The sequence below is a fragment of the Maniola hyperantus genome, chromosome 9 (genome assembly GCF_902806685.2).
Source record: "Maniola hyperantus chromosome 9, iAphHyp1.2, whole genome shotgun sequence".
NCBI lineage: Eukaryota > Metazoa > Arthropoda > Insecta > Lepidoptera > Nymphalidae > Maniola > Maniola hyperantus.
In genome coordinates this window covers 15,084,241-15,310,894 of record NC_048544.1, presented here as the reverse complement: position 1 = coordinate 15,310,894, position 226,654 = coordinate 15,084,241, and the positions used below count along the sequence as shown (strand labels likewise).

At 38.6% G+C, this 226,654-nt stretch overlaps 9 protein-coding genes and 1 long non-coding RNA gene across 23 annotated transcripts; 5 read left to right on the top strand and 5 right to left on the bottom strand.

Annotated features, from left to right (window-relative positions):
* Positions 1 to 2,279: 2,279 nt before the first annotated feature.
* Positions 2,280 to 6,280, bottom strand: LOC117985312 (uncharacterized). Its single transcript, XM_069500605.1, has 2 exons — positions 6,091 to 6,280; positions 2,280 to 3,083 (listed from the first exon to the last, which is right to left on the bottom strand). The coding sequence occupies exons 1-2, from the start codon at positions 6,115 to 6,117 to the stop codon at positions 2,280 to 2,282; spliced, it is 831 nt and encodes a 276-aa protein (XP_069356706.1). The 5' UTR covers positions 6,118 to 6,280.
* Positions 6,281 to 14,133: 7,853 nt separating this feature from the next.
* On the top strand, positions 14,134 to 145,905 carry LOC117985236 (calcium/calmodulin-dependent protein kinase kinase 1). 2 transcript variants are annotated; one of them, XM_069500912.1, is made up of 12 exons: positions 14,134 to 14,377; positions 54,860 to 54,924; positions 126,254 to 126,334; positions 126,921 to 127,107; positions 127,826 to 127,879; positions 131,014 to 131,184; positions 133,132 to 133,279; positions 135,960 to 136,150; positions 136,454 to 136,669; positions 139,122 to 139,289; positions 140,572 to 140,756; positions 141,094 to 145,905. In XM_069500912.1, exons 1-12 carry the CDS (start codon positions 14,345 to 14,347, stop codon positions 141,272 to 141,274), a joined length of 1,680 nt encoding a protein of 559 aa, XP_069357013.1. In that variant the 5' UTR covers positions 14,134 to 14,344; the 3' UTR covers positions 141,275 to 145,905. The 2 variants fall into 2 exon arrangements, with proteins under 2 accessions (XP_069357013.1, XP_034827818.1); XM_034971927.2 differs by lacking the exons at positions 14,134 to 14,377; positions 54,860 to 54,924 and adding an exon at positions 59,535 to 59,844.
* A 6,234-nt stretch (positions 145,906 to 152,139) lies between these two features.
* LOC138402750 (uncharacterized) lies at positions 152,140 to 153,517 on the bottom strand. Its single transcript, XM_069500640.1, has 2 exons — positions 153,492 to 153,517; positions 152,140 to 153,003 (listed from the first exon to the last, which is right to left on the bottom strand). The coding sequence occupies exons 1-2, from the start codon at positions 153,507 to 153,509 to the stop codon at positions 152,140 to 152,142; spliced, it is 882 nt and encodes a 293-aa protein (XP_069356741.1). The 5' UTR covers positions 153,510 to 153,517.
* Positions 153,518 to 156,462: 2,945 nt separating this feature from the next.
* Positions 156,463 to 160,334, bottom strand: LOC138402760 (uncharacterized). Its single transcript, XM_069500675.1, has 2 exons — positions 160,275 to 160,334; positions 156,463 to 157,318 (listed from the first exon to the last, which is right to left on the bottom strand). The coding sequence occupies exons 1-2, from the start codon at positions 160,308 to 160,310 to the stop codon at positions 156,533 to 156,535; spliced, it is 822 nt and encodes a 273-aa protein (XP_069356776.1). The 5' UTR covers positions 160,311 to 160,334; the 3' UTR covers positions 156,463 to 156,532.
* LOC138402733 (uncharacterized) lies at positions 157,881 to 159,322 on the top strand. 2 transcript variants are annotated; one of them, XR_011237079.1, is made up of 4 exons: positions 157,881 to 158,355; positions 158,480 to 158,600; positions 158,849 to 158,927; positions 159,040 to 159,322. It is a non-coding gene; the product is annotated as an uncharacterized lncRNA (long non-coding RNA). The 2 variants fall into 2 exon arrangements; XR_011237078.1 differs by having other exon boundaries at positions 157,881 to 158,600.
* A 1,840-nt stretch (positions 160,335 to 162,174) lies between the features above and the next one.
* LOC117985583 (dynein light chain 2, cytoplasmic) lies at positions 162,175 to 168,891 on the bottom strand. Of its 3 annotated transcripts, none has more exons than XR_011237128.1 (4): positions 168,766 to 168,891; positions 167,172 to 167,295; positions 163,424 to 166,420; positions 162,175 to 163,265 (listed from the first exon to the last, which is right to left on the bottom strand). XR_011237128.1 is itself a non-coding variant. In XM_069500959.1 (4 exons), the coding sequence occupies exons 2-3, from the start codon at positions 167,277 to 167,279 to the stop codon at positions 166,259 to 166,261; spliced, it is 270 nt and encodes an 89-aa protein (XP_069357060.1). In that variant the 5' UTR covers positions 167,280 to 167,295; positions 168,766 to 168,891; the 3' UTR covers positions 162,175 to 165,652; positions 166,222 to 166,258. The 3 variants fall into 3 exon arrangements, 2 of the variants coding, with proteins under 2 accessions (XP_069357060.1, XP_034828232.1); XM_069500959.1 differs by having other exon boundaries at positions 162,175 to 165,652; positions 166,222 to 166,420; XM_034972341.2 differs by having other exon boundaries at positions 162,175 to 166,420.
* A 487-nt stretch (positions 168,892 to 169,378) lies between these two features.
* SF2 (splicing factor 2) lies at positions 169,379 to 179,053 on the top strand. Its single transcript, XM_034972340.2, has 6 exons — positions 169,379 to 169,698; positions 171,292 to 171,505; positions 172,283 to 172,429; positions 172,752 to 172,834; positions 173,366 to 173,484; positions 175,292 to 179,053. Exons 1-5 carry the CDS (start codon positions 169,520 to 169,522, stop codon positions 173,481 to 173,483), a joined length of 741 nt encoding a protein of 246 aa, XP_034828231.1. The 5' UTR covers positions 169,379 to 169,519; the 3' UTR covers position 173,484; positions 175,292 to 179,053.
* A 3,662-nt stretch (positions 179,054 to 182,715) lies between these two features.
* On the bottom strand, positions 182,716 to 188,501 carry Coq5 (ubiquinone biosynthesis protein COQ3, mitochondrial). Its single transcript, XM_034972338.2, has 7 exons — positions 188,199 to 188,501; positions 187,963 to 188,112; positions 187,371 to 187,500; positions 186,737 to 186,872; positions 186,052 to 186,140; positions 185,220 to 185,331; positions 182,716 to 182,902 (listed from the first exon to the last, which is right to left on the bottom strand). Exons 1-7 carry the CDS (start codon positions 188,362 to 188,364, stop codon positions 182,801 to 182,803), a joined length of 885 nt encoding a protein of 294 aa, XP_034828229.1. The 5' UTR covers positions 188,365 to 188,501; the 3' UTR covers positions 182,716 to 182,800.
* Positions 188,502 to 189,402: 901 nt separating this feature from the next.
* LOC117985311 (protein GUCD1) lies at positions 189,403 to 192,528 on the top strand. The gene is made up of 5 exons (XM_034971999.2): positions 189,403 to 189,480; positions 190,350 to 190,533; positions 190,919 to 190,985; positions 191,527 to 191,714; positions 192,345 to 192,528. Exons 1-5 carry the CDS (start codon positions 189,471 to 189,473, stop codon positions 192,526 to 192,528), a joined length of 633 nt encoding a protein of 210 aa, XP_034827890.2. The 5' UTR covers positions 189,403 to 189,470.
* Positions 192,529 to 204,043: 11,515 nt separating this feature from the next.
* Positions 204,044 to 218,918, top strand: LOC117985394 (poxin-like). 10 transcript variants are annotated; one of them, XM_069500943.1, is made up of 5 exons: positions 204,044 to 204,142; positions 213,551 to 213,700; positions 216,028 to 216,141; positions 216,960 to 217,151; positions 217,395 to 218,918. In XM_069500943.1, the coding sequence occupies exons 1-5, from the start codon at positions 204,092 to 204,094 to the stop codon at positions 217,665 to 217,667; spliced, it is 780 nt and encodes a 259-aa protein (XP_069357044.1). In that variant the 5' UTR covers positions 204,044 to 204,091; the 3' UTR covers positions 217,668 to 218,918. The 10 variants fall into 10 exon arrangements, with proteins under 10 accessions (XP_069357044.1, XP_069357043.1, XP_069357051.1 ...); XM_069500942.1 differs by having other exon boundaries at positions 204,069 to 204,142; positions 213,548 to 213,700; XM_069500950.1 differs by lacking the exon at positions 204,044 to 204,142 and adding an exon at positions 205,134 to 205,311.
* Positions 218,919 to 226,654: the final 7,736 nt, after the last annotated feature.

The following is a 226,654-nucleotide window of genomic DNA, read 5'->3' as shown; positions in this document are numbered from 1 at the left end:
ATCCTAATTTTATTTTTAAGAAGACGTTTAGACGTTTCATACAATACATCCCCGTCATTTAGTAGGCATAAGTAAGTAGTTAAACATTCCACACACGATGTCGCCAATTTTGTGTGTTGTTATTCCCGTCGTGTGCACACGAAACTGTTCTAGGTACAACGAGAAAGTGTTTTTGTTCTTTGACGATTTGATTCTATATTTTTATGCGAGACTCATATTCTTGTTAGATAGCTGTATGTTTCACACACATCTAAATGTATAAAAGGAAAAAGTGACTGACTGACTGACTGAGCGGATCGGGCTGAAATTTGGCATGCAGATAGCTTTTATGACCTAGGCATCCGCTAAGATTTTTGAAAATTTAACCACTAAGGGGGTGAAATAGGAGTTTCAAATGTGAGTAGTCCACGCGTACAATAGAATAGAATAGAATAGAATGTTTTTTTTATTCATGTAAACTTTTTAAAAGTGCTTATGAATAGTCAGGTAGTTTTAATTTACCACTGGTTCGGAATGCCGTTCCTACCGAGAAGAACCAGCAAGAAACTCGGCGGTTGCTCTTTTTAATTTTTCAATTTACAATGTTATTATACCGTACTATACAAGCCATTGCAGCCCCGTGCATTGCTGGAGCGAGTCAAATCCAAGCTTTTTTATCGTTTACATAGTCTGCGACTGTATAATATGCTTTTTTTAGGAGCATACAAAGTCGCGAGCATAAGCTAGTCTAAATATATAAAAGGAAAAGATGACTGACTGACTGATCTATCAACGCACAGCTCAAACTACTGGACGAATCGGGCTGAAATTTGGCATGCAGATAGCTATTATGACGTAGGCAATGGCATCCGCTAAGAAAGGATTTTTGAAAATTCAACCCCTAAAGGGAGTTAAATAGGGGTTGAAATTTGTGTAGGCCACGCGGACGAAGTCGCGAGTCTTATACAATACTGTATTTACCACCGGTATTTACCTACCTACTTATCTTTCTATCTAAAATCTTAGTAGTTGTTTGAGTAAATAAATAAAATAAAAATAAAAATAAAAATCATTTAATTCGATCCTAAAACACGATCATAATTTGTTAGTAATAATACACGCCTTAAAAACTAATGTTAGTAATCTTATAACTATTTACCTAATCCTAATACTATATCTAAGACAGGCCTGATTAGTCAGCACGTGCACCATATGACAATGGTTCAGGTACTGACAATCAAACCTGTCAGCAAATGCCCTCAGGATGCCACTGGAGCTAGCCCGTACCCTGCGCACCAGGGATGTGCACCGTTTACGCATGGTCGTGTAGAAACAATCCACATGCGCATCCGCGAACATCCCCGACGCGCTACAGTAACGAGGTAGACCCATTAACATCCTGAACGCATTATTGAACTGAACACGCAGGGCATTGTACTGTTTCTGCGTGTAGTCCACCCACAGGCTGCTCGTGTAAAAAGAAGTGCAGTAAGCTCTAAAGAGCGTTACTTTTACAGGGACAGAACAACGAGCAAACCTGCGAGCGATCATGTTCGCTCTAATAGACAGTGCCCTGCGTTCTCTCTCTATATCAGCAAAGAAATCACACTGTTTTTAGTAGTACCAAACAAACAAAACAAAATCTAGGGCGTAGTTTACTGGTCAGAGCGTCGGGCGCGATACCAGGAGACGCGGGTTCGATTCCTGCCGGTCCGCAATTTTTGATATGAATTTTAATTATTTAGAAGTTTTCTTGAAGTGTACGTAAAACACTACACAAATTATTAAAAAAACCGGCCAAGTGCGAGTCAGGCTCGCGCAAAGAGGGTTCCGTACTACAGTCGTATTTTTCGACACTTTGCAGGATAATTCAAAAACTATGATACATAAAAATAAATAAAAATCTGTTTTAGAATGCACAGGTGAATACCTTTCATATGATACCCCACTTGATATAGTTATCTTACTTAGAAAATTGAAAATACTAATTATTAGTTCATAACCGCAATTTAATTTTATTTGTGTGATGTAACCACAAATTCACGGTTTTCAGATTTTCCCCCTAATGTCAGCTATAAGACCTACCTTCCCGCCAATTCATGGTTCTAGGTCAACGGGAAGTACCCTGTGGGTTTCTTGACAGACAGACGGACAGACAGACAGACAACAAAGTGATCCTATAAGGGTTCCGTTTTTCCTTTTGAGGTACGGAACCCTAAAAAACAACAACACCTAATTTTAATAAATAATTTATTCATAGTCTACAATATTCTTATTATTAAAAAACTTATAGAGCTAATCTAGAAACTATCTTCTTTCTGGTCCCCAAAAATAGAAGTATGGATTTTGTGTGCAAAATCCGAGCCCTTCTTCTGGATTTTATTGAAAAAACTAAAAGGTCCCGTGTTAACATCTTGGGAATGGTTTTCTTCATTGTCCCTCTTTTTATGTACGATACTGTGAAATCCATTGACTATCCCTTGCTTGATGCCTTTGAAGTACTCTTTGATACCTGAAACGTGAGGTACGTTACCGAAATCAAAATCACTAGTCTCTATCCTATCTTTGTTTGTCTTGTCATTTTTATCGTATTCAGCTTTGACGTGTAAAATGCTTATATAATTCTTTTTACCTGTACCTTCTTCTTCATCTGTTTCTTCAGTTTCTCTTTCCTTATCATTTCCGCTGTTGTCTGTGTTTTTATCTTTTTCTGAAGAAGGGATTTGGTTAGAAGCTATATTTAGTGGTTTAGCAATTGAGAAATTAGTAAAGATAGGTCCTTTTGGTCTATCATCAGGAATATCGATTATGAATTCAGTTACTGCATATCCCGCGGGTTTTGGACCATCTTTATCCTCGGGTTTTGGTTTATTTTTATCCCCTGGTTTTGGATTGTCATTGTCCTCGGGTTTTGGGTTGTCTTTATCCTCAGGTTTTGGGTTATCTATAATAATTATTCTCTTTTCTGGTTCCAATGCTTTTTCTTCTTGTTGTTCGTCTTGCAATATTTTTTGGATAGCATCTTCTAAATTGTCAGTAAAGTCGCCACTTTCATGGAACTCTTCTCCGTAGGGTAATGCATTGATTGAACAATGGAGTAGTACCTAAAAAAAGAAGGAAATTTATAAAATTATTCTGTTAAAAATAAATAAAAATGATTTTTTTTTAAATAATAATTTTCTCTTTAATAATGAATTCTATCCCCATTACTACAGTCCAAGACTCCGAAAAGTTAAAGTGCGTGCCCGGGATCTAACCCTGGATTCTCCGATTAGGAAGTCAACGTCTTAACCACTAGGCTATCATAGCTTCAGTACATAGGTACTTGTAAATAATATAGAATTGAACAAATGTAAAACTATGTGCAAAAGGTGGCGGTAAAGGGAACTATTATTATAGTACATACGTAGGTAACAATGTTAAAAGAATAGGTACCTATTGGACAAAGCTTTTAGAAAGGTTCTGTTTAAAAAGCTTTTAAAAACAGCAGAGTGCCAGGTGGCTTTCAAACAGTCAAAACATTTTGTACAAGAATTTTTGTCTAAAATAAACTACCTACCTAGTTACAATACAACAGTTAAAAATTCGTGTGGTGAAATTGCGGCATATTTTATGCTAGGCAACTTAATTTTTTTTTTTTTAAAGAATATTAGCCATGTTAAATGACTAATATTCCCCTTTCCTCTCCAACTAAGCGTGAAGCTTGTGCTAGGAGTAGGTACGACAATAGTGCAACGGGCGGGGTTTGAACCGTCGACCTTTCGGTTTTCAGTCCACTCCTATACCAGTTGAGCTATTGAGGCTCTAAGCCTCTAATTTAATTTTAATATTTTTTTATGATATAAAATTTTAATTAATAAAACGAATCTAAACAATTGAACAAAAAAACTACAGATCGAAAATATCATCTAAACCACCTCAACAAGGCAGGGTGCCCATAACGCTGGCAGCGTTACTGAATTTTTATTTTATAAATCGTTTTGGTGTTGTGGGTACCTACTTATAATAATAATCCATACTTCCTTACTAATATATCTAGCAAACAGACAGACACACTTTCGCATTTGCAAAATTGCATGCAAGCTATCCCTGTACCAAATTTCATCAATATCGGTTGAACGGTTGGGCCGCGAAAAGCTGGCAGACAGATAGACGGACAGACACACTTTCGCATTTATAATATAAGTATGGATTTAAATAAAAATGATAATGATGTATTTCAGTATTTTTAGCGATTCCATCCCCTCATCAATTAAATACCACTCGAGCAATGTCACAGCTTTTTTTAAAAAAAAGCTGCGATAGCCTAGTGGTTAGGACGTCCGCCTTCTAATCGGAGATTGGGGGTTCGGTCCCGGGCACGCACCTCTAACTTGTCGGAGTTTGTGCGTTTTAAGTAATTAAATATCACTTGCTTTAACGGTGAAGGAAAACATTGTGAGGAAACCTGCATGCCTGAGAGTTCTCCATAATGTTCTCAAAGGTGTGTGAAGTCTACCAATCCGCATATGGCCAGCGTGGTACCTAGATTATTGCCAAACCCTTCTCACTCTGAGAGGAGAGTAGTGCTCAGTAGTGAGCCGGCGATTGGTTGATCATGATGATGATGATCAATGTCGGGGCGGATCATCTAGTTCTAGATATAACAATAATATATTCAAATTAAAAGTTAATTAATTAATAATTTTAACTAAAACTAAAACTTTAAAAAAAAATTATAACTAAAATATATTATTATTAAAAGGAGTCTCTTCAAGCAAGGTTCTAGATTCTAGTTAGATATTAAACTTGTTAAGGCGCAAAAGAACGTATGATTAAATCAATCACGGTTTCGCCTTGTGAGGCTTTGATCGTAATCAAATTGATCATAGCCCTATGGGTGCGTTATTATGTTTTAACTTCGTTCTGTTTTCATTAGAGACTTATATTGAATGTATGGGTTCGATGGGTTGAAACTAGGCGGGCTTCATCATCATGATCATTCCATCACCGGCTCACTACAGAACACGGGTCTCCTCTCAGAGAGAAGGGTTATCGCCATAGTGTACCACGCTGGCCATGTGCGGATTGATAGACTTCACACACCTTTGAGAACATTATGCATGATGTTTTCCTTCACCGTTAAAGCAAGTGATATTTAATTACTTAAGACGCACAGAACTCCGAAAAGTTAGAGGTGCGTGCCCGGGATCGAACCCCCGACCTCCAATTAGAAGGCGGACGTCCTAGCCACTAGGCTATCACGGCTATGTCGGGCTTCATCATCATCATGATCAACCCATCGCCGGCTCACTACAGAGCACGGGTCTCCTCTCAGGAGAGGATGTGGGAAACAGGAGACACCACGAACGGCGACGGGAATCTCCCGTATCTGTGACGTCTGCCCCAGAATGGGGAGAGTGACATGATGGGGACAAGGAAGCAGAGAGGAAAGAACTTGTAGGGAGTCAAGAAGGTGCCCCGGGAAAGAGCCACCGAGCAAGTACCGAACGGGCGCCCTCCCGCGTTTCGGCCCATATAATCGCGAGGTTGGCGGGGCCATGGGTGGTGGTGGGTCTCCTCTCAGAGAGAAGAGTTTTGGCCATTGTCTACCACGCCGGCCATGCGGATTAATAGACTTCACACACCTTTGGCAACATTATGGAGAACTCTCAGACATGTAGGTTTCCTGGTAGGTATAAAAAATAACGTAGTCACTACGAGGAAGACTAGTAGGTATACTGTAATCCAGAAAATTCAATATGGCAGCTGTGAGATGCCATTTTCACCACCACCCAGGCATGCGCATTCTTCTAAGACTGTCAAAAACTGTTGTGAAGTCAAGTACAAGTCTACAATCAGTACCCTTATTATAAATGCGAAAGTGTGTTTGTTTGTTTGTTGGTTTGTCCTTCAATCACGTCACAACGGAGCAACGGATCGATGTGAGTTTTTGCATGGGTATAGTTAAAGACCTGGAGAGTGACATAGGCTACTTTTTGTCCCGGTAAAACAAAGAGTTCCCACAGGATTTTTAAAAACCTAATTCCACGCAAATGTAGTCGCGGGCATCAGCTAGTCTATAATATAGATAGTTAGTTTAAAAACATTCCTAAAAATGAATGCACTTACGAAGAAAATTAGTATCCTGTAATCCATGTTAAATTTAACCAAATTGACGTAATTAATTCACAATTAAACTGCTCTTATTACTACGAGGCCTCGCGATAAACTGTCGAACGACTGATATAAAAAGAGTATGGACAAAAAATGGGGGTTTTTACTTTTTATCACAAATAATAAATATAATAGGTTCACTTTGAATGGCTGTAAAGGAAATGTGAACAATTAGTACGTATACTCTTGTTTTTATAACCCTAGTGAGTCAATTTCAGGTATTTTGTGGTGTATTTACACACCTATAAATAGGTACCCGTATATAATAGCTAATGGAACATGGCTGATTCATCAGTTCCGTTTTGTAATAGCCAATTAGGCATAACAAAGAAATTTTAAGGAAATGCTATAAACAAGCTGAAAGTCTATAGGTAGAAATTAGAATAGAATAGAAATATGTTTTATTCATATAAATTTACACAAATATTATTGAATCTTACCTCTGGTAAGTGGTAACTGGTTGGTAATGAATTTCTTATCGAAAAGAATTAGCAAGAAGCTCAGCGGTTGCCCTTCCAACCCCCATTTCACTCCTTTAGGGGGGGGGGGGGGGGTTTGCCGATACTCGCTCACTATCAGCTATATTGAATCATTGCCACATTAATACCATAAATTCAGCCAATCATTGCGTTTTTTTAAATTTATAGACTAGCGCTTGGCTGCAATCAGATCTGGTGGCAAGTGATGATGCAGGGGGGGGGGGGGGGAGAATTTCTCATATTTCTCAAACTTCAAGTTAATAATATCAATAATTAAAAAAAGATCCTAAAAAAGATTTTTTCTAACTACATTCGAAAGTCGGTATAAAATCCGGGAACTTGTGTTAAAGTGTCATGCAAAATCTACGAATAAACTGTATGACTAATTTTAGGAATGTCCAATTAACTATGAAATACGCCCTTTTCTGTTTCTTACAATGTTATGATTCCATCAAAAGCAATGCGGATGCGTGTCGCGCGTAAACCTGACCTAGGGTTCCTGAAATGACCAGACAAAACAGACTAACGATGAATCTCATACAATTACAAAAATTGTTTGAGATTCACCGTTTTCGACAGATTTTTAGGGTTCCGTACCTCAAAAGGAAAGAGGAACCCTTATGGGATCACTTTCATTTATTTTATTTTATTTTTCATGTACCGAAATTGTAGTTACGTAGTAGTAATAAATAAAGTTACATTGGAAATGCTTATCTCTAAACAGAGATTTCTTGTCTATTGTCACTTTGTTGTCTGTCTGTCTGTCTGTCAAGAAACCTATAGGGTACTTTCCGGTTGACCTACAATCATGAAATTTGGCAGTAAGTTAGGCCTTATAGCAGACATGAGGGGAAAAATCTGAAATCCGTGAATTGGATACATCACAATTAAAATGTGTTCATGAACAAATATTGCTATTTTCAACTTTCAAAGTAAGATTACCTTACCAAGTAGGGTGTTTTATGAAAGGGTTTCACTTGTACGTTCTAAATTATTGATTTGCAAAATGTCGATACAATACGATTGTATTATACGGAATCCTCAGTGCGCGAGTCTGATTCGTACTTGGCCGGTTTTTCTTGTGAAACCAGTCTAAGTTGGTAACCCTACAAGTGAACTGTTAACTGCATTGTGGTAACTTTGATAAGTTAGTTCACGGTGGGGGCTGGAGCGCAGGGTTTCCAAGATCAAGTTAGTAATTATAATTTAGTCTTCCCTCTCAGCAACAGAACAGGCACTTGTAAATGAAAGCCAAGTTTTGAAATCTTGACTGAAAGTCTAGTAAATAAAACTTTATAATATTATGTAAACTTGAAGTTATCTGGTTGACGAAACTAAGTAAATCTTAATTCATAGTTACCTACTTAAAAAATAAAGTAAGTTCCTAAAAATAAATACGGCAGAATTGGAATAAAAAAACCGGCCAAGTGCGAGTGAGACTCGCCCACTAAGGGTTCCGTACTACAATAGTATTTTATCAACATTTTGCACGATAAATCAAAAACTATTATGTATAATAAATAATAAATAAAAATCTGTTTTAGAATGTACAGGTAAAGCCCTTTCATATGATGTCATCTGAAAGGGCTGATTGCTGTCACCTGATTTGCTGACAAATGGGCTGACCTCATGGGTCAGATCTTGCAGTTTTGTGAAAATTTATAATTTTGCTTTTTAAAATTTATAATTTTAACAATTTTTGTAAGTATGTTTATGTTAGTTAGTACTCGTAGTTTAATTAGTGTAATTGGGCTTTATGGCCGTTCTAATTAAATAATAAAAAATAAAAAAAAATGATACCCCACTTGATATAGTTATCTTACTTTGAATGTCGAAAACAGCAATATTTGTTTGAAACACATTTTAATTTTTTTCTTGTGATGTAACCACAAATTCACGGTTTTCAGATTTTTCCCCTAATGTCTGATTTAAGCCCTGCCAAATTTCATGATTCTAGGTCAACGGGAAGTACCCTGTAGGTTTCTTGACAGACCGACAGACAGACAGACAGGTGTTATTATAAGTAAGTACAGGTTTTTCTGGTGGGAGGCTTCGGCCGTGGCTAGTTACCACCCAACCCGCAAAGCCGTGCCGCCAAGCGATTTAGCGTTCCGGTACGATGCCGTGTAGAAACCAAAGGGGTATGGCTTTAATAAAAACTGCCACACCCCTTCCAGGTTAGCCCGCTATCATCTTAGACTGCATCATCACTTACCATCAGGTGAGATTGCAGTCAAGGGCTAACTTGTATCTGAATTAAAAAAAAATTAAAAAAAAAAGTAAAGGTTATACTTATAATAGGTACAAGGGTTGGTAAAACCCCAACGAAATAGAGGTCGATAAATACCCAATACTCGTTCACCCATACAAAATAAACCATATCCAATGGCTATACCACCGCAAGATTTTGCGTCATGCTCATAGAGCTCATCCTTTTTTTGTGCGGTTAAAAAGTGTCATGGCTAGCAGGGTTTTTACACGATTATATTACAAGGTCATTGCCGTTAAAATTAATATTCGATATAGGTAATTAGTCTGTATGTAGGTATATTTAATAACTAGCTGATCGACTTCGTACGCGTGGATTTAGGTTTTTAAAAATCCTGTGGGAACTCTTAAATTTTCCGGGATAAAAATAGCCTATGTCTTTCCCCAGGTTGCAAGCTACCTCTGTACCAAACTTCGTCAAAATCGGTTGAACGGTTGAGCCGTGAAAAGCTAGCAGACAGACAGACACACTTTCGCATTTATAATATTAGTATGGATTGAAGCTGGTGAGGTGAAGGATTCCAATTGCCCTCTTTGTTTAAGTTTTTGTAGAGACTGCTATTAGAATAGGATTTTGTGGGGTACCTATCCTCTGCTCAAAGCAATTCGATGCAATCGTTTCATGCTTTATTGCATCGATATCGAATAGATAGCCTATAGTGAAATAAGTCCGGCTTAGAGCGGCACAGTGTAACATATCCCGGGTATCGCCTCAGCGCGCTCGTAGCGATCGATGCGGGGTATTACCGACCCCTGCTCGAAGCAATTCGATGCAATCGTTTCAGGCTTTATTGCATCGATATCGAATAGATAGCCTATAGTGAAATAAGTCCGGCTTAGAGCGGCACAGTGTAACATATCCTGGGTATCAGTCGCCTCAGCGCGCTCGTAGCGATCGATGCGAGGTATTACCGACCCCTGCTCGAAGCAATTCGATGCAATCGTTTCAGGCTTTATTGCATCGATATCGAATAGATAGCCTGTAGCACAATAATTTCGGCTTAGAACTGCACAGTGCACAGTGTAACATATCCTGGTTAGGTATTAGTCGCCTCGACGCACTTGTAGCAAATTACCGACAAAAAACCGGCCAAGTACGAGTCAGGCTCGCGCAACGAGGGTTCCGTACTACAGTCGTATTTTTTCGACATTTTGCACGATAATTCAAAAACTATGATGCATAAAAAAAATAGAAATCTGTTTTAGAATGCACAGGTGAAGCGCTTTCTTATGATACCCCTTACTTCGAAAATTGAAAATATGTATTTACTAGTGATATTTAATTACTTAAAACGCACATAACTCCGAAAAGTTAGAGGTGCGTGCCCGGGATCGAACCCCCGACATCCGATTAGAAGGCGGACATCCTAACCACTAGGCTATCACGGCTACATTTTAATATAGATATAGAGGATCGCAAGCTAGTAGTATCAACGATCGTTCATAAACAGAGAAATCACGTAGAACTTTCTCTCTCTGAAAACTATGCCTGTTTCAAAACAAAATTGGAAGTGTCAAAGATTTCTCGCTAGTTTACAAATATCCTATCGGTTGAGTTTACTGCTGAAATAGGACCTTTGAAATCCATTACGTTTCGCTACACTAAGAGCCAGTGGAACGAAACTTAATGCTAGTTTTAATGTTATAAAATTGTCCACTTGATGCGTTCTCGTAAGACTCATCTGCCACGCCAGTCTGCGATCGCGGAGCATATTCTACAGCCAGATACAAAACCCTGGATTGAACTCCGCAAACCCCGAGTTCTATCCACAGACCGACACTATATACCCAGGCTAGTACGCGAAGTGGTTTGAAATCGCAAACACTACATTTTCATATTTTATAATTTTTATAGTGTTTCACCTACACTTGAAGGAAATTTCTAAATAATTTTAAATACACATCAAATATAGTAAAAAGCAAGTATGTCATTTCTCGTTCAGAGAGCTGCATTGTAATATGGGCCTTTGAAAGTAGTTTCGATAACTGCAAAAAGATGTCGCTACTAGATGGCAGAAACAGTCGCTTCAGTACTGAGTGAGCATACACATTACAAATTTCGTCACTGGCAGTCGCTCGGGCTGTAGCTTAGTGGTTAGAGCGTCGGGCGCGATCCCAGGAAACGCGGGTTCGATTCCTGCCGGTTCGCAATTTTTGATGTGTATTTAAAACTACATTTTCAATCGTAAGTATGGCTTCAAGCTAGCAAGTACATGGAATCCAGTGGTGGAATTATACAAATCAGGACAGCATCGTACGACATCAGTTAATAGTGACGTTGTGAGTATATTTTGCCGGACAACTCGTGAAGTTCACAGCGAAAATAACAAGAATGAGGGTATGTTGTACTTACCATAACCTGTTAATTTAAGTTTAATATGACATTCTTACTGATAATCGAAACTATTTTATATTAACATACTTGTACCTACTTAATATTACTAAATTATTAACAAAGAAGAAACTAATTGACATTATAACAAACTTAATTAATTAGTGCGATCAATAAATAAAAATAATTTCGATTCAAAATGAATGCCCTATATAATTACATGATAAAATCTATTATAAAATAATGTAACACGTAGTTTGCATGTAATTGTATAATAATTATATATTTAGCATGTATGTATTGTTAATTAATGTACCTAACTTTGCAATGCCCTAACGGGGCTTCATGTAACCATGAAAGCAAATGAATAAATAAATCATAAATCGGTACTGCCCATGACAGTTCGAACTTCAGCTCTCGCAGTCCCGTCGCTGACGCTTTGATTCGCTTCGACTCTACGCTAGTATGAATTGACCCTTAGGTATAATATCTAACACCTTTTATTTATTTTTATTTATTCAGATACAAGATAGCCCTTGACTGCAATCTCACCTGGTGGTAAGTGATGATGCAGTCTAAGATGATAGCGGGCTAACCTGGAAGGGGTATGGCAGTTTTTTACTAAACCCATACCCCTTTGGTTTCTACACGGCATCGTACCGGAACGCTAAATCGCTTGGCGGCACGGCTTTGCCGGTAGGGTGGTAACTAGCCACGGCCGGAGCCTCCCACCAGACCAGACCAGAAATTTAGAAATTATAAAATTCCAAACCCCTGCCAGGAATCGAACCCGAGACCTCCCACTATTAAGACCACAGCGCTCACCACTGCGCCAGGGAGGTCGTCAACCTTGTATAAATTCAATTTTTCCATAGCCTCTTAGACTATACTCTCGTATAGAAAGTTTCTGCGCGTTAAGGCCCCATTAGGCCCTTGTCAAACAAGCAGCCAACCGAGGCCGTGCCATATTATAAGTACATCATTACACCATCTATTACCTGGTGTTACTGACTAACTGACAGACAAGTTTTTACACGACTGCCCAAACTAAGAAGTGTTATACTTTCAGGGTTCAAGGATTAGTCAGGATGATGGCAAGAGACCTGATGGATAGACGCCGGTTCCATGGGAACGGGGACGGGTGCTAATGTGGGACGCAACTTTCGTTAACATATTGGGCCCGTGTCATATCAGGGAGACGGCATCAAGACCGGGAGCCGCAGCAGAGACAGCTGAAAACGGCAAGCGGCGCAAGTATGCCTCTCTTAAGGATTCTCTCGTTTTGTTCCATTTGCCGTAAAGACCCTGGGGCCATGGAGTCTTAGTGCTAAAAAAATTACAAGACATTTCACCGCGATTGTTATAATTTTTTGAAAACCTCCGACGACCTCCCTGGCGCAGTGGTGAGCGCTGTGATCTTATTAGTAAGAGGTCCCGGGTTCGATTCCTGGCAGGGGTTTGGAATTTTATAATTTCTAAATTTCTGGTCTGGTCTGGTGGGAGGCTTCGGCCGTGGCTAGTTACAACCCTACCGGCAAAGCCGTGCCGCCAAGCGATTTAGCGTTCCGGTACGATACCGTGTAGAAACCAAAGGGGTATGGGTTTAATAAAAACTGCCATACCCCTTCCAGGTTAGCCCGCTATCATCTTAGACTGCATCATCACTTACCATCAGGTGAGATTGCAGTCAAGGGCTAACTTATATCTGAATAAAAAACAAAAAAAAAACGTAAGTACATGTACAAACATACGTATACGTAGTTGAGTAAAAATTGGGGATTTCTGAAACATTTTCTTAATAGTATCATATCAAATGGGGTGTGAAAATGAAAGACAAGAAAATTCTGAAAAGAATGTTAAAATATATACCAAGCGATAGAAAACTAATTTTACTATATTTCAGCATTTGTTATAGTCGGGTTTTAATTTTGAACTTTATCTTGTTTAACTTTCGAGAAGTAGGTAAATAAACTTTATTCCCCTGAAGAAAGGTGGAAACCCTAACCACAGCGCGCACCAGCCCGCCATTGCAGAAGTATACCTACTGCATATTTTAGTTAGAGCTGTGAGCACTGTAGACAAGTGGATGGACCTGGGTTCGATTCTCGGCTGGGGTAATCCATATTATAAATGTAAAAGTGTATCCGTCTATCTGCTAGCTTTTCACAGCCAAAGCTAGCCCATGTCTACTTTGACGTTTGGTCCAGAGATAGCTTGCAGTTTATATAAAACTAACAAACCCCTATTTTAACCCCTTAGGGGTTGAATTTTCAAAAATCCTTTCTTAGCGGATGCCTACGTCATAATAGCTTTCTGCATGCCAAATTTCAGCCCGATCCGTCCAGTAGTTAAGTAGAGCTGTGTGTTGATAGATCAGTCAGTCAGTCAGTCAGTCACCTTTTCCTTTTATATATCTAGACTAGCTGATGCCCGCGACTTCGTCTTCGTGGATTTTAAGTGGAGACCACTAGTAAACCAAAATAACTCGTTTTTGTTAAATAAAGATATTTTTTATTTTTATTTTATTTACATTTTTCAAAATCCTGCGGGAGCTCTTTGATTTTCCGGGGTAAAAAGTAGCCTATGTGTTAATCCAGGGTATAATCTATCTCCATTCCAAATTTCAGCCAATTCCGTCCAGTAGTGTTTGCGTGATTGAGTAACAAACATCTACATCACTTTCACATTTATAATATTAGTAGGATTACAAGTTACAACCCCCTGCCGGGAATTGAACCCGAGACCTCCCACTAATAAGACAACAGCGCTTACCACTGCGCCAGGGAGGTCGTCTTCATACTATTAGCGCAGATAGATATCAATTTACCGAATACATAACAAGTGTGAACCTAGACACTAGCCCCTGGTTGCCATGGCAACGGGGCGGCGCGCGCACCCAGTCACCACCAACCACCGGGCCGGACCAGTCGCGTTCTAAATCCGAATGTAAACAAATTTCTTGTAAACATTCCATTTTCGAACTGACGAATCGGATTTATTGACGCCGTTCTGTTTATTTTTGGCGTAATTAGGTCTTAAGACTTATGGTTTCGGGTGTGCGGTATTTGGTTTAGATTTCATGGTGTTTTCATGTTTTCCATTGTGTTATGGTAGCAGGCACGAGTAATAAATGGCAGAAGACGTTAAGTGTGGAGGGGGGACGGTAAGTAATTGTGTTTTTTCTTTTTCTAACTATAAAAAGCTCGTAACTATGTACTTTCTGTATTATATATGCAAGTTTTGGTAGGTGTACCTACCTATGCATATGCAAGTTTCAATGCGACTTGACTCAACTTTTATAAATGTGGCAACTTTAGGGCAAAGGTAGGTTAGAATGTACAAAAACCGAAGTAGTAGTCGCTCTACAAATCATTCATAATGATATCTACTTATAGATATTGTAAAATGTGAAGGTAGGTCTGTTTGTATGTTAGACCCTCATCGTATCCCATTTTACAATTCGAACCGCTAAGATTTGGAACACCCTTCTAGCATCAGTTTTCGCCTCCAATTATAATATGGGTAACTTAATTTTTTTTAAACCCATTCATTCTGAGAGGAGACCCAAGTTCAGTAGTGAGCTGGCGATAGGTTGATGATGATGATGATGATGGGTATATTGTGGAGACCGCGTACTAGTAAACATAGCGTGGGGCGTGAAGTTCCAGCGAAAATAACAAGAATGAGGGTAGTTCGCTGCCCATGACAGCTCGAACTTCATCTCTCGCAGCACCGCAGGCTCGTTGTGACCACCCGGTTCCGTTTTTCCTTTTGAGGTACGGAACCCTAAAAATTAAAAAGCCCATAATCCTGTACGGATGGTAAGGAACCCTTCGTGTTTAGTCTGACTCGCACATGACCGGTTCTTTTTGTTAGTTACATTTCTTTACAGTTGGTACTTACAAAATAACAGAAAAGGGTCACAGTTGTGTCACAGCTTGTCACGTAAAATTTGTGGGTTCGGGCTTTATCCGGCCAGTTGGGGCCGCTTCACATTGTGACCCTTTTGACGGACAAATGTAATCGCAGGACATTCTACGGCGCAATCCTAAAAGATGTAACTCGAGATCTATGTTAATACATTTAGTACCCCTTTTTATTTTACGCTTAGAAAATTTGACACTTGTCTAACGATTTTAAGCTTATTTCGTGGTTTAACGACATAATATTTTCTCAAATTAATCGTGGTATTTAGGTTTAATATAGGTTACGGTTTAAACACACGCCCAATACTTGATGAACTTTTTACTTACGAACCACGAAAATCAATTGAAATACTTTTTAAGACAATATCTAAGAATGAAGTTTCAATTTTATAAACAACTTTTCATTGTAAAACGGTAAATGGGTTTATAAAGAGGGCCTCATTAGCGGCCGTGAAGTTAGAAAAGAGACAATGAGTAGATAGGTGCTATAATGAAAAATGCCATAAGGCGGTCACTGAAAATCAGCGTTGGGGCGTCTGGTATAGAGGTGTCAAATACAGGTTCATGTGTGTATCACAATATTATCACGTGTTACAGACAAATATTTAATAATTATTAACGTTACATTATTTTGTTACAAAAAAAAAAATTGCTTGAACCGTGAGGCGCAAGCAGAAAAATGGGTGCAATCGATTTTCGACCTTATTGACATACGTCAGAAAACAGCATTTTAGCAATCTATGAATTATACTGAGCAAGAATATGACAAAAAACAACTTTCTCATAACCGTCAATAAGGTCGAGATTTGCTTGCACCGATTTCACCATGAGGCGCAAGCAGATAAATGGGTGCAAGCGATTTCCGACCTTATTGACATAGGGAACAACATTTTAACAATCTATGAATGATACCTACTAAACAAGAATATGACAAAAAACAACTTTCTCATAACCGTCAATAAGGTCGAGAACTAGGGTATAGCTTGTATTTAACTCGATTGATTTAAATTTTAAATTTTACTCTTAATAGGTACCCAATCCATACCTTCGCGACAGGTCGAAATGGCAATCGGGGAGGGAATGCCCCGCACACCCGCACGGCCCCTGTGCTAACCCAGTGCGGGCGAGCGAGGGTGACGTGCGGGTGTGCGGGGTGTCACCCCCGCCTCATACCCCGATTGCTATCTCAACCTGTCGCGGAATACAGTACCTAGTACCTACCTATGTATGTAAAAATAAAAACAAGTAGAACGATAAAGCAATGTCAAGTAGATACCTACAATACAATAGGTAGGTAAGTTTACCTAGTTACCTATAAAAAAATCTTTTTAGTAGGTAACTACTATATTTATTATCATACATTTCTACATATTTATTATCATACGAATTATAAAATGATGATGATGATTTCTAAAAAGAACAATACCACTTCACGTACCTAACCTATTACCTATAATACTTAAATGTATGATAATACCTACACTTTGAAATACAATTTTCTCATACGATTTATAAAATGACGCAAGTATTTCCAAAAAGAACAAATCTACTATAATAGGTATTATTAACGCGCGACAGAAATCTATCACAACACAAAAATGTACCTAATCTACATTATTTTGCCTAATCTACATTACAATTATTCGCATTAAATATTTATCGACACTCAAGTTCACAAATAAATAAAACTGCATTCAAAATTTATTACGAAACAAACAAAATGATAAAAATACTAGCCGCATACTCGTATCATCACAGTCAACATGTAACAGGCCAATACGAAAATTCGATGTAATAATTATTCACCGTCGAATCGCGACGATATTTGTATTCAGCTGTACCTACCTAATATATTTTATTCTAATATCGTCGCTCGGTCGCGCCGCGCGCGGCGTATCAAAGATCGAACACCTTAGTTATTTTTTAGGAAGGATTTTCTCAAATTTTCACTACTTATTATATATTGTATTCAATTTTGTTTTAATCTAAAAACGAATATCTTGAATACATTTATATATTTAATAAATTTATTAGGTACATTATTTTTTGACACCTCTAGTCTGGTACCTCAGATATTTGCTCTAGAGGTTTGTGTCTGAGGGCCCGACGTCTCAACACAAGCTGAGTGGCCTACCTGTTCGAGGTGTTGCACTGCTGTACAGGACGATATTGCCTACACCATGTACCACCTAAATACCTCGAATAAACATTATTCTATTCTATTCTATTCTATTCTATAATGGGATAATGGGAACTGTCATGCGTCACGGCATTCCGTCTGCAGACTGGACCATGCAATTAACCTTTGACTTTTTCCAGTACACGACAGGAAACATTGTAAATCGACCTTTAAAAAGAGACAGCGATTTCCTAGTTCGGTTTGTTGTCTCTGTCGTTGAGACCGACAAAATGTCACATGGGCATGAGTGACAGAGACCACGTTCTACAAAGCCTATATCTCATTCTAAAGGTCGATGTACAATATTCTTGCCCTGTCACTGTACTAACTTTTTACTCACGAATCACGATGGTCTCACGTAAAATCAATTGAAATACTTGTTAAGATCCCTAAGAATGAAGTTTTAATTTTACAAAAAACTTTTAATTGTAAAACGGTAAATGGGTTTATAAAGAGGGCATCATTAGCGGCCGTGAAGTTATTAAGAAATGAGAGACAATGCGTAGATAGGTGCCACAATGGGATAATGGGAACTGTCATGCGTCACGGCATTCCGTCTGCCATACAGTCTGCAGACTAGACCATGCAATTAACCTTTGACTTTTTCCAGTACACGGCAGGAAACATTGTAAATCGACCTTCAGAAAGAGACAGCGATTTCCTAGTTCGGTTTGTTGTCTCTGTCGTTAAGACCGACAAAATGTCACATAGGCATGAGTGACAGAGACCACGCTCTACAAAGCCTATATCTCATTCTAAAGGTCGATGTACAATTTTGCTTGACCGCCACTGTACTAACTTTTTACTCACGAACCACGACGGTCTCACGTAAAATCAATTGAAATACTTGTTAAGATCCCTAAGAATGAAGTTTTAATTTTACAAAAAACTTTTCATTGTAAAACGGTAAATGGGTTTATGAAGAGAGCCTCATTAGCGGCCGTGAAGTTAGAAAAGAGACAATGAGTAGATAGGTGCCATAATGGGATAATGGGAACAGCCATGCGTCACGGCATACCGTCTGCGATACAGTCTGCAGACTGGAGCAAGCAATTAACCTTTGACTTTATACTGAACGTGCATTGGTTTGAACAGAGATAAAAGTCAGTAGAGATATTTTAAACCCCTATTTCATCCCCTTGGTGGTTGAATTTTCAAAAATCCTTTCTTAGCGGATGCCTACGTCATGTAGCTCTATCTGCATACCAAATTTCAGCCCAATCCGTCCAGTAGTTTCAGCTGTGCGTTGATACATCAGTCAGTCATCTTTTCTTTTTATAATTTAGATTTCGAAATAAAAATTTGCAAGAACAACGAATGTTACGAACGCAAACAAAAAAAAATCAACGTAGTTTTCCAGCCAGCTTACTTGGTACCTACTATTTCAAACTGACGTGATTTATTCTTCACGAACGGCAAGACTGCATTTCCCTGTGGAAAAGTGTGGAAAACAATTTTATTTGTCTTTGTAATGCAAATGTCGTACCTATGTACCTACCTACTCCGTAGATACTGAAGGTACTCACAAGATTTAATAATAATAATTTTTAATATTAGTAAGCGTAAATAATAGTTTTTATTGTCAGGCCTTAAATTAACCTTTTATATTTATTATGTATAATTATATAGTTGTAACTACACATATAAAAAGTTACAATAAAATAAGTTACTTACATTAAACATTAAAGTCAAAGTCAAAGTCAAATGATTTATTCAAAATAGGTAATTAATAACTCTTTTTGATGGTCAGATATTGGATTTCTAAGATATAGTGGTGATAATTATTACGCAAACTTAAAACTAAAGCTACGAGGGTTCCACTTACGTTTAACTGAAATGGTTAAAAGCTCATTTCAGATGTCACAGGTCACAAGTATAGATATTAGGTACCTATTTTGTATTCTAACCCTACCCTTCCATCCCATCCTCCTTAAAATGATCCTATCCTTAACGTTGTTCTGCTATGGATCTCCTCATTTCCTCATTGATCACGTAGAGAAACTCCGCACATAGCTCTCTCCATCGCCCGCTGAGTGACTCTGAGCTTTCTTATGAGGCCCATAGCACACAATATAGTATATTAGCCCATAGTTATAGCGACCATGTTTCAGATCCATACGTCCACTGGCTATAATCTTTATTTAATAATCTTTATTTTCGTCAGACATCAAGGCCCACAGTATTATGTTAGTAACCATCTTAACCTATGTTAGTAACTATATTATAATATAATGTATGTTAGTAAGAGACTTATTCTATGTTAGTTAATATAACTATAACTATACCCATGCAAAAAAACCGGCCAAGTGCGAGTCAGGCTCGCGCAATGAGGGTTCCGTACTACAGTCATATTTTTTCGACATTTTGCATGATAATTCAAAAACTATGATGCATAAAAATAAATAAAAATCTGTTTTAGAATGTACAGGTGAAGACCTTTCATATGATACCCCACTTGATATAGTCACTCACTTCGAAAGTTGAAAATACTAATTATTAGTTCATGACCACAATTTAATTTTTTTTGTATGATCTAACCCTAAATTCGCGGTTTTCAGATTTTTCCCCAAATTTCAGCTATAAGATCTACCTATCTGCCAAATTTCATAATTCTAGGTCAACGGGAAGTACCCTGTAGATTTCTTGACAGACAGACGGACAGACAGACAGACAACAAAGTGATCCTATAAGGGTTCCGTTTTTCCTTTTGAGGTACGGAACCCTAAAAATCACGTCGATCCGTTGCTCCGTTGCGACGTGATTGAAGGATAAACCAATAAACCTACAAGCTAACAAACAAACACACTTTCGCATTTATAATAACGGTAGTGATGGATTGTCTCTTTGTTAATATTACCGTAACAAAAAAAATACAATTTGTAACGAAAGGTTTGTAAATATTTAAGTAAATAGATAATAAACCGTTGCTTTCAAAGTTCAATCATGAATTTGTAATGCGATTTCGTTTTCAGCATTCCGGCCCACTTTTATATTTTTCGGAACAAAGGCTTGGGCATACACAACGCGTGACGACACGCGGTACTAATGCCAAAGTCCCCATTGAACATTGAGCAGCCAATTACTTGCTTCCATTTTGCCTCCCTATAATTTTTAAATAGAGCGTTCATTCAGCGGGTGTTTTTTTTTAATATTAGCCATGTTAAATGACTAATATTCCCCTTTCCTCTCCAACTAAGCGCCAAGCTTGTGCTAGGAGTAGTTGCGACATTAGTGCAACGGGCAGAGTTTGAACCGTCGTTAACCTCTCGGTTTTCAGTCCACTCCTTTACCCGTTGAGCTATTGGGGCTCTTGCCTCTTATGTACATGCAACTTGAGTCGTTTCGCTTGCCAATTCATGGCTGATTCGCAGCGAGCGATACGCGCGGTACACTATATTAGTATACTAATCATTTACCTTCTCTTTCAAGTTGAGTTCTAATTAAAATGTGGGTACCTTTAAGTCAAGAGTGAATAGGCATCTTCTATGCAAGTGCGCTCCCATCTTAAGCTGCATCTTCACTTGCTTAACAGGTCTGATTGCAGCCAAGCGCTAGTCTATAAATTAATAAAAAAAGGTAGCGATCAATACACCGCTCAGAGTTAGCCTAATAGGGGGACACTGCCTAAAAGATATAAGTAGTCTCTGCAATTTGCAATTTTAAACACACTTTACCAAACTAAAGTAAGTACCTACACTAGCTTAGTTCAACGATCCTAACGAAAAGTTCCTGTCGAGCGTCATTGCCGTCGTCAGTTGTGTGTGACCAAGCCTTTATGCATTATTTATGAAATAAAGCATTACTTTTGATAAATAATGCGCGAGCGAGGTCGGCCTGAATTATAAACCAAACGGAAAAGCTTCCAAACAAAGGGATTTAGGCAGTGGTCCGACTGGCGGCGATGAACGAGAAACGAGTAGAACAAGAAACATAAACGAGTTGGCGATTAGGGGGAAGCGAGTGTGTAGTTCCGATAGTTTTGTCAAGTGCGACGAGCGATTACTCGCGCCATTCGCCCGCGGTCGCTCAGTCCTGTGCAAAACTGCGCGCGCGTTACACGTGTTCAAGCGAGCGAGCATCGCTGAACGAATATCGCTGAGCTAGTTTATTTTTGAAAGCTCGTCGCTCAGCGATAAAACTAGTAAAGCGAGTCGTTGCCGGCAGTGTGAACAGTCAGAGAGCAACTGTTGATATATGCATCTCTTTCATTTACACGGAATGTTCATTTATTGTGCGTTTCTTGAGAGAGAAAATCGCCGACAGTTAGTCGTTTTCTCGCCGGCGCGGTCGGACCACTGCCTAAATGTTGAAGCAACAATTATTTCAAAATTACGTGTAGGTATTTAATTTGTGGAATTTCAAAGTTATTTTGAAAGTTCAGTCGTTTCGGGTTTTAATCCCGCCAGTAAAGCTACGGTCACATCTGCGCGCCATGAATTTTTGCAAGACGCGATGCGGGAGCGTCCACTACGCGAATCATCGCGTTAGTTTTATTCATAAATCGACGATTTTAGTTAGACCATATGCTGTTTTTTTTAATGGAGATAGCGAGCAAACGAGCAGGCGGGTCACCTGATGTTAAGTGATTTCCGCCGCCCATGAACATTTGCAGCACCAGAGGAACCGCCGATGCGTTGCCGGCCTTTTAGGAATCTGTTGGTCCGCCCCTTGAATAACCCCATGTTATAATCTAGTGGGAACACCGCCGATGGGAGTTGGTTCCACAGTTTGCATGTGCGTGGAAAGAAGGATCTGTCACAGCGGACGGCCGAAGTGAACCAGACACCCAGGTGGTGAGGGTGAAATTCCTGGTGGCGCGCGGTGCTGTATATTATAAACTTGTAAAGACTTGTAGGTATGATTTAAAACTGTTGAAGATATTGTGTAAACTATTATGTATTGAAGTCGTAGCTAGCAGATAATAACAATAATAAAAAAATTGTTGCGTATCGCAATTTCTTCTGAACACACAAAAAGTCAAATTACTCGAAAATAGTTGATTATACACATTAGGGTTCATTTGGTTGCAAATAACTTCGCCTACACCGCTTTAACGGATTGCCGACATAATATACCAGATACACTGTATACGTACAACGTGCACACCTGAGCGACTGTAGTAGTCGCGTAGGTAGGTGGAGGTAGGTAGGATTTTGGCGGGACGTTCCGATTTTTCAAGTCAAAATCAAATTTCCCGCGCGGGACAGGTTCAGTCCCGCTTTTCGGGGATAACTCGTGCGTGCAGCGTGCTGAGGAAACGTGAGTGGGTGGCACAGCTACAAGCCCGACAAGAAAAAAATCTGTAAGATGTCTTATTGTCTTTAAGATATCTTTAGGAGTACTATTTTCTTGTTGGGAAGCCCGCCCGCCCGGAGCGTACCTAATGAAGATAAGCGCGCGATTTTTGCTATACATATATTGTCACGTAAACGTCATTTGAGTTCAAATAAAAAGATAAATAGGTTTTTTTTATTCAGATACAAGTTAGCCCTTGACTGCAATCTCACCTGGTGGTAAGTGATGATGCAGTCTAAGATGATAGCGGGCTAACCTGGAAGGGGTATGGCAGTTTTTATTAAACCCATACCCCTTTGGTTTCCACACGGCATCGTACCGGAACGCCAAATCACTTGGCGACACGGCTTTGCCGGTAGGGTGGTAACTAGCCACGGCCGAAGCCGCCCACCAGACCAGACCAGAAATTTAGAAATTATAAAATTCCAAACCCCTGCCAGGAATCGAACCCGGGACCTCCCAGCCAGGGAGGTCGTCAAATATTAAACGGCATTATCGGTATTTAAAAACTTCTGATTATATGCGTTTTTTTAACATGTCCCGCTTTCGACGAAAGAATCCCGCTTTTTCACTTAAAAAGTTCCAAAATCCCGACTTGGCAATTAAAAAACTGGCAACGTGTGCGGCTGACGATGACATTACCGCTTCGTAGTGGATTTTTGGATTAGGTTGTTAGGTTGTTGGTGTCTTCCGCGTAGTTCTACATAGATATTGTTGATTCTTCATGAATAAGATACATGACTGATGACACCAACATCTGGTAAGATACAGAAAGGCGCAAAGCATCCCCTTCGGAGTAATTCAATTCTCTCGGTCGCGGAATTGCCGCTCGGGTAAAGTGGTTTTGCATAAACTTATCTCGAACGTTGCAGTCAAAAGGGTTATTTTGTAAGACTGTTTGAGAGCTTCAAAATTGTATCTTGTATTCTTTAATTTTAAAAACCGGCCAAGTGCGACATTTTGCACGATAAATCAAAAATTATTATGCATAAATAAAAATAAATAAAAATCTGTTTTAGAATGCACAGGTGAAGCCCTTTCATATGGTACCCCACTTGATATACCTAGCTATCTTACTTCAAAAATTGAAAATACTAATTATTAGTTCATGACCACAATTTAATTTTTTTTTGTGTGATGCTACCCTAAATTCACGGTTTTCAGATTTTTCCCCAAATGTCAGCTACCTGCCAAATTTCATGATTCTAGGTCAACGGGAAGTACCCTGTAGGTTTCTTGACAGACCGACAGACAGACAGACAACAAAGTGATCATAGAAGGGTTCCGTTTTCCTTTTGAGGTACGGAACCCTAAAAAAATGAAAACGTGTTCATGATGTAATTAGTATTTTCAATTTTCAAAGTACCAAGTGGGGTATCATAATATGAAAGGGCCTTGAAAGGGCTTTACCTGCACATTCTAAAACATAATTTTATGCATAATAGTTTTTGATTTATCGTGCAAAATGTCGAAAAAAATACCCAAGTACGGAACCCTCGGTGCGTGAGTCTGACTCGCACTTGGCCGGTTTTATTTTTTCTAACAGCAATTTCACGATTTCGATTCAAAGAAAATGGTAGGTAAGTAATATTATAAATCCAGGAAGATGTTAATTAAATGCCCCTCGGCGAAATCGCAGATCCGTTTGTTGAGTAGCATTAAGAGAAGTCTGCCTAGCGCGCTTCCCATACTACCGTAGTTCGGTTTTCAATTGATTTTAATCAATCAAACTCAATGAAATGCTGTAGTCTACTTGCTTCTCATTTGAATATTAAAAAACCAAACTCAATGAAATGTTGTAGTCTACACGTATGTACCTACTAGTCTAGAAACCAATATCTATGTATATGTGGGTTGCCAGGTTTCCGTAAAAATATCTATAGTACGCGACAGGTTGAGATGGCAATCGGGGACGGAACACCTCGGACACGTGCGCTATCCCGGGGCGGGCCAGCGCGAGTGACGTGCGGGCGTGCGGGGCGTCACCCGGGATCATACCCCGATTGCCATCTAGATCTGTCGCAGACTATAAGTAATTTTATGGATAGACGGATATTGTAAATTCTTGAGCTCGTGTAACTTAACAAAAATATTTTAACGAGTCACAGTATGTATGCTTGCCGCTGCAACAACTAATAATAAAAAATCAAAATGGCCGCCATGCCAATTTAAATAATTAAAAGCATGTAGTGTCATATCTTTCACGATGGTACGGAACCCTTCACGTGCGAGTCTGACTCGCACTTAACCGGTTTTCTTTAACACTGTTCAAAACCAAGTTCGAATCACAAATAAAAGAAACGAAACGAAATGAAAGAAGAGAAACGGGGTAAAGGTGGAAATTCCTTAAGATTATTTATTATTACTTTGTAACTATAATTTTGGTACATGAAAATAAAAATAAATAAATAAAAATACAAAAAAATAACGGAAGTTTTACGTACCAACACAAAATGAGAACCAAACAATTTTACGTTTGCACGGAGCGCGCTACGAAGAAACTCCTCTTAAGGAAGAGGAAACTCCGATATCGATTGAAATGGGGGAAATGAATTACGCAGTGTTCCGTTTGTTGTTATGACCGTAATAAATGCCTGAAAGCCCTTGCCGCCAGGATAAGTAGGCTTTACGGTATGAGGTGTCGTTTTACTCTAATCACTTTTACAATAATTAATTCCTTTTGGCATTTTCATATCTCTCTTGAAATCCATTGACGATAACCGCATTAAAATCCGTTGCGTAGTTGAAATTTCTGATAAGAAGACAATTTCTTAATTACTAAGGTAACTTGAAACCGGCCAAGTGCGTGGCGGGCCACCGGACGGACGGACATGGCGAAACTATAAGGGTTCCTTGTTTATTACGGAACCCTAAAAAGGATCCCGGGATCGGTTCGAAACTAGACAGGCTTACGTCGACTATAAATACGTGACTAAAGATGGATTCTTTACTCACGGGAATTCTTTACTTACTGGGAAAGCTTTGAGAATAAGAATACCCCGAATTCTGCAAAGAAGAGAAACGGGGTAAAGGCGGAAATTCCTTAAAATTGTTTATTCCACTTGCAGGAAATTACGAATACCTACAAGCGCTGCAAGCGACGTACCGGAACTAAGTTCTAGTTCCCAGTTCTCAGATCCCTCCTTTTTAACAGAAACCCGCGTACTTGGGAGAAAGGTTTATGAAAGTTGGATTTTTATGTGAACTTGGCAAAAAGACGATCTCCCTGGCGCAGTGGTAAGCGCTATGGTCTTATTAGTGTGAGGTCCCGGGTTCGATTCCCGGCAGGAGTTAGGAATTTTAAAATTTCTAAATTTCTGGTCTGGTCTGGTGGGGGGATTCGGCCGTGGCCGTGGTTCTCTTCCGGTTTTGCTGTAGGGTGGTGCAGAATACTAGACCAGCCGAGACAAAATAAAAGCCCAGATAAAAGTTAGGTAATGTAAGCCCCCATACTAGTATAAGTATACCTACACTCGGTTTCATTGAAATGAAAGGGAAAAGCTGAAACATTTTGGCGCCTTGCCAGCGTCTCACTCGTGGTTTTACTAGTCTTACTTATGTAGGTACATGTACCTATATAATATAGGGAAGATAGACAGACTAAAGATAGTTGTACACGATCTCCCCCCCCCCCCCCCCCCCCATAGACAGACATAACAGAACATAGTATCATAAGGTATAATTAATGCGGGCGAGCGCGGGTGACGTGCGGGTGTGCGGGGCGTCCCCCCGCCTCATACCCCAATCGCCATCTTGATCTGTCGCGGACTATTGGTAGGTACTTTGTTCGTTCGTTTTATTATAGACTAGCTTATACCCGCGATTTCGTTCGTGTGGACTACACAAATTTCAAACCCCTATTTCACCCCCTTAGGGGTTGAATTTTCAAAAATCCTTTCTTAGGGGATCTCTACGTCATAATAGCTATCTGCATGCCAAATTTTAGCCCAATCCGTCCAGTAGTTTGAGATGTGCGTTGATAGATTAGTCAGTCAGTCAGTCAGTCACCTTTTCCTTTTATATATTTAGATAAAAACAGTTAGTTTAGTGAAGCACCCTCGGACAAGCTGTGTAGATTTCATCTAGAGAGCCCCTCCAGCGTCACCGTCGCGCGTCGCTCGCTCGTAGAGACCCTTAACCTTGGCTTTGCACCACCCTGAAGCTTTCAGCCTTCGAATAGAATCAAGGGTAAAACGTTTTTGTTACCTATACCAAAACAAAATTATTACAAAACTTCAGATAGGCAAAGCTCATACAATCTATATATATAAAAGGAAAAGGTGACTGACTGACTGACTGACTGAATGACTGACTGACTGACTGATCTATCAACGCACAGCTCAAACTACTGGACGGATCGGGTTGAAATTTGGCATGCAGATAGCTATTATGACGTAGGCATCCGCTAAGAAAGGATTTTTGAAAATTCAACTCCTAAGGGGGTGAAATAGGGTTTTGAAATTTTGTAGTCCACGCGGACGAAGTCGCGAGCATAAGCTAGTTTTATACTATGTAAAGAAGATACATAAAAGGAAAAGGTGACTGACTGACTGATCTATCAACGCACAGCTCAAACTACTGGATGGATCGGGCTGAAATTTGGCATGCAGATAGATATTATGACGTAGGCATCCGCTAAGAAAGGATTTTTGAAAATTCAACTCCTAAGGGGGTGAAATAGGGTTTTGAAATTTTGTAGTCCACGCGGACGAAGTCGCGAGCATAAGCTAGTTTTATACTATGTAAAGAAGATACATAAAAGGAAAAGGTGACTGACTGACTGATCTATCAACGCACAGCTCAAACTACTGGACGGATCGGGCTGAAATTTGGCATGCAGATAGATATTATGACGTAGGCATCCGCTAAGAAAGGATTTTTGAAAATTCAACTCCTAAGGGGGTGAAATAGGGTTTTGAAATTTTGTAGTCCACGCGGACGAAGTCGCGAGCATAAGCTAGTTTTATACTATGTAAAGAAGATACATAAAAGGAAAAGGTGACTGACTGACTGATCTATCAACGCACAGCTCAAACTACTGGACGGATCGGGCTGAAATTTGGCATGCAGATAGCTATTATGACGTAGGCATCCGCTAAGAAAGGATTTTTGAAAATTCAACTCCTAAGGGGGTGAAATAGGGTTTTGAAATTTTGTAGTCCACGCGGACGAAGTCGCGGGCATAAGCTAGTTGTATTATATAAAGTAAAGATCTATCGCCTCTATAATGGAGAGTGTTCCGAAGAGTTGTTTGATCTCATTCCACCCTCCTTTTTCTACAACCGCACCGCACGCCACCGCAATCAATTCCACCCTCACCGCCTGGGTTTCTGGAGCACTTCGACCACCCGTTGTGCCAGATCCTTTTTTCCACGCACATGCAAACTGTGGAACCAACTCCCATCGGCGGTATTCCCTTTAGATTACAACATGGGGTTATTCAAGGGGCGGACCAACAAATTCCTAAAAGGCCGGCAACGTATCGGCGGTTCCTCTGGTGCTGCAAATGTTCATGGGCGGCGGAAATCACTTAACATCAGGTGACCCGCCTGCTTGTTTGCTCGCTATTAAAAAATAAAAAAACGTACGCTTTTATGTGTGACATAAATTATACGCCTAGCGACATAGACATAGTAAGATATTGGCGTGGCCTACATTTGGATTTAACGCACCTTTTGACACCTACGAGTGCTTCAAAAATCGTGGTCCGTCACCGGAAGGGGTGACAAGCGCAAGGCTCCGCCTGGTGGTGAGTTCTAGGCCTCGAAATCCCAAATCCCAGACATAACGTGAAATTATTTTGAATATTATGTTATTAAATACACTCGTTTTAAAAGGTTCCAATTACTTTTGTTAGACCATCAAAAAAACTCGTTTCACTCGCATTTTTGTTTTGTAAACTGTAAGTTGTAACTTTGTCTCCGTAGATTTAAGTCCCGCGGGATCTCATTGATTTTCCCGGATAAAAAAATTCCAAGGTCCTACTTAAAATTCAAAGTAGGTCAATAGAGACCTTTATTATATCCTTACAAGTTATACTAAGTACAAGAAAAAACGTTGTTTACATGCTTAGCTAATTAGTAAGTACTTGTAGACACCTACTTTGTATAACTTAGTCGGTAAACCGACAGACCCGCATCGTTTTAACTTGCCAGTTGCCTCTAACAAGAAAGTTCCAGTGAAAACCTACAAACAGATAGAACGTAGAGATGTTTATATAAATCACGGAATTAAATAGAATAAAGTTAGCCAGCTGTCAGTCTAACTTTGCTCTTTAAAAGTATTTATACTGAACGTCTTTGAAGCGAAGCTTCTTTGAGAAGAAAGAAAAATGTTTATTTGAGACAACTTTTGTAGTTCAACTCAACTTATCAACATCACTGGCGTCGATTTTGCTGTCTCTCTCTAAAACTAAATTTAGAATATCTATATCATCTTTTTAGGGTTCCGTACCTCAAAAGGAAAAAAGGAACCCTTATAGGATCACATTTTCTTGGTTGAAAATAAATAATATCTAAAATATTATCTAATAAATGATTGTTGTACTTTTACAACAATACATACAATACAATATGCAAATAGTAATACATACATACTTTGTTGTCTGTCTGTCCGTCTGTCCGTCCGTCCGTCGTCCTACACGACCAAAGCCGGAGTGGATCAAGTAGTTCTATTGTCAAAATCAATCAAAATTTAATGAATATCTGGGTTTAATAACTTTTAACCTACTATAGGTACTCTATTAAGTAGATCTAAGAAAAAACAAATATTTTAACTCGGAGTTTGCGAAATAATGCCTTTCAGATTGTAATTTGTAATCTCTGAGATCCTTTCCCTTGTAAGCCCGCCGGTTATTTGACTTTACAAGGATTAAATCAGACCTTTTAGCCGACAAATGGGGGTTTAACTGTGCGCTTCGTGGGACAAATTGCTAATTGTTTGGGAGCCGCTGGATACAGGCGGCGCGGCGCGAGACTGTGGCGTGTGGAAGTCCCTACAAGAGACCTATGTCTAGCAGTGAACGTCTATTGGTTGATGATGATGATGATGATGATTGTGAACACTTCCTTCCTATTTTATGATCACCATCATCATGATCAACCCATCGCCGGCTCACTACAGAGCCGTCTACTCTCGGAGTGAGAAGGGTTTTGGCCATAGTCTACCACGCTGGCCATGTGCGGATTGGTAGACTTCACACACCTTTGAGAACACTATGGAGAACTCTCAGGCATGCAGGTTTCCTCACGATGTTTTCCTTCACCGTTAAAGCAAGTGATATTTAATTACTTAAAACGCACATAACTCCGAAAAGTTAGAAGTGCGTGCCCGGGATCGAACCCCCGACCTCCGGATTAGAAGGCGGGTGGGCTCTATCCTAATAACCATTATACCTATAATGAGTCAGTAGGTAATTTAGGGCAACAGTTCCAATCGGCCTTAGGGAATCAAACAAGGGTGGATCACGGAACTACCCTCGAGTGGTGAAGGCTAACATCAAAGGTCGCGCGCCATTTTGGTCACTAATGACCTCTCCCTGAATCGCGGTCTCGAGCCTCAATAAATTAATTAGGTATTTGTTTCAACAAGCAAAAGTTTTTTCGGACAAAACTTTATTGCAACACTAACTTATGCTCGCGACTTCGTCCGCGTGGACTACACAAATTTCAAACCCCTATTTCACCCCCTTAGGGGTTGAATTTTCAAAAATCCTTTCTTAGGGGATCTCTACGTCATAATAGCTATCTGCATGCCAAATTTTAGTCCAATCCGTCCAGTAGTTTGAGATGTGCGTTGATAGATTAGTCAGTCAGTCACCTTTTCCTTTTATATATTTAGTGTACGGGAGCGGTGTGCAGGCTCGACCGTACCAAAGGGGAGATCTCCCACCGAGCGGTTGGTTGTGCTCGGTAGCGCCAGCTGGGCCGACGGTTGTATCTTGAAACTTCTATATATAGTCCAGACTGCCGGACACTCTGTTAGTGCGAGTACTGTCGGCGGTACATTTGTTCGGGACTACGTCATCGATTGAACAGCGCCATCTAGTTTATATTGTGGCAACCGCCACATCACTCCCCTCCGAGACGAACGCGTAGTGTGAAGCAGTGAAGAGAGGTGGCGTTGTAGCGTGAAGGCGTGTGAAGGGCAATGGCTGCTGACCATCCAGAGAAGCGGTGGACCAGGATGCTTGTAGCTGGTGATGGAGTGCAGAGTGGTGCCCCGTTGCTGTGTGCTACATCCGTCTTACAGGCCTCGATGTGATTGCTGTTGCTTGGTAGACTTGGAGTTGGAGGAGACAACCCTCCACCTCCCATGGCCCCACCAACCTCTCGGTTATATGGGCCGAATCGCGGGAGGTCGCCCGTTCGGTACTTGCTCTTGGCATTTTCCCGGGGCGCCTTCTTGACTCCCTACAAATTATTTTGTCTCTTCCTTGTCCCTTATGCTCACTCTCCCCCCTTGGGGGCTAGACGTCACTAATACAGCTGTGATCTCCGCTGCTGCTCCTCCGTGGTGCCGGCCTGGCACCTGCACGCTCCGAGCTGCTTCGCCTCTTATGCCAATGGTGCGCGAATTCCCGTAGCCGGTTGTAGTTCCCCGCTGATGAGACGAGGTCCGTGTAGAAGACCGGCCCCGCTTCCCCGCGTACGATCCCATCCCACATCGTCACTCGCAAGTCCTCATAAAGGGGACACTCCCACAGCACATGGTGCCTATCCTCGTCGCCAAAGCCGCACTCGCACGCCGGGCTCTCGCACAACGTCGGGCTTGCGGTGTGTGATCCAAAGGTGTTGCGGTGTATGCGATCACCCTTGATCACGTTGAGTGCGCGGTGCGGAGTGCGGCGGTGTTCCGCCACACTCCGCACCGCCAACCGCCACATTAGATAAAAACTATAGTTAGTTTAGTGAAGCACCCTCGGACACGGGACAAGCTGTGTAGATTTCATCTAGAGAGCCCCTTCAGCGTCGCCGTCGCGCGTCGCTCGCTCGTAGAGACCCTTAACCTTGGCTTTGCACCACCCCGAAGCTTTCAGCCTTCGAATAGAATCAAGGGTTTATGTTACCTATAGACAAAATTATTACAAAACTTCAGATAGGCAAAGCTCATACAATTGTATTTTGAAAAGTAAAGATCTATCGCCTCTATAATGGAGAGTGTTCCGAAGAGTTGTTTGATCTCATTCCACCCTCCTTTTTCTACAACCGCACCGCACGCCACCGCAATCAATTCCACCCTCACCGCCTGGGTTTCTGGAGCACTTCGACCACCCGTTGTGCCAGATCCTTTTTTCCACGCACATACAAACTGTGGAACCAACTCCCATCGGCGGTGTTCCCACTAGATTACAACATGGGGTTATTTAAGGAGCGGACCAACAAATTCCTATAAGGCCGGCAACGTATCGGCGGTTCCTCTGGTGCTGCAAATGTTCATGGGCGGCGGTAATCACTTAACATCAGGTGACCCGCCTGCTCGTTTGCTCGCTATTAAAAAATAAAAAAACGTACGCTTTTATGTGTGACATAAATTATACGCCTAGCGACATAGATATAGTAAGATATTGGCGTGGCCTACATTTGGATTTAACGCACCTTTTGACACCTACGAGTGCTTAAAAAAATCGCGGTCCGTGACATTGTGTTGTTCCGGATTGAGTATGCTGCGTAGGCCCTACTGGCCGCTACAGCGTCACCGGAAGGGGTGGCAAGCGCGAGGCTCCGCCTGGTGGTGAGTCCTAGGCCTCGAAATCCCAAATCCCAGACATAACGTGAAATTATTTTGAATATTATGTTATTAAATACACTCGTTTTATAATCTCTGCTCAGAAATTTAAAAATTATCTCGGTCCTAAACTATACAATGCAATATGCAGAAAGATAATGCTAAAAGATTTTACAAGTAATAGTAAAACTGAAAACGCAAATAATAAAATATCTCAATGCTCTAAATTATAACGAAACTGAGGATCTTCTGATTAAAATAATATGATTGAAACAAACTAGCTATATAAACAACAAATAATACACATACACACACACGCACCCACACAAACACACACACATACACACCTTAACACACGCACACACGCACCCGCATACATGCACACCACTATCACTTGTAATAGACACCGGTATAACATGTCCGACCTTAGCGCACCAAATTGTAATAACATTTATTCAAGTTTTTAGAAATGGAGAAGGCAACCCACTGTAATACAGTGTTTACTAGTGCAGGGGTTGCCCATTCATACGTCTACTAAACCTAGGTCTACTTAATTATTACTTGTTTTTATCTGTATTTTATATGTAACTAGCTGATCCCCGCGGCTTCGCCCGCGTAGATTTAGGTTTTTAAAGATCCCGTATAGCCTATGTCACTCAGGAATAATGTAGCTTTCTACTGGTGAAAGAATTTTTAAAATCGGTTCAGTAGTTCTAAAGATTACCCCCTACAAACAAACTTAACGACATTACCTCTTTATATAATAAGTACAACGGGCCGTGCAGCAGAAATCGTAATATTTTAATTTCGCCATAACTTCAAAACCAAACGTCCAATTTTAATCATTCAAAGACCAAATCTCCATAAACTGTTCTTAGTGATGAAATCATTTATTTTGATAAGGATTAATAGCATGAGTAAAATAAACGCGTTTAAATGTAGTCCAAAAAAAATTCCAGATTTTTAAATAAAAAAATGGTTGCTGTGCCTCACTCGACATAGATGGGTATAGTGTGTCGCGGACTTTTTTGTAGATATTTATAAGATCTACAATTAATTAGAACATTTTATGGTTCTATCTTTTATAGTTTAGGCAGCGTACGCAAAATAAGTAACTTTTCTGGTTGATTTTTTACACCTTGTGTCCGAAAAACCCAAATATCTTACGGAACCCTATTTTTTTCCAAAATAAAATATAGCCTATGTTACTCGTGGATAATGTAGCTTTCGAATGGTGAAAGAATTTTTAAAATCGGTCCAGTAGTTTTTGAGCCTATTCAGTACAAACAAACAAACAAACAAACAAACAAACAAAGTTTTCCTCTTTATAATATTAGTGTAGATGTAGATTTAATATGTAATAATATCCAATATTTCAATTATTTTGTTAGACCATCAAAAAAACTCGTTTCACTCGCGCTTTTGTTTTGTAAACTGTAACTTTGTCTCCGTAGATTTAAGTCCCGCGGGATCTCATTGATTTTCCCGAATAAAAAAATTCCAAGGTCCTACTTAAAATTCAAAGTAGGTCAATAGAGACCTTTATTATATCCTTACAAGTTATACTAAGTACAAGAAAAAACTTTGTTTACATAGCTTAGCTAATTAGTAAGTACTTGTAGACACCTACTTTGTATAACTTAGTCGGTAACCCGACAGACCCGCATCGTTTTAACTTGCCAGTTGCCTCTAACAAGAAACTTCCAGTGAAAACCTTCAAACAGATAGAACGTAGAGATGTTTGTATAAATCACGGAATTAAATAGAATAAAGTTAGCCAGCTGTCAGTCTAACTTTGCTCTTTAAAAGTTTTTATACTGAACGTTTTTAAAGCGAAGCTTCTTTGAGAAGTAAGAAAAATGTTTAGTTGAGACAACTTTTGTAGTTCAACTCAACTTATCAACATCACTGGCGTCGATTTTGCTGTCTCTCTCTAAAACTAAATTTAGAATATCTATATCATCTTTTTAGGGTTCCGTACCTCAAAAGGAAAAAAGGAACCCTTATAGGATCACATTTTCTTGGTTGAAAATAAATAATATCTAAAATATTATCTAATAAATGATTGTTGTACTTTTACAACAATACATACAATACAATATACAAATAGTAATACATACATACTTTGTTGTCTGTCTGTCCGTCTGTCCGTCCGTCCGTCGTCCTACACGACCAAAGCCGGAGTGGATCAAGTAGTTCTATTGTCAAAATCAATCAAAATTTAATGAATATCTGGGTTTAATAACTTTTAACCTACTATAGGTACTCTATTAAGTAGATCTAAGAAAAAACAAATATTTTAACTCGGAGTTTGCGAAATAATGCCTTTCAGATTGTAATTTGTAATCTCTGAGATCCTTTCCCTTGTAAGCCCGCCGGTTATTTGACTTTACAAGGATTAAATCTGACCTTTTAACCGACAAATGGGGGTTTAACTGTGCGCTTCGTGGGACAAATTGCTAATTGTTTGAGGGCAGAATAAGTTATTTGACTCCCCCCCCCCCCGCCCCCCCCCCTCCCCCCCCCCCCCAGGTGGACGGACGACATCTGACGAGCAGTGAACGTCTATTGGTTGATGATGATGATGATGATGATTGTGAACCCTTCCTTCCTATTTTATGATCACCATCATCATGATCAACCCATCGCCGGCTCACTACAGAGCCGTCTACTCTCGGAGTGAGAAGGGTTTTGGCTATAGTCTACCACGCTGGCCATGTGCGGATTGGTAGACTTCACACACCTTTGAGAACACTATGGAGAACTCTCAGGCATGCAGGTTTCCTCACGATGTTTTCCTTCACCGTTAAAGCAAGTGATATTTAATTACTTAAAACGCACATAACTCCGAAAAGTTAGAAGTGCGTGCCCGGGATCGAACCCCCGACCTCCGGATTAGAAGGCGGGTGGGCTCTATCCTAATAACCATTATACCTATAATGAGTCAGTAGGTAATTTAGGGCAACAGTTCCAATCGGCCTTCGGGAATCAAACAAGGGTGGATCACGGAACTACCCTCGAGTGGTGAAGGCTAACATCAAAGGTCGCGCGCCATTTTGGTCACTAATGACCTCTCCCTGAATCGCGGTCTCGAGCCTCAATAAATTAATTAGGTATTTGTTTCAACAAGCAAAAGTTTTTTCGGGCAAAACTTTATTGCAACACTAACTTATGCTCGCGACTTCGTCCGCGTGGACTACACAAATTTCAAACCCCTATTTCACCCCCTTAGGGGTTGAATTTTCAAAAATCCTTTCTTAATAATATCTGTCCCGGCTGTACTCACGTGTTTGGTCGACGTTAGCCCGACTAGTTTCGAACCCATACGTCTACTAAACACGTCGCTAACGTCGACTAAACACGTTGCTAACGTCGACTAAACATGTCGCTAACGTCGACTAAACACGTCGCTAACGTCGACTAAACACGTCGCTAACGTCGACTAAACACGTCGCTAACGTCGACTAAACACGTCGCTAACGTCGACTAAACACGTCGCTAACGTCGACTAAACACGTCGCTAACGTCTACTAAACACGTCGCTAACGTCGACTAAACACGTCGCTAACGTCGACTAAACACGTCGCTAACGTCGACTAAACACGTCGCTAACGTCGACTAAACACGTCGCTAACGTCGACTAAACACGTCGCTAACGTCTACTAAACACGTCGCTAACGTCGACTAAACACGTCGCTAACGTCGACTAAACACGTCGCTAACGTCGACTAAACACGTCGCTAACGTCGACTAAACACGTCGCTAACGTCGACTAAACACGTCGCTAACGTCGACTAAACAAGTCGCTAACGTCGACTAAACACGTCGCTAACGTCGACTAAACACGTCGCTAACGTCGACTAAACACGTCGCTAACGTCGACTAAACACGTCGCTAACGTCGACTAAACACGTCGCTAACGTCGACTAAACACGTCGCTAACGTCGACTAAACACGTCGCTAACGTCGACTAAACACGTCGCTAACGTCGACTAAACACGTCGCTAACGTCTACTAAACACGTCGCTAACGTCGACTAAACACGTCGCTAACGTCTACTAAACACGTCGCTAACGTCTACTAAACACGTCGCTAACGTCGACTAAACACGTCGCTAACGTCGACTAAACACGTCGCTAACGTCGACTAAACACGTCGCTAACGTCGACTAAACACGTCGCTAACGTCGACTAAACACGTCGCTAACGTCGACTAAACACGTCGCTAACGTCTACTAAACACGTCGCTAACGTCGACTAAACACGTCGCTAACGTCTACTAAACACGTCGCTAACGTCGACTAAACACGTCGCTAACGTCGACTAAACACGTCGCTAACGTCGACTAAACACGTCGCTAACGTCGACTAAACACGGTCGCTAACGTCGACTAAACACGTCGCTAACGTCGACTAAACACGTCGCTAACGTCGACTAAACACGTCGCTAACGTCGACTAAACACGTCGCTAACGTCGACTAAACACGTCGCTAACGTCGACTAAACACGTCGCTAACGTCGACTAAACACGTCGCTAACGTCGACTAAACACGTCGCTAACGTCGACTAAACACGTCGCTAACGTCGACTAAACACGTCGCTAACGTCTACTAAACACGTCGCTAACGTCGACTAAACACGTCGCTAACGTCTACTAAACACGTCGCTAACGTCGACTAAACACGTCGCTAACGTCGACTAAACACGTCGCTAACGTCGACTAAACACGTCGCTAACGTCGACTAAACACGTCGCTAACGTCGACTAAACACGTCGCTAACGTCGACTAAACACGTCGCTAACGTCGACTAAACACGTCGCTAACGTCTACTAAACACGTCGCTAACGTCGACTAAACACGTCGCTAACGTCGACTAAACACGTCGCTAACGTCGACTAAACACGTCGCTAACGTCGACTAAACACGTCGCTAACGTCGACTAAACACGTCGCTAACGTCGACTAAACACGTCGCTAACGTCGACTAAACACGTCGCTAACGTCGACTAAACACGTCGCTAACGTCGACTAAACACGTCGCTAACGTCGACTAAACACGTCGCTAACGTCGACTAAACACGTCGCTAACGTCGACTAAACACGTCGCTAACGTCGACTAAACACGTCGCTAACGTCGACTAAACACGTCGCTAACGTCTACTAAACACGGCTAACGTCGACTAAACCGTCGCTACCTACTAAACACGTCGCTAACGTCGACTAAACACGTCGCTAACGTCGACTAAACACGTCGCTAACGTCGACTAAACACGTCGCTAACGTCGACTAAACACGTCGCTAACGTCGACTAAACACGTCGCTAACGTCGACTAAACACGTCGCTAACGTCGACTAAACACGTCGCTAACGTCGACTAAACACGTCGCTAACGTCGACTAAACACGTCGCTAACGTCGACTAAACACGTCGCTAACGTCTACTAAACACGTCGCTAACGTCGACTAAACACGTCGCTAACGTCTACTAAACACGTCGCTAACGTCGACTAAACACGTCGCTAACGTCGACTAAACACGTCGCTAACGTCGACTAAACACGTCGCTAACGTCGACTAAACACGTCGCTAACGTCGACTAAACACGTCGCTAACGTCGACTAAACACGTCGCTAACGTCGACTAAACACGTCGCTAACGTCGACTAAACACGTCGCTAACGTCGACTAAACACGTCGCTAACGTCGACTAAACACGTCGCTAACGTCGACTAAACACGTCGCTAACGTCGACTAAACACGTCGCTAACGTCGACTAAACACGTCGCTAACGTCGACTAAACACGTCGCTAACGTCGACTAAACACGTCGCTAACGTCGACTAAACACGTCGCTAACGTCGACTAAACACGTCGCTAACGTCGACTAAACACGTCGCTAACGTCGACTAAACACGTCGCTAACGTCGACTAAACACGTCGCTAACGTCGACTAAACACGTCGCTAACGTCGACTAAACACGTCGCTAACGTCGACTAAACACGTCGCTAACGTCGACTAAACACGTCGCTAACGTCGACTAAACACGTCGCTAACGTCGACTAAACACGTCGCTAACGTCGACTAAACACGTCGCTAACGTCGACTAAACACGTCGCTAACGTCGACTAAACACGTCGCTAACGTCGACTAAACACGTCGCTAACGTCGACTAAACACGTCGCTAACGTCGACTAAACACGTCGCTAACGTCTACTAAACACGTCGCTAACGTCGACTTAACACGTCGCTAACGTCTACTAAACACGTCGCTAACGTCGACTAAACACGTCGCTAACGTCGACTAAACACGTCGCTAACGTCGACTAAACACGTCGCTAACGTCGACTAAACACGTCGCTAACGTCGACTAAACACGTCGCTAACGTCGACTAAACACGTCGCTAACGTCGACTAAACACGTCGCTAACGTCGACTAAACACGTCGCTAACGTCGACTAAACACGTCGCTAACGTCGACTAAACACGTCGCTAACGTCGACTAAACACGTCGCTAACGTCGACTAAACACGTCGCTAACGTCGACTAAACACGTCGCTAACGTCGACTAAACACGTCGCTAACGTCGACTAAACACGTCGCTAACGTCGACTAAACACGTGAGTGCAGCCGGGACAGATATTATTTAGAATGGAAATCACTCACGGTAGTTTAAACGCTAAAATCCTTTCTTAGCGGATGCCTACGTCATAATAGCTATCTGCATGCCAAATTTCAGCCCGATCCGTCCAGTAGTTTGAGCTGTGCGTTGATAGATCAGTCAGTCAGTTAGTCAGTCAGTCCGTCACCTTTTCCTTTTATATATTTAGATTTAGATTTTGCTTTTTTAAAAGTCGAATGACTGCTGATTTCCTCAATTTTTTATATTATTCCTATACAAGTTAGCCCTTGACTGCAATCTCACCTGGTGGTAAGTGATGATGCAGTCTAAGATGAAAGCGGGCTAACCTGAAAAGGGTATGGCAGTTTTTATTAAACCCATGCAAAGCATTCCGGTACGATGCCGTGTAGAAACCAAAAGGGGCATGGGCTTAATAAAAACTGCCATACCCCCTCCAGGTTAGCCCGTTTCCATCTTAGACGGCATCGTCACTTACCACCAGGTAAGATTTCAGTCATGGGCTAACTTGTATCTGAATAAAAATAAAAAAGCAAAATATATTATATTGTTATATGTTATATCATGCCTGTCGTAGAGGCGATGGCCGTTGGAGCCGGAAAGTCCTCGAGTGGAGACCCCGTTTAAGCAAGCGTAGTGTGGGACGCCCTCCAGCACGATGGACCGACGATATAAAGAGGCTGGTGGGAAGTGGCTGGATGAGGAATGCTGAGGACCGGGTATGGTGGCGCTCTTTAGGGAAGGCTCTATGCCCAACAGTGGACGTCCACAGGCTGATGATGATAATGGTGATGATATTGTTATTAGTAGATAAGAAGGCATATCATTAGGATGTTAAATATAGTTAGTTGAAGATAGATAGTAGTAGTTGAACACAGTACTTAGTTAACCAAAATTGTTGACCAAAATACTCGTAGGCACTAACAAGGGAAACTGTCGGGCTCCAACTTTATGTTTATTAGGGTCCCTACTAATTGAAATTCTTTGCAAGACCCTTTAGTAGTGTTCACTACAACCCTTATAATAAAATGCCGCGAATGAGTTTAACTCAAAAACTTTTCTAACATTGCAAGCTAAATATATAAAACGAAAAGGTGACTGACTGACTGACCTATCAACGCACAGCTCAAAGTACTCGAATCGGGCTGAAATTTGGATGCAGATAGCTATTATGAGGTAGGCATCTGCTAAGAAAGGATTTTTGAAAATTTAATCCCTAAAGGCGTGAAATAGGGGTTTGAAATTCGTGCAGTCCACGTGGACGAAGTCGCGAGCATAAGCTAGTGTACCTATAACACACTAGATGATGCCTGCGGCTCCGCACGTCTGGATTTACGTTTTAAAAATCCAGAGGGTACTCTTTCATTTTCCAGGATAAATAGTAAACCTATGACCCTCTTCAGGACGCAAGCTACCTTTGTACCCGTCAAAATCGGTTAGACGAATGGATCTTTAAAATTCCGTGGGAAATCTTTGATTTTCCGGGACAAAAGTAGCCTATGTCTGCCCCCGGGATGAAAGCTATCCTTTCTGTTATAATCGACAAGCTGATCCCTGCAAAGTGCGAGTTCATCCGCTTGGTTTTAGGTTTTTAAAAATCCCGTGGGAACTCCTTGATTTTCCGGAATAAAAAAGAGCCTATGTCACTCTCCAGGTCTTTAACTATACCCATGCAAAAAATCACGTCGATCCGTTGCAACGTGATTGAAGGACAAACCAATAAACCAACAAAAACACACTTTCGCATTTATAACATAAACTAATGTGGTGTCAGTGAGGAGTGATTAAAAATCTATACTTCTTTAAAAGATCTACGCGTTCAAACCTACATAGGTACAGACAGCGACAAGCGACTTGATTTTATACTATGTAGAGAAGTAGAGTAAAGGAGCTTAAAGGGATGCCAGGTTATCTCCGACGTAGTAAGAATGTAATATAACAGGGTAGTGATCGAAAATTGCCGTTAGTACACCGAGCCCCGCACGTCGTCACGTAGAGAGGGCAAACAGGAAATCAGGACGACTACTAATGCTCTACCTTACTGTGTATAGTACGCGACAGGTGGAGATGGCAATCGGTAAGTAAACGAGCTTAAAGGAATGCCAGGTTATCTCCGACGTAGTAAGAATGTAATATAACAGGGTAGTGCTTGCTTTAATGGTGAAGGAAAACATCGTGAGGAAACCTGCATGCCTGAGAGTTTTCTATAATGTTCTCAAAGGTATATGAAGTCTGCCAATCCGGAATTTTTTCAACAAACTATGACAATTTCATATTAACAGAAGGAAAATAGTCCTAGGAATTATTAATCAACCACTTGCCGCGCAATGTAAATGTTTGCGCGAGTATTTTTTTTTTAAAGAATATTAGCCAAGTTAAATGACTAATATTCCCCTTTCCTCTCCAATTAAGCGTCAGGCTCGTGCTAGGAGTAGGTACGACAATAGTGCAACGGGCGGGGTTTGAACCGTCGACCTTTCGGTTTTCAGTCCACTCCTTTACCGGTTGAGCTATTGAGGCGGCTATTGTGAGAGTTGTACAACGATCATAAAGTTGTTTTAGGATTCAATCAAATCACTTAAATAAATGTTGATGGAAGACTTTACCTCCGGCAACTTGTGTGTACACGCTGTGATCCTAATTCCTAGTTTACCAATCCATACTATCCTTAATCATCATCATGATCAACCCATCACCGGCTCACTACAGAGCACGGATCTCCTCTCAGAAAGAGAAGGGTTTTGGCCATAGTCTACCACGCTGACAAAGTGCGAATTGAATGACTTCACAGTTTTGAGAACATGATGACATGAGACTCTCAGGCATGCAGGTTTCCTCACAATGTTTTCCTTCACCGTTGAAGCAAGTGGTATTTAATTGCTTGAAACGCACATACCTCGCTCCAGCAATGCACGGGGCTGCAATGGCTTGTATGGTACGGTATAATAACATTGTAAATTGAAAAATTAAAAAGAGCAACCGCCGAGTTTCTTGCTGGTTCTTCTCGGTAGGAACGGCATTCCGAACCAGTGGTAAACTAAAACTACCTGACTATTCATAAGCACTTTTAAAAAGTTTACATGAATAAAAAAACATTCTATTATATTCTATTCTATTCCTACCTAGTTCGGAAAAATTAGAGGTGCTTAGCCACTAGGCTATCATCGCGATAAACTAGTCATTTTATCAAAATGATTGTATTAAAAGCGATTGCATATTTTTTTTTAGATTTTTTCGATTGGATAAAACGAAAAACAAATTACTGAAAAATTAGCAACTCATTGGCGGTTCCTCTGGTGCTGCAAATGTTCATGAGCTATAGTCATTTAACATCAGGTGGGTCTGCTCGTTTGCTCGCTATTTTTTATTAAAAAAAAAAAACGATGATTTGCTGAAAAAGTCAGCTGAAAGTTCTCCCGAAATAGCTCCGGCATTAACTTAAGGCGAGGCCTTGGAAAGCGGCGAGGCGTGTTGGTACAAGGTCAACTAAGCTAAGGGTGTTTACACACTGAAGGTATTTTCATCTGACTACTGGTACCGTCCGTCTGTCTGTCAGCGAGCTGCATCTCATGAACCGTAGTAGATAAAGAGTTCAAATTTTCACAGAATGTGTATTTATTGCCGCAACAACAAATAATAGAAATTTCAAAATGGCCACCATGTAAATTTGAAAAAAAAAGTTAAAAGTACATTAACTTGTACGATTGTACGGAACCCTTCGTGTGCGAGTCCGACTCGCACTTTTTTCGTATTATTAGCTCCGACATTGTTTTTGTAACATCTCCACTTTCCCAGATTCGCAATAAAGAGATTTGTATAGTTTAAGACCTGGAGGACGACATAGGCTACTTTTTATCTCAGAAAATAAAAGAGTTCCCTCGGGATTTTTAAAAACCTAAATCCACGTGAACGAAGTCGCTGGCATCAGCTAGTCTTTTATAATCCACGTGGATAAAGTTTCGGTAAAAGGCTAGTATCTTATAAATCTAAATATATAAAACGAAAAGGTGACTGACTGACTGACTGACTGACTGACTGACTGACTGACTGACTGACTGATCTATCAACGCACAGCTCAAACTACTGGACGGATTGGGCTGAAATTTGGCATGCAGATAGCTATTATGACGTAGGCGTCCGCTAAGAAAGGATTTTTGAAAATTCAACTCCTAAGGGGGTGAAATAGGGGTTTGAAATTTATGTAGTCCACGCGGACGAAGTCGCGAGCATAAGCTAGTATTGCATAAGTGACTGGGGCCGATTCTCTTGTACACAAAAACTAAACTAACAGGTCTAAATCTAGTGCTATCCTTTTCCGCAAGCAACATTATGAAAGGGATAGCAATAGATTTAGACGTGCCATTTTAGTTTAGTTTAGAGATTGTGTACAACGGAATTAGCCACAATATTAGATGTGGGTCGGCCGTCTATATCGATTATAACGGACGAAAATATTCTCCACTAATACAGTAAATCACTCTTTTAGTTCAGAAGTGGGATGCGACAGAAACTTGGGTCGCGTTGTCTTCCCTATTCCACCGAGCTTTGCCACTTTGCTATTTGTTTTGCGCTAAATTGATTTACTCTTCTAACTTTGTAATAACTTTATCAAATACGTTTAAATTTTTTCTTAAACGTGTGGATCAACAAATATTATATACTAGCTTATGCTCGCGACTTCGTCCGCGTGGAATACACAAATTGTAAGCCCCTATTTCACCCCCTTAGGGGTTGAATTTTCAAAAATCCTTTGTTAGCGGATGCCTACGTCATAATAGCTATCTGCGTGCCAAATTTCAGCCCAATCCGTCCAGTAGTTTGAGCTGTAAGTGATAGATCAGTCAGCCAGAAAATCCTTTTATATATTTAGAAGAAGAAGAAGAAGATTTCTATTCTATTCTAAATCTAAAAAGTTTTTTATTGTCTGTGAATTCCTAGTGTTGTTATTCTATAGAGCTTCCGAGACCCTCGAGCGACTCGACGTCAATGACATTGACTAAAGGGCAGATTACACCTACCGAGTACAGTGGCGAGTCAGTGTCCTCGGCCGAGTAGGTACTCGGTTGGTATAAACACTTTAACGAGTGCAATTTCGCAGCAATTTCTCAGCCACAGCACTGTCTCGGCCGAGTGACATTTTACTGTCTCCCTTTCCTACTCGGTAGGTGTAATCTGCCCGTTATAATATTACTTCGCAAGGACAGGGTTATTGAACAAATAAAACGGCACCAGTGCGCCATTCCAGCACCTTGGGACCCCAACGTCTATCGGTTGTACGAACTATGTGCCCTGCCCATTGCCACTTCAGCTTCGCAACCCGTTGAGCTATGTCGGTTACTCTAGTTCTCCTACGGATCTCCTCATGTCTGATTTGATCACGTAGAGAAACTCCAAGCATAGCACTCTTCATCGCCCGCTGAGTGACTCTGAGCTTTCTTATGAGGCCCATAGCTAGCGACCATGTCTCGGATCCATATGTCATCACGCACTGTTCGAAGACTTTGGTCATCAAGCATTGAGGAATTTTGGACAAGAAGACATCTCGAAGCTTCCTGAACGCTGCCCAACCGAGTTGGATTCGGCGATTGACCTCTTTCTCTAAATTGGACCTACCCAACTGGATTTGACCACGAAGAGAAACTCCGTGCATAGCTCTCTCCATCGCCCGCTGAGTGACTCTGAGCTTTCTCATGAGGCCGATAGTTAGCGACCATACATACATATACTGCCAAAATCTTAACCCATCCTTTTGGCTTTGCTGTAGTCGGATGAAAAGCAATGATGAAGTCTAGGTTGGAGCGCGTTTGCCTAGAATATGCCTGTTCACTCTTGCCTTGAAGGTATTTTCAGACACTTGGTAAATACTTCGGCAATATGTTAGTTAGTAGTTGCTGCCCTCATATCAAAGTTTCCTAGAACAATGTAACAAACCCCTCCTCCCATTAGTCTCAAATATGCTATCGCGAGGGAATAGCTATGTATAATCAAACGTTGCCAACAATTTGATAATTTTGACCCTCGCTTATCAGTCTGAATTTAATTCTAATTTCCCAAGCGTGTTCGTAGTTAAGTCATACCCGTGTGCCTGTATGTTAGAATTAACATTATGTGGAGTTAAGATACAGGGTGTAACCAGAACGCTAGTAAAAACATAGCATTATTGTGGCTAATTCCTTTGTACACAATCTCTAATTATTATTATTATTATTATTTATTTTTTTATTCAGATACAAGTTAGCCCTTGACTGCAATCTCACCTGGTGGTAAGTGATGATGCAGTCTAAGATGATAGCGGGCTAACCTGGAAGGGGTATGGCAGTTTTTAATAAACCCATACCCCTTTGGTTTCTACACGGCATCGTACCGGAACGCTAAATCGCTTGGCGGCACGGCTTTGCCGGTAGGGTGGTAACTAGCCACGGCCGAAGCCTCCCACCAGACCAGACCAGAAATTTAGAAATTATAAAATTCCAAACCCCTGCCAGGAATCGAACCCGGGACCTCCCACTATTAAGACCACAGCGCTCACCACTGCGCCAGGGAGGTCGTCACTAAAATTAAACTAAAATGGCACGTCTAAATCTATTGCTATCCCTTTCATAATGTTGCTTGCGGAAAAGAATAGCACTAGATTTAGACCTGTTAATTTAGTTTAGTTTAGAGATTGTGTACTAGAGAATCGGCCTCAATACACTACCTAAACGCAATCCAATACCAATGACCATTTGCCTCATTTTGTAGTTTTAGTTATTTAGTATTTTTCAAACCCGCAATGTATAGCGTGCACCCCACCAGTGAAAGGGGTTACATCATATAACCTTTTTTTCTTTTTAGCACCTATCTTCTTATATTGAATTGAATTGAATTGAATATACTAATCTTCACAGTCCTATAGGTCCCCACGACGCTCGCGGCTCGACTGAATCCCTATTTAGCCTCTTGAGCTCCCCTACTATTAGGTTCAGCAATCTGTAAATAGGAATAGACACATCATGAATAGGAGAGGAAAATAAAGCACGAACTAAACCAGCGCGGCTGTGGGTGAGTGATAAATTAATCCCGTCTCACAGTCCGGCTACTGTGAATTACCTTCACGGGCGAATTAACGCCCCTGTGAAATTATCCACTAGAAGACTTGATTAGGGGTTGCATTTTGCTCTTTTATTTATTTTTATTTTATTTGCTTGCAATTTACCTCCATAGCCACTACATCCAAATACTATTTACAAAAGTGGCCACCAAATCGAACAGTTGTTTTGAAGTTGCCATCTTTTATTTGATATGTTTTTGTGCTGAGATTCTGCATAAGTTCTTTTCGTAGACCCCCACTAAGAAAGGATTTTCATAAATGCCACCCATACAAAACAGGGGTAGATCACTAGTTAACTTACTTAGTCACTTAAATAAACCGGCCAAGTGCGAGTCAGGCTCGCGCACCGAGGGTTCCGCATAAAATACGTCTGTAGTACAGACGTATTTTTTCGACATTTTGTACGATAATTCAAAAATTATGATGCATAAAAATAAATAAAAATCTGTTTTAGAATGCACAGGTAAAGCCCTTTCATATGATACCCCATTTGATATACTTATCTTACTTAAATATTTTTGTGATCTGTATTTGTACTTGGAAGCTAATTTCACCGTCACCTTAGTACGCGGCGGCAACTCGGAGGTATTAATTAATTCATTACAGCTTCACCTTGAAGGCTCCCAGTTTCAACACAAAGGGCCCTTTGAGTAGCGCGCAGTGTTCCAATAACGACTTGTTTAAAGTAAAATCTTCAAATGAGCAACTCATATACTTAATTGTGATAGAACATCTCACAGGTAAGCTCGTTTAGTCATCAATTATTTTGTAAGCTGGGTTTGAGAAGAAATAGCTCAACACATTTTAAAAGCATTGTTAAGAAGAAAAGCTAATGGACGGTCAGTGTTTGTAATGCAGTCACTTACCGGATCCGGGAACGCGCTTCGATGATGGGGGCCCCCAAGATGCGCTGGTAAGGTCCAAGGTTGATGATCTGGTCGAAGGTTGATGAACTTCGCGTCTAAAGTTTTGCTTTTTTTGATGATGGCCGTTAGAGGCTTGTGTTTTTGAGGTGTGTCACGCGTTCTCGCGGAGTGTTCGCGGTATGTGTCAACCATAGAGTAAAGTAATACACTGGAAATAGAGAGCCTTCTCATAAGATTTTAATGTCACCCAAATTCCTAATGCAAACCTAGCACCATCTAATAGTTGGTCACCTACAACTGTAACTGTATACATACCTATAGGTATCTACATACATATATACCTACTATACCTATAAATAAATAGGTGGTACCTACTACGTGCATTATATAGGTAAACCAAATCCACAATAGACCTTTGACTTTACAGTGTTTTATTGAGTTTCAAAACAAGTATTAATTTAACAATAATACTTAATTTATTAGTGAATTGAAAACAATAAAACACTGAAAAGTCAAAGATCCATGTGATTTTGGTTTATCTATTTAATGCACGCAATGTAACAGGACCACCTTTTTATTGGCAACTTAATTATTATAGGTTCATTGGAATAACAACACTGATTGTGATTTACTTTTTATTTTTATTATGTCTCACAGATCACTAAATGTTAATTTCACGAGAAGACGAAGAAGAAACCACTCGACTCGACTAGTAACGGAATTTACCTTTCGCCAAAACAGAAAAAACAAAACACCATGCCGATTCAAAACACAAATGGCAGCCATTTGCAATCTCTGACCATAGAGTAAAGTAAATCAAGCAATAATTTAGTTCAGGTGACCAACTAATAGACGGCGCTAATAAAAACTACAATAGGTGATAATAAGCGACTTTCCGGCCCCTGGTGTCAACTTCAAGTTCGACTGACAGCTGTAGTGTTGCCGTTTTAGTAAGCGGCCACATAAGTAAACCCCGACCGATTGTAATAAAAATAAGTCTACGAATTTGGAAAAGACGCTGGTTTGTGCTATAAATACATCAAAAGTACGGAACAAGCATCATCTTATTTCCTTTCAATAAATAACCTTGGTTAATAAAAATTGAATCTTGGTAGTGAATTTATAGATGCTCAGATTATCTGCCTCGTTTTTAAAATTCAAGTCATAAATATTTATGTCATCTGTTTTCCTATCAAATGCTTATTATCTACTTGAAAGCTAATTTTTCCGTCACCTTTGTAACGGCGCGGGAAACTCGGAGCTTCTAATTCATTCATTACAGCAGGGCTATTCTGTAAAGCCCTTTTCGTAATTCGACAAGTGAATTCGCGATGAGTTTGATCATTTGTATTCTGTAAAACTCGATAGTACAGGTGGCGCCGCATTGACGTATGCGGCGGTGAGATAAACTACTTGGTCAGGATAAATGACGCACAAGTGGTATTCTCTAACGCCATTTCTTGGTTCGATCGAGCTTCGATTGTCGAATTACGTCATCTCGAAGCTCGAATCCGCTTGTCAAATATAAAGTTATGTGAGAGCTATCGAATTCGGAGTGAATTTTTGCTTTAGTGATTTTAATTGATTTTATATAAAACATTTAAGCTTTAATTTAAGTGATAAGTTGTTTTAAGTAAAATAATTAGTTTATCAGTTATATTTTGTTAGTCAGTATTGGTTAGTATCCTCCTTCCTGGATCTCCTCATTTCTGGTTTGATCATGTAGAGAAACTCCATAGCTCTCTCCATCGCCCGCTGAGTGACTCTGAGCTTTCTTATGAGGCCTTCTTATTAGAAGGAGATTACTCTTTAAGTTGTATTAAAAGTCGACGTCAAGCGAATGAGATTCGTTCACTTACTATTATTTAATAATTACTCGAGACTTTGTTTTTAATTACCGACTCTCGAGTTAATAGAACATTTATTGAAAGAAATAAAACATCAAGATTTGTTTACCAAATATTATTTTCGGTTTAAAGGAATATTTATTTTCTCATAAATAATAATAATATTCACTTAAACTAAAATTTTGTACATAGGTATTTTAATTTTAGTAGGTACTTACGTAGAAGTATGCATATATTATATTATAATTCTATTTTCCTTTATTCTTATACCTAAACTATTTACCTAATTACAATATTACCTAACTTAACTAATATTAATTTAGTTAAATATAATAGACAGATAAGATATTATACTAGGTACACTATAAGAGATACTAGTTATTTTACATGACCCGGTGGCTTAGCACGGGTAGCTTATTAAAATTTTTGTAGGATCTCTAATTTTTTTTTTAAATAAATTATATTATCACTCAGGAATACATTAGCTTTCTACTGGCGAAAGATTTACAAAATCGGTTTAGTAGTTCCAGAGATTACTTCCTACAAACAAACATACAAACTTTGCGCAACTTTTGAAAGAGCAATGATCCTAAGTTTTTATTTATTAAAGCTTCCGCCAGTAGCTTTAACCCCATCCCCGATGGCCTGCAATGCCTGAGACGTAGCCGTGTCCCGTTTGTGCGCATGATTGACGATCGCTTCAAACAGCAACGAACTGCGGCGGTCCACCTCAATCCGCTGTTCTTCAATTGCCAGAAATCTCTCTGTCATTCTGGAGAATTGAGACCGCCGTTGAGTTGGAGATGCCACTGTTTGGCGTCTTTGGCGACGGTTGGATGGCGCTAGAACAAAAATAACATTTATTAGAATTTATAAATTAATTTAATTTATTTTAAAGTCAATCTATCCCTATTCAAATCTGTTGGTATATTTACACACACAAACAATAATTTTATTAATGGGTAGGTACTCTAAATCTATCGCATTTTCTAGTTATCTTGTAAATTATAATTACTTGTCATCGGGGAAGGTGGCTGGTTCTGTGCTGGTGACCCCAACAGCCGACTTTGGGCATTAAGCGTGCGCCGTGAGGGATGAGCACCCGAGCCCGAGGGTGTGGTAGGCAAAGGCAGTGGTCCACTAACTCCAGCTGTGTGTGTGTGTGTGTGTGTGTGTGTGTGTGTTAATTTTAGTTTAGATTATGTACAACAGAATTAGTTACACTAAATACTTTTTATTTAATGTCACACCATTGAGGCAAAGCATTAGGTGAGATGTTAATGCTAATAACCGGGACCAACAGCTTAAGTGTAACCAGGGTTTTTTAAACAATGTTTCACTTCTTTACATGTAAACCATTCACTTACTTCTGTTTGTGGCAGTGGAGCATCTATCTCCAAACTTTGGTCCACTGTTTTGAAGTTTTAACACAGCCTCCAAGGTTGTTTAGTTGGAGTTCCAGTGCCTCCCAAGATCTTCGGGCTGCGTCCCTTGCACTAGTTACTTTAGAGAAACCCATTGCAAGGCTTGGGTTTCTCTCCAAGTACTCCAAAAAAGACTCAATTTGGGCCCGAGAAGGATGCGACGCTCTTTCCGTGATGCTGTATTACGAAATGTAATCTTCTTAGACACGAATTGTTAGGTATGAACATAATTTGTAACTAAAGAGCAAAATTACAATACTTACTTCATTTTTTAGAAACTTTTTCCTCAACAAATCCTTTAAAATCCACAAAACAATAGTAACTTATCCACAATTTTGAATTCGATCACTTATGTCACTTGGTTTGTAAACAAACTTAAAACTTTTTAATTCGCAGCCATCTTGCGACAAAGACCGGTAGGTGCAAAATGTAATTTCGGTATCTTATACGTTAAAAAATGAGATTTATTTTTTCATGTGTACATTTTTTTGTACCAAAACTATAAATCATACATTTTATTAGAAATGTGTACGTATTTTGATAAAAGACGGATTTAAAGATTTTACCGATTCGCTTAACCATAGAGAACACATCCCTAGTCGTTCGAGTTCGCATTCCGAACTCACTTCACTTCGCATGTGCGTAGCAGATGTTTACAGAATACCAAACCAAGGTGAAGTGAGTTTGCTTTCGAAGTGAGCTATCTCACTTGAGTGAGCCTCGATATCGAGATGTTATTTTAGTGAATAGCCCTGTTTTCAACACAAAGGATCCTTTGAGTAGCACAGTGTTGTTCCAGTAACGACTTGGTTATCAGTATACGACCTCCCTGGCGCAGTGGTGAGCTCTGTGATAAGTGTAATAAGTGGGAGGTCCAGAGTTTGATTCCCGGTGGGTGTCCAACGAGGGAATGCATTGAAATCGGCCGGGGCAGTTTGGGAATTTATAATTTTAAAATTGGTCAAAATATACATACATACGTACAGATCTAATAGGTACAGAACCGCCTTTTTGTCAAGTCTTTTAAACAAAATTCGTTATCATGCCATAATTTCCACCTAATTGGAGCTGAGAGATGTGTTCAAACGACCAATCAGATTCTTAATTATTGATGTCGTGAAAAAATCTTCTAATCTTCTAAACATATAAAAGGAAAAGGTGACTGACTGACTGACTGACTGACTGACTGATCTATCAACGCACAGCTCAAACTACTGGATGAATCGGGCTGAAATTTGGCATGCAGATAGCTATTATGACGTAGGCATCCGCTAAGAAAGGATTTTTGAAAATTCAACTCCTAAGGGGGTGAAATAGGGGTTTGAAATTTGTGTAGTCAACGCGGACAAAGTCGCGAGCGTAAGCTAGTGATACATATTATCATACCTATAAAAAATCTGATTGGTCGACTCCTCTCCGCTCCGCTTAGGTGGAAGCCGGGCCTAAACATCTGAAACGTTACAACAATAGCTGCTACACCAAAGTATCCTAATTCATTCATTACAATGTTATATCTGGAATGCTTCAACTTTTTGTGTTTCCTTTGAACACAATGGGACCCTTTGTACTTGACTTTCAAAAGTGTTTGCTTTACCAACTGGGAAATTCTCATTTTAACATTTAATTAGCAATGGTATCTTAATGGATATCATCATTCTCAGGTCTTCGAAAGTAGTTTCGATAGCTGCAAAGTGTCGCTACTAGATGGCATAAACAGTAGCTTCAGTACTGAGTGAACATAGGTACTACTCGTGCGCAATAAGTTGAGACCCTGGGGGGCGGTGACGCCACAGACGCGTGGTTGTACTGTAGACAAAGATCGGAACGCGTCGTCGTTGCGTGACCTAGGCAAGTACGAGACTAAGATGTTAAAAAAATGGCGTTGTCTACAGTACAACACGGGAGAAGTTACAGGGCAAGCGGGCGGAGGGTTGCATTCCAGGCGAGTCTCAACTTATCGCGCACGGGTAGTACATGTCATAAACTTCGTCACTGGCTGGTCAGAGCGTCGGGCGTCAACAACCGATAGACGTCCACTGCTGGACATGGGTCTCTTGTTGGGACTTCCACACGCCATGATCTTGCGCCACCTGAATCCAGCGGCTCCCTGCGACTTACCTGATGTTGTCCGTCCACCTAGTCTTCCAACGCTGCGCTTTCGGGTCACTAAAATAACTTACTCTCTTTAAAATTTTAGTGTAGATACATAGTTCAAAACATTATTATTTTTAACTAGCTTCCTTCCTTCTTCCTGATCCTTAATCTGAGGCTTTTACAAAATAGAAACACATTAATATAACGTTTGCGCTGAGGCTTCGAGGTCCATAAACTCGGACAAAGGCGTTTAATCAAGCTGATGCGGATATTAGTTCAGCATTGCACGCCTTTGTTCTAAAGGTGCTTTATGTAATTGTCGTTTGTCTAGGGATTATTTAATCAGGTGAAGAACATCCGTGGGTTAATACAGATCTATCATCATCATGACCAATCCCATCGCCGGCTCCCTACTGAGCACGGGTCTCCTCTCACAATGAGAATGTTTTGGTCATAGCCTACTACGCTAGTCAATTAGTGCGGGTTGACAGACTTCACACGTCTTTGAGAACTTTATAGAGAACTCGAAGCATGCAGATTTCCCCACGATGGTAAAGCAACTGATATTTTATTTGCTTGTTCGTGTGATAGAATAATTTATAGCCTACTAGCTGATGCCCATGACTTCGCCCGCACGGATTTATTCTTTGAAAATGCTGTGAGAATTTTCCGGGATAAAAAGTAGGTTCCTAGCCAATATGCCACTCTTCAGGTTTTTAACTATACCTGATGCAAAAAATCACGCCAATACATTCCTCTGCTGCGACGTGTCATTGAAGGACGGGACGGGACGTCCCGTCGTGACGACCCGTGGGATTAGGTTGAAATATCGACAAATAAAAACATCAAATTAATCGTGGTATGTACCTACCCGTTTTTTGCATGGGTATAGTTAAAGACCTGGAGAGTGGAGAGTGACATAATATGCTACTTTTTATCTCGGAAAATCAAAGAATTCCCACAGGATTGAAAAAAACCGGCCAAGTGCGAGTCAGGCTCGCGCAATGAGGGTTCCGTACTACCGTCGTATTTTTTCGACATTTTGCACGATAATTCAAAAACTATAATGCATAAAAATAAAAATAAACCTGTTTTAGAATGAACAGGTGAAGACCTTTCATATGATACCCCACTTGATATAGTCACTCATTTCGAAAGTTGAAAATACTAATTATTAGTTCATGACCACAATTTAATTTTTTTTTGTGTGATCTGACCCTAAATTCACGGTTTTCAGATTTTTCCCCAAATGTCAGCTATAAGATCTACCTACCTGCCAAATTTCATGATTCTAGGTCAACGGGAAATACCCTGTAGGTTTCTTGACAGACCGACAGACAGACAACAAAGTGATCCTATAAGGGTTCCGTTTTTCCTTTTGAGGTACGGAACCCTAAAAACCTAAATAAACGGTAAATGAACTCTTTAATTTTCCGGGATCAAAAGTAGCCTATGTCATTTTCCGGGATGCAAGCTACGGAACGAAGTCGCAGGCATCAGCTAGTTTTAATATAATTACCCCTACGGGCTACGGCCATGGACTAGGACCTTAGATAATACTCGTATTATTATAACAACTCGATAGTGAATATTCTGTAGTAACTTTGTGTTAACAACTAAAGCAAACATTTGGTAGATAAACAGTGTAGGTAAGTACTGTATGGAAAGCGAAAACTCAGTGAATGCAATCGTTCCCTTTCTAGAGGTGAGGACTGAGGTGCTCTTGACTTGCTATTTGCTAATGCGTTTCTAATGCGAACCGCTTGGATATGGAACGCCCTTCGAGCATCAGTTTCTCTCTTCAATTTTAATATGGGTACCTTCAAGTCACGAGTTTATAGGCATCTTCTAGGCAAGCGCGCTCCATCCTCGGCTGCACCATCACTTGCCACCAGCTAGGTAATTCTCTAACTCAGTGTCTAACACTAAATTATAGCCATCGAGGTTGGTTAGTTCTACATTGCTGCTTCACTGGGTGATACTAAAATATTTTTTCGTAGAAAACCTTCAACGGATTAAAAAATGAGCTCCGTGCCTATCATTCAGTGTTAGAAACTGAGTTAGCGAATCACCCTGCAGGTCTGATTGCAGCCAAGCGGTCTATAGATAAATAAATAAAAATACGTTCAGTAATTCAGAAGTTACAAGGCTCTGACAGACGGACAGATGGACATTGGACACGTGGAATTTCACTCAAGTAGACTCGGAGAACTCGCTTCGCTCGGTCAAAATAAGAATTTCACCAGATGAAAATGATTAATTAAACCATGTTCATCGCTGGATTCTGTATATTCACATATGTATGTAAACAGAACAGTGAAGTTAATAAACCTACTCACGATTATAATATGTTACATACTTACTTGATTCTTCGCGTTATATACCTACTGTAGATTATTTCTTTAAGTAATTAGTTAATAGGTACCTTCGTTGCAGCTAGGCACCGAGGACAAACCTCTGTGGTTTTTTCGGTGTTTTTAGTTTAAGCTTTATTGTATGTATTTTGATTAGATAATAAATTAAAAAAAAAAAAAAAAAAAGTGAATGCAGTTTTCCCCTTTCCAGGTGGGGGTGCTGCCCTTGGGCGCCGTGCGGAGGGCGCGGCCCCCGCGACTCGCGGACATACCGAGGTATATATAACATTCTCATATTTCTTTATATTACACCAACGTTATTGCTTCGGTTAGTAGAGTTTGAGTTTATAACATACATAGAAAACCGCCCAAGTGCGAGTCAGACTCGCGCATCGAGGGTTCCGTACTACAGTCGTAGTTTCTCGACATTTTGCACGATAATCTAAAAACTATGACGCATAAAAATAAATAAAAATCTGTTTTAGAATGCATCTTCTAGACAAGCGCGCTACATTTTATTCTGCATCATCACTTGCCACCAGGTCTGATTGCAGCCAAGCGCTAGTCTATAAATTAAAAAAAAAATACACAGATGAAGACCTTTCATATGATACCCCACTTGGTATAGTTATCTCACTTCGAAAGTTGAAAATACTAATTATTAGTTCATGACCACAATTTTTTTTTTTTTGTGGATCTAACCCTAAATTCACGGTTTTCAGATTTTCCCCCAAATGTCAGCTATAAGATCTACCTACCTGCCAAATTTCATGATTCTAGGTCAACGGGAAGTACCCTGTAGGTTTCTTGACAGACCGACAGACAGACAGACAACAAAGTGATCCTATAAGGGTTCCGTTTTTCCTTTTGAGGTCCGGAACCATAAAACTACTAGTATTTAAACGACGTAATATGGGCCAGGCACCGCGTCGCGTCGCTCAGACCTTTGTTGGACGAGAGTGCTCTTTGTGTAGACACTCCTTTATCCTCCGTCAACAGTGAGTCCCACGCCTCGTTACTCGGGATAACATTTCACGATCCTCTGTACACAAATAAAACTAACTGACTAGCATAATATCAACGGAAGAGTCCAGAGCGAAGCGTAAAAGCGAGAAGTACAGGAACACCACTAATTTTATTTATAACTATGCTCGCGACTTCGTCCGCGTGGACTACACAAATTTCAAACCCCTATTTTACCCCCTTGGGAGTTGAATTATCGAAAATCCTTTGTTAGCGGATGTCTAATAGCTATCTGCATGCCAAATTTCAGTCCGATCCGTCCAGTAGTTTGAGCTGTGCGTTGATAAATCAGTCAGTCAGTCAGTCACCTTTTCCTTTTATATACTAAATCTAAGAAATAAGTAAGTAATCTAAGAAAGTAGCTAACATCTAAATATGCATGCAATCATACACTCCCATTTACTCACACACACACATGCACACACGCTCACACATACTCATAAGCACACACTCACACACGCATACACACACACATACAATCATACACACACTGTTGTAATTTTATTTTATTATTGTATATACCTACATTTATTTTAACTCTATTCTGTTAAAATAGTTTAATTATAATTTTAAGTAATCTCTTTTGGCCTTCTGTTATACCTAGATTTAAATTTAAATAATAATTATGTATTTACGCTGTTGATTACTTTCAAATAAACAAAAATAAAAATAAAATATATTTAGATAACGAAATAAGTACCTATATTAACTTTAAAGAACTTTTAAATAGGTATAAATAGTAAATACCAGTATCTAAGCGAGCGAACCGTTGTTTGTCGAGTCTCTTTGTGTTGACATTCCTTTATCCTTTGTCAACTCACGGAATCCTACACTGCGTAACGTAACTCGGGATGCCTTAGAGTGGGGGCACACGATGCGTTGCGGGGGCACACGATGCGTTGCGGGGGCACACGATGCGTTGCGGGGGCACACGATGCGTTGCGGCGGCGGTGCGGCGCCGGAGCGGTGTCGTTGCGTCGTCTTACATACAAATATCTGTGGTATGTCACACGATGCGCTCCGGCGCCGCACCGGACTTGCAACCACCGAGACGAGGCGGGGAGGGGTGAATGCGTTGCGACGTCGGAGCGGCACCGCTCAGTTGTTTTTAGGGTTCCGTACCTCAAAAGGAAAAACGGAACCCTTATAGGATCACTTTTCTGTCTGCCTGTCTATCTGTCAACAAATCTACAGGGTACTTCCCGTTGACCTAGAATCGTGAAATTTGGCAGGTAGGTAGATTTTATAGCTGGCATTTGGGGAAAAATCTGAAAACCGTGAATTTTAGGTCAGATCACACAAAAAAAATTAAATTGTGGTCATGAACTAATAATTAGTATTTTCAACTTTCGAAGTGAGTGACTATATCAAGTGGGGTATCATATGAAAGGTCTTCACCGGTACATTCTAAAACAGATTTTTATGTATCATAGTTTTTGAATTATCGTGCAAAATGTCGAAAATATACGACTGTAGTACGGAACCCTCATTGCGCGAGCCTGACTCGCACTTGGCTGGTTTTTATTAACAGACTGTCCAACGCTGCTACAGCGCCACTGCGACATAACGTTGCGGCGCCGCACCGCTCGTGTGCCCGCTGATACGGTGAAATCTTTGCGGTGCGGCGCCGCAACGCATCGTGTGCCCCCAGTCTAAGGTTCCAGGGTACATAAATGATAAACAAAAACTTATAAAATACTAGATGATGCCCGCGGCTTCATCTGCGTGGATTTAGGTTTTAAAGCTCTTTTTAAGAGAGCCAGCGCGTGGCAGACCTTCGTTATTTTATAAAAACTTCATAGCCACTAATGGTTCCTCCCAGTGTTGAGGACGATACGCAGATAAACTTTCAGCTTTTAAAAAATAACGAAGGTCTGGCACGCGCTGGCTCTTAGTTCATGATTCGAACCCGGGACACAGCATCCGCAGCCAAACAATCTAGTCACTAAAACAACGGTTTGGAAACATTGCAGAGACGTAAGCTGTCTTTGTGTGTTCTACCGCCTCTATAATGGAGAGTGTTTCGAAGAGTTGTTTGATCTCATGCCACCCTCCTTTTTCTACAACTGCACCGCACGCCACCGCAATCAATTCCACCCTCGCCACCTGGGTTTCTGGAGCACTTCGACCACCCGTTGTGCCAGATCCTTTTTTCCACGCACATGCAAACTGTGGAATCAACTCCCATCGGCGGTGTTCCCACTAGATTACAACATGGGCGGACCAACAAATTAATAAAAGGCCGGCAACGCATCGGCGGTTCCTCTGGTGCTGCAAATGTTCATGGGCGGCGGTAATCACTTAACATCAGGTGCTGGTTATCTCATATAAAAAAAATTTAAAAAGTCATTTAACGCGGTACGCAGAACTCTTGACCGTCGTCTGTAGGACAGGACGTCCTAGTCATCATGCATGCATCTCGCACGATTTCCTAAGCAAATATAAGTTGAAGCTTCCATCTCGTAAAGCTCGTAAAGCTAGCGTTCATTGAATACTAAACTCTATTACCATAATCCGAGGTTATGTTTTTGTGTGCGCGCAAACCGGTGTGCAGAGCAACTGGTTGTACATAGAGTAAACAAAATTAATGCAGAGGGTATTTAACATCCATTACTATACATACCTACATCCGATGTAGCTCAACGGGTTGCGAACCTGAATTGGTAATGCGCAGGGTACCTACATATCGAAAAAATCGATAGACGTTGGGGTCCTAAGATAATACATATCTATGTTTTAAAGCAAACAACAGTCATCGCATTAGATGGTGAGTGATCGTCAGGTGTTGCAGTGCAAATAATATGTCGTAAAACACCACAACCTATTCATGACGCATTATAAATATTAATGATTTATTTTAATTACTAGTTTCCTATGATGATTTTCCCCATGACACATTGTTGCAAATTTGCAAACAATTTTTTTTCCTTCTTGTTTATAACGTGTTTTCCTTATAGCTAGCGATTCTTAAATTATACTTACCAAATATTATTATTACATATTAAAATACTGCTGGATACTATTTAAATACTACGGCTATACTCGGGTGGATTTTCTAAAATTTTCTTAAAGGAGTCTCTTCGTTATTAAAAAAAACTACATGAAAATCTCAAATTCCTAGCCCCAATGGGTACTGGGTAGTTAGTAGCTTACGTTGTCAGTAAGTTTTTTATAATATTACAAATAAATGAATAAAATAAAATAAAAATAAAAATAGATAAATGTAGGTTTTTAAAATCCCATGGGCACTTTTTGACTTTTCAGGGACAAAAAGTAGCCCACGTCTATTCCTTGAATGCTGATCTCAGGTACCTATCTCTACCAAGCTCATTTGACATTTATTTTAATCCATTGAAGGTTTTCTACGAAAAATTGTTTACTATCGCTCACTAAAGCAGCAATGCAGAATCAACCAATGTCAAATGACCTCGGTGGCTATCATTCAGTGTTGAACACTGAGTTCAGTGCTCAATAGTGGGTCAGCAACGGGTTGAACATAATGATGATACGTAGAAGACTTTCATAGGCATTTTTTTATTCATTATAGGCAAACGCTTCACCACAATCACACCTGATGAAAACTGATGATGTGGCCTAAGATGGGACGCGTTTACCTAGAAGTGCCATTAAAAAGGGAAAAATCGCGCGTCTAACCCTTTTTTTTTAAATAGAGATAGCGAGCAAACGAGCAGGCGAGTCATCTGATGTTAAGTGATTACCGCCGCCCATGAACATTTGCAGCACCAGACACCCAGGTGAGGTGAGGGTGAAATTCCTTACCCCTCTGTAATGTTAATTTTAATCTATGGCGGTCGGAGCCTCCGGTTCAAGCGGCGAGCACGGCAGAACATATCAACAGAACACAACCGCATGGCGTCTTGACCTCTTTGGACGTCCAACCTCTTTTATTTTACCTCTTTTTTTTCCGCACACGAAAAAAAACAACAAAAATAATATTCCATAGACACAGTTTAAAAAAAAAGTTCGTCGCATAAAGTTTTTATAAAAATATCTATTCTATCTGGTGCTGTTATTGCCTTCTATGTGTGTGTGTTGTTTTGTATTTACGCGTGTGTTTATGTGTGTGTCAGTGTGAAAGTTTGAAAGTTCCGACATGAATGGAGTAGTTGTGGATTCCGAACGAAATGCGGAAATGGCGGGAAATGTTGACAGGTGAGTCGAACATATTTAAAAATACGATAAGGGGACTATACCCTTTTTTCCTAATTTTCTTATACCTAATTTTTTTATGAAATGATAATATAATATTTTTAAGCAAACTCATACAAACTCATAAAGCATTTATTCAAAACTAGATGATGCCCGCGACTTCGTCCGGTTGGATTTCGGTTTTTAAAAATCCTGTGGGAACTCTTTGATTTTCCGGAATAACCTATGTAGCCTATGTCCTTCCGCGGGATGCAAGTTTTCTCTGTACCAAATTTCGTTAAAATCGGTTGAACGGATGGGCCGTGAAAGGCTAGCAGACAGACAAACAGACACACTTTCGCATTCATAATATTAGTATGGATGGGTATCACATGTACACTACTTATTTGGTTGGTAATCGTTGAGTTTGTAAGATAGTGATGTAAATAATTAATTACTTAAGTAGACGTAAATTACTTAAGCTACGAGGGTTCCAAACGCGCCCTGGTCTGAGAAGCTTTCTGTTACCGATAATATTGTCCACCATCTTGCTCTTACTCACTCAAAGACTTATCTCTATAAAAGAAAACAGTCGATCTTAACTAACTTTTCCAAAAAACTGGTTTCCAATCAATTAGAGGTCGTACAAATCCTAAATAAACAATAATAGATAAGTACTCAAATGTGAAAATATTTCAACTTATAGTCCGCGACAGGTCGAGATGGCAAACAGGGTATGATAGGGGGGGGGGGGGGGCCCCACGCACACTCGCACGTCACCCGCACTCGCCTGCGCCTAATTAGCGCGGGGGCTGTGCGGGTGTTCGGGGCGTTCCCTCCCCGATTGCCATTTCAACCTGTCGTGTACTATACCTATTATAAATAATAATAATAATATAGCCTTTATTTACTGAAAACATTACATGCAATTACATTTTATCATAATATTCAGTATATACATATTTTAATAGAATCAAAAAAAAAACTTATACATAATACTTATTTACATTTACATTTCTATTTGTATATCATTACTATTATTTATGTCATCGCTATTTTTTAATTATTAATTTCCTTACTGTATATATTTTCATTTTTTAATACGTACACAATACTATTCTGTATATCACTACTAATTTTCATATTTTATTAGGTATATACATTCTTCTTCCACTTTTATTTTTCAGTACGCCCCATTTGGACGAAGGCCTCCTCCAGTCGTTTCCACATTTCTCTATCTTGGGTCAATCGTTGCCATGTTGCTCCCATAATTTTCACAAAATCATCATTCCACCTAATTCCAACTATACCTACCTATTAAGTACCTTAAAAATTAACAGTTGACGTACAAAAATGCAATTAATGTTAGCTACTTAAATTAACATCAGCAATTTTAATTGGTTAAATGAAGAAATTGAGTACTCATACTTTGATGGGAACTGTCATAGCCTAGTAGTTAGAACGTCCGCCTTCTAATCGGAGGTCGGGGGTTCGGTCCCGGGCACGCACCTCTAACTTTTCGGAGTTATGTGCGTTTTAACTAATTAAATATCACTCGTGAGGAAACCTGCATGCCTCAGAGTTCTCCATAATGTTCTCAAAGGTGTGTGAAGTCTACCAATCCGCACATGGCCAGCGTGGTAGACTATGGCCATACCATAACCCTTCTCACTCTGAGAGAAGACCCGTGCTCTGTAGTGAGCTGGCGATGAGTTGATCATGATGTACTTTGATTCAAAGTAAGTCAGATTTTTTGGGCAGTCAATAAGACTAGATTTTTCGAAATTCCCACAGGAGCCGTTCGCGATTGTTAGTATTTTTTTTTTAAGAATATTAGCCATGTTAAATGACTAATATTCCCCTTTCCTCTCCAACTAAGCGTGAAGCTTGTGCTAGGAGTATGTACGACAATAGTACAATGGGCGGGGTTTGAACCGACGACCTTTCGGTTTTCAGTCCACTCCTTTACCGGTTGAGCTATTGAGGCTCATTATTTATATTATAAACTAGATTAGTTTTCGAGAAAAAATTGCGTGAAACACGACTAAATTGTCAATAATTGGAAACCCACTTAATTTTAAGTAGGTAATTGGATTGGATGGAAATTTTATAATTTAGATGTAGAGCAAGGCATTTTAATTTTGAATATCTATATAGCCGGCTAATTGATATTCAAAACGTTAATATCTATCTGTGAAGGTCCTTTTTAGGGTTCCGTACCCGAAGGATGCCAACGAAACCGTAGGTAATTCGTAAATCACTACACATATTATTATAAATGCGAAATTGTGTTTGTTTGTTCGTTTTTGGTTTGTTGGTTTGTCCTTCAATCACGTCGCAACGGAGCAACGGATGTTGCATGTTTGCTTTTTTGTGTGTGATTGATTTTTTGCATGGGGTAGTTAAAGACCTGGAGAGTGGTTCTGGAGAGACCTACTTTTTATCTCATTAAAATAAAGAGTTCCCGCGGGATTTTTAAAAACCAAAATCCATGCGAACCAAGTTGCGGGCATCAGCTAGTGAATACATAAAACTGACAAAAATCGGAGAATTTCCGATGATTATTAAAAAAAAAACTAGGTACAGATTTGAAATTTTCACAGACTCTGTAGTGCATGTAGGAATATTTTCTATCGCCGCTATAGCAACATAATTTATATCTAATAAAAATTTCGAAATGGTAACCATGCAAATTAAAATAAATAAAAAGTCATGGTTTAATATCTTGTACGATGGTACGGAGCCCTTGAAGTGCGAGCCTGACTCGCACTTGACTGGTTTTTATATCTATCGATATTCCAAACTAGTATTCTTCTAAACCGGTTTGCTACAATCTTACATAGGAAGTTACGAATTAAAATAATGATATTATATCGGTTCAATAAAAAGAGTTTGAACTTGAAATAAGTCGATGGGAATATAAAACGATAAGTATTTAATTAAGTAAGTACCTACGTGTTGTAATCATAATTAATTCAGCAATTAAATAATTAATGTCATAACAACAGTATAATATAATGATATAATGCAATTGATTTTTCTACTAAGTACATAATATTCTCTATTATCACATTTCTACACATAAATTATTTTTTAACCAAGAAAATGCAGTATTTTAATATAATAGACTAGCTTATGCTCGCGACTCCATCCGCGTGGAATACACAAATTTCAAACCCCTATTTTACCCCCCTAGGGGTTGAATTTAAAAAATCCATCCCTTTAGAGGGGGGGGGGGGGGGGGTGTTCGTAGTCGTTTCTTAGCTGACACCTAACCTCAAGAAAAAACCTTCTTTCCAAATTTCAAGTTAATAATATCAATAAAACTTTCCCATACAAACTTTCAATCACCATCAACATCAACCAATTTTCATGCAAATAACTTGAAAAATGACGGACTTTCATACAAACTTCCATCCCCCATTTAACCCACTTAGGGGTGGAATTTCGAAAAATACTTTCTTAGTGGATACCTACTTTTTACAAAGAATAAACCCTCCAAATTTCATGTCTTTAGGACCAGCGGTTTAGGCTGTGCGTTGATATAATATATGTCAGTCAGTCAGTCAGGACTTTGAATTTTATATATATAGAAGACTAGCTTATGCTCGCGACTTCGTCCGCGTGGACTACACAAATTTCAAACACCTATTTCACCCCCTTAGGGGTTAAATTTTCAAAAATCCTTTCTTAGCGGAGGCCTACGTCATAATAGCTATCTACATGCCAAATTTCAGCCCGATCCGTCCAGCAGTTTGAGCTGTGCGTTGATAGATCAGTCAGGCAGTCAGTCAGTCATTCAGTCAGTCAGTCAGTCAGTCACCTTTTCCTTTTATATATATAGAAGAAGATTATTAGTTAAGCCATTAGCGTCCTATTGAACCTAAATCCACGCATACGAAGTCGCGGGTATCAGCTAATACCTAATATAATTTTAATCTAATTAAAGCGAGCGAAAGAAATTAAACGATGTTATTACGAAGATACTTAATACCTTGTTAGTTCAACAAAGGTTAAACGTAAACGTCTGGTTATCAAGTTTAAACACGGTATTAAATACCAGAGTTACTAACGACAGTTTAAGCCTTGCATAAGCCTTACATAAGATGTTGTTTCGGTAAACAGCTTTTGTGGTGTATCTTTACATAGTATTAAAACAAAGTCGGTTCCCTCTGTCTTTACGCTTAGATCTTTTAAACTACGCAACGGATTTTAATGCGGTTTTCGTCAATAGATAGAGTGATTCAAGAGGAAGGTTTACAATTATAGTTTAATATTGACGAATCGGGCTGAAACTCGGCAAGCAGATAGCTATTGTGACGTAGGCATCCGCTAAGAAAGGATTTTTGGAAATTCAACGCCTAAGGGGGTAAAATAGGGATTTGAAATTTATGTAGTCAAAGTCAAAGTCAAATGATTTATTCAAAATAGGTAATAAATAACTGTTATTGATGGTCTGGTATGGTGTTAGATTTGTAAGATATAGTGGTGATAATTATAACGCAAACTTAAAACTAAAGCTACGAGGGTTCCAAACGCGCCCAGGTTTGAGCCCACAACAAACTCACGTCCACGCGGACAAAGTTGTAAGCATAAGCTAGTCTAAGCATAAACTTGAGGAGTAACTTTGTTTGTGTTTGACGAACGTTGTTTAATTCCCATTATAACTTCAGCACCAACACATGTAACTTGTACCAGTTCTTCATTATGTTCTCAAAGGTGTGTTAAGTCTGCCAATTCGCAATTGGCCAGTGTGGCGGACTATGGCCTAAACCCTTCTCATTCTGAAAGGAGACGTATGCCTGTGACTACGTTCAGTAGTGGGTTAGCGATAGGTTGATCATGATAAGTTTACAAATTGACTTTTCAAACTGAGAAAGGATTTTTGAAAAATTCAACCCCTAAGGAGGTAAAAGTGTGTAGTCCACGCGGACCAAGTCGCGAGTATAAGCTAGTCTAAGCATAAACTTAAGAGTAGCTTTGTTTGCGTTTGACGAACGTTGTTTAATTCCCATTATAACTTCAGCACTAACACATGTTAGTCGTACCAGTACTGAAAACTTTCCCACACTTGCTGTTAATCAAAAATTAATCCTAAGCGTTTAATCTTAAAGCTCATTACCTTATAACTTTCATGAAACTATGTATGTTTTCAGGAAGCCACATGTAGGACAAGCTCTGATACCCTAGTGGTTAGGACGTCCGCCTTCTAATCGGAGGTCGGGGGCTCGATCCCGGGCACGCACCTCTAACTTTTCGGAAATATGTGCATTTTAACGTCCGCCTTCTAATCGAAGGTCGGGGGCTCGATCCCGGGCACGCACCTCTAACTTTTCGAAAATATGTGCGTTTTAAATAATTAAATATCACGGTGAAGGAAAACATATAGGCCAGCATGGCGGACTAGGGCCTAAACCCTTTTCATTATGAACCTGTGCTTAGACATTAGTGGGCCGGCGATGGGTTGATCATGACAATGATGATGTAACAATGTTTTCTAAACTGTGATAGAATCACAAACGACTCTGTTATGGAAATAAAGTCATATTGATATTTTGAAAATATCGTACCTACTGTATTTTTGAATAGCTATTAAGTAGCTATTGCAGATGTTATAAAAATACAAGACTTGGGCGGCTATGTCTTGTTCACTACATAATATTACAGTGGAAACAACGATTAACCGGACTAATTGTTGTCGTTAGGGATTCGGATAATCGAAAATCCGGATAATCGAATGTAGGAAGAAAAGCGGGTTTTGTGCATATTATGTAGTTCTCTATAATAGTATTTACAATTTTCAAAGTAAGATACTATACAAAGTGGGATATCATGTGAAAGGGCTTTGACTGTACATTCTAAAACAGATTTTTATGCATTTAATAGTTTTTGATTTGTCGTACAAAATGGCGGAAAAAATACCCGAGTATGGAACCCTCGGTGCGCGAGTCCAACTCGCACTTGGCCGAACAATTTTCGGTTAGTAGTCCGGATAATCGCGAATCCGTATAACCGAGTTTCTACTGTCTTGAAAAAATCTTAATGGCGAAATGGGATCACAAAGGCGAAATGTATGGAAAAGTCCGCCCGAGCGCAAAGTTGTATGTGTATTTTGGGGAAACTTCGCAATTGGGTATTTTCCTACTTTTGAATTCGATAAATATTATTACTTTATTATAAACTTGGATAAAAAATAATGACGTACGCTGAAAAAAATATTAAAATCCATCAAAGATTTACAAAGTTACAGGCATTTTAATTTTGGAGTGGGAGGGTCTTCTATCCCTTTCTCGCAAAACGCAAATTTGTATGAAACCGCACGAAGCTACTATGGCATTAGTAAGGTGTGACGTCATAATGCTATATCGCTATCTCTGTCTAATCAGAATTATTTAAATGCTTATAACTTTTTTGTTATTTGATCGATTTAATTAGTTTTTTCAGTTAACGTCATTATTTTTATCCTAGTTTGTAATAAAGTAATAAAAAATTTAAGTCAAATACCCAGAGCCAATTTTTTTTAGAGATTCCATGGCCCAGGGTCTCACGGCAACAACGAACAAAAATGTAACTCTCGATAAGAATAGAATAGAATAGAATATATTTTTATTCAAGTAAACTTTTACAAGTGCTTTTAAATCGTCAACTAGTTTAATTTACCACTGGTTCAGAATGCCGTTCCTACCGAGAAGAGGCATACTTGCGCCGCTTGCCGTTTTCAGCTGTTTCTGCTGCGGCTCCCGGTCTTGATGCTGTCTCCCTGATATGACACGGGGCCAATGTGTCAAGTGTCAACGCAAGTTGCGTCCCACAATGAGAAAGAAATGGTGGCAAGAGCCCTTCTGATCGTATCGTTAAGAGAGCCGTGCCTAAACAGCCTACCAGCCAGAGCTCCTTTTTTTTTTTTTTAAAGAATATTAGCCATATTAAATGACTAATATTCCCCTTTCCTCTCCAACTAAGCGTCAGGCTTGTGCTAGGAGTAGGTACGACAAAAGTGCAACGGGCGGGGTTTGAACCGTCGACCTTTCGGTTTTCAGTCCACTCCTATACCGGTTGAGCTATTGAGGCCTTTGACAAGAGAGTACCTACGTGGATTCCAAATTTAGCTGTAATTACAGTTTCCACATCACAGTACACGCACGCCGGTGTTACCACTTGGCATCGCGTGTGTAAACATTTTGTGTAACAGCAAACAGGGCGTGAGGGGAAACGAAACACTCCGAAATGTTACACATGGACGCTGTCATTAGGATTTTAATTATAACAATGGTACTGATTCTGAGCACAACCTAATTTTAAAGTATTCGCATACTCTTCTTACTAATGTAATATGAAAAGGACAGACGCAGTTTGACAGTTTTAAAAGAGATTGCCCATTTTCTTAGGAGCTTTGGGCCCCCCCTAATATAATTGTTGTGTCACCATGGTTTTAATTTTATTTTGTAGAAAAATAATTAACTCTTTATATTCTGCAAACGATTTCTATTTATTCACCCTGGTTATAAAGAAATCTTATTTTTTTATATTGCTGATATTGAGGTTATATTCAATTAATACTTCTTCAAAATAAATGCATGTTTACGATTCTAACTGTAATTGTGGATATTTTCATTAATAGAGTGAAAAAAAGTCGTTATAAAACATAATCGTAAAAAAATAACACATTAAAAAAAATTAAGTTTTGACACCGACGCGACGCCACAAAAGAGGGCCCGTTCACGGGCGATCTCCTTTTGTTTTTAGATGGTAAAACCCGTGATTTTAGCGCACAGTCGCGAGCCAACTGTTTAAATTTGTGGCTTCCGGATGCAAATACTCTAAATTTAGTTTAGAGAAAGACAACGGAATCGGTGCCAATATTGCTTTATACTCAGAGATAGGTTCGCCCCCTCAACAAACATCGATAACCTCCGAGAACCCACAAGAATCACTCATAATATTATTCACGTATTAATGATAACATAGGACCTACGCATTTCACAATGTTACTATTTTTGTACTGAATAGCGTTAAGTTATCTTGCATCGTACTTTGAAGAGAAAAAGTGTTTTGAAATAAATAGGTAGTTTTTTTATTTATTTAGATACAAGTTAGCCCTTGACTGCAATCTCACCTGGTGGTAAGTGATGAAGCAATTTAAGGAGTATCATCATCATGATCAACCCCTTACCGGCTCACTACAGGGCACGGGTCCCCTCTCAGAGTGAGAAGGATTTTGGCCATAGTCTACTGCGCTGGCCATGTGCGGATTGACAGACTTCACACACCTTTGAGAACATTATGGAGAACTCTCAGGCATGCAGGTTTCCTCACGATGTTTTCCTTCACCGTTAAAGCGAGTGATAATTAATTATAACGCACATAACTCCGAAAACTTAGAGGTGCGTGCCCGGGATCGAGCCCCCGACCTCCGATTAGAAGGCGGACGTCCTAACCACTAGGCTATGACAGCTTGTAGAAAGGAGTATGGCAGTATTTATTTCTATACGGCATCGTACCGGAACGCTAAATCGCTTGGCGGTACGGTATTGCCTGTATAACAGTTATAAATTATTCAACTAGCGTCCGTCTGTCAACGAGCGTCAACGCGATTGATTTTGACGGAGGAATTTTATTTCTCCATTCCCGAAGAAAAGTTAGAAAATAAGAGCCTCAATAGCTCAACGGGTAAAGGAGTGGACTGAAAACCGAAAGGTCGACGGTTCAAACCCCGCCCGTTGCACTATTGTCGTACCTACTCCTAGCACAAGCCTGACGCTTAGTTGGAGAGGAAAGGGGAATATTAGTCATTTAATATGGCTAATATTCTTTAAAAAAAAAAAAAAATCATCACCATCATCATCATCATGAACAACCCACTGTTTACTCAGCTATTACACTGATCGCGAGCAATTTACTCTTATCCGTTGAGGAGGTCCATTATCTATCATCGAAGATATTCATCAGATCTTCACCAAATTTATATGAGACCACCTGGGAAAACGTCTTCGAGTAATCGGGGACCATACATAAAAAATAAAAGATTCCGACGAGTTGAGAATCTCCTCCTTTTTTAATGTCGTTTAGAAATAAGTCGTAAGGATATTTTTCGTTATAAGTCCCGCAAATTGCTATTGCGCTGGAACCATGTTTCATTAACATCGAAATAACGTCATTTGCCATATATTTAAGTAAAAATACCATCAGCTCGAAACTTCAATCTAATGCTGACGTCACTAAAATGGCGGCCACGCGCATTAGCAATTTGCGGGACTTATACGAATTGACAAACGGCCTTGTTCACAAATTCAAAGTCGCTCAGCGAGCTATGGAGAGGGCTATGTTAGGAATTTCACTGAGTGATAAGATCCGAAATGAGGAGATCCGCAGGAGAACCAGGGTCACTGACATAGCCCGAACTATTAGCAAGCTGAAGTGGCATTCGACAGGTCATGCCTGTCGTAGAGGCGATGGCCGTTGGAGCCAGAAAGTCCTTGAGTGGAGACCACGTTTAAGCAAGCGTAGTGTGGGACGCCCTCCAGCACGGTGGACCGACGATATAAACAGGCTGGCGGGAAGTGGCTGAATGAGGAAAGCTGAAGACCGGATATGGTGGCGCTCTTTAGGGAAGGCCTATTGCCAACAGTGGACGTCCACAGGATGATGATGATGATGATATGAATTGAATTCGAAGTGTAAAGAGTAAAGACCCGAGCGGTCGTCAAAAATCATAACTTTTCCGATTCCTGAAAGAGTTTGAAAGTAAACATATTCGAACATAAAGATATTATTTTACGAGTTTTTTATTTCCAAACTCACTGTCGGCCGCAGCGGTGAGTGCGCTGTAAAAATACCATAACACAATAAAACGTCAATAAACCCGCCATGTGAATGTTTATCTTACATTTCTACAACACTGGCGAGGCATCGCCAAGGTCTGCACCCGTACGTAGTCGAAATTCCACGGATACGTACGAAGCGATTTGTCTCCTCATTTCTAATTCGAACCGCTAATATTTGGAACACCCTCCCAGCATCAGTTTTCCCCTCCAATTATAATATGGGTACCTTCAAGTCAAGTTCTCGGATCTCTAAAAACCGGCCAAGAGTCAGGCTCGCACACTGAGGGTTCCGTACTAAAGTCGTATTTTTTTGACATTTTGCACGATAATTCAAAAACTATGATACATAAAAATAAATAAAAATCTGTTTTAGAATGCACAAGTAAAGCCCTTTCATATGATACCCCACTTGATATAGTTATCTTACTTCGAATATTGAAAATACTAATTATTAGTTCATGACCACAATTTAATTTTTTTTGTGTGATCTAACCCTAAATTTACGGTTTTCAGATTTTTCCTCTAAAGCCAGCTATAAGACCCACCTACCAAATTTCATGTGTTCTAGGTCAACGGAAAGTACCCTGTAGGTTTCTTGACAGACAGACAGACAGACAGACAGACAACAAAGTGATCCTATAAGGGTTCCGTTTTTCCTTTTGAGGTACGGAACCCTAAAAACTAAATCTACGCAGATGAAGTCGCGGACATCATCTAGGGGCACGGGTTTAATAAAAACTGCCATACTCCTTCCAGGTTAGCCCGCATCCATCTTAGATTGCATCATCACTCACCACCAGATGAGATTGCAGTCATGGGTTAACTTGTGTCTGAATTAAAAATAAATATATAATAATTTCTCTAGCGTGTGAATGGTTTATGAAACCATTTCTGGATTTAAATTTTCATTTGGAAAAATTCGTTTGAAGCGATGAAACGGTTGAATTTTGAATTTCCCGTGTTGAATTCCTGTAATTAGTGACTGTGAATTTTCACTTGCATCTCTGGCTTTTGCTTTTTGGCTTTTTAGTAATTCTGTCGAATACGTTAGTTACGATTTTACTTGATTTTAATATAAGGAAATAAATATCTTTTTTTATTCCATTACAAGTTCGGAAAAGGCTGTGATAACCTAGTAGTTAGGGCGGCTGCCTTCTAATCGGAGATCAGGGGTTCGATCCCATGCATGCACCTCTAACTTTTCGGAGTTACGTGAGTTTTAAGTAGGTACTTACCTAATTAAATATCACTTGCTTTAACGGTGAAGGAAAACATCGTGAGGGAATCTGCATGCCTGAGAGTTCTCCATAATGTTCTCAAAGTGTGCAGTCTACGCACATGGTCAACGTGGTAGACTATGGCCAAAACCCTTCTCACTCTGAGATAAGACCCGTGCTCTGTAGTGAGCTGGCGATGGGTTGATCATGATGATGATGACGATGATGAAGTTAGCTCATGACTGCGATCTCATCTGGAAGTAAGTGATGATTCAGTCTAAGGTGGAAATGGACTAATTAACAAAGGGTATGGCAGTTTGATTAAACCCATACCGCTGATTGGTTTCTACGCAGCACCGTATCGGAACGTACCGTACGTTGCCAAATTTCAGCCCGATTCGTCCAGTAGTTTGAGCTGTGCGTTGATAGATCAGTCAGTCAGTCACCTTTTCCTTTTATATATTTACTGAGATTAGATAAGAATCATCTTTCTAATTCCACGCGGACGAAGTTGCGGGCATCAGCTAGTCCAATATAACATTAATTTTAATTTTAGCCTAGTCCAACAGATTCTAATCTGAAACAGCGTCTCATTCAGATAGACCGGAAAAAGGAGCAGAACTGACGACGTGTGAACAGAATTTTAATCAACTTCAGATATTCGATTGTACTTTTCGCAAGAGATAATAGGAATCCTAGGGGATTTCTTTTACTTTTAAAAGATTGGATTTCGAATAAGTAAAGTACCTATAATACGCGACAGGTCGAGATGGCAATCGGGATGGGAACGCCCCGCACACCCGCACAACCCTGGCGCTAACCCGAGTTAAAATTTGCTTTAATAATGTCTAAAGTTATTTGTAACACTATGGACATACCATTTTATGAAACTCAGGTAAAATTGCTTACCTATAAGCATTGACTTATATATTACTTCGCAAGGACAGGGCCATTGAACAAGCAAAATGGCACCGATTCATCGGTCCTAAAATGTTTATTTAGCACCAATGCAACCTCAGTGACAACCCTTCAAACGGGTCGTTCATTAGTATCTAAGAGGTGGCGCTGATTTATTTGGTTTCAAAACTGAAAAATTTTGTTCGCTTGGGCATGTCTTGTCATTTATATCGATGCCTATAAGCTTTATAAAAGTAATTTGTAACAATCTTGACATATTTGTGCGCTACTTAGTGCTTAAAGACTTGTTAGGACAGAAAGCCGACCCTGAAATGGCGTGCGAGGCGGTAATCGGCTTTGGGAGATGTTTTGCGTGAGATTTCAGCTGTAAGACGCTATATTTCTACTACAATAACTACATAATATGGGCAGGCGAGTACTTACTTAAATTAGTCACATGGCCTCGTTGCGATAGGGGTAAAATAGGATTTTCAAAGTGTAGTTCACTCGAATGAAATCGTGGGCATAAATGCTAGTCCATAATCTCTACATAGTATAAAATAAAGTCGCTTCCCGCGTCTGTATGTATGTATGAACGCGTAGATCTTTTAAACTACGCAACGGATTTTAAAGCGGTTTTCACTAATAGATCGAGTGATTCAAGAGTAAGGTTCATAAGTATAGTTTAATTCTCAAAAATTAGAGATCTTTAGGGAAATTGAAATAATGTGAATTAGGTCGGAAAAAATCCTCTCATTTGAGAGTTTCCAAACTTACACGAAAACAATATATATATTTTATATGTATAATATAAACACCACATTAGTATCTATGTTGCACCCATGCGAAGCCGGGGCGGGTCGCTAGTAATATTATAAATGCGAAAGTGTGTCTGTTTGTGTGTCTGCTAGCCTTTCACGGCCCAACCATTCAACCGATTTTGACGAAATTCGGTACAGAGATAGCTTGCATCCCGGGGAAGGATATAGACTTTTTATCCCAGAAAATCAAAGAGTTCCCACGGGATTTTTAAAAACTAGTTCTAAATAAATTCGTCTAATGCCTCTAGCTATGACATAGAATTTATCTTTGGGCAAAACATTATTATAAAAGATAGTATACTTATCCCGTGTTGCCGCCGGGCGTTTTGATGAACCTTTGATGTTGTTTGATGTTAAAGAATATTATTAGGTAATATTTCTTGTCTTTACAAAAACAATATCTTTGAGATATGAATCTTAAAAACTTTATCTAAGTAAAAGTACCGTATATTCACCAAATCTCAAAGCAATTCAGCATCACACCCTTCCAGCATCAGTTTTCCCCTCCAATACGGGTACCTTTAAGTCAAGAGTGAATAGGCATCTTCTAGGCAAGCGCGCTCCATCTTAGGCTGCATCATCACTTGCCAGTATCCAGATCAGCCAGATCTGTCCAGTAGTTGGAGCTGTGTGTTGATAGATCAGTTAGTCAGTCAGTCACCTTTTCCTTTTATATTTATGTAGATTTCTATCCAAGCGTACGTTATAGAATACTAAACTCATTCATTCAACGTATGGCTGGTATGCGTGTACGGGTGTTTTACACGCAATATCGAAGTAGGTATATCTCAATGAGCATATGTATCTGCACGTACCTACCGCATTATGTAAATGCCGCCTGTGTCACGTACGACAAACATTTTGCCTCGCTTGCCAATGAGGAATTTACACACTTTTTAGGGTTCCGTACCTCAAAAGGAAAAACGGAACCCATATAGGATCACTTTGTTGTCTGTCTGTCTGTCTGTCTGTCTATCAAGAAACCTACAGGGTACTTCCCGTTGACCTAGAATCATGAAATTTGGCAGGTAAGTAGATCTTATAGCTGACATTTGGGGGAAAATCTGAAAACCGTGAATTTAGGGTTAGATCACACAAAAAAATTAAATTGTGGTCGTGAACTAATAATTAGTATTTTCAATTTTCTAAGTTAGATAAGTATATCAAGTGGGGTATCATATTGTGGGCAACACAGAAAACCTGGCATCTGTCACCCGTCAGTGGAGGTGTGACAGCGCGCGGGAGTAAAAGAGGAACGAGATAAAAGTAATTAAGCGAGATATAAGTACTAGGTGATTAATTAAGCTAGATATAAACTAAGTGGATGTGACAAGTGTACCTGAATATAAGACTGTGGACATTGGAACTGCGTTTGATTCATACTAGGGTCATCCCAAGACTAATAAACCCGGATTGGAGGTTAAGTTGTTTATATCAGAAGATTGGATGTGATTCATGCCCAAAAATGCGGGTCTATCCTGGAAGATGTTAAAAGTGCCTGTACAAGACGCATAGCAACATATTTATTAGGTACTTATATCGGAAATTATATGAAGAAACCTACCTGAACGAATAACAAAGTGAATATGAAATACATACAAACTGCAATGGTGCTACACTATTACTTTGGGAGTACTTGAGTAGACCTGTGTCGAGTTGGAGGACTTGTCTCCAACGCAACTACTCAAGAGATTGGTTGGAGGAAAGCACCTTATACTGTCTGGAACAAGCAGAAGTACGTAGGTCGATGGGTCCAATGCATCCATAGGTTGTATTGAAAGCGGTGAATCTGTGTACTTACCTTCTTACAGTGGATGTTCATTAAAGCATGGGTGAATATTAAGAGTGCCTAATGTAAGATTACTGCATCAAAATACCTAAGTAGGTATTTGATAAGTCACAATATTACCAATTGATACTTTTAGAACAGTGTAAGTGAAGGCTATAATTATTAATAGTAAGTAGATATCAGCATTATGACTTATTTGAGAGTTCAAAGTAAGGGATTATAGTTTTATTCTGACCGCTTTAATGGATTATTATGTAGGGACATACCTAGCCCTAGATTTGATCTATGAAGTTATAAGTAGTATTAGTATTAATTTCAAGACTGGATGCAACGCACCATAGTACTAACACCTTGTATTTTAAAATCGAAATAAGGTAATAAGTGATATGAAATACTTTAAACCAAATAGGCACCTACCTATATTAAAGTAGAATCAAGAAAACAATTAGATTATTATGTAGGTAAGTACTTGATACATGAGCTAGTGTAGAAATAAAAAAGTAGAGTTTATTTGCTAGAATGTGGTACAATTTGGTCTTAAATCTGTTTTGATCTAACACATTCAACCAATAACTGAGTGTGCAAATTATTACCTATAGTACATTATCATAGCATAATAAAATGTGAAAATTTAGAATGAATAATATCTACTTAACTCATTTATATATAACTTTATCTATCTAGGAAGTAATGTTGACAATATAATTTTATTCAAGTCTTAATTTAAATCATTCAACAATCATTTTAAAAAAAGAAATATGTACATGTGCTTTAGTTAAAAATAGAAATAATAATCTTACAATAACAACGGTCATATCTACATCAATGGGTCAATCAATGGTTTTAGTGCAAAATTTGGGTTATATACAGGGGTCTGATATAATCAAGTAGGTATGTACTTGATACTGGTGTCGCTTAAATGCAATATTTCCGAGATTATTCAACTGTTACCATTTTTTTCATGTTCGACAACTTTTCTGATGATGTACACGACCCTGTGACCCCGACTTGACGATGAGGTCGACGAATGTGAGATGAACAAGTGGTTTTGGCCGGCATCTGTGGTGGAGAAGTGCACATAACCTTCAAGTTGTGATTAGAAGCAGTCATGTACCTGCATGGATCGGATAAGAACACAGTAACTCTTGGTGTGAGGCCTGTTATAATGATACAAAAGAAAAAAAAAAGCTATCCCGGGCTGCCTCATTATGATGGAGGGTGTAACCTCAAGGTATTGTTATGTAATACAGTAATAAGAAGGTAAGAAACATCTGAATACTACTATGGTTAATTGAAGCAAATCTAGTTTACCTAGTAACTAAAATAAAGTCTTAAAACTTTGAATTGAATAGTCTCAATATGAGTAGTTATTCTTGTTTAATTAAATAATTACATACTTAACTATACACATAGTAATATTTTAGTACAATTTAAGGATAGAATGCCTGAAATATGTGTCAGGTGCATGTGTTTTCATTACCTACCATTTAATGTAAGATTTTTGGATTTGGGTCTATGGTAGGCATGGTATGGTTGTGAGAATGATAGACAGTGATAGGGAGACTAATAGAGTCGATTGCTAGATGCACCCACTTAATACCTATCTACCGACTGAATAGTCTGTATTATGTACTGACAGACATAGATCAACCCGCAGGCCCTGCATAATCAAATATGATTTGAGTTCTCTACTAAGCTACTACTGGACACAAAGAAAAGATTTTGGAAAATTCTACCTGGGGTGGATCAGCTAATAAATAATTAATTGGTCCACTAAATAAAGTAGGTAACATTGAACCTATTTTGAATCTGTAGGTTTACTTATTCGACCAAATTAGAGTTATTAGATTACTTTGAATACCTAGTAGGTATAGGGTATGAAATATCAGGTTTGAATTAATCTAACTATGTACATACCAGAAACAGAAAGACATACACCACTTATGCTCACGAAAGTAGCCATGTGGATGTTGGAATTTTATTTGATTCTTATACCAATAAAATTTATATTAAGTGCTAGTATGTACTTTTGTTCCGTTTGCTCACCCTTGTGAAAATTATAAATTACATTGGCTGCAACTACCATTTAAGGAGAGGTGAGGTTATGAAAGGAAAATGAATTGAATCATTATTATATTAACCTAAAGTGAATTTAACTGATCAGATCAGATGAAAATAAATAAATGGAATTGAATTAAAATATTTATTTATCAGCATAACTAACAGTGGTTCTTTCAAATGTTCTTAGAGTTTTATAATTAAAAAGGTAAAATTATATGAGCTATCACATTCATATAAAGTCACTAGTAGCTGACATCCTCTTATACTAATAGATGACATGCATTCGTGATTTTTAGAATTCGGAAAATAAAAATAATAATAAAATGAAAATACGTTTCCACTTCTCATGCTCGTAAGGTTCTATTTTACGCTGGCTATAAGAGGACTAAAGTGCGTTTCATGCTGTTATGCACAAGGTATTTATAGGTAAACAACAGTCTCTCTGAATGACATATGGATGAAAAAGAATGTATGTAATTTCTATGGTACCAGTGAACTTTTGCACTTGTATTGAGGTTGCGACCTATACCTACAAACTCATTACAGCACCCTCATTTAATCCCTACTCTTTTCGGACAATCTATAGATATGTACTTATAGTAATATTATTGTTACATTTCCTCGCAATCGAAGTGAAAAGCAGTGTTTATAACTCGGCTCAAGTGGCTTGTTTGGTGCCCTTGTTGTACAATCTGCTACCATAAATCAAAGCCTTTAGGTACTTACTACCTCGGAAAAACACGCACTGAACAACAGGTTAACTACCAAGTACATCATAAATTATTTACTGTTGTTATTATTGGATTGGCTTACCAACTTAATAGATAATACTATCTGCTGTAATAATAGAAATTAGAAAGAAATACTAAGTTACGAAGTTCAATTTTTATGTACGAGTAAAGGAAACTTTGAAACATGTGTCTCTAATAACAAAAGAGAGTTACGAAGGTGTTATTAAATGAAGTGGCAATGACTGTGGCAATGTTATGTATTACAGGGTCTGGATTGTTGTATTATACTATATATAGCTCAATTTCTTTATATAGCCTACTAACACATAATTTTATCATATCGTTGTTTCTCGGGTATAAATAATGCACGAATAATTCGATCTCTGACTTAGGTTTAGATTTGAAATAAGAAATGAAATTGTCAGTATACAGAGAAGTGTAAATCTTAACCTTGCAAGCCCCATCGGATAAATAGTGGAGAAACGGATTCCCTACTTTTACTGCCCAAATTTTGACTAGCTATTTGACTTTGGAAAAAGGAGCTTATGAGATGCATATTTTTACTAAATAAATAAATTATTAATATAATTATTATAAACAAAAGACGGATTGCTCTCTTGTGTGTGTGCCCTTAAATTATATTAAAATTTCAAACGAGTTGCACAATTATTATCACTTGCAGACATTACACGTAGGGCAATTGTCTAAAACCTGCATCAATCATTATTGTTCTGATTGGCTGAATTTGTGCGATTCTTGTTGCAACAATGCATTGTGGCCAATAGTGAGCGAGCATTAACCAATCAGAGATGATTGCGATCGTGACATTGTAGCTGTCAAACAACCGCGGTAGAGCCCACGGTGAACTAAAGATGTTTACTACTGTAGATACCCCACAAATAGTTGAGAATATCGATTTGAGTATTGAGTTCAGTAGTCTCGATAACTAGTCTTTCAAATCATTAATCAAATTACTAAAAGCCATAAAGCAAATTAAGAAGAAGATTAATCAAATGAGGTATTAAGGGAGCAAACACTTAGCGGGTTTGCCATAACCGTTGACACTATAATATTCATTCTATTGACTGTACACAAATAATCGCTTCTGGTGGCTGTCTTGAGGAAGCGAATTAAAAAAATAAAATAAATGGTGTTTAATATTGTTATGATATAACGTGTCATTGTTATGAATGTGATTATTATTTTTAGACTCTAAACAAACTGACAACTAGTGAATGAGAGAAAAGGATACCGACTTATGTATGGACTTACTCCTGGTGCGATAAGCGGTGATTCCTGAGAATATCTGAAAAGAATACCGACTTATGTATGGACTTATTCCTAGTGTGATAAGCGGTGACTCTTGAGAGTATTTTATGATAACCTAAGGAGCAAATAAGAGAGAAGAATACCGACTTATGTATGGACTTATTCCTGGTGTGATAAGCGGTGATTCTTGAGAGTATTTTATGATAACCTAACAAGCAAATAAGTGAAACGAATACCGACTTATGTATGGACTTATTCCTGGTGCGATAAGCGGTGATTCCTGAGTATAGTTGAAAAGAATACCGACTTATGTATGGATTTATTCCTGGTGTGATAAGCGGTGATTCTTGAGAGTATTTTATGATAACCTAACAAGCAAATAAGTGAAACGAATACCGACTTATGTATGGACTTATTCCTGGTGCGATAAGCGGTGATTCCTGAGTATAGTTGAAAAGAATACCGACTTATGTATGGATTTATTCCTGGTGTGATAAGCGGTGATTCTTGAGAGTATTTTATGATAACCTAATAAGCAAATCAGGGAAACGAATACCGACTTATGTATGGACTTATTCCTGGTGCGATAAGCGGTGATTCCTGAGAATAGTTGAAAAGAATACCGACTTATGTATGGATTTATTCCTGGTGTGATGAGCGGTGATTCCTGAGAATATTTTATGATGAACCAACCGGCAAATGAGAGAAAAGAATACCGACTTATGTATGGACTTATTCCTGGTGAGATAAGCGGTGATTCTTGAGAATATTTTATGATAACCCAACAAGCAAATAAGGGAAACGAATACCGACTTATGTATGGACTTATTCCTGGTGTGATAAGCGGCGATTCCTGAGAATATTTTATGATGAACCAAGTGGCAAATGGGAGAAAAGAATACCGACTTATGTATGGACTTATTCCTGGTGTGATAAGCGGTAATTGCTGAGAATAGTTTATGTAATATACCTTGTCCCAATTGTGTCAAAGGTTGTCTATTTTATATGTTCCAAATGAGACATATTGTTATTGGAAAATTTAATTCATGTCCCAATTGTGACATACAGCAAGTGGAAATTTTTGATTTTGTAGCAATCGTGCCAAAGGAGGGCAGCATTGACTATAATATAAACCTAAGAATAAGGAATCAAGAATGACAAATGGAAGGTGGCAATACTGACGTAAACAATGGATCGTATTCCGGTGACAAAAACTGGTCCTAGTAAGAACCAACAAACGAATTGGAAAACGGCTGACGAAGCGTCTGAAAAATGACGAACAATAATAGTCTGGTAAAACCTGATTCGATAATCCCGATGCGAGTGGACGGTGATCTTCAGTATGAACTTCAGCAACTGATCGGGTCGCGATGGTGACAAGAGGGAGTCCAGTTAATTTGATGGAAAACAAGCAGACTAAATCGGGGTCGGCAAGTGGAAAGGGTGTATCCTTTTTATTAATAATAATAGATTTATCTACAGAATAGGGGTACAGAAGTAGATATCATGGTTGGAAATCACTTTACCTGTTCTAGCAGATACTTACTAATGTTCAAGGGTTACTTAAATTCAAATTAAAGTTCTTATAATGGACGTATTCAGTAATAATATATTAATTATGTCTTGCTGAATTCGGTACGTAGTAGAAGTTGTATAGACCCTTTAAAGTAGATCTAAAATGACATGCTGATTGTAAATGCTAAATATCGGTTCATGTTAATGCACATCTTCGCAGTCACTCATTGTATTACGTTGATGTTTGGTGGAAACAGCACAGTAAAGAGCAAATTCTTAAATACTACTTCAAGTAACATCTATTCCAATAGACTATATAAGCAGTTCGCGCACGAAGGCTTGCTTGCTTCACTCGCTAGGTATTAATGTATGGATCGCTGATATGTTATCAAAGCGTATAAGTACACCAATGTATCACGAAATAATTTCCTACATCTTTGTCATTCATTTGTCACACACTGACACGAGACAAGCAACGGTGACCGATGCAGCAATTCACGGCTCAGCATGACGCTGGGTTGGTGCAGCGTTGGGTGCTGTCTGTCCTCAATCACCGTGTTCAAGTTAACCATATTATCATAAGAGGACGAGGGTCTCTGGCATCGTTCGTCCTTACGCGCTCAAGAATGTACAAGAATGGAAGTTTCCAGAAATCAGATTTTATTGTATGTTACATCAATTAAGTCTATAGTGCCATCAAGGACTCGTTGCTTGCGAGACAATAAAATGGGGCAACAAAACGCCGTCTGTTGCGCTCTCTATCGCACTTACGGGGCTTATGGTAGACGCAGTTATGCATGCATCTACCCCTAGTGCAAGGATGATATGGGGCACCACGGGTAACGAGTTTATAATAATACAATAATACCTTGGCTAACATCATTGTGACTTATTTTGTTATATTAATAATAGTATTTGTTGTACTACAATCGAGATACAGTCAGAGGCAGTCGTCTCAGTTATTTGAAAATATAGGATTACATTGTAGATCTCATAGTGATCTGTACTGTGTATCATTATCAATTAGTGGATTCATGTTTCTTTAAATTTCTGAAATAATATGATTATTGGATTCTCCTTAGAATACATTGTGGTTTGTTTCGATCTTAGTACTTATTAATAATAACAACTACATTTAACCATATTATTTATCTTGATTTCGTAGACATCAAGAATATTGGTTCAATATTCAATAATTCAATTTGATAGGTAATTATCTTTTATTGTTATTCAAGTAGAGTACAAAATATGGTCACATAATATCTGTGCCGACATCTCTGCCTTTCTGGTCTGCAAAAATATTTTACAATCATTATTCATATACTTACCGATATTGCTTAGTATAATACTACATATATGCAATTAAAGATTGGCATATTGTTTTCTTATTATTTGTTTTACGTTACATACTTATATTGTAATATTATTATTTTTTTCAACGGTGTCAATCAGTAGGTACCACTTGAGAATAATTAAATGTCAATTCGCGATAGTCCAATTGATAATTCATGAAACACTACAAAGACATTATAATCAAGGTCAACTCATATCAAATATTCATCAATTGTATGAGAAAATTGGATTATAAGATATTTTTTTAATTTATTTTTAAGTTTAAAGAAATTATGAAGTCTACAGAAGTAGTTAGGTTCATTGGTATATTGTAGAACTTTGTGATTAATTTTGTATAAAGTGTTAGTAATGGTCAATGGGATCCAACCACTCTTACCATATCTCTTAAAATGTTTATACTAGTGAAAATATTGTATTTGTGTTGCATTAGAGCATTATGTAGGATTAGAATTCATGTCATTACAGTGGTAAGAAGGAAAGGGCAAACAAACTTACTTTAATTGAAAACTGATAGTGACATGGTTTAAAATCATAGAGTACTTAGCACTCAGAATTCAAGTTGGTGATAATTCACTATCCTTCTTTTCTTTCCTCGTTGTTGTTTTGTTTAAGTTTGATTATATTTTATTCGCTTTAAATGCAATTTACCAAAGATGTTTTATAATTCTCATAATTAGTATTGCCACATTTGCCATGCAAATATTTATTCACGTATTACTAAATACAAATACAAACTTGAAGAATATGTAGTTCATAATAATATTTAAAAATTAACATATTGATTTCACTATAATTTCCTTGTATTAAGTATTAACATAAATTGTGTTGATTTCAGTATTTGATTATACTATTGTGAATTGGTTGTATACGTATATCACTAACAATAACTAGATTATAGAATTTTCTTAATATCAAGCTTAAATCAGAATGACTTATAGTATTTACTATTTACTTATCTCAGTGTGATTTGTTGTGTATTTATAAGAATTAGACTTACAGATGTTGATTACAATGTACATAATGATTATTGATACCAGTATTTTGTAGGTCTCATTGGCACTTGTTTTGTGCACTTGTTAAATCTAACAATGTTAGCTTTGATCTGTTAGAGGAATTATTATACTAATCATATTAATTATAATATAGGACTGTTAAGGTATTCTATGTTGCTCCTATTGAGTTATGGGTATGAGGGCATTACCCTCGGTTGGAAGGCCGAGTGGTCAGATATGGGGACATATCTGGAGCAGGATGGACGACTGTGGGCAACACAGAAAACCTGGCATCTGTCACCCGTCAGTGGAGGTGTGACAGCGCGCGGGAGTAAAAGAGGAACGAGATAAAAGTAATTAAGCGAGATATAAGTACTAGGTGATTAATTAAGCTAGATATAAACTAAGTGGATGTGACAAGTGTACCTGAATATAAGACTGTGGACATTGGAACTGCGTTTGATTCATACTAGGGTCATCCCAAGACTAATAAACCCGGATTGGAGGTTAAGTTGTTTATAATATGAAAGGTCTTCACCTGTGCATTCTAAAACAGATTTTTATTTATTTTTATGTATCATAGTTTTTGAATTATCCTGCGAAATGTCGAAAAAATACGACTGTAGTACGGAACCCTCATTGCGCGAGCCTGACTCGCACTTGGCCGTTTTTTTTATTAATTTAACCCGTCACTGCGACCTGACCTTTGTGCCCGTGGAACTTTAAAACTGCTGCACAATTTTATAAAAATTTGTAAAACCAAAGACAAGCATGTTAATTTTTAGGGTTCCGTAGTAAACAAGGAACCCTTATAGTTTCGCCATGTCCGTCCGTCCGTCGGTTTTTTTATATTCTTAGAACGCGTCTACAAGCATTGAGTTTGACAGATTCCAACGAGAAAAAACTACTTATGCGACAGGTCGAGATGGCAATCGGGGTAGCGTGGAGGCTGCGCGGCTGAGCGACGCGTCCCCACCCCGATTGCCATCTCGCCCTGTCTCTAACTAAAAGTACTTACGTTTGCTACGAATAACTTTTCTAAACAAGTCTTAATTTAAAAAATTAAAAACTCCTGCCGAAAAACGAACTAAAAGTAAAAGTTTCTTTCTACATTTGAAATTTTGCGCCAAACGAATTTTCAATTTCATGCGAATTTTTTTCAAAAAAATTGTAGCCAAACTTACTCGGGGTGATGTAAGGATTCTAACGATACCCCATACATCCAAATCTGTTCAGGCATTTAGGAGTTATAGTGGAATAAACAAACTCACATACATGAACCCCGAAAACATTACACTCGTTTTTTGAACAGTCGAATAATAAACACACGTCTAACGTCAGTTGTCACGATCGTTAAACATTGATATATTATGGACTAAGAGCCAGCGCGTGCTAGGGCTTCGTTATTTTATAAAAGCTGAAAGTTTATTTAAATATTGTCCCCAACACAGGGAGGAACGATTAGCGACTATGAAGTTTGTATCATGGTGGCTTTGAGAGATAACAGGTTTTAAAGCTGGAAAAAAAATGTTACGTCATACTATAAAGTCAATTTTTTTCATATTTTCTTCAGAATAGTATTAGAAATCACGTCATGCATTGCCAGACACTCAGTATGGTGGCAACCCGCTGCCAGACACCCTTGAAATTTAAGGGTGGCTGGGATGGGGTTGCCACGAAACTAAGTGTCTGGCAATGCATAACGTGGTTTCTAATACTATTTCGAAGAAAATTAAAAAAAAATGACTATACTTTGATGTAAGGTTTTTCACACCTTTATTACCTGTTATCTCCCAAAGCCACCAAGATCCAAACAAACATCCAAACAAATGTTCCTCCCTGTGTTGGCGACAATACGCAGATAAACTTTCAGCCACAGCCAACTAAGCCTGTAGCTTAGTAATTTATGCTTTCAGCAGTTATAAAATAACGAAGGTCTGACACGCGCTGGCTCTCTGTCTATAGGTATAACTTGTTGTCACAGTTCATTTGGACGGATCACGCTTTACGATAATCGAAGGCCATTTTTAAAGAAAATCAACAAGAGTGGTAATGATCGAATAGATTTAACACCACTGTGCTACTTCTTTAAGCAAATTGTGTCTAAGTAATTACGCATTATGAATTCAGACATACAGAACTAGCTGACCCGCCCCGGCTTCGCTCGGGTGGAATTCAGAAAATCGAGGTGGGGGTTGAATTTCCAGAAATCCCGATACACATACATATTTCTTCATTTGTGACCCAAAAACCCAGATATAAATGCAAATTTCAGCCAGTCCAGTGGTTTGAGTTTTTAGGGTTCCGTACCTCAAAAGGAAAAACGGAACCCTTATAGGATTACTTTGTTGTCTGTCTGTCTGTCAAGAAACCTACAGGGTACTTCCCGTTGACTTAGAATCATGAAATTTGGCAGGTAGGTAGATCTTATAGGTGTCATTTGGGGAAAAATCTGAAAACCGTGAATTTAGGGTTAGATCACACAAAAAAAATTAAATTGTGGTCATGATGAACTAATAATTAGTATTTTCAACTTTCGAAGTGAGTGACTATACAAGTGGGGTATCATATGAAAGGTCTTCACCTGTACATTCTAAAACAGATTTTTATGCATCATAGTTTTTGAATTATCGTGCAAAATGTCGAAAAAATACGACTGTAGTACGGAACCCTCATTGCGCGAGCCTGACTCCCACTTGGCCGGTTTTTTTAAAAAGAATATTAGCCATGTTAAATGACTAATATTCCCCTTTCCTCTCCAACTAAGCGTCAAGCTTGTGCTAGGAGTAGGTACGACAATAGTGCAACGGGCGGGGTTTAAACCGTCGACCTTTCGGTTTTCAGTCCACTCCTTTACCGGCTTTACCTATTGAGGCTCTATTGAGTCTATCTAGTTGATAGATCAGTCAGGCAGTCACCTTTTCCTTTTTAACCGACTTCAAAAAAGGAGGTGGTTCTCGATTCGGCCTGTTTTTAAATATTTAGATTTAGATAAGAAGATACAAAATGTCGCAAAAAGGTTTGAAAATCCCTACGTTACCCGCACACAATTTAACGGTCACTAGACTGAATAAATATCGGTTCGCCGCCGGCTGGAAATAAAACGGCTGGGTTTCATCTCGTTACATAGGTACGTTGTAGGGCCGGTTTTACAACCATTGGTTATCGTAACTGACGTTGGTTAAAACTTAATAGACATGTGCACAATTAAGAGGGTTTTTTTTTTTATTCAGATACAAGTTAGCCCTTGACTGCAAATTGCAATCTCACCTGGTGGTAAGTGATGATACAGTCTAAAATGATAGCGGGCTAACCTGGAAGGGGTATGGCAGTTTTTATTAAACCCATACCCCTTTGGTTTCTACACGGCATCGTACCGGAACGCTAAATCGCTTGGCGGCACGGCTTTGCCGGTAGGGTGGTAACTAGCCACGGCCGAAGCCTCCCACCAGACCAGACCAGAAATTTAGAAATTATAAAATTCCAAACCCCTGCCAGGAATCGAACCCGGGACCTCCCACTATTAAGACCACAGCACTCACCACTGCGCCAGGGAGGTCGTCAACTTCGTCGTTTACTTGTAGTACGCTTCAAACAAACGTCTCTCATTAGAATACTAATACAAGTTATAATGGAATTAACTTTATTTAGTACTAGATGATGCCCGCGACTTCGTCCGCGTGGATGTAGGTTTTTAAAAATCCCGTGGGAACTCTTTGATTTTCCGGGATAAAAAGTAGCCTATGTCCTTCCCCGGGATGCAAGCTATCGCAGTACCAAATTGCGTCAAAATCGGTTGAACAGATGGGCCGTGAAAGGCTAGCAGACAGACAGACGGACGGACAGACAGACACACTTTCGCATTGATAATATTAGTATGGACTAGCTATGGCCTTGGTCCGCGTGGACTACATAAATTTCAAACCCCCCATTTAACCAACTTTAAAGACGGTTTCAATCCTTAAGGATTGAATTTTCAAAAATTCTTTCTTAACGGATGTCTACGTCATACCTGCATTATTCAGACATATTTGACAATTAAGTTTATCCATATATGATTGCTTTACAGCGCTTCATCTTATTCAGATGACAGAGATTTAGACCGGCTCAGTGTCAGTACCGGCTTACTTAGTAGCTACGGACCTTGATGTCTAGATCAGTCAGTCAGCTTTTCCTTTTATACAGATTTAAATAATGATAAATGCCAATATTTACAGAAGCACATGAAGGTTGAATTTTGACGACCTCCCTGGCGCAGTGGTGAGCGCTGTGGTCTCAATATTGGGAGGTCCCGGGTTCGATTCCTGGCAGGGGTTTGGAATTTTATAATTTCTAAATTTCTGGTCTGGTCTGGTGGGAGGCTTCGGCCGTGGCTAGTTACCACCCTACCGGCAAAGCCGTGCCGCCAAGCGATTTAGCGTTCCGGTACGATGCCGTGTAGAAACCAAAGGGGTATGTATGGGTTTAATAAAAACTGCCATACCCCTTCCAGGTTAGCCCGCTATCATCTTAGACTGCATCATCACTTACCACCAGGTGAGATTGCAGTCAAGGGCTAACTTGTATCTGAAAAAAAAAAAAAAAAAAGGTGCATTACAACGTGAAATCGCAATTGGTTCCAGTTAACGTAATCGGTATGCGAACAACAACATACCTACAGAACGTTCGCGTTATCTTCACGGTTCTACGCACAAAAATAATTTCATTTACGGTTAACATAATATCTCTATAGATTCGTTATCATGGACGGATTGTATAAACTTGAGTATTATTTTTATAATTCCAGCTAATATTATTTCTTTTGGGTTGATTACACCTAACGAGTACAGTGGCGAGTCAGTATCCTCGGCCGAGTACTCGGTTGGTATTAAACACTTTAACGAGTGCTCGCCGCAATTTCGAAATACGTATCGTACCTACCTACGTATCACAGCACTGTCTCGGCCGAGTGACATTTTACTGTCTCGCTTCACTACTCGGTAGGTGTAATCAGCCCTTTATGGTTCCGTAGCTCAAAAGGAAAAAAGATTCCGACGAATTGAGAACCTCCTCCTTTTTTTGAAGTCGATCAAAAAGGAACTCTTATAGGATCACTTGGTTGTCTGTCCGTGACTTGTCTGCCAAGAAAACCTACAGGGTACTTCCCGTTGACCTAGAATCATGAAATTTGGCAGGTAGGTACGCCTTATAGCAGACATTAGGGGAAAAATCTGAAAACCGTGAATTTGTGGTTACATCACAGAAAAAAAAAAATTGTGGTCTTGAACTAATCATAAGTATTTTCAATTTTCGAAGTTAGATAACTATATCAAGTGGGGTATCATATTAAAAGGCTTTACTTGTAAATTCTAAAACAGATTTTTATTTATTTTTTGCACAATAGTTTTTGATTTATCGTGCAAAATGTCGATACGATTGTAGTACGGAACCCTCAGTGCGCGAGACTGACTCGTCTGATCTGTGGTACAGCCTAATATTTGGCTTTATCAGCTTTCTAATAGGTATAGTAGGTACGTGACAGGTAGAGATGGCAATCTGCACAGCCACCGCGCTAATCTGTGGCCCTACCGCGGTTGTTTGACAGCTACAATGTCACGATCGCAATCATCTCTGATTGGTTAATGCTCGCTCACTATTGGCCACAATGCATTGTTGCAACAAGAATCGTACAAATTCAGCCAATCAGAACAATTGAGATTGTAATAATGATTGATGCAGGTTTTAGACAATCGCCCTGCTGGTGCCGGATACCATACTCCGATTGCCATCTCGACCTGTCGCGTAATATTAGATACATCTGCCAAGTCTTTCACAAAAATCGTATATTTTGTTCGAGACGCTTTGTCCTCTGAATTCGTTTTAAGATAACACAAAACGTGTTTTACTTGACCTGTGACCTAAAATATCATAATATTATGTACATACATAATACATTATATACAAAGCAGCTGTCAGCGTCATGTGGGTAGGTACAATCAAAAACAAAAGGTTTATTACAGTACTAGTATATAATATGCCCGTGGCTTCGAACGCGTAGATTTATTCATGGCCCATGGGGTTATTCAAGGGGCGGATCAACAAATTCCTAAAAGGCCGGCAACGCATCGGTGGTTCCTCTGGTGCTGCAAATGTTCATGGGCGGCGTTAATCACTTAACACCAGGTGACCCGCCTGCTCATTTAAAAAAAATATTTAGGTTTAAAAATACTCTGAAAAATTTTGAGTTTCCGGGATATAAAGTAGCCTCCGTCACTCTCCAGGTCTTTAATAAAATGTCAATGGAAAAATCACGTCGATCCGTTGCTTAGTTGCGGCGTGATTGAAGGACAAACCAACAACTAGCTTCGTCCGCGTGGACTGTATAAACTTCAACCACTATTTCACCCCCTTAGGGGTTAAATTTTCAAAAATCCTTTCTTAGCGGATGCCTACGTCATAATAGCTACTGCATGCCAAATTACAGCCCGATCCGTCCAGTAGTTTGAGCTATGCGTTGATAGATCAGTCAGTCAGTCCGTCAGTCAGTCAGTCACCTTTTTCTTTTATATATTTAGAATTAGATATAATATGGGTAGTGATAAATGTACAAAAGGGCTGGGCTATAAGAGTTTTTACAGATATGTTCTTGCCATTCCACCCGAAATTTATATAATAATTTAAAACTTTATCGTAAAAACAATTTGCAAGAAATACAAATATAATATTTTATTGCAACAATGCTAAATAATGAAATATAAAAAATCCATAATGTAAATAGGTATCTAAAGTACCTTATAATTATTGTAATTAAAGGTTTTTTGGTAATATAAAAGTTTATATTATAAACTTCAAATTATAATATAACTAGCTTATGCCCGCGACTTTGTCCGAGTGGACTACACAAAATTTAAACCCCTATTTTATCCCCTTAGGGTTCGAATTTTCAATAAACCCTTTCTTAGCTGATGTCTTCGTCATAATAGCTATCTGCATGCCAAATTTCAGCCCATTCTGTTTATTTATATATAGCATTGTGTAGCTTGAGCTGAGCGTTGATAGATCAGTCAGTCAGTCAGCTTTTCCTTTTTTATATATTATACAGCACGTGGATTTAGGTTTTTCAAAAATCCCGAGGGAACTCTTTTATTCTCCGGGATAAAATGTAGCCTACGTTCGTCTTTTTTCGTCAAACTCTGTCACGCGGATGAGCTATGAAAAAAAGAGACATATACAATTTCGCATTTATAATATTAGTATGGATTGCAACTAAGTACAAAATAAATATATTATGTACATATACAAAAAATACATAATGTACCTATTTTATTATTAACTAGCCTATGTTCGCGACTTCGTCCGCGTGGACTGTATAAACTTCAAACCACTATTTCACCCCCTTAGGGGTTGAATTTTCAAAAATCCTTTCTTAGCGGATGTCTAAGTCATAATAGCTACTGCATGCCAAATATCAGCCCGATCCGTCCAGTAGTTTGAGCTATGCGTTGATAGATCAGTCAGTCAGACAGTCACCTTTTCCTTTTATATATTTAGATAAGAGTTAATGTATTTTTTGTTATTATTGTACGACCGCTCGCTTCCACATTATTCTAAAGAGATTTTAATTACCCGTAGCATATCTAAATATACTGTTTATGATTATTATTTACAAAAACGATATGCATCAAAAGTCTACTGGTTTCGAGTATTGGACCTTGTCAGAGACTACATTCTATCACGTAGGTACCTATTTGGAATATTATCGCATATTTAATTGATAAAATAATTGACTTTCTACCAAAAACTAGTTGATAGACCTTGAAACAAGTTTTTTATTTTATTTACATGCACGTAGGGATCTACCTCAAGTTTTCCAGTACTATTGATTTCCCTACTATTAAAACTTATCGGCTAAAAAAACGCTAGGATTTTATGACCAAAAATCTAAAGAATAATGTTAAAAACAATAGGTAAATAGCACACCAGTAGATATCCCTAGGTCTTGGACTTGAAATAAAAAGATGAGATTTTTTATATGGCGGTAGTTTGTGGGGCTAAAATTCATTATTAAAGAGTTGTTAAAAAATCTTGATTTTTATTTATTTTTAACAAAATTAATTAACGTCACGCTGCACGGAAAGAGGTTAATGACGTCACAATGCATAAGCGACAAATATTTGCCAATTTTTAGGGTTCCGTACCTCAAAAGGAAAAACGGAACCCTTATAGGATCACTTCGTTGTCTGTCTGTCTGTCAAGAAACCTACAGGGTACTTCCCGTTGACCTAGAATCATGAACTTTGGTAGGTAGGTAGATCTTATAGCTGACATTTGGGGAAAAATCTAAAAACCGTGAATTTAGGGTTAGATCACACAAAAAAAAATTAAATTGTGGTCATGAAATAATCATTAGTATTTTCAACTTTCGAAGTGAGATAACTATGTCAAGTGGGGTATCATATGAAAGGTCTTCACCTGTACATTATAAAACAGATTTTTATTTATGCATCATAGTTTTTGAATTATCGTGAAAAAATACGACTGTACTACGGCACCCTCAGTGCGCGAGTCTGACTCGGACTTGGCCGGTTTAAAAAAATTACTTTTTTTAAGAGCACACTTTTAATAGTTTTAGAATAAAATAGAATAGAATAATGTTTATTCGAGGTATATAGGTGGTACATGGTGTAGGCAATATCGTCCTGTACAGCAGTGCAACACCTCGAACAGGTAGGCCACTCAGCTTGTGTTGAGACGTCGGGCCCCTCAGACACAAACCTCTAGAGCAAATATCTGAGGTACCAGACGCCCCAACGCTGATTTTCAGTGACCGCCTTTTAAATATTACCTAAACGTCAGTGGCATAGAATACATAAAGTTGGCGAGTAAATGGATAAATAAAATGAAAAGTGTTTACAGTTTTTAAATTTAAAGTGATATAGGACATAAAAGAAGAAATAAGAAATAATACATTGAAATAGATGTTGTAAATTGTAAGAATAGGAAAATTGTACGATAGTTTTTTTTTTTTTTGTAAGTATAATAAAGAAAAAATAAAATAAAATAAAATAGCTCGCAAGGTGTGGATGAGAAAGTAAAGTTTGGTAAGATAAATAAATTAAATAAATTTTGACTAAATCTGTAACTTTTGAATATTTTTAATAGGAATGGGGGTGAATAGGTGACCAAATAGGGGTCAAAGTTCCACTTTAACGGTCCCCGTAGAACGAAAATATGCCATTACTATTCATAACTAAGAAAATTATACGAACGTTGTGGCGCACAGCCAAAGTATTGGCTGTGAGAAATATACTGCTATAAGAATAAATGGTCTAAGAGCCAGCGCGTGCCAGACCTTCATTATTTTATAAAAGCTGAAAGTTTCTCTGCGTATTGTCCCCAACACTGGGAGGAACGAATAAAGTCTATTTTTTATATTTTCTTCAGAGTAGTATTAGAAATCCCGTCATGCATTGCCAGACATTTAGTGTCGTGGCAACTTCCCTGCCAGACACCCTTAAACTTTTAAACTTTAAGGATTAAGACTTTATACTTTAACGTGAGATTTTGTACACATTTATTACCTACTAGATGATGCCCGCGACTTCGTCCGCGTGGATTTAGGTTTCTAAAAATCCCCTGAGAGCTCTTTGATTTTCCGGGATAAAAAGTAGCCCTTGTCCTTCCCCGGGATGGAATCAAAATCGGTTGAACGGTTGGCCGTAAAAGGCTAGCAGACAGACACACACTTTCGCATTTATAATATTAGTTTGGATTATCTCTCAAGGCTACCATGATCCAAACAAACATCCAAAAAAACGTTCCTCCCAGTGTTAGGGACAAGCAGAAAAACTTTCAGCTTTTCTAAACTAACGAAGGTCTGGCACGCACTGGCTCTCTGTCTAAAAAGGCAAAAGTCACGTTATGAGATACAGTTGCGAGGCGCCTTTGACCCCGCAGCGCTATGATGCCGGTTTGACAAAAAACAAAGCTATTAGAGACCGTGTTCACTTATTTGTGAACTTTTATTGTTTGCTATAACTAATAAGCTGTGATAGCCTAGTGGTTAGGACGTTCACCTTCTAATCGGAGGTCGGGGGTTCGATCCCGGACACGCGCCTCTAACTTTTCAGTCATATTTTTTCGACGTTTTGCACGATAAATCAAAAACTATTATGCATAAAAATAAATAAAAATCTGTTTTAGAATGTACAGATAAAGCTCTTTCATATGATACCCCACTTGGTATAGCAATCTTACTTAGAAAGATGAAAATAGCAATATCATGTTACATGATAATATTCATGAACACATTTTAATTTTTTTCTTGTGATGTAACCACAAATTGTCAGATTTTTCCCCTAATGTCTGCTATAAGACCTACCAACCTGCCAAATTTCTTGATTCTAGGTCAACGTTGAATATCAAAAGTTCAGTGTGATAGGTCTCCTAACAACGATGGTGTCAATGACCGCTGGAAGTGAACACCGATCGCCCATCGCTTGATCTCATACATTACAATAATATACGCACCTACGTATGCAAGTAACAAACGATACTTGATCTTGGATCATTTTTAGGGTTTAAACGAATTTTTCCAAATGAAAATTTCTATCCAGAAATGGTTTCATAAACCATTCACACGCTAGAGAAATTATTATATATTTATTTTTAATTCAGATACAAGTTAACCCATGACTACAATCTCACCTGGTGGTAAGTGATGATGCAATCTAAGATGGATGCGGGCTAACCTGGAAGGAGTATGGCAGTTTTTATTAAACCCGTGCCCCTAGATGATGTCCGCGACTTCATCTGCGTAGATTTAGTTTTTAGGGTTCCGTACCTCAAAAGGAAAAATGGAACCCTTATAGGATCACTGTGTTGTCTGTCTGTCTGTCTGTCTGTCTGACCGTCTGTCTTTCAAGAAACCTACAGGGTACTTCCCGTGGACCTAGAATCATGAAATTTGGCAGGTAGGTACATCTTATAGCTGACATTTGGGGAAAAATCTGAGAACCGTGAATTTAGGGTTAGATCACACAAAAAAAATTAAATTGTGGTCACGAACTAATAATTAGTATTTTCAACTTTCGAAGTGAGTGACTATATCAAGTGGGGTATCATATGAAAGGTCTTCATCTGTGCATTCTAAAACAGATTTTTATTTATTTTTATGCATTATAGTTTTTGAATTATCGTGCAAAATGTCGAAAAAATACGACTGTAGTACGGAACCCTCATTGCGCGAGCCTGACTCGCACTTGGCCAGTTTTTTAAAATGACACCTACTTATCCGTGCTCCATACTGATATTAAATGCGAAAATGTGTCTGTCTGCTAGCTTTTCGCGACCCAACAGTTTAACCGATCTTGATGAAATTTGATACAGAGTTAGCATCCGTCCCATTAACTGTGATGAAAAGATCATGAGGAACATTGCATGCCTGACAATTCTCCATAATGTTAATAAACAGGTGTCAGTTTGCCAAAAAAAATCCTATCTTAGACATCCGCTAAGAAAGGATTTTTATTGTCTACATCATAATATCTATCTGCATGCCAAATTTCAGCCCGATCCGTCCAGTAGTTTGAGCTGTGCATTGATAGCTCAAATCAGTCAGTCAGACAGCTTGTTCTCTTATAATATTTATAAAGATTCTGTAACTATAGCCTAAACTCGTTCTCAGTAGTGGGCCGGTGAGGGGTCAATGATAGTGATGATGATGAAGGAATAAGGGGGCTAAATATCTAGACAGGTAGGTACCTATCCAAATTCCTTTACTGCACTTTTAAGTCCATTTCTCTAAAACTAAAGTTCCGATCAATAAGTGTTGGTCTGACCTCCTTACGTTCCATTTAGACTTATTTATAGACTTAATGCTATGAAGCATCGTGTAGGTATAGTGCTGAGTCCGCGACGGGTCGAGATGGCAATAGGGGTATGAGGCGGGGGGACGCCCCGCGCCCTTGCACCACACGAGTAGATAATATTATAGACTAGAGGGGAAGCTTCACACTAGCTCACGCACACCACGACGTGTCACGGACGCTCCGTTTGCGCCACTTGCGCCCAGTACTCGTAGTACAAGATTTGACGTCTCACCAAACCAAACCAAATTCGAGAGTCGAAATACTTCCGCGTTACAGTAAACTGGATCATAAACGCCTTGTTTTAAAGCTCAAGTTCGTCTACACTTCTACAGCCAGCGCTCCAAGCGGAAACATTGCGAAATTAAAATCAGTGGCATTGAATATTTGACTTCAATTCAAGGCTGTTTGGGTCCATTTTACTGTAACGCGGAAGTATTTCGACTCTCGAATTTGGTTTGGTTTGGTGAGACGTAAAATGTTGTACTACGGGTACAGTTCGATGGCAAACGGCGGCAAACGAAGCGTCCGTGACACGTCGTGGTGTGCGTGAGCTGCGCTATGAGCACAGTGCACACGAGTAGATATCCCTTGTGCTATGAGCACACGAGTCTGTGCTATGAGTGAGTGAACCCTACAGCCAGCCGCTAGTATGAAGCTTCCCCTCTGGTCTATATATCTACTCGTGTGTTGCACGTCACCCGCGCTCGCCCGCACCGGGTTAAGCGGGTGTGCGGGGCGTTCCCTTCCCGATTGCCATCTTGACCTGTCGCGTACTATAAGTATAATTGCCTTTTGTAAGGAACTATTTACACAAAACTGCGCAGTCAGCACGAAAATGTGATTGTGATCAGCAGTTGTCCTTCAATCACGTCGCAACGGTGCAACGGATTGACGTGATTTTTTGCATGGGTATAGATAAAGACCTGGAGAGTCACATAGGCTACTTTTTATCCCGGAAAATCAAAAGGTTCCCACGGGATTTTTAAAAAAGCTTATTTCACGCGGATGAAGTCGCAGGCATCAGTAGGTACCCGTAGTACAAGATTTTACGTCTCACCAAACGAAACCAAATTCGAGAGTCGAAATACTTCCGCGTTACAATAAAATGGACCTAAACAGCCTTGAATTGAAGTCAAATATTCAATGCCACTGATTTTAATTTCGCAATGTTTCCGCTTGGAGCGCTGGCTGTAGAAGTGTAGACAAACTTGAGCTTTAAAACAAGGCATTTAAGATCCAGTTTACTGTAACGCGGAAGTATTTCGACTCTCGAATTTGGTTTGGTTTGGGGAGACGTAAAATCTTGTACTACGGGTACAGCTGGTCACAATAATAAATTGTTAATATTTCCTGAATCCATAGCCATACTAACATACTAAGGATGGATGCACAAGTGTGTCAGTCTGTCTGCTAGCTTTTAATGGCCCCCTCGTTTAAATCGATTTTGATAAAGGTACACAGAGAGAAACAGGTACAAAGAAAGACATAGACATAACTTTGGTCCCTGAAAATCAAAGAGCTCCCACAGGATTTTTAAATATACCTTACTGCCCCCCCCCCCTTAAAACCCCTCCCCCCCTGTTGTAAATCTCTCCAAGGTAATCACTAATGGCAAATCGTTTACTCAGCGCTTATATTGACTTACTTTTTCATTCTGTAATATGAAAGAATCCAATTTCATCGGTTTAATAAAAAGTTTATGAAAACCTGATAGTAGGCTTACAGGATGAAAGCATTTTCAAATCATTTTTAATAAACGTGTCAAAAACACGATAGCAATTCCAAAGGTGTCAAAAATGTTATAAAATCTCTCAAAATGAAAGTAAATAAGGTCAGCGGTCCACTGTTGACATACTTTACAAAAGCTTTTAACATTTTCAGCCGATTATACACTACAAGGGTACAAGGCAGTTTATTATTAAAGAGCCTCAATAGCTCAACAGGTAAAGGAGTGGACTGAAAACCGAAAGGTTGACGGTTCAAACCCCGCCCGATGCACTATTGTCGTACCTACTCCTAGCACAAGCTTGATGCTTAGTTGGAGAGGAAAGGGTAATATTAGACATTTAACATGGCTAATATTCTTTTTTTTTTTTTAAAAAAAAAGCTTACGCTCGCGACTTCGTCTAGTAGTAAGCAAGTTTCCTATAAAATGTCTGATGGAATTGCTCCACATTGACACCGCTTTAGTTTTTTTTTTTTATTATTTTTTATTCAGACACAAGTTAGCCCTTGACTGCAATCTCACCTGGTGGTAAGTGATGATGCAGTCTAAGATGATAGCGGGCTAACCTGGAAGGGGTATGTTTTTATTAAACCCATACCCCTTTGGTTTCTACACGGCATCGTACCGGAACGCTAAATCGCTTGGCGGCACGGCTTTGCCGGTAGGGTGGTAACTAGCCACGGCCGAAGCCTCCCACCAGACCAGACCAGAAATTTAGAAATTATAAAATTCCAAACCCCTGCCAGGAATCGAACCCGGGACCTCCCACTATTAAGACCACAGCGCTCACCACTGCGCCAGGGAGGTCGTCAAAATCGTCGTTTAGTAGGGTCAGGTGGTAAACAGTGGCCCAGTAGTACACAGTGCACCACCACTCATATCTCAAAAACGCGACGTTGCTAAACTGTACTGCAAACGCGAAACAACTTGCCTTCTACCACCTCCCGCACTCCCCAGTCGACGGCGCTCTCCCGCCCGTCACAGTGGCACAGTGTATGGTTTTGTCCTTGGAGCCAAAAAAAGTAAGTACACGTGTTTTCATTTATTTTCTTTCTAGAATCGTTGTATATTGAGTAACATTATATTGCACTGTTTCCATGTGTAAAGTAATTGTTCCTTAATAACTTAGATATATAAATATCCTTTGAATTTGGTATGTTTAATAGTTATGTAACCTTAAAGGTTAGAAAGTGGTGTCTGCACACAGTGGCTCAAAATCGTAGGGTACACAGTGAACCATGGTTCACTGTGTACCAATCACTTTGTTCATTATGTCCGATACAATTTATGCATTAACTTTCAACTGTGATTGTTATGAACAAAAAAAGGCGGTAATAGAAGATCTAATACTTAATATAATAATAGTTATCTTATTGTTTTAGAATGTGTCAAACTACAGTAAAAAATCGAAAAATTGGCGGACATGATGCAAAGGACATGAAAAAAGCTGTAGATCTTGTAAAGAACGGAATGAGTATACACAAAGCAGCACAAGAATGTAATTTAAAATATTCAACTATGAGAAGATTTATGTGAAAATACTAATAAGTGGAAATATAAAATTCCAAGCTTTAATTTATATAGTCAGTATTCCTAATTAGATTTGTAAGTTAAATTAGTATCTACTAGTTTGTTTTTTGTACTGATTTTATGTGATTGTTGCTAAAGAATACAAATATATAAAGAAATGATTAAATATTACTTTACTGTACTTTGTGTACACATTGGTTCACTGTCGACTCACCCCCTGATTCACTGTGTACATATACTGGTACACAGTGAACCATTCGCCATCTTTTAAATAAAACAATATTTCCTATAAACTATTACAATTAGTGCTGAAATTGATATGCAAAACACAAGTTTAATAAATTACCTTTCGTCTAATGCCAATAGTTCTTAACTACATTCACGTACGGTGGATCTATAAATGTTTGAAATTTTAGTGGTTCACTGTTTACCATGTCACCCTATCCACATCGCACCCATGACAAGCCGGAGTAGGTCTCTACTGAAAAATATTTTGAAAATTTCAATCGCCTGAGGAAACATCATTATCGATATAGACCCATTGATAAATCAATGTATAGACCCCATCCATTCCCGGCTACCATCTATCGGTAATATAATATCTAGGCGGTAATAAATATCGTACTTGCTAGTGGTATAGCCCGGTACATATAAATATTCATATTTGCAAAACGAAATTATACGTCACGGGAAATTTAGCGCGGCAGTTTAACTGAATGAATAATGCAGCATCCAGCAAGCCGTTCCGAATGAAATGAAACTGTGATATTATATTGCTCGTCGACTCTACAATGCTGTACCCGTAGTACAAGATTTTACGTCTCACCAAACCAAACCAAATTCGAGAGTCGAAATACTTCCGCGTTACAGTAAACTGGATCTTAACTGCCTTGTTTTAAAACTCAAGTTTGTCTACACTTCTACAGCCAGCGCTCCAAGCGGAAACATTGCGAAATTTAAATCAGTGGCATTGAATATTTGACTTTAATTCAAGGCTGTTTAGGTCCATTTTACTGTAACGCGGAAGTATTTCGACTCTCGAATTTGGTTTGGTTTGGTGAGACGTAAAATCTTGTACTACGGGTACAGAGTAAAGCAAGTAAAAGTAAAATATTCTTTACTGTACACCAAAACAAAAAAACCGGCCAAGTGCGTATCAGACTCGCGCACTGAGAGTTCCGTAGTACAATCGTATTTTATCTACATATTGCACGATAAATCAAAAAGTACTTACTAGATCTCGTTCAAACCAATTTTCGGTGGAAGTTTGTATGGTAATGTACATCATATATTTTTTTTAGTTTTATCGTTCTGTTATTTTAGAAGTTACATGGGGGGGGGACACACACACACACATTTTACAACTTTGGAAGTGTCTCTCGCGCAAACTATTCAGTTTAGAAAAAAATTATATAAGAAACCTCAATATCATTTTTGAAGACCTATCCATAGATACCACACACGTATGGGTTTGATGAAAAAAAAAATTGAGTTTCAGTTCCAAGTATGGGGAACCCCAAAATTTATTTTTCTTTTTTATTTTTGTGTTAAATTCTCAATGCGGTTCACAGAATACATCTACTTACCAAGTTTCAACAGTATAGCTCTTATAGTTTCGGAGAAAAGTGGCTGTGACATACGGACGGACAGACGGACAGACAGACATGACGAATCTATAAGGGTTCCGTTTTTTGCCATTCGGCTACGGAACCCTAACAATAGAAATATGACAAAGATGTTTGCATGTACAATAGGCGGCCTTATCGCTAAAAAAGCGATCTCTTCCAGGCAACCTTAGGGTAGAGGATATTCTAAAAATTAAAGAAAGCGGAAGGGGTGTACTAATAAAATAAAATAAATACACATAATAACTAGGTATACGTATGCATATGTATAAAATTAAAAATATAACAGTAAAATAAGAGAGGAATAGACGACAGATAATTGGAGTGTGAGTCAGGCTCGCGCAACGACGATTCCGTAATTCAGTAGTATTTTTTCGACATTTTGCATGATAACTCAAAAACTATGATGCATAAAAATCAGTTTTAGAATGCACAGGTGAAGACCCTTTCATATGATACCACTCGATATAGTTATCTTACTTCAAAAATTTAAAATACTAATTATTTATCAGTTTATGACCACAAATAATTTTTTTTGTGTGATGTAATCACAAATTCACGGTTTCAGATTTTTCCCCGAATGTCAGCTATAAGACCCACCTTCCTGCCAAATTTCATGATTCTAGGTCAACGGGAAGTACCCTGTAGGTTTCTTGACAAACAGACAGACAGACAACAAAGTGATCCTATAAGGGTTCCGTTTTTCCTTTTGAGGTACGGAACCCTAAAGCATTTAGTGAAGTGGTATCCTCGTGTATAAAATCTGAAAGTCCGATACGATCGCGTGGTTTTGCAATTACTTGCAAACTTTGAAAGCACACTCGTACATATAAAACTTTCACAAGAAACTCATAAACAAGCTAGTCGCTTTCTTCCAAATGTTTCAGAATTCTTTTAAATGGCGATTTCTCGTTTATATGGTTTATTGTAACTTCTTGCAGATTTCTGTAACGAATATACAAATTGTGGCTCGATCAAAATTTAATTTAATTTCATTTCATGATTAGATATAACTACCTACATCTTATATAAAACCCTATATAAAATTCCTAAACCTAAATCGCGGGTCCTAGAGACATAATTTTGAGGGTGTGTTCTTTGTAAAGAGTATGTATCCACTAAGAAAGGATTTTTTTAAATTCCATTTAACCCACTTAGGGTTAAATGGAGGATGGAAGTTTGTATGAAAGTTCGTCATTTTTGAAGTTAAATCGATGAAAATTGGTATTTGGGTTTTCGGTAATAAATAAAGAAATATGTATTTCAGGATTTTTGGAAATTCAACCCCCACCTCGATTTTCTAAATTCCACCCGAGCGAAGACGGGGTGGGTCAGCTAGTTTTTTTATAAAAATGGCGAGCAAACGAGCAGGCGGATCACCTGATGTTAAGTGATTACCGCCGCCCATGAACATTTGCAGCACCAGAGGAACCGCTAATGCGTTGCCGGCCTTTCAGGTATTTGTTGGTATATTGAATAACCCCATGTTGAAATCTAGTGGGAAACCGCCGAAGGGAAACGTTCCTCCCAGTGTTGGGGACAAATACGCAGAGAAACTTTCAGCTTTTATAAAATAACGAAGGTCTGGCACGCGCTGGCTTTCTCTCTATTATAACTAAGAGTTGGTTATACTTCTTCTATTTGAGCCGCTGGATGGCGGCGGCGCAAGACCGACGTAGCGTGTGGAAGTCCCTACAAGAGACCTATGTCCAGCAGTGGACGTCTATTGGTTGATGATGATGATGATGATTTGAGCCAACTTGCCTCAAGCAGAAGAAGCACCGGAATACTTAAACTGTAGGGCGATTTCGTAAAACCTGCATCAATCATTATTACAATCTCAATTGTTGTGATTGGCTGAATTTGTGCGATTCTTGTTGCAACAATGCATTGTAGCCAATAGTGAGCGAGCGTTAACCAATCAGAGGTGATTGCGATCGTGACATTGTAGCTGTAATTCTACCGCAATCGCGCAGCTGAATCATCTAAGATTCTGACACAAACCCAACTTTAAGAAATGAGAAAAATACGGAAAAGGTCGTGGGAAGTAACCTAAATTTTGATCAAGAAATGTTATATAAGAAATGGGCACGTAACATCAAAAACCAGCCAAGTGCGAGTCAGACTCACGCCCTAAGGGTTCCGTTCTACAATCGTATTTTATCCACATTTTGCACGATAAATCAAAAAATAACTATGCCTAAAAATAAATAAAAATCTGTTTTAGAATGTACAAGTAAAACCCTTTCATATGCTACCCTACTTAGTATAGTATCTTTTGAAAGTTGAAAATAGCAATATAATTATGTTCATGCCCACAATTAAATTTTTTTTTGTAAGTTGAACAAAAATTCACGGTTTTCAGATTTTCCCCCTCATTTCTGCTATAAGGCCCACCTTCTTGCCAAATTTCATGATTCTAGGTCAACGGAAAGTACCCCATAGGTTTCTTGACAGACAGACAGATAACAAAGTGATCCTATAAGTACGGAACCCTAAAAACAAGCAAAGGAATACATTTGGTAGCATATTCCACCACCAACCAGCGAGCATGAATAATTCCACAATATACGGAGCACAGCGAATACTGATGCTGCATACATCGTGGATTATTAATGTACCCTCATTTCTTTAGCCTGAAACTAAACTACGTGATGAACAAAAATGATCTTAAGAAGGAGACAGCAGATGTCAAGTGTAGAGCACTGTCTCGGTCGTTGAGACAAAGCGTAATATGGGTATGAGTGACAGAGACAACGCTCTACAAAGATGAAGACGTGTTATTCTAAAGGCCGATATTCATCACTTTCTGTATTCTACATCCTCTCGCACTGCCAAGGGTCGCTGGTAGAGATCTCTCATAGAGATAAGTGCTTCCCTGTCCACCTTCACTCTCTTTTTCTCTTTATTGTAAACTAGATGATGCCCACGACTTCGTCTGGGTACATTTGAGTTTTTAAAAATCGATAAAAAGTAGGTAGCTGATGTCCTTCCCCGGGATGTAAGATACCACAGTACCAAATTTCATCAAAATAGGTTAAACTGTTGGGCTGTGAAAAGCTAGCAGACAGACAGACATTTTCGCATTTATAATATTAGTATGGAGTATGGATGTGGATGATTTTGGTACAAATTAAAGATAAATAAATAAACTGAAAACTGAAACTTTCAGTTCTCACATTTTATAGAAAAGTAGCTTATGCCCGCGACTTCGTCCGCGTGGACTACACAAATTTCGAACCTCTATTTTACCCCATTTAGGGGTTGAATTTTCCAAAATCCTTTAGTAATTATTTAGGTATTTTATATGGTACCTTGATATAGGTATACCTACCTAAGTATTTTATACGGCAAACAAAGAAACACTATAGAAACGCTATACTGCTATGGAATTCTCTCCGCTTGGATATCAAACAGTCTCAATCACTATCTATTTTTAAAACAAAATTGAAGCTATTTTATTTATCCTCCATTTGATGTGTTTATTTATTTTTACTTTTTATTCCACTTATCTGTCGTCTATTCCTCTCTTATTTACTGTTGTATTTTCATTTATATATACTGTATTTCATTTGTATATATATATATACATACGTATATTATGTGTATTTACTTTATTTAATTAGTACACCCCTTCCGCTTTCTTTAATTTTTATATCCTCTACCCTAAGGTTGGCTGGAAGAGATCGCTATTTTAGCGATAAGGCCGCCTATTGTACATGCTGTATTTGTTATATGTCTATTGTTTTTGTTTTGGTGTACAATAAAGCATATTTTACTTCTACTTTTACTTACTTACTTGATTCGATAGAGCGACCTAGTGAACGTAATAGGTAAATAAATATACCTAATCCATCTCAATTAGTGTGCCCTGTGTCCAAATACAAATCCGTGTAGGTACTTATATATTAGCGCTAACACGGATTTATCACCTCGCAGCTCCCGCCCGGGATAACACCGGACATGTTGTCCCGGGACTGTTGGAAAACAATTAAATACTGTTACAACTTGATCCGTCACATCGTACACGCTTGTTTATTTTCTAAATTGCCTACGTGTATTCTCTGTCCGGGCGATGGAGAGAGCTATGCTTGGAGTTTCTCTACGTGATCAAATCAGAAACGAGGAGATCCGTAGGAGAACCAGTAGCCAACATAGCTCAACGGGTTGCGAAGCTGAAGTGGCAATGGGCAGGGCACATAGTTCGTACAACGGATAGACGTTGGGGTCCCAAGGTGTTGGAATGGCGACCTCGCACCGGAAGACGCAACGTTGGAAGACCCCCAACTAGGTGGACGGACGACATCAGACGAGTCGTAGGGAGCCGCTGGATTCAGGCGGTGCAAAACCGTGGCGTGTGGAAATCCCTATATAAGAGACCTATGTCCAGCAGTGGACGTCTATTGGTTGATGATGATGATGATTCTCTGTCCTGTGCTGCTATGAAGCTGTGATAGTCTGTGATCAAGACGTCCTCCTATCCGGAGGTCGGGAGTTCGATCCCGGGTACGCACTTCTAACTTTTCGGAATTATGTGCGTTTTAAGTAATTAAATATCACTTGCTTTAACGGTGAAGGAAAACATCGCGAAGAAACCTGCATGCCTGAGAGTTCTCCATATTCTCAAAGGAGTCTGCTAATCCGCATTGGGCCAGGCGTGGCAGACTATGGCCTAAACCCTTCTCACTCTCTCTGAGAGGAGACCCGACTCAGTACCTAGTGGGCCGGTAATAAATCCCGCAAACTATTTTGGACTTACCTTTGCACAAGTTTAAAAAATCTATTAAAATATGGTCCTGAAAAAAGCATATTACACAATTGAAGATTATCTAAATGATAAAAGAGCGTGGATTTGACCTGCAGCTCGTTCCAGCAACGCACAAGACTGCAAATACTATTTTATACATGGCATAATCTTGTACCTATATCAAATATTTGAAAAGAGTAACCGCCGAGTTTCTTGCTGGTTCTTCTCGGTAGGAAAAGCATTCCGAACCAGTGGTAGATGCATCCGACTATTCGTAAGTACTTGTAAAAGTTTATACGAATAAAAAAGATTTTTATTTATTTTTATTTTATTTATTTATTTATTTAATGGGTTGATCATGGTAATTAAAAACCTAGAGAGCGACATAGGCTTTTATCCCGAAAAATAAAAGTATTCCCAAGTATTTGAAAAAACTTAATCCACAACGAAGTCGCGGGCATCAGCTAAGTAGTAGAAAAATAAAATAAAATAAAATAAAATCAGCGCTAGTGCTTGCTCTTGAAAAGGTGTCAACTGTCAAATTAAGTTTTCGGGCAAGTTGAAAAATGATGTTGGTATATGAAACTAACAAGATCGTGTACTACACGCGTAGAACTATTGTACATTGTAGTGTACACTGTACATTGTAGTGTACTCTGTACATTGTAGTGTACACTGTACATTATAGTGTACATCAATCACTCAGTGTCGCACTTTGTCTCGAGCAAAAACTACAAGTTTATCTCGAACTGCCGACGCGGAGATCTTTTTTGTTGCCAGCATCATCATAGATGTTGTTAATCTATTTTTTTTAAATCAATCTATTTACCTACTGAGACAATGAGACCTTCATATAAAATAAAATATCTTTCACTACCTTATGCCCGCGACTTCGTCCGCATGGACTTCATAAATTTCGAACCCCTATTTTACCCCCTTAGGGGTTGAATTTTTAAAAATAGTTTCTTAGCGGATGTCTACGTCATAACAGCTATCTGCATGCCAAATTACAGTCCGATCCATCCAATAGTTTGAGCTGTGCGTTGATAGATCAGTCAGTCAATCAGTCAGTCACCTTTTCATTTTACATATTTAGCGATATTTTGAAAACTTAATAAAATAGATTGTTATAAAATGTGTGTTTAAACTTTAATCTAAACTGTTTGTTAAAAGCTGGGTAGCATTAACAAACCTTGTCCAAAACGAGAATAACATCAGTTATCAAAACTTAGCATGATAGTAATGTAATGTTTTGATAACAACCCGAAAAGGTCAAATTACAATGAAACGTCAACATTGAACTTTGAACCTGGGTTCAATGTTAATTTGATTCGTTATTATGAAACAATAAAGATAAAACTTGGTAGATGACTCCGTCACCGGTCAGGGTAACGCTATTAAAAACTTATTCGAAATTTTCCATCTATTCTTATTTTCTATCTGTTCGTTATATTATCAAACACATCGTTAGAGTTATATATTATATATCTTTAGGGTTGTTACTAGCCGAAGCCTCTCACCAGACCAGACCAGAGATTTAGAAATTATAAAATTCCAAACTCCTGCCGAGAATCGAACCCGGGACCTCCCACTAATAAGACCAAAGCGCTTACCACTACGTCAGGGAGGTCGTTAAATACATGCCTGAAATTTCTTCATAATGTTCTCAAAGGCGTGTGAAATCTACCAATCCACCCTTGGCCAAACGCGCGGGGCTGCAATTGCTTATACTATAGCATAGTATTGTAAATTGAACATTTAAAAAGAGCAACCGCTGAGTTTCTTGCTGGTTCTTCTCCTTAGGAACGGCATTTTGAACCAGTGGTAAATAATTTTGATGATTCAAAAGCACTTGTAAAAGTTTGTTTGAATAAGATGTATTCTATTCTAAAGTCTAGACTATGACCTAAAACCATTCTAATTCAAACCTGTGCTCAGTATTGGGCCGGTGATGGATTGTGAAAACAATCATAACAATAGAAATAGCGAGTTGATTTTGTCAACAATAATATTATTACAAACCCATTCTAGCGGAGGCGGGAAAATTCCGAATTAGTTTTTAATTGCGTTAACCTGACTGCGGGTAGAATCATCTTCCAAGTCTTATCTGCATTGTTTCTGATCATAAATGGAATTAAATCTATTAGATAAATTGGATTTGTCATCGATATCATTTCGATCAAGTCGTCGAACTCTATCCAAGGCAAGAAGTTAGTACAGCTCTCTCTCTGTCTCTCTGAGCCTAAATTCTCTTTTGAGTCAATGTAAGTATGAACTTTTACTGTCGTCTTGCTCCTATACGCCGCACACTATAGAATTATCATGGATCAGAGTAACCCCTTCCAGACACACTTGACATATGGCTAGGAACTGAGACAGACGTGCGTGTGACGCATATAGCAGGGAGCCGATATTACAGGTTTATCGGTCACTCTAGTTCTTTTACGGGTCTCCCCATTTCTGATTTGAACTCCAACAGAGAAACTCCAAGCATAGCTCTCTGCAGAAAATAAAAATTGTTTGGGATGAGACGTCATAGGATGAATACGGAACAACCCAACTTAATGACCTTAGCAGAGTTTTTCAACAGGTGTACCCAAAAAATTAAATGAACATGAGCATCGCATCGTGCGTCGTTTTCCAAAACTCTTCACCCTAGTACAATAATTAATTGTAGAGATAGGGTCTGCAGTGCGTAATTTGGCTCGTTTTATGGCCACATTCACGCGCGCCGGCTGTATTTACACCACATGTTTATACTGTTTGTAAACAAGCATTACGATTCAATGGTTCAAACATTAAGCCTCAATAGCTCAACGGGTAAAGGAGTGGACTGAAACCCGAAAGGTCGGTGGTTTAAACCCTGCCCGTCGCACTATTGTCGTACCTACTCCTAGCACAAGCTTGACGCTTAGTTGGAGAGGAAAGGGATCGTGTTAAAGTTTCGTGGTATCATATCAGTAATGATCAGTATTATCACCTGCCTTCATTTTTGCCAGCTTTCTGGTTACACCCTGTATATTTAATAGATAATAGAATACAAAGGCCGATACAAGTCATAAGTCACGCACCATGAGTACGATGTAAAACTAGCCATGATCTCACATCTCTCGGACGGAGGGAGCCAATTAACTCAAATTGATTTATACGCGTCGAGATCAATTACCCCGAGTGATATATATACCACGCGATGTAATGCCATCGATCTAGATCAATGTAGTTCACTCTCTTGCAGGTCAACATACATATTACTTAATTAATTAAATCTAAATATATAAAAGGAAAAGGTGACTCACTGACTGACTGACTGACATTACTTCTCAGCACTTTAAACAACCTATCAGATAAGTCAGGATTTGCTTACTCAAAATGAACCAGGCACATATGTGACTAACGATATTCTTGTTTTATCAAATTGCATGAACTATTCTCAATTACAATTATTGTAATTCTCACGTATCGCACATGGAAACCATCAACGTAGGTAACACTACCGGATAAACCTAACCTAATCCTACCTAGGTCGCCTCCACATCACCCCTTATAGCGACACCTTCGCCAATCATCTAAACTAGCTAGCCTAAGCTAAACACATATTTAATAGATAATAGAATACAAAGGCCGATACAAGTCATAAGTCACGCACCATGGGTACGGTGTAAAATTAGCCATGATCTCACATCTCTCGGACGGAGGGAGCCAATTAACTCAAATTGATTTACACGCGTCGAGATCAATTACCCCGAGTGATATACACCACGCGATGTAATGCCATCGATCTAGATCAATGTAGTTCACTCACTGGTCTACATACATATTACTTAACTAGCTTATGCTCGCGACTTCGTCCGCGTGGACTATACAAACTTCAAATCTCTATTTCACCCCTTTAGGAGTTGAATTTTCAAAAATCCTTTCTTAGCAGATCCCTACGTCATAATAGCTATCTGTATGCCAAATTTCAGCCCGATCCGTCCAGTAGTTTGAGCTGTGCGTTGATAGATCAGTCAGTCAGTCAGTCACCTTTTCCTTTTATATATTTAGATTAAATTACACATATTTTAATGTAGATTAATTTGATGTTTTTATTTGTTGTTATACCACACATAAGGGGGAAAATCCGAATTTGTGGTTAAGTACATCATGAGAAAACAATTAAAATGTGTTCATGAACAAATAAATAGTATGTTCAACTTTCAAAGTAAGATATATTATACCATACCAAGGCATTTTTAGGGTTCCGTACCTCAAAAGGAAAAACGTAACCCCTGTAGGTTCACTTTGTTGTCTGTCTGTCTGTCTGTCGGTCTGTCAAGAAACCTACAGGGTACTTCCCATTGACCTAGAATCATGAAATTTGGCAGGTAGGTAGGTAGGTCTTATAGCTGATATTCGGGGAAAAATCTGAAAAACTTGAATTTGTGGTTACATCACACAAAAAAAAAATTGTGGTCATTCAATTTTCGAAGTAAGATAACTATATTATCAAGTGAGGTATCATAATATGAAAGGTCTTCATCTGTACATTCAAAAACAGATTTTTTAATAATTATTTTTAAGGTAAATTGTTTTTAATTTATCGTACAAAATGTCGAAAATATACGACTGTAGTACGGAACCCTCGGTGCGCGGGTCTGACTCGCACTTGGCCGCTTTTTCGAAGTACGTGTAGACTATGTGCCCTGCCCATTGCCACTTCAGCTTTGCAACCCGTTGAGCTATGTCGGTTACTTTGGTTCACCTACGGATCTCCTCATTTCTGATTTGTTCACGTAGCGAAATTCCAAGCATAGCTCTCTCTATCGCCCGTTGATCACGGGCAGACAGACAGACAGATAACGAAGTGATCCTATAATGGTTCCTTTTTCTTTTTAAGGTACGGAACCAAGCTCTATTAAGACGCCGAAGCTAAATTCAATATTGTCGGACCATTAAGTAATCTCGGAATTGCCTCTATACTAAAGGTAGATTCAATTAGTATAGGCACCTGTGTACCTACTATAGAGATACGAGTATATTACAGCTATCTAATTAATCTGTCCTCTTTCACTAAGCCCGGTTCGTTCAGGAAATAGGCAACTTCCTTCGTTTTCCGGCGCTATTCGTCCGATCAAAAAGAAGTTTTCGATTTGCCGCTTATGTTTTTTTCTATGCAGGAACATATTATGTACACCATGGAAGTAGGAAGTAATAATACGGTATTTGACAACAAGTCAAATCAGTAACTTTTTATTAAACGTCAAAACGCGCACTTAGCATGCGATATTCTATGAAATACTGGAATGTGACGTCACATCGTAATGACGTACTTTTTTAGTTTAATCGATAATTTAAAATGGTTATGAGTTATAACTAACAAAGGACGTGACTTTTACGTATTTTGGAAGACCGTCTATTTAATAATCACTGAGAAATAATTTATTTTTGACATAGTCAAATACCGTATTGGAATGTAAATATTACAACATACACAGCACAATAACATCGTTACTTAAGATTGAGTTAAAACGAGACAGATTTATGTGAGAGATATAGCTCTGTCTCGTTTTAACTAAACTTAAGTAATGATTAAGCGACTCTTAGTACGGCCGATAGTGTCTTCTGCTAATCCGCATTAGTGTGCCGGCCATCGATATAAATGACAAGATATGCCTAAGCGAACAAAAATTTTCACGGTTTTGGAACCAAATAAATTAGCGCCACCTCTTAGATACTAATGAACGACCCTTTAGAAATCCAGACGTCACTGAGGTTGCATTGGTGCTAAATAAACATTTTAGGACCAATGAGTCGGTGCCATTTTGCTTGTTCAATGGCCCTGTCCTTACGAAGTAATATATAAGTCAATGTTGCCGGCAAACGCCGTAACCAGCCTCAACTTGATAGCTACATTTGGCCACACTCCGCGTTATTTCCTAGATCTACTCAAGTATTCATGAAGCTAGTAGATAGTAGTAGCCAGGGATGTACGAGAACGAGATCTTACATTTTGTATTACGGACAGGAGTAAGATTTATCGCTCTACTTGCCTTTCTAGAACATAATATATTAACTAATGAAATTTAAATAGTAGGTATATTCGACGTCTTTTCGGTTCCGTACCTCAAAAGGAAAAACGGAACCCTTATAGGATCACTTTGTTGTCTGTCTGTCTGTCTATCCGTCTGTCTGTCAAGAAACCTACACCTAAACCTACCTACTAAACATACTACCCGTTGACCTAGAATTATGAAATTTGGCAGGTAGGTAGGTCTTATAGCAGATAATATGAGGGCAAAAATTTAAAAACCGTGAATTTGAGGTCACACCACAAGAAAAAAATTAAAATGTGTTCATGAACAAATATTGTTATTTTCAACTTTTTCAAAGTAAGATTACTATACCAAGTGGGTCTATATCATATGAACGGGCTTTACTTGTAGATTCTAAAACTGATTTTTATTTATTTAGACGTATTGTTTGCGAAAACGAAATTTGGAAAAAGAACACCAAAAAAAATTTTGCAAAGCGGTCCAGAAAATCGGTGTTCCTACCTAAATACATTTTAAACAAATGGGCCGAATTGAGAACCACCTCCTTTTTGGAAGTCGGTTAAAAATACGCCCCTGTCAGATGTAATCCACCACAAGTCGTCCTTGCAAGACTGACCGGATGAATAAGACACGAGAAGAGCTCGCGTTGCAGCCTCCATTGTATGCATTGCTAAACAGCTTTGTACAGTCAGCAACAAGGCTAGGTTTGCATCCGCCAGTACAAACCTAGCTTTGTTGTTGGCTGTACTACCGCGGAGTAGGTTTCACTCAGATCTGTTATAGCTAGACAGATAGCTAGATATACAGCATTGTTTGCAGAAAATTCTACGAAATTTGGAAAAAAGGCTGGTGAAGGAAAACATAATATTGTCAATGGTGCGTGAAGTCTGCCAATCCGCACTGGCCAGCGTGGTATCCTATGACCTAAACCCTTTCTCATTCCGAGGGAGACCACAGTAGTGGGCCGGCGATGGGTTGATCATAAGATGTATCCTTGAACCACCTCCTTTTTGGAAGTCGGTTAAAAATACGCCACTGTCAGATGTAATCCACCACAAGTCGTCCTTGCAAGACTGACCGGATGAATAAGACACGAGAAGAGCTCGCGTTGCAGCCTCCATTGTATGCATTGTTAAACAGCTTTGTAGTAACGCGGAGTAAGTTTCACTAGATCGTAAGTGGAGCTATATCCACTGGAGTACCTACTACAAAAGAACGAGTTTTACTACTTTATCACTATACGTTCCAAAAAAAAATCACTGCACAAGATTAGTACAGACTACAGTATAAAGAAAGACACAATAGTCCGTCGCCTTTGATCTCGGGTACGGAACACTTTGTGTGCGAGTTCGACTCGCACTTGACGAGATCTTAAAAACCGATTGTGTGAAGGATATCTATATGCTGTGGTCGTAAGGCAGTGGTCCGACCGCCGACGATGAACGAGAAACGAGTAGAACTAGAAACTTAAACGAGTTGGCGATCAGCGGGAAGCGAGTATGAGTGCGACGAGCGATTACTCGCGCCATTCGCCCACGGTCGCTCACGCTCAGTTCTGTGCATAGATTAATATATTGGTTCTGTGCAAACCTGCGCGCACGTTACACGTATTCAAGCGAGCAAGCATCGCTGAACGAATATCGCTGAGCGAGTTTATTTTCGAAAACTCGTCGCTCAGCGACAAAACTAGTCCCCCTTCACCATTTTACCACCGAACAGCAAGACGTCGGGCGAGTTTCCATCCTTATGTCGTCGACATCCCATCTACACGCACGAAACGTTTTGCGTCATCATTCCTCATACGTATGGCTAAGGTCTGGAATACTCTTCCGCGATATGTGTTTCCTACCAATTACAACCCGGGTATCTTTAAAACAAGAGTGAAAAGACATCTTCTAGGTAAACGCGTCCCATCTTAGGCCACATCATCACTTCCCATCAGGTGTGATTGCGGTCAAGCGTATACCTATAATGGTTAAAAAAAATAAAAAAATAAAGTAAAGCGACTCGTCACTGGCAGTGTGAACAGTCAGAGAGCAACCTTTGATATAATATGCATCTCTTTCGTTTACACGGAATGTACATTTATTGTGAGTTTCTTGAGAGAGAAAATCGGCGATAGTTAGTCGTTTTCTCGCCGGCGGTCCGACCACTGCCTTAAGGAGGGTAGATATAGATACAGGGCTTCAAGCCCGCCCAAGTGCCTACCCAATTGTGTCGGAATCATTTTCTAGATGGCCGCTTAAGTGTATTAAAACAATCTACTCTCTTCGCTGTAAAAATGTACTAGCTCTGAATTTAAAGTGCTCTCCTATTATAGTAGGGGAGCCCAAGAGGCTAAATAAGGATTTACTCGAGCGTCGTGGGGACCTATTGGATTGCGTATTTGATAATTTAATTACTTTGATATTTTTTTTGAATAATTACTTAAGTAGGTACCTTAAATCTGTAAACTGATTTATTCTATTTTTATTTTATTTTTGTGATTTTACTTATATAATGACATTCAAAATGACAAAAAGTGTACTCTGTATGTACCTACTTACTTTGAATAAATATTTGATTTTGAAATATTTGGTTTTGATGATGATTTTGATTTTGTGAAGATCAGGTGCTAACAAGAAAAAAGGGTTAAATGATGTAACCCCTTTCACTGGTGAGGAGATCGCGTACACAGGTTTTCAAAAATGTAAAAATATATTCACATAGAAATGCTCGAGCGCTAGATATTAAAAGTATGATAATGCGCCCCACGTGTGTTTTGTATCGCAAAAATATTTATCTGCCGGTTTGCATAGTGGGTTAGGCTCATTGTCACTTCCCACCAGGTCTATCCTAATTGCAGCCAAGCGCGAAAGACCGAAAGAGCGCGTCAGATATTGAGAAGGGATGTTAAGTGAATCCTCAAGTAGCTCCTATTCAAAAAACTGACGATTTGAACATAACCAAAATTCATGGCTGATTTTTGAAACTTTGTGACTCTCCCATTTCCTTATGTCACGCCTAAATTGTCAGATCAATGAAATGCACACTTTTTAACTTACCTCGTCTTAACCTGACGCGCTCGAGTAAATCCCAAATCCCCTCTTGGGCTCCCCTACCATTAGAGATAATGCCCTCTTAATCTGAGCGTGGAATATTTCAATGTCAGCATTAAGTTAAAACTTCGAGAGTCATCATAATTTGCGTCAGTTTAAGAGATTTATCTTTTTTATCGTTGAATAAAATGTAGTGGTTATTTGTAGTCATAATTTAATTAGATTAGGGTCCTTTGAGATATGCCACATGCTCTTTGATGGACAAAATAATCCATAGAAGAACTAAAATGACCGACATAGCTCCACGAATTATTCAGCTGAAGTGGCAATGGGCAAGTCATTAAATTTTTACCAAAAAATACATTCCAGCAGAAATTACTCTATTGTTATGTTAAAAAATTGAAAAATATTTGTGGTATACGCATTGTGACGTCATTATGCAAGCACGTGATATTTAATTACTTAAAACGCACATGACTCCAAAAAGTTAGAGGTGCGTGCCCGGGATGGAACCCCCGACCTCCGAGAGGAAGGCGGACGTCCTAACCACTAGGCTATCACAGCGGTTAGGTCGTCCAGGACCACTACCTAACGATATTTATGTCGTGGTCCGTCTGCATAGACACTAACATTATCAAAATTTTACAATTTCAACTCAATTACTTACACAGACAGACTTTTTACATAAATAACAAGTTTTTTACTGAACTAAGCCTTTGCAAAGTGCTTTCAAATCGATCGCTAGTATAATGGCCGTAGTCTACCACGCTGGCCAAATGCGGATTGGCAGACTTCACACGCTTTAGAAAACATTATGGGGAACTCTCAGGCATGCAGGTTTCCTCACGATGTTTTCCTTCACCGTTGAAGCGAGAGAGAGTTTTCCACCCGAGCGAAGCCGGGGTGGGTCAACTAGTAAACTTTTAATATTGTAACTTTGCTCTCGTCAAGGTAAAGTGGTAACAATATAAACTATTGTAGGTCACGACCTTTTAACTATCGACACCAGAGGGTCCGAAATCACGAACCCTCAATTAAAACTACAGTTAGGTACCTACTTGCCTGACTGAGAGAAAACACGCATAGGTACCATTGTTAGTGTACGAAGAGTCAAACAATTTTGCTAGTTCTAGCGAAAAATCCATGCTAATATTATAAATGCGAAAGTGTGTCTGTCTGTCTGTCTGCTAGCTTTTCACGGCCCATCCGTTGCACCGATTTTGACGAAATTTAGTACATATAGAGCTTGCATCCCGGGGAAGGACATACGCTACTTTTTGTCCCGGAAAATCAAAGAGTTCCCACGGGATTTTTAAAAACCTAAATCCACGCGGACGAAGTCGCAGGCATCGTCTAGTCTATACTAATATTATAAATGCGAAGTGTGTCTGTCTGTCTGTCTGTCTATCCGTCTGTCTGTCTGCTAGCCTTTCACGGGCCACCCGTTCAACCAATTGTGACGAAATTTGGTACAGCGATAGCTTACATCCCGGGGAAGACATACTTACATAGGCTACTTTTATCCCGGAAAATCAAAGAGTTCCCACGGGATTTTTAAAAGTTCAAATCCACGCGGACGAAGTCGCAGGCATCATCTAGTATTTAATGAAATGAAAAACGCGGAAAATATTAATTTAGGCAAACTTTTATACACAGTACAGTACGCGGCAGAAAGTAATGTACATCGGTCTTTAGAATGACATTTCGGCTTTGGAAAGCATTGTCTCTGTCACTCATAACTATGTGACGTTTTGTCGGCCTCAACGACAGAGACAATGCTCTACAAACCCGCTATCTCCTTCTAAAGGTCGATGTACAACTTTCCGTCGTGTACTCTAATAATACCTAGATGATAAGGGTGTAAGCTATTTCTGTTCCAATATCCATCATCAGCAGCACGGGTCTCCTCTCAGAATGAGAAGGGTTTTGGCCATAGTCTATCACGCTGACCAAGTGCGGATTGGTAGACTTCACATGCCTTTGAGAACATTATAGACAACTCTCAGGCATGCAGGCTTCCTCACGATGTTTTCCTTCACCGTAAGCAAATGATATTTTAATTAATTAAAAACGCACATAACTCCGAAAAGTTGAATCGAACCCCCGACCTCCGATTAGAAGGCGGACGTCCTAACCACTAGGCTATCCACAGCTTATTATTTTACAACAATAATAGTAGAGTTCGCTATAAAATGTCGTCACTAACACTTTTACTATTTATGAAGGTACCTATTTAGATTTTTATCACACTCTTTTGTAACTTGCACTCTATTTTTATTTTATGGATAGGTACCTCTTATCTGTAAGGGTGTACTATAAAGTCTCTTTTGATAGCGTTCTTTAAATATAAGGACACTTTATAGTAGGCTTTCCATGGTGTAAGTCGCAATTTCGTCCGTGTGGACTACACAAATTTCAAACCGCTTTTTTACCCCCATCGGGGTTGAATTTTCAACAATCATTTCGTAGCAGATGCCTACGTCATAATAGCTATCTGCATGCCAAACAGCCCGATTCGTCCAGTAGTTTAAGCTGTACGTTGATAGATCTGTACCCGTAGTACAAGATTTTATGTCTCACCAAACGAAACCAAATTCGAGAGTCGAAATACTTCCGCGTTACAGTAAAATGGACCTAAACAGCCTTGAATTAAAGTCAAATATTCAATGCCACTGATTTTAATTTCGCAATGTTTCCGCTTGGAGCGCTGGCTGTAGAAGTGTAGACAAACTTGTGCTTTAAAACAAGGCTTTTAAGATCCAGTTTACTGTAACGCGGAAGTATTTCGACTCTCGAATTTGGTTTCGTTTGGTGAGACGTAAAATCTTGTACTACGGGTACAGTCAGTCAGTCATATTCGCCGCAGTGGGGTAAAAAAGAAAGTAACAACAACGTATAAAAATTTTGTTGCACCTACTTATTTCTGATACCTACTTTATCAAACCTTCCCTAGACTTTATATAGGTACCATTTTCTGAGCTTCTCTCTCTCTCCGGTCGTTCCTTTATTGCTGAAGATCGTGGTCCTGGCAAACTGCCCTCGAATAGATTACCTGTTTCCACCGGCTTCTGTTGGTGGCCATTTTCACAATGTGATATATTTCGCACCACCTTGCCTGGATACTGGATAGATAGGTGGCGCCGGGCGTCAGCCGGATCGTCCGACAAAATCACCATTGAGTTTGTGTCTGCCATTTCTCTCTTGGGAGAATAGTGCAGTAGTTTCCCGTTGCCTTCTGCACCAGACTTTTAGGGATTATTAGACCCAAGGCCACTGAAGCCTCTTCCAGCCAGTTGCCCGGCTCGGTGAATGGTTATACCGCCATTGGTCGGTCGCCAGAGCCTCGTCCGTTGTCCAGCAGGGAGTACCACGCCGTTGTCCAGCAGGGAGTACCACGTCCGTTGTCCAGCAGGGAGTACCACGTCCGTTGTCCAGCAGGGAGTACCACGTCCGTTGTCCAGCAGGGAGTACCACGTCCGTTGTCCAGCAGGGAGTACCACGAGCAGGTGAGGTTGACATTTAAGGTCGACTAGTCATTGCCGTTCTCTCCCTTACTCCCCAACAGAGCTTTCTGAGCTTAAATCTTCACTTTTCAGTCTTCAGGTTCAGGTTCCACATAACGACAGGCAAATATAAATTAATTTTAATAAGGTATAGCTCAAGTTGGTAATTGGTATGTAACCCTCGAGCGTTTGTACTTGGTAATTATAATAATTGATGTAAAGATAATAGGCCTACAACAAGGTCCTCGCCCTTTCACCGTACTTCGTATGTAAACTGAAATCAGCTTTGAATTTAAATATATAAAAGGAAAAGGTGACTGACTGACTGACTGATATAATCGAATTTTTAAGTAAACAACATTTTTAGACGTTTCCAGTGCTACCAGGATTTTTAAGGAAAATAAATAGTGCAGGGGCATTAACTTATATAATTACTTCGTAAGGACAGGGCCATTGAACAAGCAAAATTGCACCGATTCATTGCTCCTAAAATGTTTATTTAGCACCAATACAACCTCTGTGACGTCTGAGTTTCAAACGGGTCGTTTATTAGTATCTAAGAGGTGGCGCTGATTTATTTGGTTTCTAAATCGTGAAAAATTTTGTTCGCTTGGGCATATCTTGTCATTTATATCGATGTGTTCAAAATTGGTCAGAAACCAGGTCAATACATAAAGGTCGGGTAGCCAATTTTATGGTACCGATATCTAGTTATTAACGACGCCCATAAATAATAATAGCCCCAAGTGTTACTATCATACGCTCAACGCCTAGATAATTATAGTAAAAGGGCAAACGACTACCATACCAAATAACATGCGTATACAGTAAGGGTGATGACGTATGGCGCTGAAACGTGGACACTGACAGTTGGCCTTGTCCACAAGTTCAAAGTCACTCAGCGGGCTATGTTGGGTATCTCTCAGAGGGACAAAATCCGTAATGAGGAAATCCGTAGGAGAACCAGAGTGACCGACATAGCCCAACGAATTAGCCAGCTGAAGTGACAGTGGGCAGGCCACGTCTGCCGCAGAAGCGATGGCCGATGGGGCAGACGTGTTCTGGAGTGGCGACCGCGTATCAGCAAGCGCAGTGTGGGACGACCTCCAACCCGCTGGACTGACGACCTTAAGAAGATAACGGGAAGTGGGTGGATGAGGAAGGCGGAGGATCGTGTGTGGTGGCGTGCTCTTAGGAAGGCCTATGTCCAGCAGTGGACGCAAACAGGCTGATTGATTGATTGACAGTAAGGGTGGATTTATTTAAGAGCTAAAAGATAATGCTTACTTGACTAGGATATTTTTTGGATTTCCGAATAACCAACTGACGCCCGCGACTTTGTCCGCTTGTATTTTATCATGATCATCATGATCAGACCATCGCCGGCTCACTACAGAGCACAGGTCTCCTCTCAAAGTGAGAAGGGGTTTGGCCATAGTCTACCACGCTGGCCATGTGAGGATTGGTATACTTTAACAAACTTTGAGAAGATTATAGAGAACTTTCAGGCATGCAGGTTTCCTCACGATGTTTTCCTTCGCCGTTAAAGCAAGTGATATTAAATTACTTAAAGCGCACATAACTCCGAAAAATTTAAGGTGCGTGCCTGGGATCGAACCCCCGACCTCTGATTAGAAGGCGGACGTCCTCACCATTAGGCTATCATGCACCCCAGGAAAGGACATTACAAAGCTATTTTTGGTCTTGGAAAATCAAACAGGCACTCTCTATAGTCTATACCCTTTTCAAAAGATCACGTCAATCCGTTGCCCCGTTGCGACGTGATTGAAGGACAAACCCACAAACTAACAAACCACTAAACCAACAAACAAACGCACTTTCGCATTTATAATGGGTAGTAATATGGGTACCTAGTGATTTTTCAATTACAGAACACTACTCTGAAATACGTTAGCTAGGACGCATGTTACACTTTCATATCATCATCATCATCTTGACACGGGTCTCCTCTCAAAACGAGAAAGGATCGCCCTACAGGTCATAGTCCGTCACGCAGGCCAAACGCAGATTGGCAGACTTGTCACACCTTTGAGAACAAAAGATGTGAGCTTTTAGTAATATAATGATTTTAAGCTTATTTCGTAGTTATAACAGGTACATACCACGATTAATTTCAAGTTTTTATTTGTCGATATTTCGACCCAATTGCACGGGTCGTCACGACGGTAGCAACGACGGACGGACGGTTTAAGTAATAATATGCCTCTGCCTTCAAGAATTTTTTTTTGCCATAACTTTATAAATAAGGCGGGCAAGTTACGTTGATATTGAGTTAACTTGTATCAAGAAATATCATTCAAATTAGACCCCCTGCTTCTTAGGGCCGATGCATACCTACCTATGGAGTGAAGACTGAAGTGAAGTCGAGAAAGATGTATTCTTTAATAACAATTAAACTCAACTGTATTCTTTCACATAGGGTTCTAAATTCAGCATTCCGAACTAGTGCCAGATTCATCACTTGACAATATTTTTTATTAATAGAGATAACGGACAAATGAGCAGGCGAGTCACCTGATGATTACCGCCGCCCATGAACATTTGTAGCACCAGAGGAACTGCCTATGCGTTGCCGGCCTTTCAGGAATTTGTTGGTCTGCCCCTTGAATAACCCCATGTTGTTATCTAGTGGGAACACCGCCGATGGGAGTTGATTCCACAGTTTGCATGTTGCAGTTTGCAATTAGAAAGCACTTGTAAAAGTTTACTTATTTGTAGAAAAAAACCTTTCTATTTTTACATCTATTTGTATTTGGCTATTGAAAACAAAACGCGGAAGTTTCGAAGGGTGGGTCACGCAGCAGACGAAGAAGAGAGCTGTACTTGGAGTTTATTTACGTAATCAAATCAGAAATTTGGAGATCCGTAGGAAAACCATAACCAACATAGCTCAATGGGTTGCGAAGCTGAAGTGGCAATGGGCAGGGCACATAGGTAGTTCAAAAAACCGATTGGTAAATAAAGCTTAGTTTTTTGAGTGGTTATCAAAAAAGGCGTTACGCTTCGACTCCACTCCAACTCTGCGGGTATGCGTTGCGCTTAGTTCTTAAACAGTTATTTCAAGTACCTCGTAAATCTAAATTTTTGAGAAAGTCTTAAGTAGTTTCTAGGTTTACAAGTTTAAAGTACTAAAGTTTGCGACTTCAGGTGCAAGATGTAAAAAAGTTAGGAAATATGGCGAAATACAAACTCGCAACATTGCAAACTTTTCTAGCAATTTCAGCTAAGTTTTATGTTTAGTACTACCTAGAATCTAGATGATTCCCGCAGCTTTGTACTTGGATTTAGACATATTTTAATGTAGATAACGGGTACATAGGTACCACGATTAGTTTGATGTTTTTATTTGTCGATATTTCAACCCAATTAATGTCGTTGAACCACGAAATAAGCTTAAAATCATTAGATTTAGACTTGTTTTAATCCTGTGGGAACTTTTAAATTTTCGGGTGTTAAATAAAACCGTAAATACGTCTACATAATTCCAAATGAGTGTTTGTAAAGGAGATAGCATAATATGCTATTTTTTGTCTTGGAAAATCAAAGTTCCATTGGATTTTTAAAAATCTAAGCCACGCGGATGAAGTCGAGGGCATTTTAGCTAATAATCATCATCTTGATCAACCCATCGCCAGCTCATGAGAAGGGTTTGGCGGTGGCCATTTTCCACCAAGCCTGGCCAAGAGCGGATTGGCAGACTTCACAGACCTTTGGGAACACTATATGAAGAATTCTCAAGGCGTGCAGGTTCCTCACGATGTTTTCCCTAGTTAATCATAATAATAATTAATTTTCTTATCTATATATATATAAATGACCTTAGGAAGCCCATTTATTTCTCTTCATTTATTTGTCTATCTCAATGTCATCACTTATCTATGTCTATGATTACATAATTTGAATCTGCCGCGCATTGACACGACAGAGCTGTCAAGTGTCAACTGTCAGGTTGTTATTTTATTAAAACGTTAGCTGTGCGAGTGAATTTCGAATTATAATATAAAATTAGAATTTAAAGTTTAAACAATACCTATTTAATAACAGTGAAATAATAGCTTCAATTGTTGTTTCTCTTTACAGGTAAGATAATCTTTAACACCTTAGGTGTTTGGTTCTTGTAAAATGTCAGGTCGTTAATAAAACATAATACTCTTTACAGAGCAACGCAAGATCTTTTATTTCACAAGTGTGTTTATAAACACATTATAAAACAACAATTGAAGCTATTATTTCACTGTTATTAGGTATTGTTTAAACTTTAAATTCTAATTTTATATTATAATTCGAAATTCACTCGCACAGCTAACGTTTTAATAAAATAACAACCTGACAGTTGACACTTGACAGCTCTGTCGTGTCAATGCGCGGCAGATTCAAATTATGTAATCATAGACATAGATAAGTGATGACATTGACATAGACAAATAAATGAAGAGAAATAAATGGGCTTCCTAAGGTCATTTATATATATAAAAGGAAAAGGTGACTGACTGACTGACTGAGTGACTGACTAATCTATCAACGCACAGCTCAAATTACTGGACGGATCGGGCTGAAATTTGGCAAGCAGATAGCTAGGTACTATGACGTAGCCATCCGCTAAGAAAGGATTTTTGAAAATTCACCCCCTAAGGAGGTGAAATAAGAGTTTGTAAGTTAAGTAGTCCACGCGGACGAAGTCGCAAGCATAAGCTAGCGCACTCTGACTTAGCTTAGACTTAAGACAGAGTTAAAACAAGACAGAGCAATATCTCTCACATAAATCTGTCTCGTTTGAACTCAATCCTGAGTCAAAGTGCGCTCTATAGATCTGTCTTAGAGTCGAGAGAGAAAATAAAAATAAAAATATTTTTTAATTGACCTAGAATAAAATAGGTCGTTTCATTCATTTGCCTTTCACATTGAACGATATTAGTTATAATGCAGTTATGTACATTTTTAAAATCTATTTAGAGTTAAAGTGGTCGCGCCGAGGGAAAGAAAAACAGGTCACTGAAAAGGCTTTGAAGGTATTTATATTCTCGACGAGAAATAATATCTTGGCGAGTTAATGTAGCTTGCAGAGTCTGCATTGAATCTAAATCTAAATATTAAATAAAAGGAACAGGTGACTGACTGACTGACTGATAATCTTTCAATGGCTATAGCTATTATGAGAAAAGATTTTAGAAAATTCAATAAGAATTATCCTATACAATAATCCTATTTTTAGGGTTCCGTACCTCAAAAGGAAAAACGGAACCCTTATAGGATCACTTTGTTGTCTGTCTGTCTGTCTGTCTGTCTGTCTGTCTGTCTGTCAAGAAACCTACAGGGTATTTCCCGTTGACCTAGAATCATGAAATTTGGCAGGTAGGTAGATCTTATAGCTGACATTTGGGGAAAAATCTGAAAACCGTGAATTTAGGGTTAGATCACACAAAAAAAATTAAATTGTGGTCATGAACTAATAATTAGTATTTTCAACTTTCGAAGTGAGTGACTATATCAAGTGGGGTATCATATGAAAGGTCTTCACCTGTACATTCTAAAACAGATTTTCTTTTATTTTTATGCATCATAGTTTTTGAATTATCGTGCAAAATGTCGAAAGAATACGACTGTAGTACGGAACCCTCATTGCGCGAGCCTGACTCGCACTTGGCCGGTTTTTTTTAATTACCACGCGTGTTCAATTGTTTAATTTTTAGAAAACATTTATTTCGTAAATAAGCCACCAAGACTCCAAATTAACTCATCTCGGATTAGTCTTGGACTCAGGATTACAACGGCTCTTGGTGACAGTTTCAAAACTCTATGAATTTTAAGCAACTGGATATTTCAATTTTTAATAAGCTCCACATTTATTGGCACGAGGGAGGCGTCGTCACAAATTATCTTTTAAATTGAAAAGGAAGATAGATTTACTTAATTGAAGATTAACCACTGTAGAAATCTAAATATGTAAAAGGAAAAGGTGACTGACTGAATGACTGTCTGACTGAATGATCTATCAACGCACAGCTCAAACTACTGGACGGATCGGGCTGAAATTTGGCATGCAGATAGCCGTTATGACGTAGCCATCCGCTAAGAAAGGATTTTTGAAAATTCAACCCCTAAAGGGGTGAAATAGGGGTTTGAAATTTGTGTAGTCCACGCGTACGAAGTCGCGAGCATAAGTAGGTAATAAAGCATAAGTAAGCAAAAGTAATGTACATCGACCTTAAGGAGGAGACAGCAAATTTGTACAGCGTTGTCCCTGTCTTTGAGACCGACAAAACGTCATATAGGTATGAGTGACAGAGACAACGCTCTCCAAAGCCGAAATGTCATTCTAAAGACCGATGTACATTACTTTCGGCCGCGTACTCCTACCTACTTATAACTATTTGTATGAACTGACTGATCTATCAACGCACAGCAATCCGCTGGGGATAGAATCTTGAATTATTGACAGCAGGTTCATTTTATAAGGTAGGTACTCAGAAAGGATTTTTGGAAAATTATACAAATGGATAAAAATATTAAAAATAAAGTACAGTGTGAAAGTCCGTCATTTTTCAAGTCATTATTTGGATTTGACGGCAAAAAATGACGAAGGTGTTTCATGATTTTTGGAAAATTCACAGGCCTCTGACCTTGTACCTGCGCAGTGGGTGATTTATCGATGATGTAAACCATAATCTGAAATTTTCACAGAATGTGTATTTCTATTGCCGCTATAACACAAATAGTAATGATTTCAAAATGGCCGCCATGTAAAAAACATTTTAAAGTGTTATTTCATGTAAGACGGTACGGAACCTTTCGTGTGGTAGTCCGACACGCTCTTGACTGGGTTTTTTCAGCTAGATATCACGTTTTCAGGATGTCGTTCCAATTATAACTTTTTTTTGCGAGGCTTCCGAATTTTGCGCAAGTTCCGGTGTTTTAGCTCGTTGCCGGTTGACAAAATAATAATTAGAATAATTTAACTTGTCCTAACAAGTCGTGCCTGTTCGTCCGTCCGTTTGTCTGTCAGCTCAGCGGGCTGTATCTCCTGGACCATAATAGATAGAGACTAGAGAATTTCTCAGAAACAGGCTCATGTATATTATTTACATGGGGTCTTAAAAATTAGGTAATCAGTCACAATTCACAAATTACAAATTCACAAAGTTGGTAACAGTCAGTTTTTTTGCGAGGCTTCCGAATTTCCCGCAAGTTCCGGTGTTTTAGCGGGTTCCCGGTTGTAAATAATAATTAAACTTGTGCCAACAAGCCGTGTAATCCCACGGCGAGGGGTTTCTAATTGTTTGAGTTTACCTACAAGTCACAAGGGGTGCTTTCATTTTAAGTGAAAGGATTTTGTCCCTTTATTTAGGTATTAGCTGACTGCCCGCTACTTCGTCCGCGTAAATTTAGTTTTTAAAAATCCCTCACAGGAGGCGCCCTTAGGAGGACGTTGCCCCCCGACCTCTCGAATTATTTCTGCGAGCCCTAGGGCTCACCCCCAGGCGAAGCTTCGCGCTCGCCAACCCCCCCGGTGACGCTGTAGCGGCCAGTAGGGCCTACGCAGCATAGTCAATCCGAAACAACACACACAAATCTTTGATTTTCCGGGATGAAAAGTAACCTATGTCACTGGTCTTTATCTTTCAATAAGAGCACTTCATAGCAATGATTTTATAATATAGGTCTGCAAAAAGCCCAGCGAATATGTCTGAAAATTAAAACTGTTTCACATATTAGGTAACACAATATTAAATCTCGATGAATTTCGCAACACTCCCGATACGAAACATCGCGCCGGTGAGCGTGAATAACTCAACGAGATACTCCACAATCTTCATAGCGACGATGGGACTGCCATGTTCGCTAAATATTTCAGGACAGAACAGAAAGAACCACCCATGGACGGAAAGCATGGATTTGATTTCCTCCAGCAATGCACAAGGCTGCAATTGCTTGTACAGTAGGGCATAATATTATTATTGTAATGTTTTTGTTGTTATTTATTTATTTCCACAAAAAACAAAAGATTATAATGTTGGTTTCTTCGTGCTCGTAAGCGCTTGGCGGCTTGTCTGAGTAACAATGTATAACTAACAAAGTATGCGGTTAAGTACTAACTATGTAGTTAACAATAAGAATTAGTATACAGGGTGTAACCAGAACGCTGGCAAAAACGAAGACAGTTGATAGTACTGATGATTACTGATATGATACCACAAAAAGACGCGAAAAAAACTATTAAAAAATCCTATAATTTTGTAAAAATTCACGGTATATTGCAAATAAAACATCTGACTAACGTTAGATGTCAAAGACCGTTGCGTAAGTAGGCCACTCGGAGGCAATGCTGAGTGGTAGGTGGGGCATTGACCCGAGTTTTGCACGCTATACATTGCGGATTTGAAAAATACTAAAAACTACAAAATGAGGCAAATGATTATTAGTATTGGATTGTGTTTAGGTAGTATTGGCCCCGATTCTCTAGTCTCTGTCTAAACTAAATTTAGAGTATCTGCATCCCTTTCTTTTTACTAATGCTAAAAAAGGAACGGAACATGACTTTCACATTTAAAGACTCTAAATTTTAGTGCACAATACAAATTTAAACAGTAGGTTCGCGAGTGCGTGCTAAAATCACGGGTTTTACCATCTAAAAATTAAATTTAGAAATGTCAAACTGCTTCTGTCCTTTTCATATTACAATAGTAAGAAGAGGGTGCGAATACTCTAAAATTAGGTTGTGCTTAGAATCGGTGCCATTTAGCGCTAAGTCTTTGCTAGCGTTCTGGTTACACCCTGTATAGTGCGGTAAGCGTGGTCACCCTCGCCTGTGATGCCTCTCCAGTATCAGCGGTTTTTCTAGTAAATGCGGAGAACTTGAACTTTCTAAGGGACTGTCAGTGGATTTATACACAATCCCTTGAGATACGAGGATCTAGTTATTTTATTTCAATCTTATTATAAAATAATATGATACTTACTTACTTTTATTTATGCGCGGGATTGCAATTAGGTAGGTACTCTTTACAATCCTAATCCTAATCCTAATAATATTATGAATGTGAAAGTGTGGATGTTTGGATGTTTGTCACTCAATCTTATCAGACATTATGCTGAGCTGTACACCTATGTGATAAAAAATTTTTACAAAAAAAATAAAAACCGACTTCGTTACACAAACACTTAAAATTGAAAAATAATTTAATTTATTACCGAATATATTATGTATACAAGAGTTAATATAGTTCCATAATAATACTTTTTGGTGCCGGTGCCAATTAGCTTTCGCGAATCGTCTAGACTTCATATTTTTATGGGACTCCACCATGGCACCTCATTGGCACCGACCCCAAAAAATATTATTATGGAACTATATTAACTCTTGTATACATAATATATTCGGTAATAAATTAAATTATTTTTCAATTTTTAGTGTTTGTGTAACGAAGTCGGTTTTTATTTTTTTTGTAAAAAAATTTTATTTCCCAATTTTTAGTGGCCCCATGGAATTATGCTATTACTGGTTAAAAGTCTACTGTTTACTAAGCTATTACACTGATCGCGAGCAATTTACTCTTATCCGTTGAGGAGTTCCAGTATCTATCTTCGAAGATGTTCATCAGATCTTCACCAAATTGAAATGGGACCAACTTTGAAGTATACCCTTTCAAACAAAAAAAGAATTATCAAAATCGGTCTAGGCGTTTTCGAGTAATCGGGGAACATACATTAAAAAAAAAAAAAAAAAAAAAAAAAGATTCCGACGAATTGAGAACCTCCTCCTTTTTTTGAAGTCGGTTAAAAATGTTACATTTCTACTTTGTTTTTATCTGTGACACCAACAACAAATAAATGCATTTTCTTTCTTACTTTCTTTCTTTCTAGCCGTAAATTAAAAATCTTTTTTATTGTTTCAGGCACTCTGCTGTGGACGTGGTCGCGGAGGCGAAAAGGGATCGTGACGTCAGCAAAATATGGCCGCCGTCAGACAACGACAGGTAAATTATTTTGCCAACTATACCCGTGGATGTATGTATGGAGTAATAATTTGTGGATTATGGATGAAATATCTAAAAAAAAAAAATTGAAAAAAAAATTACGAAATACTTCTTGATTCCATAGCGATATCTTATTTTTATCAAATTCGAATAGAATCTAATGCGTAGTTTCTAGTTCCGGTACGATGCCGTGTAGAAACCAAAGGGGCATGGGTTTAATGAAAACTGTCACACCGCTTTTCGATAGGATGGTAGCTAGCCACCGCCGCAGGCACCCACCAGACCAGACCAGATACAATTTAGAATTTATATTATATTCCCAAATTGTCACTATACACTACAGCGTTTACCGCTGCGCCAGGGAGGTCGTCAAAGCATCGAATTCCGACGGCCCAATTGGTTTCATGGATTTGATCAACGTGGAGTTGTACAAGTCAATTTGAAAGGCATAAGTATTTTGAATTTGACTCTAGGATATAACTTCTTGATTGTAAATAAATTAGGTACTAGCAGCTTCGAGGATTGACATATACACACACACACACAAACACAGACAGTTGATATGATATACACCTTTCTGTCCCAGGTTGTCAGCATATTCCCCCGACCGCTCGTCCTTGCTACGCTCACACGCCGCCAAGTCAGCCGAGTGCAGCGGCCAGGGGTCCCCCAAAGCCAGGAGAACCCCCAGGGAGTCGCGGCGAGTGTCCCTCGCACAGGCCCCGGGATACGTGCAGCTCAACCAGTATAGACTGCTGGAGCCGATTGGTCAGGTAATCAAGTCCTACAAGTCAGCTGATAGCCAGGAGAAAACCCTGGGAGATGCGGCGATTGTCCTTCGCACTCCCACCCACAAGCGGTGGGTTCCGCACTCAATGGTGTAAGAGTGTGACTATCGAATTATTTTCCCAACGAGTCACACCCACAGTAAAAGTGTGACTCGTTGGAAATTCTGATGGATTAAAAGGTTGCAACTAGTAACAGTGTGACTCGATGGGGCAAAAGTCAATGAATTCTCAACGAGTCACACTGTGACATGATAAGTGTAATTCGTTGGGAACCTACCGCGCATGTCCCTGGAATGAGATACGTGCTGCTCAACCAGTATAGCTGCTACAAGTCAGCTGAGTGCAGTAGCCAGGAGAACACCCAGAGAGACGCGGCGAGTGTCCCTCGCACTCCCACCCACATGTGGTGGATTCCGCACCCAATCGTATAGAGTGTGACTATCGAATTCTTTTCCCAACGAGTCACACCCACAGTCAAAGTGTGACTCGTTGGGAATTCTGATGGACGTCTGACGTCACGAAGGTGGACGTCCTCACCATTAGTCCTCACGTTAGTAGCGTGTGGCATGGTACAGCGATATCTATGTAGGATGACGCACCGCTCAGGCACCGCACCGCCAACGCATCGTATGGCTTCACTCTAGTATATCCTGAAGAACGCCTATTGACGAGCCTTGCTAAAGTAGCTGCTTTCGGTTTCCAGGGTTCATACGGCATCGTCAAGTTAGCCTACAGCGAAGAAGATGACACGCATTATGTAAGTTATTATTTATTTCAAACTCTAACTCAAATTATTTATTCAGAATAGGTAAAATTTTACGCTTACCAAAAGTTTAATTTGTAAGATGATATAGTGGTGATAATTAATACTTACTCAAAACTAAAGCTACGAGGGTTCCAAACGCGCCCAGGTTTGAGAAGAGCCCACAACAAACTCAGCCGGGTATTCTTTTTACTATCACCACTTTGTTAGTTCAATGCTTATTATAATTTGATAATTTGTAACATACTAGCTGTTGCCCGCGACTCCGTCTGTGTGGATTTAGGTTTTTATAAATCCCGTGGGAACGCTTTGATTTTCCGGGATAAAAAGGAGCCTATGTCATTCTTCAAGTCTTTAACTATATACTCATTCAAAAAATCACGTTGATCCGTTGCTCTTTACGAGTTGCGACGTTATGAAAATAAAAAACCAGCCAAGTGCGAGTCAGGCTCACGCAACGCGGATTCCGTACTACAGTCGTATTTTTTCGACATTTTGCACGACAATTCAAAAACTATGATGCATAAAAATAAATAAAAATCTGTTTTAGAATGCACAGGTGGATATATGTAGTTATCTTACTTCAAAAATTGAAAATACTAATTATTAGTTTATGACCACAATTTAATTTTTTTGTGTGTTACAAATGCACGGTTTTAAGATTTTTCCTCGAATGTTTGCTACGAGACCTACCTACCTGCCAAATTTCATGATTCTAGGTCAACTAGAAGTATCCTGTAGGTTTCTTGACAGACCGACAGACAGACTGACAACAAAGTGATCCTGTAAGGGTTCCGTTTTTCCTTTTGAGGTACGGAACCCTAAAAACACATAGTCTGTCGCACTTTGTGTTTGCTCCATCGTTTTCAATATTGGTTTTCAATTGGCGTGTGTCGAGGGAAAATTAAATACACGCACAAAAGCGTTCATCGCATGTAGTTTGATTGATTAGATTGTCAGGTAATTACCAAACGAAATTACCTAATTGTACAAGTACAGAATAAAATACTGAATGCGAAATTTAATTTTATGTGTTACAGTAATTTATTTAACACTAGACGTGATGCCCGCAACTTCATCCGAGTGGAATTAGGTTTTAAAAATCCCGTGGGAATTCTTTGATTTTCCGGGATTAAAAGTAGCATATGTCACTCTCCAGGTCTTTATTTTATACCCATATGCAAAAAATCACGTCAATCCGTTGCACCGTTGCAACGTGATTGAAGGACAAACTAACAAACCAACAAATAAACACACTTTCACATTTATAATATAATAATTTATATAAATAATTTATATAAATAATTTATAATAATATACTGACTAGATGATTCCCGCGACTTCGTCCGCGTTTACGTCTTTTACAAATCCAAAGCCCAAGCATATCCGTAAAAAGCTGTGGGCTAAGAGCCAGCGCGTGCCAGACCTTCGTTATTTTATAACAGCTGCATATTGTCCCCAACACTGGGAGAAACGATCAGCGACTATGAAGTTCGAATCATAGTAGCTTTGTAAGATAACAGGTACAATATAACTTTAACTATGGAAATCGATAGAGTATGACGTAAGAAATAATCGGTGGAAAAAAATATAGCCTCCGCATTAAAAAGCTAAAGCTAGAAATACGATTTTGCAAATCAATCTTCTAACAAAAAATTTGCTGTTAGGTACCTTTTTTTTTTGTTCTTCTTCTGGCTTTGTTAGGTAGGTACCTATCTAGTAGGTACTATTTTCTAGGGTTCCGTATCCGAAGGGTGCCAACGGGAGTCTATTATCTGAGTGATGTCCGTCTGTCTGTCTTTCGTCTGTCCGTCCGTCTGTCTGTCAGCGCAGCGGACTATCTATATATTTAGAAGGGAAACCTGACTGACTGACAGATCTATCAACGCACAGCTCAAACTCAATAGTTTGAACTGCCAAATTTCAGCCCGATCCATCCAGTGATGGATCTTGGCATGCAGATAGCTATTATGACGTAGACATCCGCTAAGAAAGGTCATTTGATAACTCAATCGCTAAAGGGCTAAAACAGGTGTTTGAAATTTGTGTAGTCCACGCCGACGAAGTCGCAGGCATGAGCTGTCATCGCAATAGGTAGAGAGTTAAAATTATTATCAAAGTGTTGTCGTTACAACACAGAATAAAAATTTCAAAATGGCCGCCATGTAAGTTAAAAAAAAATACATCATCTTTAACATGGTACGGAATCCTTCGTGTGCGAGCCCGACTCGCACTTGGCCGGTTTTTTCTTAGTCGCCGGATAATTAATTAAGATTCCAAAGAAGACCATAAAGGGGCGGACAGCGCGATGGCAATCAATATGTTAATGTTGGTTGGTGCCAAAGTTCATGGCGACTGATCGTTATCGATGTACATGTCGTGTCGCAATTAACCTGTTGTGCAGGACATGCTAATCTGTGATTACATGTAAAACATAGCTTAGTTATTCTTGAAAGAAAATTGTTCAAAGTAAGTTTTAACCAGCTAGAAAAAATAAAATACGGCGTTTTGTGACAAAAAGATTTTCTTTGGTAGGATTGGTCCTTAAGACCTAAGAAAGAATTTAACATATTTTACATATTTTATAGTGTAGTGTAGTGTAGTCAATTCAAAGAAGTCCGCAATTTTTGATATGTATTTAACGTTATTAAGATATAACATACTTTATCATTTTCTTATTTTCATGGTGGTCATTTTTATTATTTTTGTTGTTAAAGCGGCAATAGCACTATCTGTGAAAATTTACCTCTCTACCTATTACGGTTCATGAGATACAGCCCGCTGACAGACAGACGGACAGCCAGGGGAGGGTTAGTAAAAGGTCCCGTTGGCACCCTTCGGAGTCATCATCATCATTCATCATTATCATCAGCCTGTGGATGTCCACTGTTGGACATAGGCCTTCCCTAAAGAGCGCCACCACACCCGGTCCTCAGCCTTCCTCATCCAGCCACTTCCCGCCAGCCTCTTTATATCGTCGGTCCATCGTGCTGGAGGGCGTCCCATACTACGCTTGCTTAAACGCGATCTCCACTCAAGGACTTTCCGGCTCCAACGGCCATCACCTCTACCCTTCGGAATACGTAACCCTAAATGATTTAAACTAACTAGGTAGTTATTCTGTTCAGGCAATGAAGATCCTCTCAAAACGCAAGCTGATGCGGCGTGCGGGCCTCTTCGGGAGGACGCCTCCGAGGAAAACCGGCCCCGGCCCTCCTTCCGACCCGCTGCAGAGGGTGTACAGGGAAATTGCTGTGCTCAAGAAGTTGGACCATCCCAACGTTGTCAAACTAGTTGAGGTATATACAGGCTGTAAACAGAACGCTGGCATTTAAACGAAGACAGATGATAGATCGGTCACTCAAAATGGTTAACGTTTACTGAGATTTTTGGGTTTGTCATTTGTATGGGATTACGTAACACAGAGAGCCCTATTATAACTTCTCTCCGTGGATAGAGTATACATACAGGCTGTAACCAGAACGCTGGGAAAAACGAAGACAGGATAGTACTGATGATTACCGATATGAAAAAAATCCTATTTTGTAAAAGCTTACAATATATTACAAATAAAACATCTGACTGACGCTAGAAGTCAGTCACGTAAGTAGGCCACTCGAAGTCAATGCCGCGTCGTAGGCGGGGCATTGACCCAAGTTTTGCACGCTAAACATTGCGGGTGTGAAAAATACTAAATCACTAACTACAAAATGAGGCAAACGGTTATTGGTATTGGATTGTGTTTAGGTATTATAACAATAACGCTAAGTTTTGCTAGCGTTCTGGTTACACCCTGTATAGCGTTCTGGTTACACCCTGTATAGCGTTCTGGTTACACTCTGTAATATTGGGTCCAGTAGGTTTCGATTTTGTTTTTGTTTTTACGGTTATTTACTCCATTCCTAGCATAAACGCTGTGATTCTCCTACTCAAAATAAAAAAAATAAAATCGGAGGCCGGGGGTTCGACCCCGGGCACGCACCACTAACTTTTCGGAGCTATGTGTGTTTTAATTAAGTAAATGTCACTTGCTTTAACGGTGAAGGAAAACATCGTGAGGAAACCTGCATGCCTTAGAGTTCTCCATAATGTTCTCAAAGGTGTGTGAAGTCTGCCACTGAGCACATGGCCAAAACCCTTCTCACTCTGAGAGGAGACCCGTGCTCTGTAGTGAGCCGGCGATGGGTTGATCATGATGATGATGATTCCATTCCTAGTGGCTATAGGTAGTCTATAACTCGTATTCAACAATGCCACTGCCATTAATTATGTGGTTTTAGTGAACATGTCAGTAATTTGTGGTCGCTGTAATGGGAGATAGTGTTATTATTTAAGTGATTTATGCACTTAAATTACAAAGACTGGGGGCACACGATGCGTTGCGGCGCCGCACCGTAAAGATTTCACAATATCAGCGGGCACACGAGCGGTGCGGCGCCGCAACGTTGTTATGTCGCAGCGGCGCCGTAGCAGCGTTGGACAGTATGTTAATAAAAACAACTGAGCGGTGCCGCTCCGACGCGGACGTCGCAACCATAGAGCAGAAACAAACTTTGTTTCTCCTCTATGGTCGCAACGCATTCACCCCTCCCCGCCTCGTCTCGGTGGTTGCAAGTCCGGTGCGGCGCCGGAGCGCATCGTGTGTCCTCGCTCTTAGGGCCTGTTTCACAGCCGCCAGAGAAATTTGATCTAACGAATAAATTTGACGTTACTTATGACAGTTTTCGTATTGGGATTCTGTCAAAATGACTTTATTCGTTAGATAAAGTGTATTTGGTGGTTGTGAAAGACCCCTAAGTAAACTAAATATAAACTATAGCGTACTATAACACTATAATATAAGTTAGCATTTACCTGCAATCTCAGTTCTCTCAGTGATGATGCAGATACAGTTTACAATAGATGCGGATTGCGGGCTAACTTAGAAGGGGTATGGCAGTTTTATAAAACCTATAGGTACCACCCCACCCACCAAACCCTTTATCGGTTTCTACACGGCATCGTACCGTAACGCTAAATTGCTTGGCGACACGGCTGCGCCAGTAGGGTGGCAACTAGTCACGGCCGTAGTCTCCCACCAGACCAGACCAGAGACAATTTAGAAATTATAAATTCCCAAATTGTCCATGTCGGGAGTCAAACCTGGGACCTCACTTATGAGACCACAGCGCTTACATCTGCACCAGGGAGATCATCAAAACCTTACCTACCATTATTTTAACTAACATAGCATCATTTGGTTGTAGGTGTTAGATGACCCGGCGGAAGACCAGCTGTACCTCGTGTTCCAGCTGTTGGAAGGTGGGCCCGTGATCGACGTGCCCACAGAAAACCCTCTGAGTGAGGAGACTGCGAGGAAGTACTTCAGAGATGTGGTGCTGGGCGTTGAATATTGTGAGTAGGAGTTCCGACATCCTAAGAAATCCTTGACTTCAGAGTGAAATCGACGTTTATATAGGTAGTACGCGACAGGTTGAGATGGCAATCGTGGTGAAGTGGGGGGAGGCCCCGCACACCCGCACGTCACCCGCGCTCGCCCGCACGGGTTATTGCAGGGCGTGCGGGGCGTCCCCACCCCAATTGCCATCTGGTTTATATCGCATACTAGTTTAGATTTAACATGTCAAAATCTATTTGTTCATCAATATTAAAGGAAAAGGTGACTGACTGACTGACTGATGTATCAACGCACAGCTCAAACCACTGGACGGATCGGGCTGAAATTTGGCATGCAGATAGTTATTATGTCGTAGGCATCCGCTAAGAAAGGATTTCTGAAAATTCAACCCCTTAGGGTGAAATAGGGATTTATTTGTGTAATCCACGCTGACGAAGTCGCGAGCATAAGCTAGTCATTAATATCTCATTTGGCTGTGACGCGAATACATCCTAATAGCAGAACAGCAAAATCCTTTGATCCCGCTGCCATACAACGGCCGATTTTCATCTATTTCACTTCGCGACACCCCCCCCCCCCCCCCCACACTTCACTCGCCCACGAATGTTAATTCATCAATAGGCTACTTGACACTTTTTTTAAGTAGGTCTTAAATGGTTAATATTTGTCCTATTAGATCAAAAAAATTAACACTATATTTTTTTGCGCCCTAAAAACCGTAAAACTTTAATTTAAAAATATATTTTTTTAGACAGGTGAAAACACTGTCGGCCATGTTTGGCCGATAGATTATCTGTGCTCTGACTTCATGCATTTGTAAACAACAGCAAAACCTTCCAAAGTTTAATAAACATGACTTCTATACTAGTTTACATGAAAAATATAGTAATTATCGTTATTGTATCACCCGAGAATGTAAAAACGCATCGATAAAGACCACAGGAAAGTTGTGGATTAGAGTGCCCAGTGAAATAAATATACGTAACACGCGAAGACTTGCTTAAAGGGATCCTATATCACTAACGACTGCAACCCAAATTTATTTTTGCAAAGATATATATATAAATTAGTCAGGACTTGAAATTTTATATATATGGATACTACGTTAGTCCCCGCGTGACATAGGGATGACATTTCTTTGTTTACATATTGAATGACGTCACATCATGGCTGACAGCGTTTTCTGCGTTTCTAATAAAAATAAAAACTGTATTTTTTTTAATTGGATTTATATATCCATCCTGCGTTTTTAATAATTGTTATTGATATATTTTGTTGTCTTAAGCAAAATACTATAATAAATAATCATTTATTGGACGAAATTAGATATGAGTCAAGTAGCCTATCATCATCCATCATTGTAATCACCTTATTTCATGATCGCGCTGATATTTAATCACGTTTTAATCACGACCGTTCGGTTTAATCGCGGCGATGATTACACGCTCGTTTTGATCACGGCATAGGCTCTTTTGTTGAAAAATTATACCTAATACATTTTGTGATCAGGAACTTTTCGAGGTCGTTCAATTTGTTTGTTCTATGACGATTATTACCTTGGTTGCGATGTCATCTTATAGAAAACTAGTTAATGCTCGCGACTTCGTCCGCGTGGACTACACAAATTTCAAACCCCTATTTCACCCCCTTAGGGGTTGAATTTTCAAAAATCCTTTCTTAGCGGATGCCTACGTCATAATAGCTATCTTCATATTAAATTTCAGCCCGATCCGTCCAGGAGTTTGAGCTGTGCGTTGATATCAGTCAGTCAGTCAATCCTTTTATATATTTAGACTAGCTCACCTACTTAATCTGGCTTTACCCGAGTAGAATTTCTGAAAATGTACCTAAATTTCCTTATTAAGTACCTTTTCTTACTTAAGTACCTTACCTCAAAGTATAAAGTCTAACTTTTTTATATTTTCTTCGGAGTAGTAGGTACTTATTCGAAATCATGTCATGCATTTCCAGACACTTAGTATGGTGGGACCCCCTGCCAGACACCTTTATAGTAATAAACTATTAACGTTTTATACTAATTAGACTTTATACTTTGACGTAAGACTTTTTTTACACATTTATTACCTGTTATCTCCCAAAGCCAACATGATCCAAACATACATCCAAACAAACGTTCCTCCCTGTGTTGGGGACAATAGACAGATAAACTTTCAGCTTTTATAAAATGACGACGGTCTGGCACGCGCTGGATCTCTGTCTATAAAGTTATTGAAATGCATAAAGTTCTCAAAATAATATGTCTGAAGTTTCTCCGCACTTGGAAGTATGATCAAAACCCTTCTTATTTTATAGTTTTTGTATTTCACGAAGGCGAGTGGCTCATGCTAGGAAGGTACACTAAAAGTAAAATGTGTGCGTTTGCGAGCGCTTGCTCGCGACTGATTGGTCCGACATGCACGCACACTTAAGCAATGACAAGTAAACGCTAAAATGACAAGTAAAGTTCACTCGCCTTCGTGAATTGCAAGAACTGCAGTAGGAGACTCTTTCCTTACCTTCCTACTTACCTAGTGGGCTGGCGATGGATTGAGATGACGACTTGAGTTAGCGAGACAAGTACAGGGTTTTATATTTCAAAGATTTGTTTCTGTCGGGTGTCCCGCAACATCTCTTGGTTTTTTTTGTTGAAAAATTCATCTTCGTTTAATTTCCCAGTGCACTTTCAACGCATCGCGCACCGAGACATCAAACCGGCGAACCTGCTGATGGGCGAGGGAAGAGTCCAAGTGGCAGACCTGGGCGCGTGCGGGGAGCTGGCGGCGGCCGGGAGGCTGTCCGGCGCGGTGGGCACTCCGGCCTTCAGGGCTCCGGAGGCTGTGGCCACCACCGACAAGTACAATGGTGAAGTAAGTGGCACACCTTCTTCAGTTGTTGAGCCCGTTTCCGCCCTTAAATTACTTGTATTTCCTTGATCTTGACAAAAGAAAATTCTTGTCGGAAGACTTTTCTTTTTCCGTCTTATTCTTGAGGTAACTATTCCCATGCTGATGCCGGCGACTTCGTCCGGGAGGATTTAACTTTCGCACCCCGGGGCTGAACATGCTTAAGCCACTGCGGATCTGCTGCGGAATATGGTTGCTAGCTCCTCAGGTCACTCAGCAGGTGAATTAGCCCAATCATGAACTAATTTACAATATGCTGTTCCCCAGGCAGCAGACATGTGGTCTCTAGGCGTGACCCTCTACGCCATGGTAACGGGAAGGGTGCCGTGGATAGGGGCGACATCAACCGACCTTCAGAAGCGGATCCTCGCAGAACCCCTGACTTTTCCTCCAAGACCACCACTCTCCAGGTCTCTCAAGAGGTTTCTAGCACGGATGCTGGATAAGGATCCTGTTACTAGAGCCACTATGAAGGAGATTAAGGTGATCATCATCTTCAATTCAACTTGCGCGATAGGACTTTTTTTAACGTTGGGAAATGTGTTTACGCATCCCCCTCCTGGAAGCCAACCAGCCAACCAACTGGAGGGAAGGTATGTGGGACTCGCCGCCCGAGAGGCGACCGGAATACCCACTGAAACCCAGCGGCGCTCCTGCGCGTCGCCTGGCGACTGGGTCACGGGAACACCAAATCAAGTCCGAGGCGCACCGACGGAGTGCGTGAGCCTCCCGTCCCGGGGGGACCCAACGAGTGATAACTGCAGACCCCGCGCATGTCGCCCGCGTCCCATCCTCCGCTTCGTCCACTGTGCCCTCTGCTAGCCAGAAGGACACGCGGAGAAACCTCCCCCCCCCCCCTGCCAGATCATTCGACATAGCGAGTGTTTCCAGAGCCTTGTGGCAGTGTTGTATAAGTTGGGAGATGGTAGAACCCTAGTTTGACATTGCTAGCTTACTCCAATGACTAGATAGTATACAAAAACTCAGGCCTAGACTTACCTTTGATGTTGACATTACTAATTCACTCCAATGACGAGTTAGTACACACAAAGTCATAGACTAGACTTAGCTCAAAGCAAATGTTGACCGCCTGTCGGCTGTCGCATATCTTCGAAGCAAACATCACGTGTCACATTCAACTGAACACACTAAGCAATACCAAGTATTTGCGAATCCTGCCCCCCAATTGTGTAAGAATAACCATTTCATGGCTATCGCAATCGTCAAGAATTCTGCCCTTTGATTGGCTGTGAAAAAAGGTAAACAGTGAATCAACCAATCAAAGGGCAGAATATCTTGACGATTGCGATAGCCATGAAATGGTTATTCTTACACAATTGGGGGGCTGGTCAGCAAAATTAATACGATGTCGTTTAAGTTCCGCAAATTGCTAATGCGCGTGACCGCCATTTTAGTGACGTCAGAACTAGACTGAAGTTTCGAGCTGATGGTATATTTTTACTTAAATATACGTCAAATGACGTCGAAATGACGAGTTTCGATGTTAATGAGACATGGTTGAGCGCAATAGCTATTTGCGGGACTCATTACCAACTGAGCTTTGCAAACGATAACGTTTGATAACCTCCCTGACGCAGTGGTGGGTGCTGTATGTTCTTATAGTGGGAGGTCCCGGGTTCGATTTCCGACCGGAGAAATTGTGAATCATATAATTTCAATTTTTTTCTGCTCTGGCCTGGTGGGAGGCTTCGGTCGTGGTTAGTTACCACCCTGCCAGCAAGGACATTCCGCCTAGTGATTAAGCGTTTCGGTATGATGCGGTTTAGAAACCAAAGGGTAAAAACTCCCCTGCCAGGCTAGAACGCTCGCGCTTTCGTCTTAGACTGCATCATCACTTACCACCAGGTGAGATTGCAGTCAAGGGCTAACTTATCTGACGTATCTGACAAAAAAACCAGCCTAGTGCGAGTCAGACCCGCGCACCGAGGGTTCCGTACAACAGTGGTATTTTTTTTTTTACATTTTGCGCGATAAATCAAAAACTATTATGCATAAAAATAAATAAAAATCTGCTTTAATTTAATTGCTTTAACGGTGAAGGAAAACATCGTGGGGAAACCTGCATGCCTGAGAGTTCTCCATAATGTTTTCAAAGGTGTGTGAAGTCTACCAATCCGCACATAGCCATCGTGGTAGACTATGGCCAAAACCCTTCTCTCACTCTGAGAAGAGACCCGTGCTTTGTAGTGAGCCGGCGATGGCGAGATTAAAGCAAACGTAAACTGCCCGTTTTACCTATTTGATGAATAAAGTTGATTTTTATTAAATATCCGACCGCGATTACACCTGTAAGTTTCACTCACGTAAGTAGCTTACGTTATTAATTGACAACAAATCTAATCAAAATGAAACTTTTAGGAGTGTACAATGTAGGTACACTAGTGAATTTGTCGTAAGTTACCTACTTGCCTATTCCATATACACCTATAACCTTTTTTCGTGAAACGTTTTGAATTTCAAAGCATAATTGAATGCTAATGAATAATGATGAATGTTGAGTAGTAGGTTCTTGAAAATCCCGTGGAAATGCTTTGATTTGTAAGCCCATTTATGTGCTCTGAGATGCAATCTTTCTTTGTACCAAAGTCAAAATTGCTCAAATAGATGGCCTGTGAAAAAGATTAAGTCTAGTTCTTAGGTTTCTTAGGTTCTTAGCGTAGTAAAGCTATTATTGTAATCGCGATTGATTTTCTAAATTACTTAAACCTACTAAGTACACAGGAAAAGAAGAAGGGCTGGCTCAGTTTTTGCGCAACGGATCAGCCTGGCTGTCCAGCGTGGAAATGCAGCCAGTATTCTTGGCACCATTCCAAGCGGGCATTTGTATAGTAATTAGATAAGGCTAGCTTTAAGTTTAATTGTAATATTTTCTTCAATAAAAAAAAGGAAACAGTGACAAATACAATCTTTCCAGGGACACGAATGGCTGACCCTCGGAGGCAAGGAGCCTCTCCCCTCGGAGGAGGAGAACTGCCGCCTGGTGGAAGTCACTGACGAGGACATGGCACGCGTCGTCACCTCAATCCCCAACCTGTCCACGCTCATACTCATCAAGACCATGCTCAAGAAACATAGCTTTCAGGTACCTACTAAACGTACTTAAAACTTTCAGCTAGGTTTTTATGTTCACTAAGTCAACTTTATGCTCATAAAACTAAAACACTACATAATTATTATTATTGTAGCATTTTCGACACTTGTGAACTCTTCGAAATACGAAGTAAAAAGAAAATGGGACCGAAAACCGCTCCCTGTGTGGGTTACACAAGGAGCGGTTTTCGTTTCCTTTGTATTCGGTGCTTACTTTTTAAATGATAATAATTATTACAAATTCAGTTAGATAAGTAAAAGACGATGATTTTGTGCGATATTTTATTTTTAACAAATGCTAAACCCACTCGAATGCTTTAGTAAAATACGATGTCGTGCACTTCTACAATCTTTTTAATTTCTTTTAACTACGTAAATTATTGTATTAAAATACATTTTAGATACTTTTTAACCGACTTCAAAAAAAGGAGGAGGTTCTCAATTCGTCGGAATCTTTTTTTTTATGTATGTTCCCCGATTACTCGATGACGCCTGGACCGATTTTAAAAATTCTTTTTTTGTTTGAAAGGGTATACTTCAAAGTTGGTCCCATTTAAATTTGGTGAAGATCTGATGAACATCTTCGAAGATAGATACTGGAATTCCTCAACGGATAAGAGTAAATTGCTCGCGATCAGAGTAATAGCTTAGTAAACAGTAGATTTTTAACCAGTCATAGCATAATTCCATGGGGCCACTAAAAATTGTGAAATAATTTTTTTTACAAAAAAAATAAAAACCGACTTCGATACACAAACACTAAAAATTGAAAAATAATTTAATTTATTACCGAATATATTATGTATACAAGAGTTAATATAGTTACATAATAATATTTTTTGGGGTCGGTGCCAATGAGGTGCCATTGTGGAGTCTCATAAAAATATGAAGTCTAGACGTTTCGCGCAGCTAAAGCTAATTGGCACCGGCACCAAAAACTATTATTATGGAACTATATTAACTCTTGTTTATATAATATATTCGGTAATAAATTAAATTATTTTTCAATTTTTAGTGTTTGTGTATCGAAGTCGGTTTTTATTTTTTTTGTAATTTTTTTTTATAAAATGTATTTTTAAATGGTAATAAAAGATGTTTATAGAAGGATAGTTTTAATTTTAGCACTTTCTTTTTTCTCTTATTATAATCCGACTATTATAATATGAGACTTACTTAGTACTGAGGATACGTTTTTAGTTTTATTACTGTCAATTAATTTTTAAAAACTCACGTGATATTTTTATTCGTTAATTTTTGCATAATGTTTGTTCCAGAATCCATTCTTACGCAGTCGTGAAGGCAGTGCTAGACGGGAATCCACTGACGCTGGACCTGTTGTGGCTACTGAAGAGATTGAAAGAGAAGGAGAGGCAGCTAAAGCTGATAGAGCCACACGCAGAGCTAACCTAGCTCGTTCAGGAAGATCTCTATCAGCCCCTGGGAACTATCTTACTGAAAAGTAGGTTTTCATTAACCGTCTTCACTAGAATACTCGAAGTATATTAAAAACCCGATTTCGATCATTATTCTTATAATTCCATAACCCAATCTGGTTTTTTATTGGAACCATTGCCATTTTGTCGAAGTTAAACTTAATCCTATGCAAAGTTTAGATTTATTGTCAACTAGATGATGCCCGCGAGCCAAATAAGTTGTTAGATAATCATTATTTATCAGATTTTACTGATTATTCTTTAATATACGGACTTAAATTAGTCTTTAATTAATTGGACCAAAATTAACCTAAGTATTTTTCAACTAAGAGAGATAAAAAATGGTTTCTTCTTCTTTTACAGGCAACAATCATTTGACATATCTCTTGAATCGGTCCAAGAGGCCAAAGAAGTGAAATCAAGCAAACCAGCAGAACAGAGCAGTCAGAACGTTCCTAAAGCTCAAACCAACTCTAAGCCCCAAGAAAAAGAAAGCAAAGAGAACAAACAGAACGGAGATAGAAAAGAGAATAAGGGAAGGTGATGCCGAGCGCCCGCGCCCCGCGCTTCTCCTTGAGACTCGTTACCCGACGGGTCTAGCAACCAATCGAGTGATTTGTGTATCTAGTTACCCAAACTGTTTTTAAAAGCAGACAAGCCGATGTTAATGAAGGAGAAAACCCGAAGATAAATCAGAGTGCCTCGTCTTTATAGATAAGTCACAAAAAAGAGTCGCATTTATAAACCCTCAAATTCTTTCTACAAGAGTTTTGAGAGTTTGAGACCCCATACCGTACACATCTAGCAACCAGTCGGATAGCTTGTTGAGTTGAAGAAAAGACTGTTTGATGTTTTTAAACGTTTTCTTATAAATATGGCACGCGCAAATTTATTATATTATAGTCATTGTGGTTAGTGATTATATTATTATTAAGTTTTACATTTTTTATGGTTTACCTACAGTGAAAACAAGGTTATCACCTTGATTCATTTATTTCATTTATTATTCATACATTTTAAATCAAAGTACAAGTAATTACATACTTAGCTTGTAATGTAATGAAATTTTTAAATATTGTTATACCTAGTAAAGTAAAGATATTATGGTTATAAGTTTTTGTAAGCTTTAGTTGATTTCAACATGCATTTAAAAGTCAAAATACTTCAGTACTTAGATCATTTTTCATTGCATTTTTATCTAATCCCATTTACTAGGTAGGTAGGTAGGTTTAATAAAATCCGCTTAGCAGATTTCTTCAAAGCTCAAACGTCAATTTATCGTGTAGTCTTAAAATATTATACTTAACAGAAACTATTAGAAACAAATGAGATATTATAAGAAGAAATGAAACTGTTATGTATGGGCTAAGGCTGACTGCCATAGTACGTAGGTACACTGCACAGTAATAATACATAACAATTTTTTTTATATTTTTTGCAACACTTACATCTAGCATTACAGGCTTATTCCTAATACGCTAGTGTAACATAATAATATGTACTTCTTAAAAAAATTATATCTAGTGTAACATTAAAAAATACCTTATCTACCAAAATGTTCTCCTAATGCTACGTTTTACCTGTCCCTTGTTACAGTAGCTGCAAAGGTAAAATGTAACATTAAAAGTGACACGTTTAATTTTTCTATTCAAATATTTGAATAGGTACGAGTAGTTAAAATATTAATATAAGTAAAGGAATTCTAAATCAGCATTTAGAATTCCTACCGAAAAAAATCAGCTAATGGGATATGTGGTAAGCACTTTTCCTAAATAAGTTTTTTAACTTATTAAAGTCACGACTAAATACAATTACAACAATACAACTGGTTACAATTTTTTTTTTAAATAGATATAGCGAGCAAACGAGCAGGCGGGTCACCTGATGTTAAGTGATTACCGCCGCCCATGAACATTTGCAGCACCAGAGGAGCCGCCGATGCGTTGCCGGCCTTTTAGGAATTTGTTGGTCCGCCCCTTGAATAACCCCATGTTATAATCTAGTGGGAATACCGCCGATGGGAGTTGGTTCCACAGTTTGCACGTGCGTGGAAAGAAGGATCTGGCGCAGCGGACGGTCGAAGTGCACCAGACACCCAGATGGTGAAGGTGAAATTCCTTACTAAATTTTCAATATTTATTCGCAACTAGCAGAAATTATAGTCTTGAATTAACCAAATTCAGCATTAAACATTTCATGAAGAAGTAAATAGGTAGTTACATACCTACCTACTAACCTAATATAAATAATAATGGTAATCAGCCTTGGAATGGTAAGTTCAAGTAAAGTACCTACATACTGAAATAATATTTTTATAGTAAATCATTATAGTTAGATTGTGATTTATCTAATACTTGATATATTTCTCTTTTGAAACGTCTATTCTATTGACACTGTGCATAACTCTTTAACTTTTTCACAATTGGTCGTACTATATTAATATAATTAATATGCACTTAATTTTTGTCGAAGAAATCTTTCTTCGACAATACTATCTAGTTATTTTTAGAAAAAACACAATTGTGTACGAATAATATTAGATATATAGCAGATCTTAGATAGATTTTGTATTTTAAAGTTTGACCATATTATTAAAAAATTTGATCAAATTAAAATCCAATTATTGATACATTATTTTGATAGAACGAAATTTTCTTGTCGTTTATTTGTTAATGGAAAAATTACTTACCTAATTAGCATTTACTTATATTATAATATTACAAGAACCTTACTTTTATATAACTACTTAATAATAAATATAGGTAAAGTATATAACTAATTTAAATGCTCAAAATACAATTTTATCTTTAAAAATATTGTACATATTATACTTACCTATAACAAATATATTAATTAAGTACTTAAAACTATTCGTTTTGAAATAACTTTATAGGATTCATGAGGAATTAATAATATATAATTTAAATTTAACAAAATCACGGTAAATTAAAAAACAAAATTAATTTAGGAAAGTCCATAATATTTTGATAGGTACCTAATCCGTAGTTCCTGAAAATTACATCGAATGTGACAATGCCCGAATAATATCAAAATGTAAGGATCCAAACAGCTAATTTGCAGATATTGATTTCAAAATTTCGACTGATCATGTAAAACCTAAGATAGGTAACGTTACAAAGCTTTACATTTTCCGATCTAATCGAAACTTAAAATAATAATGTCGGTAGGTACCCCTATAATAAATTCAATAAAAAAATATATAAGTAAGTAAAAGTGGAATCACAATAGAAAAACAAAAAATGGTTTTAATGCGCAGTTACTGCTTTATTGCGATATTTTAAATTGTAAATATTAAAATTTGTATAATAATATTATAATTATGAATTAAAAATTATTAGATGCCTGAGAGCATTTTGAATTTGAAAATTAGCTCTTATATATTGCTAACATCAGGCGTTATTTTTATGAAGAATTACATGCAAGTATGAAATTGCTGTATTCAGGGATATCAAATTAAAGACTTGTGATGAATTTAACATGCTGACTTGTACAAATATAACTAAATAAATTATCTCACATGTTCTTACCTGCATGTAAATCTCAGAATTAATATAAAATTGACCAATTTTGTCAGAATTTTAAAGTAAAAATTTACTTAAACCATTTTTAAACATAATTCCAGTCAACTTCTTAATAAGGTAACCTTTTACCATCTTTTGGTCGAATTTCCTGCCAGCTTCTCCTTGAGCTTAGACCATAACACAGGGTGTCTAAACAGATAGTTATAGAGTAATATCCCGAACTAAACGCGTGTACAATAAATAAAGCCTGGCCAAAAATAAAATACCTCGCCATATGGGAATGGAGAATACCAATATAAGTAATTTATACAAGACCATATACTTAGTGACCAAATACCAAATACTAGTGGCGACCCAAGAGCAAGTTTCTTATATTTCTGGTCAGGCTACATTGTACATATTATAACTTTTTTGTATTGTAACTTTGGTAGGTAATCAATCATTTAATTTACTATAATTAGTAATAAGATTAGTCACTTTGCAATATTAGGTACGCTTATATACCTATCCGAAAAAAAGGTAGATAATATGTACCTACCTGCAATTTCTAAATTAATGTAAATCGGGATATTACTGATAAACCTGTCAAAACTACTTAAGTCCAGCTTAGATTTTAGGATATTTTGTAATTTCGCGTTTAATCTTTGGCAAGCGAACGGTCCAAATATATAAATTGCCTTTACATGTTGTGATAGGTGAATAGAGATAATGCTTTTATTATATTATTATTATAAAAAGATCCGGTAGGTTTTAAAAGTTATTACTTATTGTACTTACGATTTTGAAGCTTAAAAATTCAGTAAGCTTATTAAAGACTATCAAATTTTGCTAGGAATTGTCTGTTCATGTACTTAGTCTGCAAAGGTAAAAAAATTAAATTATTGTACTTACTTAAAATATATTAGGTAACCAAATATGTATTCTTAAATTTCTCTTAACATGTAATGTAGCCGTCCTTATATTTACCTATCTATTATTTTCTTTATGTAATTGTTTCATATTATACTTAAACACCATTACTTTTTATTAATTACCATAAAAAATTTGGAGTCGAATACAAGAGTATTAGAGGAGGTATGCTGGTTATGCTTGACCACGGACGAGAGAAATAAGTTTATGAGTAGGTAAATATATATAAGAGAATTTATTTTTCTCCTCCGTGCCTTCCACCTTCGTCATTATTCATTCTTCTTTATTAAATGTGTTTTAAATGTACAGTCGATTTTTTTTACTGAAGTTTGTTTTGTTTTGAAAATGTGTGGACACACTACACTACGAAAATAAAACGACAATTTTAATTTGCCAACGCCGCGCTCGCTGACAATATTATTTTGACCAATTATATTGTTAATTGTTTTGAATATATTTTGGAATTTCAATTTAAATTTTTTAAACTGAATAAACGTGTTAAGTACCTATCGAATTTTGACTAAGCGATTTTTATGATTATTAAAAATTAGTGTTGTATTATTTATATTTAATTATTGTTATTTTGTATACATAGGTAGGTACCTTTAATTAATACCTTTGCAGAATATACGTACTTGAAATTTTAAACCTCAATTTTATTGTGTAAGTTTATGTTGATTTTAAATTTTAAATCAAATCCAATAAATACATTAAATTCTTAAAATGTGTTTTATTATCTACTAAGTACATGATGCCTGCGACTTTCGTTTCCGGAATAAAAATTATTCTATGTCCATCCCCGGGATACAAGCTATCCTTGTACCAAATTTCGTCAAAATCGATTTAAAATGGTTCGTAAAAAGCTAGATCTCTCTCCTGTCGTGTCGAATTGCTCGTAGCCATCCTATCTATGAAAGTTAGGAAATAGACAGTGCACCTGTAGATACACGAACCAATTATTGTGAACAGTAATAATCGTTTGAAATTCGATCAGGAAACCATTCATTAGGCCGCGATTACACCTGTAAGTTTTACTTACGTAAGTGGCTTATGTCATTATTTGACAAACTAATGTAAATGTACTTATAAGAGTGTTTACGTTAGTAAATTTTCGTAGGTTAATTATGTAAGCTACTTACGCGAGTAAAACTTACAGGCATACGCCTGTAACTAAAACTATTACCGCTGCCTTACTATTGAGTTCACTAAGTTCATGTCAGTTATAATCTAGAATTTCTTACAGTGAGAAAGAGCACTCATCAAAGTTTTTATTTCGTTTTTCTTTCGAAAATAACTTTAAAATTTTAATGAGTAAATACCTACTTAATTAAATAAATTTTATTAAAATTCGTTTGGGATTTTCTTCTTTTTCTTAAACAAATACTTATCTTCGATAAGATAAAACCAATGTTGATCTTCCAAGAACACTGAAAATCAATCACTGAGGGATGGAGGAACTCAATTTGAAAGGGACGAAAGTGAAACAGGCAATGTTTAAAACAATAGGGATAAAAGGCTGTGGTCTGCATACACGGGGCCCGTGGGAAATCAAATCGAGAGTGTGTATGTAACGCGACAGGACCACACGAGTAGATATCACAACAGGACCGCCCTTGGGAGGTGGACCATTGCCATTGTATATTTGAATCAGTTGGTCCAATAGCTCTGTTTATTAATTTTTTTTTTTCATTTACTTAGAGTTTTACAAGTACTTCCGAGTACTCGGAATACCTTTCCTACCGAGAAGAACCAGCAAGAAACTCAAGGTATTTAAATAGGTCCAATAGAACTAGAAGGGTGCCAACGAGATTCTATTACTAAGCCACCGCTGTCCGACCGTCCATCTGTCTGTATGTCAGTCAGCTGTATCTCATGAACTGTGATAGGTGGAGAGTTGAAATTTTGACAAATTTTGTTTAATTTTCATGGTAGCTATTTTGAATTTTTTAGTTATTTTGCTTTAGCAGCAGCAGAATTCTAAGTCTTAATTATTGTATGTTAGTTAGTGTTAAATATAGTATAGGTACTTAAAAATTATACTTCATCTTGAAGGGATGTCACATCGCTGGATGTGCAAAGCCTAAACTGTGAACATTTACGAACCTCCAATCTGTTTATAGTCCAAGGACTGATCGCAGATAGAGGAGAGAGAGAGAAAAAAAAATTATTGTATGATGGTACGGAACTCTTCTTGTACGACTCTGACTCGCACTTGCCCAATTTTTACCGCTATGGTATGTTCATCTAGACTTCAAAATCGATTTGAATTATCACAATCACTAAGAGGGACTATCCAAGGTAGGATTTAGGCTTCTTTTTAATCTTAAGAAAACAAAGAAGAAAGAAAAATGAACCAGCTGTTAAATATAAATTTAATTTGTCTCTTCTAACAGCTGGTTCTTTTTTACGCGAGGGGTTGGTTCAGGCTGCTTATCTTAGCTTAGAAAATGAATCCAGTTTGTTTTGCAGGAAGCTTCCGTTTAATAAATGATAAACAAGTAAAAATGTCTTAATTATAATTCATTAGCTTTTGACATATCTACTTTTAAATGTTAACAATCACATAAGACTTAATATTCACTTTACATTTTAACAACCTATGGTGTTTATTCTAGGATGTTTCTTTATTAGTCTAAGCCTATTCAACAATTTTATTCTTCTTTTTCTTCATGTTTTAATTGGTCCACTTTTACGTTTTTCTCTTCATCTTCACCATCTTTGTCTTTGTATGATATCAGCAAAGGAACATTATTAGTTGATCCACCAGTCACGACATTTCCAGAACTTCCAAAAGGTACTACATTCCCTGTAGGATTGTTCCCTTGACCAGGGTTATAATTTACTGGCACATATATTTGGCCATTATTCGATTGGCCATTCCATTGGGCATTTTGTCCGTTACCATTGTTTACAGGCACAAGAATAGTTTGGCCATTGCTCAATTGAATAACATTATAATATATACCATTTGTTGTTTGACCTGTGAAAGGTGGAACGTAGGTTGAACCTGGATTGTTTGCTCCTGAATTGACGGGTACGTAAACCTGACCAGGAGTGTTGAGCCCAGAATTGGCACCGTTAGCAATCACATAAGTCTGACTAGGGTTGTTAACCCCAGAATTAGTGCCGTCAGCAATCACATAAGTCTGACCAGGATTGTTAACCCCAGAATTTCCATTAACAGGTACGTAAATCTGGTTCAGATTATTTAGTCCAGAATTGCCAGACATGTAACCCTGACTAGGACTATTTATCTCAGAGTTACCAGAGATGTAATAAAACTGGCCAGGATTATTAAAAGCTGAATTGCCATTGCTCGTTCCAGACTCATAAATTTGACCAGGTTTACCATTATTATTAGGAATATTCACAATTGTATAATCACCGTTTGGATTTCTAACCACATTAACATAGGGTGATCCATTACCATTATTTACAGGCACTTGTTGGTTTGGATTTGCTAGAAATACGAAACTGTTGGGCTGATTAGTATATTGGTTTTGTGTGCCTTGATTATTCGATGTTAGTGCATTACTATTTGATGGTGTCCATTGGCTTGGATTTTCATAGTTTGAAGGCACAGTAGTAGGAGCTACACCAGGCGCTACGGCTGAAGGATATTTTTTATCATTATCCCCTACATTTAATCTATTTGGCAAGTTTTGCTGAACTTGACTTTGCTTTTTTGCTTCGTTTACATCGTCGGGATAAACCACAGAATCTGAATATTTATTGAGTCCTGAATCAGTATCATTATTTTTCAGTTCAGGGTCAACCATCAATGTATCCTTTTTATTATCATTATCAGTGAATCGTAGAACCGTTCCATCATTTCCGATGGAATTATCGATTTTTTCTTCGGGTTTAGTTTTTGAATCTAATCCTTGTACTGTATTAACATTAGAATGATATCCTTTTGCATCATCTAATACTTTTGGTTCGTGAGATTCGTTTATATTGTACTTCAACTCGGGACTCGCCATCACTATACCCTTCTTTATATCGTCGTCAAGAAATCCTGGAACATTACGAACTAATAAATTCCCATTATTTTCTTTGGTTTCTGTTTGTTTAGTTAATCCTGATAGAACATCATCCCCAGCAGCGGTATTCAGTCTTAAGTCTAAATTGATTTTCGGTCCTTCTGCGTTATCTGGAACTATATTCAACTGTGACTCATTAACATCCACATGATTGTCTAGATTTGGCTTATTAACATTATTTACAGGAACTTCATTAGCATGACTGTTTAAACCCTGAACATCAGGTGTCGGAGGTTCTTTTGATGCAATGTTTAAATGACTATCAGGTTCATTTGGTTGTTCAATGTTAACATTGCTTTGACCAGGAACGTAGACTCCAGCATTATTACCACCACTTAATGGTGAGTGATTTCCTGCCTGTTCTATATCTCCATCATAGTTATTAACAGGAGCAATATATCCGTCTGGTTGCGAACCACTGTTCCCAAATATATCAGATCCAAAGAGGCCTACTCCAAAAAATCCTGGGAATAATGGGTCATCGAAGAAATCAGGAAGGCGATTGTGGTGGTGGTGATGTTGATGATGATGATGATGAGGTTTGTGTAAATGGTGCAGGTTTTGGCTCTTCACCAATACCACTCCGAGGAAGAGAATGAAGATCTGTAAACATTATTGTATTATTATTATTTTTAAGAAGGATATTTAGCCAAGTTAATTGCTGACTATTCCCCTTTCCTCTCCAATTAAGCGTAAAGCTAGTGCTAGTAGTAGGTACGACAATAGTGCAACGGGTGGGGATTGAACCGGCGACCTTTCGGTTTTCAGTCCGCTCATAACCGTTGAGCTATCGAGGCTCTGTATATGTAACTATTAGGGAAGGAATGAAAATGTAATGTACCTAGGTATTATTGTTTTATGTTTTATGCTTAAAGGTCACCTTTTTCAAAAATATCGATTTGCTGTTTGCTGAGGAGTTCACTCTTCTAACTCCGAAACTCATCAGAACATAAAATAAAACTGCACAGACAGACAAATATAGACAAAGATTTTAAAAGAACATACTATTTTGGGCTAATTATCGATATATATTTTAATTATTAGATAATAATATATCGGATGGCGTTTTACTACACTTACACCAAATAGTTAGTACCTACATAATGCAAGCTAAGGTGTTTGTTAAGGCGGAGCGCGCCTGCCCAGAATACGTCAGTACTATTATATATTCTGTGCCAGAAGGTGCATAATTCTAAATATATAAAAAGAAAAGGTGACTAACTGACTGACTGACAGACTGACTGATCTATCAACGCACAGCTCAAACTACTGGACGGATTGGGCTGAAATTTGGCATGCAGATAGCTATTATGATGTAGGCATCCGCTAAGAAAGGATTTTTAAAAATTCGACTCCTAAGGGAGTGAAATAGGGGTTTGAAATTTGCGTAGTCCACGCGGACGAAGTCGCGAGCAGAAGCTAGTTATAATAATACCAAATGCACCCTTTAAAATTTTAATATTTAATGCACAGAAATTATAGTTACAATTTTATTAAGTGTGCCTAAATAGATTATTGTCTTACCCGTATTGTCACCGCCATTGGGAAATTCCAAATGATAAAGTAATTTGAAAACGATTTTTATATTAGACTCTAATTTTCCTAATTTTCTTACATCTATACTAACAAAAGAAGTAAAGTTTATAAGTTTGTTTGTGGGAAGTAATCACTGGAACTACTGAACCGATTTTAATAATTCTTCCACCGATAGAAAGCTACATTATTCATGAGTGAAATAGGCTAAGTAGGTATATTTTAGACTAGCTGACCCGCCCCGGCTTCGCTCGGGTGGAATTTAGAATATCGGCGCGGGGTTAGTTTTCAAAAACCCAGAAATAGGTAGGTACCTACGTATTTTTCTTTTGTAACCGAAAACCTACGTACTTTAATTTTTATCATTTCATTTCATATTTCATTTAATTTAATTTCACATTATTTCATTTATGTAATTTCATTTCATTTCAGGTATTCTGGAGACTAATACGGACATATAATATGCCAATTTCCCGTGTTTTTTGGTCCTTGCAAATCCAACAATCGACAGTCAAAAAGTGTACAAAGCTATATGATTTGATTTGACTTTGACTTTGTTCCACGGGAAACCAGAAAACGTCGAACGAAATCACGTGTGTGAGCTAGTCAAATATACAAAAGTTGTCAAATTATCTTCGATTGCTTGATTGGTATGTTAATTATTATCTAATTACCATAGAAATAGAGATCATATTCGTGTGTTAAATTGCAAAGGTAGGTAATATCGAAAGAAAAAACCGCACGCACGGCTCTAATACTGGGTGTTAATTGGTATTTAATTATTGAATACATTTTGTACGAAATGGCCGTCGATGTATATGGATTGGACTTTCCCAACTAGAATAGTGGGTAAGATACACAAAACCCTGAGGATGCTACTACAATTCCAGTCAAAAAACAGTGCGAGTCAGACTCGCGCACCGAGCGTTCCGTAGGTACTACCCGTGTGCGATAAGTTGAGACTCGCCTGGAAATAATTTATATCCAGGCGAGTCTCAACTTATCGCGCACGGGTAGTAGGTACTAACTACTTTAATTATTTTTTGATTTCGGATTTGATTATTCACAAAAGTAATTTTAGTAATTGAAGTTCTAATTCAATATTCGATTTTGAATCAAAGTTCTTCACAAAGTTTCGTAACTAATTTCATCTACGAGCTAGAGACCCGTAACACGCGGACAGACACACAGACAGACAGTGCTGTCTGTCTGTACGCGTATCACGGGTCACATTAATAGGGTTCCATTTTTTATCCTTTGGGTATGGAACCCAAAAAAGGAAATATGAAAAATCTTTAGTAATTTTAATCGATTTATTTTTTAAATCATGATATAAAAAATCGGAATACAAAACACTGGTCATCTCTTTCTCTAAAATAAAATTATACGCCATGATGATGCATATTCGGCGCATGGTGTTTCCTACCAACCACACCCAAAGGTGAAAGCATCAGTGTTGCCAATCCGTGACCATGAGACATGGGTCTCCTCCTGTGGGCATCCAAATCTCTTTCTTCCACCTCATATCTCTCTTTAATACCCATTCTTCTTGGGTGTACCTGTCCCAAATAACCTCTGTGATCAGGTTCGTGAACTGCATTGATGTTAATATGTCTCATATTTTCATTTCTCATATTTCTATATCCCATGATTTCTGGACCTATCATTCTAAAGTGCGCCTTATTTCCAGGCCTCATATAAACACGTCTCATATATTTTCTCAGTCTATCTTCATGGTCCATATGCCCTTCACCTTGATGTCTAGAATGAGCGCCCATGTTTCTCAATCTACCCTCAGAGTTTCTCAAATATCCCCAAACGTTTGGGTCACCATTATACGAATGGCTGACAAGGCGTCCCAGTCCACCGTTTCTAGAATAACCCCAGATATTTGGCTCGTTATAAAGCTCTCTTGATCTACCATCGTGCCTTAAGTAACCATCATCGTGCTCATCATCGTGATCATCATTGTGATGGTCATCGTGATGATCGTCGTGATGATCATCGTGGCGATCATCGTGATGATCATCGTGATCATCAACGTAGTCATAGTTTTTGTTATCATTTTTCAACATGTTCTTAATAACTTCTTCTTCTTTCATGCCGCATCTTTGGTGTACGTTACGTTTTAGGGGAGTCAAAAATTTTTGGCGGAAAGCAGAGGTGTCACTCTTCTGGTCTTTGACGGTATTGGTCTTTAAATTTTCACTCTCCGAACTCACTGCTAGGATCAAGGAGCAAATAGCCTGCAAAACAAAGCGATCAAGTTTAGATCTCAGTTTTTTACGTGCTTCTTGGGGGTTGGGGGTGTAAAACCGACAAACCAAAAAAACCGGTCAAGTACCTACTAGTCGGTCTCTTGTACGTGACGAAGAGTACAAAACCCCTACCGTACAAGAAATACTTAGCACTTTTTTTTCATGGCGCCATTTTGAAACTTATATTATTTGTTGTTATAGCGGCAATATTTAAATAAGTACAATATTCTGCGAAAATTTCAACTCTCTACTATTATTGTTCATGAGATACAGCAAATTGCAGGAAGGCCAGCAAAAGGCACTTTTCTCATTTCTTAAAAAAAATATGAATTCGCATCAACCACAGTCAAGCACGACTCAAGAATCAAGCAAACATTGAAAACATTCAACAGGCTTGGCTCAAGCAAAAATCTACGTAGGTACTTGCCATCAAGCCGCTTGACTGTCTCGGAGGCCCTATAGGTACCCCTACTTACCAATATAAATAACTTCATCTTGGCTACAGCTATCACCAACTGATCACAACATCACCCCGTTTCAGTATTTAAATAAAATTGCGTAAGTATTGCATTGTAATGCCGTGCCTATAAATATCGGATATCAAAGTATTGACGTTATTCATAATATCAAAGTATCTATATTTAAATTATTAAACCGTAGCATTGGGCTCGTTTAATAAGCATAATATTAAAAAATCGGTCAAGTACGAGTCAGACTAACACACAAAGGGTTTTGTAGCTAGGTACCACCGTACAAGAAATATGTAGCACTTTTAAATATATTTTTTTTTATTTTCATGGCGTCATTTTGAAATTCTTATTATTTGCTGTTATAGCGGTAATATAAATACACTTTCTGCGTAAATTTCAACTCTATACCTATTAAAGCCCTCGTAGCTTTAGTTCTAAGTTCACGGAATAAATCACCACTGTATCTTACAAATACAACAACCGACCATCAAAAGGCGTAATTTATTACCTATTTTGAATACATTATTTTAATTTTGAAAGTTTACGAGATACAGCCCGCTGACAGACAGATGGACGGACATCGGAGGTAAGAAGCATAGATTATCTACTATGGTAAGAAGAAATAGAGTCCCGTTGACACCCTTCGGGTACGGAACCCTGAAAATAGGAAGGTACACAGGTATGTAATTATTGGTAATACATACTTAATTAGTACTTAATACTTATCCTTTGTATTGCCCTATCATGAACGTTAATTAATATACCTAAGTACGTTTATAATAAATATGCCCTACATAAAAATTGTGGTGAAAGCCTTGTGGTTAGCTCGGGGGTTCGATCCCGGGCACGCACCTCTAGGTATAAATTTTCGGGTTACGTGCGTTTTTAAACAATTGAATATCAGTTGCTTACCAGTTGCGGGACCAGCACAGAGTGAAAAAGAAGAAGAAGATCACTTGATTTAAAAAACGTGAGAAAATAAATCAACTATAAGATTATTATTCTTATTTCTAGGATGAATGTTACACTAGCGTATTAGGAATAATCACCTGTAAGGCTACGTGTTGGAATAAACAATAAAATAAAATAAAATAAAAACTATCACCGCAAAAGTTGTTACATTGATAATTAATTTTACTTATTTTATTTAAGTAGGTATAGATTATATGAAAAGAGTAGGTATACTACGCGACAGGTCGAAATAAACCCGCACAGCCCCCGCGCTAACCCGGTGCGGGAGAGCGTGGGTGACGTGCGGGTTTCCCCTCGCCTCATACCCCGATTGCTCTCAATTGACCTCAATTCTCAACCTGTCGCGTACTATCGGTCGGTATCGTACCGGAACGCTAAATCGCTTGGTGGCACGGCATTGCCAGTAGGGTGGTAACTAGCCACGGCCAAAGCCTCCCACCAGACTCTGCTTTCTGAACCGGCGTGGTAGTAGAGTCATAGACGTATCAACTACCATAAAAGACACACGAGAGACTAGTAAGTTGTCCTACATGAAATAAATACATTTTGAATTTTGCCTATATAACTCACATACCTACACAGTAGGTACTCGTATTACCTAGTTATTAAAAAAAATTCGTTACTTCTGGACTATTTCTTTCTTTCACTAAAGCTCCAGTTTCATGACATCTAGTTCCAGGGCGTTTCTTAAAAGCCTAATAGATGCCTGTTCATTCCCTTCCAAGGAGAAGGGTAAAGGATGTTACTTTTAACCCGAAAAAAACCGGCCAAGTTCGTGTCAAACTCGCGCACCAAGGGTTTCGTACTCGGGTATTTTTTTGACATTTTGCACGATAAATCAAAAACTATTATGCATAAAAATAAATAAAAATCTGTTTTAGAATATACCTACCTATAGCCCTTTCATATGATACCCCATTTGGTATAGTTATCTTACTTTACTTTGAAAATTGAAAATACTTAGGTGTACCCTACTAATTATTTGTTCATTAACACATTTTATTTTTTATTTTTGATGTAACCAAAATCCACGGTTTTCGGATTTGTGTCTTTACTTGTGCTATAAGGCCTGCCTATTTGCCTCTCATGATTCGAGGTCAACGGGAAGCCTATAGGGTAGGTAGGTACCATACGCCATTTTGAAATTTTTAATATTTGTTGTTATAGCGGCAATAGAAAAACATAATATTCTGAGAAAATTTCAACTTTCTAACTACATATAATGGTAAACATTACTTTGAATAAAAAACACTGGATATCTCTTTCTCTGAAATAAATTAGGTATTTATGCGCCATGTTATGTTTCCTATACCAACCAAGCTCAAAAGCGAAGGCATCGGAATTTCCAATCTGTGACCATGAGACATGGGACATGGGACATGGGACTCCTGTGGACATCCAAATCTCTTTCTGTCACCATTGTGAAGTCATATCTGTCTTTAACACACATTTCATATTGGGTTTAGGTACTTGTTCCACGTAACTACAGGTTCGTGAAACGGTGAAGTGCTTTTCATTCCTCATAACATGTGGACATATCCCATAGTTTCTGGACCCATTGTTTTAACGTGCGCCTTATTTCCAAATTACCTACCAGATTGGGGATATTTAATAAACCACCTAGGTACTATGAGAATTAATACTACCCTCAGAATTTCTCAAATATCCCCAAACATTTGGTTTTATAAAAACAAAATTTAGCCCGTAGGTAATCAGGGGGGGTTACGGATATTCGCACCCGCATCCACAAATGCAGAACATTCGCATTAATCAGACATCCGCTTCCGCAGATGTTAATAATCCGTATCCGCATCCGCGGATGTGAACTTCTAATAATACTTATCTGCGGATGTCAAAATATTGGCATCCGCAACAGCCCTGGTACATACCTGAGATTGGCGTGAAAAGCAACCGTCTTCGCTGCCGCGCAGTCGAGTACAAAGGGAAGGTTAAAAAAACTGTTCTATAAGTAATTCTCATTCGATTTATTTATTTTAAAGACTGGTAAGGTAAAATAGGTATAGATACTCAGCAAATATTTTTTTAAATAAATAATCTCTTTCTCTGAAATTAAATTATACGCCATGATGATGCATAAGTATATGTGCCATGTTATGTTTCCTACCAACCACATCCAACAGTGGAGGCATCGGTGTTACCAATCCCTGACTGTACATGGATCTCCTCCTGTGGACATCCAAATCTCTTCCTTCCACCATCGCGAAGTCATATCTCTCTTTAATACCCATTTTTTTAGGGTGAACTTGTCCCACATAACCTACGTGATCAGGTTCGAGTAGTGCATTGATGTTAATATGCCTCATATGTTCATTCCTCATATTACCATATCTCATGGTTTCTGGACCCATGTGCGCCTTATTTTCAGGCCTCATACGACCCATATTTCTCAGTCTATCTTCATGGTCCATATGCCCTTCACCTTGATGTCTAGAATGAGCGCCCATGTTTCTCAATCTACCATCAGAGTTTCTCAAATATCCCCAAACGTTTGGGTCACCATTATACGAATGGCTGACAAAGCTTCCCAGTCCGCCGTTTCTAGAATAGCCCCATATATTTGGCTCATTATAGTGCCCCCTTGATCTACCATCGTGTCTTAAGTAATCATCATCGTGATCATCAACGTAATCATAGTATCTGTGATCCTTTCTCAACATGTTCCTAATAACTTCTTCCCCGCTCAGCCCGTGGTTCATGCCGTATCTTTGGTGTATGTTATGTTTTAAGGGTGGCATGAATTTTTGGAGGAAAGCGGAATTTTCACTCTTCTGGTCTTTGACGATACTGGCCTTTGAATTTTCATTCTCGGAACTCACCGCTAGGATCAAGGAGAAAAGAGCCTGTAAAATAAAGCAATTAAGTTTAGAATCTCAGGTATCTCTGCAGCAGGTCGAAATGACAATCTGGGAGGAAACACCCCGCACACCCGCACAGCCCCCGCGCTAACCCGGTGCGAGCGAGCGCGGGTGACGTGCGGGTATGTGGAGCGTCCCCCGCCTTATACCCCGAGTGCCATCTCGACCTGTCGCGGACTATATGGAGATCGGGGTGGTAAAACCGACAACAACCAAAAAAATCGGTCAAGTGCGTGTCGGACTCGAACACGAAGGGTTCCGTACAAGAAATCACACATATTTAAATTTCATGGCGGCCATTTTGGAATCTTTATTAGGTACTTGTTGTTATAGTGGCGATGGAAATACACATTCTGTAAAAATAGAATAAAATAGAAAAGAATAGAATATGTTTTTATTCAAGTAGACTTTTTACAAGCGCTTTCGAATCGTCGGGTAGTTTTAATTTACCACTTTTTACACAAATTCAACTCTCTTTCTATTACGGTTACCGAGATACAGCCCCACTGACAGACAGACGGACAGCGGAGGGTAGTAATCAGGGGGTGGCAACTTTGTATGGGGCCACTGCAGACTTTTTTATGGAATCATTTAGAATGAAACAAAGAAATTCTTTGTCTCATTCTAGACTTCAAAGTCAGAGACAAAGTTTCAAACTATAAACAACTGGCAACTATCTACTCTATGGTACGTTTGTTTTTAGGTTGTTGGTTTAAATATGAAAGTTTTCTTTCCCAACAGTTGTGATAAATTTGTATATTTTTAGTTGTATTTCATGTGGTTTAGTGTTTTTGCTTCTATTTTTCTCTCCCTGTTAGCTTGAAGAAACTCGCAGCAGTGTGATTGAGACTAGAGAAAAATAAGGACAGTGACTTATTGTTTGTGACTCTTTTCGTTTGTAAGATTAAATTTATCATGTCTGATAAATATAGAAAGCGTGTTAAGTGCTGTGCATTGGCTTTCGACCCAACACTTACTATCCACTCTTTACCAAGAGCCGGAAAGGCATCTAATTATGCAAGGTAAATATTGTCGTGTCCCTTAAGTACCAGCTGTTCTTTTTGTCTACAAACCGGCTAAAGAAGTCAGAAACGCTGGTGTTTTTGATATTTTGGTTTATTATATAGTATTATTATAATGTTTCAGGCTTCGAATTTGGGCAGAATATTGTTTTGCCAATGTAACTGAGTAGGTGTTGAAAAGCTTGCACACCAGCAGTGTGCCTGGCTCACCAGCAGAAACATTGCAACAACATTCAATTTCAGTGGTATGTACCTAGTAACTATACATTTCTATTGCAATTTGTAAAAAATTCTCAGAAAAACATCAATTGTTCATTTTGCCTTATTTTAGAACCTGTCCTAATGTGTCTATCTTGTCTCTGCCAGCAGACACATCACAGCAACATTTAATTCAAGTGGTACATAATATAGATTTCTATTGCAATATGTACCTACTTAATACATTCTCAGTAGAGAAACCAATATATTGATTGTGTATTTTGCCTTATTCCAGGAACAGTCAGTGTGGCTTCCGCAACCCACTAGGTACCAAATGTGCCTATCTTATCTCGGCCACCAGATACATCACAGTGGTATGTAATAAGATACATCACAGTGGTATGTTATATAATGTTTCTATTGCAATTTTTTATAAATCATCAGTTAAAAAAATATAATAATTTTGTGTATTTTGCCTTATTTCAGGACCTGTCTGTGCTTCCACAAACCACTACCAAAATAATATGCCTATATGCCTATCTTGGTTCTGTTCATTATTTTATTTATGATATATTGAATAAGTAGTTCTTGCTATGTAACATTCCCTAGTTTGAAAAACATTTCAGTATTAGATCTTTAATAATAATTAATCTGTTTAAAAGATAATAATTCTATTAAGATTTATTACTGTAATCCAACTTTGGTTTAACTTTAACCTGTTTTTGTAATTTCTTCATTATGTATGCTGTGGATTATGACATAGTTGTAATAAAACAATTTAAAAGTACATTTTTTTACTTCATCTAATAGCTTAGAAAAAAAATAAGTAAAAACATAACTTAAATCTTTGTATGGTTTTCACAGTATAATATAAAAATTTATTTCTAAAAATTATAGCATTTTAAAAAGTTTTTACTTGTTTTATTCCAGTTTTGTTATGGCCGCTTTCCAATCGCCATAAATAATAATCTTTAACTGTGGAATAAACTCCTCGGTTAAAGATTATTTGGCGATTGAAATGCGGGCCTAATATAGAAAAAAAAAAAAAAAAAAAACGGGGTTCGTAATTTCGCGCCAAAAGTTTAATTCTATGGAATCACTAATAGATGGCGTGACGGTGCATAGTCTGCACTTTATTTGTATGTAGTTGGGCTTCTTCTCCTGGAGTAAATGTGTTCTGTGGTAGTAATAGGGTCCCGTTGGGACTATTCGGGAGCAGAACCCTAAAATCAACAACAAAAAATAACTTTGTACACAAAGATATTATCCATAGTTACTAATATTATAAAAAGGTAAAGTTTGTTTGTTTAAAGGGGTAATCTCTGGAACTACTGAACCGATTTTGAAATTCTTTTACCAGTAGAAAGCTATATTAAGTATTACTGAGTGACATAGGCTAAATTTTATTTTCAAAAAATTAGAGATCCCTACGAAAATTGTATAAAGCTGCCCGTGCGAAGCCGGGGCGGGTTGCTAGTTAGGTACCTATAAAACTTTTTTGAACTTAACCTGAGACCTCCGCCGAAACCAACGAGGCAGATATAGTACGCGACAGGTCGAGATGGCAATCGGGGAGGGAACGCCCTACACACCCGCGCAGCTCCTGCGCTAACCCGGTGCGGGCGAGCGCGGGTGACATGCGGGTGAGCGGGGCATCCCCCCGTCGCATACCCCATCGCGACCTATCGCGTACCTACCATACATTCTAAGTTCTAACTTACCAATATAAATGACTTCATCTTGGCTACAGCTAGCATCGTGAAGTCAATCACTCCAACTGATCACAATATTATCCAGTTTCAGTATAAATATAACATTGCGTTTGTATAATTGCAATGCCGTGTCTATAAACATCGGATATCGAAGTATCGACCTTATTCGTACCTACTATATGTTTAATTCCTTAAAGTTGCATTGGGCTCGTACTTACCTAACAATTATAATATTCAAAAAAAACCGGCCAAGTGAGATTCGTATTTTTCGATATTTTGCACGATAAATCAAAAAATATGCATAAAAATATATAAAAATCTGTTTTAGAATGTAGGTACAAGTAAAGCCCTTTCATATGATACCCTACTTATCTAACTTTGAAAATAAGTATTAATATTTTGTTCATTAACACATTTTAATTTTTTTTCTGTGATGTAACCACAAATTCACGGTTTTCGCATTTATTCCTTTACTTGTGCTATAAGACCATCCTACCTACTACATGATTCTAGGTCAACGGGAAGTTGATACAGCCCGCTGATAGACAGACGAACGGACGGACAAATAGGATCCCATGAAACCCTTCGGGTACGGAACCCTAAAAACTAAGTAGGTAGGTATAGGTTATATAGGTAGGTAGGTATATAATAATGATATGTAATTAATAGTAATATATACTTATAATTTTAGTTAGTAGGTATCTACCTAATATTTCGAATTCGTATTGCCCTACCATAAAGTATGAACGTTAGGTATATACATTCATATGCCCTACATAAAAATTGCAATAGGCCTATAGTGGCAGTGTGAACGAAAACACGACCGACGATTCAGGAGGTCGGGGGTTCGATCCCGGAACGCACTTAACTCCGAAAAGTTACAGGTACCTACCTACTTCCTCTAACTTTTCGGTGCGTTTTAAACAATGGAATAATCACAAAAGGAGTTTGTGACTTGACTACAATACAATCTCACCTGGTGGTAAGCGATGCAGTCTACGAAGCGGGCTAACCTGTACGGGGTCTGGCAGTTTTTAATAAACCCATCAAACAAAGAGAATAATATTATCACTACGTTTTAAAACCCATGCCCCTTTGGTTTCTTATTTCTATACGGCATCATCGTACCGGAACGCTAATAGCTTCGGTGGCAGTGGCACGGCTTTGCCAGACCAGACCAGAAATTATACGATTCCAAACCCCTGATCTTCCACTAATAAGACCAGAGCGCTTACCAGTTACCACTGTGCAAAGGAGCTTGTCAAAAGATGTGCATAGTGCATGTATGTCTACCTCAATCCTGATGCTGCAAGGTACTGTACTCCTAAAAGCTGTGGTGATTTAAAGAACGTTTTGAGAAAAGGATAATTTAAGAAAAAGGACGATGAGAAAAGGATAATTTGAGAAAAAGGACTGAGAAAAGGATTATGAGAAAAGAATATTATAAGAAAAAGGACTATGAGAAAAGGATATTTTGAGAAAAGAACATTGAGATAAGACATTCTGAGAAATAACAAAAATTATTTTTGTTTGTTCTCAGAATGTCAGGATGGCCGGTGAGGAGCTGGAAAACTGATGAAATATCTTCCAAATAATTGTACCTAAATTGTACTATTTAGTACCTTTATTAAGATAATTAGTACTTTGATTAGTACCTTGGGAAAAGGTCATTATGTGCTGAAAATTAAAAAGAGCAACCGCCAAGTTTCTTGCTGGTTCTTCTCGGTAGGAACGTCATTCCGAACCAGTGGTAAATTAAAACTACCTGACTATTCATAAGCATTTGTAAAAAGTTTACTTGAATAAAAAACATATTCTATTCTATTCTAGACACTGAAAATTTGACCTTCCAGGAATTTAACCAGCACAGATCATAGCAGGGTTCTTTCTAGCTTAAAAAAAACAAAACTGGTTTGTAAGAAAGTTTAATTATCATAGAAGTTTTGAAAAGGTCTCCAGTGTTTATTAACAAAGAAACTAAACAATTAATTTAGATAAGTACTAACATAATTATTATGATTTTATGCTAGGTATTACAGTCTAGGAATAATAATTAAATAAATTTCCTTTTATATAAATACACTAGATGTGATTACCAAAGTAAATGTTCTTAAAATAGCTAACAGTACATACATACATACATACATACATCGTGCGTGGGAGCGAAGGGCTACCGTCTAACATAGATTCATTCATAAAGGCCGATTTACATTACGCCAGCTATCGACTGCCAAGTTGAATGCATACATTTTAAGAACACACTCGCCATATTTGCTGTCAACTGTCATGTAGTGTCAACTGTGAAAGTACGGTTTACCCTTGATTGAGGACTAAAAACGTACTTCTGACATAACACAGAGCTAAAATGGCGAGTGAGATCTCAAATGTGTGCACTATGCACCCAACAGTAAAGATTTTGTCAGTTACTGATGCTAAGGCTGCGATCTATGGTGCGTAGTTTGACTTTGCTCAGACTTAAGCTTCAGTTAAAACGAGACAGATTCATATCAGCCATATAACGCTGTCTCATCTCATCTAATTTGAACAGTGTCTTAAGTCTGATCAAAATCAATGTGCGCTCTATAGATCTCAGGCTATGTATTGCTGCGTCAAACGCTGTAATAACATTAAATTAATTTACACTATAAAGTACCAGAGCAGCGCTGACTTGTCTTGAGCAGTCAGTAACAGGCTCAATCAGTACACTGAACTGACTCACGCGAGTTACATGACAACATCGGCAGTGAGTCAGCGCAAACACGAGTAACTGCCCTAATGTAAATCCAGCTTAATAGATTGTCGTATCTAACTCCCAATCTGACGTATGCTGTTCACATGATCAGTATCGGAGTCAGCATAGACGAGTCAGCGACTGGCCCAATGTGAACGTGCCTTAAGTATTGCAAGTTTGGAAGGTTTCCCTCTAGTGTGGAGATCAACACGGCATGTCCAGCATTAAATAAAGGCTCGTGAATCATTCACACACACATCTTAGGGTGCCTGTCCACTGAAGCGGTGCGGAACGGAGATGTGTTGAGCAGACCAATCAGATTGTCGGTAAATGACGTGATATTTTTATTTAGTCATCTGATAAAACTCCGATTGATCAACTATACACATCTCTGCTCCGCTCCGCTTCAGTGGACAGGCACCCTTACGCGCCGTCGGCCCAGAGAGAAATATTCTAATATAGAACCAAGGGACCACAGACTAAAGGAAATGGATAGACGAAACACGCGACACAAAACCCTTAAAAGTGAAGCCATTTGTGTGCGTGTCAATCAACCGTTTTGTACAGGTTTTGTGTACCTATATTCTGGAATACATTAATTTAATCTTATTTTATTTTGATTTATTAATAAATCAAATTAATCAAACTATTAGATTAATTGACAGGTTAAAAAAATTTAGTCAATAATATGATAAATAAATCAAGTCATCAATTGATATGAAGGAATAAACTAATCAATAAATGAATTAATTAAAAAGCAAGTGTTTAAAACCAGTTAAAAAATGAACAACTTTTTTAACCTGTTAATTGACAAACATCATTAAGATTAATAATTATTAAAAAGCTTTGATTTCTCTGGACCACTTTCTGGGTTTTGCTAATACTGTCTACCCCTTTCCTGTAGTCTGTGTTGTGGGTAGGAATGTAGAGTTCTATACAATAGACTGGGGACGGTCGGCGATCATCACTAACAACAAAAATTTTAGATTTATCTCAGGCCCTCAAGCGTAAGCTTCCAAGTTGACAAAAGTGACATTGGAGTTGACTAATCTGTCCAATAAGGTTTCCAGGCAACGTTCGAGAAAATTTTCATAGATGGCGCTAAATACTACCACCACTAAAGATGAAACAATACCTATATCTATATGATCTATGCTTTAATTTTTTAAATTCAAATCGGATGCGAAATTAATTAATAACTTCTATTATAGTTCACAGATTTTGTGAAGAAGAAACGCAAGGAAAATGGCTCTTACTCTTCATCTAAGTCATTGATTGACACGACCTAAATATTAAGGCATAGATCATAATATAGATATAGGTATTATTTTTCATCTTTAGTGGTGGTAGTATTCAGCGCCATCTATGAAAATTTTCTCGAACGTTGCCTGGAAACCTCATTTTTGGTATTTGACTATCTGAAGTGTCACATTTGTGGTTACACTAGTAGTTTAGTTAGCTGACTGAGCTATAACGCGTGAAATTAAGTCCTCATGCGGCATTTTAACTTTTTCTGTCAAATTTCATGTCAAATTTTTGTTATTTTATAGGTGAGATTTGACATGACAGTTGACCAATAGAGTTAAAATGACGCGTGAGGAGTCATTTTGTACAGACTATACCGAGATTTTTTAGCTTGTTCTATTTGTCCCCACCAAGGTGTGTATAGAGTGGATTTTCTTCCACCTATCCCCTATTCTATTTCAATGAAATATAGAATACAACTCGACAAATGCAAAAAAGCGGTTGCTGAAAGGTCCAGTAGCCCAGTAAAGACTGTCTGGTAAAGCCAAGCGTCTTAATTTTATTTCTGTCTGTATTTTCATTGAGTACTGTCATATCTGCAATATTAGACATTGGCTTATATATTACTTCGTATGGACAGGGTTATTGAATAAACAAAATGGCACCGACTCATTATTGGTGCGTAAATGTTAATTATGCACTAATACAACCTCAGTGATGACTGGATTTCAAACGGGTAGTTCATTAGTATCTAAGAGGTGGCGCTGATTTACTTGATTTGTTTGGTTTCTAAAATGTAAAAAATTTTGTTCACTTGACCATGTCTTGTCTTGATGGGAAAAGGCCAAAAAATCGGGGTAGCTCAGTCAGCAGCTATCTGCAAACTAAAGTACTAGTGCAACCATAAATCTGACATTCCAGGTCGAAAAATAGATGTTTTTGCCTCTAGCAGCCATAGCATCTAAAAAAGCTCAAATATTAAAAATCTGCTCAGGTGCTAACAATCAGTTGATCAGAATTAGTTGCAAATAAATGCTGCTATAAATCATATTATCAGCTGCTATAAATCATATGATCAGCTGCTAAAAATCATATGATCAGCTGCTAAAAATCAAATGATCAGCTCATACTATTACCGTATTCAAGTGCAGATCTTATTCACTCATAAAATATGACGTTATAATGTTGGTAAAGTAGCAAAGTTATGACTTACAAATCATGCCTGTTATAATTAATTGTACTAATGGGCAGAGACGTGTCTAGCAGACCAATCAGAATTATTGATAGATGTAAAAAAAATATCATATTATGGTCTATCTATCAATATTCCAATTATTGGTCTATTGAACACTGCTCTGCTGAAATTAATGACAGTACTGGAACAGGGAGATGTTAACTGCAATGTCACATATAATTGCATACATTTTGAGATCTCACCCGCCATTTTAGCTCCATGTATCAACTGTCATGTCAAAAGTATGGTTCACCTTTATATTAAGGACTAAAATCGTATTTTTTTTTTAATAAAAATGGCGAGCAAACAAGCCGGCGGGTCACCTGATGTTAAGTGATTACCGCCGCCCATGAGCATTTGCAGTACCAGAGGAACCACCAATGCGTTGCCAGCCTTTCAGGAATTTGTTGGTCCGTCCCTCGAATAACCCCATGTTGTAATCCGCCACCGCCGAAGGGAGTTAATTCCACAGTTAAGGATCTGGCACAACGGGTGGTCAAAGTCCTCCAGACACCCAGGTGGTGCGGGTGGAATTGTTTGCGGTGGCGTGCGGTGCGGTTGTAGAAAAAGGAGGGCGGAATGAGATCAAACAACTCTTCAGAAGACTCTCCATTATAAAGGCGATAGAACACGCAAAGAGCCGGTTAGTTTGGGATCGTCCACAAGTCGAACAGCCGGCCATTGACATGACAGTTGATGCATAGAGCTAAAATGGCAAGTGAGATGTCAAAATGTATGCACTTACAGTCACTTTTCGCTCACACTAGGGCTTCGTGTTACAGTTTAGCCGCTCTTGAACAGGAGTATTGCAACCTGGCCAAGATAGAAGTAGATGAAGTGACGCGTCTCGTGCGTCACGTAGGAGCCGAAGTTGCGACCCACGATGCAATGCCACGTTGGGTTGTACTTCTTGTCAAACTCCTTCTTGATAAATGCTGCTATATCCTGGAAAACAATTATTTCATATCATCACTACCCATAGGTAACTACCAGCTTGTGCTCGCGACTTCGTTCGGGTCATCATCATCATCATCATCAGCCAATAGACGTCCACTGCTGGACATAGGTCTCTTGTAGGGACATCCACACGCCACGGTCTTGCGCCGCCTGGATCCAGCGGCTCCCAGCGACTTGTCTGATGTCGTCCGTCCACCTAGTGGGGTGCGAGGTCGCCATTCCAGCACCTTGGGACCCCAACGTCTATCGATTGTACGAACTATGTGCCCTGCCCATTGCCACTTCAGCTTCGCAACCCGTTGAGCTATTATTGTATATTTGTTCGCGTGGACTACATAAATTTGAAATCCCCATTTGACTCACTTTATTAATATTATTATTTTAAACTAGCTGATGCCTGCGACTTCGTCCGCGTGGATTTACGTTTCTCAAAATCCCGCAGGAACACTTTGATTTTCCGGGTTAAAAAGTAGCCTATGTATTAATCCAGGATATAATCTATCTCCATTCCAAATTTCAGTCAAATCGGTCCAATAGTTTTTGCGTGATCGGTGATTGAGTAACAAATATCCACACTTTCACATATATTATTAGGATATTACGATTAGGATTAGTAATTAGTAATTAGTATGGATTTTGTAAGTTTCAATTAGAGTGCCTCTTTCTCGCCTGCTTTTGAGGCGATCAAAGAAACATGATGATGATGAATTCATCATTCTTTGATCATAGGTTGACTCACTTTTTCAATGTTGAATTTCTCAAGTGCTTGCGTGGCGCAGTCCACAGCGTCCTGCTGCATCTCCTCGCTCATGTCAGCATTCTTGATCACCGCCTTGCGGTCACACATCTTGTCAGCTGTATTGCTGGAATACAACACAAACAAATAGAATAGAATAGAATATATTTTACAAGTGCTTTTGAATTGTCAGATAGTTCAATTTACCACTGGTTCGGAATGGTGTTCCTACTGATTTTTGAAAAGTGGTGATAGTAAAAAGAATACCCGGCTAAGTTTGTTGTGGGCTCTTCTCAGACCTGGGCGCGTTTGGAACCCTCGTAGCTTTAGTTTTAAGTTTGCGTGATAATTATCACTACTATTTTATATCTTACAAATCTATCAACTGACAATCAAAAAGAGTAATTTATTACCTATTTTAAATAAATCATTTGAATTTTGAATTTGATTTTTTTACAGTGTTAATATTACTGTACAAGCAATTGCAGCCTATATTAAGTACTGAGCAGTCTCTCTTGAGCGATGAGAGCCTAGTGGTTAGGATGTCAGCCTTCTTTTAGGGAGGTCATGGGTTTGGACACTTAGGGCAAGATCTATAGAGCGCACTCAGACTTAGCTTATACTTAAGACAGAGATAAAACGAGACAGAGCTATATCTCTCATATAAATCTGTCTCGTTTTAAGTCAATCTTAAGTCTGAGCAAAGTCAAAGTGCGCTCTATAAATCTCAGCCTCAGTCCTGTGTCTACTGAGATGCCTGCAGGAGCTAATATTACATTATTTCCCCCCCGGGCATCACCACGTTGTTAGAGAAGTCATCAAAAACATTCAAAACCTTTGACATGTCAACTAAAATAGGCTAAGTACAATTCATCAAAAAAAAACAGCTTACAAATTCAGACTTTATTCAGAAACAATTAGGTTCACTTTCATTCAACGCTAGTTTTCTACACGTCCACTCGACGCGCGCCAAATACGTCTACTGTGGATGTAAAGACGCGAATAAAATGCGACACTTTCCATTCCAGTGAAAAGGTTATCATAATCGTATGACATTATTACGATTTTCCACATGCGTGAAACACGCCATTGATTGTTTATGTTCAATATCGGACTCTAAAAATAACTCAAAGGTCAGGCGCGAAGCTATCCCCCGCGCGCCCTTTATGAATTTCCCGTTTTTCTCCTGAAAATCTTGTTAGCCCAATAAATAAAATGTGTTAAGTACTTTATTACCTTTCAGAATTTACAGCCTGAGAAGATTTTCTTGTTATTTTAACACGGGCACTCGCGGTTATGCCAGTCATCAAAAAAAATTAAATAGAAGCCTAGAGAACCTCCGTAAATAAAACGGGGCCTGATACTAGATAATGGTTTTACATTGCTATGGGGGTTATCACCATAGAAACATAAATTAAATCAATAAAATTACTTTAGTACACATTTATTGCGAATGTTAGCGAAAAGTGTTGGAGCGCCAATACTTTTGTTCACTGTTTTTCAGCCTATAAATGGTGTATTACAATAAAATTATATTGCGACAGTAGGGAATCCTTAAAACTAAAGAAAACGCATAATAAATTTATAAATTACTCACTTTTACGTCGGACTGAGATCAAATTTTCACGTAATGATTTTGATACCGGAGATTCTTTGACTACTTTCTAGAGGATTCTTGCAAAGGCTTCTTTCAGCGGATTGACAAGTCGTATTGCGCTAGAGGGCGTTCTTATTTCAAAATAGTTCAAAAATCGAAGTTTAAAAAAAGTTTTGTAATAACTTTTTAATTTTTATTTCTCATACTGGCTTATAATAATTGAAAATAATGTTTTTATTATTTCGCAATCTTCCATTATTAAAATAATACCTATCTTAATAAAAATAATATTTTCATCAGCTTATTATCGCACCTGCTGCAAACAATGCAACCGTTTAGAATAGAAATTAAATATTTTAAATTAAGTAACTACCTACAAAAAATTAATACTATTTTTGCGTCCTAAAAACAGTAAAACTTTAATTTAAAAATATATTTTTCTGACCGTTCAAGCCGTGAAATATTGTGAGTTTAACATATTATTTCTAAAGCAAAGAATGATGTAGGTATTCCTATGCCGATGTTCTAAAGTTACCCGTGACTACCGTAACCACAGACTATTGCCTACAACTTTCTGAACGCACAACGCTTCCAAAACGTGCCTTTTGACCGGAATTTCGACGCCATCTTTAAAATAGACAAAAAAACGCCCGCCGACCACGATCACCTGAAGAAGCTTGTAATTGTAATATTCTATATATTTCGCTAAATTTTTAATATTCTATAGTTTTAAATTGTTTGAATAGACAAAATAATGTCTGGTGGTAGTGGCGGTAGCAGGAATGAGTGCAGGATATACGTCGGGAATCTGCCCCCGGACATCAGAACAAAAGACATCCAAGACCTGTTTTACAAATTCGGCAAAGTTACCTTCGTCGATTTGAAAAATAGAAAAGGACCACCGTTCGCTTTCGTAGAATTCGAAGACCCTAGGTAAGTTTTCAAAATATATCTACTTGTTACTATTTACTAAGTCAATTTCAGTTGCGATTCGTACAACATAAAACATTATCTTAATTAGAGCATATTAGCGATGATAAGTGCGCCTCAATTTATTGCGTGGTTGTAATAATTGTATTTTTCCTTCTTGTGGAATGCTTGTCAACCATTTCATATCGCAACTTTTGTTAGGTGCTTTCAAATGAGGGTAAATACTAATTGATTTATAGGTACTTATTTAAACTTGAATGAAAATAAGGTTCCAAATTTTCTTAGACATTGTTTTGTTTTTAGGGTTTGTACCCCAAAAGGTATTAAGGAACCCTTATAGGATCACACCTTGCCGCTGTCTGTCTAACCTGTTAAGTTAAGGGAATCAAAACCTATAGGGTATTTCCCGCTGACCTACAATCACGAAAGGCAGGTAGCAATGTCTTATAGCACAAGTAAAGGGAAAAATTCGAAAACTGAGTTACATTATAAAAAATTTAAGTGTCATTTCTTGTATTATGGTATGGAACCCTTCACATGCAATTCTAACTTGCTCTTGACCGATTTTCTTTTACATTGTTTGTGCTGTGAGCTATCTGGAATGCTGATAACAATGCAAATATGTAAGAGTTGATCCAACAATCAACAGTGTTACAAAATGGTAGTACAATTGGTACATGTAAATATTTAAACTGAAAAGGTGATTGACTGATCTATCAACGCACAGCTCAAACTACTGGACGGATTGGGCTGAAATTTGGCATGCAGATAGCTATTATGACGTAGACATCCGCTAAAATAGTTAGCAGTTAGTACCCTTCCGGCGTGGGAACCTAAAAATTATCACTTAATGAGCTTGCCACTCCTACCATCCGCCTCAGGAAAGTCCAAAATTCATTTGTGGGTATGGGTATAACCTTTTATAACAAAATTCCACAATCTCTATTTTAGACTTGCCTTTACACAAGTTGAAAAAAAAAACTATTAAAAGTATGCTCCTGAAAAAAGCATATTACACAATCGAAGATTATCTAAATGATAAGAGAACTCTCTCTTTTGTCACTCTTTCCAGCAATGTGCAGGATTGCAAATACTTTTTTATACATGGCATATAAATCATCATCATCCATCATCATGATCAACCTATTGCCGGCTCACTACAGATCATGGGTCTCCTCTCAGACTGAGAAGGATTTTGTCCATAGTCTACCACGCTGGCCATGTGCGGATTGGTAGACTTCACACACCTTTGAGAACATTATGGAGAACTCAGGCATGCAGGTTTCCTCACGATGTTATCCTTCACCTGTAAAGCAAGTGATATTTAATTAATTAAAATGCACATAACTCCGAAAAGTTAAAGGTGTGTGCCCCCGACCTCTGATTAAAAGGCGGACATCCTAACCACTATCACAGGCTATCACAGGTTTTTTAATATAAATATTGTATATTAAATCTTTGAAATGAGCAACCGCCGAGTTTCTTGCTGGTTCCTCTCGATAAGAAAGGCATTCCGAACCAGTGGTAGATGAATTTGACGATTCAAAAGTACTTGTAAAAGTTTAATTGAATATTTTTATTTATTTATTTGACCAGGGACGCAGATGACGCCGTGCGAGCTCGCGACGGCTACGACTACGATGGCTATAGGCTTCGGGTGGAGTTTCCACGGGGAGGAGGTGGTGGGGCTCGCGGGGGCCGGTCTCAGGGTGACCGCTTCGGCCCGCGCCCCGCCGTCAGAGGCCCGCCGGCCCGGCGCTCCGAGTACCGGGTACTCGTCACCGGCCTGCCGCCGTCTGGGTCTTGGCAGGTGAGATGTTATATACTATGGTGGTGTCCAGCTTTCCACATGCCTATCGATAGTTCAATATCCATAGACTAGCTATCAATAGTGGTTTACAAGCACAAGCATTGATGTGGAGGTTCATTGTTAGACATTCTTTGCTTTAGATATATAGATTTTGAAGGCAATACTATCATTACTATTGATATATGTCCCGCAAATTGCTATTGTGCTGGAACCATGTTTATGACGTCATTTCACTTTTTTTTGTTATTTCTGACACATGAAGGATTGACACATGGTGTAAATGAAGTGAAACGAGGGCCTTTTTGAGACCTTTATTAAGTCTGCTTTGCCCGATGATGAGAACTCATGCTGGAGGGGTGTGGGGTGGAACAGGTAAGTGCGTGTCGGCGCCTCTGCGTACATCGTACGTAGCGTATTGCCTGGTTTACCCTGCGGTGGCCCAATGAATAACAGATTATGAGATCTGAGGGCTTACATTTATACTCTCTACAGCCTCAATAGCTTAACGGATAAAGGAGTGGACTGAAAACCTAAAGGTTTAAACCCCGCCCGTTGCACTATTGTCGTACCTACTCCTAGCACAAGCTTTACCGTTAATTGGAGGGGAAAGGGGAATATTAATCAACATGATAAACTTGCCTATATTCTTTAAAAAAAATCACTTACCGTTGTCTTTAGTAATTCCTTCACAGGGCCCCAGATGACGCTGTCTAGCTGTTAAAGCTAGGCTATCACAGTTTAAGGCCCTATACATTATATTATTATCACTTGTCGCAGGACCTCAAGGACCACATGCGCGAAGCGGGCGACGTGTGCTTCGCGGACACGTTCAAGGACGGCACGGGCGTGGTGGAGTTCCTGCGCCACGAGGACATGAAGTACGCGGTCAAGAAGCTCGACGACTCACGCTTTCGGAGCCACGAGGTATGGAAATTGTGAAACAACCGGCCGAGTGCGAGTCGGGCCTCGCTCCCTTAGGGTTCCGAACACTTAATTAATAAAATGATGTGTTTTGTGTGGCGGAAAAAATTTCAAAATATTTGTCGTTTACGCCCTGTGACGTCATTAATCGCCTTGCGTACAGCGTGACGTTAATAATGAATTATATTTAAAATAACGATTTTTTTAATTTTTTTTTTTAAATATTCTCTTTAATCATTGAATTCTAGTCCCATAAACTACCGCTGTACAAATCACATATCACATAATTTTATTACTACTTGTCAATCGTAAATGTTTGTCCCAGGGTGAGGTTTCATACATCCGAGTGAAAGAAGACTACGGCAGCGGAGGAGGCGCCAGCGGCGGCGGCGGTGGTGATAGGGATAGGTGAGTAATAAATATTATGTTTTTTATTACACTGTTGTTAAATGCTAACTCCCTTTTTCTCTCTCTCTCTCTCTCTCTCTCTCTCTCTCTCTCTCTCTCTCTCTCTCTCTCTCTCTCTCTCTCTCTCTCTCTCTCTCTCTCTCTCTCTCTCTCTCTCTCTTTCTCTCTCTTTCTCTCTCTGTTACGTAATCCTATACAAATGACAGTTACAAAAACTCACCATTTTGATACACCAACCAATCACAAACGAAACTGAATGTTTTTGACATACATACATGTTGTGATTCTTCTGGGAATCGCGCCCGACGCCTTGACGCTAGGCTACGGTTCACTATGCTACGTATTTAAAAAAATATTTAGAAGTTTCCTTGAAGTGTAAGGTAAAAACACTATCATAAAAATGATGTTGTTATTGGTCGGCCAGTGGCCACTCAAAATAGTTAACGCCCACTGAGGTTTTGTCCTTGTCATTTGTGTGGGATTACGTAACAGAGAGAGTGCTGTACTAACTTTGTTGTTCTGTTTCATAAGGTCTCGCTCATACTCGCCGCGCTCGCCGTCGTTCGCGCGGCGCCGCGGCTCGCCCACCTACTCGCCGGTGCGCCGCTCGTACTCGCGCTCCCGCTCGCGCTCGCGCAACAACTACTGAGGTCGGTAAGCTTCTCACACGACACTGCAGTCCTACATACACTACATACTCCTCCCACAAGTTCCACATTGTGGCTAATTCCGCTGTACACAATCTCGAAACCAAACTAAAATGGCACGTCTAAATCTATTACTATCCCTTGACACACTCAACCGCTGGAGAAACTTGCCAGGGTTAAACCACTCGAAAGCGCTGGTTAAATCCTTCAGCAAGAAGGTAGCATCTGAGGTGCTGTCGCTTAACAGAAGTAACATGTGCATCCTGGTGCGAGCTTTAACGGGCCACTGTGGCCTGAAAAGGCACATGTATAACCTTAAGCTCCAGGGCTCGGACACCTGCAGGCTGTGCCACGAGTCTCCCGAGACTCCGATGCATATTATCTGCTTCTGCCCTGCACTGATGCACAAACGTAGCGTTCACCTAGGGAGACACATCATTTATCCGGAGGACGTTACTTCAATTCCAGTCAAGAAGGTGCTGCTGTATCTGGCGGCCACAGGATTTGATAAGGAAGTGTGAAGTGGAGGCAAACACAATAGATCGGAGACGCTCGCAGTGATTCAGGGATAGCAAGGACCTGTATAGCCCCAAAGAAGAAAGAAGAAGAAGAAGAAGATTACTATCCCTTTCACAATGTTGCTTGCGGAAAAAGATAGCACTAGATTTAGACATGTTAATTTAGTTTAGTTTAGAGATTGTGTACAAGAGAATCGGCCCCAATATTTGATTAAGTCCTTCTCACAAAATATATTTAAGCCGGGTTCACATGTAATGGGTCACAAATCACTTGAACCAAATTCTCTTACACTTCGACAACAATTACTGATCACTCTTACACTGAAGTTGGTAAGCTCTTCACATAACATAAAGTCTTTATAAATGAAGTCTTTATTTATGGACGAGCGCACTCGGACCGTGTCAACCTGGCAACCTTAAGGTATAAATTAAATACACAACCAGAATTGTGAATTTTATTCTTATAGAACTACAAAAAATAATTAATTAAATGCAGAAACAACGCAGATTTTAATGGCAAATAGTTTATGATATATTTTCGTAAGATTCCAATAAAACTGCATTTTATATATTAACAAAACTTACCTCCACAGTTATTTTGGATAAACCTTGGAATTCATGGAATTTATTCAGCTTTGCATAAAACCTATTGTAATTTACTCTGCTTTGGATGAAATATATTGGAATTTATTCTGCTTTGGATGAAATCTATTGGAATTTATTCAGCTCTGTATAAAACATATTGGAATTTATTCAGCTTTGGATGAAACCTATTGGAATTTACTCAGCTTTGAATAAAACATATTGGAATTTATTCAGCTTTGGATAAAATCTATTGGAATTTATTCAGCTCCGAATAAAATATATTGGAATTTATTCAGCTTTGGATGAAACCTATCGGAATTGGTTTAGCTGTCACTTGACAGCCTGATTGCCATCTCAACCTGTCGCAGACTATAGTTTTGTCGCACTCTGCATTACTCAGGAATTTCAAGGACATCACAGCAACACTAGTATAAGAAATATTATGAATTTTATAATATCTTTCAATAGTAGTCAAATATTAGTTTTTCTGTTTATTCTTTCTGTTACAAATTTTGTGTGTATGAAATATTAACGTAAATAGAGATGGATAACTTTATTCAAACGGACTTTTATAAGCTTTTTGGACGAAGGACTGTTGGTAATTAATCTACCAGTGGTTGAACATGTTACCAGGACGAGTCCGTAAGTTGTGTTTGTTATGTGTTTGGTGTATATTGTGCTCGGGACTGAAGGGTGGATGTTTTCAGCGGCTAGCGAGCGACGCGGCACGGGGACTGCGCGGCGCGGCGGCGGCAGTTAGACATAAGACGCGTTCTATTGTATTGACTCCCACAGACATACACAAAATATTTTCGTAATGTGGAACCTTTGACAATAACATTAAACAAAAATAATGTTTACAGTTACCACTACTAAAGTAACTAGGCTGCGCCAGCAAGTCTGATTGCAGCCAAGTGCTAGGCTAATATTTTAACACAAGTGCGAAGTTGGACTCGCACACGAAGGGTTCCGAACCATTATACAAAAAAATAACACTTTAATTTTTTTTTAAATTTTTATGGCAACCATTTTTTTATATTTTTTTGTGATGTAAGCACAAATTCCTGGTTTTCGGATTTTCCCACTTACATGTGCTATAAGACTTACCTACCTGCCAAAGTTTATGATTCTAGGTCTAGGTTTCTTGACAAACTCGACAGACAGACTGTAAGGGTATTAAGTATTTAGAAGTATTTATTATTTTATTATATTATTATTATTATTATTATTAAGGGTTCCTTTTGAGGTACGGAACCCTAAAAAGAGGCAGGAAAAGCAAGCAATACACACCACCAACACACTAAACACAAAACTACAAATATTTTCTAGGACACACTTAACATACTTTTCGCTCAGACACCGGAGCATGCGCAGAAATGTAGACTCCTGCACAATTGCAAAGTTGCTTTTCCTGCTTCTTTAGTAGTAGGAGGGCGGGTGGTGCATATCAGATGCTGCACATTGTACTACTATACAGATTTTTGGCGGATTATAGCGAATAAAACTCGTAGTTCCTTGTATGTCATTCTGCAAAGTAACGCCTACTTCTATCAAATAACCTATTTTAATTCTATCTAATAAGGGTTCCTTGTCCGTAGGTAGGTTTTCTTGACAGACACGACGGACAGGCAGACAACAAAGTGATCCTACAAGTTTTCCTTTTGAGGTACGGAACCCTAAGAAGCAGGCAATACACTCCACCAACACACTAAACACAAAACTACACATATTTTCTAGGACACACTTAACATACTTTCGCTCTGACACCAGAGCATCCACAGGAGATGTAGACTCCTGCACAAGTGCAAAGTTGCTTTTCCTGCTTCTTTAATAGTAGGAGGGCGGGCGGTGGATATTGCATGTTGCACATTGTACTGCAGATTGTCTGACATATATCTATATAAGGGTTATTTTTCCGTAGGTAGGTTCTCTTGACAGACACGACGGACAGACAGACCACAAAATTATCCTATATGGGTTCCTTTTGTCCTTTGGAGATACGGAACCCTAAGAAGCAGGAAAAGCAAGCAACACACTAAACACAAAACTACACATATTTTCTAGGACACACTTAACATACTTTTCGCTCCGACACTGGAGCATCCACAGGAGATGTAGACTCCTGCACAATTGCAAAGTTGCTTTTCCTGCTTTTTTAGTAGTAGGAGGGCGAGTACGTATCGCATGCTGCATACTGACAGATTTGTATGTTTGATGTTTTCGTATTTTACTATGTATTATATTATTGTTATATAATTAATATAATAAAAATATGAAATGGTATTGTCAAAGGTTTCACAAATTTTCAGTTTTTAAACTAAGTAAGCGTGGGTGTACTAAGTTACTCTTCGGATTGGCGGGAGTTTTTACCCAAAATATAATAATATATAAATAATATTAATGAAAGACTATTTTAAATTAATATGGATCAACAATTTCACTTACAAACTAAATTAATATAAAATTAGGATAAGTTTTTGGCTAATTCATCAGCGCGTTGCTTTTTTTAAAACCTTCCTTTCGACGTATTGAATTTTTCAAACGCTAAAACAAACAATGCTGATTTTATTTATTTAATGGGCCCTACAGAAAAGATGATTATACCCTATCCGCGGAATAAAGTTAGCGAAAAAAACTCCAAAATTTAGGTTAGCCATAAATCTCAATGGACACTAACCATTTTGAGACACCAACCAATCACAAACGAATTTTTTTTTCTAATTGAATTTGAAATGATTTTTTAACTAGTTTGTGATTGGTTGGTGTCTCAAAATGGTTAGCGCCCAGTGAGATTTTTGGTTCTATCATTTGTTTGGGATTACCGAACAGAATTTCATCATTCCGCGGATATGGATAGCAGTACTGTTTTTTACTCTTCTTGCATCTTATTCCTCATTTCTGAGGGTTATGACCCCTTGTCATTAATGTCATAATGGTAGGGTAAATCGGCGCTATTTGAACTAACGGAACGTTTTCATTTAAGCAATGACTAACGATGAACCATATCAATTTAAATTTTTTTTTTCGCCAACTGTACGGAGGGTAGTCTGTAAAAGTATAAATATTAGATGTTATGTATTAACTATTAAGAAGTTGTAAACGATTTATAATTAAAAGCATTTTCTTTTGTTTCATCCTCTTTGGATTGGATTGGATCGTTGGATGTGCTTGGCTGGAGGTGTGCTGAATGAGGGAACGGACTAGGACGTGAGGGAAGGACATAGGACGGATGAGGGAAGGACATAGGACATTAGGATAGGACGCACGGACGTAGGTCGGGACTCCAGTCTTTCTTGTTAAAAACTCTTTTGGACCGGACTTATAACCGGATCGGACGGACTCAAGCCCGGATCACGAGGATCTAGGATACCGTAAGGATTCCCCTGGGTATGATTTTGAAAATTTTTGCCAATAATACAAAACCAAAAAAAAAAGTGGGTGCGTGTACTTACGTACTCGCGTTAGAAGTTATACTTCTTTTTATTACTCTTTAAAACGTTAAAAAAATATTATTGCTATCAGTACAATATTGTGAAGCTTCTGCAGAATGCGAATACCTTCATATTTGAAACCTTAAAGTATAAAAAAAAATTGTTAACAACTTCACTACATGTGTGTCGCTTAGATGTTGCATGCAATAATTTGTACAATAAAAAAAAATCCCTCATGTTTTCCTCTAACGCACCTAAAGAAGTATAATTTCGTAACTGAATAATACTTAATTTTTTTTGAGTGCACGCCTCCGTACGAACAGAGAATTAATTTGTTTGTTTGACCATACCCTTAACTCACACTATTATTTTTGCTTTTCGATGTCTGCGTTTCCTAGACAGCGCTCCTATAGGGCCTGCGCAGACTGCGCAAACAGTTCGAGCATACGCGACCAATTATTCACATTATTTAGAATAGGCACGTTTTTATTCAAATATTCTTTTTATTCAAACAATGGCTCATGAATAATTAAAATATCGTCCTTATTTTCCATAGCTCTAAACTTATAGAGGAACATTATAATTCTAATGATTGTAGGTGTAAATCACACAATAGCTGATTTTCTTTATAAACAAATAGGGTGCCATCGAGGTAGGCCTGACAGAAGCGAAACTTATACGCATTTTTCAGTAGTAATTTTCTGTGGAAGTACAGCCACGCGTAGATATTAGTATATTTTTAAGGTAAAAGAATTAGTATAAGTATAAAAGAAATAAAAGAATTGGTATATTATTAAAATAAGTTCAATAGTTTCAGAGTTTATCGATTACAAACAAACAAATTCCTCTTTATAATATTTATTGGATATGAACGATATTTTATTATTGTTGAGCCATCCAAAAAGTGATCGCGCTTGCTCGAGCATTCGCTCGGTCTGCGTGGACGCAAGTAATTCTGTACATCCTAACAGATAGTCGATGTCATAATTTGTAACTAGCATGCTTCAGAGCTTCACATCCCGTGCTCGAGGGACGGATGACAGTGTGAATGGGCGACGGACGGATGGGTACTATGGTGTATTGCGTCCGAATTACATTATACGCCCTTTGGTAAAAAGAAAAATATTAAGTATGAAATGAAATGATTTATTTGTTCCTAAAAATTTGTGCCAGGGACCCTGAAGTAAGTTTGCAAAACCTGTATCTCAGGGTCCTCGCTCTCCCTAAAGTATAATGCGTAAAAAATGAAAACTCACTCGCCATTTGACTTTGTGTCAACTGTCATTTAAAAAGTACGATTTTAGACCTTATTTTAAAGGTGAGTACTTTTGACGTGACAGTTGACACATATGTGTAATGGCGAATGAGTTCTCATTATGTACGGACTATACGTAAAGATATCTATTTTTTGCAATGATATTAGAAGAAAATAGGTTACGTTATACGCGGACCGCAAGTGGCACGTTAAAACTAAGCTAATTAGCAAACCTGAGCTCAGTCGCCCGCTGTCGTCGCTCTATCGAAGACGTCGTTGATAGTAATGTATATTTTGTTTTCGTCTCCCAAAACAACCGAAAATGCCGTCGTGTGTGATGAGATTCTGCACAAACTACACAAGCAAGGTTTCCAAAAGTCAAGGAATCACATTTCATTCGTAAGTAAAACTATTTCTTTTATATAATTCGTATTTTTCACTTATTTAACAATAACAAACTCGTGCACGTTCGTGTAAAATGCAACTCATTGCAATTTCGACCTTATGTCCCATGCCATAAGTACGTATCAAGTTATCGTTGTACGTATTTTAAAGTTTCCGATCAAAAGCAAAATAAACAGATAGGTCTCTTCTGAGTATTGACAATTCAAATAGTGTGCATATTTCCTGTTTTAGGGAAGGATTTAATTTAATTTTTATTATTTTTGTTAAAGCAGCAATAGAAATACATTCTGTGAAAATTTCAACTGTCTACTCATTACGGCTTACGAGATACAGCCCGCTGACAGATGGACGTACAGACAGCGGAGGCCGTGCCCAACGGGACCCTATTACTAATAATAGGGTCCCGTTGGGCACGGAACCCTAAAAACGAGCGGAACCGCGGGAAAAAGCTAGTTCGTAATATATTAAATACCACAGTATAAGGTTTTTATTTTACTATACAACTACAGTGTAGGCATAAATCGGCATTAGCCGAAAAGACTTTACTGTTTTTTTTTTTCTTTGGAGTTTCTAGTTTACCGTCTCGTCCCGTCTCTTTTACGCTCGCATTATTAGGCATATATCCGTCCTTCTTCCACTCTTCTGTGCAGGACGAGGTAGTGCAAAATATAACCGTCTCTTTTTCGTGCGCAACTGAAGCTGAGGTTATTAGTTCACCGTCCTTTACTCTCTGTTGTGTGAGGTTAAAATACTATCTATGCGTTTATGTGTGTTGAGTCTTTCGGCGCTGACGCAGCGTGCCATTTGTAAACATCGAATTTGATATAAGTAACCTATCTACCTCTTTTTCTTCTAATATCATTGATTTTTTGAAGTGCAACTTCTTTGTGTGGCGCGATTATATCTAAATCTAAATACATACATAAAAGGGAGGAAAAGCTGACTATCGACGCACAGCTGAAACTATTGGACAGATTGGGATGAGGCATGCAGATAGCTATTATGATGTAGACATCCGCTAAGAATTTTTAAAAATTCAACCCCTAAGGTGGCAATTTTTATTTAAAGTAGTTGTAATGAAAAAAAATTTGCAAATCGGTCCAGAAACCTGGAAAAATCGATGTACATAAAATATTTTTTTTAAAAAAACGGGCCGAATTGAGAACCACCTGCTTTTTGGAAGTCCGTTAATAAGTACGTAAATATAGCTTTCACTGTATGACATTATCATTATTAGTCATTATTCGTACCAAGTAGGTGCCTACTTTAAAATATTTCGATAAAAACTGCCGGCCTCGAAATTCCTATTCTGTTTGGCGGCAGTCATTTAAATAAAAAAGATACTCTTCAAGCCGCGCCTAAAGAAGTTTTACTTGAAAAATTAAAGTGTGAACATAGTTATAATAATAATGTGTATTTTTCTGAAGACCAATGGGCGCTATAATGTAAATCGACCTATTAAGAAATTTTAACATTTTTTTCTGAGTGTTTCGAAACAATTTTAAAAATAATCAATTAGACTTTTTTAATTTTAAGAAAGCGAAATGTACTAGAACAACTATTTTTTTTTAATCGGGATCTTGAATAGGTACTGTATTATAATGAACTGTACTAAATATTAATTAGGGCCCCCGCAGACTACAGATCTTTTCGCGTACAGTACTACCAATTTTATAAGTCGTATCGGCAAAATTCGTTTGCGTAGAAAAGCGCAACTTAAAACCGAATGTACCAATGAAATACAGACCTTATTGCTTGACGGTAAGGATTTAAATACAAGAACAACAGACTCGTGCTATCTCGCTTCTGATTCGCGCGTGCCAAACCTAGCGTGTATGCACAACCAATAGGGTTTTGGACTGTAGTCATAAAATGACGTGATTTTTTGTATAGCGGTAGTTTATGGTGCTAGAATTCATTATTAAAGAGGATAATTTTAAAAAATCATGAATTTTATTTATTTTCAACATGAGCGTCACGCTGTACGGAAGGTGAATAATGACGTCACAATCCGTTGACGATAATATTTTTCAATTTTTTAACACAAAATAGGAAAATATTTTTCATTATTTTTATTTTAAAAAAAAAATTGTCGTTTACGCCATGTGACGCCTTTAATCGCTTTTCGTACAGCGTGACGTTAGTAATTAATTATTTTAAAAATTAATAATAATCATGATTTGTTTTAAATTATTCTCTTTAATAATGAATTCTAGCCCCATAACCACTATACAAAAATCACGTCATTTTATTACTACAGTCAAAGATTCTATAGCGAACAGACACGCGCTATGATTGGCCGAGATATTTTCGCGCCATTCAAAAATAAGATGTCTGCGCAGGTACATCGGCGTGACTTATACAAGTGGTAGAACTAATTTGTAGTCTATGGGGGCCTCAAAATCGTGACTGATCGAGTCAAATCGTGTTTCAATGTTGATATCATAGTGTAAATGTGTGTGTAAATTTAGGTACTGGATCTGCATTCCAAACACCGACAGTTTTGATGGACTTAAATAAAATACCCCTTTAAAAAATCATTTTGTTTTATTTCATAGATAACAATCACCTTTATAGTCCGTACAGTGCGACAAGGCCCTCTTGGCACTTGGACATTTACAGGGGGGCGCTGTTGGAGAACAAAGGGGACACTTGACGGTAACGTTAGTTCCTATTTTCGCCACGCGCCTAGATAGCCTTGTCGTACTGTACAAAATGACTTCTCACGCCCCAGGAAACTGCCATCTCAAAAGTACCGTTCATCTTTAAAATAAGGACTACAATCGTACATTTGACATTAAAATTAAAATGGCGCGTGAGAAGTCAATTTGTACGCTAATACAAAACCTTATTACTACAGGCGTAACGCATAACTGAGTAGGTTCCTGCGGGAGGGGTGTGATTGAAGAGGCTTACCCAAAATAGTAGATCGTACTCGTTGCGATTCCCTCGCCCGTGGAAATGCGCCTTAGGATTATAAGATTCAATCTTCAACAGATGGCGCAGTGTCACCTTGTAGGTTACCTTATACTTATACAGGTCACAATCAAAAAAAAATAATAAATAAATTCCTTGATCACACTTGGACCTCACAGAGGTTATTTTAATAAATAATATTATGAATATTAAATCTTAAACCCTGAATGGATGGCACATACTCCAAATGTCAGGTTTTCATACGTCACTTGTCTGAAGCCCGCTTCTTCGATCATCGACTTGAATTTTTCCTGTGAACAATTATTACACTATTATTAAAAAACCGGCCAAGTGCGAGTCAGGCTCGCGCAATGAGGGTTCCGTACTACACATTTTGCACGATAGTTCAAAAACTATGATGCATAAAAATAAATAAAAATCGTTTTTAGAATGTACAGGTGAAGACCTTTCATATGATACCCCACTTGATATAGTCACTCACTTCGAATGTTGAAAATACTAATTATTAGTTCATGACCACAATTCGAATCGCGGGAGGTCGCCCGTTCGGTACTTGCTCTTGACATTTTTCCCGGGGCGCCTTCTTGACTCCCTACAAATTATTTTTGTCTCTTCCTTGTCCCTTATGCTCACTCTCCCCCCTTGGGGGCTAGACGTCACTAACACAGCTGTGATCTCCGCTGCTGCTCCTCCGTGGTGCCGGCCTGGCACCTGCACGCTCCGAGCTGCTTCGCCTCTTATGCCAATGGTGCGCGAATGCCAGGGGGGCAGATGTTGGAGAACAAAGGCTAAGAATATTCAAACAAGAACAAAGGGGACACTTGCCGGCAACGTTAGTTCCGATTTTCGCCACGCGCCAAGATATCCGCGCGAGAAGATAATGGAGCCGATTCTCTTGTACACAATCTCTAAACTAAACTAAATTAGAAGGTCTAAATCTAGTGCTATCCTTTTCCGCAAGCAACATTATGATAGGGATAGCAATAGGTTTAGACGTGCCATTTTAGTTTAGTTTAGAGATTGTGTACAACAGAATTAGCCACAATGTCGCATTATAAATAAGTGGATGGCGCAGTTCGTCATACTTGCAGTGTTGTACATAAAATACCTTGTATGATGGTACGGAACCCTTCGTGTGCGACTCCGACTCGCACTTAACCGGTTTTTTTGTGATGTTTAAACCACAAATTCACGGTTTTCGGATTTTTCTCTTTACTTGTGCTATAAGACACTGCTACCGGCCAAATTTCATGATTCTAGGTCTACGGGAAGTACCCTATTGATTCCCCCGAATAGGCTACTTGACAATTTTTTTAAGTTGGTCTTAAATGGTTAATATTTGTCCTATTATATCAAAAAAATTAACACTATATTTTTTTGCGCCCTAAAAACCGTAAAACTTTAATTTAAAAAAATATTTTTCTTAGACAGGTGAAAACACTGTGGCCAATTCCTTTGTACACAATCTCTAAACTAAACTAAAATATCACGTCTAAATCTATTGCTATCCCTTTCATAGTGTTGCTTGCGGAAAAGGAAAGCAATAGATTTAGACCTGTTAATTTAGTTTAGTTTAGAGATTGTGTACTAGAGAATCGGCCCCATTGGGTTATACTGTTGTTTACAAATGCATGACGTCAGAGCACAGATAATCTATCGGCCAAACATGGCCGACAGTGTTTTCACCTGTCTAAGAAAAATATTTTTTTAAATTAAAGTTTTACGGTTTTTAGGGCGCAAAAAAATATAGTGTTAATTTTTTAGATATAATAGGACAAATATTAACCATTTAAGACCAACTTAAAAAAATTGTCAAGTAGCCTATTGGCAGTGTTGATAGACCCTCCACTAGGTGGACGGATGACATCAGACGAGTCGCAGGGAGCCGCTGGATTCAGGCGGCGCAAGGAAGCCCCTACATACTAGAGACCTATGTCAAGCTGTGGACGTCTATCGGTTGATGATGATGATGATGAATTGACAGACAGACAACAAAGTTACGAAGATGATGATGATGATGAATTGACAGACAGACAGACAACAAAGATAGGCTCATTTTACCTTTTTTTTTTTTTTTTTTTTTGTAAAGCACTGTCACCAGTACTTTACAACCATTACAATCTAGCCTATGAAAGAGGCTAATAAGCAATATTATATTAACCTAAACTTATAAACGTACTTATACCTAAGAATCTGTCCATTGACTTAGCTTAGTTTATAGTTAAGATACCTTATTGGAAGACACTTTGTTCTTGTGTTCTTTAAATTGCACTAGCACTATGCTTTCACTTTGTTCGTGTGATCTTTGATTTGCACTAGCACTACACTTTCACTATAACTACACTAGCTCAAAAGGCTTAGTCCTCTTAAGTCTACGTATTAGGTCTGTGTTGTCGAGGAGCTGGATAGCCTCGACGTTAACATGTTCATGGAGCCTGCGTTCGTGGGATTTAGCGTGTTTGCTAATAGCTGTGTCCACGAAGCCCATTTGGAGATCGCGATGAATGTCTACATTCCTGACGTACCAGGGTGCATTGACGATACCCCTAAGCACTTTATTTTGGAATCGCTGAATTATTAGTAAATTGCTCTGATTGCTCATTTTACCTGATGTGGGAACTGTCGTATGCTCTCCACTAAGTACTGGTAGGGCTTCCACTGTCCAGCTATGAGCTGTCCCAGCACTGGGATCATTTGGAACGAGTATTGGTCATATACCCTGCAATCAAGAAAGATGTGAATTATTATAAAACTGGATTTAGTAGCTCTTCTGTATAATTCTATGTCTATACTCTATACCATACGCAGTGGCGTGCAGGTCATAGAGGCATAAATGCACTGCTTACCCTAATGACCCTAGTCTTAACAACTCAATGCTTATTTTTCACTAGCTTATGCTCGCGACTTCGTCCGCGTGGACTACAAAATTTCAAAACCGTATTTCACCCCCTTAGGAGTTGAATTATCAAAAATCCTTTCTTAGCGGATGCCTAGGTCATAATAGCTATCTGCATGCCAAATTTCAGCCCGATCCGTCCAGTAGTTTGAGCTGTGCGTTGATAGATCAGTCAGTCAGTCAGTCAGTCACCTTTTCCTTTTATATATTTAGATTATGACTAAATAGGTTCATACCTAATTGCCTACCCAGGCTTAAATAGGTACCTGTGCACGCCACCCGTACCGTAATAAAGTCAAAAAACATCAATAGGAGTTAACAATTTTTACTGACTAACTAATCAAAAACAAACCTGTTTTCGAATTCAATTTCGATTGTTTTTTTGGAAACATGGGTTTTCACTTCTCTAGTAGGGAAAACATAGGTTCGTTTGTGATTGGTTGGTCGTTCAAAATGAAGTTTTTTTTGTCCTTGTCATATGTATGGGATTATGTAACAGAGAGAGGTACTAACTTCTCTCCGTGGATAGAGTATAATAATTACCATTGCATAGTGGTGTTGGGCAGTTGGCTGAACTCCAGACAGAGGAAGCGGCCGCCCGGCTGCAGCACGCGATAGGCCTCCTCTATAACCTGGGTGAGTATGTGTTCTAAGTAAGAATAGGAAAGTCAATGACCTCTATGCAGGGTGTAACCAGAACGCTGGCTGGCAAAAACGAACATAGGTGATAGTACTGATGATTACTACTATATGTGATACCACAAAAGAAATTCCTATATTTTGTAAAAGTTTGATATATTGCAAATAAAACATCTGACTGACGCTAGCGGTCAACGAACGTCGCGTAAGTAGGCCACTCAGAGTCAATGCCGCATCGTAGACAGGGTATTGACCGAGTTTTGTACGCTATACATTGCGAGTTTCAAAGATATTGAATAACTAAAACTACAAAATGAGGCAAATGGTTATTGGTATTGGATTGTGTTTAGGTAGTTTACAACTGAGTTTTTGCTAGCGTTCGGTTACCTGTATGTCACGAAAATAATGCTAAAACAAAGCCCTACAAATAGTGGCGTGCAGCTCATAAAGTTAATAGCTCAATTTACATTTTTCATTATGACCTTTTTCAAAATGATAGAAATAATATCTTGACGCTCTGTGCCGCGAGGTGAAGCGCAGCTCAGGTGCGTACAGACCTTAAAGAGTATACCCTTAGTTAAAATGGTACCTTATCTACACGTGTGCAGTTCCTGATGCCGAAGGCGATAGTGTATGCGCTGTACGAGTCGTCTGGTAGCGGTAGGTTCTCAGCATCTGCACACAACCAGTCTATGTCCACTGAAGTGTCTTTGGTGTAACCCTGCCTGAAAACAGTACTCCTGACTTAATCAAGATAAATTTATAAAAGGAAAAGGTGACTGACTGACTGATCTATCAACGCACAGCTCCAAATACTGGACGGATCGGGCTGAAATTTGGCATACAGAATAGCTATTATGACGTAGGCATCCGCTAAGCACTACAGTACACTGGCCTACTACAGGTACGCATAGGTCTTCTCCCATAATGAGCAGGGTTATAGTCCACCACACTGGTCAAGAGCGGAGTTCACATACTGTTGAGATTATTATTTCTTTCTCATTAGTTAGTAAAGAAATAATAAGAATAAATCAAGAGTTATGTTTGACGATCCCCCTGGTGCAGTTGTGATGCTGTGGCCTCATAAGTAGGAGGCCCCAGGTTCGATTCCCGGCAAAAACGCTCGAAAACAATGGAGTGTTCAATTGCTATTCGATTGCTATTGAATACTTGGATTGTTATTCAAGCCCATCGCTAGTAATCATGTTTTTTATAAATCTTACTTTTCTGCCCTGGCTTTGCCCACATCCAGCATGTGTTGGTTGATGTCACACACAGTGACACTGCTGCGCTTGTCTGTTGCTGGCAAGCCTTGGTTCCTCAGGTAGTTCAGATATCTGAATGTTATGTCCCCTGAAATAGTTCAATGGTAGAATTATTCATATTATGTTTAAGCTTTAAAAACTAATTGAGCACCTTGCCTAATTTTATGCATACTAATTACATAACAAATCCTTTAACTAAAAAGCTGTTAACTGCAAGTTTTTTATTGAATTAACAACAAAAACCATGTGAATTTTCAAAAACTAATGTTTCTAAAGTTTGTTTCAAGTTTAGTCCTCTAAGCATTTATTTTTTAGGAACATTTTTGAAAATTGCCACGTTTTTGGGTAATAGCTCAAAACATAATATTTTTGACAGTTAACAGCTTTTTAATAAGGATGATAGTAATACAAAAGTAACTTTGTTGTTTGTGACCTATCATGGCACACAACTGAACCCATCTGGACTCTGGTACTAAGATAACTTGAATCATCATTCTTTTAGATTATAGATATAAGATTCGGCATTATGGCAGCTAAAAAACAATATTACCAGTGCCTCCAGCCATATCCAAGAGTTTGGTTCCAGGAGTGGGCGCCAGCCGCAGCATGAGGATGTCCTTCCACAGTCTGTGCACACCAAATGACATCACATCATTCATCAGATCGTACTTGCTTGCTACTGTCTCAAACACTTCATGCACTGAAAAAAGATTAATAAGAGTTATACCTTGCGCGGCCAAAACTTGCTTGCTAGTCGCTACTAAAACACAAAAGTATTACAAACACCTTTTTTCGTTTTCTCATCTTCGTTTACAGTTTCAAAACCAAAATGTGTTTTTCGTTTCTCTTCTTCTGCAGGCTCGGCTTGCGCACTGTAATGTTTGGCACCACATAACCTTAGTGACGCTTTTCTAGTGTTAATTAATGTAAGAACAGATCTCCTTAGCGCCATTTTAAATATTTTGTAAATCTATTACTTAATTCAACCACTGTTTCATAAATATAAATGGTCAAAGTTGGAAATTCATAATTTTCACAAGCGAAAATCATGAAAATAGTAGTAGGACGATCAGCTGGAAAATTGGCAACTTGACCACAGACCAATAACAATTAACAAATTAACATATACTTGTCAACCATTGACAACACAATATTTGACATTTGACCAGTGTTTCCACTTACCATTTTGGTTTTACCCGACTTACTGTAGGAATTCGCCCCAAATTACCTTAAAAATATTGAAATTGTACGCTTAATTAATTAATTTAATTTGACAATATCATTTTCCGTTTTAAATATCATTTCACGATCCTAGATCTTCTTATGAAGGATTTTATGCATCATTTTCTTCCATTTTCAAATATTAATATAATACCTCGGTCTCATGAAATAATTATAACTACGCAGTACGCAATCTACTTAATTATACTTATCCATAAAAATACTCTACTTTTCAGCAATACGTAGTGCATTTTTTAATTTCTAGCCCTCTTGAGTCTAATTAACTATCTTTGACAAATTAAAAAAGAAAAAGGAAACATTGGGTGGGTATGAAAAACAGGATGCTCACCTGAAGCTCAATTTTACCCCCAAATTACCCTGACCCTGTCAACATAAAAAACTCCCTAATTAACGTACCTAGTATTAGTTCTTTCGCCTTAAAATAAGCTAAAATCTCTAGAAGTGGGCACACTGCATTTGACAAACAAAAAATGTCAAATACAAACATCTCGCTCGTCAATCAATGTCAAAATTAGTTATTCATAGACTTGATAGAATTCTAGAATTGCTTTCTTTTGTATTTAAATAGTGCCGCGAAAACAAACCCATTTTATCGTTTTTTACTTTGAAAAACTTTCTTAGGAATGCGTCTTTTATCATGATAAATTTATGATAATTTATTGTTTCATGAAACAACAGTAACTTGCTTTCTGGACTGGATATCGATTGATAAAATTGACATGATAAAAATTGATAAGGATTACCATGACAAGAGATTCGCTTGAAGTGGCTTGTTTACGCGCTACAAACGAACAAAATATATAGCTATGTCTGCAAATGAAAGCAAGTATAAATTATTTTCATTGGATCATTACCAATTTCCTTACCAAACACGACAGTCACGAAACAGTCGTGAATTATTTTGACGATTCAAAAACACTTTGTAAAAGTTTATTTGAGTAAAAAAATATTTAAATCTATTCTATTCTAAAAAAAATAGTACTTGATCAGTAGTACTTAGTAGTAAACGGACTTACAGCCTTATCTTACCTACTAGTTGATGCCCGCGACTTCGTCCGCGTGGAATTAGGTTTTTTAAGAATCCCGTGGGAACTCTTCGATTTCCCGGGATAAAAAGTAGCCTATGTCACTCTCCAGGTCTTTATCTATACCCATGCAAAAAATCACGTCAATCCGTTGCACCGTTGCGACGCGATTGAAGGACAAACCAACAAACAAACATACTTTCGCATTTATAATAAGGGTACTGATTTATTAGGGTAGGGTAGGTAGAGTATGTGTGCACAGGGTTTGAAGCCAGGGTAGGCATTAGTTACCTGAACCTGTTTAACCTGTTGAACCTGAAAAATATGCATTGAGCCATTACTGGGGTAAGCAGTGCATTTATGCCTTTATGACCTGCACGCCACTGGTTGGTAGATATTATGGTATAGTGCTAAAACCATCTCGATCACATTAAAAATAAAAATAAACTACTTACTCTTTCAAAGGCAAACTTTTAAAAAACTAGGTATTCCGCATTAGGCACACGCTTGACCACAATCTCACGTGATGAAAAGTGATGATGTGGCCTAAAATGGGATGTGTTTACTTAATAGATCCCTATTTACTCTTGTTTTAAAGATACCTGGATTGTAATTGGTAAGAAACACTGATTATTTACAGATTCATTAATTTATTTATTTTAAATCTTAGCGCCCAGTAATTATGTAAAGCACATTCGACAACGGTTCAACTGGGATTGTGGGATAGCTTGCGTCCTCATGCTATTGTCGGAGCAGCAGAGGAAGGAGTTTCTCGAAGGATTCTCGCGAATATGCCTAGAAGAGGGCTTCGGACGCGCTACTTGGACTATAGACCTCTGTTACTTGCTGAAGCGGTAATAACGCCGGATTTTTTTTAAATTAAGTAGGTACACAAATCTAAAAGGAGACCGACCAGTATCGAGAACATTTAGAAAATATAGGATATATTTTTTTTCGCGTTTCTTTTGTAGTATCATATCAGTAATCATCAGTACTATCACCTGTCTTTGTTTTTGCTAGCGTTCTGGTTTCAATTATGTATATTTTGCAGTTTTCGTTTTGATTCTTGTATAGTATCTACTATCTACCTACCTACTAAAATATGTATATTTTTCTTTAGTTTGAATTTTACCGAATGGTTGTTTTAAAACTCTATAAAAGTATTATTATACATTCTTATAAGTAGTCCAATGCTGTTCTCATTCAATTGTTTTCTCCAATAATTAATTTTGTTTCTAGGTTCAATATCAAGCATCGCATGTACACTTCGCGACAGGCAGCAAACAATAGAGCTCATAGTGACGAGGTTAGTTGGATTTTTGCTGAAAGTTAAAGAAGTAAGGCACGAAGAACTGTTAGGCCCTTCTTACATTACGATACTTACAGACGGCAAGTATCCTACGCGAGTCTCGAAGATCGCTGAAGAGTATCTGGTATCTCACACACATTTGTATGGTGATTCGCACACTTCGCTACCGGTATCCTACGCGTCTGCTACTAGTCTCGCGATACCCATCTTGTTGTCGCCCGCGCGTCGCGTCTCCTACGAATCTCGGCAAAATGGCGGCGGATCGGCAGTTTTGACATTAAAGTTCAAGAAGAATTCTTTGTTTTTGTACGAAACTCGAGTAGCGAACATGTATTCTACTGGCATGTGACTTCGGTATCGTCGGTTCAGAAACTCGGCATACAACAGCATCACAGTGGTGGACGGCGTTCTGTCCACAGAGCGAGTGGTCACACACGTGGTCACCACCGGACCGGCGGTCGTCCTAGTGGACGCTGCTCTACTGTCCTGCGACTGTGCAAACCGAGAGTTCCCTCATTCTAGTTTACTCTGGATACAGGTAGCCGATCGTGTAAGGAATCGGTTCAGAAACGCGGCATACAACGGTATCACAGTGGTGGACGGCGTTCTGTCCACGGAGCAAGTGGTCACACACGTGGTCACCACCGGACCGGCCATCGTTCTCGTGGACGCTGCTTTATTGTCTTGCGACCTGTGCAAACATAACAAGCTGACGTCGGAGTTTAGGTAATTTAAATTTTGTCAGAAAAAAGATTACACAAAAGTGAGTACCTACCTAACTACCTATCACATTGCATTTCGAACCCTAATCAAAAGTATAAAATTATGAGATAGCACAAGCAAGCGTGAACTTTTTTACTAAATTATCGAGATTTTATACATATTTTTTATTGCGAGATCCATCGTGTCGTAGTTCCGCCAGTAGTAGCATGGCATCGACTAGGGCTCAAAAATGTGTCATGACTTTTATTCATGGCCACAACACGTAGTTGTATCGTCAGCATCGTGACCAAAGCAACGACAAAGCGCGAGCAAAGCAAGTGCAATTTTTTGTATTGGTGCCCAAGGGAAGTCAATTTTGGCACCACACCTACGCCTACGGGGTGATTCGCTTACTCAGTGTCTAACACTGAATATATTATTATACTCTTTGTACTGAATAATAGCCATTGAGCTCATTTGACATTGGTAAGTTGGTTCTACATTGCTGGTTCACTGGGTGATAAAAAAAATTGTAGTTGGAAAATCTTCAATGGATTAAAATTAACGTCAAATGAGCTCAGTAGATATCATTCAGAACTGAGTTAGCGAATCAGTAGGCTGGACAAGCCCCGCTAATAATTTCATCTTTCCCAGGCGTATATTCGGTGGAAGCTACCGTGGCCACTATATCCTGGTCGTGGACTGGGCGGGCGGCAAGTTGCGATACCACAACCCCGCCCGCCCTCACCCGCTCTGCGCCACCACGCGCAAGAATCTGCGCGCCGCCAGAGCACAGCCGCATACTGACTGCGATGTTATACTTGTTTATAACCAATAGAAATAAATGATTCAAATATATTAACTTATTAAGGTTTCATAAAAATTACAAAAATAAATTACCTATAGGCATAGATTAATTAATTATTGATCTATAGGGTTATCGAGCTTCGTACATCCCTAATTAAGTTAATTCCCCATCCGAAAAGATTTTCAGACAACACTTCATTTTAATTTAGTCTATGGCTTTCGGCCGTGCCAACTGCCAACATAAAAGTATTAATAATTTTGTCAAAATATAAGAATCGCTTGAAATACCACTAAGAAATTCAGGATTTCTTGTTTGACCTACAAAAAGAGCAAAATTATCAAGCTAATAAATTAATAGCTTATGCATAAAATAACAAGCACAGATTGATTAAATTACGCATTTCAGTGCTGCCAATATAACAACTAATAAACAGCCCTAGAGATATGACCGCAGCGAACTTCTAATAGCCTCTACTCTTTGCACGGGGGATCCCGGTATATGACGTCAAAAACCTGTTTTCGAATAATTCAACGCAGTAGAGTTGCTTGTCCTGTAGCACGTGAGCTCACAGTCACAATCATAGATAATATTATACTAATACTGTCACAATACCACCGAATTAAAAGAATAGGGTTGTGTAAACATGTGTATTATCTATTATATATTTTAATATTATGTAACTATGTTTTCTAAACAGTAATTTTGTTACATTATTTTCATTATGCTATGCTTTTCACTAACCGATTCTTACTCTAAGATTATATTTTAAAACTTTATTTTAATTTAGCTAATTTATTAGGTAGTTAGGGTACATTGACTTGTATATTACTTCGTATGGACAGGGTTATTGAACAAACAAAATGGCACCGACTCATTGGTGCTTAAATGCAACCTCAGTGACGTCGGGATTTCAAACGGGTCGTTTATTAGTATCTAAGAGGTGGCGCTGATTCATTTGGTTTCTAAAGCGTGAAAATTTTTGTTCGTTTGACCATATCTTGTCATTTATATCGATGGTAGGGTACATATACTTCTAAGGTAGGATGGCGAAATAAAGCAAGGTTTGTATTTTCAATTATTATATCACCTAACTAACTATACTTTATTTTTTTATAGTTTTTATTAGCTGACTTAAAAGCAATGTGATTTGCCCAGCGCCTTACCTTCTAGAGTTATGGTTTTCAGTTTCACTCGTATCAAGACTTCATGTCAGTTCGTGGTATTGGTAGCAGGGGCCGCGTATAGGGCGCCTTTTACGCATTTCAGCGTAAGGGCGTTTGTGCACTTATCCGTATTCGGTTCGTATGCGTGTTTGTTAAGTAAGCCAAAATAACAGCGATCCGTTTTTTGCTTACATAAAAACACGAATACGAACTGAATGCGGATGAGTGCATAAATACTTACGCTACTTTTCTTTATCTTTTAAGTTAGTTAAGACAAGCAAGCATCTTTTAAGCAAGTTAAGATGTGCGACAAGGCAATCTTGGCGCGTGGCGAAAATCGGAACCAATGTTGCCGTCAAGTGTCTCCTTCGTTCTTTTTTGAATAGTCTAAGCATTTGTTCTCCAACAGCGCCCCCCTGTCAATGTCACTCAAGTGCCAAGAGAGCCTTGTCTTACTGTAGTATGGTCCAAACCAAATGCCGTGCAAAAAGTTAGGTACCCTCAACCAAAGAGACTATTTAAGTAGGGTTCACGCGAAATAAGTCCACCGTCTGAGGCTCTCTGTTTAAGCCCGGCAAGGCATAGAAAAACTTATTGGCATGGCAGATGAAGCAGATTTCTATTTTCCTTATTTATTTATTTTTTAAATACTTACCTACTCCGTTTATGCTAGTTTTATTTGATCCCTATAAATTTTAAAATGCCTGCAATGGCCCATGACTTAACAATTAGTTCTGATTTTGGCCGCGCGTATTTTACACCTATGTTTAAAAGATTTAAGTAGGTAGCTAGGTATAATTTCTTCACAAAGTTTTATTGGTTCGACAGAATTAATAATGCAAGCCCAATAATAAAAGATAATAATGCATTTTTTAACCGACTTCAAAAAAAGGAGGAGGGTTGAAATTTCAAAAATCCTTTCTTAGCGGATGTCTACGTCATAATAGCTATCTGCATGCCAAACTTCAGCCCAATCCGTCCAGTAGTTCGAGCTGTGCGTTGATAGATCAGTCAGTCAGTCGCCTTTTCCTTTATTTTATTTAGATGAGTATTCTTACAAAATCGAGGATTTATTAAAAATATTTATTTTTGTCAGGCGCTTTTCGGTAATGCTTTCTACATGATGTGTCAGAAAAAGGTTCTATGAAAATAGACTTTTTTTCCAACAGTAGGTACCTATGACAAATTAGATATTTTCTTATTTCAGTTTAACAGAAGGGGCAGAAAGATAATCTAGGCCCACTAAGAGGATCCGGAGTTTGATTCTGGACACGCACCTAAATTCTTCAGAGTGCGTTTTAAGCAAAATGTCACTTGCTTTAATGGTGAAGGAAAACATCGTGAGGAAACCTGCATGCCATTCTGCCTATCTATATGCTTGAGGCGTAATGCTCTCAAAAGTGTTTTAAATCTGGCACTTGGCCAGTGTGGTGGGCTATAGCCTAAGCCCTTCTCATTCAAGAGGAGACCCGTGCTCAGTAATAAAGATACGTCGTATTGAGCTCTTCCAATTTCGAGAAAGAGGTCAGCCACCGAATCCAACTCGGTTGGGCAGCGTTCAAGAAGCTTCGAGATGTCTTCTTGACCAAAATTCTTCAGTGGTTGAAGAAGAAAAGTCTTCGAACAGTGCGTGTTGCCAGTGATGACATAATATGGATCCGAGACATGGTCGCTAACTATGGGCCTCATAAGAAAGCTCAGAGTCACTCGGCGGGCGATGGAGATAGCTATGCTTGGAGTTTCTCTACGTGATCAAATCAGAAATAAGGAGATCCGTAGGAGAACTAGAGTAACCGACATAGCTCAACGGGCCGCGAACCTGAAGTGGCAACACTCTCAAGTTTTGTGTTTGGGATTTGTGTGGTGCTGCGTGGTGGTGGTGCGTATTGCTTGCCTAGTGGCTGCTTTTTCCTGCATGTTTAACAGTGGCAGGGCGGGCGGTGCATTTCGCATGTTGCATGTTGCACCATACAGATTCGACCTGTTTCAGCGGATTATAGCGAATGAAGCTTTTGGTTCATTGTATTTCATGGACTTCCACAAAGTAAATGCCTGCTTCTATCTACTCTATACTCGTTTATTATAAACGAGTAGTAAAATAGTAACCACATCATTGGATGTACTCATCCAATGATGTGGTTATTATTCCAATGATTTCAAAGTGCCTACTGGAACTTTGAAATCATTGGAAGCGTGTATGTGCTATTTAATTCTACAGCCAAATGAGATTTTATGTACTTAAAATTATGTTAATTTAAAAGCTCGAACTACGTTTAATCGATTTTCCAGTAAAACCCATGAAGTCTTAATGGAAGGTCCGACCAGTAAATGTGATAATTGTTTATTTTGGACATTATCTAGCATTCGCTCAGTACGGTTTTACCTAAGAAGACACGCTAAAAATAGAAAACTCATTCAGATATCCCTTTATTCGGCTTCACCTACACGCCCTTCCTTTACAAATACAATACAATAGAATTCTTTAGTAGCATAATGTGTGTAGGTATATAAGGTGTTCAATCTAATAAACATATGGATGTTGCCAGCTCGCTTTGCTTGCCACCTTCCCCTTCGTTCCACAACAAACGGAAATCCCGCCCAAGCAACCAGTCTTTCTGTACAACTGACAAAATAACCACGCGTACGAAAAATTTTATGTATCGGTGGGTATCTATTCATAATTTTACTGTTTTGTACGTGAGGGAGGAAATGCGGGGCAAATGGTAGTACCTACTCATAAAAGCTGTGGTCGGATTTATTTCAATTTTCAGTGTAAACAAATCCCAGTAAAAATTTAAATTTATTTATTTACTAGCTTATGCCCGCGATTTCGTCCGCGTGGATTTAGGTTTTTTTAATCCCATGGGAACTCTTTAATTTTCCGGCATAAAAAGTTGCCTATGTCCTTGCCCGGGATATTAGCTAACTCTGTACCTCGGTTGATCGGTTGGGGCGTGAAAAACTAGGAGACAAACAGACAGACACACTTTCGCATTTATAATCTTAGTATGGACTTTGACATGGATCCTGACAGTAGGTATAATATGCCCTTAAGGTGACGCAGTACGCTCGACCGAACCTGTTTGCTTTTCACTTGACATTGTATGAGAAAGGTGAGAGGCACGATGATTTTCACCGAAATCAAGGGTTTAGGAAAAGTATTTTTGAGAAAAAACTACTAGCTTTATGTTTACAAGGTATAGTTATTTCAACTAGGTAATGAATAAATAAAATATGTCTAATGCTAAATTCCTTTACAATTTTCATACCCCTAAATCTTATTTATTAACGCCCAAAGTTGTCATAAATTTTGTGTTAAAATAGGAATCTTTTGAGGCTCGTAACTTTAAACCATCTTTTTTTAATGTTTCATATATCAATAAACCTAGATAATGACGAGATTAATCGATATAATACTTAGTTTTGAGCATACAATATCAAATAATATACCCTCCTACGTTTGTATGAAGAAAGCACCGAACTGAGCTCACTTAACAATATACAATGTTACATAGTTAGTAAGCACGTATTAATATGCCGCGTGACAACCCCTGTACTAGTAAATACTGAAATAAATTTTATTACAATGGTGCACTACTGGTCGGACATGTTACACCGACGATGTATCTGTTACAAAGTTCAAATCATAAATATTAAATCTATAAATAATACTCAAATATGGTATAGTATTACAATAATAACCAGTCTTAACATCTCTTAAAATTGACTCTTGTTGCAGAAGTATAGGGATGGTCTTCAATAATAGTCAGTTTCCAATTTCACTTCACTGTATTTTTAAGCATAGCTTGCGCCTTCGACTTAATTCTCACAATTGACCGCCATTTTTATTAAACCTACGCTTTTTATACTAATTTGACAGGACAGCAAAACTGACATATTTTAAAGGTTGGTATTATTTAACTTCCAGTATTTTACAAATTGCAAAGTGATTGAACTAAATGATACTTCCTGTGACGTCACAAATCATTAACGTAACAATTAAATCAGCTAGATGTTAAACATGACACAAAATATGTTGATTCAAATAGTTAACAATTAAATATGACTCATAGTCCATTCCCGCCAGATATAAATAACAATCAATCCATTGTATAAGTCTGGATGCCTCATGATGATGGCAGCCATGGAGATGTGGTTTTTGACATTCGGCCATCCTGGAAAGGCCGTGTCTCACGGCACTCAGATAACATCCCCGCTTTCGCACCATCAGTCACCTGACAAAAGAGAAATACCGAACAGTATTCACTTGATTGATACTTAATTTTATTACAAATATGTACCTACATATTAATAGCATATACCATATAAAATATTCAGTTGATTTATTAAGTTATCAACTACTTCTAATCAAAATTGTTATTAATGTTCCTCTTTTAATCATTACTTTAAATGTTTTGCTATAGTATTTAGGTAATACATAATGGTAACATTTGATTACCAGTAGGTGGGTGTTTGAAATTGATGAAATGTAAACGATTTCGTTGTATCTGCAATCCAAAATTGTAGGTAGGTACTTGTCTATCCAGATAAGTTTATAACAGCTGACGTCATGACTCATGAGACCATTTTATTAAGGTGGCGCAGTACGCTCGACCTAACCTGTATGCTTTTCACTTGACATTGTATGAGTAAGGTGAGAAGCACGATGATTTTTATTGAAATCAAGGGTATAGGAAAAGTATTTTGAGAAAACAAAAATACTAAATGTATGTTCGCAAAATAGAATATTTCAACTAATGAATAAATAAACTATGTCTAGTGTTAATTTGCTTCAGAATTTTCATACCCTAATTATTTATTTACGCCCAAAGTTGTCATAAATTTAGTGTTAAAATAGGAATCTTTTGAGGCTCGTAACTTTCAAATCAATATTTTTTTTTTAATGTTTAATATATCAATAAACCTAGATAATGGCAAGACAAACCGATGTAATACTTAGTTTTGAGCATATCATATCAAATAATGTAGTAATTACCCTCCTACGTTTGTATGAAGAAAGCACTGAACTGAGCCCACTTAAGAAGTTAAAATTGGTTTAGATATCTACTGCACAAGAAAAGCTAGGTTTGACATTGTAGCATATCACGGGTTATTTTTCAAGGTCGTTTTTATATTATTATCAAGTTAATAACTGGGTAAGTAACTGACGTTCGACGTTCCTAGAGTTCTGCATTAGGAAGAACTTTACATGGGCATGACACCTATAAACTTAAGAAAAACAGTATGCATACTTAGACGAGATTTCATTTCTATCCCTTTTAAATCTGCAGGGGACGATTATTGAATTTTATATTCTTATGGTCTTGTTTTAGCAGAGTTTACTGTAGGTACTTTTAATTCATCTCGAACAATTTATCATGGGAAGGTCAAATAGATTCCATATCCAAGTCATTGTGTTGGAGAGAATAGAGATCACACAGAGACTATGTTGGAGTGATTCACACACACACACACGTACACACAGAGGCACACACACCATTTGGGTAGGCGACACATATGTATGTCACACGTTGCACATATCACACAGACTATTTGCGCAGGTCACACAGCCCCGTTGGGTAGGTCACACAGACTCGATGCGCAGGTCACCAAGACCATTTGCGTCGGTCAAACAGTCTTCTTTACGATTTACTACAGTCCCTTCTTTAGGAAGATCTCACAGATATGCTCTAGGGATGTGACAGACATCATACTTCAAATGCATTTTTAGTCCAATGATGAGTTTCCATGAGGAATAAGGAACAGAACACGGGTACAGAATAAAACAGTCAGGATAGAAAGTATAAGAATCATCTTACAAACAAGAATCATAATATTATTGATACAAGAAACAGGACTGATACAGACTAAAGCATGTAGGGGAGTAATTCTGACAATGCAAGAATGTCATTCGTCACTTATCGGGATTTTTTGAATTTATAAAATTACAGGAGTAATGTTACTGGCATGTCTCAGTTGCATATTAAATAATAAAATCAAACTAAAGGAGTTTCTAATTTTATATAACACTATTATTTAATTAATGAGTTATTCATAATAAAAGTTTATTACTAATTAATTAGGATTTTGAACTTATGGACCAATATTTCAATTTAATCGTGATTTCTGTATTTTAATCATACCTACTTACTAGATTTACTGTAATACTTAATGTAATGACTGTAGTATAATTAAATTAAAGTAGAGTTGAGCTTCGTTTAACTATAAGTTCTACCTACTATTGTTTTTTATCTAATTTTACTCTTGACGATGACATTTTTAGGGGAAGTCACTTTCGAAAGTCACTCAGACATTTCGATAGGGAAGTCACTCAGAAGTTTCGTTACGGAAGTCACACAGATATTGAGAAGTCACTCAGATGTTTTTTATGGAATTCACACAGATGTTCCATTAGGGAAGTCACTCAGACATTTAGATAGGGATGTCACTCAGATGTTTCGTTATGGAAGTCATACAGATTATCCGTTAGGAATGTCACTCAGATGTTTCGTTACGGATGTCACACAGACGTTCCGTTAAGAAAGTCGCGCAGTCTTTCAGATAGGGAAGTCACTCTGATTTATCGTTAAGGAAGTCACACAGTCGTCCTGTTAGGGAAGTCACTCAGACATTACATGTTTGATGATAATTAGCATCTGCTGATTTAGCTATATATTACCTTTCGATTCAAAATTAATAACTGTTAGTTTTAAGTAGGTACATCGATATTATTTAGCTCATAATATGTATATTTCAACGTTGCCAGTGCGGCTCCCTCCAGTGCAAGGTCGCCACTCCAGCACCCCAGGACACCCCAACGTCTATCGATTGATGATGATGATGATGATGTCGATGATGTATATTTTGTCATCTGTGTACTTTTATTATAATGAATTTTATTTAATCTATTGATGACATTTAAATTGTGTCTTGAACTAAGCCCTGCCCGCTTAATTTTGCACATCAGTCTTTTTTTCAACTACATATTTCGTTGTCAGTTTAGTAATTTTATGCTTCGAAGTCATGACGACCGTGCTCGAAAAATAATAGTTCACGATCGTAATCACCTATAATTGGTTGATGCTCACCATCACTCATCAGCTATCATGCATTGTTGCAACAAGAATACCTAAAAATCGGCCTATCACAATAATTGAGATTGTAATAATATTTGATACAGTTTATCCGCAACTGACCCACTGCTGTCATTGTAACATTATTGTCTTCCTGCAATTCGTAAACCTATCTTACTATTACTTATTAACTTGTAAGCATAATCCTATTACCTACTGAATTTCATCTGTACTAGCCAATGGTTAACCTGTACGCTATCTATCTTTTAGTTACGATAGTCTCTTTTATATAAATACCTAGTTTTATTGTGTATGAATTTTGTTTTAACTTATTTATTTTTTATTAAAGTTATAGAATGTACACTGTACAGGTCATTATTTTTGTTAAATTCAATGCCACAAAACCTGGTAACCTACATAATATTTGAGATAGTGGGTAGGTAAGAAAAATGTGCAGCTCAACTTGTAACATCGTGGTATTGCTGTTAGTGAAACCGGTAGTAGTGATCCGTAGGTAATTATTACACACTATATAGATTGCTCTATTTTTTTAAGTTTACGTTTGTAATTTATGTAGAGAATTTTTCTTAAAATTTTTCGTAAGATTGATTTTTAACGTAGGAACAATAAATTCGAGTCGTCATTGTTGTTGGTTAGTCAAATAAACAAAATATAAATTAAAAAAAATAGTTGCTGAGTTTTTGTCGGCTATTCTCAGGTCTGGGCGCGTTTAGAACCGTCGTAGCTTTAGTTTCAAGTTTAAGTAATTAATGATCACCATTACATTATTGGTTTACAAATTCAACAATTAACGATCAAAAAGTGTACAATGTTACCCAATTTGAATAAATGTTTTGACTTTGAAATAGTGTATCTATGACTACTTATCTAAAAAGAATTCAGTACACACAGTTCCTAGCAAAAATTAAATTTCCAACATTAATCTGGCTCTATTTTCTGGTCTTCAAGGTGTTTAATTAATTTTATAAATTTTGTTACATTAAGATTAGTTGGCTAGACGTATTGTAGTTTTCTTAGTTTTATTGGGTTTCTCACACAGTTTTTAACTTGGATAAGTCACACAGACATTATATTGGAAAGTCATTAGAATAGAATAGAATAGAATGTTTTTTTTATTCATGTAAACTTTTTAAAAGTGCTTATGAATAGTCAGGTAGTTTTAATTTACCAGTAGGTAAGCATGAATAGGTCACACAGTCACTAAAGTTGGGTAAGGATTAAATAATTCAAATGTCCTCGTATTTAAAGTCTCGTGGTGAACTGATTGCGGCCGATCCGAACAAATCAGACCAACAACTTGGAAACCAAGATTAATATTTATATGTATGAGCCTTTAGTTTTGAAACCGGAACAGAATCTACTTACTACATCACCTACGTTTATAAAGTAGCATACATACTTCAATGCAGATAAACTCTCCAGAGATGGAATAGCATAAGTTATTTTAGTTACGAATAAGAACATTAAATATTGTATTAATCAGCACACTGAGCCACCCTATGAGGCGGTAGTCATGGGACTCATGGACCTATGCGGTGGTCAGATTTTGTGATTCGATTTATTCCTCAGGATTTGCGGTGACTGGAGTACTTCGTAACGTGTACAAAGGTTATTTAATTTTATCGGCTGCCTAGTGATAATGATAATCAGACCTACATCGGAGAGATCACAAAAAGTATACACCTATTTTTTGTAATTACACACACATGCACATTATTTTACACAAATTATTACATAAAGTGATTATATTATGTGAGTGCACCTAAAGCCTCTCCTCATGATGAAATCTTTAGATACTTATGGTATTTTTAACTCATTTTACAAAAAATAACTTCCGGGATCAATGTAGGTAGGCAAAGATTCTATCTGCACTAATGTAATATTATGAGAGTAATTTGCATATTATGCTTAGAAAATTTGTTGGTTAGATGTAATACGACTCACCGAGTGTAGGTATGCTCGACTTGTTGCTATGGCGACACAGGAGTCGCTGCCCTTGCGTCCCGCACGGCGCGGCGTGGCTCGTAGCGGCCGGCACGGCGCGGCGCGGCGCGGCGTGGCTCGTTGCGCCCCGATCACCCGATGCCGGATTTGTTGACATCAGCAACCCCGTGGCTCGTGATTGATCCGTCATCGTCAGTAGATTACAGCAGCGCTTCTTGTTCACGCGTGGCAAAGACGTAGTTGAACTTTAATCCCCTTTTCTACATCTTGAAGCCCGCGCTGAAGTAGTAGATTCTTTCACAATTTTCCGATGACGATAAGTAGGTACTCTCAATAAAGTAAGTAGGGCGTCTGGTATTGGTATTGTAGACCGCAATTTTGCGCGTAGATATTTCAGCTTCAAGTCCTCTGATGTTATAATACACAGAAAAGTCCTCTGGTCGCATCTTGAAGATGAGTTTGCGTCGATATAGGCCCGCGGCGTAATTTTCTAAGCAGAGGCGTGGTGTTTTCAGAAGAGAAAAAAAAAAATCTTTGACATTCTTCAATGTTCTGCTCTCTTCTCTTCTTAGTATCCCACTTCTGAAATGTTGCAGAAGTATAGGGATGGTCTTCAATAATAGTCAGTTTCCAATTTCACTTCACTGTATTTTTAAGCATAGCTTGCGCCTTCGACTTAATTCTCACAATTGACCGCCATTTTTATTAAACCTACGCTTTTTATACTAATTTGACAGGACAGCAAAACTGACATATTTTAAAGGTTGGTATTATTTAACTTCCAGTATTTTACAAATTGCAAAGTGATTGAACTAAATGATACTTCCTGTGACGTCACAAATCATTAACGTAACAATTAAATCAGCTAGATGTTAAACATGACACAAAATATGTTGATTCAAATAGTTAACAATTAAATATGACTCATAGTCCATTCCCGCCAGATATAAATAACAATCAATCCATTGTATAAGTCTGGATGCCTCATGATGATGGCAGCCATGGAGATGTGGTTTTTGACATTCTGATGTTTCGATATAAAACTGATAGATCTTTTTTGTACAATATTTTGATTGTTGTTATTATTTGTTTTATTATTTACCTTATATACAGCTATGATATTGGCTGTTTAAAGTGTATACATTCATTTGACAACCCTATGGGTGAATAATCCATTGTTTGATGGAAATAGGTATATTCAAAATAGATAACACCATTGTTGTAAAGTTTAATTGCTATTACCAATTAGCCGGCTGGTTTGACTGCAAATGTTATTCAAGGATATGAAAACACTATACATATACGTACTATACTTAAGTAAAAATACATAAAAACTACCTTATTTTAATTTAAGCACGAGTTGAAACCAAACGGTAGTGTTAGAAAATAGAAATGAAACTCGAGAGATTTGTTATTATTTGTTTTATTGTAAAAATGGGTACTGTAAGTAATAAATTCTTTATTATAATATTATAGTTATTTGTGTCTAGTGAGGTTGGAGCATAGATCATAGCGAGACCAATATTAATCTATGGGTTGGAGGTTTCGATCGTGGCTAGTTACTTTTCACCTTACCGGCAAAGCAATAGGTAGGTACCGGTAAGCGATATCTTACCGTTCTTTATCGAGTTTTAAGCAATTAGTGATATGGGTTTAATAAAACAGCTTCTTCTCCAGGTTAGCCCACTATTATAGACTGTATCGTCACTAGGTGAGATTGCAGTCAAGGCCCAAGGGATTGTCACTAAATTGAAAAAGTTGAAAACTTAAAACCCGCTTACGTCTTAATAAACGCTGAAATATTATAGTAAAATTGTTTTTCTGACACTTGGTTAATTTTAATGTTGTACTTAGTATATTTATATTTATGAACTTATCCCCCCTTTGTATTTGACCACCCCATTCGATACGATAGCAAAAAATATATTTTGAGACCTCCACTTTTTTGGGTGCAATTTCCACCATATCGATCCCAAAAATAATTATATTTTGTTTCCTTAGTTCCCATTGCCTAAAGCGTCCTAAGCAAAGTTCGTAATTTACGTTTAAAAAATTAAATATAAAATTTGGCATCCACAGTAACAACCCTATTTCAATCATTTTTCAAAATCATCTCGCTGTTAAGCTGTACCTCTCTCAGCCTTACAAAGCAAAAGTTTCTATAATAGAGAAAGAGAAAAGTACAGTGCGACAAGGCTTTCTTGGCACAAGGGAGACGCTGTTGGAGAACAAAGGCTTAGAATATTCAAACAAGAACAAAGGGACACTTGACGGCAACGTTAGTTCTGATTTTCGCCACGCGCCAAGATAGCCTTGTCGCACTGTACGTTTAAAATAAATTCGAACAGAAGTAGGTACCTACCTACTATTCCTCAATCCTCAGTTCAGTTTCAGTTTTGTGAAGACCGGTAATAGAATCTGTGTTATCTAGCGCCACAGATACTAAAATAATATAATTATATTTTTTAAATTTTGTTGATTCAAATGAAGATAGCTCTGCAGTAACTTTTGCGTAGTGGTGGAAAAGTGAATAAATGTGTTTTTACTTTTTTTAAATAAATAATTTTTGAAATTTTTGAGGTAATCTTACCTCTACGTTAATACGTAACTAGGTAAGTATATAATTATTAAGACATTTTAAATCAAACATTTTTATTTTTCAACCTACCCATCAAAATAACTTTCTACAGCTACTAAAAAAATCTGCACCCTTTTTTTTGTATGGACCACAGGGGAATTCCCGAACCAAAAATTTTTTTTAATATGGCAATTCTGTAAACAATAAAATCTTTAAAATAAACAGGGATGATCAGCGATGATGAGTCAAATCAGCGACTTTTTATTATAGTCATCATCCCAATTAATCACAGTGAGCATTGTACTTAGTTTAAATTAATTAACACCTTTTTATAGTAGGTACCTATAGCATTTTACGAATATAAGTAAAGTAGGTACTTAAGTTTCACTTTCAAAATGTCACTCCACTCGGCGGGTGACCTAACGCTTTTATAGCTTAACTAGCTGATGCCGGCGAGTTCGTTCGCGTGGATTTAGGTAGGTTTTTAAAATCCCTGGGGAACTTTTTGATTTTCCGGGATAAAAAATAGCCTATGGCACTCTCCAGGTCTTTAACTATACCCTTGCAAAAAATCACGTCAGTCCGTTGCTCTGATACTGATATCGCGAGGTTTGTCTGACAGACCTAGCGATATCAGTACCCTTAATATAAATGCGAAAGTGTGTTTGTTTGTTGGATTATTGGTTTGCTGGTTTGTCCTTCAATCACGTCGCAACGGAGCAACGGACTGTCAGGTCAAATGTTAATAGTACTTACCTACATTTGACGCAGGCAGCCCTATTTTTATTAGATTTCACGATAGCCATATCAATTATCACATACCTACATATTGACATTTAATCGATTCGGGATCGAACCGAGAGTTCCATCACTCTAGTTCACTATGCCTTTGTTGTCAGTGATAAGAGTTATCAGTGACGCTGCAGGTAGAATTATGTATCCATTTTGGTGTTTGCGATTATACCTGCAACTGGTCGTGTAGGTACATTATACCAACATTATAGTCAGTGAGTTAGTTAATTGTTTCAAGGTTTAAAAAGGTGAGAAAGGTGAGTTCTTTTATCCATACTTCCATACTAATATTATAAATGCGAAAGTGTGTCTGTCTGTCTGCTAGCTTTTCACGGCTCAACCATTCAACTGATTTTGACGAAATTTGGTACAGATATAGCTTACATCCCGGGGAAGGACATAGGCTACTTTTTATCCCGGAAAATCAAAGAGTTCCCATGGGATTTTTAAAAATCTAAATCCACGCGGACGAAGTTGCGGGCATCATCTAGTACAAAATAAACTTTTTTGACGTGTCCGTCCGTGATTAAAAAATATCTGGCACATGTTATGGTTATTTTAAATATATTTTTATAGTTACGTATACCTTTAGTAGGCAACTATACCTAGGGTCTCGCCAAAGCAAATAGAATCTGAAAAAGAGCGGCAAATCAAAAAAAAATCTGTTGGCATCCTCAAAATTGGTATAACAGACCTGCCCCCCAATTGGGTATTTGACTACATCATAAATATATAATAGGCTACTTGACTCATATCTAATTTCGTCCAATAAATGATTATTTATTATAGTATCATGCTTAAGACAACGAAATATATCAATAACAATTATTAAAAACGCAGGATGGATATATAAATCCAATTTAAAAAAATACAGTTTTTATTTTTATTTGAAACTCAAAAAACGCTGTCAGCCATGATGTGACGTCATTAAATATGTAAACAAAGAAATGTCATCCCTATTGACTAACGTAGTATCCATATATATAAAATTTCAAGTCCTGACTAACTTATATATCAACGAACAGCCTAAACATCTAAACAGCTGGTCCTAGATACATGAAATTTGGTGGGTGTGTTCTTTGTAGGTAAAGAGAAGGTATCCACTAGGAAAGGATTTTTTGAAATTCCACCACTGAGTGGGTTAAATGGGGGTTTGAAATTTATGAAGTCCACGCGGGCGAAGTCACGAGCATAAGCTAGTTTTTATATATTTCTAAAAACTCATAGTAAACGTAAATAATTATCGTTTTCTCTTTATAAATTAAATAAGTTATTAAGTAAGACTTACAACAAAGTGATCTTTGCAAAAATAAATTTGGGTTGCAGTCGTTAGTGATATAGGTAGGATCCCTTTAAGCAAGTCTTCGCGTGTTACGTATATTTATTTCACTGGGCACTCTAATCCACAACTTGCCTGTGGTCTTTATCGATGCGTTTTTACATTCTCGGATGATACAATAACGATAATTACTATATTTTTCATGTAAACTAGTATAGAAGTCATGTTTATTAAACTTTGGGAGGTTATGCTGTTGTTTACAAATGCATGACGTCAGAGCACAGACAATCTATCGGCCAAGCATGGCCGACAGTGTTTTCACCTGTCTAAGAAAAATATATTTTTAAATTAAAGTTACGGTTTTTAGGGCGCAAAAAAATATAGTGTTAATTTTTTTGATCTAATAGGACAAATATTAACCATTTAAGACCTACTTAAAAAAAGTGTCAACTAGCCTATTATATCTCAGTGATTATTAACTAGAAGTCATCCAAAATACGTAAAATCCACGCCCGTTGTTAGTTTTAAGTGTAATAACCATTTAAATTATCGATCAAAGTAAAAAAGTACGTCATTATGATGTGACGTCACATTCCAGTATTTCATAGAATATCGCATAGGTACTAAGTGCGCGTTTCGACGTTTGATAAAAAGTTACTGATTTGACTAGTTGTGAAATAACTACCCTTGAAATGGCGACCTCACACCGAAAGGCGCAGCGTTGGAAGACCCCACACTAGGTGGATGAACACGAACAACATCAGACGAGTCCCAGGGAGCCGCTAGATTCAGGCGGCGCAAGACTTTTATGTGTGGAAGTCCCAACAAGAGACCTATGTCCAGCAGTGGACGTCTATCGGTAGAGGTTGATGATGATGAACTTACTTAGCACGTGATTTATTTTGTCAGAATTCGCCAGTGACTAATAACACCGATTAATTTTGAAATACTCATGTGACTAAAAAGATAGATAGATAACCGATAAATTATATTTTATCTATTTATTTAAGTATTGTAATCCATAGATACAAAATATGCAGACTATTGTTTGTTTTCAAAATGAAAATAAAATAAAATAAGTATGTAAATAAAAAACCGGCCAATTGCGAGTCAGGCTCGCGCAACGAGGGTTCCATATTACAGTCGTATTTTTTCGACATTTTGCACGATAACTCAAAAACTTGATGCACAAAAAAAATTAAAATCTGTTTTAGAATGCACAGGTGAAGACCTTTCATATTATGATACCCCACTTGATATAGGTAGTTATCTTACTTCGAAAATTGAAAATACTAATTATTAGTTCATGACCACAATTTAATTTTTTTTGTGTGATGTAATCACAAATTGACGTTTTTCAGATTTTTCCCCGAATATCTGCTACAAGATCTACCTACCTGCCAAATTTCATGATTCTAGGTCAACGGGAAGTAGGTACCCTGTAGGTTTCTTGACAGACCGACAGACAGACAGACAGACAACAAAGTGATCCTATAAGTGTTCCGTTTTTCCTTTTGAGGTACAGAACCTTAAAAACCGGACAAAAGCGAGTTGGACTCTACACCAGGGTTCCGTACCGTCATACAAGAATATCTATAGGTACTTACTTAAGTAGGTACCTACATTTTTTTAATTTACTTGGCGGCCTTTTTTAATTTTTATTATCACTACCCATATTATAAATGTGAAAGTGTGTTTGTTTGTTACAATTTTCGTAGGGATCTCTAATAAAAAAAATATAGCCTATGTGATTTTGCAGGATTCAGGAATATTGTAGCTTTCTACTGGTGAAAGAATTTTCAAAATCGGTTCAGTAGTTTCAGAGATTACTTCTTACAAACAAACTTACAAACTTTACCTCTTTGTAAGTAATATTAGTAGGTATAGATAATTATACGGAATATTCAATACATCCTACTGTTATTCATTGCTTACGATTAGTCAACGACGATTCAAAGAGTCGTCACGCGTTTAGGAATCTCTTACGTATAGATTATTATTTAATATATTGGACTAAGAGCCAGCGCGTGCCAGACCTTCGTTATTTTACAAAAACTGAAAGTTTATCTGCGTATTGTCCCCAACACTATCAGCGACTATGAAGTTTGGATCATGGCGACTTTGGGAGATAACAGGTAATATTAGGTCTAAAAAATCTTATGCCAAAGTATAAAGTAATTTTTTTTATATTCTCTTCGGAATAATATTAGAAATCACCTCATACATTGCCAGATACTTCGCTGATCGTTCCTCCCTGTGTTTGGGTCAATACGAAGAGAAACTTTCAGCTTTTATAAAATAACGAAGGTCTGGCACGTGCTGGCTCTCTCTATATATGTAGTTAGGTACTACTTTACTAGTCTTACTACCATTGTGTGAACATTGTGTCGTGTATTACTGGTCATTGCCTACACTTATGTAAGTAGACAAAATTCCATGGAGAAAATTGAAAGTTAAATAATAATTTACTTACCTACAGTACTTATAATTTATTTCACTTTCATAATAGAAAGAAAGAAAAAAAGAAAGAAAAAGTGTTTATTTGATGACACAGAAAGTACCTACACTTCATCATCATCATCATCATCAACCAATAGACGTCCACTGCTGGACATAGGTCTCTTGTAGGGACTTCCACACGCCACGGTCTTACGCCGCGTGAATCCAGCGGCTCCCTGCGACTCGTCTGATGTCGTCCGTCCACCTAGTGGGGGGTCTTACAACGCTGCGTCTTCCGGTGCGAGGTCGCCATTCCAGCACCTTGGGACCCCAACGTCTATCGGTTGTACGAACTATGTGCCCTGCCCATTGCCACTTCAGCTTTGCAACCCGTTGAGCTATGTCGGTTACTCTAGTTCTCCTACGGATCTCCTCATTTCTGATTTGATCACGTAAAGAAACTCCAAGCATAGCTCTCTCCATCGCCCGCTGAGTGACTCTCAGCTTTCTTATGAGGCCCATATTAGCGACCATGTTTTGGATCCATATGTCATCACAACACGCACTGTTCGAACACTTTGACTTCGAACCTACACTTAAAAAATAAAAATAAAATAATCACTCAAAATAAAATGCGTGGTGTGTGGTACCAAAATGGACTCCACTCAGCATTTGCTGCGCATGTGTGGTTACAACATAATGCAATGTTTTCTTGCGGAATTTTCTTGGGATAATGGTGCGATGATAAAAAGCTGTGATAGCCCAGTGGCTGGAACGTCCGCCTCATAATCAGAGGTCAGGGATTCAATCCTGGGCAACGCACCTCTAACTTTTCAGTTATGTGCGTTTAAAGTAATTAAAAAATATCACTTGCTTTAACGGTGAAGGAAAACATCGTTAGGAAACATGCATGCGTGAGAGTTCTCCATAATCTCAAAGGTGTGTGAAGTCTACCAATCCGCACATGGCCAGCGTGGTAGACTATGACCAAAACCCTTCTCACTCTGAGAGGAGACCCGTGCTCTGTAGTGAGCCGGTGATGGGTTGATCATGATGAATAGATCCTTTTGTATACAATTCAACATTGTTTGTTGTTATAGCAGCAATCGAAATACACAATCTATAAAAATTTCAACTCTCTACGTATTACGGTACATTACGTACATAGACAGACGGACGGGCGGACGGACAGCGGAGGCTTAGTAATAGGGTCCCGTTAGCACTCTTCGGGTGCGGAAAACCCTAAAAAGTCCTTAAGTGAAATCCTAGTTCCAAATCCTGATTCTGATGCTGGAGGTAACCTAAGCAGTGAGGACCGGGAATCTGAAGTAATATTATGGGCAAAAAAACTGTTAATTGACATACGTTTTTTTGTTAATCTATTGTTTATCTCTAACTGTTGTATAATTTAAGTAAAATATCGGTCTCTTATCAGTAGCCACCTAGTGACTTGGTAAATAACAAAATAACATAAAATTCATAACACATAGGTATCGATCTATGTAAATATTAGATTAAGTTTAATAATATTAAACTGTATTCCATACTAATATTATAAATGCGAAAGTGTGACTGTCTATCTGTCTGCTAGCCTTTCACAGTCCAACCATTCAACTGATTTTGATGAAATTTGGTACAGAGTTAGCTTAGAGTGAGCGTGGATTTAGGTTTTTAAATTCCCGTGGGAACTCACCAATTTTCCGGGATGAAAAGTAGCCTATGTCCTTCCCCGGGATATAAGCTAACTCTGTACCAAATTTCATCAAAATTGGTTGAACGGTTGGGCCGTGAAAAGCTAGCAGACAGACAGACAGACACACTTTCGTATTTATAATATTAAGTACTAGCTGATCCCCGCGGCTTCGCCCGCGTAGATTTAGGTTTTTAAAGATCCCGTATAGCCTATGTCACTCAGGAATAATGTAGCTTTCTACTGGTGAAAGAATTTTTAAAATCGGTTCAGTAGTTCTAAAGATTACCCCCTACAAACAAACTTAACGACATTACCTCTTTATATAATAACTAGCTGATCCCCGCGGCTTCGCCCGCGTAGATTTAGGTTTTTAAAGATCCCGTATAGCCTATGTCACTCAGGAATAATGTAGCTTTCTACTGGTGAAAGAATTTTTAAAATCGGTTCAGTAGTTCTAAAGATTACCCCCTACAAACAAACTTAACGACATTACAACGGGCCGTGCAGCAGAAATCGTAATATTTTAATTTCGCCATAACTTCAAAACCAAACGTCCAATTTTAATCATTCAAAGACCAAATATTATCTCCATAAACTGTTCTTAGTGATGAAATTTATTTTGATAAGGATTAATAGCATGAGTAAAATAAACGCGTTTAAATGTAGTCCAAAAAAAATTCAAGATTTTTAAATAAAAAAATGGTTGCTGTGCCTCACTCGACATAGATGGGTATAGTGTGTCGCGGACTTTTTTGTAGATATTTATAAGATCTACAATTAATTAGAACATTTTATGGTTCTATCTTTTATAGTTTAGGCAGCGTACGCAAAATAAGTAACTTTTCTGGTTGATTTTTTACACCTTGTGTCCGAAAAACCCAAATATCTTTCGGAACCCTATTTTTTTCCAAAATAAAATATAGCCTATGTTACTCGTGGATAATGTAGCTTTCGAATGGTGAAAGAATTTTTAAAATCGGTCCAGTAGTTTTTGAGCCTATTCAGTACAAACAAACAAACAAACAAACAAAGTTTTCCTCTTTATAATATTAGTGTAGATATACAACGGGCCGTGCAGCAGAAATCGTAATATTTTAATTTCGCCATAACTTCAAAACCAAACGTCCAATTTTAATCATTCAAAGACCAAATATTATCTCCATAAACTGTTCTTAGTGATGAAATCATTTATTTTGATAAGGATTAATAGCATGAGTAAAATAAACGCGTTTAAATGTAGTCCAAAAAAAATTCAAGATTTTTAAATAAAAAAATGGTTGCTGTGCCTCACTCGACATAGATGGGTATAGTGTGTCGCGGACTTTTTTGTAGATATTTATAAGATCTACAATTAATTAGAACATTTTATGGTTCTATCTTTTATAGTTTAGGCAGCGTACGCAAAATAAGTAACTTTTCTGGTTGATTTTTTACACCTTGTGTCCGAAAAACCCAAATATCTTACGGAACCCTATTTTTTTCCAAAATAAAATATAGCCTATGTTACTCGTGGATAATGTAGCTTTCGAATGGTGAAAGAATTTTTAAAATCGGTCCAGTAGTTTTTGAGCCTATTCAGTACAAACAAACAAACAAACAAACAAACAAACAAACAAAGTTTTCCTCTTTATAATATTAGTGTAGATGGCTTTATATACAGGGTAATGGCCGCGACTTCGTCCGCTTGGATATAATATGTTTAAGAAATCCCGCGGGTAGGTACCGTAGATTTTTACGGAATAAAGATTCTGCCTGTTTGTTAGGGTATGGGTCGAGTTGTTATTCTAAGGTATGGGTAAATTTCAGTGAACTTCGTGCAGTAGATTTTGCGTGAAAGAGTAACAGACATAGATACATATGTACACACATCAATGTTCGCCTTTATAATATTAGTGATGTACTATAAAATTGCTAAAAATGTGGAATACGAGGCCATGAAAAGCCAATGTGCAAGTACAAGCACCGGTGATATCATTTCCTGTTTTCATCTAATGTAAGCAGTAGAGACATTTGCCTATCATAATATTGTGCTAAGGCAGCTAAAGGACGAAGGTTATTTTGTTGCAGCAGTGCACCATGTCGAAACGGACGGTACTGAATGAGGAGTACAAGGGGCTGGTGGAGGCGTTCCCGATCCCCGCGGAATTGCACGAGCGAGACGGCAAGAAGTTCGCCAGCATGGGCTCCGTGCTGCCCATACACTGCGCCACGCCGGATCAGGTGAGGACTTTGAGAAAGATGTCGTTCTCCCTCATTTTCGTTTGATGTCTATAATGGAGTGTTCCGAAGAGGTGTTCCGAAGAGGTGTTTGATCTCATTCCACCCTCCTTTTTCTACAACCGCACCGCACGCCACCGCAATCAATTCCACCCTCACCACCTGGGTTTCTGGAGCACTTCGACCACCCGTTGTGCCAGATCCTTTTTTCCACGCACATGCAAACTGTGGAATCAAGTCCCTTCGGCGGTGTTCCCTTTAGATTACAACAAATGCCTAAAAGGCCGGCAACGCATCGGCGGTTCCTCTGGTGCTGCAAATGTTCATGGGCGGCGGTAATCACTTAACACCAGGTGGACCCACCTGCTCGCTATCTCTATTAAAAAAAATGTCTGTTCCTCTATTGGTGAGGAAGACACATGGGGACAACTAACAAGGAGTAGATAGAAAGAATTTGTAAGCAGTTAAAAAGGTGCCCCGGGAAAGAGCCACCGAGCGAATACCGAACGGGTGCCCTCTCGTGCTTCCGCCCAACCGCGAGGTTGGTGGGGCCATGGGAGGTGGTATGTTGTCTCTCTAGTGGTGGTTCTGCCAGCGCTGCGCCTTGTGGTGCGTGGTCTCCATTCCAGCCCTTGAGACCCCAAACGTCTATCGGTTCTTTGAAGTTCGAGAAATATGACAAATCTTGGAAATTCTGAGAATATCTGGCTTTCGAATTAGACTTAGAAATATGTTATTGCCTCTAACTTCTTAGGAATTCCTCAAGTCCAAGTTCCAGGATAGATAATTTGATCATCATCATCATCAACAGATAGACGTCCACTTCTGGACATAGGTCTCTTGTAGGGACACACACACCACACACGCCACGGTCTTGCGCCGCCTGAATCCAGCGGCTCCCTGCGACTCGTCTGATGTCGTCCATCCATCTAGTGGGGGGTCTTCCAAAACTGCGTCTTCCGGTGGGAGGTCGCCATTCCAGCACCTTGGGACCCCAACCCCAACGTCTATCGGTTTTACGAACTATGCGCTCTGCTCATTGCCATCTCAGCTTCGCAACCCGTTGAGCTATGTCGGTAATCGGTTACTCTAGTTCTCCTACGGGTCTCCTCATTTCTGATTTGATCACGTAGAGAAACTCCAAGCAATAGCTCTTTCTATCGCCTGCTGAGTGACTCTGAGTTTTCTTATGATGAGGCCCCATAGTTAGCGACCATAATTTGATAATAAGAATGCAATGGAGTTAACACACGAAATTGTGTAATATGTTGATGTCAGAAGATAAACGAAAGTGAGGTCCAAAAGATTTTATTGAAGAAGGGAAACCTCCTGGCAATTTCATATTTGAATGTTCTTATAGGTAACGGGTAGGTACATACCACGATTAATTTGATGGTTTTATTTGTCGATATTTCGACCCAATTGCACGGGTCGTGGTCACGACGGACTACAGTGCTGCGAGAGATTGAGCTGTCATGGAAAACTAACTACCCTCTTTCTTGTTCTTTTCGCTGGAACTTCACGAGCTGTCCGGCAAAATAGACTCACTACGTCACTATTAACTTTAGATACATAACCATAGTAAACATTTACTCGGACCCTACGATACAGGTCACCTCCTATAGTGTAGGGTCCACTGGTAAAAGTTTATGAAACGTACAAGCAAGTATAATAGTTACATATTATTATCACCACTTGTAATCTGTAATAGTATGGTAATTGTAATTAATACTTATATGTACTTGTACCAATACTTTTGAGAAATAAACGATATTTATTTATTTATTTAGATGTCGTACAATGGCGTCCAGGAGTGCAGAATTCTACCACTGGATTGTACATACTTGCTAGTTTAAAGCCACCCTCACGATTGAAATACTGTTTGCGAATTTCACAGGGTTTGATGTTGTTTAAAGAAAACAAGCATCGAGTATATGCTATGAACTGGGGGAGTCGGACTGACTGTAGGACCATAATACTTGCCTCAGAATACCTCATTAATAGTCATTTGTGTTATAGCATTTGTATTTGGCGCCTTTTAAAGTGAAAGTCGCATTGCGAGGCGGCCATGTTGAGTAGATTGTATAAATACGGGTGGTTGGTGGTTTTTAAACTAGTCTCGTTCCGACGCGAGACTCGACCGACTATTAAATGCTTTTTTGTGTTTAGGTCGCCATTTTGATTGAGTGGTCGCAATGGCAATTGGGCCCTAATCAAGTTAATATTGCAGTTAGGTTATTATGAAAGATAAAACTCTCGATAAGAGTGTGCGCGTCGTGACTGATATTTAAAATTCACTTCTGGTATGTTTATATTTGTTTTATTCCTAGTTGGCGGAGAGGTCACAAACTACCCACCACTATTGCGACGTGTTCACCGACGATCTGCTGGCACCGCTCGGCGAGCTGGCCTATGTGCGCATCGACGAAAATGTGGCCGAAAAGGTAAACCAGACTCATCATGAGCACCATCATCGCCGGCTCACTATAGAGCACGGGTCTCCTCTCAAAGTGAGAAGGGTTTTTGCCACGCTAGCCAAGTGCGGATTGGTTCACACACCTTTGAGAAACTTTGGAGACTGTTCTCATTCTTGCCCGTGCATGCAGGTTTCTTCACGATGTTTTCTTTCACCGTTAAAGAAAGTGATATTTAATTACTTAAAACTACTAAAAAACGAGTGTAATCAAACTCAAATTATTAATTCAGAATAGGTAAAATTTTACGCTTAGGTGATGGTCAAAATTATAATTTGTAAGATGATATAGTTACGTACATAAAACTAAAGCTACGAGGGTTCCAAACGCGGCCAGCTCTGAGAAGAGCCCACAACAAACTCAGCAACAGCAACCCACAACAACAACTCTAATATTCCCCAACTCTAATAGTTGGAGAGATTTTTTATAGAGTGTGTTCAGTTTAGGAACTTCACAGCGTTGTTCTACGTTCATCCCTCTAGCACAGAACATTTTTTGTTAATGGATATCACTCACAATAGTTTAAACGGTAAGATCCTCTCCGGAGGTCTGTTACGAGATCCAGTTTGTATCTATAAAAAAACCTATAAAATTCAAAATTCAAATAATTTATTCAAAATAGCTAATTAATTACACTTTTTGATGGTCGGTTGTTAGATTTGTAAGATATGGTGGTGATAATTGTTACGCGAACTTAAAACTAAAGCTACGAGGGTTCTGATCCAGGTCTGAAATATCTTCCACATTTGGCAGTTCTTTTCACTAAATAATGTATTTGCCTTAACCAGGTGTTTCTGAATCGTAGCAAGCGGATTCTGCTAATATCTTGCGACGGCAAGCTGGCTCAGTGGCGGTGCGCGCCCACCTTCGAGTCTGCCAACCACTACATTGCCGGCGCGCCTATAGTCAACAAGGACGGCGCGCTGGTGTCCGTGGTCACCGCGCGTCGTGGCAACCACTACGCCGTGTCGGCTTTTGAGGTAAGCTTTTTCAGAGTGCCGATTGCTACTAGGGTAGATGTGTCCTGGATCTTCTTGGTCGTAGGTAGCTGAAGGTTGTGTCCGCAGTCAAGTGCCTTGCGCGCTTATAGTCAACAAGGACGGCGCGCTGATATGTCATTTGTCATGTCATTCTAAAGACCGATATACATTTTTCGCCGCGTACTGTACCTTTCTGTCGCCCACTGTACCTACATCATTAGTTGTTTTCCTTCTTTATTTCAGGGCGACGGAGGTTACTTCGTAACCACCAAATCCTGGGACATCTTAGACCAGGAACAAGGCAAATTCTTCTACGGCGACAGAAACTTCTCCACGCGCGAGGAGTTGAAGGAATACATCAAGGGGCTTCCTCCAGTCAAAGTCACCCCTGAGGCTCCTCTGAAACCTGTTCTACTAAGAGGGAATATCCCCCGGATTGCTTTGGTCACGGAGGACGGAACTCAGCTGTCACATCATTATCTATGCGGGGTGTTGACTGACATTGAGTACTTGTAAACTAAGAGAAATTTAGTATTAAAACGGTCACTAAAATGGCGGCCACGCGCATTATCAATTTGCGGGACTTATACTCAATGTTATATTTCAGTTTAGAGACATTTTTACTTTTATAAAATCTAAGTATAGGCTAAGGTAAAATCATTTTGTTTAAAATTTACATTTTTTAGGGTTCTGTACCTCAATAGGAAAAACGGAACCCTTATAGGATCACTTTGTTGTCTGTCTGTCGGTCTGTCAAGAAACCTACAGGGTACTTCCCGTTGACTAGAATCATGAAATTTGGCAGGTAGGTAGATCTTATAGCTGATATTTGAGGAAAAATCTGAAAACCGTGAATTTAGGGTTAGATCACACAAATAAAATTAAATTGTGGTCATGAACTAATAATTAGTATTTTCAACTTTCGAAGTGAGTGACTATATCAAGTGGGGTATCATATGAAAGGTCTTCACCTGTACATTCTAAAACATCTTTATTTATTTTTATGCATCATAGTTTTTGAATTATCGTGCAAAATGTCGAAAAAATACGACTGTAGTACGGAACCCTCATTTCGCGAGCCTGACCCGCACTTGGCCGGTTTTTTAAATTAATTAGGTATATGCATTAGTTTGATGGATTTAAGAATTTTTTTGAGTACTCAGTTTAGATATTTGCTTACAGCCGCACTCAGAGTCGCTAATCGTTACTTAAGATTGAGTTAAAACGAGACAGATTTATGTGAGAGATATAAGTCTGTCTCGTTTTAACTAAACTTAAGTAACGATTAAGCGACTCTGAGTGCGGCTGTTAGTCCTTAATTAGTTTTATGACTTGTACATATGGCGTTTTTGCTAAAATTTACAGGAACTGATAATAAAACTTACTTTTGTAAAAAAATTAAAAGTAAAAAAAATACTGAGTATTTTATAATTTAGTCCAGACTTGAGAGATAGAGTTTAGGTTTTAAAATTAGGGTTAATTTAAAAACTTGAACTCTGAATCGAAAATTTTGACTAAGGAACATATTATATTATTTATTAATTTTTTTTCTTCTTTTTGATATTGATTTTTTTTCAAAATAAGTACCTAATTATCTCTTTTCCTGTAAGTTTCAGCAAAAAACGTTGTATGTACGAGTTGTTGAACTAATATAATTAATTCATGATTTTAATACTTTTACTAAGTTTTATACACTAAAATATAAAAATAAAAATGAATTGTAATAAAAAATAATTCTTTATTAAAAATATACATTTTATATACCTATCTACATAATTTTGATTATTTACACACAACCCTAAAAATACATTGCCACAGCCCGTTACTAATTAATTATCTTTAATTTCATCACATTAAACTCTTTATAAAATACTAGTAGACCCGCCCCGACTTCGCACGGGGAGCCTACCTCTTCGATAGACAAAACATCTTTCTATATAATATAAAGGTAGTAAGAATCTCTAATTTTTTAAGAATTAAACTATACCTATAAACCTTCCTCTTGAATCACTCTATCTATTGGTAAAAACCGCATTAAAATCCGTTGCGTAGTTTAAAAGATCTACGCGTTCATACGTACATACATACATACAGACAGCGGGAACCGACTTTATTTTATACTATGTAGATATATGTAAAACACAGGTATATATATACCTAGCTTAGGGACAGTCGGTGTTTCTGTATACCCACTTAAATAAAATGTAAGGATAAAAATGTATAAGAACATTTAGGGCCGGTTGTTTCAACAAATTTTGACGGACTCGTAACCTTTAAATATGGCGCTAACGAACGTAAGAAAAGAAAAAGCGTTGATTCAGCATCTATTAGCGCTAACGTTCGTTAAAAAGTTACGTTTACGTTAACCAGTGCTGGCGCCATTGGTGATCGTCAAATCAGTTCGTAACTTCATACTTCTTACAAACGGAATATTTTATTTACAAATTATAATGGAATCAATTGAATTCAATGCTTTTAATGGTAGTTTTTTTGAAGATGAAAGAGAATTTTTAAAAAAGAAAAAGTGTTTAAAATGCGAAGTAGCAATATCAATAACTATATAATTTAATATAAAATGAAATAAAAAAGGATACGGAAAAGTGAGTTAATTTTTAGGGTTAGTTTCGTAACCAGAATAACAATGACGAACTGTTTTTTGTACAATGAAGCAACGCTCTTAAATTAACAGATGTTAAAATTCGTCTGCGTCTGTTAAATTTTAACGAACGTATCTTACGAAAACCAATGGTTTGAAACAACCGGCCCTTACACAACGTTATCGATTGTTAGAGAATGTCGACTGTTTTGGGCAGCGAAGCGTAACATACTAACACGGCAACATATATTAACACTAAATGACTATTGAATGAATGCCTTATTATAGTCCTGTTAGCTAAGGGTAAACTACGTCATAACATCCCTATGACTTAGCCGGGTTATAATGTTGTACTGAAATCCATTACGTCTTAAGGGGTATAATGTAATTTGAAGTTAGAACATTTATTGTCTTGCGAGGTGTGAAAAGCAGAGTATTGGTCTTGGGCGTCCCTAAACCCCGCGCCAGTGACGTAACTTGTAAGACATTACATTACCCCCGTGTTTAATAATTCTACTATTTAGGTGTTCGAGCCTCCGCTTGACCCACATTGAGATTAGCTGTCAAATATCGTACTTATTTGTCTATGGTCAGCCCTCATTAATGTGTCCAACCCCATGAGTATTCGATCATCCTGGTCTGTGACGCGACTTAGTGCCGACTAGGATCACAGATCACTTTCCTTCAGTACGCTTTCAAACATCGTGCAGAGTAGAAGTATTGAAGAGTGAAATATACTTAATATTATTATATAAGGCTCATACTGATAACAGCCCGCTCGCAAGACGGCTGAGTTGTAAACAGTCATAGTTTCGCTATACTGTTTAACATGTGAGTTGTCTGATTATTACTTCAGCAACGTACATAATACGAGCCATGTATTGCTTTGGAGGCTGCTCAGCCGACTGACGGCTGCGTAGCCGACCGACGCGTCGGCTGCGCCTGTCCGACTGAGGGCTGAAGTCTGTTGACGACTTGACGCCTGCACAGGCGACACAGCAGCCGACCGAAGGCGTGAGTCGATTGACGTCTGGGACGTCTACACAGCCGACTGACGCCTGCACAGCCGACTGTCGCCTGCCTATTCAAACAGCATCTTAATTTTTCTTGTTTTACTGGCCTCTGTGGCTCTGACTTAGATTCATAGCCGATCACCTAGATCGTCGGATTATATGAATATATGGGTAATCTTTGGTCGGATTGCTTACATTGATAGCGCTCTGCGCACTTGGATGAAATCGTAACCATAGCGTTGAATGTCTATATAGAGTAAAGTAATAACTTGGCTAGTTTGACGTTTCACGCACTAAGTAGTGAATACGTTCTAGTACTCGGTGTGTACATGTTGCAACTTGCAAATTGCATTAAAGGTGTTCTAAAGCTAGCCGTTTGTTTGCAGACATTATTGTTGCTGCATCGCTGCCCCAATGGCCTTGACTTTTGACGATATATTGAAGTGGATTCCTCCAGAGGAAGACGCACAAGTCTTTAGAAATCTGACCTGGATCAGTGCTGGATGACCATTACCCAGATGGATGGCGCACGTGGGAGGTGGAAAACTTATCCTATACCGAACTGTTTGGGGAGGGGTTATCAGCAGATACAGAATGCAGACTTCGTTTTGCAATTCCCATAGTAAAATTAATACAATGTTTCGATATTAATGCTACTTCTATTAGCGAACGGAAGTTTAAATATATCAAGCGAAAGCTAATTCGTTGGCCATTAGGGCGCGCTTTAATCTACGCCCCGCACGCTCTAATGGAAAAGATGCACAAAGGTGAATTTTATTTAAAATTTATGGATACGGTACATAACCTAAAACAAGCGTTCATTTCGCGCAATGACGCTCAAAAAATTTTAAAAGAGAAAGAAGGGGGAATGACTCCCCCCTCAAGTCTTGATAGACGCAGACCTTGGAGCGAGGAGAGATTGGATTGTTCTCCTGAAAAAAGGACCAAAAGAGAAGATCAATTAATTCTGATGATTCAGAAACAGAATGAAATGTTTAGTCAACTAGTAGATATGTCGGCCAAGCAATGTGCAAGTCTAAATGAGTTAAAAGACCAAATATCTACACAGCCTATTGACACTGGACTTAATGAATCATTTGAATCAGTTACAAGTACCCAAGACGAAGCAAATACTCAGAGTAATACTGAAACGCAGAGTGGGGAATCTGTACCGTGGCAGGCTCCTACATTTCAGGAGGCAGTTATTTTAAATGATGGGGACCTTCAGCTGTTTAACTTTGACCCAACAACTTCGGAGACAGAACCAAAAATTACTGCAGCTGATCCCCTGCTGGCAAAACAAGGAAAACAATGTCAACGATTAGACTCTCCAGGATGGGCAAACATTAAATATGGGGATGTCCAGAAACAATTTCAGGCATCGCCTGTGTTCTCTAATTTGAAAATAAATAGTATACTTGCTAATGTGACCCCTCCATGGCAGCAAGTTGCCACCTTGGAGAGAATGGATTTATGTTTGGGAGCAATATCACATGGACTCCTAAAACAGAGAAAGTACTTTCAAGAAATTTATGATCAAAGTTCACCAGATATCAAGGGATTTATCAGTAAATATTTCTTAAATCCGGACTCCACATTTAGAAAGACATCAGACTCATTACTACAATATGTGTGTGGTAGACGTGCAGAGACAATCCAACATCGAAGAGCGATATATAAAGGTCGTAATAAACAGCTAAACGAAATCCTCCAAAGTATACCCCCATCGGAGTCACATCTATTTGCAGAAGCAAAATTATCGGAAGTTATAAAGGAACAAGGAGGGCTTTTCAAGTTTTTTCTTGACAAAAAACCTCGTACCCAAAAACCTGCTCTACAAACAAAAAGGAGTTACCATTACAAAGGCAGAACTTCTCAGTCAACGCGGCCACCAACGATGCGGCCACCGACCACACGACTACCGACCACACGAAAACATGACTTCTCAGCAAATAAAAAGCCCTTTAGACAACACCAAACAAAAGGGCAAAACAGTAAGTTCTTTGCAGGTCAAGTAATTAAGAGGATGGATGAATGGAGGGCAATAGGAGCCCCGGATCCGGTTATATCTATTTTATCAGGCTATAGGATCCCTTTCTATAAAAAACCACCTTTAGTGAGATTATCTAAATTAAATTCCTTACGCTATCTCACTAAGCCTTCTCTTAAGATGGATGAGTGCATTGCTCAAATGAAAGAATGTGGTGCTATAGCAAGAAACTCAGACAAAACTGGATTTTTATCCCAGATGTTCACTAGAAACAAAGGGGATGGCTCATACAGAGCTATTTTTAATTTGAAACAATTAAATGATTATTTAAAGCCACATAAGTTTCATATAGTAAATATATATAGGGTGCCTTCCTTTTTGAAACCGAATGATCATATGATCAAAATCGATTTATCTCAAGCATATTTTCACATTCCTATTGTGAAAGCACATCAAAGATTCCTTAGCCTTTCTTATAAGGGGTACTTCTATCAGATGACATGTCTCCCATTTGGATTAGCTTCGGCGCCCAATGCATTTGCAAAAATCACTAATTGGTTGGCCCATTATTGCAGGGAACAGGGACTAAGGATAATCGTGTATCTCGACGACTTCTTGGTTGTACATCAAGATGCTCATGTACTACAGAGACATGCAAAATTCCTTATAGACTTATTGGAGAGGTTGGGCTGGTGCATCAACTACCAAAAATCAAGAACAATTCCAAGCACACAGCTTATCTTTCTAGGCGTCCAGTGGGACACCAAAAACAACATAAAAGAACTCCCGGAGGAGAAATCAAGAGAACTGATGAGAATAATCAACATCATACTAAAAAAGAAAATTTGGTGCTGGAAAACGGCAAAAATGTTACTAGGAAGACTGAATTTCGCAGCATTTACGGTACCAAGGGGGAGATTGCATTCAAGACTCATTCAAATAAATGCGAATCGATTACCAGAGAACAAACCATACCAAAAATATTGTGGGATTACCTGAGCTTCAGGCGGTCACTGGTGAGTGGGATCTGCTCCTTGCTGATGATGATCTTTGGGATGACCTTCCGTTGCACTTAACTGCACTGATTTTATTAAAGGGAGTTTCGATAGCAAGATTAATTAGCGATGATATGTACACGTCATAGGTTAATTTTGCTCTTTATATAGGTACCTATTTTGCTTGACGGTTTGTTCAGATCACTTATTTTAGCGGATTAATTAGCGTTTATTTATTAGTTGCGGTTTTCACTTGATTTCGCGAGTTTACACACTTTTTGGAGCGGAGCGGGTGTTTTTAATTGCGTGGCACATTCGTTGTGCAAAACAGGAGCGGTTTTCAGCGTGCGTAAGCGCCAGAATGCGGAATCGGACTGAAGGGGGAATTTGAAAGGAAATGTCATTGCGTACATGCTTATGTGTGAGTTTGAATGTGCGTGTGTGTGTATTTATAATAGATTACTTGAAAATATAATAAATGGCGTAAACAACTCCCCCGGCCTAGAGGCAAGCCTCTAAACAGAACGAAAAGCGTGATAAATTAAAGCGTTAAAAAAAAAAATTAAAAATTAAAATTAATTAATAGAGTTAGTAGAATTAATAGCAGCCTATTGAGAAGGTAGAGGGCATATCCGTACAACTGGTCTGATGTAGTTTCCGGAACGCGTTCTAACTTTGACTGCTCGAATTACACTGTCTTTCCCTGGATAGAGTTCTTCTATAACTCCTAAAGGCCAGCAAAGGGGATGAACGTTAGAATCTTTGATAACAACAACAGCTCCAAGACCTACAGGATTGGAGGGAGTATTCCATTTCTGTCTGTGTTGTAGAGAAGTTAAATATTCTTGGCTCCAACGTTTCCAGAAAGAACAAGTGATTTTAGTTAGTAATTGATAGCGCGATAAGCGGCTGTCGGGAATATCTGATAAATCCTCGACAGGTAAATACTTTGCGGGAGTGAGATTGAGAAAATGGTTAGGCGTTAGCGCGGAAAGATCTGACGGATCAGAACTTAGAGTACATAATGGTCTACTATTTAATAAGTTTTCAATTTGAACTAGAACTGTATTCAATTCTTCATAAGTAAGGATTTGTGTCCCTATAACTTTATACAAATGAGTTTTCACACAGCGAACGTTAATTTCGCTGAGGCCGTTGAAATGAGGGCCATAAGGTGGACTATGCTTAAACTGAATACGATGTTCTGCGAGACGATTCTCTATGAAATTTTTATGAGCATTGGACTGTATGAGAGTGTAAATTTCATTTAATTTGCGTTTAGCTCCAAAAAAGTTAGTAGCTCCATCGCTGTAAACCAGACTTACTGGGCCTTTGCGTGCGTTTAGTCTCAGAAAAGCAGCGAGAAATAAGTCTGAACTGAGGTCTGAGACTAATTCTAGGTGTACTGCCTTGGTAGTCATGCAAGTAAATATGCAGACGTACGCTTTATGACTTTTAATACCTCGACGGCGAATGTGAGTTACGAAAAAAGGTCCCATGTAGTCCACAGCGGTGTGAACAAAGGCTTTAACTTGCGCTACTCTAAAGGCGGGCAACTCTCCCATTTGTGGAAAAGTAGATTGAGGGTTTACGCGAAAACAAATATTGCATTTGTGTACACGTTGGCGAATCAAGTTTCTGGCTGCAATGATCCAGAACTTCTGTCTAAGTAACGCGAGTACTAACGCGGGCCCTGTATGCAAATTAGTGATATGATAATAATCAACTATTAGCTGAGTAATGCGGTCTTTAGAAGGTAATATTATTGGGTGCTTTTGCCCAAAATTTAATTGTGAGTTGCTTAAACGACCACCAACTCTGATGATGTCGTCTGTGAGAAACGGGCTAAGTTTTAACATTGATTTAGAGCAAAGTTTATTATTTTTGAGAGCGTGAATATCTTGAGAGAAATGTTTATTTTGAACATAGCGAATTACATACATTTCTGCAAAATCAAGATCTGAAACCGTAATAGAACCGTGTGATTTCAAGAGTTTAGAGAATCTTAATATGTAAACCATGGTGCGCAGTAATTTGGACCAGCTAGAAGAGCGTTCGGCCAAATTTTCAATGGGATGTTGAGCGTCAGAAACAGAGGTTTCAACTGCTAAAACAGTAGTTTTTGATTCTTCAAGATCTTCATTGTGAGCGTTTACTTGAAAAGGCGTAATGGGCCATTTCGATATAGGATGCGTCGTCCATTGAGGAGAGTTAAACCAGAGTTTGCGTTCTAATAATTCTTTAGGCGTGATTGGACGAGATATTATGTCAGCGGGATTTTCGCATCCGTTGACGTGAAACCAATGTTCAGAAGGTAATTTTGAATTTATTTCTGTAATTCTATTAGCGACGAATGTGTGGAATTTATATGCGGGAGAATGAATCCATGTAAGAGTTACTGTTGAGTCCGAAAAATCGTAAATATTATTTATTTTGCAGCGTTTACTAAGAGTTTCGCGTACCAAATTGATTAAATTGGCTAATAGAAGAGATGCGCAAAGCTCGAGGCGAGCGAGTGATGTCTTCTTAAGCGGTGCGACTCTAGATTTTGAAGCGAGTAAATGAACAGTTCCAGGCGAATGTTCATCTGGGCTCACACGTATGTATACGGTGGCTCCATAGCATTTTTCACTAGCGTCAGAAAAACCTATAAGCGTTACATGGGATTCAGAGTTCATACCAACATGGCGAGGAATTTTAATTTTTTCTAAATGCGGTAGTTCTTCACAGAATTGTTCAAATCTTTGAGCGATCGAGCTGGGTACTGGTGTATCCCAGGCGAGATTTAATTTCCAACATTCTTGGACGAGAAGTTTCATAAAAGCGGTAACTGGACCTATAAGACCAACAGGATCAAACAGGCGAGCGGTAATAGAAAGAATTAAGCGTTTTGTATAATCGCGGGGACT

Bases quoted from the DNA above. Each gene is read 5' to 3' on its own strand.
- LOC117985583 (XM_034972341.2), bottom strand. From the start codon at position 167,279: ATGTGTGACCGCAAGGCGGTGATCAAGAATGCTGACATGAGCGAGGAG. The intron at 166,421-167,171 runs GTGAGTCAACCT...ATTGTTTTCCAG, and splicing joins AGAAATTCAACATTGAAAAA to GATATAGCAGCATTTATCAA.
- SF2 (XM_034972340.2), top strand. From the start codon at position 169,520: ATGTCTGGTGGTAGTGGCGGTAGCAGGAATGAGTGCAGGATATACGTC. The intron at 169,699-171,291 runs GTAAGTTTTCAA...TTATTTGACCAG, and splicing joins GTAGAATTCGAAGACCCTAG to GGACGCAGATGACGCCGTGC. The intron at 172,835-173,365 runs GTGAGTAATAAA...CTGTTTCATAAG, and splicing joins GGCGGTGGTGATAGGGATAG to GTCTCGCTCATACTCGCCGC.
- LOC117985311 (XM_034971999.2), top strand. The intron at 190,534-190,918 runs GTAATAACGCCG...TTTTGTTTCTAG, and splicing joins CTCTGTTACTTGCTGAAGCG to GTTCAATATCAAGCATCGCA. The intron at 190,986-191,526 runs GTTAGTTGGATT...CTCTGGATACAG, and splicing joins ATAGAGCTCATAGTGACGAG to GTAGCCGATCGTGTAAGGAA.
- LOC117985394 (XM_069500942.1), top strand. From the start codon at position 204,092: ATGAAACTCGAGAGATTTGTTATTATTTGTTTTATTGTAAAAATGGGT. The intron at 216,142-216,959 runs GTAAACCAGACT...TGCCTTAACCAG, and splicing joins ACGAAAATGTGGCCGAAAAG to GTGTTTCTGAATCGTAGCAA. The intron at 217,152-217,394 runs GTAAGCTTTTTC...TCTTTATTTCAG, and splicing joins ACGCCGTGTCGGCTTTTGAG to GGCGACGGAGGTTACTTCGT.
- LOC138402760 (XM_069500675.1), bottom strand. From the start codon at position 160,310: ATGCTAGCTGTAGCCAAGATGAAGTCATTTATATTG. The intron at 157,319-160,274 runs GTAAGTTAGAAC...TTTATTTTACAG, and splicing joins AGATGAAGTCATTTATATTG to GCTCTTTTCTCCTTGATCCT.
- LOC117985312 (XM_069500605.1), bottom strand. From the start codon at position 6,117: ATGGATTACAGGATACTAATTTTCTTC. The intron at 3,084-6,090 runs GTAAGTGCATTC...TTCTTTTTTTAG, and splicing joins ACAGGATACTAATTTTCTTC to GTACTACTCCATTGTTCAAT.
- LOC117985236 (XM_069500912.1), top strand. From the start codon at position 14,345: ATGGCAGAAGACGTTAAGTGTGGAGGGGGGACG. The intron at 14,378-54,859 runs GTAAGTAATTGT...TCCCCTTTCCAG, and splicing joins TTAAGTGTGGAGGGGGGACG to GTGGGGGTGCTGCCCTTGGG. The intron at 140,757-141,093 runs GTAGGTTTTCAT...CTTCTTTTACAG, and splicing joins GGGAACTATCTTACTGAAAA to GCAACAATCATTTGACATAT.
- Coq5 (XM_034972338.2), bottom strand. From the start codon at position 188,364: ATGGCGCTAAGGAGATCTGTTCTTACATTAATTAACACTAGAAAAGCG. The intron at 188,113-188,198 runs GTGTTTGTAATA...ATCTTTTTTCAG, and splicing joins AGATGAGAAAACGAAAAAAG to TGCATGAAGTGTTTGAGACA. The intron at 186,873-187,370 runs GTAAGATTTATA...TACTGTTTTCAG, and splicing joins GGCAAAGCCAGGGCAGAAAA to GCAGGGTTACACCAAAGACA.